General features: G+C 44.1%; 5 protein-coding genes across 7 annotated transcripts; 3 read left to right on the top strand and 2 right to left on the bottom strand.

Moving 5' to 3' along the window:
- Positions 1 to 52,975: 52,975 nt before the first annotated feature.
- On the bottom strand, positions 52,976 to 88,618 carry SLC38A6 (solute carrier family 38 member 6). Of its 2 annotated transcripts, none has more exons than XM_030949203.1 (16): positions 88,434 to 88,618; positions 87,811 to 87,932; positions 87,025 to 87,098; positions 82,924 to 82,976; positions 80,005 to 80,044; positions 70,890 to 70,968; positions 66,399 to 66,481; positions 65,870 to 65,928; positions 61,227 to 61,292; positions 60,977 to 61,030; positions 58,582 to 58,661; positions 57,799 to 57,899; positions 55,720 to 55,844; positions 54,710 to 54,854; positions 54,495 to 54,589; positions 52,976 to 53,416 (listed from the first exon to the last, which is right to left on the bottom strand). In XM_030949203.1, the coding sequence occupies exons 1-16, from the start codon at positions 88,584 to 88,586 to the stop codon at positions 53,336 to 53,338; spliced, it is 1,410 nt and encodes a 469-aa protein (XP_030805063.1). In that variant the 5' UTR covers positions 88,587 to 88,618; the 3' UTR covers positions 52,976 to 53,335. The 2 variants fall into 2 exon arrangements, with proteins under 2 accessions (XP_030805063.1, XP_030805062.1); XM_030949202.1 differs by having other exon boundaries at positions 88,428 to 88,618.
- A 144-nt stretch (positions 88,619 to 88,762) lies between these two features.
- On the top strand, positions 88,763 to 94,771 carry TRMT5 (tRNA methyltransferase 5). 2 transcript variants are annotated; one of them, XM_030949201.1, is made up of 5 exons: positions 88,763 to 88,823; positions 90,371 to 91,020; positions 91,290 to 91,414; positions 92,858 to 93,512; positions 94,536 to 94,771. In XM_030949201.1, the coding sequence occupies exons 1-5, from the start codon at positions 88,819 to 88,821 to the stop codon at positions 94,598 to 94,600; spliced, it is 1,500 nt and encodes a 499-aa protein (XP_030805061.1). In that variant the 5' UTR covers positions 88,763 to 88,818; the 3' UTR covers positions 94,601 to 94,771. The 2 variants fall into 2 exon arrangements, with proteins under 2 accessions (XP_030805061.1, XP_030805060.1); XM_030949200.1 differs by lacking the exon at positions 88,763 to 88,823 and having other exon boundaries at positions 90,262 to 91,020.
- Positions 94,772 to 96,783: 2,012 nt separating this feature from the next.
- MNAT1 (MNAT1 component of CDK activating kinase) lies at positions 96,784 to 216,193 on the bottom strand. The gene is made up of 8 exons (XM_030948553.1): positions 216,097 to 216,193; positions 181,546 to 181,698; positions 179,858 to 179,931; positions 171,510 to 171,613; positions 167,408 to 167,548; positions 161,641 to 161,766; positions 133,211 to 133,332; positions 96,784 to 97,964 (listed from the first exon to the last, which is right to left on the bottom strand). The coding sequence occupies exons 1-8, from the start codon at positions 216,183 to 216,185 to the stop codon at positions 97,844 to 97,846; spliced, it is 930 nt and encodes a 309-aa protein (XP_030804413.1). The 5' UTR covers positions 216,186 to 216,193; the 3' UTR covers positions 96,784 to 97,843.
- Positions 216,194 to 217,320: 1,127 nt separating this feature from the next.
- SIX4 (SIX homeobox 4) lies at positions 217,321 to 228,350 on the top strand. The gene is made up of 3 exons (XM_030948552.1): positions 217,321 to 218,222; positions 219,547 to 220,235; positions 222,644 to 228,350. Exons 1-3 carry the CDS (start codon positions 217,390 to 217,392, stop codon positions 223,438 to 223,440), a joined length of 2,319 nt encoding a protein of 772 aa, XP_030804412.1. The 5' UTR covers positions 217,321 to 217,389; the 3' UTR covers positions 223,441 to 228,350.
- A 21,796-nt stretch (positions 228,351 to 250,146) lies between these two features.
- SIX1 (SIX homeobox 1) lies at positions 250,147 to 253,343 on the top strand. The gene is made up of 2 exons (XM_030950435.1): positions 250,147 to 251,033; positions 252,034 to 253,343. The coding sequence occupies exons 1-2, from the start codon at positions 250,474 to 250,476 to the stop codon at positions 252,320 to 252,322; spliced, it is 849 nt and encodes a 282-aa protein (XP_030806295.1). The 5' UTR covers positions 250,147 to 250,473; the 3' UTR covers positions 252,323 to 253,343.
- Positions 253,344 to 288,358: the final 35,015 nt, after the last annotated feature.

A 288,358-nucleotide genomic window follows, 5' to 3' on the forward strand; every position in this document is an offset into this window, starting at 1 on the left:
GGAAACCTTTTAAGACCCAATTGCTGTCAGAGGGAGGACACCACCTTTGATTTTTAGTAGGAAGATTGAGAATTCATTAGTAGGAATGAAGGCAAAAGTTCACCTGGGGAAACAAAAAGCTTGTCTGGAAGGTCACAGGGTCCTTTATTTAGAATTTATCCTGCCTTGTCCATTCCTGTCTACTACCTCATATTGTCATGTGCTGGTTTGGATGTGCAGCTAATAGCAGCTGGCCTGATTTACACAGCATTTTGAGATTACCCTCAATCCAAGCAGCAGAAATTTGTGCTACTGCAGCTGTGGATGCAGACAACCTGACCTACGCCTAGTAACAAGCAGGATTTCCTTACAACCTCCCAATACTTTCCAGGTGAAATCACTGAATCCCTGCTGGGGATTACATACAGGATGGATCACAGAGAAGTAGATTTTTGTCCATAGTTGTTATGTCTCCTTATTCTTGTCTGGAAACTGTATACTCTCACCTTTATTTGTCACCTTTCCTGCTCTTACACTTGCAAATGCTCCCCACAAGTTAAAAATATTTCTGAAGTGACTGGTCAAATATATAAAACAGATGCACAGTTGCATCTTGGGATGAATTAATTCTGTCTGTGTGTGAGCAGGAGTAGAAACGATTGGGTAGGTCAGGGAATATATCAGCCTGAGCACAGCAGCTGATTTTTAAATCTCTGGATCTCAATCCCTGTTTCTTTGTGTCTGATTTTCTTCCCTCTTAGGTGGAGGTGGAATCAAGCAAGGACAATTTAAGAAGTAATCCCACATCAAGCATTTCATTTTAATTTAAGTCAAACTTAAGATAAGGCCAAAATGTATTCAACACTTTCAATTTTTTTCCTGTTATTTGAAGTATAATTTAAAACTAGGCAAATTGGCAGGAATTTTCCTCTAAACTAGCAAGGCAAGGAGCCAGCTGTAAGCCTTCTTTCAGAGCAGTTCCTGCAGCCTTCCCTATCAGCAGACAGCACAAATACTGATGGAGACTGGTAGGTGTAAATGAGGTTCCATGTGGAGATCCAGGTTCCCTTTATGTATTTTGAACAACAGTTCTTTGTCTGTAAAACCTGGCTCTGCATTTCAAGTGTCAGGGCTGCACGAGTTTCATGGCAAGGCTCAGATCTTCCCAATTGCATATTCACTCTGCACTGAGAGACAGTGGGCATTGGTGTTTTGAGTAGGGAAGAGCCTGGAGAATTAAATCTTCATCCATGAAAACCTGCATTAGATGTTCACATCCTCCACAGACAGCGCTTCATGGTATAATATTAATATTAAATATTAAATATTCTTATTATTTATTTTATTAATATTAATAATAGTATTCATATTAAATATTCTTAATATTATCATTGATATTAAAGATTGTGAATATATTATTAAATATTAACACAGTGACCACCAAACTAAAATTAATGGCAAGGCTATGGCTTGTGAAGGAAGATCTGCATAGCCATGGGACCATCTAGGAACTCCAGATGAGACATTTGGATCACTGAATCTAATTTGAGGTACCACATGCAAACCTGCCATCGGTGTTTCCAAAAGTTAAAAGCCACACAAAGGACAAAGAGCCACTGACCACAGTTTGCTTTCACATCGCCTGTTTAATTACCTTCAGAAGGACAAGTGTTGAAATAAATGATGGGATTTGGCTCTCAAGAGAACTCAGCTCATTACCTGATACCTTCTTATACAGCCTTGGGCAGGGAAACCCAGATCCACCAGACGCAGTCAGTCCATTTAAATTGATGGAAATTGTCACTGAGCCACCTTGAGATGTTTCAGGTTTTCAGTTTTAGGTGACCCAGTCTTCAACCTGTTTGTTTATCATCTGTGATCTGTTTCCTGGGAAGAGTGTGAGGAAGGATGCGTGTTTTTATGTATTTTAGGTATGTTTTGCTCACATGTTACACTGATGAGGACAGGACAGAGAAACATCTAGAAAAGTAAAAATAGCCATGCTGAACAGGCAAGATTTGGTCTTCTCTGTTTATATTATTTCTTCTGTATTCTGTGTTAAAAAGGAGGTGGTGGTGAGGCCAAATCCAGTTGATTTTCTCACGTGCTTACTGTGTGGTTGTGTGTCAATATCCAGACTAATGCAATCTAAAATAATGCATTAATGCCCTTGTAAAAATTCAGCCCTTCTACTTTTCTAAGGAGCCTGCTCAAAGAAACAGCTACAGGGTCAGTCTCAGGTATAACAGATTTTTCTTTTAGGCTTGAACAATAAAATAGTTGGTGGTCTCTAATGCTACTGCCTTTAAAACATTCCTGGGTTTTATTAGGATAACCCATAAGTCTAGAAAGTCCCACCCTAAGAGCAGCAGCAGCTTTTATTCAGAAAATACAAGTTTCTTCTTGTACAATGTTGGACTCAAGGGTGTCTGAACTATGAATGGGTGGCTAAGGGCATAACAGGCAGCAGGTTTCACACTTTTAAAAGACTGGGGGTGGGAAGGCAGCCCTACATTTTGGTGCTGATGTTTAAGACTAGCTGGAACGGGAAAGGGCTTCATGCAGCTCCTGGTGGGCATGGGCAGGACCTCGATGGGGATTGAAGCTCCACTGACCCTCAGGGTGCTGTGCTGATTTCCTTTTCCAGACCTGGCCATGGATCTACACACCATAGGTTGTCTTTAAGAAATCAGAGAATGCACAAATTTCTCCAGCAAACTTTTCTATGAAACCATGTGCAAATACCTGTGAAGAGCTAAAAGAGAATTCCTGAGATACGTGGCGGTTTATTCCACAGCAAAGGACCAAGTTGTTCCTTTTCTCTCCAAAATACCTGGAAAATAATGCCATGGGTCACTGTTTCTATGAAACTGCATTTCTTCTTGGTTTATTATTGCTGACTGATCTCATGAGCTAACCTTCCAGAGGAGCACATGTGAATTTATTTACATATGTGCCAATTATATTAATAGAAGTTGCAATGACTCATCAGTGCACATTGCTAAAAATCCTCCTTCAGCTCATCTTCACAGGGCGATTTCTGCTCCATGTGAATTTCCTCGGCTTACCTTGCTAGAAGTTCACTCATCCTTACTCTCTTGGGAAGAAAATTCACTTTTCTTTCTGAGCTGGCAGGCACTCAGCCTGCCCATCCCAGTGACTGGACCTGCAGCACCTTGGCTTTGTTGCAATTAATCCTGTTTGGGATTCAAATCCCAGCAATCTTCCTGGCAGAGAGATGCTGGGATTTGTTCAGTGATGCTTGAAGCCCCCACACACATAAGCAATATCATACAAATTTATATTTTGCCCTACAGCAAAAGACTCTTTTGCTGTTCTATAACATTTGTATAAGATCTGGTGTATCTCGTAACACTGATGCTGGCTGGATTCTTTTATACTTCATATAGATAATATTGTCTATTAAGAGTTTTTCTCTATCCTTGTTTTGCTCTTTCATATAGCTCCCACCTCTTTGGTTTTTTCCCAGGATTTCTGCCCTCCTTTTTCTCAATCAATATTTCTCCCTGATCTCTCTCCTCATGGCCTCACTTTTACAAAATACACACCCAGGCACAATCAGACTGAACCTGATTTTACAGTGTTTGCATAAATGCAGGATTAGGCAAAATGCTCAGTACAGCCTCAGGAAACACCTGCAGGTAGGAGGGCAGCATGGCTCAGAACTTACTCTGAGCTTTACAAAACTGCTCTGCACTGGCCCACACAGCTTCCAAAAAGGGCTTTTGAAAATCCCACTGCAGCATCTTAAACTTCTGATCTAAGGTTCAGGAATTTTTCCCAAAGAATGCTGTTGTTCTCAAGATATGAGATTGATGCTGGTGGTTTCTAGGCCAGAGTCCAGAAAGGAGGTTCCACTTCATGAGGACATTGAATTCACAATTTAGGCACTGAATCAGTCCAAGTGAGACAGAACTGGAATAGCTGAGGTGTTTTGCATAAAACTGTCCTGACACTTGTGTTTTAGATGTTCACCCCTGTGGGCAGCTGATTCACTGCCCCCTTTTTAATTCAGTATCTGCAGGCAACCACAGAGGGTAAGCAGAGTATTTATCAAATTATTTTTGGGAAGAACTCCTTGATTAGAGCTAATAAAAGTTAACTGTATGGTACACCATAATCAAATTTTTGAAGCCACTACTTTTAACAGAATATTTGAGACAATTTTACTTTCTTGTAGAAATGATTCAAAGGAACAAGAGTGTTCTCTGCCTTAAAGAACTGTCAATTGTGTCAGACAAAAATAATGATCATTTCCACTTCAATAGGGATGCAAATGGGCAGGTAAGGGTGTGAATTGAAGGAAATAAAGGGTGTAAGTGTTTCAGTCCAGGACCATCATAGAGCAGAGCCATGGAGCCAGGGACACCATAAGCAGTTTCCCCCAAGATCTCAGAGGTGACATCACTGAGCTGAGATCCCTGAGATGAACCCAAGTTCCAGGCCAGTGCTTTATTCATCCAAGTAGCCTCAGAGGTCCAAATTCTGCCCTGGGGCACATGTTGGCCTGAGGAACTTACTCTGAATAAGAGCTGTGGGCAGAACTTAGCTCACAGCAGGCAAGATTTATGGACTGAAAACGTCACATACTCTGCTTTTTATTCAGCAAGAAAACAAGAGAAAAGCTTGAAACAAACTGAGCAAAGTAAATGAATCAGCACTGCATATTTTTTCATTCTGAAAACAAGAAAATATATACACATGAACATAAAAAACACAGGTGCCCAAGTGCTGCACTGGCCTCCTAAATCTGCTATAAAGCACCAATATCTAGGTTATACTTGTCTCCAGACAGATACATAAATTAATGTTGGAAGATTTTTAGCCGGAAAAACCACCTTAAATAAACTCTTTTTTTCATCTTTTTCCCTAAGGCCCTGTGTCCCTTGTACTTGAATTAAGTGGGTGTAGGTGCCATGCTCTTTGAACATAAAACTGCACAGCAGCAGGGAAAAGCAAAGCTCTGGTTTTTCTGCATTCCTAATAATTTTTGCAGTTTATGGAAAACTCCCATAAACAGAGTACAACACAGTAAGCTTTCTCGGCTAATATGCTGTCTAGACTCCTTAAAATATGAGTTCTCCCTGCCTACCGTGTATCATGGCTTAAACTTTTGACCTTGCTTCTGTTCCCTTTGACCACTTCATAGGTTTTGACCCTTTTCAAGTATTTAATACCCAAATGGCAGGTCACCAGAGCTGCTGGGGCCATTAGGACTCTTAAAACCTGTCTTTTATTGTGAAGCTGAGAGAACTGGCTGCAATCTAACACAAAAAGTTGGAAAATATCTTCCCCCTTCACACAGCCCTCAAGATACAGCACCTTCCCAGGCTGGGTGACATTGATCTGTGGTAGAAGTGACAGCAGGCTCTCCTCTAACACCATCACATACGTGCTGGAAGGGGCAGAGGGCTCGTCATGGAAGCACACAAACACTGGGGCATTGCTAATGCATGCCTTTGATTTCTGTTTATGGCCCCCAAGTTGAGCAATCTGTCTTGTTGGCACCAACCTGACTATTTTTAAATGATGCAGCAGCTGGTTCAACACATACTTCAAAGATTTATGTTCCTGTCTCAAAGCCCTCTCACTGAAAGAGGAACTCTGGAGTAGCTTCCACTCACTCCACACATACAGACAGTTGAGATACTTTATCCCAGGACACCACAGCATGGATTTGAACCAGGAGAAAGCAGGGAGTTATATGAGGGAAGGCAAATGCAGAACAAAAAAGACAATAGTGAAATATCTGATGGTTTACAGACCTTGAAGTTCCCAAATTATACCTCATAATTCTGGACTTCCCAAGCTGCAGAGTCAGATAAACTCCTGATGGACATTAAGTGCAGGCTACCAGCCCTTCCTAGGGTGGGAAATACAGAAATGGAGTTAATTCCTACACTTGCAGAAGCACATGGATAGGCACACACCCACATGGACTTAGATATGCTCATATTTCAGTAACACAGTAAAAGATCACTGTGGAAATGAGTATAACCAGGTATCAATTGATGAGGGATATCTAGGAACATCTCTGTCAGATGCAGAACCTCAGGATATTTCAGCTAAGCCATCACATCTGGCGCCAGCAATTACTGGAGACACTTTTTGTAGGGAGGCATTTGATATTTGGCCTCCAGTGCCTCTCCATTATGAATGTAATCCTGTGGTTAACACTCATTCCAGAAGTGGCCAGCCAGCCTTGCCTTCTCAGAGGTCTAGAAACCCAAAGATCCATACAGGAGTATTTTTCACTGCTGGCTAGAAAAATTGATGTAATTCCTGGCACTGTTTTCCTGGCTAACCCAAGGTGGACACTCAAATGAACTCCAAACCTGAAAAAGCATCAAGTGTCCCTACCCAGGAAGCCACCCTGGAACAAGCTGTGTGTTTGAGCCCATTGTGATGGAGAAGTTGGAGATGTGAAGAGACCCCTGTGGACAGTGGGAGTAGTGCTGGAGGTGATGCTGTTCTGCTGCTGTTAACAGCCACAAACTGCCCTGAGTTTATTGCAGCTCTGACACCCGAGGGAGGACCTGCTTGCCCCAAAAACCCGAAGGAAGAGAAATAATGATCCCATCTGACTTCTGTGTGGGATTAGCTGCGATTCCACTGCGCCTGTTAAAAGTAATTGCGCTCCCTTATGTTAAGGCTTTACCTGGAGAGCAAAAACTGTGAAATCCTGGCAAGCAGACTCCTTCTCCTCATCACCACACAGCTGAACTTGCAATCCTGACTCCAAGAGAGCTGCCCAGACCATGATGCAAATCCCTGAGCAGGACCCAAGTGGGATGTGCAGTCTCCCATCTCATCTCTCAATCCTCCCTGCAGGACAAGGGAGGTTCTCTCCATCCATGGTGGGGCACAGCATCCTGAATTCAGAAATTCCTCCTGCTGTGAGGCAGCACTATCAATTCCTCTAATTTAACTCCTTCAGCTCTCTCTGAGCTGTTTCCTGTGCTGTCTGGTTTACTGTCCTAAAAAAAAATCTCTTTCAAAAGAGATATTTTGTTAAAGTATCCAAAATCAACTGGTGTTCAAATGCATGGATTATGGAAGTACTTTAACTGTAAAAATTTAAGCACAGGGAACATATATTTTGAGGGATTCTTCCTCCCTCTCTCAGTCTTATTGTAAGGTTGGTATTGGACTCATTTTGACCTCCTTCTCAAAGGGTGCGGGACCAGAAGTGCATCCAGCCCATCACCCTTCCTCTGGGCTGGCCACTTCTGGGGCTGGAGCAAACTCCTCTCTGGCTTCAGAGCAAGACAGAAATTCCATAAAACCCATTATAAATATGTGTGTACATATATGCACACACATACACACATATTTATCATCCGTAAGTCTCTCTCTCAGCTTTATTCAGGCTTAAGCTAAAATCCTTCTAATCTGCATCAGGCACAGTAAATGTTGCCCCTGTGATATCCCAGTGCTTCCCTGCCTCTAATGTTTTTTAGGCAATATTAGGAAATACTATCCAAAAGTTTTTGAGAACAACAGGAGTCTTTCTGTCAACCCCTTGGGTTTCAGACTAGGACTTGAATTCTTGGTCTAAGCCGAAATCTCTATGTTGTCCACTCTCTTTTTTCCTCTGATTTTCCCATGTCTGCCACAATTCCCTGCCTTTCTTGCAACATCTGGTAGAGTTTTATAATGCATGTATATCTGAGGGCTGAATTAGACACATGACTTTTAAATAGCTTAAAATATTCTGACATCTCCCAACCTACTCCTAAATCCTACAGATGGGTCAAATTATCTGCTGAGATCTACTCAGTGGGTCTCACCCTAGTGTTTTCTTGTTCCTAAATGTGCAAAACAATTATGTAAAATGGAAAAAAGTTAAAATTATAATTAAATTACAATTAAAGCTTAAATTTTATGGTGCTGAGCTAAGGAGGTAAGTTCAGCAAAAGATTTTGTCAGCATGTAACAAACCAAATTTGTGTAAGGAATTGATATTCTCCATACATCTTGCTGTTCTTGTGTGCATTTTTTCCTTTTAAATCTCCAGAGCCAACACTGTAGTGATACAGATTTCAGGCATGCATTGAATAAGATCACACCATAATATTGATACATTTATAATAGTCATCATATGGAAAAATTCTAGCAAGTTCAAATGATTCACCAAGATTTTGCTTAGGTATTCATGTCTGAACCAGAAACTCTCCAGAGGGTCATTTGCTTGTTTGATAAATCAGAAAAGAACACATTTTTATATGAGTATTTTAATACAGGAAATATGAGTCTAGTCAGTATCTTTCCAAATACATGTGTCTGAGTGGTTTTTGATTTGAAATGTTGCTTAATGTCTTTTAAAGTACTATTTGAACAACTTCACATGAGCAACTACCAATCAATATGTCTCCCATTCTCTAACACTAGAAGACCAATGCTAAATAAATGGGTTTTTAGAATCACATATAATGAATAAACCAAAAAGGAAGTGGAAGAGGATGAAAAGAAAACAGCAACAAGGCCTTATTTAGAATATGTATTACCCCAAAAATGTAAATGGTCATCTCTAGTTTGGCTTTCTAATGGAAAAGAAATAACATGAAATTGGGCAATTACAGACTTTTTCCTGAGGTATGGCTCAGTCTGCTGCACTTTTGGAGGGCTGGTATTAATGGCACTGGGAGGACTGGGCAGTGTCCAGGCAGGCCAAAGGCAGGAGATTTATGACATTAAAAAGGGTGTAGCCAGAGAGTAACTTGTAACAAATGCATCTAAAAATGAGCCGTAAGAGAAATGATGGATGATAGCAGAGAGCAGGCCCCCAGGAAATGCTGGGGTTTGAAAGCTCCCATGGAACTCTGGTTTAATCCTGGTTTGAGTGGAACCAGCAAAGGGAGAGGAGGCTTCTCACAGAAACGATATTTTTATATTGCAATGTGCAAAGTAATTCAGTAATTCAGAGTCCCCAGCATCTCAACAGAGGAAAGGCAAGACAAAGCTGCTTTGCCAAACTCGCACAAGCTGAGCTTGCAGAGCTTTCCTTTCAGAAGAAATAAAATCTAAGCCTTTTGGTAGCATGGTGTATCAGAAGGATTTCTGAATCCATCTGTGGGGTCAGAGGTGTGGTCTGCAGCGCAGAAAGTGAGTGGGAACATCCACTCAGGTTTTGGATGCTGAGATCCAATTCTCTTTGGATCTGAGAAACCAGATTTACCTTTAATCAGCATTTTGCACACCACAATGCTGACCAAAGGCTGGAGGAAATGATGGACAGACAAACAGCTCAGGCTGTTCTGCTCATCTGTTTCTGTAGGTCCTATCTACTGATCCCCTGCCCTACCCATCTCTTCTAAATTCTCACCATTCTCTCCTGAAATCACTAATCTTTTTGCATCTATAACTTCTCCTGGCAGGGATTCCACAGCTCTGTTACCTTTGTGTGAAGAAAAACTTCCTGTTATTTTTAACCTGGATTTCACAAGCCGTATACCATGGCCACTTGTGCTGGAAAAATCACAGAATGGTTTGGGTTGGAAGGAACTTTAAATATCATCAATTTCCACCCCTCTGTGATGAGCAGGGACACCTTCCACTAGACCAGGTTGCTCCAAGCCCCATCCTGCCTTGTCTTGAACACTTCCAGGGAAAAAACCGTGAACAGTTTGTCCCTGCTTAATCCCTCCTTATCATTTGTACTACTTAGATCTCTGTCATACCCCCACTCCCAAACTGTCCCTTTTCCAGATTCAATCATGTCTTATATGGAAGTTATTCCAGGCCTTTGATCACATTTTTTACCCTTTTTTAGAACTTTTCCAGTTCAGTTTACTACATGCGTTTTTTTCAGATGAGGGGACAGAAGATTATTTGTATGTTATGAAATAATTATACATTATTTGAGGTGTGGATGACCCATGGCTATAGAAAGTGATGAAATTATTTTTGTTTTGCTTTCTATTCTTTTTCTAATCATTCCTAGCATTCAATTTACCTTTTTTTTTTTTTCTGGCAGCTTCTGAGCCCTGAACTGATGTTTTCATTCAAGATTCACTTCTTAGTCGTAACAGTCAGAGCCCATCATTTTTATAATGAATCTAGGGGTTGTTTTTCCCCACATAGCACCACTTTCTGTTTATATACACTGAATTTCATCTGTCACTTTATTGCCCAGTCACTCAGCCTCATAAGGACCTTCTGCAACTCTTCACCCTTCACAACCCCACTGTTAAAAGCCAACAGGAAGCCCGTGGCTCAGGGAAGGTTAGCAGGGGCTGGGCAATGCAGGGAGACTCATCCTTGGCCAAACTTGGCCCTTAGACTTCCCTCAGAACAAACTGGGCACTCTTGGGGATGCTCAGAGCCTCCAAGCAAAGGAGGAGTTTTCCCAGCAGCTCCTCCATGGAATTCTCTTCACTTCACCTAAATGGGGCTTGCCTGAAAGCCTGGGGATGTGAGGATGGGGAGGAGCAAGGCAAGCTTGCCCTGCACAGCTGCACATGGTGCTGGGAGTTACACTGGCTATGGTACAGCCACACGTCTGCTCATGTCAGCTCATAAAAGACAAAAAAAAAAAAGAAATCGCCTTTGGTTTAAAGTTTGCCCCCTCTGCTCCCCCCCTTTTTTTCCCCCCTCTCTGCTTCAAAAGAAAGACAGGTTTGAGTCTGACTCTGAAGCACCCTCTGCTACAGTATGTGCCATTTACTTTAGTAAGGCTGATTAAGTCATGCATTTACAAGTAGACCTTCCATCAGAGCTAATTTAAAGCAGATGTTCTGGGTTCCACAGCCAGGGAGGCATCAATCTGAGAATTGCAAGGGTCTCTGTAAGAGCACTGTTTTTACTGCACTTTATAGAGCACTGGGAGGAGGTTAATTGGTGTAAAAGTTTAATTTCAAATAAGGATCCCCTTTTAAAGTTGCATATATGCATATACTTTTTATGGAGCATTATATTACAAAGTCAAAGTGGGGGAGAAAAATCATCCAAAAACATTTCAGGATCAAAGACACCCAACCTGTCAACTGCTAAGATATTTTTATGAGGAAATAGGACTCACATTTTCTCCAGAAGAAGCAGAGAGAAGTAAGAAGTGGAAAAATATTTAACTAGATTCCATGGTATATTAGAAGAAGGAGAAATAAAACCACCCATGCCAATATGTTGGTTTCAGAACCTTCTGGCTTGGCTTCCACTGCTGAAAATATTGGCAAGAAAATGCTCTGCACCGGGGATATTTATTAGAAAAGCAATAGATTTGTACAGTTTAACAATAGAGGGAGGATTCAGACTCGTCCATTTGCTCTGTGTTCTAACTTTCAACTACTTTTGTTTTTTATTTGCAAGCCAGAATAACTATACTTATCCCTTGAAATGATCGTCAGCACTGGCTTAGCATAATTGTATTATTTTATTAATTGTATTGCCTATGGAGGGGTTATGGCCTGTTTCTTGCACTGAAAACTGCACAGGCTACTCCCAGATGGGAGGCCAGTCTTTTTATGAAGCTTAAGTAATTTAGATTTACATTTTATGCTTGTTAGAAGTTATCAGATTTTTTGCCTTTAATAAAGACAGCAAAAGAAACCAGATTTACCTTGAACTTCAGTTTAGTTTTGTAGCAATACAGACTATGGCAGTGTTCAGCTCCAGAAAGGTTCTCTCTTCCTCATCATTCCTGAGGGAAAATCTCATTAAATGTTGCTGCTCTTCCTGCCTTGTGCTACAGGAGCATCTATGGGCCTTGGCCAAATTTGCTTAACACTTTCCAAACCACGGCCTTGACAAAGCACCTTTGAGTCTGCCAGGGTAAGAGAGATAGAAACAGGCTGCAGATGCTTCCTGCAAAGGAGAAATGAGTGATTTACTCAAGGCTGTACAAAAACTATGCCCAGAGACCTCATACACATTTCTTTTGCATGCCAGTCTAGAAGCCCAATCACAGCAGGCTCTGTTTCTGATCCTGATGAACACTTCTCATCAAACAGCGATGAAATGTGACAGAAAGGCTTTTATTTGTTATTTTTCCTTCCCCAAGTGTTTGGAGCCATTCCAGACTTGCATGACCAAGGGAGATTACGGGGCAGTTCAGTGTAGAGGGTCATTTCAGACTTTCTGGGCTGTAACCTGCAGGGAGAGCTCTGAAAAGTCATGTACACAGAGTATAAGGCACACAGCCCTGGCTTGTGGTCCTCTTCTCCTCCTTGTACCTCAGGAATCCGTAGTGTTGTGCTACAGAAAGAATTCCATGGTGGTGTGGTGATGTTTGAGTCTGCCACATGAGATCCACACCACATTACACAAAATTCCCCTTGCCCCAAGTTCCTCCCCTCTGCCCGTCTGTGTGTAAGTGGCTCTGTGCTGAAATGGGGGCAGCACTGCCTGAGCCCTGTGCAGCTCAGGAACAAGGAATGTGTGGCCCTGGAAAGGGGGATGGAGGAGTTTGCTTTGGAGGATTCCCAGCAGGAGCTGAGCTCTGGGCATGCTGGAGGTGCAGGATGTTTCCCAGACAGGAGAACAGTGCAGCTGCTGGAACTGCACTGCTCAGTGGGCACTGGAGGGCTTGGCAGGATTTTACCCCCCAAATTAAGGGTAGCTGTGTAGAAGGACTCAATCCTCAGATCTTTTATGGCTGGGAAGAGCACACCAAGCCCATCACTAAATATGTCCTTTCCAAGGGCAGTTTGAAATGGTATTGATAGGATGAGTGAAGTTCCTGTGCAGGGTTTGCACCTATTCTTTATAGTCTGGTTTAGTGAAACACAGAGACCTGAGTGGGCTCTGGGCCCAAGGAAGAATATAATCCTTCAGGGGATATGGAACTAACCATCTCATAATGTATGGAAGCCAAAACAGGCAGAGCACACTGGGCCAAAATGCATCCTGACTGGAAATCCTGCAATTTGAGAAGGCTGCAACACAGAGGAGTTTGACCCAATGAGTTTTGAATTTAGAATAGATGCCAAGTAGTAACCATTCCCATGTGAAAATAGCAAACATATCTCTTTGAGACCAGTGTGTTTCAATGAAGTGCATGAACTTAAGGGGTTTTTTTCCTTTCCAGGTGAATAATGCAAAAACAAATTAAAAGCAGGAAATCCTGATAAGTGGTACAAGGATGTCTGTGCTACAATAGCATCAATCCCCATCTTCTCTGGCCCCCTTTTTCAACACCTTCTTCCTCATTAATCTCATTTTCCAAGTCCTGAAACAAGTTGCTGCCAAGCCTGATTTTTTTGCCAAAGTTTTTTTTTATGCTCCAGCCATTTGGAATATGTATTGTGGTTCTGTTAAAATACAGAAGACAGAGAGACTGCTCAAAAAGCAATTACTAGTCAGTTTATACAAAACAGCAGTTTTGTAGGATCCTTACCTTTGTTTAGTCTTTCAAATTCACCTCTGAAAGCATGGCTTCCAAATTCCACGGAGTAACTTTCAGTCTCCCAAATGCAAACTGTGAGGTCTTCAGTTAGCAAATACTGAATTTTGGAGCACATTGGAGTTAGCTTTTCCAAAAGGTCTTCTGGAGCACATTGGAGTCCTCTTTACTTTAATAGGCTCTTTTGTTTTGGCTTTTCCTGACATCAGTACATCCCTGGTAACCTGGGATCTCTGCACATTTTAAGCCCCAGACTTGCAGTTCTCCAAATATCCCTTCTCCCAGAAAAAAATATGAGTATTTACAACAACTTTGAGAGATGTGGGAGTTGTATCTAAATCCAAACTTGAAATACCCAAACTCATGTTCATAAACTTCATACCCTGACACTATGTAGGATCCCTAATGCCCAGCAGCAAAGTTCCCTAAATTCACAGCTCAGATTAGGTGCCTCCTCCTCCTTCCAGATGCTGCTGGACACCAATATCACCAACTCAAATAATTCTATGACTCTTTCTATGACAAATATTGATTCATCTCCCTGGTATCCAGTGACAGGACACGTGGAAATTGTTCAAAGCTGCACCAGGAGAGGTTTAGACTGGACATCAGGAAGCATTTCTTTACCAAGAGGATGGTCAGACACTGGAACAGACTTCCTAGAGAGGTGGTTGATGTCCCAAATCTGTCAGTGTTTAGGAGGCATTTGGACATTTGCCCTTAATGCACTGAAGAGGTTGGATATTTGGGCCAGATGAGCATTATAGGTACATTCCAATTGAAATATTCTTATTCTATTCTATTCTATTCTATTCTATTCTATTCTATTCTATTCTATTCTATTCTATTCCATTCCATTCCATTCCATTCCATTCCATTCTTCTTAAATCACACAATATTTATAGTGAAACATGCTAGATAACCAGAATTGCAACCATAATACTGGATGTGTGTTTTCATCATTATTTTTCCTACTTCCACTTCTAAGCACACAGATCAGCCTGATGTTCATAAAATCAGGAGACAAACTGCAAGACTCTGTCCTTGGATGCATCCCTATGGATCCTGGGTTTAGTTGCTGGTGCCAAATGGGCTCTGTGCACAGCGCCCCATCCAGTTCTGCCAAGACATTTCCTGCTCCCCACAAATTTATGATGTCACTTGGACCAAAACTCATCTCAGTATCTTACTTTTATGATGGTAACTCTGTTGTGAATCTGATACAAAAGCAGCAGTACCCTGGCTTCTCAGCTGGTGTAAAAAGGAGAGCTGCATCAGTTTGTGCCAGCTGAGGATGTGGTTCAAGCTGTTTGGTTTCTCTTTTCCCTGCAAGCTGTTTGCTGCAATCTCAAGGACGCTGGAAAAAATGTTAACATCAGCCAGTTGGGGGCAGGAGGGAAAAATCCCTGAAAATTTAATATAGTTGCAGAGCAGTTTTTGTTTTTTCCATTAGCCAGTATTCTCAGGTTACCAGAAAGGAATTCATTGTCCTTCTCCACATTTGCTGCTATTGAAACAAGAGATTGAAAGAGTTGAGAATAAATGGCCAGGCTGAAAACTCGCAGTGCTTGTGCTGGGGTTTGGGTTAGGGCCCTTACCAATAGAGGGCTGATTAGGCATCCATTTCCCAGTCCTCAGCAATGAGATTAGGAAGTGCAGGAAATTCATTGTCTCAAGCTTGCCACTGCTGGCTTGCTCCAGCAGCCATCCATCAAGGGAATGACAAGCTCAAACTGTCCATGTCAATCTGCAGCTGCCTTTAATCACACACAGATTTATGGGACACCCCCCTTGCCCCCTGTGGAGATCTAGAAACTGTGCTTTGTTTTGCCTTGACATATATTTTTCCATTTAAGATGAAGAAGTATGAGTCTTATTAAGCTGCACTGCAGCTAAGAAGCAGAAGGGGCAAAGCTCTGTCTGAAATGGAGGAAATGATGATGTAATTTTGAACAGTTTAGGACTGAGGGGATTAAAAGCTTTGGAGTAGGATTTGGAAACTCTCTGGTGTTACGTACAGTGGGGTTATATCTCCTGCCTCCCCATCTGGATAGAAAGGACTTTTTTCCTATTTACTGGTATGGGGGTTGTTGTTGTAGCTGTGTTGCTCATAAAGCACCATGGCACTTCATACCCCATCGTCATTTCCATCACAAACCCTCCTTTCCTGGGAGGGATCACAGCATCACAGTCAACATTTTCTGCAGAGTAAAGCTTGCCCCAAATGTCTGTCTCAAGCTGAAGAGCAGCAGGGGCATGAGGCAGGATCAGGCTTGGAAGCTCTCCACTTTCTAGTAACATTACACTTACCTCATTTTCTAAAATGAGCATTTCTAGCCATTATCAACAACCCCAGCTCAGGGATCATGCTCCTTTTCCATGTGTTCAGACAGCTCCCTGTCCACTCCCTGCAAGGATTTCTATCCCCACTGCCATGGTGGTGGGACACATGTCCTGGGTGATCCTGGCCAGGCCTGTCTCACTGTGGAACACCTCAGCAGGCTCAGCAGCTCCTTGGCTCCCCTTCCCATCCCATCTGCTGCTCCCTGATGCTCCAGGCAGGGGCTGCACACCCAGGGAAGGGGCTGGTTTTCCTCAGCCTCCCCTCAGCCCTTCTGCTCATCCACAAGAGGTCCAAGGGAACAGGGGTGAAGTCATCCTGTGCTGCTGAAGCCCTGAGTAGTCCTTGCAGTGCTGTCTTCCAGCAGTTCAGTGGGGTTTGGGGGTCTCACTGGCTGTTTCCACAGAGAGAAGAAACTAATTTTAGCTATTTTTCAAAGTTAATGATCAAAACCTCTTTATGAACTCAAATCCTTTTTATTAACCAAATCTAGTTTCTCTGAGCAGAGCAGGAATTAAGTAACATGTGGGGGCAACATCTGGTCTTACTGTAATCAGCTGCTCCCCCATGTTCTCTGTCCCTTTCTGTGTTATTTTCTCTAGGTTGGGCTCTAAGCACATCTCTGGCTGCAGCTCAGGTCTTTGGATCCTTCTCTGTTTACTGCCTTTCCCCCTCTCACCATTCCTCTCATGTCCAGACACATGATCAAGCCAGAGCTTGAGTATTCTGTCAGAAATGCTCTTGTCTGGTTTATCATGAAATTGAATTTGTCAGCTACAGATATGTCCATATCAAATACAAGACAGGGGCATCAAGCTAAGAATAAGTCGGCAAATGGCAAGAAATAAATTACTTCTTAATCTCCAAGAACAGAAGTGGTATTTTGACAGGTGTTCTGGCCATGCTTTAAGGGATAATCAAACTCTAAACACACGGGAAGTCAGTATACATGCAAAAAAGTGGCCATATCCCCTAGTAAAAACCTGCCTGAGAAATACCTGCATTGCAGATGTATTTTCAAAGCCTGTTCTGTAATTACTCTGCTATATGGAAGCACAGCATGAAGTTGTGGTCTGCTCCCATTAGTTTTAATCACAAAGCAGGCAAATAAAATCAGCTATTCAGGCATGCTGAAATAACATTAAGAGCCTGATAAATTTGCAAGTGCAATCACAGTTGCAAGTCAGAAGATATTTACAATTCAAAGAGCATCAGTCCAATTCAAGAGGCTTCCAAAGATCTGCTTTCTAATCTGTCTCCAGTGTCAGAATAATTAGAGTGTTATATGCTCTGATAACAACTTTCTCAAGTTCCTTATCGGAATAGAAATAGCACAGGGACTGTCTCACTCAGGAGAATGTAAATCAAAAGTGAAATGACAGTTTTAGTGGAGGCTCTGGGATTTATTTCAGCTGAAGACCTGCCCATGCCATGATGACATACAAGCCAGCCATAAAGACAGCACTAAATGAATCTTAAAAACGTTAACAGAGATCCAGTTTGCTCTCAGAAGAGGTCAGTGATTTGCAGGATTCATATTCCTGTAGTGTTTTTATTGTTATTATTTTATGACAAGGTTCATCCAGGGTCAGTTGAGACTCCAGAGCTCTCTGTAGCTGAGCTGTGCCTGTTGCAGTGGCTGATAAAAGAGGGAGGGAAGAAATTTCCATCTATCCCGTGCCTGGGAGTGCATTTCTGCTGGAGGCTGGAGTGCTGCTCCCTAGGGAACAGAGCTGGGAAGAACTTCTCTAGAGCACAGCAGCCTTCAAGGGTCCCAACAGGAGCATTTTGAGGCTGCCCAAAAAGTGTTTTTAGCAGCACAAACCACTCCTTGCAGGTACATCCTGCTTGGTTCCTGAGACTCTGTGTAATGGAAAGCAAGCCTGTGTAAGCCAGAGAGCAGCTGGGGGACATTGTCCCACATTTCTGCTTGGATTCACATGAGTCTGGTGATCATCTTCATTAAAACAAGGTTTGTGTGGCACTAGTACACACGTGGGTATGGTATTCTCTTTTGGAAAAGCCAGGAAACCATAACTGCCCAGAAGAAATACATTGGGCCAAGTCCAAAAGTCTTCTTTGCTCAAAAAATATTCAAATATTCAAAATATTCAAAAATATTCAAAGACAAAGAGAGTAGAATTCTCTTGAGGGATCACAAGCTGCACACCTTAGCAAAGCTGAAATGATGTGGCAAAGTCATTTCACAGGTTGCCCCACTGCATGCAAGTAGGGAAAAAATACACAAGCAAACCCACTATTGCTTGCCAGTGGACAAGAACAAGGGAAAAATACAGTTTTGACTCATTTTCTCTTCTCTCTCTCTGTGCCTTCTTCAGAGCAATTACAGGTAGACATCCAGCAGAAGATGTCAGTGCTCAAGATGAGTTCTTCAATCTTTTCCCACATCTACTGTGCTCACTACAGGTACCAGAAAAAGTATCTCAAGATACTTTTGATACTTTGAGAGGTGTCTCAAGACATCTTGTAATAAATGAGGTTTTCACAATGATAAGCAGTAATTGACTGGTAGGCTGGAAAAACAATGTGGTTTCCCCAAATTTATGTTTAATCCTGTCACCTGGAAAGGTGTTCTGCAACATTACTTAGTCCTTATGCCTGGAAAGAGTTTGGTCCTGAGCCCTGACACACAGGTGGACTTTTGCCATCAAGCTGGGAGAAAGCTTCCCTTCAATTCCAGATGCACAAAATTAAATCTGTGAGCTCTGGTCAGTGTTGCCATTGCAGCAACACTGGGTGTTTTCACAGGGTGGTTTAAAAGGGCTTTTTCCCATTGTTTTTCCAAGGACCTGCCCAAAAATGTTTCCATCCAAACCACCATCATGCAAGACTCCAGCAGAGGAGAGGAGAACAATAGCACACAAGGTTCCAAGTTCAATAGCAATTTCAAGGATTTTGGCTGTTACAGTTAATGAGTGGCAGTTTCTCTCAGGCCTCCCTTCCTTAACCCTTGACAGGCAGGGCTTGGAAAACTGCCGATTAAGAGGGCAAAGAGGTCAAAAGGTGCATTTATTTAGCAGACATGAATTATTAAGAAAGCAAAACTAAAAAATTTGGAAGTGTTTTGAAGCAAAAATCTCAGATAAAATTAGATTTTATTTCTATTTCCATTTTTGCTAAAGTAAGGCATGAAACTGAAGGGTGGGGTTCAGAGTTTGGATTTTGGGCAGGGTTATTTTAGAAGGCTGAAGACAGTCCAACAGTTGCTCTAGGGCAAGCACTTCCCAAATTTAGGGTATTTTGAAAAATATATGTATCCTGATCTGAAATCTGTGGCTTGGGCATGTTCCTAAACATTTCTTTTTCTTGAAAAAAAAATCGCCATATGGTGCCACAGCAGAAAAACCCTGGAGCTACCTGAAACTACCTTGTGACACCTTCCCTTCAAAAAGGTGTCGAGGGCGGTTGAGAGATACAAGACTGAAATCCAGAAAAATGGGGAAACCTGATGTTCCCCAAAAACCATGCACAAACAGGTTCTAAAGGACAGAACAAAGCATCTCCCAACTCCTCTGTGGGGAGAGTCTGAGGAGGAAGTAGCAGCTCCTCACATTTAGCAGACATGAGTTATTAAGAAAACAAACCTAAAAAATGTATAAGTGTTTTGAAGCAAAAATATTAGATAAAATGAAATTTTATTTCTATTTCCACTTTTGCTAAAGTAAGGCATGAAACTGAAGGGTGGTTCAGAGTCTGGATTTTGGGCAGGGTTATTTTAGAAAGCTGAAGACAGTCCAACAATTGCTCTAGAGCAAGCACTTCCCAAATTTAGGGTATTTTGAAAAATATATGTATCCTGATCTGAAATCTGTGGCTTGGGCATGTTTCTAAACATTTCTTTTCCTTGAAAAAAAGAAAAATCACCATGTGGTGCCACTGTAGAAAAACCCTGGAGCTACCTGAAACTACCTTGTGACGCCTTCTCTTCCAAAAGGCGTGGGGGGGGGGGTTGAGAGATACAAGACTGAAATCCAGAAAAATGGGGAAACCTGATGTTCCCCAAAAACCATGCACGAACAGGTTCTAAAGGACAGAACAAAGCATCTCCCAACTCCTCTGTGGGGAGAGCCTGAGGAGGAGGCAGCAGCTCCTCACAGGATGTGTGAGGGGACACACCTGGGGGACAGGGAGCTGCCAGCAGCTGCCAGCCCACACCATGAGCATTGCTGGCCTCTGGAATTATAAGGCCCAGGCCACAAAACCCTTGTCCCAGGCCACAGCAGCCCTCACAAGCAGGGGCAGTCCCTGCTGAGTGGCCTGACATGGGCTGAGCATCTCCCAAGGCAGCTCACGTCTCCTGAGAGCTCCATGTCCCCTTGGCTGGGGACACCCTGAGGTCGCCTCCATCATCACACAGCGCCAGGATCAACGCCTGCCCCTGGCACAGTGATGCCTTGGAGTGGTACCTGGAACAGAGGTTGGTCAAGATTAGTATAAATAATATATTTATATTATAATATATAGAGAATAAAGTGGGGATTTATTAAAGGCCTTCAAACAGGTACACCTTGGGCAGTGAGGCCTTCCAGAGGCCTCACCCAAGCTGGATGATGGCCACGAGTTTTTCAGACAATTCTATAACTTTGATCAATTCAGGGGTTAATCTTCCAATTTCAGCTTCAGGTAATGAAGTCATACACCCCCATTTTGCTCCCCCCCAAATTCACTTTTATTTACACTTTTGTGGCCTGAGGCAGTAGGGTGTCCTTGGATTTCAGGCCTAGAGGGATTGTTTTGTCTGGCCAAAATGTGAAGACAGTTAACTGACACTTCATATGGAGTTTAGAGTAATGCAGTACAAAATTTGAAAATTATAAAAGCTAAAATCCTCAGGCATCACAGCCAGGGGACAATGAGAGCCCTCCAGGCCAGAGCCAGAGAGGGCTCAAATGGAGGAAACTGTGCCACGGGGAAGGACACAGCATTTCAACTTCCAACATGAGAAAATCCATTATTTCATGGGAGTTTAGCACTACCAGGCACTGCTGCTGTACACAACCCCTGAGCTGGTTGTTCCTTCTGCAGCAGAGAAGGATTTAAACTGTGAAACACAGGAGCATGTTCTGCCACACTTCCCTGCACCAGGATGTGGTTCTCTCCAGTGCCCCAACTTTGCTGACCCCAAAGTACTTTGCTCTACTTACCCCACCTTCCTCTGCCTCAGTTTCCAAGTCCCATGAGTGTGAATGATGGGAACAGACCAAAACTGGGGCTTGTCCTGCAGGACACAACAGAAATCAATTCAAAATATCAGCACTTTGGTGTTAACCTGAGATACTTCATTTGTAGTTGCTGGTGGTATTCTAAAGACTTTTGTCCATCTTGGGAGCAGGGTAAATCCTCCAGTACAGCTCTGGAGAAAAGAAGAGGCCCTCCCATTCATGGTGAATGCTTATCACAGTCCCTCTGACAGCTCAGCACTTGATATGAATGAGGGAGGAGGCTGACAGCAAGTGGAGATCTTCAGGCTAATTACCTGGAATAATTTGCCTGCAGGTGCTGTGCAGGTGGTCTAAGCCCTGAGGCACTGACCTAGGAAAAAGCCATGGGAATCCTGCATCCTGCTCCCATCTCAGCTGCAGTGCTGGGATGCTGAAAAAAAAACCCCAAATTCCACATTTTAATCCACAGTTATCAGTTTAGAGTTGCTTTGAAAGAGGAGGAAAAGTCTGATGTCATTGTAAAGTTTACCTTTATTCATTTTAGCAGCTTGCTCCATGTCAGCTTTAAAAGAAGTGGGGAACTTCCTCCTGAAGAGCATTCATGAGCTAAAGCCTGTAGGCATTTAAAAACCAAACCAAAACACACATTCTTTCCTGAGGCTGGCCAGACAGCCACTGGGAGTCACCTCCTCCTGAACAATGATGTTTTAAAATATTCTGGGATTTTAGTTAGGCAGTGACAAACTCCCATGAAATGTGCTTGAATTCTTCTTCTCCAGGCCACTGACTTGAGGGTTGTCATGTCTGCTTTAAGGTTTAAAGCTATTTAACAGATCTTTAAGTGCAATTCTCAAGATGTATGAATCTTGTGAGTCACAGTGGCTTCTAAGGAGAAGCAGTCATTTATATCTTGGATTATCAGTAAAATCTAATTTCTGGGAACAAATAAAAAAAGACACGACACCATGCTGTGCTTTGACATTCAGGAATATGACATGAAATAAGGTTACTGGTTTATGCTACATGCTTTATTGGTTTCTAAAATCAGATACAAGTCTGTGATCAATGCATACATTTCCTAACATTCCATGTGCACTGCTTGGGGTTTATCCCAAGAAACAATTACAATCCTTCCTACACCCAGAAAACATATTGGCTAAGACTCAATATAGGGTGATCCCAAATTTACCAAGAATCTAAAGTCTTCCTGCACATGCTCAGGGCCAAGCTTCTGGGTGAGGGGTTAGAAAAATACTTTCTGGGGAGTTGTCATTCAGACTGCAGAAGATTCCCTTAGAGCCAGCATGGACAGAGGACATGAATTACCCCCTGTGAGTTTTAGGGTAAAGAAATTCAGCATATTCTGAGACTACTACAGAATTCACATTTTACACAGATGTTGTCCACTGGTATCAAAAGCTGACATGCAACAAAGAGGTACAGAAAAGGATCAAAAGAAATGACTGTTCAAAGAAGGAGAGAGTGGGAATATTGAAACCTAAGGAATTCCAGGCTTTTTGGCAAATCTTAAATTCGTGTTCTTGCCTTACAACTGGGAACCTGTTGTGCCATAGAAGAAACCCTTATTTTAGCACCCTTTTTGTGATGGATTTTTAAGTTCTTTGGAGCGGAGCTGAAAGCAAATGGGTTTTGCTTTTGCTGCAGTACAGGACAATTCTGTAGCATGTGATTTTTTAATAATAAATGTTTGGAGAGCTGTAACTGCAGTGTGTGCACACGTGGGTGTCTTGTCACCTCCCTCGGTCCGGATGGTTTGGGGTGTTTCCACAAGGAGGACACATGTGCTGAGCTGTGGTCAGATGCCACTTCAGTGCCATTCTGTTTATTTTTAGGAAATGCAAACTGATCCCCGTGTGCCAGGATGTGATGGGATCAAACAGCAGGAGGCTGCCCCCACACTGCCCCAAACCTTTTGTTCTTTGTTCTTCTTCAGGATGTGCCTCATGTTTGCTTTATCCCTTGCTGTTCTTGCCTACTCTTCTCTATGAAATAGCATCAGCCTCTTTATCATAGGAAATAGAAATGTCTTGGGAATGTCTCCATATTCTTCTAGCCCCTCAACTCAGTTTTTAATTATTTGCCCTGTGCTCTGCTCTGTTTCTTTTTTCTTTTTGGCTGCCGCTAAATAAAGGAGCTGTTTCGCTGTTGAAGGAAGGGAGCAGTGAGACCAGCCCTGACCTGAGACCAAACACACCCTTGGGAGGCTGTTTTCCAGGGGAGCAGCACCCCATCTTCTCCTGCCTCTTGCTGGGTCCAACCAAGCAGAGAAAAGGAGTTTGGGCAGGTTAGAAATGGCACAACCATAATCAGGAGCCTCTACTTGTGTCATGATGCTTTCATATCATGAGCTCAGTCTGAGCTCTCTCCTGTACAAACCTCCTGGGGGGACTTGAATCTTCCTGCTTGTTTTTGTTACATTTGCCTTTTGAGACAATCCCTAAGGAATATTTATTCTTTCTTTGGAATCTGCTGTCTCTTTCATAAACTCTTTCTCACTTCTCCTATAAAAACATACCAAACAGAACTCCTTCCAGTTTCCAATTTAATTTTATTCCTGAGCAGTTTATGCCCAGTTGTTTCCATGCTGTGGCTATGCTTTAACTTGAATAACTATTTTCCATTCCTGGTGTTCTCCCACACAGTATGTGAAAGGTAAATTTATTTTTTTTTCAGGGCTTCTCATATTTCTTATCACAAACTGCTTTTAAAAGGTTTATGACTTCTCCTTCAAAGACTTTGGATGCATCAGGATTTCAGATAGATACAACACACTGGACAAATGACACATACCACCAGACCCTCTTTACCAATGGATCGTGCATTTTCAAGCTGAAAGCCATCTCTTTAAATAGTACAAGCCTTTTCTTGCTCTAAGGGCAGGGCTTTTATATTCCTGCCTTTTGTATCCACCACTATTTTTCCAGGTCCAGTAAGAAAAGCCCACCTGAATCCACATTAACATCATCTCTATACAAGCAACATCCAGCATTTAAAATGATTGAGTTTAATTTTCCAGCATTCACTGGTGCTGTCAGCCTGTTTCATGGTGTGAATTGGGTGAAGGTCAGGGCTTGGCTGACCTTTGTTCAAGGTGTCCCTGCCCATGGCAGGGGGGTAGGAACCAGCTGACCTTTAAGGACCCTTCCAACCCAAATAATTCTGTGACTTCAGGTTTAATTATGCTTAGTTAATCCATTTTCTCAGCTGTACATAAAGCCTCTTCTTCTGTTCCTAGTCAGGGGAGTGATTGCTTAATGAGCTTATTTCTGACAGCACCTGGATCAGTTTTACCACCTGTGCCTCTCTGAGATCTGAAAAACAGCTCCTGGTTCCTTTTCAGAAATTGTCCTACACTGCTGCTTTCCCCATTCAGAGGCACTGCCCTGTGCTGGCACTAGTCCAAGGACAATATAGAGAATTTAGCTTGCTTTTTCCACAGCTCTTTGCCCCTCCACACTCACATCTCTGCAGCCATGTTTCACAGTCATTCCTTGTTCTATAATATCCTGTTTATCAGAAATGCTCAGTGGATGAGTGGGAATCCACACTTGCTCCACAAAAGCCCAGATTCCCGAAACCTCTCAGCTATGATACATTTTTCTCTCTGATCTGACTCTTCAGCTTTGTGCCACCTCCTCCAGCACATGTTGGGGGAGAAGTTTGTATTGGGAACTTCTGAAATTCTATTCCGGATGATTTTGTATGGTTAAAGGCTTTTTCTGCAGTCAGGATTAATTTCTTTTTCTTAAATTGCAAAGTGAAAGACTGTGAGAGAACTCTTTCTCATCCTTTGTATGCCAGGTCAGTTTTTCTTGTTTTATGGAGTTTGAACAATGTTTCAAATCCATTTCCTCTGCTTCTCTATCCTTTCAAGTAGGGCATTTCCTTTTCCTTCACTTCAAATTTTGTCTCTCCCCAGAACAGCTTAGATTAGTGGCTGGTACCCAACTATTTATCAAGGACTTGTACAAACCCTAGATAGTTCAGCTTTTTTTTTTCTTTTCTCCTCAGTCTGGCAGTAAATCTTGCAGCAGCATCAAAGCTGGGCTGCTCAGGTCCACACTTAGAAACCCATGTGTGTCCGTCCTTCCCAATCAGCCTTTTAGACTGCAATGTTGAGCTAAGCAGAAAGACCTTTGAGAAGCCTTCCCATCCCAGAGCAATTTTGCATTATTTTAGAAAAAACCCAAATTATTTCCCTTATTCAAATTTCTCTGAGTTACTGATGGGTACAAAAAGGTGCTACAAATGTAGCAAATTTTAGTTTAGCCAAAATTTCCAGCTCCTACATTAAGAAGGCTGACTTCACTGTCCTCTGTGACCCTTCTGGCACCTTAGCCAAGCAATTTTTCAGCTCCTCAAAAGCACTTGCAGAATCAGGAATTAATTTGCTGCATCATCATCTTCTTCATCACCCAGCACTATGTAACTGGAGGAATATAAGACAAGACACCAGCCTCTTTTTTTAGATTATATTTTTAGCCTTTTGCAGGTTACATCAATCTATTTTTAGACTAAATAACTAAATAATAACTTCACTCACCTTCTGCTGGTCAGTCCTGACAGCAGGAGTGCTGTTGGAAGAGATGGGTGGGGAAGTGAGAGCACAGGGCAGCCTCTCATCCTCCATCCCAGCAGCCAGAAATCTTTGAGCCAAGGTGGAATGCAGGGACACCTTCCACTAGACCAGGTTTCAGGATCTCTGCTGGTCAGAGTGACTTTGAGATATGTTAGAAATTCTTTTTTCTCAGCCTGGTGGTCGAAGGAGTCAGAGCTCTTCATTTCTCTGTCTCAAGGTTGTTTATTGTATCTTATCTGTAAAATTCTTTCTCCTGTCTTGCCGAGGTCCGTCAGCAAGACAGTCCAAGGCACTCTGCCTGCTCCCGGGGCAGTGTTATCTTTTTATACTAAAAACTAAATGTACAATATTTACAATTACTTTCCAATACCTATAATCTATGTTAGACAGTGAGCTTCTACTCTAAACCAATCTAAAAGTGCCAACATGACCCAGAAGATGGAGGCCAAGATGAAGAAAGAGAAAGGCTGGACATGCCCAGATTCTTCCATCTTTCCCCCTGAACCCCCATTCTAAAAACCTCAAAAAATCTATTTTTTCACCCCATGATAAATTCACTATCATTCTACTTAAACTTTCGTGGCTTGTAATCTTTCATATAAAGGTTGGTAATTGTTTTTTTCCAAGGGCTAAATCAAAGGCACAGGGGTCTTGGGCTCTGTGCCAAGGTCTCCAAGCCCCCTGGACAGGGGCTCGAGTCCTCCAGGGCAGCCAGAGGAATTTCCTGGGTTCCCACAACCAGGTTGCTCCAGATCCCTTACAGCCTGGCCTTGAAAAGGCTGAAAAGGCTGAAAAGGCTCCACAGTTTGGGCAGCTTCTCCCAGTGCTTGACTGCCCTCACAGTCAGGAATTCCTCCCCAATATCCAATCCAGTCCTGCTGTTTGTCAGTTTGAGGCCATTCCCCCTTGTCCTGCCACTCCATGCCCTTGTCCCAAGTCCCTCTCCAGCTCTCCTGTAGGGCCCCTTCAGGCACTGATGCCACAATAAGGTCAAGCAGGAATTGCAAAGGTAAAGAGGCTGGACTAAGCCTCTCCTCATGCAGAGTTAAGGATTTTCTCTGTTAGAGTAATTTTTTCCCATGGAGCACCTTGCTTGAAAATCTTTTATGTCTTTTCCTTCTCTGAGGCATAATCCAAGCACTGCTTACCTTGTTGACTTTGCTCTTTTCATTTTGGGAACAAATGGCCCTGTAGAAACACTGCAGGGTGTTGGGACTCTCCCTGTACCTGCCATAGATGACAAATCATCAAAATATATATATAAAATCAGTGCAAAATTAGAATTAAGACCCCTTAAAGAGTTTTGCTGGTTCCATTTTACAAAATCTGATTTGCCTTGTCTCAAACTGGGAGGAATCAGGGTTCAAACCTGCAGAGGTATTTTCTGTCACCCTGGGCAGGCAGGGCTGGCAGATGGGACCTGGCTGTGCCCATGAGAGCCACCAGTGTGTGACCAATGGTTCTGCCTCCAGATCAGCAAAATGCCTCTCACATTCACAAAGTCACCACTAACACAAGGCCTGGCATCTCCTCAAAGATGAGCAGAAGTTTGGAAATCAAAGATATTTTTCATTCCTGAGCATTTCCATCCTACTCACTGGGCGTCTTCGCATTCTGCAAGAATAAGGCAACCAGAAGTGGTGGAAAAGTGGTGGAAAAAACCCACCCTCCTCAATTTGACACAATTTTTACCATTTGCTAGAGAATGGTTACAACCCCCTTAAAATATGAGTTCTCTTCATTATAGAAATACTTTTTTATTCCTTTAAAAGCCAATGGAATGTGGACAATGAACAATCTCACATTCAGAAGCCAACTTTTCATCAGGGTTTATCCTTTTAATTTGGAAACTGGCTCATTTATGCTGGAAAAATTCTGTGAAGTGTTGCAATAAAAGAGGCTCTATTTTTGCATTAGCAGAAATACGCACACACAGAAACCCAGGCAATACAAAAGAGAGCAAACAAAGGAGTGCCCAGCCCGTAAGCTGCAAACTGCAAATTTCTTATTTCAAGCACAAAGGCCACATAGATCCTTGCCATCTCTAATAATAATAATGCATTCTGCCACCCAACAGCACCACATTCCCACCAGGCAGGGTATTTTTCCCTGCACAACAGAACTTGGTGGATGTGGCTTCAGCTGCCTAAATGTCATCTCAATCTGTTGCAATCTGTTGTAAACTCTCAAGATACAAGTCATATGTCACAAACTCACAGTTTCTGGATTTGCTTTAGGACTAGAATGTTCCTGGGCAAAAACTATTCAATAAGGAAGAAATTCTGTCGTCTGTTTTCTAATGATTCTCTGAAAGTTGCTTCTCACTGATTTTTTCCCTTTTTTTTTTTTTTTTGCCTACTTTTGTACGTGTCATTTTATTTTATAAGTCAGATCCATCCCAGTTCCATCAATCAGACATGGGAGTATCCTTATAGAGACATAGGATACCCTAAGCTGGAAGGGATCCACAAGGATCATCAATGTCCAGCCCCTGAATTTTGCTTTTCTCTATTGCAAAGTAGTGCAGTAATTGTACACACTATTTGAAGGGAGGAAAAAAAAGAGAATCTGAATCCAGGATAAGCTTCTGGCCAAAGCAGCTCAATTTTTCCACCTCATCTGCAACTGAGACATGAAAAGCACAGGTTAGGCTGGGCAGCAGCCTCCAAAAGCAGAAGCCCCATTTCTGGCAATATTCTCCCCAAAGTTTGTGTGTGTCTCTATTTATGGGCTTTTAGACCAATTATAGTGAAACCAGGTATGAGAAGGATACATTTAGACTGAATCAAAGTTTGAGGGAAGGGTAGGCTTTTTATGTTTCACATACACTTGCTGGCAGATATTTATAGAGGATGACTGTCTGAACTCTGATCCACAGTCAAGGAGTGGGATGAGTTACATGAATTCAATGCCACGAGCTCAACATAATTTCCTTTCAACACAATGGCCAAATTGTCTTGATTTCCACACCTGTAAAATGGGGGATAACACTTATCCCTTTTTACAGGGCATGATGTTATAAACATTAGTTTAATTACTTGGAGAGGCACCGACTTCATACTGTAAAATAACTTTACCTGTACTAGCTGTGCCACACAGGAGGAGCTGAAATCAAACCCAGGAAAGTGAGGGAGAAAGGAAGCATAATTTCCTGTTGTATGATGCACTCTGACTAAGAATATAAACCCAAAGGACCTTGAGAGGAAAGGTTTTTGCAGCCTGCTTCTCCCCCTTTCACCATTATGCCCATGCAATGCCAAACACATTCCTCCTCTACCCAGGGAGCAGGGAGAACACAGCCCTTCCACCTAAAATCAATTTTTCTTAGATTCCAGAGCAGCTGTGGTGCCATGTGCCAGCCACTATTCCCCATCCCATGTGCCCACGCGGTGCCCAGTTGTCCCCTCTGGTTGCAGAATAAATCAGAGGAGCCACTGTGGTACAGCTGAGAAAGCAATGGAAAATCCAGCCAGCCAGGAAGCTTTTTCTTCTTGCTTTCTGTGAAGTTCTCCACACTTGGCAAGCTTTGAAAGCTCAGTAGTGGGAACTGAAAAGGAAAAACCATCACGTACCATTTTTCTGTGGCTTGCAAATGTGAAATAAATCAAGAGATAAAACATCAAGACATCTGTGATACAAGATTTGTTTTGTGAATGTTTAAAGCATTTAATCTCTGTTCTTCTGGCTCCCAGTCCTGGTTGCTGGGACATTATTATTTTACCTATTTTCCAAGGTATAATCACTTACATCTCAAGAATTTTCTGGCTGTGTTCTGTATTCCCCTTTGCACGACTTGGATAAATCTCCATAACTTTACCCATCTGTCCCATTTTCTGCCTTCTGGTTTATCATCTGAACAACCCCATGTGACACCAGTGAAGTCCCCACTGCCAACAGCAGGGCCAGCTGTGCTACCTCGTTTTTCCACCCCTTTTCTGCCTCTCAGAGCTGGGCCAGGTGTCCTTGAGTCACAGCCACTGCTCAGGCAGGGACAGGCACAAGCTGAGCTTCCCATCACCACCAAACCCCGGTCCCTCCACCCTCGGGGCCACAGGACACCCCTTTTTCCCTCTCTTCACACAGAATGGTGACAAGGGGCATGGCTCAGGTCGGTGTGGGAGTCCTGGGGAGCCCCACGAGCCCTGGGTGAAGCTGGAACTCCCCCACCAGCCCCTGGCCCTGGTGGGTTGCACAGAGGAGCCAGCCCAGGGTGAAAGAGGGCTCAGCAAACAGCCCAGCAAGGATTTGCTGATTGATGGAAGACCTGAAAATAGACCTTGCAGCATCTCTTTCTTCTGTGCCATGTGGCTTTCTGTCTGTCTCCAAACCCTGGTTATCCCAGGGGTGGTGCAGGGACCTCTGCCCCAGCAGGTCTCCATTGTGCCTGCTGTTAGAGCTTGGCTACAGCTATTTAATTCTCATTAAACAGTCAAGTTTCTTTTCATCTTCTTCCAAAACAAGGATCTCAAGTCTTACAACAACATCTCCTAGAAACTTTCTGCTCTCCTTTGGGGACATATTTCTTTCCAGTGAAAGGAAAATTTCCCAATAACTTTCTTCTGCTGCCAGGCACCAAGGCAAGGCAGCATCGTGCCACTCCCTCATCATTTCCTAAGAGCCTTGCACATCACTTTATTCAGGCCTGCACCCTCTCCTTTTAGTTTCCTATTCTTATTCCAGCCTGTCTGCTTGAATGCATCCAAAGGTGTAAAAAAAAACCCTTTTGGGACAGCCTGTGCCACGCTGCACCCACGGCTGTAAAACCTCGGTGGCCGCACTACTGGTTCTTATCAGCCATCACACCTTCAAGCACAGAAGGTGTGTCTAATATTAGCCAGGAAACGTCCTGGAGAAGACCTGGACTTTTTCAGCTAATCAGTATTAATAACTTCCTATGTTTGTAGACAGCCCATAGGAAATGCAGCTTGACTCATCTACCCAGTAATTAGATGAACTCCCCGAAAAAGTGCAGGTGGCTGCACCACAAAGGCACATTAGCCAAGGTGCAGAATGTGCTCCTGACCAAAGGGCAGATAACAGCAGCTATAATTTCCTCCACTGATATAATGTAAAAAAAGCAGTATTTCTGACAGATTTGGCATATGGCTGAGGTTGGAAAGTCAAGCAGTCATTTTCTTTCTCTCTCTTATCTCACTCAGGGGAAATCTGTAATATGCACAAAGCCTTGATTTATTTTTTACACTCTGGCATATTACTGGAAAATAATTACAAAGCAAAAATTCATGGATACCAGAAGATATTCAGGCCTATTTGCTGTATAAGTTATACCTAGACTGTGATTCTTACCAAAGATATTTGTTTCCTGTGTTCTTTTCTCCTGCCAAGTTCAGCCATATATCACTTTTATGTGTCTGAAGGCCATGGTGTAATGCAATATGAAGCCATGAATGGGATAAAGTTACATATTCTCCATTGATTTTCCATTGTATCCATTATCTTTAATGTTGGAATGCAGGTTAGTGAGAGTGCCGGAAGCCTCTGCACCTCTGTGCTGGCTGCTGCCCTAGGAAAACCATCCCTGGGGGCAGAGCAAATCAGCTGCAAGCTGCAGAGAGGAGACAGGAGTTCCCCAAAGTGTCCAGCTTAATGGGGGAAGCAGTAGGAAAGAGAAAGGGAGAAGGTAAACTCAGGGATGGGGACATGAGAGGGGCTGGGAGGAAAGGCAGGGGAAGGAGAGGAGAGAGAGGAAGGGAGTAGGACCTACTGCAAGGCTTTCTATCAGTGGAAATTTGCTTTTTACATGCTTAACAAAGGAGGGAGAGAAAGAGATTTGTAGCCCCTGATGCTGCTGCAAAGCCCCACAGGCACCACCAGCATCACTGCCCAGGAGAGCAGAAAACAGCAGCCGCCAGTGCTCGAGTGCCATTGCTCCCCAGCCCCAGATCTTGTGGAGACCAAGCTGAGGGTTCAGCTGCTCACCCCGTGGGTCAGGATGGGCAGGGAGAGTGTTCCCAGGCAGCCCTGGAACTTGCCACCCTGGCAGATCAAGCAAAGGCTGATGAGTGGGACAGGAGGATGCAGCTGGATGGGGAAGGCAGGATGCTCCCGAGGCTGGTCGCCCAGCTGGGCCCAATTGCAGTGGGACTAGATGTTAACACTAACTCTCTAACAAGCTTCTCAAATCACTTTTTTAAGGCCACGTGTTAACAGAAAACAACTGTTCAAATTTAGCAAGTTCCAGCAGCACTTTCACCCTTGTTCTGTCTGGGCCGCAGGAGTACAAAACGCCACCACCACTTCATTTTTCATCCCTCTCACAAAGGGGCAGAGCTGTTAGTCATGCAAGTGGCTGCCTTGGACGGTCCCACGCAAGCAATGCCAGCAGGATTTCTCCATGTGTGACTAACTGCTCCTCCTGGGAGGCCAGAGATTCCCACTGGGAAGGTAAAGGACCCCCCATGCTCTGTAATCTTAACTCTGTAGTCACCACTGCTGCTGCTGTAAAGTGTTTGTAAGATGAAAATCCTTCTGCAGGACAGGTGACCTGCTCGTGTCCATCTGGCCTTTACTGTTCTGGCTACTCTTGGTGACATCTGTGACTAATTGGTGACGGATGAAACTGAGCTGTGACCAGTACAAAAAGCCTTTATTAAAACCCTGCCAGGTTAACTAGCAGGCATTCCTCAGGAGTGCTGCTCAGAAAGAGCCAATTCTGAGTAATTCCACGGGACAACATTCCTGGAAAGAGCATCTCATCCAGTTTACCTTGAAGCACATCAGCCAGGGACACCTTGTGTCACCTATAACCCAGGGGACAGAGTTTAGGGACCTTTGTGCAACTTTCCTTCACTTATTTGTCCTGGTAGAGAAAAGGCTCAAACTCACATGGAGCAAAACCTTCCCAGCTGGTTTAAGAAAAGTCTGGTACCTTGTTCAGTGTGTACGTGCATGTGCTGCACAGCAGGACCCCTTTTCTCATTTAAACAGCCAATTAAAGCCTACTTTGGCACTTAGCACATGACATCAACTCACAGTACTTAACCTGCCTAGCACAGTGTGAATTTAATTTGATAAAGGGGCGACTAATAAAGATCTTGGAAGGCTGGTTAAAGTTCATTAAGCCGTTCCTTTCAAGGTATACTTCCCTCCAATGCAAAAGCTTGCATCTACTTTTTCTTTTTTTTCTTCAAAGCTGTGTTATATCCTGCCACCAGAAAAAGGTGCCTGTGTCACATCCCGACAGGGTATATTTAAAGTCTCACTGTCAAAGTCATGGCAGGCCTTGGTTCTTTGCCCGGGAATGTGCAGAAAGAAAAATAAAAGCCCTTTTCCCTGAGTGTGGGGCGAGGACTGCAGCGTGTGCTGGTGCAGCTCCTGGGAGGGGCACGGGCTCCTGTCACACTGAGCTGCATTCATGCTCCTTCTCCTGAGCCATCCCTGATTCCAGATGGATTTCATAAACAGATGAGGAGACTCAGCTCTGAGTTCACTGCTTTAATGCAGCCCGTATGGCTGACTCATGTAATAAGTATTTAATCATGTTGATGAAAATTGGTTTAAAAACTCCCACCACCCACAGTGCCGCTCCCCGCACAGCCGTGGGGCTGAAAACAGCACAGCAGAGCCAGGGCAGCTTCTTCTTCTCCCACAGCCAGGGTAGCTCCTTCTCCCACAGCCTCTCCAGGTGCCTCCTTGCCTTCCACCAAGGGCTTCCCAATGTGTGCATGCATTGTGCACTGCCACCCTCTAACAAGGGCCCGTTCATCTTTGAAAATGCTCCCCAAGCCACCCACTGAAGTGCCACAAAAGGAGGGTCTTTTAAGCCCCACATTCCCCATGCAGCTGTTCCGGAGGTCACTCAAGGGTTAACACTTTGGTGTTTATATCTTCTTATTAGTTTCTGTGTGCACTCACAAATGCCCATGCATTAAAAATTTGCTGAGCTTAAGTGGTCTCCGTTTGTAAACAGAGAAATGCCACAAAGCCTTGCAAATATTGAGTCATCTTGGGTGGAAATTGTTCTTCTTGTCAGCAGAAGTCATTCCTGATGCCAAGGACATGGGCCTTCATCATTCCCAGACATGGACCTAAAGGAACATATGTAGGATCATCATGTGGCAACCAGCAGTCCACACAAATTCAGTGTATTTTAAGCTAGCTCAGAAAAGTCAGGGTTCCTCCTCCTCCATTCAGGGTTGGATTCCTGTTCATGTTTGTCTTTTTACAATACTCATCAGTGTTCAGCAGCAACGTTCTTCTGAGAGCTCTGGGGAAAGGGAGATGAGTCCCATGCTGTCTTGCACAGGATCCCAGCCACAGACAGAGAGAGGAACCCCTCATTTTATCACAAGAAATTCTGTGGATCGGTCCAAATTTGTTGAATTAGATTTAATTTTAAATCTAAAAGTTAGATTTGGACAAGTGTTGTGGGCAAGGCCACATGAGGAGCTTTGATTTGTCAGATAATATTTTCCAAATAATAGAAATGTTGAAAGCTGAAGGTGTGCCTGCAGTGTGCCAAGGCTGCTTAAATCCTGGCAGGGAAGATTATTTTCTGCCATGAGACCAGCCAAAACCTCCACTTTGTGTCATTAAGTTTGTTTCTTTTTGTAAGCAAATTATTTTCCAAATCCCTGAAATGTAGCATAGTGTTCATGGCTTCAGAAGCTGGGTTTATTATAATTTCCCTCACTCCATTTTACAGTAGCCATTTTTTTTCATTTCTAAACATGCAGATGTATTGAAAAGATACCAGAAAGCTGACTGTGATCCTGTCTCATCCACTTGCAAAGAGGTGCCCAGGAATTACCCCACGCTTTCTGAGATGCCCTTCATGCATAGTAGTTGCTGCTCAGATAGTTGTGCTTCACTGGTTGGTATTTAAACCTTCAAAATTGGAAAGTCTTCAAGACTGGAAGGTCTTGAGGACTGGGAAATCTTGTGGTTGTGTTTGACTCGTGTTGCTCTGGCACCAAGATTTACACAGCTCCAAGAAATGGGAGTGTTACGGTCTTTAGAGGCTTGATAACGAAATCCAGAGTTCACTTTACACAAGTCCTTCATCCTTCCATTCACCAGGTTATGAATTTTGGTGCAGCAGCACCAGACTCTGAAAGTGCAGGAATTCTGTATCTCGCTTTAGAGCACCCAATGAAGATGTCATTGTGACCCAGAAGTGCACCTTCAATGGAAAAGCACTGGAACAGTGGAGAAATCTCAATTTCCTTGCCTATGACTTCAGACTCCAGAGCTAAAGGACACCAAAGAGAGAGTTTAATACCTATAAATCTTGCAGTGTGAACTGATTCATGACTCAGACAAAGCCCAAGCCCCTAAGAGTCAGGAGAACAACCCTTTAAAATACAGTTTGCTACTATTGCTGGAAACTCTAACCCACTGGCTTCACACTCAGGAGGTTTAAGCTGCAAATGGCAGGAGAGGATTTATGTGCTCCTCTGAACAAAATACATCGGGGTAGGAAAACTTGACCCGACAGTTTTGAGATGTGCCTGCCATAAATAACCAATTGATTGGCTGGGCTGCAGAGCCATTAGCAGGCGTGGGGAGCCTGCTGAGACTCAGACATGGTGTAAAATGCTGGAGGTGCCAGAAAACCGGACACAGCCATCAGCTACGTGGTCATCTCCCAGCAGAACTGCTCAGGAGGGCTCAGGAAAAATGGAGCAGCTTTTATCTCCCTCATTCCACAACACCCCGAAGAGGGATCCAGTCTGTGCCTGGGATCCAAGGGGGAAGAGAGATAAAATTACCACCTTGTGCTTGAGCAGTAAGTCATCTGGAGGAGCATAAGTATTTCAAATGCAGTAGGAGATCATGCCTTGACAGGCTGCAGATGAGTCTTTTCTGCTGTAAATTACCACAGCTGCCAAGTGGCACTGGTAGGTCTGAGCTTGCAGGGCTTTCCACCCCCAGAAAAGTGGCAGCAGTTACAGCAGAAGGGAATTTGATGGCTCAGATCACAGATTTCAGGACAGAGGGCCAGAGTTTGCTTCGCCCTCTGATAATGGGTCATTTTTATCTTTTCCCTCCCAAAGAATGCATGTGATGCTCCTGTCTTCACTCCCACTGCTGCAGTCACACTTTCTGGACTTGTGTTGATCTTTTTGCACTGCCCCACCCTGAGGGCAAGGGAAAAGGTGGAAGTCCACGAGGCAATGCCTGCCAAATCTTTCAATCTGGAGAAGAGCAGGCAGTAAGAAACAGAGCAGACATGATGCTGGTCTACTCCAGACACTCATTTACACTTGAGACACGTGCACAATGCAAATGAGAAGGAATCTGGGTATAAATGGCTACAGAAACAGCAGGGTAAGGATGAACCAGAGCCAGCTCCTCAAGGAGGCTGTGGCTCTGGGCACTATCCTTAAACAAACAAACATGGGACCTTGTTCCTGTATCAAACATGAGATGAGAAGTGGTGACTGGCAGGTGAAGGGCAGGAAGGAAGGATGTGGGTATGTTAAATTCACACAGAATCACTAGGTTGGAAGAGACCCTCAAGATCACAGAGTCCAATTCCATTCAGCCTGATCCTGCTCAGAGTCCCAAGTACTTTCCCTGCTCAGGGAGCTGAGTGGGACAGCTCTCAAGGGCAGCTCCTGTGGTTGGTATCTCCTCTGTCCTGGCACTGCCACCACCCCAATCCATTGGCTCTTTCAGAACCAGAGGATTCCTCTGCTATGTAGGACTCAGTTTCCATGGACAGATTTTCCTTCTTTTGGGTTAGATTCAACAGTTGGGTATAGGGGGCAGATCCTTGTAAGAGAGGAATTGTTTCCAAATAATAGAATTGTTTCCAAATAATTGTATTTACACAATATACAAATGTGCACTGGCCAAGTATTGATGTGCTCTACAGGTGGCTTTCTGGTGGCTCCTAAAACACCAGAAATGGTGAAAACCAGGAGCAGATTCAGCTTCTTACAGGAATCTGGCCCATTCCTATGAACTACAAACCTGCACAAGTGTGACTGAGCCTTGAGTCTCACTGACTAAATTCAGATTTGATTTTAACACCCTGCTAACTCAGTAATAACTCCCCCCATTTCAATGCCACAAGAAGTTATTGATCCCCATCCCTGGAAGTGTTCAAGGCCAGGCTGGACTGGGGTCTCAGCAACCTGGTCTAGTGCAAGGTGTCCCTGGACTTTGTGTCTCTAAAACACAGAGGAAAGTGCTGCCAAATACTTTGAACTTGTTTTTCTTTTTTGTTGTTGCTGCTGTTGATTCTTTTTTGAACTGAAATCAGCCTTAGTCAAAGGATTGGTGGCAAGAAACTATTGAGATCTTGCTTCTGTTTTGCAGGTAGTATTCATGGACTTGTATAAATTAGGGAGATAACAATTATCATCTTTAAAAAGAGCAGGACCTCATCAGCACCTCATCTTTGACAGGAGACGGTAATAAATGCTTTGGAAACAAGTATTAGAAAGGGAAGGGCAGTGGTCCCACCCTCCTGAGAATGGGTCATTTTTAGTGTTAGGCTTCCAAAAAATGGTCAGTTCAAAGAGAGTAGGACACTTGGAGAGAGAGTGAGGAGGGGATGTGGATAGTTCTGGGTCTTTTGAAGGCAGCTGCTGTATCCAAATGGCTCCTGCAGTGACCAGGCCCAGTTTGTGCTGTTTTCCATGAGCCTGTGCAATCCTCTCCTGGCCAAGCTTTAGCCCCCACAACACTACTACAGAACTACTACTGTTCTGCCATGCCATGAAACCTCTGAGATAAGAAAGCAGAGGGGCAGGTACTGATCTCTTCTCTCTGGTCACCAGTGACAGGGCCAAGGGCATGGCTGGAGCTGTGCCACAGGAGGTTTAGGTTGGATATCAGGAAAAGGTTCCTCACCCAGAGGGTGTTTGGGCACTGAACAGGCTCCCCAGGGCAGTGGGCACAGCATCAGCCTGGCAGAGCTCAGGAAGAATTTGGACAACACTCTCAGGCACAGGGTGTTTGGGCCAGGAGTTGGACTCCATGATCCTTGTGAGCCCCTTCCAACCCAAGATGACTCTATGATATCTATCATATCATGATTCTATGATAGCTCCTTTTGCTGCCTTTAACTTTGCTGTCAGGCAAGTGCTTTAGGCACCATCTAGTCCGGGCTTTATGGGATAAGGTGGATAACAGCTCCATACTCACTTCTTGACTACTGAGGGCTCAATCCACATCCCCTCCTTGCTCACTCTCCAAGTGTCCTACTCTCTTTGAACTGACCATTTTTTGGAAGCCTAACACTACATTTTGGACAAATGTTTTGCTACAAGAAAGAAAGTACTTGCTTTTGGAAGCATCCTTTTAGTGCACGCAGCTCAAATGTTTATAAATACATACCTGCACACAGACAGGGCACTTGTCAAAACACATTCAAAGGATACCTAGGTTCTTTCATGTATTACATACTCAGAGTGAAAATAACCAGCTATATTTAACCCAGATCCAAGCCCAGACTAAATTATTTCAAAGGTCAATTAAAGAACAGAAAATCTCACTACCTAAGAGATAAAAAAGCTCCCATTCATCTGCAGTTCCAAGAGCTTTCACAGAACCAAAGCACAGGATGAGAAACTGTAATTAATTACCATTTCATATAGAAATCATTGACAATTCCAAGTTCCTATACCTGCCAAGACCTGAATTCAGATGACTGCATTTGGCCTACAGCAGTTGATGGAAACTCCATCACTCAGCAGGCTGATGTAGTTGTTTGGAAACCAAGGGCTCTTGGCAGGGAAAACACATTTCAGCTTCTGTTGAATGACTGCACATATGAGGAGCAGGAGATGAGACAGACCAATAGCCAGTGCTCAGATTCAGATTATGTTTTGGCTGGGGCTTAAAGTTCAGGTCTGAGGCCAAGTGGAGGCTAGGATTTAGCCTGCAATGTAATCCTGAAATCACATGGGCTCTTCTCCTCAGGTGTTGGCCCTGGTGGCAGAGGCTGAGGGTGTTTTCTCCCTTGCCTTGATGAGTCTGTTGGTTTGGCAGGCACTGCTGTGCTCGCTGCATTCCTGTTCTTTGGCCCTGTGTCAGTCAGTTCTGGAAAACTCTCATTCGACCACAACTGGAAAAGAAAGACAGAGAAAAAAAACCCAAGCCAAAACCCACAGATCAAATCTGTAGGATGGGTTTCAACCACAGAGCCCAGTTTTTTACCCTGACAGCCTCCATGATCTCAGCACAGACATAACCACAAACAGGCAAAGGAAGCACTCGGGGAGCTGAGCCCTCTCCCATCAGCCAGCAGGCGATAACAGTCCAGCCAAGAGAGCAATGAACGCAGCGAGCCAAATCCCTGAAGGAACTCTGGGATTTGTTCTCTCTGGCTGATTGGAAAAGCTGTTTCCAGAACTCAAGTCAACACCTTCCTTCAACCCCAGAACACCTCCTTGGGTAAACATAATCACCTTCCAGGTTTGGGCCTTACTCAGAACGAGATCACTCTGCAGAGGAATCATATTTAGCTCAGGTCACTGTTTAAAACACCATCAGAAATATCTGCCAGGGCGGTCATGTTTCAGCTCTGCCATCAGCCCTAAGGTGAGAACACCCCAGTGTAGATTTGTGATGTGCACCAGAACGTTCATGCACTAATGAATGATGGCCCAGCTCCATTTCTTGTGCAGTCTGCAACTTCCCAACGTGTCTGACACTCGGGGAGCCCACGCGCAACAGGGATGGAAAACTTGGAAAGCGAATGGAAGCGAAGAAAAGCCCTTGGTGTAATTTTACAGTGTGTGAAAGACTTAAAGCAAGAAACACAACCAGATGCCACAAGGAAACTACTTTCAATTAGTTCTGCTTTGTGTTATACCTACTGATGAAAAATAAAAACAAATTCATTCTGTCAACAGCTCTATCTATAGCATAATCCTTAAATGAACTCATCCGTCAAACTGGTCTCCTCTGGCAAAACATATTACAATCCCTGTTTCTCAGCTGTGGGAATCAATCATCTGTTTCCCAAACCCATTGGTCAACATCTTAAGAACCCAATATATTTTTATTGCACTGAACAAGCCAGTCACAGGGCACCAACCTCACCACACCACCTATGTACAAAGGCCTCGTGTATTAGCAACTCAGCAATTCCAGGGGAGCTCTTCCCCTGTCAAGGTTCCACAGCCAACCTGCCTGACCTGGAATAAAAAGAGCAAACCTCAGCCTTTTGGCCCCAGCAGCATCCATGGGATGTGCTGCTGCTCACAGCTGGACAAGGCAAGACCACCAAAGAACAAACCAGATTTTTTCTTGGTGGACAGTTCAGAGAGTGATATTTGAACCAGGAGATGCAGAGGCAGGGATGTGCATTTTTAAGCCAAAGTCAATGGTTCCACTGAAGTAGCAGCAGAGCCACCCCACCAAAGACCTGGCAGCATTCAGTAGTGTTTTCAGTGTTCCTCAGTGGGGAGTGCTCCCCATCCTCCATGCAGGAGGACCCTGAAGAAGGAGTCTCTTCCCAACACACCCTCCTTCCAGCAAAGGGACCCTGTGGGAGGGACACCAGCTCTCATCTCTGTGTTACTCATGAGAATATGAAGGCACAGCCCTGCTCCATCCTGGATGTGCAGAGGGATGTAGGTGTGGGGGTTTCCAAGGGTCTCAGTGCCCAACCTCCCATGCCAGGCCAAAGGGGAGAACTGGCCAAGCTGAGATGATACAGGAGAGCAACTTTTTCATAGGCAGATAGTGATAGGACAAGGGGGAATGGCTTTGAAACAAAAGAGGTGAGACTTAAAATAGATATTGGGAAGAAATTCTTGACTGTGAGAGTGGTGAGACACTGGCACAGATTGCCCAGAAAAGCTGTGGATGCCCCATCCCTGGGAGTGTTCCAGGCCAGGTTGGATGAGGCTTGGAGCAGCCTGGGATAGTGGAAGGTGTCCCTGCCCATGGCAGGGGGTTGGATTGAGAGGAGCTTGAATGTCATTCCAACACAAACCATTCTGTGATACGAGCTGTGCTCTGCATGAGCCACATCAGGATGGAATGGTCAGAGAACAGCTTTAGTCGCGCTTACCAAAGACTGAAATGTGCCTCAAAGCCATCCTTGAAATCCCATTTCCCAGCAGGACTCACTGGTGCTGGGAGCAGACACCTCTGCAATTGGTGCTCTTGGCCTCACAACATTGGCTGATAGAAAAAAATTTACTAAAAGTGAAATGCAAACTGAGGTGTTTCCTGCAGAGTCATTGGCTCAGACAGGCAAACTGCAGCAGTGGTTTTACCTGAGGCAACCTTATGAGAGCTCATTATGTAGCTATATTTTAACAAATTAAATGCCAATTTCTATGAAATTCACTGGGAATCCCTTAAAATAATTTATGACACAGACACCAGTGCAGAAAACTGCAATTTTGAGCAAAGCAGACATATCAAGGACACCCTGGTCTTACTGTTCTAGCAGCAGTACCAGGTACTCTTGGCATTGCAGGAGCAGCAATATCTGACTGATGTTGCACTGGTTCAAGACAAACTTCCATCATTTCCCATAGATTTCAGTCCCCTGGGATATTTGAGAAATTGCTTCTGGGTTTGAAATGTTCTGATGCAAGCCTTCACAAGAAGCCAAACCTTTCAGAAAGGTAACATTTCCTGGGTGGCATTTCCCTGAATCTTGGGGTGCAAGCAGAATGGCAGAGGACTCTCCCCACCACCAAGCAGATCTGCAGAGGTCTGGTATTGCTCAGGAAAATTGCATAGACAAATAACTCTGAAAACACCACAGGAAGCTGACCAAGTGATGAGGGTTTAAGAAAAAATAAGGAAAAAAATAAAAACATTTTACCAAATTTTTTAACAATATCAGAGTTTATGGAAAGACTGGGCTACCAGCAGGTTGGAGAAAAGCAAAGTGTGTCCACAGTGTGGCAACCTCACTTCTCCTGGATGGAGACTGGCCATGCCAAACTCGAGGGAGCTGTGTGCCCCCTCCAGCAGGTGCCACACCTCCAGGGCAGGGGAACACTGACATGGCCCATTGGGGCCACAGATGTCAACAAATGTCACTGCAGAAAGCAGCAAAGGCAGCAAGACTCAGCTTGGTGTGGATTTTGATAGCTCAGAAATATCTGCCCAGGGCTCCCAGACCCAGCCAGGCAGCCTGAGGAGGAGGAGGAGGAGGAAGGGAGGAATTTGAGCTGAAATCAAAGCCAGACATCCCCAAAGAACAAAGCCGGGGGGATCTCTGGGCAGACAGGTGCCTGGCACACAGGGACAGACAGGGAATTCTGACAGCCAGACATCTCCTGTGCCCCTTCCCTTGGCAGGAAAGAAGGGCTGCCAGCAGAGCTGGCCAGAAAACAAAGCAAGCAAGGCATGGATCTCTGGAGAGTCAGAGAATCCCCGTGCAGCAAACAGAGTCAAGCCTGAGGAGCAGAACCTCACAGGCAGTGGCTGCTGAGGGCTGCAGAACAGCCCCTGGGGAATTCATCCAGTGTTCATCATCCCTAAACCCCAAACCAGCCCTCCCAAATGCCCTGGCATCACCATGGAAGCAGCCTGGGTATGGTTCCTGTGTCAGAGGACACACACAGAGCTCCCTGCCGGCAGCAGGAGGGGAGCTCAGCTCTGCCCTGGAGTGCTCCCCTCTCTACACAAGGACCTGCTGGAACTCCCTGCCCTGCACTGGGGGCTGAGGGCTCCTGCCTCTCATGCCCTCCCTGGCTCACCAGGCACATCTCATATGGAAAGGGAGCTGAAAGGCCTCACCAAATCCAAGAATCCATCCCCCTGAGCAGCTCCAAGCTCTGCTCCCAAGCCACCATGAGGTTTGAGCACCTTGAGGTTTTTCGCAACAATTTATTGAGTGCACCTTGGCTGTGCTCCTGTATGTCCCAGATCCACTCTACAACCATGAGAAGTAGAAGGATTTTTTGTTTTAAAAGATTAAATTCTACAAATTCTACAATCATGAGAAATAAAAGCTTTTTTTTTGTTTGTTTTAAAAGATTAAATTCTGGCTGCTGGCACAATCTTAAAGCAGACAGTGTCTATATGATGATCAGCCATGGTTAATTCCTTTCATTCCTACTGAAGTGGTGAAAATTGGTGATGTGGAACAGTTCTCCTGCTCACCCTGGGACTCAGGAGTCGGATTTGGGAACTGAGAAGTGATCATAAAAGAACACTGAAAAACAACTGTATCAAACAGACACTTGAATTTTAAAGGAGGTAAGCTGTTCTATCCAATGAAAGGTGAAAATTATTCTGAATATTTTCAGAAAGAAAAATATATATTATTGAGACAAGGCAGACACAAGAACAAACATTAAATCCAGTCCCTGTTGGTCACTTCCCAAAATCTCCAGGGGAAGGGAGCAGATGCCCAGGGCAGATGAAGGCCTGGCTGCAGGGCTGGGGCTGCTCTGGGCTTTTCCCATGATGGTGCTGGGGGCCAGGGCAATGTTTCCTACCCAAAACCTTTGTTTTGTTGAGTTTGTCCAGCACCACCAAAGAAGCACAGTCCAAGGGAAACTATGCAATCCTCAAGAACAGCTTGGATAAAGAAGAGGGCAGGGTCAGAGTGTGCCAGACCAGGAGCAGAGAGCTCTGTGGGTGCCTGATGAGCGCAGCCCAAGCCAAGGGATGGCTTTGGTGTGGCCTGGGCTCACCCACTGGCCATCCCTGTGTCTGAGCTGCCCTCCCAGCCCCTGGTGTTTTCTCCTGCTCTGCTTTAAATGATGGAGGGGCTGGGGGCTCTCCCCAGCAAGAGGTGGCACTGCAGAGCCCTTACCCCCACTGTCAGGACATCTGTGCTCCTGATCCCTGCATCCTGCTGTCCTTGGGGAGCTGCCCTGAACACTTGTGCCCTTCACATCCTTGGGATGGTGATCACCCCAGGCCCAGCACCAGCTATAAATATTCCTCCCAACCTTCCCTCATCACTCAATCAATCCCCTGGCACCCCAGCAGTGGCCACAGGCTCTGTGGGGCAGCCTCCAGCCCCAGGCTGCCCGGGGGGCCCCAGCTGCTTTCCCCTCCCAGCAGGATGGGATGCTCAAAGCCTCAGGGGGGACAGGGCATCCTGCAGGCTCTCCCAGAGGCACCACCAGCAGATTAGCAGCTCTATTTTTCAAGCTGATCCTCTCCCACCCCCCTCCCCAACTTCATTCAACTTACAAGAATTTAAGAGAACTTGGCAGGACAGGCAGGGTCTAAATATAAACCCTGGTGGCCATTTCGTCAAACAAGCCCCAATGAGCAAATGGCCTCAGTACCTGGAATGTGGGTTCATGGAAGTGCCAGGTCAGCAAAGCAGCTGCCTCTTTCCTCCCAGCACAATGGGGATAGCAGAGATGCCATCAGCACGAGTTTTTTCCTACCCCGCTGTGCACTAAAAAAAATTGTTCTTGGAAGATTATGGAGCAGGGGAGTAAAAATAGAAATGCAGGTTCAGCATATGGCTCTCCTCACTCCTTGTGATTGCACCTTGTTTTGCAGAGAATAGAAGGAAAAACAGTTCTGCCCCCCTGTTAAACTCTGCTTGCTCAGCAGCTCCTGACAATGACACTTGCTGCTTTCCAGGCTTGTTTCAGAAATCCTTCCAGCAACCTGGATGTCTCTGTGGTGTCAATTAAACCAGAAAAGATGAGTCTGTAGTCAGCCCAGCCTGGGTGGGAAAGCTCAAAAACTTGCTGCAACACCCTCAGGTGAAGCTCGGGTTTGCCTGCCACTGTTGGCAGCAAAAGAGAGTCACCCCATGGAAAAGGAAGCTGGAAGCAAGGTTTGCTTTGCTCCAAGATCTCCTCTCAGGGAGCCACCCCTGAGCCCCACACCAAGGCTGGGGGGAGGCAGCTCCCACAGCTACTCAATGAATTCTTTTTGGCTCAGTGAAGCTCAGCAGAGACCAAACCAGCTGGAGCTGCTGGGATGCATCAAAAGCCTGTGGTGCCCTGCCCATGCACTGTGCCCATCACAGAGGGCCAACTTTGGTCCCCAGAGAGCTGACAGTGGTTAAACAATCCCAGTGTTAGTGCTGGTGGAGTCACCTCAGGGATGGGGAGGGGCCATGCTGGTGCTCACAGCTGGTGCTCACAGCATCTCCCACCCACTGAGCCACCTCCTGTGGCTCTTTCAGACCCCTGGGGACAGGCAAGTGTGTTTGGGCCAGCTCAGAAGGGCTGGGTGTCAGGCTGTGGCCTCAGGCTCTCCTCTGGTTTCCTTGAAGGAGGAGGATGAGGCTCCAAGATGGGTCCATGGTGTGGGGTGAGGGCAAACCAGGCAAGGATCCCAGGGAGGCACAGACAGCAACTGGCAGAGGGTGACAGAGAGAGGGGCTGGTGTCCCCTCCAGCCCACAGAGCCCCTGCACAGCAGGGATGGTGCCACGGGCTTTTGAATGGACACTTTGCCACACCACTTTTTCAAGAGACAACCCAACAAATCCTTCCTCACCTTGCTCCCTCCTCCCTTCCCCTCTCAGCCACCTCCCTGCAGCATTCACACTCTCTAAAAAAAATCCCTTCAGCCAGGATTCTTCTCCTGGGAAGCTGAGAAGCCTCAGAGAAAAAGGAAAAATTCTTATCTCATTTGCTTCTCCTGCGTGGAATTTGTTTGGAGATTGTTTACCCACAGGTGATTGTTCCATTGCATTCTGGTGTGAGTTGTTTTGACTCTTTGGCCAATCAGGGCCAAGCTGTGTCGGGGATCTGGAAAGAGTCACCAGTTTTCATTATTATCTTTTTAGCATTCTGTAAGTATCCTTTCTGTATTCTTTAGTATAGTATTCTTTAATATAATACAGTATTATAAAGTAATAAATTAGCCTTCTGAGAACATGGAGTCAGATTCATCATTCCTGCCTTCACTGGGCATTTCCCTGCAAATACAATACCTTCCTCCTTCCCTGGGGAATGGAAGGGCTGGGGAATTTTTGTGCCTTGGTGATCTTTAGCCTTGGGCTCCCTGCAGCTGCAGCAACCCACAGCAGTTCTGTGGCCTGCTTGTGTCAGAGCCCAGCCTGGCCAGAAGAAGCCCCTCTTTAGGGCCTGGATCCTGAAGATTCCAGCAATCACTGAAAGCCCCTGGAATCCGGGCTCCTAAATACTTTCTGAGCTACAGGATGCCACCAGGAAAAGGGACTGGACCTCACCTGCTCATGCCCTTTATCATCACTCTAAGCCCCTGGGTTGGAACAGGACAACAAAGAGCTTTTAAATTCACCAAATTTCCAACAAAACCTCATGTGTTTTCCCAGGTAACATTCACTGGACCCTGCTTTTTTCAGTCAAGCACGTTCCCTCTGCAGCATAGAAAAAGACTTCAATCCTCACTCTCCCAAAAGATCATTTAACAGCAAGCTGGAGGGAGTGGAGAGATGACAAGGGATTTTAATAGAAGGCAAATTAAGCTCTTTATAAGTCACTTCCAAATTGATTTATATAGCTAAGGCTGCTCCACTGCACTTTCAAAGTGGAAAGGTCCCTTAAGAAAACACCTTCAAAAGACTGATCCAACCCTCCTTGAAGCCAGGAGAGGCAAATCATGCAAGTCAAAACTGGGGCTAAAATGTGCACAAAATCCACAAAACACTTAAAATCACCATTCAAAGATTGTTCCACAGTCTCCTGAATTCCAGATGCTGGAGCCTAATGGATAATGCTGAGCTATCAAAACATGAATGTACGTGGGGTTTCTTTATTCTCAGCATTATGACTTCATTTCTCAGCATTAACATTCATTTCAAAGCAAGGAATTTTGCTTGGCCTCCCCTGGGACCCCTAAAACCCTGGTGTTTGTATTCCACCCCTGCAGCAGGAGCACAGGGTGGCAGGGAAGTGCTAAAGCCAAATGTTTCCCCCTTTGCAGCGTGCTGGAGAATGTGCAGCGACACTTCTGCTCAAAGGGAAGGCCTTGTTTAGATAAGCCATGGCAAACAGGAGGCACAGGCCCTGCAGGAACAGCTTCAGGGGCTGGGAGAAGGTGGAATATCAACTTTCAGTATTTGTGGGTGGAAAAAACAAATAATCTGTCCATGGTTTCCATGCAGTTTCAGCCTGAGGCTTTGCATCCCCCAGGGAAATGTCATTCCTTGGCTTGTGACTCACCAAACTGAACTGTCAGATTAAGGAATGGCAAGACAGACATCTTTGGCTACCCAGGCCAAGACAATGTCTCTCCACCATCATCAGAGTAATCTCCCCTTGGAAAAGCACCAGATGAATGTTCCTGTTGCTCAGATGATTCCAGAATGTGAGACTTGTAAACAGCAATGGAAACTGTGCCAGCAAACACCAAAAGGAAAACTGCACCATTTCAATAATTGTTGAGCTGGGCCCAGCAGTGACACTCTGAGCACCTTGTGGGATGGTGTCCCCTGAGACATGGGCCTTTCTCCCCCATCCCATCTGGGGATCTCTTGGCACAAGGCCTGCTTGCCCTGGATGGTGTCACTGGTTGTGCTGAGGCTGCTCTTGCTCATCCCCACCTCAGTCCTTGGGCAGTGCTGTGGTCACAGCTGGCACCCCAATGTGCCATGGCAATGGCTCCTTCTGCCCTTCACTGCTGTCTGTGCCCCCCAAATCCAAATCAGCCCAACCTCATGTCACAGGGGTAATGAATAAATATGAAATCATGCAAGGAATGAGCTCTCAGCTCTCCACTCCACCTTTCCATTCCACCAGTGCCTGGCAAGCTGCAAGCAGGACTCCCCAGAAAAGCACACATCAGGAGGGGTAAAAGAACCAACATTCTGAAGATGCAGCAATTTGGGGGCATAAATTCCACATATTAGTGTTGAGATAATGTGTGCAGTGACCCTGCACTCAAACATGTCAATATCAAAAGGGCAGTGAAGGCCACAGCTCCCTGCTGGAGCTGGGCAGGGGAAGGCACTGTGGGAGTGCTGAGTCTCAAATCCTTTCTGGTGACCTCAAAGCAAAGCCACTCCCAGACAGATCTTCCATCTGCACCTCTCACCCACCACATGGGACTTCACCAAAGCTCCCTGCACCTCTGTAGGTGCTGAAGCACCTGGTCAGCACCTGCTCAGTGAGCAACAGAGAGAATTCCCCTGCACCCCTCCCCAAAGCTCAGGGTGAGGAGCCTCCTGTGACCACACAACAAGCAGCAATTGAAACGCACCAAGAGGAGATGTTATCCTGGTGAATACTCCTGAAATTGGAATGCACCAAGGGGAGGTGTTATCCTGGTGAATATTCCAGAAGTTTGCCCCAGTGCCACGCACACATGGGCTGGCAAGGATTCCCTTGGCACAGCTTCTGCCCAAGCTGTCTCTGTACTCATCCATGTGCAGTTGATCCTGCTCACTGCTTTGGCCCAAAGGATCAAACATTGATTATTATATTTGGAGAAAGAGAAGTGGACTGTAGAAATGTGAGCTGAGAAAAAAATAAACCCCATGCATTCAACATGGATTGAAGTTGTTCATCAAAACCAGGACTAAACCAGCAAAAGTGAGTCCCAGAGCATCCCAGTAGGAAGCTGTAAAACAGAGGCTCTTAAACCCTTCCTACAGGAGATTCACAGCCACGAGCTGCACACACCCAGAAATGCTGCACTAAACCCCACTTTCAGCCCAAAGAACAGTCTAACAGCCAAGTGTGACAGAAGGTGAGAATAAGGCCTGAGATTTTCAAGGCCCTCAACTCCAGCCCAACAGGGTCTGTGCTGTCATAACCACATCCCAAATCCTGTCTCCATCCCTGTGTAAATCCCAGTATCAAGTGGAGCTAGGGGCTCCCAGGAACCCTGTCTCATTTCAGTCCATGGAGCAGCGAGATGGACTCCTGAAAGGAACAGCCCTGAGCCTCCAGGGCTCATTAACTCTCCTTGGCCACATCTGTGACTTGCTCCATGATGTGTGGAGCAGGAATTTCCACCCTGTCTCCAGAAAATCATCCCGCACCCTGGGCTGCCCAGCCACCACACCAACCTCCCTGTTCATCACCTGGTGACTTCAATTAAACCATGCCTGAAATCTGGAATGTGAATCAGCTGGGGAAGGCATTAATGGCAGCAATGTAAAGGCTCAGTGCAAACCTTCCCAAGATGAACTGTCCTACTCTTGGCTGGGCTGACAATAAAAGTGTGACCTCATGTGCAAACAAGCTCAGAATTCAAACCAGGTGCTGGGGGCAGGAGCAAGGCTGAGCACAGCCAGGACACACAGCACCAAAACAGCCAGTGCAGCACAGGGCTCCATCCTGCACTGCATGGAAAATGCTGGGGTTTGTGCTCTTTGGTGCCAGCTCCACTTGGGGCAAACACCACTAAGTGACCAGAGTTGCTGGCACTCATTTCCATGTGTGTGAACTTTCCTACAGCTCTGGAATCAAGGCAGCAGCACAATGATGAGGGGGATTTCCATGTTTGATTATACCCAGGACTCCCCTGGACCTTGCAAAGTGCTGGGAGCTGCACTCACAGGACACAGCTACTGGAGAGCACTGAGACTTAGAGCCAGAAAGGACATCCATGCTTCACTAAGGTAATGGCTTGTTCCCCATCACTGACCCTCACCTTGCTCAACAAGGCCCATCCCAAGGGTCTCCATGAGCAGTTTTTCACCCCATTATGCACTGCCAGGCCAGCTGCTCACCCTTTCCCCACATCCCAGAGGCAGTGCTGGCACAGAGCTGTGAAATACATTTTGAAAAACACTGAATTCACCCTTCTAAGAGAAAGCACAAACCTGAAACCCTCTAACTTTATGGATTCCTACATTCCACTCTGCTTTTTTGAACTTCCTGAGTACAACTGACATTTTCAAAAGCTCTAAAAATCATGCACACATGTGGGTCACTTCTGTTCATGGCAAGCTCCTACCTGGCAAGTGGTTGTAGCTAAACCACCAGTAAGTTTGGGTTAGATGCATTCACTTCCAGCTAAGAGACGCTGAGATTAGTTACATTTGTTAACTTCTATTCTTCTGATTCTTAAAAAACACCAGCCTCTGAAATAAATCCTGCTGGCTCCTGTTCACAGGGGGGACCAGATCAGCACATAAGAGGCAGGTTTGCTGTCCACGAACCAATACCTGGGAGGACAATAACTGCATTGCTCATTTTTTGCATCTGGTGTTCTGGAGAGCACAGTCCCAAGAGTAAAATCCATCCCTGGGAGCAGATTGGCCTGGGAGGGGCAGTTGGGAACATTTCAGGATGTGCTGCAGAACATCACCTGCACAACAGAGTGGGGATCACACACACAACTGTGTAAACTGTTCTTTATTTTTTGCTGGTCATTTTTTGGAACATGCCCTGGCTGTCCCACAGTGATTCTGAGGCAAAGAGAACTCAGAACAGAAAACCTGTTGTACAACACACAGGTTTGACATGAGCTGGGCAATTTTTACATCCAGATCATTATTAATTTCTTCTGGGAATTCCATTTCCACATGAAGCACGGCTGGATGAACACCACTGAAGTACACAAATACCAAGACCACCACCACAAACTGCACAGCACTTTTATAATACTGAAAATTCTCTCCCACTGGCAGCAAGAGTAAACATGTCCAAAGGTTTCTTTGTATAGAGAGCAGCTGCACTGAATGGTTTCAACATCAAAATCAACTGGAAAACAACAATTTCAGGTAAATGAAACTGTTAAATAAAATCTAACTAGGAAATGAGTTCTACAATAATCCTAGTTTTGAGCTCTGTTGTTTAGCAGTCTCCTTCCTGCCATGCTGGTCACAAAAACCATTCTTTTCACACCCAGCTTACCACAGTCCAGCTGAAACTTGAGCAGCCTCCAAATGGACAAGGAATGGAAATAAGAGAAAAAGAGAAAATAAATCAAAGGCAACCAATTAATTTTCATCTCTCACATTGTTCTTCCTGCTCAAATGGGGAAAAGGAACTTTTCCAAGTGAGTTCAGAAATGCTGTGGGTCCCTTCATCCATTCCTGTCAAGTCTTCAGTGAAGAAGGTTGGAAAATGCTGATGACAGGCAATAGAGTAGAATCACTGAAATTCATAAATCTGGAAACTTGGAAGAAAAAATATCTGTATGCAAGAATAATGAAGAAAATATTTGTCAGCATTTAAATGAACTGAGAGTTCCACACTGGAGGCCTCTTCTGCTCAAAAACTTCATGGAAGTGCACAATTGTAGAAAAACCCTTGAGAGACACAATGCACAGCACAGCTGTGGGAGGGGAGAAGGATAAATTACTCTGGTTTTTCACTGTGGACAACACTCATATCTTCTAAATTTGGGAACAGAAATTATTTTTCTGTTCCTCCATATTTTAAGTTATGAACTACAGAAACTCAGAAGTAGCAGCATTTCTAGTTCTTTTTCAGATGAAAGGTAACAGGCATTCTGTAAACCCCTGTGCTCTCCTTTCTGCAGCCAAAATGTAATAACAGAGCTCAGCAGAGCTGTGAATTGCTTCCATTCATCCTCATCAACTTCACACACTGGAATTCATCATTCCAAAGTCTACCTTTCAGGACAGTCAGTCAGCAGCCAGGCTAGTTAGGATAATACCCAAGGATTAAAAACAATACTGTAGTGATTTCTGCAGCACTAAGGAATCCCCTGTAAAATTAACACTGTATTTCAGGTATTTGCTCAGTCATATTTTCAAGATGATGCACACAAACCAAACTGCCCCAGGGCAACAGAGCAGCACAAGAGGTAAGGTAAGACTCAGCTTTTTCAGGGAGAGGAGGGAAGCAAAAGCTCAGCAAAGCTTTGCCAACTTTCTGTCCCCTCACAGATAATCTAAGTATTCAGACTTAAGCATTACTGTCTAGAGTTTAAAATAAAAGTGACTGCAGTAATGACCTACCAGTACTACTCAACAGTATGCTACAAGAGTACCTAATAAATGAGAAAAAATTTCCATAAAATTTCTAATAAATACACTCCCTAAATTCTAATATCTGACAAAAATCCCTGAGTTCATTCTCATCAATGTAAGGTCTCCTGTTTTCCAAAGAAGTTTTGGTTCAGTCAGACAGAAAATCACTTCCTGATGTACAGCTGTCAGTGCTGACTCAAGGTACACTTTTACAAGGTATATATTTAGTTTTCTACAACAGTGCCAGAGATTCCATGAGCATCTGAATCCCTGCAGTGTAACAAAGCCCATGAGACTCAGCCATCAAAGGGCAGCCACAGGCAGGAAGGCAGCTGCACCTGGTTAGCAGGAGTTTGAATTGGAAGAATAAAGGCAAGTTCACTTTTTAGACAGATAATGTCACATCTCATGGTCACCTGGGCTTTCTGCTGGGTAAACATGTGACAGGAGTGCCAGTGCCACAGGAGGAGCTGGGAACTCCTGGCCAAGTGTGGATGTGCTGTTTCTGGTACTGCCAAACTATTACAGGGCTCACCTGGAGTCAAGAAACCTCTGCTAGAAACTTTGTTAGAAAAGTAACTGCAGTCTTTTCCAGGGATCTTTTTTCTTTGGGATCCTACCAAAATTTCTGAGTTAGCTCCCTGGCCTCACCACATGTATTTATTTTTATATTAAACTCCCAGGGAGAAGGATACTTCCAAGCAAAAAGGATTTCTGAAGCAGCACTAACCTGCACCACCTGGGTGCCTTCAGGCCATCCATCAAAAATGAAAAGTAACTCCTGGACCCTGAGAGAGCCAAGTGATCTGTTGGCAGGAAAAATAAGGAATGGAGAAGGTGATTCCAACTCTGCTATTTGCTGTTCCTCCCCTTTAGACAGGACAGGATCTATCAGCTTTTGATTCCTTAGGGCATGAAATCTCTGAGGAGATAAGGTCACTTTAGGGCCATCAGATCCCACCTGAGAGAAGGAAATGCTGAAAACCTGCCCATGGTCTCAGCCACAGCTTTCAATCTACTAAAATGAGGAACTTTTCTTGTGGGTGCCCAATACCATTTCCAACAAAGCCCAGCTGGTGTTAAAAATTGCCTTCACATTCAGGGGGCTAAAAAATAAGGAATTATAAAAGAGTACATGGAAGTTCATAGACATCTGAGGTAAAATTAGGGTTCCATAAAAGTAAAATTTCCCTTTGTTTTCAACAGAGGCAGATTGTCATCTTTTAAGCCCAAATCTTCTCTGAAACACAAAAGAACATAAAATATAGAAACACTTTAGTTCAAACCTGAAAGATTTGTAAAAATGGGAGTAAGAGAGAAAAAGAGGAGAGTCTTTCACTTGGAGGAATACTGAAGTACTTTGAGTACTACTCAAAAGTAGATATTAATTGAAAAATGTCTATTATTAACTGCAAAATGAAAACACCAAAATGAAATGCTACAAAAAGCTATTATGCTTGATGGGAAAAGCCTGCTAATTTAAAAATTACATCAGGATAATTCAAGTGTGCTGACACAGAAAAACTGTATTTTAAAAACCAATTAACAAATATTATTATGACATGCCCACTAAACTGAGCTAAGGCAATTGGTCTCTGGATCCATCTTAGGATAAATCAGGGTAAACACTTGGAATCAACAAGTTCTTAATGTGAACTGGCTGAAATTTTGGAAATTAGTCAAGCAACAGAAATCTTTCAAGGATTAGGACAATGTGCACTATCCTATGTGCACAAATCACATTATGCACAAAAAGACTGATGTAATGTCTGTTCACCTTGTTGTTTTGAAAGGACAAGTTATTTCAAGTTTGTCTTTTGTTCATCATGTGCCCTAAACCATTTTTGCATTGCAGAAATTCTCAAGGCCTTTTTACCTGTCCTTATTAAATCATCAAAAACTCATATTTTAGAATGGCAAAGATTAATTGTCCAGTAACTGAAGAGTGACTGAAGATTAAAGAAGGACCATCAGTAATGGAGGTGAAAGGAACATTACTTCTTCCTTGGCAGCTTTGGTCAGTGTTCCTTTGGGATGTGCAGCACTCACTGCAGCAGTGTTGGCACCTCTCTGCTCCTTGCTGTCCTCCTGGAGCTCAGTTCTGAACTGAGTGTCAATAGCTCTTACTGATCAACCCAATTGAAAATTATTAGAACCAAACTGAGAAGGCCAACACAAATGCCAAAAACAACCAAGGCACATGCCTGTGAAGAAAGAAAAGCAAAAATTAATGCCATGAAAGTCCACAAGAACAGGTAAAAATAGTGTCTTTTAAAATAATCTCTAATGTTTCAAATTACTCAGTCTTCAAACACAAAGAATCTGCTTAGTGGGAAACTAAACCAAGCCTGGCATAGTTTCCCTGGGAACTCCTGGAGCAGTCACACTATCCAGCTGCACAAAAAATAATTTGCCCTTTACAACTCTAAACAAATGGAGAAACCGATTCATATTTTACTCAAAATACAATTAAAATTACAATGGATTTTTTTCATTTTTGAACAGCCAGATGATGGTAAAACCACAGTTCAAGAGACTGCAGCTTGCTGATTTATAACAGGTTCCCAAATCTGCTGGAACTAGTCATGATTTTAGATTGTCAGAGGGCACCATTATTAGATTTTCTTCCAGATTCCCTGTTTTGTCAATACAAGAGCAGCTCCATGAATCATAAGAATGGCAGAAAAACTGTGTATAAACATTTTGTCAGCATTTTGGCCACTCTGCTGAGCAGTGGTTAAATGAAGACAGACAGTTACAGTGCAAAAAACAGGCTCCTGCACAAATTCCAGCCCAGAACTTAACCTACTACAACAAAAGAGAAACCACAAAGAGAAGGAAAAAAAAAAAAAAACAAAAAGGAAGGGAACAAAAAAAAAAAAGATGTTTTTGCAAAGTCTTTTATAGAAAACAAGAACAAAAACTGTTCCACTTAAATGCAGTTTAGCTTTGTCCCAACTGCTCAGACAACAGAGTAACAGGTAAAAACTGAGCAGAAGCTGGATTAAAAGTCAACATCTGAAAACTATAGGGAAAAGCACATAATCAGACCAATTGCCCAGTACATGGACACACTGCTTGCCAAAAAACTCTGCTGAAGAAGGAGTTTCAGACAGACCAGAGCTACCAGGAAGGATGAAAGAAAATGCTCAGAGATTTTGTGAGCTGCAATGAAAACAAGAGCTTTGCCCCTCGGATTGTGTGCTCCACTGTGTATTAAAATGCATTTAAAATGAGCCTGTTTAAATATTATTAGTGCAGATGAGAAAACAGAAAACATACCCCAAGTTTCTGTGGTGATATAAAGTCCTCTCTGTTAAGTTTAAGATAAAATAGTCCAGGATATACAAAAAGCAAACATGTTGATGTGGTTGAACCTTTAAAAAACAGAAAGTAAGATTTTGTTTAGAGAAGACTGAAGTACATTGCAGAATCATATACTGAATTTCTTGAAGTTAAAATAAAACCCAAGAAAGCAAACCACCACAAGAACTTACCAACTACTCCAAATACATTTTTTATGTCTGGCACATACATTGCAAACAGAACAACAACTGCATTCAGTGTTAAGGTGACAAGGATATGGCAAATCCACGACCCAGGAAGATGAGAGAAAAATACCATCAACACAGCTTTCCTTGCCTACACAATAAAAGACAAACATTGTGTGGGTAAATACATACATACACACACATGTATTTTTTGATCTCACCTCAATTTCATAACTTTAAGAATTACATCATTCCAGATGTGAAAGAACATTTTAAAAATCAAAATGCCAGAAGATCAGTAATAGTTTAATGCTTTGTCTCTCTGTAGTGTAGAAGGTGATTTATTACTGTATTAAAGCAAGATTTATCACATGGTCATTAGTCTTAAGAAATGACTGGTCCCTCCCTCTTTTGGAGGGACAAAAGAAGGCCTGGGGGATAGTCTTTGTCTCTTTGAAAATGCCTGGTAGCAAATGTCAGCATGTTGTCACTGATACATAATCTATACAGTGCTTCCATACACAGAGTTTTGCCAGGTCCTAAAAGAATGGATTTTCAATTTTACCACAGTATTGATAAGCTAAACTGGGTTTTGGGTTTTTTTTGTGAAATAGGTCTATATGTGTTTTTAATTTACAATCAAATTGAGTTTCAAATACAAGTGTGTTTGTGTGTGGGTGCGTGCATGTAGAAAGGAAAAACCAAGTCAGCAAAACTCAATTTAAGAGGGAAAAAAAAATCAAACTAAATAAACTTTAGAAGTTCTGAATTCTCTAAATTAAAAACAATGCTGTGGGCTAGTTTTAATCTGAAATCTGTCTCAAGAGCACAAATTAGCTTAGTGGTTAGTTGTTATTTTGGAGCTTTCATGGAACATATGCAAATATGTGGTCTTTGATCAATCACTTGACAAGTGAATAAGATACACAAGACTAGATGTGACTCAAGAATTGCAGTCTGCAAAACATTAGTGACCAGTGCTCAGTGCCAGCTCCAGAGCTCTCAGGAATACTCACTGGGAAATGGATCAGAGGGACTGTCAGGAGCACAGCAAACAGAATGGCTGCTCTCACAGTCATGATGATGGTATCGTGGGGCAGGTACCTGGAGTAACCTTGCAGCAGCTCAGAGTCCACTTTGTCTGAAAACAAGACAAATGAATTGCTTTGTTAATCACTGGAGAGCTAATTAATTAAGGTGACATTCCAATGGGTCCATCTGCTTGAGGGATGCAGATGCACTCTGGCATTACTGATACACTAGGAGGCAAAATCTTCAAGGAAATTAAAAATTTCAGGAGGCAATGCCAGGCAGAGCCTCTGCTGAAGCCAAAGATACCTAAAGAAAAGACACAAATGTGAAGGAGACAGCTTAAAAAAATGGAAGAAATTTAGACAGCAAAAGTCAGAGCACCAAGAGTAGTCTGCTACCCTGATTTTTTTTTTAATCTTAACTCTGCTTTTTTGGACTTCAGAATAGACTGAAATTTTCAAAGTCCTGTGAAGTTTCAAATACACAGAAAACAGAAGAAACCATCTGAACCACAGAGAGATGAAACATGCCTCATTTCAAAGAGGGAACTGTTCTTTTGTTTCCAATTTAAAATAAAATGTTTTACATTTTCTCAGACTGGTGTTTTAGGAACAGGGAACAGACTTTTCTCTGTTTAAAGAAGTAAGTTAATTAAACAAGACAACCAAAAAGTGAAAAGAAGAAGCTTGCAAGGGGAAAAAAACAAACCAAACCAAACAAGTCTCTTACAGACATCCACTCTTGATTCCAGCATTTCAGGCTCCTGAGTCTCAGAGTTACTAAAGGAAATCAAGCCTGCAGAAAACCCAAAGCATTCCCAGTGAAACAGACTGAGAGGTGAAGGCAGGGTCTGGTCCCAAAGAAATCATGGCAGTAAAGGTAACAGGAACTGGGATGGCTTCCAGGACTATTTTTTCCTCTTTTTTTCCCCGTTCTTGTTAAGATTTCATCTGGACAGATGCCCTGCACTGCCTACTGAACCTCTCTGAGTTGTACTTAAATTAATATTCTGCAGCAAACCTCATGGAGACAGTCAGCAAACAGCAACAGTGGCCAATAGGCTATCAGGGCCTTCAAGATTCCCCATATAATTTTTCTAAGGTTTCTGGATATCTAGGGAATATTTTCAGACATGCTTATACTTGGGGGTAGAAGGCAGAAAAGTCCCTAAAAATCTGGAATTATTAGATGCTGAAAGCCAACATTCCTGGTGCTTTGTCAGACACCATCTCATCCCCACGATCAAGAATTATAAAACACTTGAAAGGAGAGGAAATCCTCATCAGAACTTTCATTTACTGCCTTACAGTCTCCTGTAAGAATTTTTATTCTTCCAATCAATGAAGATTAGCATGTGATAATCTCATAATAAGAGTTTTCAGAAGACATCAGAAGGATCCTCATGGATGACTGTTATGCATTTATGTGACAGCATTGGTATGAAACTACAACAGAATCAGCAAGTAGAGGAAATTCAATAAACCAGTTGTGTTATCACTGTGTATGAAATAGACCCTCACCTACTTCTGCCAGGGCTGTGATGGACCTTTAAAAAAGGCCACTGTGTAGATAAGGGGTCTGAAATCTTTCTAAAGTATAAGAATGCCAGACAGAAAAAATCATCAATGTTTAAACTCTACTGAAAATCTGTACCCAGAAGTATTTAGAAATCCAAATGTAGAGTAATTAAATTGGTACTGCAGCACACTGTCACCTAAACTCTACAGCAAATGAAAATTTGTGTAGAATTTGGTAGAGCAAGTGTTTGATACCCCACCCACTCTTCTGATTGATAATAAAAAGGTACAGTTACTTCATCAAATATCAACAACATTTCTAAGAAATGTGCTCTTCTTGGTTCAGTTCATGTATCAAACAAACACATTTCTGGCTCAGGAACCAGAAGTTTTCCATGTGCTGGAAAACCCAGCTCAAAGCCTATCCTTTTGAATGTTTCAAATCTGAGGGTTCAAGTGTACTAATGCCTGAAGCATTCCAGGCAGAAGACATTTATCTTTTATCATTAACTTTTGTTCTAAGGAATACCTGAAGAATACACTTACCATAAAATGTCAGGTACCCAAAGAGAGCAGATATGAAGTAAATTAGGAAACTCAGCCCAATTCCTGTGACAGTTACATTCTGCATTCTCCTTTTGGATGGACTAAAATGGAAAAAGAAAAGGAAATCAGTGTTGTTTGATCAGTATTGGGGATGATTAAACACAGCACAATCTATACAGTACCTTGCATTTCATAAGAAGTATTGGCCTAATTTAAGGCCACTGAGGATTTGCTGAGGTCTGTGCTGTCACTGATATTTAGGGGGTTTGAAAGTATTTTTCATGTGCTTATTAAAAAGGCACTTTTCAAGCAGACAGTTAACACTGTCCCCATCTTGTATGGAATTTAGCCTTCCCAGTGTCTCTTTTTAAATGAAAATTAGGTTTTACCAGGATGATACCTGTCCAGAGCCAGGAACAGAATCTGTGTCAAAAACCATCACTGGATCAGATATGGCCAAATGCAGATTCAGTTACAGCCATAGAAGTTGACTATTAAAGTCAACTTCTTAGTTAGTGACCTTTTTTTTTCCTCCTGATTGTCCAGGGCAGGACAATATTCTGACACTGATGATGGAACCACATTTGTTACTTTTCATTCCTCTAAGAGAGAAAAAGCCAGTACAGACTAAAACCATACATTTCCCAAAACCATGAAAGCTCCTTATTCTGCAGTGCTTGATGGCACTGACTTAAAAATAAAAATTACTTGGGATTAATTTAGGGAAAGTATTACAAAAAAGGTTATAATTCTATTTTAATATTGCATGTGTTCATACATTACCTTTGGAGCTCACAATAGATTGGCAAGACTGAGGTATGGCACAGAAAAGAGAAGGCCATAGTTGGTATTGTATAAGCACTCTGAAAGAGAAAGAAAACATCTTGTAAGTTGTTTGCTATTACTGCTGGTTGGAAAAATATCTGTATGAACTCAGAATTCAGTTCAAGTGTTGGAAGTCAGTGGAAATATTTCCAGATGAATGCTTTGAGATAAATCTCCACAAGACAGAAATGGTGTCTCTAATCAGTCCACAAAAATTCAATCTTTTCAAGTCATGTCAATTCAAGTGGACATAGCTCAGTTTCATCATCAGGAGAAGTCATGCTGCCTATAAGCCAAAAACTGGGAGATTTTATTTTTTGACTATACTGAAGCCAAGTACTTATGTAGAAAGGGCAGGATGTGTCCCAGAGCCAGTGTATCACTTGTGAAATTCTCTAAGAATTTTTCCAAATTCTAATATCCATGGCTAACCATTATATTACTGATTCCTTCACCCTGACCTCACTATTTTATTACTCCTTCAGAAAAATTTGGATGAAATATAAAATATAACAGAAAATATTAACAGGAAATATAACATGCTTTGGCATCTAAAGTTTTAAAACAGCAATGTAATTAAAGATGCAACCACACAATCAGTGGTGTCTTATTCCAAAAATTTGTAATAAAAGAGATCATCTAGTACAGCTTACTGCAATTGCCAAGCAGAATAAGCTGAACTATAACAAACACTTTTGTGCTGAAATAATCAGGCCCATGCTGGTAAAGATATGCCATTTTCTATTGATAAAGCTAATTTTAAAAAAGAAGGAGAGATGAGTCCCAAGATTCTTCAGAGCACAAAAGGCCAGAATCTCACATTAGATGTTTCTGGTCAAAGAACCATTTCTTCTATAATCTAGAGATAACATTTGTCTGATTGTCATGTTTTGAGAGGAAGTAAGTTTTCTGGGATATGCTGTGGCCACCAATAAATGTTCAGATTTTAATATTGGCACCTGGTGTGGCCACTGGGGACAATGGAAACACCTCTGAGAACACAGGGGTTAAAAAGCAGAGCACTCCCGTGGGAAGTTCTCTTGGGTTTCCAGTGGGGAAAGAGTTCCTTGTGACAGAGGCTGCATCCAGGGGGAGGCAATGGCTCAGAGCCAAGAGGGTTCAGTGCTGGTATCCCTTGGCCCCAGGGGGTGAAATCTGGGGGGGACAGGTGTCCCAAAGGTGAGACTGTGCTCTTTTTGGAACGGGACAAAGCATCCTTAAAAGGATGACCCTAGAAGCAGCTCTGGTCCATGTGCAGTGGTGAGAGCACTGGGCATGGAAGGAAGAGGTCACGACTGCCACGAGTGACATGGAAACACACAAGGTTTCAACAGTGTTTCCAGAGGAAGCCTATGGCACAAGAAGGACTCCTCTCCTCTTGATGAACTGAGAATTGATTATCTAAAGGATGGTGATGGACTGAGAGTTGGTGATTTTGGGGGATGGATGTACTGGTAATTTGGTGGGGGGAGAAGGAAATGTTTTTGGAAGGTTTTCATTTTCCCTGTGTGTTTCTTTTTACTTAGAGTTGTAGTTTAGTTAATAAAGTTTTCTTTATTTTTAATGGGGGCCTGCTTTGCTTATTCCTGGTCACATCTCACAGCAGAAACCAGGGAGAATGTATTTTCACGGGGGCACTGGCATTGTGTCAGTATCAAACCATGACACTGATGTTTGCATCGCCCAAGGTTTTGGTTTTTTTCCTTTCCTTTTTCTTGGGAGGGCAGGGTGGACTTTCGTTTTTTCAGAGAAATGCAGCCACATCCCTCCTAGATCTCACTACAGAGTTACCCCAGATTTACCTTTTTCCCTTCCTCTTCACCCCCAGAGACCAGGGCTCTACATGACACTTCCCCTCCTGCAAGCCTTGATGGGTGGTTACATGACTTAAATGCCATGTTAATGAACAAATACCAGAGCTGGCACCCAATGACATGCACAAGATTGTATCAGGCCTGAAGGATCAGCTTCAGGTGAGGAAAAACTAAGGTTAGTTTCAGGAAAGCTGCTCTACCCTGCCAGGAACTAAGAGCACACAGCCAAGCAGCACCAACTTCCAGCTGAGGGCTTGATCTGATTGCATGATGAGGCTGATCACTGCTTCAGTTGTTTTATTTTCTTCTTTGGTCATATTTCCAAAATATTTTCATAAATGCTAACTTGGACAATCAGCCTTCATAAAAAAAAAAAAAAAAACTGAGACTGGATAACACTTGGCAGCAGGTACAGAAAATATTTCAGCAGCCCATAACGAGTTTTACACAAGGACAGCTTACCCTGGGTAAGGTATAAACCCCAATTTTTTAAAAACCACCACCCCCCTTAAAGTTTGTGTATTGTTAATAGAGATTACCTCTTTTGAAAGATGAAAGAGCTTTGCTTTACAATCCCCAGTAGAATTTGAAACCTGTAAAACATAAATGCAAAAGAAAAAAAGGCATAATGAAAGAATAAGCCCAAACCACAGACACGAAACTTTTCAGATTCTGTGATGATTAATAAAAGAAGGAATTTAAATTGCATGCCATTCTGAAAGTGTTAATGTAAAAAAAGCATTACAGTTTACTAATAAAATTAGAACTTCAAACCAGCATGCGCTTTACCTGTAAAGTCTCTATGGCACTACTCAGAGGTAGAGGACAAGGAATCGACCATTTTTTAATCACAACCTGCAGAGACAGCATATTTCATGTATGAATGATATCCTAAAAATCAGTTTTCAATTTAGATACACATAGCAGAAGTACCAGCCTGCTGGAACACCCAGCAGGGAGCTCCACCCCCAGTAAATCACCAGCCCTGCCTGGCAGCCAGGCCACCAGAAGGAGACTGGCTAGAAAAGCCTGTCAGTGCCATTCCATGCAGCTGCTCACCCTGCACAGCTGGCAGCCTTATGGCCCAGGGATCTGGAGGTGGGGCACTATTGTAAATCAAAGGCAACTCGGACAAAGGGGAGAGAGAATGATGCATTTGACTTTATCATCAGAAGACTATATTATACTATATTATGTACATTGTATTTAAACTGAATTTGCTATGTACTTTTGCTTACAACTGCTCACACTGCACTCATCTTATTCTCTCTCTGACACACACACACTTCTTGGCCCTGATAGGCCAAGGGAACAAAACATCCTCACTTTGGGTAAACAATCTCTATATTACATTCTACTTTAACACAACACAAGAACAGCAAGCGAGGTAAGAATTGTGCTTTCCTTCTTCTCTGCTTGTCTCACAGCTTCTCTCTGTTCAAAAAGCATGTGAATACTACAGGGCACTGCAATGGGCTCTGCCATGAGCTGAAATGCAAGCACACTCCCCTCCCAGGCAGGATGGCTGCTGTGGTAGAGCCCAGCCTCGCGCCCGCAGCACACGAGCCCTCAACAGAGATAGAGCAGAGCCTAGGGCTAATCTTAAAAGGCAGAAACATATGGTTTGGACTAGAAAGCAAAGGAAAAACAATAAATGCAATTATTGTCCCAGAATGTCATTGGGCCTTCAGCTACACCCTGCTGGTTTAGGGACTGCCAAGTAACAGGACTGAAAATCAAAGGGAAATTAAAATAAGAAATGTTACCTCCTCTTTCAGGAGCCCGGTTTAAAATGATACCTGCACTGCTCTCCTCACCCTAATTAATTTCCTATTGTAGCTGCCTGGCTGTAGAGGTCATAATTCTTTTGAAGCCTAGAGCAAATCATTAAAAACTTAATTAAAGACTCAGATTCACAAGAAGAATACCATGCAAGGGAGCTCTTCTCCTGGCCCAGAGAAGTGTGCCCTGCACGCTGCCAAGTGGTGTTTCCCAGAGGATTCGATGCTCCCTCTTGTCACCAGTGCCAGGAGAGGCAAACAAATGTTACCTCTGGCCAAAATGTGGGGAAAGCAAACTGTGGGTACACAGCAGGCTGAGTGCATTGTGGCAGGAACATGTTTTAAACTGCACAGAACAACTCAGTTGAGATATGGAACTAGGTGGGAGCCTGCTCAACAGCAGCCTGCAAACAGCAAACACTAAAATATAACTTGGGCCTGGGTTGTATTTAAAGGCACCCAAAGTGGGGAAGGCTTTGAAGGCTCCAAAGCAGTCAGCTTTGTGGGAACTCCCCCACTCCAGTCTAAAGCTGGAACAGGCACTGGGAAGGGGCAGGGAGCTGAAGGGCAAGGTCTAGGGAAAGTAAAATGTGCCTGGCAGTGGTGAGGGGAAGACTTCCTGCAAGCTAAAGAGCAAAGATATATATAAACATTGCAGAGGGAGGACCAGACAAGCCAAACCTAAAAGGCTGGAGAACATTTTTCTAAAATAAATGTAATACAGATTAAGAACAGACTGAAGTGGAAATAAAAGGAAACAAAATAAAATGTACTAGGTGCATTTAAAAAAAATCCCTATTTATTTTTGCCCACTTGCTTAATTATTTAAATGTATTTGGGTTTCCAATTGTAGTCTAATGAGTTTCCCCAACAGGAAAGGATTTTTAAGCTGGCAGCATGGCCCAGTTAGCTGAGCAGTCATGCAGGCACCACCACAACCCTCCTCTAGAACTTTAAGCCTATTTCATATAAACATTCTTTTGAGTATAAAAAATGTTTAGTTCTAAGTGAAAAAAACTTAAAAATCAAGACAGATTCGAGTGGAAAAAGGGTATTTTAAGCCCACACCAGACACACTGCTAAAGAACAAAGTTAGAGGCTCAAAGTGTTCTAATATCCTCAGTGAGTTTTTGTATCCTGCAGAGGGAAAACAAGAATCCCTTTATTCCAGCAGTACTGACAGCACTGGGCAAAGGGGCTGTCTGTGCATAACATCACCCATTGCATGTGGCAGGTTCCCAGTCTGCAACATGTTTTGTTCTGGGAACACAAACAAGAGATTTAGACAAACACCATCAGCATCATTAACACCTTCGCTGAACAAGCTACCAATAATGCTGTCTCCACACACACAAAAAAATATAAGCTTGTCTTTATGCTTCACCAATATACACAGCAAGAGGGGAGGCAATAACAAAAAAAATTAACAATCACAATTTTTTTTCCCTGAGGATTCAAGTCAGGGAAGTATTCATCAACTGAGCAACAGAAGTGCTCAGGAGCTCACAGAATCAGGCTTTGAATTAATAGGTACATTTACTTGTTTTTCTCCTAGATCAGCTCATCTCAGTGTCTGCAATATTTTTGCAAGTAAAGCCTAGAACCAGTTTTTTGGCTTTAAAGGAAGAGATACTGAGGCACAGAGAGGACATTTGAGGCCCAGAACAAAGAAGTTTCCAGCCCTTTGCTCAGTGCTCTCCCCGACCAGACTGACCAGGATGTCTCTTTTCTGCAGGCTGCAGTAAAATTGTGGCTTGCTGGCAAAAAGCTGAACAGATGGTGTGCACTTGAAAAGGCACAGAATTACTGTATATGCAAAATATAATTCTATCACTTCCATATGACTAACACAGTTCTCTTCTGGAACAAATTAAAACATATCTGCCACACAGAAATTAACAGTGTGCAAACTAAAACACCATTTCAACAGTACATATCACCCACTTCAAAGCAATTAGATATGAAAACTAAACCGCATTTAATGCCTTTGACTTTCAGGGCCTGAGCAAGTCACAGGGAATATTCTGTCAAGAGTATTGGTTTTCTGGAAATATCCATAATGGCTTTAAAAATTTTGACCTCAGCCAGATTTACTGTGGCTGCTGCTTTGCCATTTAATAAGAAAGAGTAAGCACACAAACTTAACCATTTCATTAAAAATCCAGCAGTCTGTACTCCTCCCTGAGCACTCTGTACCCACTTTTTTGATAGAGAATCACAAACTAAAATCTAGTTTAACTCATCCCAGCTTGGCATGGTTGCACACAATTCTTGCTTACACATTTGCTTTTTCAGGGACTGAAGTTGTTTTAAAATGCATCCACCCATTACAACAGCTCTCCTCAGAGATCCATACACATTCCCTTTGAAATCCAGGAGCTGAACTGGTTTTAAAACCCTTGCAATTTCCTTCAGCCAAAGACCTATGTCAGCATTATAGTTAGTGCTTTTCCTTACCTCTTTTTTTTCCATTTTTTTTCTTTTAAAGATAAATTTTAGGAGAGAGGTCAAGAGTTAAGGTAATTTATAAATATTACAAATGAATTTCCATTAACTCTGGAGAGGCTGTGGCTGCTTCTCAATATTCAGCCTAAGAAGAATACTTCCCAAGGTCCTACAAACACTGCAGCTCTCCAGGGATACCCTAGGGAGATGTTTTGACAGCTTTGAAGTTTGGTTTTATCACATGGTTCAGTTCCTAATGGATTGCCTTGGTCTCCTGGATGGCATGTTTGTTCAACTTGCCTTCAACTCTGTTTATCCCTTTGTAAAACAGGTATTAAATGCAAGTCAATGCAAGCCAGAATGACAGGGCAGAGGGGGAACATTTTTGCCAGGCTTCCAAATAAGATTCAAATAGATGAAATAGATGACAGAGTGAGAGCGGCTCAGTTGTACCACATATTACACATGTGCATTAACACACTTTTTCCCTTTAAAAAGAAAAAAAAGTGCAACTTAAAGGCACATTTTCTCTCTTAGATCTGCCTAGCAGGTCTCACTTTTGATATTTGGAAACATCTACCTCACAGGGGCCTTGAAAGGGTGAACATCAGGGTCAAAATCCCCCATATGGCTCAGAGAAAAGAACTTGTCCTTTCAGCTGGAGAGGAGAATAAGGTCATTGACGTATTAATGAATCTTGTAAACTGCCTTAATGAAGTTCTAGTTTTCTTTGCCTTTTTCTGAACTCTGTCACTCCATTATACATGTAAATTTAATTTATTTTGGAGTATATTAAATTTTCTGCTGTACTAGTTGCAGTAAGTAATAGTTAGAAGTTAAGGAAACAGAATTCCATTCCTCTGCTAGTAGGGGAACAAAAATGTATGTGCCAGGTCCCTTTGCTGCACCATCAGCAAAAAAAAAAAAAAAAAAAAAAAAAAAAAAAAAGAATTGTTATATTTACCAGCCCAAAATATAATTATTTTAACTCTTTTCACATGCTTGGAAGTTCATACACATTTCCCAGCCTCAGCAAAACAAATGTAATCTGTCCAAGGAAGCATATCCTGAACCTGAAGAAAATTCTAAATTTCACATAAAAAATTAAGGGGGAGGGGAAGACAATTAATTTCAAAACAGGCTTATGAAAACATTCAAACAATAAGGAAAAAAAAAAAAAGCTGTGCAGAGATTTTTTTAACTTACCACAAGAGTAAAGTACACCGTAAAGAAAAATGATAAACTACTTGTGTAGCCAAGAAAGCCTGTAAAATAACAGTAAAAATAAAAGAGAATTTATAAGGAAAGTGATCCTAATGTACAGCTAAAGCTTTACATTTTAGGCATGTTTTCTATTACAGTGCTTGGTATCTGGGGCTTAGGACTCAGAATAACAACATTCCAACTGCCTGTCACAGATCATTTATGTAGTTTTGTAGGGCAGAATTAGAACTGGCTTACCACTAATGGCATGCTGTAAGTAAATGCAGCTCTTTAATGTTCTGCTGTAAAGATTTTATTTTAGTATTGCAGACAAAATACTACTGCAACCCAAGTAATAGGTTAACTAGGCAGGGCTGGAAGGCAGAACACACTACAACAACGTAAGTAATCACCACCACCAGCAGCCCCCTGCCAGTTTAAATAAATAAATAACCCATTAAGGTTTTAAAGTCTTCAAGTGTAATTGCTACTAAAGTAGAATAATATTCTCTTCTCTCCTTTAATTACTCACCAATTTTAGGAAGAAGGGCAAGAGGAAAAACAATGCAGACTGAAGTAAGCAGCAGCAGCAGTCTCCCATCGAGGTACCAAGACCTGTTGGAAAATTGATTTAGGTTTGATGCAAAGCTCAGGAGTCCTAAAAATATGTTTAACTTAGAACTGTGCTCTTAGACAAAGCAACCACTAGGACAAGAAAAAATAATTTCCTGTCTCCAATGCTATTTACATGAATTTGTACTCCTAGTTCCTACACTGATACAAAACAGAGCTCCCAGCTCTGTAAGAAAGCAGCAGTGCAAGCAATGTTCCACAGGCAAGTGTCTGCATGGATCAGGGGCCTGATGTGTGCCAATTAATAATTCTCATCAGCACAAAATGCAAATCCCTGCCTTGATTCACAGCAATGGTCAGAGGGAAGGGTATTTAATACTCTAGAGATTTCCAGCAGAAGTACTTACACAGCACAGTGAGTGTCTAAAACTGGATTACAATGAGCTGCACATTTACACACCTGAAGAAACAGCAACATCAATTCCCACTCACTGCTGAGCTTCCCTTCCTTGCAATACATCCATGAAAAATGTAAAGGACAGAAAGGATAAAAATTATGCTGATGAAATCTGGTAGAATGTTTATACATAAAACCACACATATTAAAAAAGCATTGTAGAGGCACATTAAGTCCTCACACATTTAAAATCTATTTGAAGCATCAAAATCCCATCTCTGAAGTGTGGAAAGCACAGATGGATAAGTTGTTAAGCAACAGAAACATTTTGAGGGTGCCTGCCCTCACTTGGCAATAACCATATCCTGTACTGATAAACATCTTGCACATCAGCCTCCAACTTTACCACCTATAAACACCTTGACTTTTGACCTTCCAGTTTATTTAGTCCAGGATATGGTTAGCACCTAATAAACAGGCAGCACCTCAAATTATCATGAGGGAAGTACCATAACACCTGTGTTAAAGAAGAATTATCATACAGGTATATTAAATACTGCTGTACAGCATGGACAGCCACTTGAGTCACTTGTTTGGAAAGAAGATGTAATGTAAGAACAGAGAAATTTCAAGTTTGAGGGCATGTTCACTGTATCAAACCCAAAGCAACCATTAGCTGACAATGTCTGTATTAAAAATGAGTTAAAATACATCATTCTTCAAGAAGTGTATTATTAGCTCTGCTACTGCTACAGTGAAGAAGCAACTTTGCTTTTTTTTACAGCTTCTTGCTGTAGCATTTATTCTTCATGTTGTTATTATTCATCATTCATATATTTTTAAAACATTTTCTTTCTTTCCAGTCTGGTGGATGTTCAGATTAAGAGGAACAGCATCATGGCAGAGAACATAAGGATCATGCACTACGTGGAGATGTGGGACCTCAGTTTAAATCTCCTGATTCCAAACCCACAGCTGCCACTGAGGTTCACAAGCTCAGCAGAACAGACAGAAAATAATTTTGGTTACTTTATGGTAAATGAAGAACCATTTGGTGGGGGGTGGGGACAGAGAGGAAAATAGCAGTGAGGAAATGAAGGAGAAAAAGTAATTTTGTACACTGCTTCATTCAGGAATACCAATTCTTATACTTAAAAAGACGTCAAAAAAGTCCACAGGGGACTGGTTATTGGAAAATGTGTCCATTTTCTCCTCAAAGTACTGATGTAAAAATACACTCATTTTCCAAAGGCAGAATAAATGTTTTGAAAGTGCCTTTAAAATCAATCTAATCTGTAAATTTAATCCTACATGATAAAAGCATTCAAAATATGAAATACAGAATATAAATCCTTGACTCTGCTGAAAAAGCTTTGGCATGCAGATGTTTCTCCTCCCTCCCCCTTATTTTAACTAAAAGCAGACATTTATAAATCGCTTTAATTTCATTCCTGAATTCAACAGAACAAGATATTCATATGTTCTAAATTACGATCTTACTCTCAGTTCATATCAATTATACAACACACAAGCAAGACAACTTAATTGCATCAATCACATCCTCTGACAGGGTCATTAAATGTTAACAGAGGGCTCACAAATTACAACTTTTTAACACAATCCTCATTTGAAACTATGCTCATGTCATCAAAACTATGTGGAATTCTTCTTGTGCAGACAGAAACATCTCCCCTCAATATTAATAAGTGTTCATACTGTATGGTTTTGTTTTTTAAAAAGACATGAGGATGTGTTAGACTGGCTCTGAGCCTTTCAAACACATGCACACCTGCTAACCTCTACCTATAAAAATAATTTAATGCACAGAACATTCTGTAAATGGTTTTCCCAAATGCACAGCTCAGGAGGGTTTATGCATATAAAATACTTTCACAGATAGTTTAACTGACATTTCTGATACATCCCAACTCCAGTTAAGATAAATTCTGCACCAAATGAAAGCATATCAAATGCTATAATGACTTAACAAGCACAGAACAGTTGTGCAATCCCATCTGGAAACAAGTGGTCCAGGTAAAAAAGTGACTCAAAGTATTCAATATTTATGCCCTTTGTATGAATAAGTTGCTTCTTAGGCTTGGTATTTGATTACCTATTTTTGTTGAACAATTTCCTACCATTTAAAAGGTCAGCTAGTAAAAATGTACACTTAACATTTGCAAAAGAATACACAGAGACAAAAGATTATGATCTAGCATGGGCACACATATGTGCATGTTCCTGGAATACTGCTTGACCACTGCACTTGAACAATTTGCTTGGACAAATACTAGAGGAGGGAATTTGTGTTAAATAAACATTGATTGATGCAAGAACTCCAATTAACAGAGGCAGAAACTGGATGAGACCAGGCTGCCAATCACCTAAGCATGGAGCTGTGGTTGGGATTCCTATGGACAATTTCAGCTCTTTCTAAATGCAAAGCTGAGAGCTTCATTCCCATCTCCAACTGCAGCTTCAGCTAAGGAAGAAGCAGGGGTGCTGGCAGAGCTGACAGATCACTGAGGATTACAACAGGTAACTGTAATTTGTAATGAACAGTTCAACACTGTAACCTGGGTGCTCACATCCAGGAATCTGAGGTAGGACCTGGACAAAGCTGTTGGCAGCATTATCCCATAGGCACCTTAATGAAGAAGTTTTCACAGAGCTTTTTTCAGACAGAACAACCCTTGGAGCAGCACAAGGTTGAACCTCCAGGTTCTACCTACCAGGAGTTTTCTTAAGCTGCTTGTTTCAAAGTGTATCTTTGCTGGAAGAAAATTCACTTTGCATAAACAGAGCTGACATAAAATTAAAACCAGTAGTAAGGGATGTTAGATGCTAAATTTGGGGTCAGACAGATTGGAATACATGCAGCAGATACAGCAGCAGCTCAACACCACTGTGTATGAAGAGTCTGAAATATGAGTTTGGAGAAGAAGGTTACAGCACCCAAATGAAAAGCTGGTAACTACCACAGCTGGAAGAGATACATTAGCAAACTAAAAATATAGATATAAAATGTAATATACACACATATACACATATAAAATGTAATAGTTTAGAAAAAAAGAAAAAGCTGACAAAAAACCTCACTAAAACTGTGAGGGCCCAGGGGGCAGAAAGACAGAAAGCAAGATTACAGCCATAATTAATTTTTCAAACTCATTGTAAAATCCAGAAGTTGCAAATGATAAAACAGAAAATCAACTAAAGTACCTTTTAACAAACTGATTTCCCACTTAAAATTCACCCAAAACATTCAGGAATAATACAAGCATCACACAGCCTTGAGACAATTTTAGCACATTTCAATCCAGAGCAAGTTTTGAGCTCAAAACATCTGAAAATAGCAGTTTGGAAAAACAGCTGTAAGGCACTCCAAGATACACTGTTAGGAATGACAGGAGCATGGAACAACTCAAACAAGATATTTCAGTGCTGAAGCTGCAGTGTTTGCCTTCAATTTCTTGTGACAGTTCCAATAGAAATGTGAGGGACACACTCCATACAAACAACTTTACAGCTCAACTGCAAAAAATAACTTCTTTACTGGGAGCCAAGTTTAGGAATTATAAACCAAGTCTGGAAACCTGGCATTTTTCCCAAGCCAAGTCCAATTACTAGAGTGAGACAACAAAATATTTCCATATAAATGTCTGTCATTTTTTGTACTGTGATTTTGAATTATGTGAAGTGATAACATGACAGCAGTGGAAATCTTTCTTCTCCTCTTCCTCCCAGCACCTTCATGCTTCCCCTTTTACAGTATTACAGGAAGGAGATTCCTGTAGATGGGAGTTTTGCCACTGACTTTAAGGTCGTAGGATGGGAAATCGCCATGAGGAAAGAATCATGCTCTGTGTGTGTGTGCTGCAAAAGACCTGCACTTGCCAAATACATTTCATATTCCAACAACTCATGTAAATGACTATTTAAATTCAACTGTGAGATCAGAGAAGTGTCAGCAACCATCACTTTCAGCAGGGCTGGACCCCTTTTTTCTTCAAGACAGAATGCACACAGAATGCACGAAGCATTTTTCCTTACCCGCTCTCAGCTCCACTCAAAAGCCCAGCAACAGCCCCAGGAAGTTCAGACTTGACAATTAACAGATAAGATGACATGGCTGCAAACAGAAGCAGGACAGATTTAGCAGGGGAACAGCAGCATCTCAGCCAGCAGGGCTGGACCAGCAGGGCTGTGCCTGGAACATCTCAGCTCCCTGAGACACCGCGGCACCAGAACCAGAATTTATTTTCTCATATACTTCCTTTAAAAATAGCTGCAAGTACTGCACTGATGTCAGCTAATGCCTCCAAAGAGACTCTTACAGTGTGAGTCTTGAAACAAGGAAAACATAATCCAAAGGACTAAAAGGCAAAATAATGTAATATATAGTCTTGCCTTTCTACCTAGGAATATAGACCTACAGGCTAGAGACAGACCGTAAGGCTGCAGCACTCCTCCCTCCTCTTTAAGAGACATTATTCATGATGAGAGTAAACAATATTTCTCTCAATACAATAGGGTTTTTTAAAGAATCAGTTTTCATAGTTGTTCAATTGCTGTTGTACTAAATAAATACAAGACAGAAATCCAAACACAAGTATAGGACTCGAAAGGGATTTTTTATATACTGCAAGGTTTGGTCCTTAGAGCTAAGAGGATTATCAGTGACAGATTCCTGCTTCTCATGACAAATTCATCACCAACAAAATCCCAACAATAATATCAAGTGCAGAACTGTACAGGAACTGTGAAGCAGAAGAGAAATTATTAGCTACTCTTACAGGATTATTGACTTGAAATTAAGTGTTTCTAATTCTATTCAGCAGAAAGCAATCCAAAAGCTCCTTCACAGTGCCACTTTTCTCCTTCACTAAATACAGTGATCAAAGGAATGAATGAGAGGGTTTTCAAATCCCAATTTATACTAGTCTGATTCCTTCACATACTCTTCATGTTGCTTTTTTAGGTAACCAGCAGAGAATTACTCAAAAAATCAAGCTTTACAAACAGCTTCAACAAGCGTCAAAGCCTAAGTGAAACTAATTTCCCTCCTGCAGCAGCAAGTCATGTTAGTATGGTGTCAGTAAAAGCTTAGTTACATTCAATCCCTGACAAAAACTCATCTGTTGTACTCAAATTTTACTGTTCTGCATTTAGTAATTCTTTAGAATTTTACCATGGTGTATTTATTCATGCTTTAAAATTGAAACATTACATTTTGAAAAGGCAAACCTTCATAAGCTGATATTTGAATAAGTTTGTGTGGGATTTTTTATTTAAGTAATTTTTTGAATCTGAAAGAAAAGATGTGTGGACCCAGACACTGCTGTACTACAGCAGTCACTGTTAAATTTTGAAGAAAGGGTAAGGTGGTCCCAATAAAGAAAGAGAATTCTATTAACACAAAGTGACATCTACCTACCACAAGGTTAAATTAAAACCATTTGGTAAGTCACTAAATAATAACACTCACTTCTTCATAATTAAAAGCTCTGGTTTTTCCCAATATTTATGTATATTTAGTGACATGTAGCTGTTGGCTGTGTGTGCTGAGGTATTTATCTGCTGTTCTGATTTACTCTCCTACAACAGAGTGTAGGTTCAACCAGAGAAAATTACAGCATGCATATTTCTAATTCACTAAATTTGTAAGTAAATTAACCCAATTTTTCATGCTAAGTTGCAGGCAGCTGCATAATTAATTCTAATTTTTTAAAAACTAAGTGGGAGAAGAGGAAAGGAAAATTCCTCTAAATTGCAATTCAGCCTTATTTAACCATTAGCCTTCTCTCCTGTATGATACAATACTTTACACACAAGCAAGTCAGAATTTTCATATATTTATGTCCTTCAGAAAGCTTTCAAAACTAGTTCTTTTGCAGTCTCCACTGCAGAAACCTTCAAATTAATTTCCAGATCAGATTTCCTCCAATATGCAATCTGTCACTCTGCCCTTGCATTCCTATTAGCCTCTGGCTAATCACTGGATCACTTATCCTTTGTTGCTCACTCTGTTTTTGAGAGGAGTCCTATTTCACTGAATTCCACGCCTAAGGAGGGAGCCAGTCCTGCACCAAGAAACTTGTGCATGCTGAACATTTGTGTGCATCTTTCTTCCTTCCTCTGGGCATATGGAAAACAATCTCACATAGCAGGATTTTTTATATTCTCTTGTTTGTACTACAAGATGAATAAGGAATATTAAATAATTTTATTTATATCCTGATATTGGAATCCTAGGTAAAAATTATTTCATTTAAGCATCAGGCTGTTGGTTTTTGTTTAAACATCTTGTGCATGAATCTGAGCAGAATGCCCATAATTAATACAGTTAAAAAAGCCAAATTCTGCTTTTAGTTCATTTGCAAACACAGTTTTAATTCTTCTCAGGAGAAATAACTCCTTGTAGCTTTACTTGGCATGAAGACACGAACCACTGTGTAACTCTGCAACACACTACAGAATGAGCAAAGAACATGGTTGGTTTGTTTGTTTTTTTAAAGATGAAACTAAACCAAGAAAAGCTAAAACAATGTGACAGTCTTTTTCTACTTGAGGAACTGAGAGCATAGAATGAGACAGACAAAAAGCCAGGTATCCTTTGCCCCAAATAACAATCTGTACCTCACTTCCCTGACTCAGGTTGTGTTGTACAAATGAAACCTCAGCTCCCCTTGGCAGCCTTGATGTGCCAAGAAGGAAGAGATTACACAGTCACAGGCTGAGCTGTGACACAAGAGAACACAACAAAAAGCACAACATCCTTGTGCTCTGATTTACCCTGAAATACTGACATGAGACACCCATTCAGCACTGAGGGACACAGCTTTCCTGCAGAACAAACCCTCTGCAATGGCCTGGTCTGAGGCTGCAGCAAGAGGGGGATGCCACAAGGGCTAAACCAGAACTATGTCAGCAACCTTCACATGGTCACTTCCTAATTTTCAGGTTCTGAATTTGCATGTATTATGTTAATTTGAGGTCATTTTCAGTATACACCTAGAGCTACTTGATGGAGAACAGTTCTGAACTCCCCTACAGGCCTTGACACACCAGAACTCAGCAGAAATCATAATTATGTTATTAGTTTATTATTCTGTACACTTACACTGTGTTGAAAGCAGAAAGAAATATTGCTCTTAAAATACCTATCACTTTGCCATGATCTCAAAACTTGATATTAGCTCTCTGACAGAAAAAACAGAAAGTTTATTAAAATATACAGTAATTGCTTTACACTTCCATTACTACAACCTGCAGTGCCAGCATGAGCTGTGACTCTATAAATACACACAGCATACATACATTATTCAGAATGTCTGTGCTGTGCTGCCAATATTGCTTAACACTGACCAAATGCATCCCTATCTGAAAAAACAGTTGCTAGAGAAAAGGCCGTTTTTTAAATAGTCCTCAAAATACCTCTTCTGAGGTAGCCCAAATTTAAAATATGTGGGTGGCTGTTTGGTTAAAAGAAAAAAGTGTAACTTTTTCTTATTATCCTACCCAAAAAGAGATCAAGTGCTAAAGTCCACAGCAAGGATGTCACAGAATGTACAATAAACTTATAAGTAAATACAGAATTTATGGTGATAAATCCCTTTAAATCATTTCATTGAATGGACTCACTCTTCTGGTTAGCTTCTCCTCATCTGCCACTGTAGATGATGGTATCAGAGCCCTGTAAATGTCTTGCATTTTTAAGCACTGTGCAAAGATGGAAACAAGCTCCCCTCCAAACTTCCCCCAGGAGAAGAGAGGGAGTTACTGGTTTTAATATGTCCTTAGTGGAAGCTTTAAAAAACAATGTTGGGATAATTTCTTTGGTTTTAAATACAGATGTAGAATGGAGTGTGTGACAGAAGATGTAATCCTTGTTCATACAGAGAAATTCCAAGAACTCAAACAGGTTGTCAATTTCTTTGCTTGTCCTTCTATTATGGAGACTCATCCTGACGAATTTCTGTTCCCCTGCTTCCTTTTTCTTCTATCTTTAGCTTTTACCTGAATTAGTCAGGAACTTACCTATGGCAATGTTCAAAAACAAACAAAAAATCCTTCTTATTGTACACAGAACACACAGGCAGCAGATTTATTTTGGTAAAACTTCCTTAGTTATAGGTGTACATTTATGCTAAAAGAATAGAAAAGTGTCCTACATAGCTCATCACATATTCCATTCTGTAGTACAGCTGCAGGCTGGTATTTCTGTCATTTATTTTTTTTCTATTATTTCAAGAAAGCTTAATACTTTTTTACAATATCAAACCTTCCAAGAACCTTCCATTCACTGCCATAGGAAAACACAGGAGCATGGGTCACCAATTGTTAAATTAGTACAGGAGCTGACAAACCTGCCCTTAATTAAGGCAGCTCTGCACTGGAAATCCTCACTTTGAATCAGTCAGGATAATTAGGCTTTCAGGTCAAAAGTAAACCGTGCTGTGAAAACAAACATTTGAGTTTGTTTGAAAACAGAATTAGATTTCCCATACTTAAAGGAAGCTCAGTAATTTCTTAAGGTATTAAGGATGCAGGTCTCAGCATGAAAGAAGCTGTATTTTATTTTATTTTATTCCTCCATGATTTGCACTGTCCATTGATTTTCAAAGTTTCTGGAGTATTGTTCTCACTGATTGCACAAAGGTTATTCCCATCCTCGCCCCCTCAGTCTGAAAAAATATTTGCTTTATTTGAATTTGAAAGAAATTTTGCAAACACGTTTAGAACTAAACTGCAGAATGGATCAATTGGGGGGGGGAGAAAAAAATAAAATAATTTGCAGTTAAAAAATAAAATGCCCACTTAGCTTGATAAAAAGAAGCGTTTATTAGTTTCTGCACAGCACCTCTAAGCAGGCACTCACAGAAAGCATGATGATATGTATTTTTATATATTTACACGGGATGGAGCTAAATTAAATATTTCACTGTTTACCTCAGAAAAACAACGGGGAGGGGATGTGGAAGCCAGCAGGAGAAGCTGGAGGCTCCCGAGGCGCCGCGCTGCCGGCAGCTCTCCCGGGAAGGCAGCCCAGGCCAGCAGAGGGTGGTGCTGCTTCTTTGAAATTTCTGCCGTGCATAGCGGCTACGCCTCTCCATTGATTCCGGGAAGCTTGAAAAATACGAAGCACGCGATTGTAAATACTTATTTAGGGTGTCTTACACTCGCAGCAGGGTCTCTGTGTATTGTCTGTCACCTTGACTCTATTAACAGGCCATAAAATCTACAGAGCAGCATCACCCATTGGAAGGAATCCTGTCACTCCCAGTCACTGACTGCAGCATTCAGGCAGTGCTGGGGATAAAAATCACTCCAGGCACACAGAATGAGCTTTTTTTCCTTATCACTGATTCTTACAAAGAAGAAAAGTGTGTACCTTTGAGGACAATTGGAAACAAAAAAATCAAAAAGCACCATTTATAGAAATTACATTGAATTAAACCGTATTTATATAAGAAAACAAATAATTTGTAAAAGTAAGATAGCTGTCTGGAAAGTTTAGTTCCAAAGAATGACTGCAATGGCAACCTGGGGACAAGCCAAGGCAGGTTCTCTGAAGAAACTGAATAAAATATATATTGCAAAAATCCTTACAGAGACCACCTAAGCTACATGGTGGTACTGCAGGTTGTACTGCAGCACTTCATCCCACTGTAAATAAATTTTTAAATTACTAAACTCCTGTTCTCAGCAGTCTGGACTGATGTTTGTGTGCATCACAGCCACCAGACCATATCTCAGCAGCAGTGACCTTCAGCTGATGGCAGCCCCAGCCTGGAAGCATGCTGCAAAACTGCACATGCTTCCTGCTAAGCTCAGTGCTGGCATTTGTTAGTGCTGGCAACAGGCTGAGAGCTGCTCTTGTGCAATACTTTATTGTGTTTGTCTCCATTTTTCCACCAGCCTTGCTAAAAATCAGCCCTTCTCTAGCTTTATTTCACATGCTTTAGGAGTCCTAAAGATTTTCTCTTGGGTACATGGCTGTGGACTGTCATTCTTTTCAGTCCCATCCACAGAAAGGACAATCTAAAAGGAGAAATTGCTGTCCTCCTTCCTCCCTTCAGAAAGCACCTGGGAATCTCCCAAAACTTCCCTGGTGGGGAGAGGGAAGGGCTGTGTGATTCCCAGCCACAGCTCTGGCCCACTGTGCCTCATCCATCACTTCCTAGAAGCACAACACCATTGAACAATAGCAGGGAATGCATCCAAGTCCAGCTGCTCCTGGGAAGGATGACATGAAGAGCCAGCAGAGCCATGGAACTCAGCATTTCCACAGCAGCCTCCCTCCTTCCTTCTGTGCCTGCAATTCCTCAAGGGCTCTCTCCCTTCTCTGAGGGCACCTGACACCATCTGGGAGCCTTGGAGATCCTCTCCTACAGAGCAGATGAGAAATGGCCATAAGGAGGATCGCTGCAGAGGAAGCTGTGTGTGACAGGAAAGGGTTGGGAGGAGCAGATGAACAAACCTGAGCAGCCTGGGAAGTGCAGTTTGACATTTCCCTTTTCCATGTGCCCTTTGCACCCACACGCCAAGCAGCCCTGCCAGGAACAAGGCAGTTCACGTGACTGGTTACATTAAAGGGCTGCTGGATTGGGTCAAAAAACTGAGAAATGGAATGTAAAAATTAGTAGCACTGGCCATCCCATTCATTCTTTTGTTATCCTTCATTAACAAATACCTATTTACAAGAACAAACTCATTATAAGGGAAGCAAGGCAAATGTTCTCCAAGTTTAGTCCCCCTAAGCTCATATTTTATACTCTTTTGAATTAGGGTATTAAAGTTATTCTAATTTACATTTGGATATTGAAAAGTCGACTCAGTATCCTGGTGCATCCTTAATTAATCTGGGTATTTTAATAGATTTGATTTGTGTTACATGGATTAATTAAATGCCTTCCAAGGCACAATTAAAAATCTGCAGGAAAAGTTGAACTCATATCAGAGATGCATGTTAAAATTCCAAACAATGTAGTTGAAAACCTGAACCTTAATTTGACCAATCAGTGCTTTCCTGCAGTACAAAAATGTTTTTTTTTTTCCCTTGGGTACCCTGGTAATAGAAAAAATCAATTCCCCTATCTACACAAATCCCTGAGTATATGCAATTAGAATGTCAAATTCAAATTTGCACATTAAGCTTTCTTTTAAAAAACCACGAAGATGACGAATTTGAAAGCATAACTATTAAAATTATTACTAAAGTGCTTTCTCCACCACAAATTAATGTAAAACATTTCTGCACTCAGGCTATTTTTAGAAGGGATCAGAGCAAACTTTAAAAAAAGCCCAGACTAGATGCAGATAGTGACAATAACCCTGGTAAAGTTGCTTAATCACAAGCCATCTTTCATTATCTCATGCTCTCTAATCACTTCTGAAATAAGATACCGCGTGATGCAACACACCCAGGTCTGATGATGGAAGAGGTAACACAAAACAATTTTATTTTTAGCCTTCCTCTGAAATCAAAGATGTTGACAGAGTCTGGATGTCTGCCCAACAGGGCTCCTGGTTCCTTCAGCCAGACAGACAAACAGAAAGAGGGGAACACAGCAAAGCAGCAGGACAGGCAGAGCCCAGGTTTTACACTTAATCCCAGCACAGATCCCAGTCAGGACAAACTGCACTCCACAGTTCTGCCATGTAAAATCTGCAGAAGGACCAGAAAGACAAGAAAAATTCTTTTCTTTCCATGCAGTTCTTTAAGAGTCAAAGCTGTGTGAGAAGTAAAGAGAATTTTTCATATCTGATATTTTTTAGGAGCCTGTCAGCCTGCAACACAGTCACCTTCAGAGCTGGTCCTGACATGGAGGACTTGGACTGCAGCATCCACCATGCACTGGGTTGGGGCTCCAGAGTTACTGAGCTGAATTTTATTAAAATGGCACAGAGGAAGTTATGAACTGTGATGAGGAAGAAATAAGAGTCATATTTCCTTTGACAACAGTCTTGTACGTGATGCCAGAATCTCCAGAGCCTGCTCTGTGTATCCCTCCTTCTCTTGTACTGTTTATTTAGAGGTGCACTCAAATGGGAAAGGAAATGAAAAGATTTGTTCGTTGCTATAGAACATCCTCTAAAACCTGTATGAATAAATAGTCCTTAATCTTGGGATTGCTATGGTCACTCCTGTCTAAAATTAATGCTTGGATTTTTATACCCATTTCATTTGGGCAGCTTTTGTTATATTGGAACTTTTTGTATAAGAAAATATTCCAAATTTATAATGAAAACACAGTTACTTTGTCTAGTTCTAGGTGCTTAGCCAGTGACAAAAAACAGCAATCATTGAATTATCTGGACTTGACAGGTAATCTTAAAGGAAAGAAGAAGAGCACTGGAATGCTGTTTCCTTCTGTTGATGTATTGAACAACATCTGCTTGGTGGTAGGGAACAGAGGAGGGAGCTTTCAGATAATTCCCTCATTTAAAAGAAAGAATCCAAAACATTCACAACAAAAGAAAAATTAAAATTGTTCTATTAGACTTCGAACTGTTCTACTTTCAGACAAAGAATTTCTAAATACTTAGTGACTGTCAAGTATGTGAGCATACCTGAGGAAGAGTTCAAGTACAAAAGCAGGGAGTGTTATTTTATTATGCCATGTACCAAGGAAGACAAAATAAGCAACAGTGGAAGGGGACAGCCCACATGATGTAAGTCAGGAAGGTAAACTTGTAAAAAAACAAGTTATTGAGCTAAAAAAAGAAAGTTCCCATTAATGCAAAACATATGAAACATCATAGCTAAGTAAACATTCACTTGCTGCACAAATCACTAAAATGCACAAGCAGGTTCCAACAGCAAAACCCAAACCACATGATCTGATAAAATGCAGCTCCCAGATCCAAATGTACAGAAGGGCAGAGAGGAGATGCTGCTTCCTGAGCTCCTCTCAATGAGCAGTGCAGCTCTAAGGGATGTGCTCCACATCCTGGGATGCAGCAACAGAGAATCCAACCCCCAAAATTCCCCCATCTATCCCACAACTACAGCCCTTCTGCTCAGCACCATCACAAAAGCCTTTCTCTTAAGTTTTCTGTCCTTTTAATCAGTTTCTTAAAAACACTTTAATTATTGCCTTTGGTGCTGGTGGAGCTTTGAAGCCTGTCACAGATTTAATATTGAGCATATGAAGTCTCTTACCTCCAATATTCTGGATAATTATTGTAGTTGCAACAAGGACCTATAAAAAATTGATTTCTTTAGAAAGGGTAAGAAGGATAACTAAAATCATATGTCTACAGCAGGCATAAACCACATGTGTATTATCTTAAACACACCAGATGTAGCAGTGATAACAAGTCCTGAAAGGAAAGGAATCTTCTCCTTAGAGAGGAGTTTAACACATGGAAACCAACACAATCTAAAATGAACATGGAAACAAAAATTCTTCCTGAAAATATCACATTTTTATTCTGAGACAAAGCAAGAGTTATCATACAGTGAAGCCTGTTGTGCACAAGAGGTTTTTAAATCACTGAAAACATAAGTGCATTCTAACTGATATCAGGTGAATACAAATGAAAATTATCATTTATCTCTGAGAAGACAGACAGCAGAGATTTGTACAGTACTTCCTTATTCCTGAATATTTTTGACTGTCAGGAATGTAATTGTTTTTTTAAACTTGTAAACCAGATAGACTTTTCCTTAGCACTTGTGGTTATTCATACTAGACTGATATGGAAGCAAAAATGATCACAGGCTAATAAAAAACTTGTCTGAATAAAAAAAAATTAATTTCCTACTGAAAAAAACCCTAAAAGTGGCTATAAAGTTTTTCCACTGTTTTCTTTTAGTTTAGCTCTAAAATACCATGATCATGAGCTTCAGTTTTCTTTCTGCCCACTGCTCTTCTTGATATAGGACATTTCCTAAATAAGCACTGCCATTAAGTCAACTTGGAAAAAAATTAAGCTACGGTAATGAGAAGAAATACAAATTTGGCTTTTTGAAAAAAATTATTTCAGATTTTACACTAATTCAAAGTCAGTTTGAAACTCAGCAAGGAGAGGAAGAAAAAAAAAAAGCTATCTTGGAATTTGCCATAGATGGAAACAAATAGTTCACACCTTTGGAAAGGGAGAATCAGCAATCTTCCACCAGCAGAATATTTCCATTCTTACAAATCTCAGAAAAATACATTTGAAAGGAAATCACCAGGTTGAGTAATTGCTATACTTCAAGAGTAGTTAACCAGAGTTTACTCAAACTAAGCTGCCAGTTAAAGCAAGGTTCTGCACTGGCCTGGCAGTATCTTCCCCTATGGGTGAGGGAGAACTGAGCACTGCTGCAGAGAAAAAAAAAAACAAACAAAAAAATGTCATCTGTGCCTGACTGAAGTGAGAACTATTCAGGGACAGATGAGAATTCAGAATGGTGGTGGTGAAGTAGAAAAGCCTAAAAATCAACAAGATCAGTTAAAAGCAAGGCATTCAGGAAGCAGACCTCAAATACATGACTTAAGAGTTACTGGATTGCAAAGAGAAAACAGTCTGATAAAACACTCTCAGAAACAGCAAAGCAAAGCAGGCAAATTTTAACAAAAGTGTATAAATATCAAAGATGTTTCAAGTGACAAAGAAAACTGCTCCAGAAAACATCAGTTCACCAGGAAAACTTGGTGAACTTTGATTATTTTATCAAAAGAACAGCTTCCCAACATAGAAATATTCCAGTGCTCTCCATGCACACTGAAAATAAAAGGCCAGATAATTTTCAGCATGGATTACTTAAACTGCAAATAATGAAACAGTATATTAAGAACAATTTAAAAAAAATACACATGTTGACTATGATGTGAAGCTTTGAAACCTCCTTCACTTAAGCTTTTAAATAACAGATTAGTGCCAAGAATGGTTTATGTATGTTCAGCCCTTCTTCAGGGAAAAGGCACGGTAAGTCACATTTTGGTTTCTTCTTAAGCTCCACATTTCTATAACTTTTTCAAGTAATGGCTCATGGTTAATGTGTACAGAACAGCTCCTGTAAAAAACAACTATGTCTTATTCCTTGCTATTATCAAGGTTTATTATCTCTTGAGGTTGATCACTTGTTAATTTGGTCAATAAATATTGATCCTCAGACTACACTCATGTGCTTATTAATGCTAATGGAAGCCTTACAAACACCTGATAGCTCAGGCTTAATTCTCACTGACATTCAGATAAAAGAAAGCAATCTCTAGCCTGTTAAGGCAGACTAATTTTAAAAGGTTTGCATTGTTTCAGTAAAACATTAAAATCACACTCATGTGGTAAAAAACCTGTTTTCAGTAAGGTATAACTGGAACACAGAGCCCAGAATTCACAAATTAACAAATTCACATTAAATGTGCTGTATTCACAGGCAGTAACATCACTACTGGGAAAGAGAGATTCAAAACACACTACCAAAAAATAATAGTTAATATTTAAAATAATTAGTTAAAATATTAGTTAACATTTTGATTACTCTTGTATTAGAAATGGTTATGTTTGATGGTGGTTTTGTTTGGTTGCTTTTGTTTGTTGGTTTGGTGGGTTTTTTATAATTATGAGATAAAACAAGTAAGAAACATTCATGTGAAGAGCTTATTAAGCAAAAGGAAACTAACATGCATCCTGTGTACTCTTAGCTGTTCCTATAGTGGAAATGACATGAAAAGCCATCCCTTATCTCAGATCCCTATAAAATGCTGAAACACCAACAGCAAATCCACCACTTCCCTGTCTCTTAACACTTTGACAACAGAGGCAGGACTGTATCAAATCTAAACCTTGAGCCAACCTGACAATTTCAGTGAGCAGATTTGTACAGACAACTGAAAGTGAACACCCTGACAGGAAAGCAGCACAAAATCTTGCATTTCAGGAGTGTAAATTGAACTGAAGTTGGGCTTCCACAGAGCAGACACACAAACTGAAACCAAGTGAAAAGCTTCAGGCTGTAAGGGATTTTTCAGCATACTATGATGTTAGTAATATACTATTAATTTCATTTACATCTCTTCACTATGCAAAGAACATTTGCATATCAGAAGCATGAGACCAAGAAGAAAAACAGGTAAAAATGAATACTCACCCTTCCAGTTGATCCAAATGCAAAAAGGCCAAGGTCTTCATAAGAAGTGACAGCTGTTGGTAAGGGAAAAAAAGAAAAGAGCTAAAATATCTCTAACTTGAAAAGACTGAAAGCTCTATTTTTGGCCCCTTTCCCCCCTTTTTATATTAATGAAATTCAGAAATAAAAGAATATTTCATAGCTTTTTTTACTTACAAAATAGCTTTTATATTCACCTGTACTCCTGCTACAAAACACAGCTTTATTCTCAAAATTTAGAGACTCTTCAGAAACTCAATTTAGTATTTGCAGTTTCAGTATTTAAAATATGACACTAGTACATTAATAGCAAATTGCCTTCTCCCAAAGATTTTCTTTGTGGGTGAAGGATTATGAAATTAGCATTAGCAATTAGATATAAGGCATTTCTGTATTTTATTTCTTAAAACAGCGGGGTTTTTTAAATTAGGATGACAAGAGAAGATACATTTTCATCTTTCTACAAATATAAATATTACCATCTTTCCCGCTTTTAAGAACTAGGCCCTATCTATTTTCAAGAGAGCTGAAGGTAAACACCTTCTTTAGTTGAAACCTATTATTAAAAAAACCCAAAAGAAAACCCAAAGCAAAACAAAAATCCTGCCCTTACCTGCACCCCACTTACATAACTACATGAAAACAGCCTGTGGTTTCCTGTATAATTTTGCTGGGTTTTAGCTGAAGCTCACTTCTATTATAACTCAAAACAATCCCTTCTCAGAGAGAGAGATGTCATATTAAAGCCTCTCATTGTTAACTAAGTATTTTGTTATTAGAAACTCAAGCAGTATCAAAAAGATGAAAGTTTTCTGAGAAACACCACTCATTTCTTGGGATATAATAAAACACCTGTGAAAGCTTCAGAGGGTAAAATTAATCTCAAACCCACATAATTCTGTTGTTGGTTTCTCTTCCTTGGTTCTGTTTGGTACAACCCTGCTCCTGTCACAGTTTAATTGAGTGCCCAGCTGTGCAAGCTGAGCTTTTCACACCTGAGAGAAGCCCCATCCTCTGTAAATGACACAAGGGATGGGAGACACAGGCACCTCACACAGATCAGATGGCAGCACTGGAGCCTCACACCTGCCCAAGCTTAGGTGGTTTTATTTCATTGAAGTTCTGCACACAATTAGATCAGTGCCCCAGAGGGGAACAGAACAAAACAAAACAAACAGAAACTAAACCCAACAGAACTTCATGAATGTTCTCATATGGTTTTCTCAAGGGCAGTGTATCCCATTCTGCTCTACTACAGACACCAGCACACTATCACAATATAAATGAAATAACAAAACTAAATGAGCCAGAATCAGTGCCCAGCATAAACTTGGAACTGTCTCTAACAAATATAATTCAACAAAAAACATGTCTCACTAGATTTTACCCTGTGTTTTTCCTAATTTCCATTTATAAAGTAGCTAATCATTACTAAACTACTAAAAAAAAGCATTTTAGGTAACCATCTTCATTGCCATTAAAAAAAATCAGTAAAATAGTAAACATATTTAAGAGCAAGTTGTTTTTACCACATGGTAATAAATATACAGCACACATGTATGAGGAGTTATGAGCCAAGAGAACAAAATTTTCCACACAATTCCAAAAGAGCAATATGAAACCTTGGAGTATTTTCTGTATTAACTGTTTCTGTAATCAGTTTAGTCCTGTAAACACTGGGAAGCCCTGCTACTTGATCACATTACTTCTGAAATTTCAAGAATATATGGAACAAAATATTTAGTGCAATTTATATAAAGATAAGTAAGTTCTACCTGATTAGCTTATTTTTTATCATGTTATTAACACTCCATGGAAATTATCCCTTTATATGTGAAGGGGCAAGTACAGTACCAGCAATATTTGTGACTGACTCCTAAAATGAAAAGAAAAAACAGCCACAAAACTTCAAAGTGCATCCCACTTAAATTCCCAATTCCCTGCTTTACAGAGTAATCTTAGCCCTTATCAGCCCAAAACAACACAGGTCATACTGAATTAACACCAGGACAAACACTGACTAAACTAATCTCAACTCAACACTTGACAATATTTTTTTTGCTAAGCCTTTTGGTCTACACAAATCACTTGATTTTGTCAAAGTCCAGACCAATATAAATGAGTAACTGAAGACATTTCTTTATTTTTGAACTGCAACTAAAATACTTGTGCTTAATAAATCCTGGCCTCTGTTTAAAATTGAATTAGTATTAGTGCTTTCTTTTCAGAAGGTGTTTTATAGGTCACCTCTTTCCTAAATAATATAGTTTAAAAAACACTTTAAACAGTTTCTCTTGACCACCTTTTAATTTTTTCTAGCTTGTTTTTAATATAAAAATACTAAAATTTCCCTCTAATTTTTCCCATGGATTAAGTTTAATACTCTAACACTGTTTACAAATGAATATAGATTTTTTTTAAAGAAAAAGTTTTAATTAAGTACTTTGGAATCAAACATGTACAGAGATTTTACTTTATCAAGGTACAAAGGTTGTATTTCCCACTTTTTAAAGACAGTGTTCCAAGGAAAACCTTGGAATGCTAGCTAACATTTAATTACTTCAATAGCTGACAGGAATTATAGGAAATATAATCTCAAATCTTGTTTTAAAAAATCAGAACACAAAAGGTGATAAATCCAGCAAAGTTATCCAGACACAATTCTGGTGCAAGTCCTACCTGCCAGCATTAGGTGATAACTAATTATTAGTTTCAGACTAGAGGAATTCTTCATCCTGACACTTCAGCTGCATTTCAAAAATGCAGCTGCATTCAAAAATGCTTTCCTGAGGTGGACTCTTGCCTTTGGACAAGAACTGAGGAGTTAAACCCTTCATTCATATCAGGCCTCTGAGTTCAGAACATCCAAACTCTTCTTACTTCAATAAACTTAAACCCTTAGTTCTCCCCCTCATCACAATTCTTTTGCAAGAATCTCTTTTTTTTTACTAGACAACAGCTTAATGCCACTTAATGCCTATAAAATACAGAACTTTTCAGCCTGAAGGAAGAGGTTTAAAAGGCCATTAAAATTACCTGAATCTCCCCTTTTTTTTTGCTTCTCATGTACCTCTCTAGATTCGTGTTTCAGGTTCTGATTCCTTTCTAATAAGCAGCACTCCAAAAGGAGGAAAAAATTACCAAACCTTTAATCCCAAATCATCAAGCAGCCAACAATACCAACCATAAAAGTAACCCTACCTCTGAGGGGTGTTTTTTAAGAATGCATGAAGATCACTCAACAGGTGGAGACAGGAGCAGAACATCCAGGAAGAATCAGGAAGCAATCATCTGAGAGACCAAAGGCAGCTAAAGAAAACAAAGCCAAGGAGGAAAGAAGCTTTCTCCCACCACCTTTGAAAAGAGAGGAAAACAGATGAGAGGGAAACAATAAGCAGGGAAACTTCCTGCTGTAACATGATCTTTGTGTAGCACAAGTCAAGGAAAGACTCAGTTGTTTCAGTAGCAATTAAAAGAAGCAGGAATTAAAACAGGAGCAGATTTGACTGCAGGTATTAGATTGGATTGTTTGAACTGTCTCAAAGCAGTGCACTTCCCAAGAGCTGCACCATGACTTCTCATTCAGCATCAAAAATGCTCTATAAGCTGCATCTATAAAGCACCACAAGAATAATGATAATCCAATATGATTGAAAAACCTGAAAGGTATCCATTTCAAACCATGGACAAAAACATATGTACTACTCCTAGGAGAATGAAAGGCTGCTATTTTATTGCTCTTAGGCATTCACTGAAAGCAAAAGCAGACACTGAAGTAGTGAGGTTCAGCCAGCACCAAAATAATTTTGCTGCAGAAATACAGGATCTCTCTGGAAAGATAAGAGAGGTATTTGGAAAAAAAAATTAAAATTTAGAAACCAGTCAGTTTGGCATTGGCTTTGCATAAAAAGACTCAAAATCCTGTTTTTAAATGGCAGATATTAATTGTTAAAACACTAAGTATTTCAAGGTCAGTCAATCAGACACCACTGTTAACTGCAATCTTTATACTGTGTCATGTCTCAATGATAAAACTGAGGAAATGTTTCAGAGCTCACTGTTAGATAAATCCTTTGCACTTACCAGTCTGAGTGCACATACTGAGCAGGAGAAACACAGAGTAAGAAGCAAGGCTGGCAACAAGCAGCAGCAAGATACTAAAAACCACAAAATATTCACAATTAAGCACTTTTACAGTACAATGCACTTTCAAGCTTTAAGAATGCTACTCTTGCAAGAACTAAGCTACAACATTTCCTCATTTTATGGCTTTTATCTGCTGACTATGGTTCACGTGGTTTCTGATTTTCCCAATACTTGCCAAGTTATCCTGATGTGTGGATTACAGAATGGCCATAACCATGGGAGTTTGAGTGTGCACTTATACAAAAATACACATCCCCCAGTGAAGAGAAACCAACGCTTAGGAAATGGACAAAGTGACAATTCCAGTGACTTTGGCCCCATTATCCACAGGTCAGCATTTGCAAGAAGCAAAAGTGCAAACAAAAGCACGAGTTGATTCAGAGTTTTCAGCCACATATCCATCCCATTCCACAAGGCCCATTCCTGGAGCTAAAGGAGATCAGGGTTTTGAAAGGAAAATATCAATCTATCAGGAGTAATGGCCAAGAAATTGCCACCCTGTGGCAATTTAATGCAACATCTGGGTAGGGCTTATATTAGGTCAGATCTGAATGACTAAATCAAAAAGGGGAAGATCTTAATCAGAAATTCTGAAAGGCACAAGCTATTTATTTCTTCCTCAGATTTGCACAGGAGTCTCAGTATCTATTTTTTGTTTGTTTGTTTAATTCATACCTACAATGGGAGTTTAAAAACGAGCATATATAAAAACTGAAAACTTACCTAAACCCCATGATCCCTGTGTTGGCCATGGCATAGGATAAGCCAAGTATCCCACTGCCCATGATTGCATTCATTAAGTTAAACACTGAGAAAGCAAAGGAAGAACCATGACTTGAAGAACTCTGTGAAAAAGAAATAAAAAAGCACAATTAGTGAAAACGTCTTTTGATCTTTCCTAAAATGAAATTCAAGGGAGGAGGCAACAGTCAACTTCTCCTTCTTTAATCTAAAATCTCACTTCTCATTCTAGAACGACGCAAATCCTTGCGCACACTCGATGCCGCGAGCATCCCAAGACGCCCACAAGGTTCGAGCACAGCGGGGGCAGAGCGCAGAACGAGCACAGCGGGATTCAGGGCTGGGATCAGGCTGTCCCTGCCTGCTCCAGCAGGGCCCAGGCAGCGCTTCCAGCGCTCAGCAGGCAGGGAAGCGAAGGGATCAGGAGCAGCCATGGCACCAGAGGCTCATCCCCCCCTCCTCCAGGTGATTCTTCCCTCCCCGGTACTGTCACCGCAGAGCTGCTCCTCACAGCCCCGTCCCGCCGCCCTTTGAACCCGCGCTCCCCCTCAGCGCCCAGGGCAGCCGCCTCAGGGCGCTCCCTCCCCGCCGCCCCTCACACGCACGCTGCCCGGCGGCGGCGGCAGCAGCGGGGCGGTCTCCCGGTCCTCCTCCTGCTCCTCGTCGTCCTCCTCCCGCCGCTCGCGGGCGGACAGGTACCAGCCGCGGGCGGGCAGGGGCCGGACGCACCCGGACCCCCAAGGCGGCGCCGCCGCCATCGCCCCCCGCGCCCGCCGAGCGCCTCTGAGGGGAGCGCCGGGGGCGGGGCTAACCGCGGGCGTGGCCGTGTGGTGGGCGTGGCCACGAGCGAGGGGCGGGGCCGTTGCACCCCGCGCCCGCCCCGCTGATGGGACGTGAGGGGCGGGGCTTTGTGGGCGTGGTCACCGCCCGGCCCCGCCCAGCCCGGCGCAGCGGCGATGACGCGCGCGCGCGCGGCGCGCGGGGCCCGGCATGAGGTGAGGGCGGGGGAGGCGGGGGGAGAGAATTCCCTGAGGGGAGAGAATTCCCCGAAGGGAGAACGGGATAATCTCGGATCGTGTGCTGAGGGAAGGGTTGATGTCTCTCCATGGGCGCCTCGGGAAGGCGGCGGCTGTGGTCTCCCGCCAGATCCAGCGTTGCGGGCGGCTCTGTCTTGTGGGTTTAATGCAGTACCGAGAAGCGACAGGATGAGAGGGCATGGCTCCAAGTTGCGCCAGAGAAGGCTTAGTTTGGATATTAGAAAGAATTTGGTCACAGAAAAGGTGATCAGACATGGGAACGATGTCCGGCAAAGTGGGGGAGTCACTGTCCTGGAGGTGTTTTAAGGAAAGATGGGGCGAGGCACCCCGTGCCATGGTGGTGCTCGGTCACAGTTCGAATCGATGATCCCAGAGACCTTTCCCAGCTGATTCGATTCTCTGAGACCCACACCATCCATTTCCACCCCCAGGAGAAGCACGGGGATGCTGAGGCCTTTGCATGGGTGGGGGATTTCTCGTGTGCACAGGGTGAACAATGCCGTGTGCCTTTCGAAGGAGCTGTGCTCGGCCAGAAGCTCGGCTCAGGGGAAGGGCGGCCTGGGGGGTGTACGGAGAGGAGCTGGGATTGGGGCGGGCCGGGGATGGGAGCAGGAGCAGCCTCGGCAGGGTTTGGCACGGCAGAGTTGTGAAGGACAGAGCACACAGGCTGTTGTTACCCTGGAGAGGGGCAGGGCTGAGGGAGGCACGCAGGAGAACCAATTTCCCTGCAGAGCCTCTCTCTCAAAACAAGCTTTTTAAAAAGTCAGGAGGAATGCCAGCCTCCAGCACCTCCAGGAGCCAAACCATTGGCTCCTGCCTTGGAGCAGCCAGTGCCAAGGCAGAAAATTTGGCCCTTTTGATCTGTCTCTAGTGGAGGAAACCATTTAGAGAAGTGTGAAGCCACTTTTCAGGTTTCCATACCTCGGATGAATTGGGGCTCAGTGGCAGGAGCAGACACTAGTGATGCTCCTCTGGACCTTATGGTGGACACTGCATTTAATTAATGACCTTTCTGGCATGCACCTCATGGAGCAAAGATCTTACAGAGCATGGAACTCCTTACACTGGGGCATGGGAGGCAGAAATCACCAAAGAGTGATGATGCACTGTTGCTAATAACTGTTTTCTAGCAACGACTGCTTGGTAATGCATTTTACCAGACACAGGAGGGATCCAACAGGAGTAGGATCAGGACAGTAGAAATATTTCCATTTGGCTTACTGAGATTAATATCACATTTATTAGAACAAAGAGAGGTCATTGTTTTTTGGCAGGAGGGGATTATCTCGCCGCTTGAAGTCAGTTAACATTTGAGTCTAAAAGTACATTTGCAAAATAACAAATTTGCAGCATATATTTCATAATAAAGAGCTTTACTAAACTATTGTGGATTGTTTGGTACAGATGGAAATTCTGGTTTAAGAGAACAGCAAATCCATGTGATTTGCAGCCTTTTAAATGGAATGATTACATAATGTCTATAAAATGAATAATTTCTCTTCTAGGACTTTGTGGAGATTGGGATACCATGCCAAACTACTGAAAACTAATCATTTTAGAACAGCTGCATCAAATACATCATTTCCAGCAGTTTGGATGCTATTGGCACAACGTTCTGGCACAATACCTGGGCTCTTTGTAGTAGTTAAAAAAAATACTTTATTCACAATGCCCAAAACTGTGGAGGATGAAACTAATCCAGAACTGTATTTGCCACATCCTGGAGTGCGTGGGATGACACTGCTCAACAGAGAGGCTTTCAAAAGGACTCTGGTTGTTCCAGCTCTTAAAGTCAAGAAAGAAATTGTGCATAGAGTGCTGAAGTCCCTGAAACAATCAGTACTGCAGCGCCCCGGCCTCAAGCGGGTGCTGGAGGACCCAGAGGATGAGGACAGCAGATTTGTTATCCTGGATCCTCATAAAGTACCGGAATTCTCATTAGGAGAGTCAGAGCAGCAGGTCCTGAAAGAGCTCGATGTCCCTGCTGAGGTGTGCAAGTACCACCTGGAGCTGAGCTATGAGAATTTCAAGTCGGAGGAGATCCTGCGAGCCGTCCTTCCCGAGGGCCAGGAGGTCACCTCTGGCTTCAGCCGTGTTGGCCACATTGCTCACTTGAATCTCAGGGATCACCAGCTGCCCTACAGACACCTGATTGGTAGGTGAAACAGCTCCTCTTTGTATATTGTTAAAAAGTTACTGTACTGAGGGGCTCAGTTCTCACACTGTGGTGCTCTCACTGCCCTGAGCTGAAGTGTGTGCCTTGGACAGGGCACAGCTGCAGCCCTGAGTCATTACAGGGAGGTTGTTCCAACACACTCTTACTTGTGTTAATTTACCTGTAAACAGCAGGTTTGTTGTGGCTGTTGTAGAACATTGAAAGGTCCTGGTCCCTTTACCATAATTATCTCCCACCCTCTCTTTCAGGCCAGGTTATAATGGACAAGAATCCAGGAGTCACCTGTGTAGTGAATAAAACCAACATTATCGACAGCACATACAGGAATTTTGAAATGGAAGTGCTTGCTGGAGAGAACAACCTGGTGACCAAGGTACAGGCCTTTCCCCCCTGGTGTTTTCAATTTAATGTGCTAAAACCCAAAGGAATCTTCTGGAAAGATGTGATGCAGGGATGCTGCTGAGACCATTCCTGTGCACAGTGCCCTTCCTGACACCTGTCTGAGCCTCAGGGTTGGCTGTTACTGCTGCATGCCTTTGTCCTGGTCTGCCACAGGTAAACTCAGCCACAGGGATCAGGAAGGCATGTATTCTTCAAATTTACAGCCTAGATTTAATGACATGGATTTGATCTAAGAAAATCTAGTTTCCTAATTTCACCAAGCCTGGTACCGTGGCTGGTACAGAAATTTCTATCTCACCAACTTTGGAGCTTAGGCAACATTTTGCCTTTGCCTTTTTCCTCTCCTGTCAGCAGCAAGACAAACCTCCTGTCTCCTCTGCTCTGACATTTATCAGGTGCAATCACTGTGTAACTGCCAAGTGTTCTTCACATAGGGTTTCTTGTCAGTAAGTGGAAACTTGGCCTCTGCTTCCACAGAAATATTTTCTCTTATCTGTTAGCAGCTTTATACTTTCAAAGGAGAAAACAGGAGATTACCAAATAAAAAGTTGAATAGCTTGGTGGAACATCTTGTTCATGCAGAGAGAAGGCCACTGGATTGTCAAGGCAGCAGTGACAATTGAATGTTATGCAGATGGTGTCACCACACACCTGGCACAGCAGGGAGCTGCATCCAGGAGTGCAGAGACACTTCAGGGTGTTTCTTGCTGGCAAAGCAAACGATGTGGAGATCTGGATCCCAAGTTGCTTTGGAATCAGAACATTCCACATGCTGGTGCAAAGAGAGTATTAGCTTGCATCCCATTCTCATCTGAATAAATACTATTCCTTTTCAGGTCTGTTCTTGAGATAGTGGTCATCCCAGAGCTTGGGTTTGGATCAGCTTCCAGACTCTGTCACCTTGGGAGATGAAATACAGTATTTTTCAAGCTGCAGAACTGGCTCCCAGTGGCTTTGAATTTGGCTGACGGTTCCTGTTCTTGGGCCTATCATTCTCAGACACTTATTTACTGTGTGCACTTCACAAAGGAGGGCTTGAGGCATCTTTCCAAGGTCTGCTTTCAATAAAGGAGTTGTCAGCCAGCCACAAAGCTCTTGAAAACCCTCAGATTTTTGTAGGGTAATTTTAAGTTGCTGCTTTATTTCCACCTGGTGATTGAGACCTGCATAATGCCAGCTATCAGGATTGACACTGGGGACGTGGCTGTTTCTCATGAGTTGATCTGTTTTATTTGATTCCTTAGCTGATCTGTTTATTTAAGATTCATGTCTGCTACCAGCAGGACAATGCTGATTCAATGTTACCTTTCGATAAGACACCTTCCTTGGTTTTTAATTTTCTTAATTAGTGATAATGCTCAAATCTGCCTGGCACTTGAACACAGAGGCTTAACCAAATGTTTTGGACTTCCAGGTCAAAGAAAATAACATTTCCTACGAACTGGACTTCTCCAAGGTGTACTGGAACCCGCGCCTGTCCACCGAGCACAGCCGCATTGTGGGGCTGCTCAGGGCCGGCGATGTTCTCTTTGATGTCTTTGCTGGCATCGGCCCTTTCGCCATCCCGGCGGCCAAGAGGCAGTGCCGAGTGTTTGCCAACGACCTCAACCCCGACTCCTACTCCTGGCTGCTGCACAACTGCCAGCTCAACAAAGTGCACACCAAGGTGAAGGCGTTCAACATGGATGGCAGGGCCTTCCTGTGGGGGCCTGTGAGGGAGGAGCTCAGCAAAGAGCTCCCGCTCCTGGGGGAAGAGCAGAAAACTGCATTCCACATAGTGATGAATCTGCCAGCTCTGGCTGTGGAGTTCCTGGATGTTTTCAGGCATCTCTTGGTGGGGGAGCCCTGCAGCCCTGCTGGCCTTCCCACTGTGCACTGCTACGGTTTCTCCAAACACAGCGACCCAGCCAGAGACATTCAGGAGAGAGCAGAAGCCGTGCTGGGAACCTCCTTGGCTGGGCGCTGCTCCACTTTCCTGGTCAGGAACGTGGCACCCAACAAGGAGATGCTGTGCCTCAGTTTCCAGATCCCAGCAGACGTGCTCTACAAGAGGCCCTGCCCTGATGAAGGTATGGAGCAAACCTCCCATGTGGCATTGGGATTTCAGGCTGCACCTTGTGCTGCCTCGGGCTGGTCCCACCTGCTCAGCCCCGTGGGCCACTCCGGGTGTGTGACAGTGGCGTGGCTGTGGCGCTGAGCGCGGAGGTGGCTGGCAGGACTGAGGGCCTGCACGTGTGCAGCAGCTGCAGGGCTTCCTCACTGTGCTAACAGCAGCCTGCTCCTCTGATCCCAGCATGAGCCTCCCCAGAAAAATGGTGGACTGGACAGGATCACCCCACAGGCCATAAACCAGACCTTTATGCCTCAGGGTGAGGCTGAGGGAGGATGGGGACTCAGTGATCCCTGTGGGCCCTTCCAGTGCAGGATATTCAGTGGCTCTGTGATCTCATGCCAAGCACACGTCCCTGATAGCTCAGCCCTTCCGAACTGGAGCTGCGTTTTTGCCCAGATGAGTGCACTCCCAAGGGACTGCTCCCAGCTCTGACCTTCTCCTTATGCTCACACACACTCCGTGAGGTCTGGAGTCACCACATCAGCAGAATCAGGTTCTGTACCTGATTGAGTTTCACTGAGACATAGATATCCTTAGAGATCTTCAGTGCTGAACTTGGTTGTTTTGTGGGGGTTTTTTTGTTTATAATTGTTCATTTAAGAAACTGGTTGGTTTCAATGATCTTGGGCTTTGCACTCCATGACAAAGGGAGCAGAGGGAGGTTCCCATCTGCAGTCACATGAACTGGATAGAGTAAAGGAGGTTTTTATAAAGCTTTAATGCCATTAAACTTATTTTTATGCTGTTGTCAGGTTGCACTGAAATGTAGCTCCATACAGGTTTTTGCAAAGTCTTTTTTGGCTTTCAGTAAAGACCCCCCCATTATTGCTCTAAGAGTTTTCATTTGTGACTGTTAATCCTGATTTTAACTCTCATCTCTTCCTGTTAAATCCCTTAACAGAGCTCCCTTTTCCAGAGCTTGTGGTAGGTCAGTCTGTTTATGTACATTAAATAACTTACTTTTTCTAACCTTTTCCAGCAAAACCAGCCTCAAAACGTCTCTGTACCAGCCAAGATTGTTCAGAAGAGAAGGTACTGAGTTGAAGACCAGAGCTATGGTGACTACCTTAGTTTGTGTAAGGAATATTGGAGTGTCTCTGTTTTACCCCTTGAGTTATAAGGAGCAGAGCTGTGTTCCCATTGAGTTGCAGCTTTATTTTGGGAGCCTTGCTTCCTGCAGTCACCTTTTCTTCTCATTATGGGATCAATTGAAATTGCTACTACAAAAAATTAAAACTTTATTCTCTTATAATAAATGTGTTTTGGTACTTCCGTGCTCTCTAGTGTTTCATGCCCTGTGCTAACTCAGTGGCAGGGCCTGGGCTAGTTTTCTGCTGTAGCATTTTGATAATGTGCAGGTTGTGGGGAGAACAGACTTTCATGTCTTGTCAGGTCTAGGAAGGTGACTGATACAACCCCTGCCCTGGATTCTTCCTGACAGATGTGTTCTGGTTTCAGAGTATTGGATTATGGTTAGCAGATGCACAAACAGCTCTTGTGTAAGCAAGGTAACCTTTCAAAAGCTTAACCTGAGATACCAAAAGGGCCAGATAGCCCAACATCCTGAGGTTTTGAGTAAAAAATTCTTTTTAACACCAAGATTTAGTTAAAGATTAGTTGACTCCTGACTCTGTGTTTGCCCATGGTTAGAGCCAGAAAGACTTTAATGTCTTTTGCACGTTTGCAGATGAAGTTCATGCTCTCATTGCAGTTCCAGGCTGAAACCAGCACCTGAAAAACAATTCTGTCCTCCTGAAACCGTGTCCTCCTGTGGCTTTTGTGCCTCTGCCCTCTCCCCACCTCTGCCTGCTCCCCTGCTGCAGTCCCTGGATGATCTTTCTGGCTGGCTGCTTGTATTCTGCAGGGATTTGAAAAGCCTCTGCCTTTGATTTCCTTTTCTTACCCATCCAAACTATTGTTGGGCAATGTCAACCACAAATAGTTTACTTGGCCGGAGAACTCGGCTCGCCCTCTCAGTTTCAGATATTTTCCCTCAGCCCAAGCTCTGAGCTCACGCCCAGCAACCAGATGTCTGTCACCCTCCTGGCCCTGCTGCTGTGGCCCCAGCCCTGAGCCTGCAGCTTGCTGCATTTTTGGTTCTCACCCAAACACCACCAAGGGCCACGGATTTGTTTTGCTGGTGGCTCCGTGTGCCGGCCTTTCCTTCCCTTGGCTGCGCAGCCGGTGTTGGGAGCGAGCCCTCGCAGCCAGGTTCCTGCAGGATCTCATTTATCCATCCCCAGGGAGGCTGTCCCAGCTCACCCAGGTGTCCTGATCCCTCCCTGGCCTGCACTGAGCCCCAGACTCCTGCTCAGCCCTTCAACACCAGCCCCTGCAGCTCCAGCCTGTGCTCTCCTCCCAGGCACGGCTGTGCTGGGATTCTGCCCCGGCCCCGCTGCCTGTCCCATTTCCTGACACCTCTGCTGCTCTCCAGCTGCTGCCTCCCCCTTTCCATAAACATCTGAAGGCAGCTCCTGTTCTCCAGGGCCCCCCACAAACACTGCTGGAGTGATAAGTTCCTCTACCACTCTGGAATGGTGCAGCCACCCTGGGATCCCTGCCTGACACAGACTGTGGGTCCCTGTGATTTCACATTGCTCCACAGCCCCAATTCAGGGCTTGGCACCACTGCACCAACCCAAACCAGGCTTTGATCACCATTTCTGGGCCAAACCTGTAAAATATGTCACTCTGATTTTTACTACAGTGTCAGGGCAGGGAAGGATTTAAAGTAGTAAAAGTTTTTTTCCCTGAAGAACCAAATGCCAGTGTTATTCCAGTAGCATAACTTCAGATACCAGTCTAGCAGACACATCACTATGCTGATAACCAGGTGTTTTCCAGCTTTCTGTGCAGTTGCCAGTTCTGTGTACAAGAAATGACATACTAAATAACAGCCAAGCTACACACAAGTTAATGAGTGTATTGAAATTATAAATATTAATATGCATATGCAGTTCTGTATTCATTAGGGCATGACCTGGGGCTTTCCAAAATGAATATGAAGAGATCATTGGTGAGGTGCATCTTCACCAGCCTGGGTAAGCCTGGGAGAGGAGAGACAGGAGAATAGAGGAGGGAAGGATCTGATCACCTTACCTCTGCCTTCTGGAACGTTCCTTGTCAGCAGCTGTTCTGGGCACAACCAAGGGAATTTCAAAGGGCAATGGAAATTTTGCGATCTCCCCCCATTTTCTTTAAAAAGAAAACACCAAGTCTGGAATAGATCTCATTCATCTCTTTATTACAGCATAGAAAAAATACATCCATCTAGTGCACTCCTCAGAGCAGGATTCAGCAGCTGTGAGCAGGAGGCCTATAAAACATGGCCCAAGGTGGCTGTCCTGAGCAGCTTCCCACCTCCTGCACTTGGTCAAGGCTCCGCCACAAGAAGCAGGCCAGGAATACAAAAAGGATCACATCAGGTGGCAGGGATCATCCCCAAAGCCAGAAAGATGTTCCCACCTAAAGAAACTCCTGAGTTTATGACAGAAAAGTTACAAATGGAGATAAACAGGAAAAAAGCAAACATACAAGAGAAAACAAACAAACCCCAAAAGGGAACCCCACAATCTTGACTACTTCAGCGACTTTGCCTTGTATTGACATTTCTTAGATTGCTTCTAGAGCACCTCAGCTGAAAGACCTTGAGCTAAAGCTTTTTTTCCAAGCAAAGGTAAGAACCAAGTGACACAGGGAGGAAGGATCCCACACAAGAACTGTGTCAGCATATTTCCAGAGTTTCCTGTCTCATCCAACTGGCAGGAGGAAAAACCCACTTGTCTAAACTGGGAAAACTAGTTTTATGGGAAGAAAATGCAGGCTTGAATATTGACACTAAATGTTATAATCAAAATGGCATTTAAATGCTTGTGCAAATAAAACCCTGCAATAAGAGTAAAACCACAAACTTTATTAAAGTCTGGCTTTATTTAAAAAAAAATTTACAAGTGTATTTCTTTAAGCCTCAAATGTACACAGCTGAGTTATTCACATCTTCCATTAGATGTGGCTTATTGCTTCAGCCTCCCTCAGCAAAGTGCCACATGAGTAACGAGTTTCCCCCTCCACAAGAATGTATCTGCCATTTTACAAAGCTCTGGTGCCAAGGGGGTTTGGGTTTTCCCTTTAACACTCGAACGCAGCCGGTTTTGCACCAGAGGGGGGCACAGGGCAGCGAGCGCAGCCCGGCCGGTGCATGCGGCAGCGATCCCGCCCCGCCTTCGCTGCCCTGGGTGGCTCCTCGCCCCGCTGGGTGTCCCTCGGTCACAGGCTGCTGCTCCCTGGCTAGCTGGGGTGCCAGAAGAGCCCGCTGAAGGCGTCCTGCAGGGCCCGGTGACAAGCCAGCGAGGACGTGTAGCCCCCAGCCAGGTCCTGCGGGGAGGCGGCTCGAACGTGGGTGAGGTACCTGCAGCAAAGAGCAGCGTCAATTCAGAGCACAGCAAACACCCTGCAGTTCACAGCACAGCGGGGTTGAGAGAACCTTTCGGGAGAAAGCAAGGAGATGGAGCTGCCCACTGCCCACATCAGGATAAAACTTGTGCGAGTTAAAGCAATGACACACCTCCAGGCAGGCTGCCCCAGCCTGCACTCTGGTGGCACAGGGCTAAGGGCACCCAGGGTTTGTGTTCTCTGTGCTCGCTCTGGGGGTGGCTCAATTCCCCACTCCACAGGTCCTGCCAAGACAAGGACACCACCAGAGGCTTTCCTGCATTCCCACAGGAACAGGAGGGGTTCAGCTCTGCCACTTAATGCCACACACTCCCCCAGGCTGACTGTGCCGGCTGCTCTGATGACCACAGGGCTGAGCTTCACCTGTGCCTGGAGCCACTGACCCTGGGAATTAGATCTGTGGGAGGCCACCACCACTTTGGCTGAAGAAGGCTCTAAACTTCCCCATTAATTAATCATCACCCAACTGAAGAGCCATCTAATTCTACCCCAAACCTTCCAAAGCACTGAGCTGACATGGAAGCAGGAGCTGACATGGAAACTCGAGCTGACATGGGAGCAGGAGTTGACATGGGAGCATGAGCTCACATGGAAGCAGGAGCTGACATGGAAGCACAAGCATGCTGCCTGTGCTGGCACTGCCACTCTTGGCTCCCCTTGGCTCCTTCCAAGGGCTCCACCCCAGCCACACACGGAGAGCTCCTGCTAAAGGATGGCTTCATAACCCCACAGCTCCTGCACCCCATGAGACAAGTACAAGACAGATTCTCCACCAGTTCTGCACCAAAGCCCCATCAAACAGACAAATCGAGAGCCCAGCAAGAGCAGCACAAGAACCATCTCCCATCCTGACCATCAGACACAGCCCCATAAACACCAAGTGCTTTCCACAGGGGCGCTTCGGCCGCTGTTTTGATTCCTCACTTGGTACATGTTGCTCCTGGGAAAGTTGAGTCATTCCACCTCTGGCTTGGCAATCCAAGCATAAACTTGCAAAACGCACACAGCCTTTTATAATGTTATCCCAAGAAACCTAAAACAGCTGCACTTTTGGCAGGAAAATACAGGACCACCAGTAAAATATCCAAAACAGTTGCATCTTTTAATTTATGACTGTACACTGTTTCCATAAAGAGTATATAAAACAGGTCAGATTTTATAGGTAAGACATAATAAACAGTCATACCCATTGATGCCATAAAAGCATAGAAAAAGAGATTACTGAGAGATGATTAATTACAGTTTTAAAAACTGTATTTCTTGCACCTAATAACCACAATGCACAGACATGAGCAATGTTTCTGAGGGATTCTTGGTGACATGCTGAAGCTGAGACTGAATTTACCTCCTGTGACTGAGCTAAGGTGTTTTGTACCAAGCTGTGACAGAATCTGGCCCTCACTGCCAGACATTGGTTCCCATCAGCACAGACACAGGCAGGAGAGCACAAAGTAATAATAAAATAAACCCTTTTATAGTGCTCAGTCCAAAAGAATTTACATACGCAGCAACAAAGCTGGTCCCATCTCTTAATTTGCAAGGGGAGGTGGTCTGCAGAGAGCTCCTGGTTTGTGGCACAACACATTTTATGGGTTTTAATTTTTTAAAATTCTTGTTACTTGTCCCTTAATATTTTAAGAGGAAGATCTCATCCTTCCCAAAGGACTTTTGAAATTGCTGTGGGAAACAGGAGCTCCTTTCCCCAGCCAGGAATGATGGGCACTGACAACAACAAATAATTTCCTTCAAAATGCTGGTGTGAAACTACCTCTACCCTCCAAAACAGACAGTCTTACAAAAATCAGTTCCCATCTTGGATTTCACTTCTATCATATTTATTTCATTGCACAACTTCATTTTCCCCTCAGTCCAGTGAAAATGGGAGTATTTTACTTTTCAATATTAACAAAGGTTGGTTGTATCTTTCTCATTACTTACTTTTCTTATCTTCCCTTGCTTATATATCACTGAAAGGAGAAAAACAGAGTCTATTGTTTCCCTTTTTCTAGGACATCTGAAATTGGAGCATTAGTTTCATAAGACAACCTGACTTCCAGCCACTGCAGCACTTACAGTTAATTGAGAGGTGATCTCTGCAGCAATACAAAATCATTGCCAAAAAGGCTCCCATCGACTTTTACAGCACAACCTGCCCTAATTCTCCTTACTCCTGTGAAACAAGCACAGCCTGCTGCTGGCTGTCAAGTGAGGTCTTTATTTTCTTGTTAAGTATCTGAACTTACTGCTCTTGACCCATTTAATTACTGTGGTACACCAGGCAATTGCACAGAATCTGCCACGCTGAAGCCACACAATGAGAAGCGAATGGGTTTTGCTGCCTTTTCCACACCAGTCCCCATCTGTGCTGCCTGATTCCAGCCATCCCCTCCACAGGAGAATCTCTCTGAACTGGATTCCTGGGGTTTCTGGCAGAGGTCAGCACATCTTTTCATGTACACCTTTACAACAGCAGCAGGAAGAAGGGCTTGCCAAGTTTTATTTCCAAAAAGCCGAGCTCCGTTAGGTCCTGGGACCTGGAGGTAATTGCTCTCACTAGTTAGCAAATTCCAGCACACTGGGTCTGTTTTTCATAGGTTTATTTTAAGTACCTGTAAATCTTATAAGCAGAGACCAGGAAAAAGAGGTTTGCTTTTTCTGGTGCACAGTTTTTTAATGTAACTTGTTTTTACTGAGGGCAGACTAAACTCTGAAGTTAAAAAAAGCCTGCACTATTATTTTTGAGCAGGGCTGAAGGGCTGTGTGTTCCCTGCCCCACCATTTCACACTTCCCATTCCCAGCAATGCCTGTGCTCTGCTTCAGCCTGTGCCCAAACAAGCCCCCTTGCCTTGGCTGCAGCCTTTGGATGTTGATCTTCCCCATTAAGCTTTCACATCATTTCAAACACATCATATTTTGTTCTTCATGAGCCTTGGGGGGCTCATTCCTGACCTTCAGTTTCTCATCAGCTTGGAGGGGGTGAGAGGAAAACAAAAACCAAAAAAAACCCTCCTGTTTTCAAGGAAAGAGGTGTAATTCACACTCATTCTGGAGGCTCAGAATCAAGCTGGCTGTTCCTGGGAGGGGTTTTCTTCATGTTTTCTCTTTTCCCAAGGCTGTGTCACAACCACTTCACCAGGACAGGGCTGTGGAGAGCTACGTGGGCTCAGTGTGGCAGAGGATGTGATCCCCCTGTGCCTCCCCAGGAGCCCCAGGCACTGCTGCTGCTGAGAGCCAGAGCACCCAACAGCAGCTCAGCAACACCCAGGGCCACTGGCAAACGTCCCCTCACTGCTCAGCAGGGTGGTCTTGTTCCAGAGAAATTCAGGAAAAACGTCACAAACAATCAGAGAGAACGTGGAGAAACAGCACAATCAAACCTGGCTAAAATAAACACCAACCAAAAACCAAACAAAGCTAAAACTCCTCACCTAAACAAAGAAAAAGAACCAAACATAAACCAACCACCCCAAACCAGCCCATAGTGTCCCTTCACCCACCCAACTCAAAGTACCAGCGCTAGGGGTTATTTCACACAATCTTTCCTGCCACCTGAGATAAATACACTCCCAGGGGTGTTTCTGCAGATGCATCACCTAGAGATGCATGTGGAATAACTGTATTTGGCATACAGATTTTTGTTTTTACCTATTAGGTATTTTATGGGAGTGAAGAAAAGGAAAATCATTCACAAGTTGTTTGACAGGGGAAAAAAAAAGAAATAATTTCATTCTATTCCACAGAGTAGATTTACTGCTCATCTGATTATCTGCAGTATCCAAGACATAAAGTAATGAGGCAGACATTAGATCTGGGAAATTTTCCAGGTTCATCATTTAAATAATAAATAGTAGTTGCATAAAGCAAGCAAAATACTCCAGTCTGCAAAACTGTGAAGCATCAGGAAGGCAGTAGCATAGGCTGCTGCATTCCTGAGCCTTTCTGGAGACAGCATTTTCACTGGATTTACCAATCCCTAGGATGAGCTATTGCTGTGTTACTCAGAGGAGCTGCAGGGACTGGGTCTCATCAGAGGACAGAGCACAGAAGGAACTGCACTGTGTCTGGCCTGGCAATGTGTGCCCTGGCTTACTCTCCACCCCTGAGCAGGTACAAACTGAGCTCCTCTGCTCAGCTCTGCTTTACTTTGAACCAGTCAGCTCTACCACAGTCAGTCTGTGCAGCCAAACAGAATTTGTTTATAAAATGAGCTAAGCTTATTGCTGTTCTCCATTAAATAGCCCCAGGAAATGCACTGGTGATATTCAAATATGGTGTGGTTCTCCCTCTCTCAGACTAATATGACTAAGGCAGGGCAAAACCACAAGGCACAAAGCTGGTACTCAAACCCAGAATAGCAATTAGTCGTTCCAGGGAGTAGCTACAAGCCCAATCCTCAAATTAAAAAAAAAAACAAAAACCCAAACAAACAGATTTTCACCCATTCTATCAGACACTATTTGGGCAGTATGATTGTATTTACATGTCAAACCCACCAGCTGTGAGTGGTATCACAAGTTCCTGCTGAACCCCAGCCTGTTCTGACACAGAATTCAAGTTTAATACAGCCATGAGCTCAGCCAGGGCTCCTCATGAGCCCAACCCAACGCCTCCTTGCCCGAGGTCACACTGCCAGCCCTGCCACCTGCCACTCCTCTCCTCCACCTCCAGACCACACAGACAAAATGGGAGAAAATCCATTTAATAGGTGCAATCACTGAAGGACTTCTGTTATTTGTTTGGGGTTGTTTTCAATGCTTCTCTGTATACAATTGCAGCATTAAGTGTGGATGTCAAAACAGGGCTAAGCATGATGAGGCCCAAATAGAGAGATAAAAAATACATTTCCACCCAGATTATGGCACCTTATGGACTGAACACAGCCCATAGTGCAGGGGTACAAGGAAAACTCACTCTAAATAACACAACAGAGTTTTGGCTACTAAATATTCCTGCCCAAGACAAGTGATCCAGCACAGGCACTGCCCCTGCAGCCCCAGCAATCCCACCTGCAGACAGCAGTGCTGTGCACATTCAGCTTAGTAAGCCAGGTTGCTTTGTTATTATTAATAACCCTGTGCTGCTTTCTGAGGGCTTAGTGAGCAGAAAATGCTCTCTGAGGTGTCAGATGAATGCCAGACCCTTCTCCATGCCACAAACTTGCTCAGCCCATTTCCCTCACCCAGGAACCTGCTGCAGAACCATTGCTTACTCATCACAATTCTGACTTCCAGCAAGGAAATTTATTGTCTTCATCTTGCAATAAATTCTGCACAAGCAGATGCCTTCTGTCTCTAATGGATCTCTTTTTGTTACAGTTAAGGATTAAGGAAAAAAATAATTAAAAGTTAAAGCTCCTAGAACTTTTAGGTTTTCTGAGTGAAGAACTCTGTTCTACCAGAAATAAACTTTCCCAGTAGAAAAGACAGGAAATGCCCCAGCCCAGCAAATCAATAGAAGAAATATAGGACTCCTAGTGCTTCTTTTTAACCTCTTCCATCTGCTTTTTCTAAACAGCAATTTGTTTCAAACGCTGTCAGAGTTTTCTCAGGGCAGGAGTGTGTGTAAACTGTGTGTGGTGAAACAAAGCACTTTAAAATGAAAACAAAGCAGGTCTGCCACAGCACACCTCAGCTAAGATGGAACAGGACACAGTTCTGCTACCAGACACTGAAAGAGGCAAAAAAAGCCTCCAAATGTGATATTAAGTGTGAAACAGCTGTTGCTGATAAAGCCAGTTCTGACTCCAAAGGTAGAAATTAGTGCTGAGTTATTCCTCCATCCTCTTCTCCTTTATAACGTCCTTTCTATAAAGGGCAAACCTTTGGATCCTGGAAACCCAAAGCCACCAGTGTCCTGCTGCAACAGTGACCCAGCAGCACCCTGGGCTCAGAGCTCCTTCCCAGTCAGCTGCTGCAGTGACCAATAAAGGAATTTCTGAGGGTTAAATGCAAAAACCACAGCACTTTAATTTGATGTTTCACATAAACTGTTTCCTCTGTTAACGGTGAAACCCATACATGACCTGTAAGATATATCTAATGACCCATCTCAGAGAATTTATTACAGATTACATCTGAACTGGTGAGTGCAGTCATGAACCTTGGAGTAGAAAAACCTTTAAATGCAAAGGCCCAAAGTCACAGAAGCCCTCCTGGGTGGGGGAAGAGAACAGAATCAGATTTTCCCATACTACTTTCCCTAAAAACTTCCTCTTTTTGTGATGAAATCCAGAGCCCAGAGACCAACCATTTCCACTGAAAAGCTAAACCATTGGGGAGTGGAATGGAGGGAAATTTCTTTATGACAGCTACCTCAAAACACACCTTCAGTGCTCCTCATAAAAAACCCAGCTCTTCTACTGGCAGAAAAAGAGTTTTAAAGGAAGAAAAGTTTTAGAGAGCGCCTGGTTCTCCAGCATTTTCCCAGCACTGCAATTCTACTGCTGCCCTGGTTTTTAAATAGATATGAGACCAGACTCAGGTACTTGCATTTATTTAACACATAAACATTTGCTTTTGGAGTAACTGAGAAGCCAGTGCTGTTGCCTTGAGGTAAGATGAAAAGCTACAGAGAAATGGAGATCAAAGGAAAAGGAGCAATGCCTTCCGCCTCCCAGAAACTGATATAATTTTAAAAGAAGTGGATGTTTTAAAGTGTAAAGACAGGAAACTAGCGATGAAAAAGGTTTTATAGAATAAAGGAAGCTTTGTACTCCTCTGCCCTGATATGCATTTTGCACATTTCCTCTGCTGCAGGCTGGGTGCAGCCCTGGGCCAGGACCTGCAGGCACTGCCAAAAAAAGGAGGTTTGGACAATTCCAGCCCCACTGCAGGGCCCCACCCAAGAAAGCACCACCTCAATACAACTATTTCATGTAGAAAAGTCTAGAAACTCCAAGCATAATGGACTACAGACTTTGAGACTATCAACTTCAAGCACTGTAACCTGTAGATATAAAAACTACTTTGAAATGGGACATAAGCCCCTTAAATGGTGCAAGCTGTCCTATTTCCATCTTCAAAAGGAACTGTAAATCCAATTACACCTGGAGATGTTACAAGTGTTAACAAGTTAAATAAACCTCCTCTTTTCACTGAGCAGTTATCCAAGCTAGAAATTCACATTCAACAAGAATTCCCATGTGTAAATCCAGTGCATGTTTGAGAAGCACATTTTGCCCCTCCTATGAGCCCACAATTCACAGTGGGTGCCTGAATATTCCTGTTGATAATAATCAAATGTTGCATTTAATCAGCTTCTCTTAACATTTGATCACAGCATCACTTCACACGAGGTATAACAGTTCCAGCCTTAGAAAATGTGAATACCAGTGCAAGAGAGCAGCCAATGCTGTCCTTGGAGCACTCAGTGATTCTGAGCTAATGTGGGAAATCTTGAACACAGTTTCAAAAGTTAAAGTGATGACAGAGGTCATCTTGTTTTGTTGGGGATTTTTTAGTTGAAAAGAAAAACAAACAGCCCTGAAGCTGCTCAAGTACATCACAACCCCACTAAGGAACCCTTAGAGAAAGGAGGCACATCCTAGCAGGTCTGAGGCAATGTGGGTTACAGGTTTCTGTGCTGCTGCAGGGTGGATTCAAGGATTCAAGGATTATCTGAAAGTTCTCCTCATTTTAGCACACAACTGCCTATTTTAAAATAAAAACAGGAAATGGAAAGCAGAACCTACAAATACACAAATCCTTTGCAAGCAAAGGAAAACTAAAGGCTATGCAAGTTCTTTTTGGTCATGTGCTTCAGTTCTATAAAGGATATTTTATACTAATTCTATAATGGCTTCTCTTTCTTAAATTGTTGGGGGGCTTCCTCACATCCCACTTTCCTCCCAGTAAAATATTTAGTTCTTTGATGGCTCCACACATGTCAGAGAAGAGCCATCACTGACTGTGCTGTGTAAACATTTTCCTTCTTGCTGCTCACCCACGCCTCTCCACACCACACGTTCCTGCCAGCTCCAAAACACGCACAGCCACTACCATTCAGATGAATTCCTTTTTCCCTTTAAACTGCAAGGATTTCTGCTTCAACTCCTCCCCAGAGAGCAGCTTGGATTCCTCACCCCCGTGCACTCAGCTGTACCGAGAGGTCAGTGTTTATTTCGGGAAGCCTCGCTCACAGGAAGCCTTCCTTCAGCGCCAGGGACTTCCGTAACTGCAGAGGGGCTGGGATGAGCAGGGGCACCTGGTGCCCCATTTGTCACCATCCCGAGGTCACCCGCCAGCTGTCTGTGCTCTCAACACCCTGCCCAGCACCAAGGCCTTCTCCTCACTCAGATTTCCAGCTCTGCACTTCCACATCCACTAAATCAATCAGCCCCCACTGAAAGTGCTCCGGTGTGGTATTCACGTGCCCTCTGAACAGAGAGAAGAATGATCAAAATAATTCTTATCTCATTTGCTGCTCCTGGTGCTTGCACATGGTGGAATGTGTTGGGAAGGTTGTTTACCTGAAAGAATTTAGTAATTGGATTCTGGGAGAGATTTTTTATGTTAATTAGCCTGTCAGGTCCAAGCTGTGTGGACTGTCAGTCTGGAGACAGTCATGAGTTAGTTAGTGATAGTTCTTGTTAGCGTAATATTCTGTAATATAGTATAATAAAGTCATTAATTAACCTTCTAATATCCTGAAGTTCTGTGCATCATTCTTCCCACCCATTGGGCATCGTAGCATGGAGACTCCAACAGCTGCAAGGGCAGCAGCTGAGCAGCCCTGAGCTGTGGTATTTGCAGGGGTAAATCTGACTCCATGTTCTTAAATGGCTATATTATATTATATTATATTATATTATATTATATTATATTATACTTACATTATATTATATTATACTTACATTATATTATATTATACTTACATTATATTATATTATACTTACATTATATTATAAATGCTATACTATAAACTATACTGAAGAATAGAGAAAGGATACAGACAGGTTACCAAGAATGATAATGAAAAACTTGTGACTGACTCCTCAGCCTGACACAGCTGATGGTGATTGGTCATTAAGACAATTCACATGAAACCAATCAAAGATGCACCTGTTGGTAAGCAATCTCCAGCAACATTCTGAAGCAGCAAAACAGGGAGAAGGAAATGAGATAATATTGGTTTTGCTCTGAGGCTTCTCATCTTCCCAGGAGAAGATATCCTGGCAAAGGGATTTTTCAGAAAATATGACAGTGACACTAAGTGGTCCCACAGAGCACAAGGACACTGCAGTGCCCAGCCTGCACAGAGGGCTGCAGGGCTGGACAGGATTGCACTGCAGAGCTGCAGCTGCACTCAGTCCCTGACTAAATCAGGCTCTGCTCAGCCTGCACAGCTCTGCAGGGCTGGAGAGGATTGCACTCACAGCACTGCAAAGCTGCAGCTGCACTTAGTCCCTGACTAAATCAGGCTCTGCTCGTACTTGACCCCAGCAAGAATGTCATTGAACACAAGGGCCTTTTCTCAGCTGTGATATTGGATTTCTTTTTCAATGGGTAAAACAACCATTAAGCCACCGTTTCTGTAATTCTGCAAAGCAGCTCTCTTTTTAATGTGTTGTGGAAATGTTCTGGCATAGACTGATCTCCAAATTCTTCATCTTTCCACTCTTCCTCCCACACACTGTGTTTAGGACAAAGGGCACAAGAAGAACATGGATGTGTTTAAATATATATTATAACTCTGAGGAAGTCAACCACTGTTCTGTAATTTTCTACCTAAGTCAAGACTGTTTTCATAGGCTTATCTTTTTTTATGTAAGGATAGGGCAAGTTCAGTTTTAAAGACACCACTGTGTCTTTTCTTCCCTGGGTTGGACTCTGGGAATACAGCATCCCTTCTGCAGGCAAGAAGGGAGAACACAGCTTTTATTCTGAAAGACAGTTCTTTTGGACACACAAACTCTTCTTTTAGGATAAAAATTCCCTCCTGTTTCTCCTACTCTGACTTTTTTCCATGTTCCACACACCCCACTGAGCACCATGAATCCCCCAGCACACAGCCAGAGATCCATATTGATGAACTGGGGCTCTGGGAGAGCTACATGAAAGAGATTCCTCCAGCTTCCATGTAAATTATGCATCTGTAGGCAAAGGGAGCCCTTTCTGAACAGAGCACTCAGTCAGGAACACCTACAGAAGGAGGCTGCAGATGCACAGACACTTTTTTCTCCCTCTTTTCAGCACATTTTGCTTGATGCTCAGTTCTGAGGAAACAGAGGAGGACAGTAGTGATTGTATCACAGAATCACAGAATGATTGGGATGGAACAGACATTAAAGATCACCCAGTTCCAACCCCTGCCATGGACAGGGATGCCATTCACTAGCTCAAGACAAAACTGCAGAGTCCAGGGTGGCTCCAAGCACACAGGAGGTATGTTAGCCCCAGGAGCACTGGTAAGGACCTGGATTTAATGCCCAAGGCTGGAAAATGAACTGATCCAATGCTTTTCAAGTTTTTCTTGCATTTAAGGACTTGCTTTAGTCCCAGCCGGGAAGAACAGAGCCCCTGAGTGACTCATGTATCAGGCATGGCAACAAGCTTTGCCCCCAAAACACTGCTGACAGAAAAAAGTCATATGAGCACAGAAAAAGTGGTTATAACCTCAGCTTTGAAATACAGTTTCCCCTGGCAGAAAGTCAGTTCTGTTTTCACTGTGACACAGCATCCTCTGTTCTGACTGAGTAGCAATGAATTCACATCATATGGCAATTCCAGTTTAATATGACTCAAAATAGCACAAGAATTTCTAGAGGGTTTTTAGCTGCTGATACTGATCAGATAAGTAAGCTGCCAAACCTAATAATTATCTCAAATGAAAAACTATGAACTCATGGTTATTCATTTCAGATAATAAGAACCCAAAGTTATTTTCTTTAGGCAGAATGTGGAAAGTGTAATTGTTGAAAGCAAATGTTGCCGTTTGAATGACAGTATTTAAAGAAGATGAGATGGTTCAGGTCAAAAGAAGGTGACAACCAGGTGGATTTCCCTTGCAGCTGACTTGTGCTCTAATGCAGGAGCCCCTGAGCCTCCTGAGGTTCTGGCTGCTGCTGGGCAGGTCAGCATTTCAGGCTGATGCTGGGATCAGGTTTACAGCTCCCAGCCAGGCTGGCGTTTGCTCCCCAGGAAGGATCGGGAGAGGTGGGAGGGAGCAGAGAGGACAGGAGCTCAGGGAGAGGCTTCTCCTCAACACCAGGGATGGCTGAAGGATGAGAAACATCTGCCCCAGGCAGGAGCAGCCTTTGGGCTGAGCTCTCCAACCCCCCCTGCAAAGGAGCTGCCCCACTGGCACAGGGCAGTCACAGCTCCCAGGTGGGGGAGGAGGGAAAAGTTGCTCTGTTCTCCTGAAAATGTTTTTTACAGGGGAATGAAGGAGAAAAAAACACTCCTTCAATGCTAGGCAATTTCCTCCTATCTGTCAGCATATGGTAGGAGCTATTATTATTTGGCTTAAATATAAAGCATCATTAAGGCTATTTTTTTGTTTTAACAGCTTAACAATTCTATTGTGAAATCTGGGTGAAATTCTCTGGATTTTATTGTCCTTCTCTATTGTGCCTTGGTAGAATTTCTAGAGGGGAAAAATGCAGTGATGATAGGAGATCGTCATTTTACTCTTCTAAAAAGACAATGAGTTAAGTGTCTAAATTGAACCATTTTTATATGATTTCTGTTGAATTCATTTTAATTTTCTGTTGCTTTCAATCTGATCCAATATCCTGAAACAGCAGAAGCACAGATATCAAACAGGAGTGTGCAGGACCCCTTAGTTTCACTTAGAAGAGAAAATACCAACAGAGTTGTTACAGAGCAGTGACATCCACAACTGCTGAAATTCTCCATGGATTATTTGTTAACAACTCGACTCATCTTGCAAACTGCATCCCCAAAATCTGTCTCCAAAGAAGTTGTGCCTGTTGACTGAACTGATTCTGAAACTGGTGCAGAAAGTGCCTTTTTAAACATTCACAGAAAAGTGCCCAGAAATCAGTGGGGATTGCTAAAAAAAATGACATTTAATAATTCTCCTGCTGAGGAGAGCTCCCAGTAACACTAGGTGGCAGAAGGCTCTGTCACATTGAAGACACCTGCAGGTAGATACACTCCCAGAGCTACTTGAGCTTGATTTCAGAAAAGCTAAGGGGAAAACAGCTGAAAGCAAAACAGTTCTAAGATCCCCTTTTCCATCCACTCTTCCAGTGCTAATTCTGGCTCTGATATCCCTAATGCACATTATTTCACCATTTAAGCTATCCCAGAATGTGAATACACACTCTAAACTTGAACACTTAATCAAATCCTACTCAATTCAGATGAAATTCTGTACATGATTCTATTAAGCTTTTATGTAATTAAAAAGAAATTCACTGTTTAAAGAAATAAATGGCCACTAGGACAAGTACACAATAAAAACACACACTGTGAGTTAACTTGAAGCAAACTTGAAACCCAGCCTGCAGTGCTAAACACTTCTGCAAACAAATTTCTGCAGCTGAAAGGAAAAACAACAACCTACAAACGAACTCATTCAAAACCGCTCAAGACTCAATGTGGGAAAAGATCTGCTAAAAATGGCAGCTGCTCCCTCATGGAGGTGCATTTTGTAACTACATACAAAATTCAACTGCTTGTTTCTAGGTTTACATATTTAAGCCTTTAAAAAACACCTAGGCTCCATTTTCCTTTATTCTGGCCACTCTCTTTCCAACTGCTCCAAGTTTCTCTCTGAACCTCTATAAATCAAATCCACCCCCTGCCCTGGTGATGTTAGGGGGAAGTTGCAAACACAGAGAGGGAAAGCAAAAGCCAAGCACTGCCTAAATGCTGAAAAACAAAAGGCAGCAGGGGCAGAATGACATTTTTGCTTCCTCAGATGTGTAAGTTTGAGTTGACAGCAAAGATTTCTCTGAGATGCCCATGGCTGCACTGCTTTTCCACTTCCAAGCAGTAACACCCCAGACCCAGAGCACTTGAGGGGTGCTTCCCCAGGGGTGGCTGGCGCCAGCACAGAGCTCAGTGCATCCTGCAGGGTTATTTTGCACCTTTAGCCATGGAGCCTGTTTGTGTTTAAATATAGTATATTTTATCATTGGCAGTTGTCAGCAGTGGAAATTGTCATCTAAGCAGGAAAAGATGCTGTTGAAGAAACAGGAGGGGTTGGTTAGAAAGCAAAAATTATTTTGGCTGTGACAACTCCTCTCCCTGCCCATTTTGAGGGTAAGGATCACGCCACCCATTGCAAATTGCTGCCTGAGAGTCAGAAAAATCAATAGTAGGTAGGAAAGCTGACTTGCCAAGGCTACAGCCACTGCCAGCAGATTATTAATGCATCTGTCTGCATTCTTTAATGTTTCCTAAGAAGCAACTATGTTAACTGAAAAGGTGTGACGTGTCACCAGCCCTTCTCTTCTCTCCTCTTCATTTTCTCTCCATATTAAAACCCTGGCTACCAAAGAAAACAATCATGTTTCACCTCATCTTTTCCCAGCTTTTCTGAAGTTCAGTTCCTGCTCTAGAGCAATATATACAGTCTAAGTACTACCCCTGACAAGCTGTTTGACAGCCCTAAGTTGCACATCTATTTTACTCCCAGAGCCTTGGAGTTGGTAGGGCTTAGATGGGAAATGGAGGCCAATTAAAATAAACACAGACAATATCAATGCATTCTTCAGAAAGGCACAAGACAAGCAAAATGAAACACTACTGCCTTTTGCCCACAGTTAGAATTCAGCTCATCTCACAGGCTGAATGCTCTGGCTGAGGTCCAGAAAGACACTTAAGCACATGTCTTATTTTAAGCATGTGAGCAGCCTCATTGATTTTTCACTCATGCCAGGAAGAATATTCAATGTGCTTAAAGTTAAGCACATTGTTAAGTGCCTTCCTGGAGCAAGGCCAGGCTATTTAGCCCCTGCAAGAGTTAGTCTAGAGAACATTTACCACGATTTTAACTTCTCAAGACTTTCTTTGAGATAAAGTTTTATGCTGTATGAAAATATTTCATTCATACCAGCAGTGGCTGGCTCACAGCAACCTTCAGGGACCAAGTGTTCTTCCCCTTCCCACATCTTCTAAAGCAGTAACTGGAAGGATTAAAGACACATAAGCAAATCTACCAATAAAGAAAATTAGTTTTGAAAGGGAAGCCAGCAGTCTTACTGATCTGAAGAGCAAAACGAGCCCTGCACTGAAAAGCTGACAGACATATTAATTTTCAATGAAAACTAATAAAGTCATTTGCCAATGTCCCATTCCAATACCAAGTCCTGTGCAAGAACTTTGAAAAGCAAGCTAATTGTTGATTGAAATTAATTATCACAATAAGCACACATTCAATTCCATTTTCTCTTCTCCCTTTTACATACAAAATTCAAGGAAAGGCCTGTTAGTGCTTCCTCAACATGACCTCACCACATCAGAGCACTTTAGAGATCAAAGGCATGACAAACACTTTGCTCTTTGCTACAACAAAGTGATGCTATTTGCTGTGTTTGCTACAGACAATTGAATTTTTATCTGGTTGGCATTATGCAAGCTCAGTATCACACCCTGAGTAAGAGCTAGAGAAAGGTGTTTAACAGTACAGCTAAGGAAAGCTGGGTGAGATTCACACTCCCTCCACCCCAGCCATCCCTTTCCAGAAGCAGAAAAGGGAGTGCATGGCAGCCTGAGCATTCCAGTGGGAGCAGCAGGACACTGACAATTTGCTCCTCTTTTATAAGCAGATGCACCTTTGTACTTCAGTGTTTTTTCCTGCAGAGATTAAACTCAGTGGTGAAAGAACACAACTGGCAGGGAGATGCAGGAACAGAAAGGCAGTTTAACACTTGATCACCTCTGAAATCTCAGGGTGACACAGCTGTACCACTCATCATGTCTCACACCAAGGCAGCTCCACTGATTTCATGCTACCAAGCCCACACCTGATGGCAACTCCAGCCTCAGCATCCAACATCCCACTTTAGAAACTGGTGGAGCAACCTCTGAGACAAGGAACTAAGATGATGAAGGCAGCCTGCAGACAAAAAAGACACTTCTAGTGGGTTCTGCTCTAGAAGTGATCAATTTGAAAGAAATAATCTCTTTATTTTAAAATATCATTTTATATATCTTGTTGCTGAGATTATTTGGTGAAATCTTCTCACCTTGCCATGCAATCAGAGCAGGACAGTGACACTGAGAAGGCTGAGGCTGGAAGGGACACAGGGAGCCCACTTGGTGCAGCCTCCCTGCTCAGCAGGTCAGCTCAGGCAGGTTGCCCAGGGCTGTGTCCAGTCAACTTTTAGTATCTGCAAGGAGGAACATTCCAAAAACTACCGGGATAACCTGTCCCAGTGTTCAACCTCCTTTGCAGTAAATGCATTCCAGTGGAATTCCATGTATTTCCATTTGTGTCCATGACACCTTGACCTCTCACTGGGATCACTGAGGAGCACCTGGCTCTGTCCCCTTCCCTCCCTGCCCTCCATCAGGTATTCACACACACCAAAAAGGTTCTTCCAAGCCTTTTCTTCTCCAGGTTGAAGGTTCCCTCAGTTTCACCTCACACAACAGATACTGAACTGATGAAGCCTTGAGGAGGCTGACCTAGAACAGAGGCTAGACAGAGCTAAACAATAAAGTAGGGATTTATTAAAAGGCCTCAGGGATTTATTAAAAGGCCTCAATGGATCTACCTTGGGCAGCACAAGAGCCCAGCCAGGGCTGCACCCAAGATGAACCAAAATGGTCACAAAATGGACAACCAAACACGGGGTCTCTCACTTTTATAAGTTCTGCTCCATTTGCATATTGGAGTTAATTGTCCAGTTACAGCTTTAGCTGATGAAGTCCCATCCTTCTTGTTTTTCTCTCTTCAGTCCACATTGTTTGTGCTCTTGGGCCTGAGATTTGGATCATTTGCCCTTGGTCCCCAGCTAGAGAAGGAATTGTTTTGTCTCCCTACTCTGTGAAGAGAGCTTACTACCCTGAATAAGAAGCTCAGAACTACAACCTAAATCAGCACAGAATCTGAAAAATAGAAAAGCTAAAACCTGAGGCATCACCAATCCCTACTTGCTCCAGCACGTCATGTCTGGCACCGGGGATGCCAGGACAGGACCCAGCATCCCAGATGTGTCCCTCACCAGTTCTGAGCAGAGGGAAAGCATCACTCCCTCCCCTGAGCTCCTGGTGACCCTGCCTGGCACAGCCCTTGTGGCTTTTCTCCCCCACAAGGACAGGCTGCTGCCTCCTGGTCCCCATGGGCTGCTCCAGCCCCTTCCCCACAGAGCTGCTCTCCCAGCCCCTGCTGCCTCAGGGGGCTGTCCCAGCCCAGGTGCAGCACCCTGCATTTCTCTGAGATTGCTGTGGCACATTTCTCCAGCCTCCAGGTGCCTCTGAAGGGCAGCACAAGCAGCTGGTGCAAGCTCTGGGCTCTGCATCACCTGCAAGGCTGCTGAGGGAGCAGGTCACAGCCAGACAGGAGAGAACAGGGTGCTGCTCCCAGTATTGACTCCTGGGGGGAACCACTGTGTCCTGCTTGGCTTTCAAACCCACAAATTAACAGCTCTGTTAAGAACATTAGATGGTATTGGTTTAATCAGTTCCCTTTTTTAAATTTAGGCGCTTCAATGAGTGCAATATTTTAATATATCCAAGAATTGAGTCTGTTTCTGAACAGTATTCAGTATCTGCTGTTCAAGTATTCAACTTGTCCTTAAAAGTGAACTTCTTTCAAGAAAACATCAAAAATCATTTATGACCTTAGAGGGGGAGACAGATTTCTCTTTCTGAGCTGCTTTAGTATGTAACTAACCCAAATGGTAGATTTCCTTAAAAAATCATTTCTGCAGACAAAAATGCCCCTTCACTTGAAGAATCCAGAGCAACAAGAAAGCTGTTTTCCAGAACTGGGATTACAGCCAGTTTATGATGGATAAACACTGAATGCTTATGGCATAATTATAATGTCACAGCATTTGCTGCCAGAATTACAAAAATATTCTTAAAATTATGCCCTAAATAGAATGCAGTTTAGTTTAGCTAAACTGAAAGCACACTCCAAGAAATGTGAAAAAACAAACATCATGATTCCAAATCTCAATTATGCACACTAAGGGCTTGTTTTAATAAAAATATATTTAGTGGCTGAATAAAGTTTCTCAAAAAATAATTTTAAAGATAATGAATTCCCGATGTCCAAAAAAGTGTCACATGGAATTTCATCAGTGACTCATGTAAACTAACCTCAAATTTAACCAAATGCAACTGTGATCAATATTGTGTCAATCTGAAACTATCTGGGGTTTAAGGCAACAAAACCAGATGCAAGGATGAGTAAAAATTTGGAACCCACAAACAGAACGGATTTCTTGGCTACTGAAAGGTCTGGAACAGTTAAACTGACAGGGAGAAGCCAAAAGAATGAGAAGTTTTGACAGTATTGCCACATTTAGCAGGAAGAGAGTCAAGTGCAGGAGGAATAAAGGGGAGATGGTTTGCTACCACTGCATGTTATTTAACTTTTTTTCCTTTTAAAGATGGCATCCTCCACTTGAGGTATGGACTGTTCCACACACCTCCGACCTGTTGTGCAGTGTCTGACTTGCAATTATGTTCCGAGGCACTTCTGTAAGGCAAAACCCAGCAATAAACAACCAAAAACCCCAGCCACATAAAGTATAAATACTGTCAGATTTACCAATATATGCTTAAAAGATCTGTAGCAGTTACTGAACAAGAAGGCCAGTTATATATATTAGATTTAGGCCACAAAACAAAAGGACATTTGAACTGATTCTACCTTCACTGTGAAACAAAACTGAAGGGTTGTGCACCTGCCCACCAGTGCTGTGCTGTCCATCACAACCTCACAAGAAGGTGACAGAGAATTAAAAGTTGTCTACATCAATCCCTTTTTATTATTTATTTTATTTATCATCTCTTGGCAGTAACACTTATCATGAGGGGCAGTGGAAAAATCCATGAACTGCAAACAAAAATGAGGCTGAGAGGAGAAAAGGTGTCAGGATGGAGAAAAGGGGAATTTTATTCCTCCAAGCAATAAGCCCTACCATGACAGCCTTGCTGGCTCCTTCTCCACTGACAGGAAATTTCTGTAAAAGAATCATGTGGTGCTTGAACTGCAGAGGTTCCTATATGAGACAGGCTATAGGTCTGACAGGGGAGCAGCAAATTAAGTCAAAAGCCCAGTCCTCTCCTCAGCCTTCCAAATACTAAAATCTTAGAATGTGACAGAAACCTGTTGATTCTGACAGAGTTTAAATTATGCCAATAAGAAGCCAAAGAAGCTGAACACCTAACACTGGCAGAAAAATAAGAAGCCCAGGACTTCCCTGCTTCACAAGTTTTTATCTTCACAAAACCAGGCAGAAAATCCTGAGGACCACAGAGGGGCAATGGATTTATGAGCTCTGAGAATCCTCAAACACAGAGGTAGTTGAGCTAGTGGATTTTATTGTTTTATCCTTGAAAGCTTAAATAATAAAAAAGTTAAAAATAAAAATAAAGCAGAGCAAGCAGCTACTAGAAAAGCAGTGTCAGTATTGTCCTTTAGGCATGTTTCTCTCCACACCTCTGGAAAGTTGTCTGGCATTTGACATAATTGGGAGGAAGAATTTTCTCCCCTGGCAAAGTCAATTAACTTCACTGCATTTGAATCATCTGTCAGAGCTGAATCAGCTCCCTTCTTCAAGTCTGACACAAGCTCCTACACCTACTTGACAGATCAAACAGCTTATATAGAAATTACTGTGCTTTAAAGGGAAGTTCCATGGCTATGTCAAGTCAAAAGCTGCAAGACAGGAGGTGAGTGATTATTCTATTAGTATACACTCCCCTGGAATATTAAAATACAGCCTAACTTTGTACTGAAGTTTAACCTCTTTCATGCAATTTGCTATTTCATTATGAAACTCCTTTAGTCTTCAATCACCAGAAACATCTGTAGAAAATTAAAGTAGGTCTTTTTCCTGCTCTGTGCTCTTGAACTGCTTAATTTCTTGTACTATTAAGATATATAATCTCCTTGCTGTAACAAGGAATGCAAGAAACAGTGTGGGCCACTGCTTTAACATACAGCCATAAACAGGTATATGCATGTTTATGCATTGAGTGCTATAACCAAGCTTTTATCTTAAAGCTACATAAAATATTAGTGCTCTGTGAAACACCATTCAATGTGATGTCACTAGATTGCATGTCATGCCACTCTTTGGCATCATAAGTCAATTGCCAGCTCTCATCACATTTTATAGGCATTATAGCTCAGGCCCAAACCCACCTCCCATTAGCTCCAATTTAATATTTGCTGTACATCAATGTATAAACCTCATAATTAAAGGCAGCAGAGGAGAGAAGGGTAACACACACAACGTGCTTAATGCAGTTCTCCAGTTAAAACATGAAAACAAAGCAGCATGGTGGGTAAAGCAGGAATGAAAACACTTCTCTACTGAAATGCCTCTCCTCGTAATCAGCTCTTAAAAGCAGCCAGACCAGTAATGCAGCTCTCCCAGGTGGCAGCCAGGGACTGGGAGCACTCACTGCATGCATAACTGAGAAACAACACCAAGGTCCACATCAGGACCCAGGACATCCCTCTGGCTGTCCTGAGCAGCCAAGACCCCTGCCAGGGGGCTCAGAGACCCTGGCACAGAGCCCAAAATGCCTGTGGGTTTGATTATGACCCGTGGAGCAAGTTACCAACCTTAGACGAAGATCTGCAAGCCATGACAGCTTTAGTAGAATGATAGTGAATTTATCACAGGGTGAAAAAGTAGATTTTGGGGTTTTTAGAATGGGGATTCAGGGGAGCAAGAAGGAGGGATCTGGGCATGTCCAGCCTTTCTCCTTCTTTTTCTTGGCCTCCATCTTCTGCTGTGATGGTGGCACTTACAGACTGGTTTAGAGTAGAAGCTCACTGTCTAACATAGCTGATAGGTATTGGAAGTTATTGTAAATAATGCACACGTAGTTTTTAGTATATAAAGACATAACACTGCCCTGGGGGTGAGCAGAGTGCCTGGACTGTCCTGCTGAGCGGACCAGGAGAAAGAATTTTATAGATAAGATACAATAAACAACCTTGAAACCGAGAACTGAAGAGCTCTGACTCCTTCTTCAAGCATTGGGCTGGGAAAAGAGACTTTCTAACATTTCTTGTGGTCACTGTGACCAGCGAGAGACCCTGACAGGTCTCTGTGGACCTGCACTCCACAGATTTTATATCCCAGAGCAGCAATGAAGAGCACATTACAGATGAAAATGCCACTTCTCTTTGGGCACAAGCCTGTTCTGGAGTGAAACACCAAAGGGACTCTGACACTGTTAGAAAGGGGGTTTGGTCCAATAAAATCTCTTTCCTACCAGAATCAAGCTGCTGTTTGTATTGAGCTGGTGGAGCAGTGCATCACCTCTGACAGGCTGTTGATGTGATTGAAGAGAGGGAGCACAGGACTGTATTGATCTCTCAGCAGCAGGGCCAGCACTCCACTGAGCTCACTTTGAAGTAGCCCCATACAAGCACTGCATTATCTGCCTCGCCAGCGCCGGGCAGGTTTTCAAAGGCTTCAATAATATTATGGCACATAAATCTACTAACGGCTAACCTGATGCCCTTTGTGAGTGAGAACTTCTTGTACTACAAAGGTTCTACCAGTTGGAGCCATGGAAGAGCAAAAACCACAGGGGAAGCAGAGCTGGCTCTTCCCAGACCACCTCTGTGCTACTGCAGCACAGGCTGAAGCACACGAGAGCCTGGGCTGCCCTAAAAGCCATCTCAAACACAGCCCCACACACAAACTTTAGCACAGGTTTTGTAGGATTTTCCTGTAACTCTCTATGGAGGTTAAATCTGTATCAATGCAAACTCCTCATTTTCTGTACAGAAAACATTCAGTTTTTAAAGGAAAATAATCTGGTAATGTTTCCAGAGGAGTCCTGTGGTCATCTTTCTGAGTTAGCTGTCCTCCTGCATCAGAACTATTATCCCTCAACCCCTTGGAGCACAAAAGTTTCCACTGTGTGCCCTGTCCATTTAATGCACTGCCACTGAAAATATTCTACACTGACCTATGGATTGAAGCAATATTTGATCTCAAATTTCTTCACCCCAAGAACTAACACACCCCCCAGTGACACATCCCAATGAAAAGTGCAAGCTCACCTTTAGCTTTACAATAAAAAGGCAGTAATTAATTTTTAGAGTACCATATTCTATTTAGTTTTCATAGGTGCTATGCAAAAAAAAAAAATTAAGCATGATTTACACTGATAGATCTTAAGTAAGTGCAAATGGGGATTCATCATCCAAAGAGGTATTTTCCCTGCAGGGATCTCATTTTATCCTAGTGATTCTCAACAAGTTTCATCTACCATTTGAAAGAAAATATAAAAGTCACCCAGTGCAGAATGTACATCTGTCAAAAAATCTGAGGAGGGTGGGGAAATGGATAAATGATTCAAATTAATTACTAACGAGGACTTTTTCCAGCTAGAGACAGCTTAACAGCAAAGGTCACATAGCCAGGAGCTAAGAACAGGTCACACAAACACAGCACCACAAATTAATTAATACTGGAAACAACATAGATAATGGTGCCTGACTTATAAAACTTGAGCTCTGGTTTCTTCTGGAGGTAAGGAGGTGGGTACAGACACAAAATAGCGTCGAGTAGGGGAATTCAGAATTCACCCTGGTTTTCTGCAATGAGTTCTCTGAGTGTTACCTTCTCTTTTCTGGGGCAAAACACTGAGCTTCAGCTGTACTTGCTGAAAAAAAAATCACTGCACTGCAGACCTACAGAACACCTAATAATACACCAGCAATAACAGCAAGGAGTTATCACATTGTAAATGTAAAATGATCCATAACAATATCTGCATACACAAACGTATGTATTAATAAAATCATTGCAGCAGAAACTACAGCTTTCCTGGGCACACAGATCATCCCCTCAAAGCAGTTACTCCTGGCACCCTAAATCCTACCCTCTCCCTGGGAAAATTAATGGTACCACTGCAGTTCCTTCACCACTTTGTCAGAAAGAAGAGTTTTGGGGAACTCTCAGCCTCCCCTGTATCTACCCTCACCATGTGGCAGCTATTCTTCTAGAAGCACCCAAGCCTTTTATCAGAGGAAATGCAAAATTTTTGGAAACAGCTCGTTAAGAGAGAATTTAATCAATGAGTTTATGTACAGGCTGGAGAAAAGGTGAAGGGAATCCAGGAACATGCATGCTTATTTAGATGTCACTTTCCTTTCAAGAAATCCTGCTAAATTTAGCATGGTTTTTTGTTGGTTTTTTTTTACATCAGAAGTATTTTAAAGCCTCTCCTTTATTTGTACTTTTTGCTTTTTGTATTGTTTTTGCTTTCTCAAGGAAACTGGCAGCAGAAATGATGTTCTAAAAACAAGGCACAAGCATTTAGCAGTGTTGCCATTTCAAACACCAGCCTCAGCTGAAACTGCCGTGTGGTAAGACGATGCTGGTTCAGCTGCTGGAGCCCTCAAAGGACAAAAAAAAATGCTGAATAAAACCAAAATATAAGTCATGAGTCAACAGAAACTCTGGGATTTGTTGCAAATAACATCCTTCAAAGCAGCCCAAAATAGAGGATGCACTGCTCTTTGCAGACACCAGGAGCCTTAGTATCACCTCCACCCAGCCAGCCCAGTTTGTGTAGTTCTCTCTACTGGAAGTAGCAAGGACTTCCCAGAACCTAATGCTGATATGTCAAATCAGATATTTCCATTTTTCAGATAATGAACCAAAGCACCAATGGGAGAAAGAAAGAAAAAAGAAAAAAAAACACCACAAAAAGAAACAATGCAGATGTGCATGAGGAAGGCATGAAATGGACCCGTACATGAGCATTGAAATCTCATCTATTGGCTAGCCCCATTCATAGTCTTTTTCTAAGGAGATAAAAATAGCATTAAAAGAAAATACATTGATTTTCTTTTCCTGGTCTTCAATTGCCAGGGCAGACAGCCTGTAAAACCTGCTGCTGTAGTACACATGGGCAGCTGATCTGAGCAGAGAGCTCCAGGCAAGTTTTCAGCATTTGTTTTGAAATACAGGAAAATCAACTAGCAGCCAACAGCTCCCAGAAAAGCCAAATCTCTGCGAACTGGGGGATGAAGAGCCTGCAGCACCAGCATAAGGCTCCTCTGCCCACCCTCTGTCCTGCAGATAGCTGCATTCCTTTGCTCCATTTGCAAACATCCCTGAGCCCTGTGAGCACACACACTTCATCCTCTGTGCTGCAAAGAAAGTATCCATCCAGACAGCCCCAGGGAGGAACATTAAAGGCACTTCTGTAAGGTCTAATCCTGTTCCCACTGAAGCCACTAGAAATTCCTCTGCCAAGGCTGGGAGTAGAACTGGACCTGAGTGGAGCTTTTATTTCTTTTTAAACCCACCACGCTCAGCACCCAAACAAGCTCAATGGGAATTTTTCAGATTTGTGTTTTGACACCAGAGCCAAAAAGAAGTCAAGGAACATATGAACTTCCTACAGCTCTTTGGAGAAGGCAGGGAAGGAGGCTGGAGGTGTTAACTGGGAGAACTGGTGAAAATGGTGAGTTGGGAGCTGCACTGAGCTATCCCTGCTGTCACCTCCAGGATCTGTTGTGACACTGACAATTGCTCAGGTGTTTGTAGACCTGGACAACACCAATTTTGTGTGTCCTTCTGCTAGTCCAAGCTCTTCCAAGTCTGGATAAATTGAGTAAATACAGCAGACCCAAAAAATCTACAGAGCACTTCTGGGTGAGCAAAAAAGAGAGCTAATAAATGCAAAATACAAAAATAATAATTTCAGTGACTGCTCTTAGACAAAAGCCAAAAGATCAAGAGGGATCCTATGGCCCAAACTGCTCAGTCACAGCAGACTCCTGAAAGCAAAATCCCTATTGCATTCACACCTTCACAACAATACTTGCCTTGCTTCTGGAGGAGAAAAAGAGCAGGATGCACCTACATCATGGAACAAGGGAAAAAATAAAAAGGCAAGACATGGTTCCCTTATTTCAGATTGTTTGCAGACTCTATATCTGTGGGACTTTTCATTCCAAAATTAACTGTGTGCTGAAGAGAGTTTGGAACAGCAGAGCCTTTATGCTTCCAAGTTTTGAGATGGCCTCAGAGCACAAAATCTCTCTCTCATTTCTGGAATAGCTCTTGACAATTAGTAGAATCAATGACCACAGAGCAAGAAATCTGCCCAATCCATCAGGGCCTAAATGTGAAAAGAGGGGGAAGAGAGAGACAACCTTCTAATGACAGGAAGGGGAGAAGAGGTGTAGAATTTTTTTGGCTTTATTCAGGAGCATTTCCTCATGAATTCTGGAAGAGAGTCAGAAAATAAAGATAGCAGCCAGCACTCACCTCCTGCTGGCTTTTTAAGGGAGAACTAGACAAATGCAGCAGTAGCAAATAAAGGAAACCATAAGTAACCTTCTCTGTGCAAGGCAGACACTACCCCAGTAGAGAGAGTTGGCACAAACCCAAGGTATAGAGGCTGCTTGGTAAATTCTCAATAAATATTAAAAACACAAGTATGCTGATATCTGCATTTTTTCCAAAGTTGATGGAAAAACTAAAGCATGGGTCGATGCTCCTGAGAACAGAGGAGTCAGTAAGATTCCAGGTTTAGGGGAAAGAACAAAGGGATGGAGAAACTCTTATCTTGAATCTCAATTAACGTCGACAGATTCCGGACATGAGAGAAAAGCGCCTGCACTGGAGCCAGGACCTCAGCACCTTTTCCATCCTTCCAGAAAGGCTCACCCAGCTCTCAGAGGGGGAGAGCAGCAGGGCCTGGAATCCAGGCTACTGGAATGATGCCAGCAAGACATTGGACTCCCTCTTTCTACAGGTTTCACCCCCTTCTCTCTCCTCATCACAGGTATATCCATTGTTCCTATCGAGTTGACAAGGACAGAGGAGAAGGAAAGAAAATATATGAATTTGTTTTCCACAGAAGGCAGTCCTCATGCTCTGTGGTTATATATATATATATAAAATTTTTCTATGCATATATAATCTTCTGCAGAAGAGTGGAGACCAAGTGCACAACCATCACCAGCTATCATTAGGACGTTAAAGTCTGAAGAAAACACCACCAGGACAAGACCTGACTTGATCTCTAAGCAAAAAAGCTATACCTGTAAAAAATCTGGATTGATGGGTCATTAAAAGCAGTGACTAAAAGACCTTTTTATTTATTAATTTTTTTAAAATAAATATTTAAAACACAATAACACAACCATGTCCCGGACGAAAGTAACCCAGCATGGTGTAGCAAGTGTATTACATCAACCTCCATAATAAATCTAACCTGCTAATATTTTCAACACTGTATGTGTTCTTGCACACTTTCAAATTACTCCAACACTATTTTAAACAAATCCTTCCACTGAAGAAAATGTCAATATATCAAAACTATTTTTTAAACTAATGAGTTTCCTTTTTTATAAAGTAATTACTTTAAGTACTGAAAAGGTTTCCATGGCACCCTCCACTTTCAGCTGACAAATATCAGCAATAGCTGGATTTAAAACAAACAAACTGAAACCCCCAAATCAGCAGCGTTTGACTCGAGGAAAAACATTAAATGTTTTCAAGCAGAAGCATTGAAAAACTTATTCTTACTGAAAGAAAAAAGTATGAATGCACACCTGCTTTTCTATCAATCTGAGCAGGAAACCATTTCACTGCTGCATCATAAGTAGAAGAAAAGTGCTTATTAAAACATTAATCACAGTCCATTATATTCTGACTCCATGCCAGAAGTTCCCATTACATCACTGAAAATATCTATTAACCAAAACCTGATTCTGACAAGTTACAGAAGTGTAGTGTTTAGGATTTAGTAATGTAAAAGTCAGTTTTAGAAGAACAGTTACACAATTGATTTTGCAGTGGCAAGCAACTATAATTGATTGTTTTTGTGACATTTATTACTGCAGTGGGGTTGATTTAACTGGTGTTTCTACTGTAAAATTATTAAAAAATTATTTCAAACTTCATCTACTTTTATTAAACACATTTATTGTGAAGGTATTTAATACCTGGGGCTGGCTAAACAATTTTAAAACGTGCTGGATATACCAGTACATGTAAAACTGTATTGTCTTGTGTAAATATGGGCCTTGTTTAGAACCACGTCTCACAGGAAATTATGCCAAATGAAAACCATCTCCCCTTCTCCTCTCCCACTGAAAAGGATTTATGTTTTTACGTTTAATACCAGTTAAAGAAACAAAAATACGGTGGTGTTACCTTCAAGCCTGAGCAATAGTTCAGCTGTGAAGTCCCATTATGTTCAAACCTCTGCTTTGTTATTAGAAACACAGCCTGACTCAAATGCTTCAGTTTGGAAGAGGGAGAAGTGAGCAACTCAATTCTTTCTGGAAGCCTGGCACTGCATGTCTTGTTTACCTAGAACAGTTTTCAAATAACTACTAGCAAGGCTTTAAAACCAAAGCCATGAAATTGGTTCCTAAATGTGTGTACATAATCTCCAGCCAACCATTTTAATTCCTCAACCCCCTCTAAGCAGCACCACTAACAAAAAAAAATCAGAAATAGCTGTAATACATGATAGGAAAACTCATATTATGTACTTTGCCCCCTTGACCCAAAATACATGAGTTTCTTACTTCAAAAGGCACCTGAGATAATAACCTTTAACCTGTCCTTGGACATCTTCCAATTTCAAAGATCCAAAGAGCTTCAGTTAAGGAACTTTTTAGGGTCCCCCTTCCATATCCAACCACTTCCATGCAGCAGCTCTGGCCCCAGCTACCCCTAAAATCTCTGCTGTTCCTCCAGGTGTGACAGCCACAGGGAGAGATGCACAAACTGCTGGAATTGAAGGAGCCAGAAACACCAATTCTTATGGGTGTGGAAGATTTGGATGGTTTTGGGGTTTTTTTAATTAAGGAAACTGGGAAAGATAAAGAAGAACACACCTGTGATGGGATACCATTAACTCTTAGGAAAAGTTCTCTGGCTCCACTTTTCCCTCCAGTGTGATCTCATCTGAGGGACCACAGGGTCAGTATCAAAATAAGAAAAACAGAGACTGCCAGCCCAACCCTTAAAAATCTTGTCGTCCATCATTATCAGATTGAGAGCAGTTACATCCATCCATAGGATGAAATTTATCACTGGAATTACCGATTTTGACAACTGACCTGCTCCTCCAGGAAGAGATCCCTCACTGCTACCACTAAGCACTGTTTGGAGAGACTTTAAGCATTAGAGACTCCTTCACCAAAGCCATCTGAAGGGGGTTAACGAACCACAAACTACTGCTTCAAAAGCTGCAGAAAGCTTCAAGCAAGACATCCTCCCCCAGTGCTTCCCTCTGCCATTTAAGGAAACTCATAACTCACCTTTTCAGCCATTTGATACCTGAACAAAATTTTCCTCAGAATGCTGCTTTACAACTGTATTTATCAGTGTCAGAGTCAGATGATGCATAATTTCTGGTTTTATTTTCTTTATGGGTCTTTTTTTGCTGGCTGTCTCTAGCTAAATGTTTTTATTTTACATACCCCCCCCTCCCCTTCTCAAAACAACAGTGTTGAACGACTTAGGAAGATTCTCTCTCCTTCCTTCCACACTGCCTTTCTGAATTTCTATTGCGATGAATTTTTACAAATGAATTTTTTTACAAATGAAAATGCTTCAGAAAGCAAATTCAAATAGGATGCTCATCACCTTTCCACTTCAACTACATCTGAGACTAGTCTAAGATTATTGCATCCAAATAAACCCTTCAGGAGATAATGCCAGGGTTTTCCCAGACTGCCCCAAAGCAAGTCCTTGTTGTACCACCTCTCCTGACAGCCAAGCACAGAGCAGGAGCAATGCTCAGATGATGAAGAGGAGGAGCTCAGCAATGGATTTCCATGAGCTCCCACAGGCCCCATCAGACTGACTTTGCTCCCCATCACTGTGTCCCTGCCTCTGTACTCTAACACTGGGCTCAAAGAAAGCATTTGGGGGCTCTGTCCCAGGAAAACTACAAAAACTGGAGGACACTGAGGCCCTGCTGTTGTTAAGTGAGAAATAATCAGGACAGATCTCCTGCATGTGCAAAACATATTGTTTTTCTTGTGGCAACCACACAATTCCCAGTGCAATTATCCATCTGGCTGAGGAGCCAGAGAAAGACTCAAAAAGGGCAACATGATGGAGTGCAGGAGAAGGAAGGAAAAATATAAAGAAAAGGAAAATACTGAGCATAAAAACCACTGATCTCAAATTTACCACATCATTTCAGGGATGCAACAGAAATCTTAAAACCTAACTTGCACCAAAATACAGCAGCTAAGGAGGAAAGCCTATGAACATACAGAGTCACAAGAGAACCAGACATCCACAGCCATATCAATGCAGGGGATGGAGGGAAGGATGAAAGCAAAGAAGGGCTTTCAATAACAGATAAGAACCGTCACAGACAATCAGGTCTTTTTAAGTGGCTGGTAGTAACAAGGCTTTGATTTGCTGAGACACAAAGAGCACAGAAAATAGGGCATTTGGCCCACACAATTGCTGGATGCCTCCTGACACATTATAATCCATCAGCAGACAGCTTTGCCTGACACCTTTCAGCTGCCCACTTAGCAGCACTGCCTCCAAACCTGCAGAGACAAATCAGGGTTTGCCTCCTACAAACTCTCAATAATACCATCCTGATTTTTGGAAGTAATTTTAAATATTTACTGCTTGATCCCGTAGCAGTCTGCAGACAAATCTCTATTTCATTAAGGCTCTGATTTTTTTTTTTTTTTTTCCTCTTCATATTTAAGTATTTTAATGAATGTATGATTTAGTATTCAGCAAGCCCACGCTACAGAAAGACTATTCTGGAAGGAATGGTATAATTACATTTCCTACAGCGACCTTGTAATCTCACGAGTATTTATTCTAGACTAAACAGCCTTACTCAGCTGCCCTGTGTCTGATTGTCGATGAAAGAAGCTTGTTTGACAACTGCTTCGAGCAGAAACATATTTTTTCCATGATTGCATGAAAAAGTAAAAAAACATTACCAGACCGGTATTCCGAGCACAGAGACTCGTGTTAGATCGATGAGTTAATTTTGAAGCCAAAGGCCAACAAAAACAATCAGCATGGACATTCTGCTGTCAGGGCCAGCTTCTGAGGTGAATTTAGTGGTACACACACAGCTACAGCCAGTTTCACATATAAGAAACTGTGTGGTATATGTAGGCTTCCTTCTTTGTTTCTTTATATATTTTCCATATTCTCTGCTTTTATAACCCTCCTGAGACCTTTTACAGTTACAGAACCCACACTATACCCACAGGTGGGCGGGCAGGAAGCAAAACTCTCCATTTCATAAGCAGTCCACTTTTAATATATTCAATTGCTAATGACCTTGACAGAAGAGTTCCATGCAGAACACCATATTCTATGGGGTGTCGTTTGAAATGTTCATAGACTTTTTTGCCAGAAAGCTGATTCCTTAAACAGTAAGATTTCAGACTTACTAAAGGCTGCACTCCTTGATTTCCATTCAGCTGGAAAAATTGGTGCTAATCTACCTCCCCTATATTAAATTTGCATCCTTCCAAAAATCCTAAAATGAAGGCTGTAGGATTTCTGTGGAATGCTAAAGCAATACCAGACAGTTTCTTTATCAAACCAGGTCAAGATGGTTTACAGGCAGTTCCCTTGCCTGCCCTGAAAGAGGCAGCACAGTGGGCCATGGTTATGATTCCAAAAAAGGGCACCCACACAGCACTTGTTTTGCCAGTCATGGGTTTTTATTCAATTATTTATGATATAATGAACAAACAACAAAAGGCTGTATGGAAAGGTAGCTGAGTCTTTAAAGCAATAATCACTCCTTACCTGCCAATTCTCATTCATTGGGTACCCAACGCAAAACACTCTGCAGCAGACAGAAACCTCTCTGCTGAGGATCAGGCCCTGCAACAGGAGACTGGGAAATTCAGACCATATGCCTTGGTAGCCAAGAGCATTCCTGCAAGGAGTGCAGCCCTCTATGTGCCCTCCAAGGCAAGACAAGTTTCCCTTGCTCTTACTCAATCTTTTGACTCTGACTACTGAGCTTATTGAGAGACTAGATTCCATTAAAAGGAGCAGAATGAATTCAGTGTTCAAAACCAATGGGCCAAGGCAGATCAAATCAGCCCTTCATTTGTGGCTTTTCTCCTTTTCCAAGATTCAAGAAATATCTGCATACCCCAGTGACAGAGCAGATGTGAAAAATCACCTGCTATGGACTTTTAAAGCCCAGTGATCCTGTCACCCATTCAAAATCAATTCTCAGTTATTTCACTGCCTCCAACCCTACACAGACACTGACAGGGTTCTAGCAGAAGCTAATCCAGCCAAAGACCAGCTCAGCTATGCTGTAAGAATAGTTTGGAGACCATCCTGACTATTGCCTCACTTAAAAAAAAAAATCACAATGACTGACAGCAAAGAAGTTACAAGAGTCATTTCTAGATTAAGTGCCAGAACTGTACATGTGTTTCAAATTACACTACAACACTGTACAACAAAGAAATATGCAGAAATTTTCCACTTGAAGTGAAGGTTAAAAATTAAACACTAACAAAGCTCTAACAGATATGAAACCCAACCTCATCTTAATGCGAAATTTAAAATGCCTGAGCTGTCCTACACTAGGAAAAAAGGAATGAATCAATCCAATTGTTCATAAGAAAAAGCACAGTGGGCTAAAACATGTTCATTGTATGGAGAGATTTTCACAGCACTCCCACTCTGCTTCAGTACTTACCCCCTCAGCTCTTAAAATGATGTTCTGTTTAGATTAACTTTTAATTTATCAAAGTATATTACCTATCCTCATTAGATTAGTGTTCACTATTAAACTTCTTTTTCTGCATTTTATTTAAACAAAACATTAACCAGGGTGCTCCTAACAATGTGATTATACATGAAAACAAGTTGATAGATCAAAGAGAAGTCACATTTTTCCCCCCAAAAAAAGATTTTTTTATATACACACATATATATATTCAGCTTGGATCTCTCCAAAGCTAAGTAGGCAAACACAATTTTATTTTAAGCAGACCAGGCTTGACTTGATTACAAGGTCTGCTGCAAAGTGAAATTTTTAACCTGACTTGTAAATTGCCTCAATTTTATGAGAATGGTGAGGATATGACTGGCACTGTGTTGAGTATGATCCACTTTAGATTACAAGGTTTCTGAACCTTGAATCATGAAGTTTACATATCTTTACCCAAAATGCTAATCACATAAGCAGATTTTCAATTTATAGTCAATTTTTAAATAGCCTGTGTATGGTTCTTCACAGCTGTAAAATTTGGTGGCTGCTGTGTGGCCACTCCTGTTAGACAGACTTATAATTACTGCCAGGAATGTCTTTACATTCTTCAGGACCTCCAAAAAAACATCATTTGGATCCTCAGGGGCTTTTTGGTTTTGTTTTTCCTTTAGAATCAAAACTACACATCAAACATACATTTTTAAAGCAACACACTACTTTCCACCCCCATTCTGTGTTATTCTTTCACTACTTGCAATGTCAGTTTGTTATATTTTTCATTTCTTTTGTTTTCCAGTAAGAAAAATGCAGGCCTCCAACCACACAAATTCAGCATGCTCAGCTAAAACATCAGGAAGAAAAAAAAATACAGTGAAAAGAGACAGGACTTTCCTGCCCATCTAAGAAAACCTCCAAGTAAAGCAAGTGCCCAAGTGCTCTTCGTGTTCTCTTGCAGCCACAAACCTCTGCTCCCCAAAAGGCAATTCAACAGATTTGAACCAAAAGGTGACACTTCCCACTTCAATCCAAACTAAGAGTTTGTGGTGACAGCAGAAGTGCCAGCAGAGCCCTTGATAAGGCAGGGATCTCTCAAACACATCAGCAGGTTGCCCTCAGCTCCGTGCACAAAACAATTTCTCAGTGCATTTCAGTAATTCAGAGCAGTGACAAAGCCACCCAGAGCCAGGGCTGTAAGTCATCATGGAGGGACAGGCAGCTGCAGAAGCCACCCCCAGGATGGGCATGTTCCAGTGATCCAAGACCCCATTTTTCTCCAAGGGCAGCACCACATGTTTGGGAGATGCTCTCACGCATCCTCTCCCCTTTTCCAAGTCACGTTTCCATCTGACAGCTGAGACAGGCATGGGCTGGTCCTCGAGTCTGAACAACCAAAGTGACCTTCATAGGGGGCTGAAGGACACAAACCCCTACATATTATATCAATCATTTGTGCTGGGGAAAAAAATAAAATCCTAAATCTTTATTATTCTCAGATTTCCAACACCCTAACAAAAAAATGCACAAGGACGTTAATGCTTTTCTGCAGTGCTTAAAAAAAAAAAGAAAATTTACATCCCCAGGGGAAACTGAAAACAAATTTGTAAGAACAATTTGAACATAAATTTCCTTTTTGCAAAATATGCAAACTCCACAAAGAAGAACAGTGGAAAAATGCAAAATCAAGTTTATGGTCAGTTCATTACGTTTTTTGAAAAGCCTAATAAGCAAATAATACAAGTCATCTTAAAAAGCTTTTTTTTTTAATTATAAAAGATTCCTTACAAATGTTCTACATGACCCTGTAAGTATTCACCCTTTTTCTTGCTCTTTGCTAAAACCTTCTTGCCAGCTGTGTCCTTCATTACAGCAACTCAGTAAGAAAAAAAAATGCTGAAACCTAAAGCAGGTCTTGCAGAAGGTAAGATGCTAAGGAATATTCAAAAAACTCATTCTGTTGAGTGTTTTGAAGACTTAAAACATGTATCTTTAAGAAAAATAGTCAATAAATTGTGCTATCTGAAGTGAATTCAAAGTCACCAGGCTGACAATTGTCTTTGCAATAGCTCTGGCTCCAGAAACTCAGACAACAGCCTGCACTTTTGAGGGAACTATTTAGCAGCAATAAATGTCAGGATACAAAGTTATTAACATGAAAATGAAAAGAGGGAGAAACTAAAATAAAAAAAAAAAAAAACAAATAAACACATTCAAAATCATAGAATGGTTTGGGTTGGAAGGGACCTTAAAGACCATGTAGTTCCAACCCCCCTGCTATGGGTAGGGATGCCACCCACTAGGCCAGGTGGCTCAAAGCTCCATCCAGCCTGGCCTTTTGTAAGTGCAAACGAACAGGAAACTAAAAATCTTTAGCTGGAGAGGTTTACATTGTGCCCAGCTCTTCTGCCTCACCCAGGCAGCTGCATGCAGCTGCCTGAAGAGCCCCAAAGCAGGGACAGAGGCACATTAGTTAAGCATTCATCACCAACAGGAAATGCGCATGAGTTCCTATAAACACAGAAACACAAATATATAAACCAACAGCCCTGCACGCCTTAAGGTATTTCAGACACCCCATGGAATAGGGTTAGAGCTGTGCTGGCTGGGAACCCACAGCACTGATGTATTTGTTTTGGAATGGCAAACAGCCTCAGGACTCAGAGGAACTCTTCTGGTGGGCACCACCAACCCACCCACCCAGCCAGCCAGCCGTGAGCTCCCCTTGCTGCTACAGCCACCCTGCTTCCCTCAGCCCCATCACCACCTCCAGAGCTCAGCCCAACAAGCCTGGCTGCTCCTGCTCACAGGAGGAAAATGGCACTTTTCAAAGTGTCTCCAAGGACAGACTGTGGCATTGTTAGCAAACCCTACTCTGAAACCCACACAGACACAACTGCAAGGTTTAAAGGGATTTGCTCTGCAAAGTGTTGGGCTGCCCCAGAACTGGTGCCACTAAATGTAATGAACATAGATGACTGTTCCTGATGGATTTGGACACCAGCATTCATGGGGCACAGAAAAAAGGAATCCTCCCTGCATCTTTTTCTTGTTTGAGATGAGGCTGAGGGGGCCTCCAAGCCCCTCTCACACTGGAGGTCCCTCACAGCTGTGCTCCATCCAAACAGGTGCTGAAGGCTGAACCAGGCTCTGCCCAAGTTTAAACCCCTAATTAATACTTTTGCCTGTGCCCCGTGAATGCTGGTGTCCAAATCCATCAGAAACAGCCATCCATGTCCATTGCATTTAGTGGCACCAGTTCTGGTGCAGCCCAACACTTTACAGAGCAAAACCCTTTAAACCAGAAGATAATAAAAATTACAGGCATCAGGAGGGCACAGAAACAGTAAAAATGGAGACAGCCTCACTTCCAGACAGTTTTCACTGTCAGTTCTCACTTCAGTTTTCTGAAGTACCATTAGGTTGCTTATTTACCTTCCTAAGTCTGTCTACCTCTGTCATTTCCTGGATGAGATACAACTTCTCCTGTGCCAGTGAACTACATGGGATTCCTGTTTGGATTTCAGTGGTGTCCCAAACTGCACACTAAATTGCCTCAACTTTGTTCAGTACTTTGTGGCTTCATTTTTCCCAGATTGCACAGCCAAGGGTAAACTCTTCCTTTTTAAACTCTTTCTTGCCCTGCCAGCCTGCACATTTATTCTGCCCTGCAGTTTTCCAGGCACTGGAAGTGCTGATGACCTTGAGGGTCAGGCCATGATGAGCTGGGTGACACTCCCCCAGTAGCTCCAGTTTTCAGGTGGCATTTCAGCTACCAACACATCACTCCTGGGCTCCCTAACCTCCCTTACCCAGGCACAGAAGGCTCCCAAACCCCCTTTCTTTCAAACATGGATGCACACCACGATGCTGCCAAGCTGCTGGACCAGCCCTGCATTATATTTTTTGACAAAGTTAAGCTCTGTGCTTCATTTCTCACAAACACAGTTTGACTGTAGACAGCAGCCGACAAGTAAATCTACCCTTTTCCATGGCAAACAGCCCAACTTTAATATTTTTACTGGCTTACAGCTGGGTAAATTAAGCCCCAGATTTTTATTTATTTATTTTTTAATACCGTGCAACTGAAAATGAACAGCTACTTCACTATGACTGCCAAGGACAACCTTAAAAACACTAATGCAATCCAGTCCAGCTCTCAATAGATCTATAAAGGCAAGAGGACCAAAAATTTCAGCTTATCCACCCAAACAAAATGTTGGTTGGGCAGGAAGTCTAATATTTCATTAAGATCCCTTAAAAAAAAAAAAAGGAAAGGAAAAAAGATCCCTGGCAATCTGAAGATGGTAACAATCCCAGCTACAACGCCATAATATGGGATTTAAAATGCACTGATTTACTTACCCTAGCCTTCCCAACATTTCAAGCTCTGGAACTTGTGGTCCACATGTCTCCACTTGCAGAGGCTGATATTCATACAAAGTTTCCTCTAACTTTTGAATGGGAGCTAATGAAATATGCTGACCCTGTTGAAAAAAAAAAAAAAGTAAAATATTTCTACATATAATCAAGGTCAAGGTTTTGTTTTGACTTTTTTTTATATGCAGTATAAGAACAAGCATAACTTGGTCCAGACAAACACCCTCCCTCTAAGAACACACTGTTCACTATACTACTCACTTCTTCATGATTTAGATTTTTTTTTACTGGGACCTACAGATTTGAAGTGATGTTTCATCAGTTATAATTGTTTGGACAAGAAGAAGGGGGGGAAAAGCTTTATTCAGGGCAAGCTAACCATCAGAAAGTACAGCTGCTTCCAGTGTCACTAGCAAAATTATTATTAGGCACTAATTTCATTTATCTGAAGTACTATCAAACAAATGTCTCTGAACAACCCTACTTGATTCTGTAATCAATGATTTCCTGAAAGTCCTAATTAGAAAGGGAAGCCACTTTCCTTTCTCTCCACAGACTTTGTAAGCTCCCATACATAACGGCTCTCAAGATACACTTTTACAGAGCAATACAATTAATTCATTCAGCAAATTCCCATTTGTTTCATAACTAAAAAGATAGAAACACACAAACGTTAAGCTTTCACTCCAGATGGTACTTTTGCAAGACCTTCAGAGTGCTGAGAAACAGTGAGACATTTGCACACCCCTCCCCTCCAAGTCCCTATCACTCGGAGCTCTCACAAAACAGGAGACTTGTGCCTGGGAAGGAGGGGGTCAGGAGGATATGAGATAGAGCCAAGTTAACAGATGTTGCTGCGTGACATTCTACACTGATTTGTTGATCTTTCACACAGTTTCAATTTTCTACTGTATTCTATGGTGCTCACAAAAATTAGCAGCAGCAGCAAAAAGACAGAGCACCGTGAGCTGCCCCAAACCAGCCTGGCTTTCCCTGTAGAAATTGAGTTTCCCATCTGCAGAATGCAGGAATTTAGCAAAGTAGTAGTATTGTTTTTGTAGACATTTTGACTGAAACAGGAGATGGGAAGCTTTCCATGGTGTAATGCTGTGTATAAGCCTGGCTCCCACTGGTGATCACTTACCGAGCTGAGCTTCCCTGGGGCCACTCCTTTGAGTATCTACTCCCTCAAGTGGAAAATACAGGCTCCTAAAGTGGGACACCGGGTTAAAATTAACTAAAGAGGGGAATGAAAAAGTCTGTAGAAGGGGAAAGCTGTTAATTAAATTTGTGGTTGAAGACAGTGACCTTTCTGAATCTGGAGCAGAGATATTTTTATTTAGGGAGTTGCAGAAAATAGCTAAGAAAACTGAAAACGTATGTCCTTGAGAAGTGTTATCATGGATCTAAGCTGATCTCCACGGAAATATCAGCAGCTCAAGTTTTCCATTCAAACAGCCCCTGTGTGTGTGATGAAAACAGAGTTTTAGGCTTTTTCTGCACTGCCTGGGGGACTGGAAAGGCCACTGCTGACACTGGTACAGGGACAGTGTCCTGGAGATGAGATGTGAAGGAAGTTTTCCAGTCAGCCATGCACCACTCCAGCTCTCATGGCCAGCACATTTATTTCTGTGCTACAAACTATTGCTGCAACATTACTACACGTTTTTAAAAAGTAGGAAAAGAAAGGTTACAAATTCAGCTTTAATCCCACTTCATTATATTTTAAGGACATAAAAGCAGGGGTTTCTATTTTCCTAGAAGTTGCGTATTTACAATCTATCCAAGTTTATTAAAATACAGTACTTTGTAGCTACATTTATGTGGGTCTCTTACACCCATTGCAAGAGGGTAATGCTTAAATAAGACTCTTACATTTGAATTTTTAGCAACGTCATTGTCTCTAACCAAACAAAATGGAAAGTCATACCAATGTTTTACACATGTACAGCCTCATCTGGTGAGTGAAGAGTCTCACTCTTTACAAATACAAATTTTGTTCCAGCCATAGAAAAGAAATTTTGGTTTTGGGCAAAGATCAAAACCATGGTAAATACTTTGGGAAATTACTTCTGTGCAGAAAAAGGGAGAATCTCAGATTGCAGGCACCCCATCCCTTGAGGACAGCACCAGAACAGCTGTGCACTGTCAGCACAGTTGCCACTGGTGCCTTCCTGACACTTTGTTAATGAGAGCAACTTCTGCCAGCATTGGCCAAGAGACACAGGAAGGCTCCGAACACATGGACTGGGATCATCACTGCCCTCCTTCCCCACCACCATTTATGCTGCTACAGATGTCCACCTCTGGAAGCTCTTGGGAGGACAGGATGAAAATGTTTCATTTGTTTTCCCCTCTTTGTGGGGTTCCCAAGGTGCCTGAGGTCACAGGGGATCAGGATGGTCATTATCTCTCAGATAACTGAGCAGGAACTGTGAGGGAGCTGCCCATGAATGGTGGGAAGGCTGACTGGTCAGCACCCCAGGGGCATGGGGGGCACAGGGGTCATGGGGAAGGACTTCTCTGTGTGGAAGTGCAGCACCAACTCCCTGTGGTGGCCTGGAGAACAGCAGAATGTCAGATGAGGAGCTGCATCATAGAAACTGTCCCTCCTTGAGCTGGTCTGACATCATGTCCAGCACAGGCCAGGGCATTTTGTGTTCCTGTATGAAACCCAAGGACTGGCAGTTCAGCCAAAATACCTTCTTTTGAAAGGCATCCAATCTAGATTCAGACAGATTTGAGATCACAGAGGTACAGGCAGATCCTCTAAGTAAGTTGTTGCAATAGTTAATTATCTTAACCATTAAATACTAGGAGCTCATTTCTGGTTCATCAGATTGACTCTCTCCTATGTCTTTCTCACCTCCCTCGTGGGCCAAGGTGCAAGGATTAGGAACCAGGATGGCATTTGCATGGCAAAAGGACTGCACTGGTTTGTGTGCAGCCAGCAGATCTGCACCTCAAGGAGATTATGCAGCTGTATGAGACAGCTAATTTCTTTTTGTTTCCCAAAAATCACAACTTTAGCTGATGTGCTTTGGCAATGTGGATTACATTCCATTTAGCAATGGGTAAAAAGCCCCATGATCAGCTGTTGTTCCTGCCCTTTGGCTGTCTGGTCTTTAGGCTTACAGACTTTCAAACTGCTCAGCCCTGGACAGGTTAGTGAGGTCCCAGAACTGGGTATGGCCCAGACTGGTGCAGAAGGCTGGGATGCAAACCAAAACCATTGCCTTTCCTATTTCCACTGCTGTTGGCATATGCTGACTCACAAAAAAACCTTGTTGAAGTTAAAAGGCTCAATTTGACCACTATTATCTCAGTTAAGAGCCATTTGACCAGAAGCATCCCACTTTTGTCTCTCTGCCCCAATGGTCCCAAACCACTTCATAACAGACTGGTAATAAAAGGGAAGCTGCTGTGTAACTTTAGAGACACCACAACAGACAATAACTGTTACTTTGGACTTACACAGCACTTTTACAGATCCAAAACTCATTTCTAACCCATGAGGTAAGAGTTTTAAATTTCCTGTATTCCACCTAGACAGTCAGCCTTACCTCTTTCCAGCATTAGGAGGCATTTATCAGCATGCTGAAACCAAAATGAAAGCAGTGGGACCAAGGTCCTGCTTCTGCATTGTTTTCTCCTGACAAACCTAAAATCTGATGTGGTCATGGGTAAGTATTTCTAATTCCCCTTGGATGCTGTAATGTTTGTGTAAAAGAAGCTGACAGCATCCAAATGAAGAAGAAAAGGCTTCCAAGAACACAGACAACACTTTTCCCTGCCTCCTCTCCCTCCCACCCCAATCTTCACAGCATACAAGTGTTTTCCCTGGGATTATTTTAGGCACCAGAGCTGTCTATTACATACTGGAATGTATGGAACCACAAAACATGCTGCTAATTAGAAGGAAGGCATTTGCTTATCCTTACGACTTTGTTTATATAAAAGCCTGCACAGCAATGGATTTGTGAGCAACTGACATTCTATTCATGTGCTGTATGGGTTCAGATGAGAGACATACAGGATTAAATTGGGAGAGGGGTTGAATAATGTCTTTGTATTAGAAGTAAAACTGACTGGCTGATAGACTGTTTGAGACCACTATCAGCTGAAAAAGAAACAAAAGCCGTGGCCAGTTTTGGTTTCAGATTGTGATACAACGTGGCATTTATAAAAGAAAAGCCATGGATTACATACAAAGAACTGCCCCTGCAGTAACAAGTTTACTTTAAACAAAAACAGCACTCTTTCAGGAACAATCATGGCTGTTAGAACATCAAAATTATAGTGTATCACTGCACCTTTCACACATTTTGGGGAGGGACTCTTGGCAGATGCCAGGTACATCAGTATTTGCCTGCTAGCAGAAGGAGGTTATTTTAGCACCGAGTACAGAAATATCAGCCCAAGTTGCAGCGTTCACACTTCTTCCTGTCCTGCCCTTTCTCCCTGTCCATGTCTCCAAAACGACACTGCCTTCCTCCACCTCCTTCCCTCAGCAGCAAAGAGAAACAACCGACAGCCTTCCCAGAAATCTTTCAAGAGCCAATGAGGAGGAGAAAGGAGACTCACACCAAAAATGCACTAGTAGGGGAAAGAGGAGGAACAGCTATGCCACAAAAACATCTCCAGGCAAGAGACAGAAGCCAGAGACTGGGGTCACTAAAACTTGTCCAGACAAGGCAAGTTTCTGTACTAGCAGCAGCTGGACTAGTTGATGGAGCCAATCTTTTTGCCTTTTACATTTCTCTCTGCTTAGGGACTAACTGAGCTCTGCTATCAGCCCACTTCCACAGCACACATCAGAGAACAGAAATAGCAGCGCTCGCACTACATCTCATCAGTCCCTCTGCAGCAATGTTATTTTTATTTAACCCTTTTCTCTGTCAGGTCACTCTCCTGAGCCTCGCCAAAGCAGACAAGGAGGAACCAAGGGCGGTGGAATGCCAGGACACATCCCCAGCTCTGCTTCCATTGTACATGGCAGGACAGAGAGGTTAAAAAAGACCCTTTTAAACACGCCATCATCTCAGCGTGCAATTATCCAAATGCTTTCAAGTGAACATTAAAACAAAACTATAAATTCCATAAATTCCATGAATTTTTCAGTATAAGCAGTCTTAGGAAACTATTTTACTGTTAAGCTCGTAACAGAATTCAGCTTTTGAAAAGATTTCATGTTAACACAATTTTTTACAGATATCAACGTAAATATCTTTGGCAATGTGGTGTGAGTCAGAAGTTGGGTTGTTGTGGATTTATTCTCCCCCTCCAGCTTCCACCCTCTCAATTCACTATTGACAAATCCATGTCAGCAATGCTAAAGTGGCCTTCTGATTCTGATTAACTACTTTGACTACAGTAATACTCAGGAAAAGGAGAATGAAACTGATAGATTTGGAGGGCTCAGTTAATATTATTTTAACCTTTACCCCCTCTGTCTTCCACAGCCTTTTTAAATAAACACAAAGTATGTCAAACTAAAATGTATAATTCTATTCGTTGGCCTAAAATTCCTGTGCCAGTGAAGCTTTTTCAAAGACTTAAATATCAACTGTTCTTTCTCTAGTCTTGAAAAAGCAACAATAAATCTAATTTATTTACTTGATTATGAGAAGTAAAAGATTATGAGGATATTTCAGAAGTGAAACTGAAAGAACAAACAATCTGACAGAAAGCAACAGAACCAATATTAAGATTTTCTGTTGATCTCAAGACCAAAATCTGACCACAAATGGCAAGATCTGAGACACAAGATTGTCAACCCTTCTCTGTGTGGTAGATGATTTCAGACACTTAGTAACAATCTCCCTCCATGGTAATACTTAATTTGATTTTCAAATGCCAAAACAGATTTAAAACATGTGCTTTCTTTAGGAATGACAGAAATAAGCCAAGAGATCAACAGCACTGAAGAAGCTTTTAACAAAGACAGTGAGATAAATGTGATTTGTTACACAAACAGGTACCTGCAAAATTAACCATGGACTAACACGGGTTAAATCACGCCATTAGTTCTACTTGCCTCCAAAATTTTCCTTTACAACTTTCTGACATAAGTAATTACCTGACCAGACTTATCTTTAAGCTCCTGCCAAAAAGCCCCATTTCTCTAATCTCCCAGAAGAAAGCCTGTGTCCGTCTAACAAGCTGCAATACAATTGTGCTGGGGTAGGGCCAGGGCAGGATTTAGTGCCTGCTCTCTTCACAGAACAGCCCGGTGCCCTTTCCTCATGCCCATGGATTGCAGCGCCTGCTTGGGACTGTCCTCTCCAGCACTGCCTGCTGCAGCCCAGGCAGGATTCAGGGGATAGTCTGGATGTTTGCTGCAATAAGTCACTCTCTTGTTTTCAGCAGAGACCCCAGAGCTCTGGCAGGATCTGCCAAGCTTTCCTCAAAATCCCCACCACTGTTCAAAGGATAGCCCAGTACACAAGACAGCGTTATTTTGGGGAATGAAGAATTTAAATACAACATCATTACATGTCAATAATAAGCCCATGGGTCACACTCCTGGTTTTCAGCACCGGTTTCTCAATCTTGCTCTCAACTCTGTCTCAGCTCCCAAGAAATCAGTTCTGTGCACACCACTGCACTGGACATGGCTCAATAGCTTCTGCTCCTTTTGTTCTGTGCCCAGGACCTCTACCCTGCACTTGGTGCCTTTTAGCCACCTTCAGCTGAACTGAAGAGCCATGCCATGAGCTGGCTGCTGAAGGGCATTTGGACACCCTGGGAATGCCAGATGAATTTGCAAACCTCACTATCAGCTCATGTATGGTTTTTTTCATACAGCAGCTTTTACAGGACTCTACGTGGCCCTTCTCAGGGTACAGCTGCTGGTTCTTCCCATTTTCAGAAAAATGTTTCATTACAGGTGACTTAAAGTCCATGTTCTGTTCAGTTTGTTTCACCAGTCCTGTTGGTAATACAGCACACTAAGCAAAACTAAACAAACTTTTGTTGCATCTCTACCATCAGACTTCTGGAGCCTTGGTCATTTTGGTTTGGCTATCAACAAAGCACAGTATCCACTATCAACAACAGCCAGTCTAATTACACGATTTAAGGCTTTAATAAACATTGTTTTAAATACACACATTTAAGACCTAATTTTTCAAGGGACATGAAGTAGGAATAAATGGCAAATGCTAATTTGTGTATCATGAACAATGAGAGAGGGACGGACACAGCAGTGGAGGTCAGAGCACAAAGCCTTGCTCATCAACCAGCAACAACTGCCTGAGCCTCTGCACAGGTGAATCTACTGGTGCTCCAACTTTGCTGAGCTAAAGCTGTGTGTTACACTGATATGATCCCTCTATTATGCAAGAAAATTATCTAGGATTTCCTGGAGAACAGTGGAAACTGTAAAAACCAGCTGCTCATAAAGAATCATACATCACTGTACTAAACTGTCTGTTCTTTCCTGGGATTCTCTAAAGCAGCTTCCCCCATCCAAACAGCCACAGCTCCACAATACTGTTTTTGAGGAATGCAAATTCTGAAGAGTGATTGAAAAAGAAGCACTGCTTAAAATAACAAAGCCAAACAGAAAGCTGACCCTCAGACTGCAGAAGATGAGTAACTCTGTGTGTATGTGTATGGAAGTCAGAGACATATTCCCTGTTCTACTGAGCATCCAGCCTAGACACAGATAAATGTTGATAAAGAACATCACATTCTGTATGGCTTATGTCTGCCTGATAAAGGGAAGAAATAAAGTGAGATTCCTTGAATAGCTAGATTTTAAGGAGGGACTGCTAAAGGTTGATGATCGTCTGGCAAGAGAAAGCAAGGAAGTTTTTCTAGCAACAAACACCAAAAAAAGAATAAAATATTAAGAAGAGGACCATAAAGGCAGATGAAAGGAAAAGCATGAATAGAATAGAAAACAGGAAGGGTAAATTATTAGAAACAGGCAAAAGGAAAAAACCGAAATCTAAAGTTAAAAAATAAAAGTATCCAACGTTGGCAGTATGTGATACATCACAATATTTGTGGGCTGTGTTTAGTACAACATTTAAAATGAACACTGAGAACTGTTAGCAGTATATTTAGAAATTATTACTTAGAGTAAAAGTAGTTTATTTCTAGCCTTTTTCTATTTGCATGCACGGCATACAAGTAAACATGAACCAACTATTCCAGGACAGGAGAGGACCCACTGCAAACATAACACACATTTCATGGCACTGCTTTGAAAATGAACATTAATTCTCTCAAATTAAACAAAAAAAAAAAAAAAATCCCTGGGGCAGAAGAAACTGCTTTTTTAATCTGCCCAAAATTTATTCTTTTGTCCTTCCAGAGAGGTTCAGTTTCTTTCCATGCAAGTTTTCATCTATGTGGGTATTTTATTTAAGTGGGTATAACAAAACAATGCTTAAATCTGAACCACAGACACATGACAGCTTTTCAAGTTGTGTGTATTTAGTTCCCCATGGCACCTGAATTTTACCAGTCCTTTGGACAGGAATCACAGAATTTCACAGGACCAAGAATTCTATTGGTAAGCTTTGCCTGATCCCGAGAGAGTTGCAAAAAATCCTTCTAGAAACAAACTACCGTGGCCTGCTGCATTGCCCTGGTTTCAATGGCTACAGCTTCCTAACTCCCTGAAACACAGCCAGAAATATCTAAGGCATCTTTAACACAAAGAAAAAGGAATGGTTCCTGCCATGAAAAATCTACAATCTCAGAGAAAATAGAAGCTGGTAGCAAAAACAGCTAAAATCACATGGCAATTTCAGTCAGTCATTGAAAAATCGTATTTATCTGTTTACAAAATAAAAATACGCCTCATCTGTTTTATATTGTTCACTGGTTTCATTATGAACCCTTTTGCTGAAACACTAGTATTCAAATTTTTAAAAAGCAAGTGTTGTCACAGGTTCTGAAAGAGGAGACTGCTGTGAAAGCAACTGCAGGACAAACATTGTATTTCGAGCAAGTTGGAGAGGCTGCCTGAATATTTCCTGCTATAGGCTTACAACGCACAGTTTTGCCTTAAAAACAACCCTTCCATTGCAGAAGGGAAGATTCCTTTATGCTCTGGCACAAGTACTGGATGGAGCCACAGCAGCAGAGTGCCCTGACATTTAACAATATCCAACAGGGAAAGGCATTGCTCAAAGGCTGGGTCAGGGACTGCACTGACATCCCAGGCCATGCCATCAGCTGCTGCTTGGGAAACAACACAAACAAGCTGCAATCCCAAAGAAAAGGAAGCCCCAAGAACAAGCATTAAGAACATTTGTTAATCAAAGGACTAATCATAGAGGATGGTCTTCATTTTTGAATTTCACAAATTATTTCCAATCAGTAAAATATGTACCAGGCTTTCCACAGATGATGCAAATGCTTACCCTGGCTCAGGGCAGGTGCTGCTCTGAGAAACAAACCAACATAAGCTGATCATTTGAATCCCCTTAAAACTCTTAGTATTGGACCAAATAAAGCACAGTAGAGCTTACTACACAGTTTTACAAGCCATGCCAAACATCTTTGTGCATTTAAAAACTATAATTTAATTCACTTTACCTGAAAGCTTGGGGAGGGGGAGGGTGCACGAGGGGAGAAAGAAAAAAAAATAAAATACAAACTCCTTTTCTCCTAAACTCTGAAAATAGTTCAGGGTCCAAATCCCTATACAAGAAGTAATAAAAATAGTTTGGTTTCTGGTAGCAATAACAAAAATGAGGGCAAGATTAATTCTTACACTTTTATGGCAAACAATCTAAAGCAGATGTTTGAGAATAAAAGCGAGATGTCAAAGTAGTTAAAAAGCATTTTTCAAACTCAAACACAACAAGACAACTTACAGCTTTATGTGCTTATATAAAACTCTAAATCATCTCAATCAGCTCCCACCCTTCACCCTTCTCTAGTCTATGAAGCTTCACAATTCCCAAAAATGTTATATTCAAGTCTAAACCACCAGATTGGTGTCTCCTGAACAAAAGTACATGCAAGTGAGCTTTGCTGATTAGAGATCAGCTCCTGAATCTGGAGCCTTGTGAAGAGAAATAGATTTCCCTGGGTTGAATATCCAGGATCTCTGGAATAAAGTCCCTGTCTTCAGGAGACAGAGCACACTTTAAAGGTATCTAAAAAAAGTTCAGAGCGTATTTACATTTCTGCTAGAAAACTGCAGTTTTGAGACAGAGATCAAACTTCACATTCTAAGGTCAAAATCAACATAAGCATTCCTCAGAATCAGACTTCAAATGGATATTTGAAGTTATCCACACTTTCTTGTTTGCAAGTTCAAAGAATTGCTGATCATAAAGCAAATTTTAAGATATTAAATCTTTCAAGTAGAGATTTGACAAAACACTATGTGTGTATGCAGGAAAATTGAGTCCTTCCACATGTAACAGGGCAGAAGCCTGTGCACAGTAACCCTCAGCACACCCTTCTCCAATGAAACTGCCCTTGATTATTGTGAACACCGTGTTAACTTAAAACACCGTTCACTTAGATGCGCTTTCCAAAAGGCCTCAAGCAGGATGATACTGATTTAAATAAAGAAAATTAGGCAAGTTTTTGCACTCAAGCTTCCCACACAAGGAGGATTTGCCAAGCCTTTCCAGTCTAATCAGTGCTGCAATCACCCTGGTATATAAAGAGACTGACTCAGCGCACACAAACACTTCCAGACTCACCAGCAAGAGCTGATTTTTTGGCTGACCACAGCAAACTGCCTCCCAGTGTCCATCTACCTGGAAGCCATCCATCCAGCCACACTGGGCTACTGTGCATCTGCATTGGCTGCTCCACTTCATTAGTGAAACACAAACCCGGCTCCAGCCATGGCAGTAACTGATACCGTATCACTCGAGTCAATGGGAGCAAATCAGAAACTCTACACTACATATGAATAATAATAGGTTTTTGTGTTTCCTTTCCCAAGTGCTGACAGTTTGGAAGGTTATTTTCCCCACCACCACCATGGCTGGACTATAACCACATTAATTTCAGCGTGCCAAGGCAAGCTGTCCAAGAAGCTTTCACGGCACATTTGGTTTAATAATCTAGGGTGGCGTTTTGGGGGTTTGTTTTGAATTGTCCAAGATTTAACAAGAAAAAGAAAATTAAGATGTATAGCTCTGGAAAATTATATTCTTAGCAAAAGATGGCAAGCTTTAAAAAAAGTTTTAACAAACAAATTTAAATCACCCTTTAAATCACCAGCAGCCTAAATAACTTGGCCCTAGCTCTGGACATAAACTTTTATCTATGCTAGTTGACTGAGAAAACCATGTTTTCTCCTTCAGTTTCATATTAATCTCAGGGCACAGTTAAAACATGACACTTCATCAACTTTTCTCTCCCACATCTCCTGTTCACAGTGTTGTTGTGTTGGCTGAAACATTTATTGCCAGGACAGAGCACTGACCAAGAGACCTACAAGGAACAAAAGCCTGCCAGAGCCTACAGCAGCTCACCTTACAAAATCACCTAAGCCCCAGCCCAGCTACTCCAGCAGCTGCACTGGTCTGTTCCAGGGCATTAGCACAAGTAGGGAGCTGCAGTGACTGTTTGCTATCAAGTCAAAGAAATTCAGACTTTGTTTAATCTTTTCTATCTCAGATTTAGACCAATACTAAGAGGCAGCCCTCAAGTGCTACACAGAGCAGTCTATAATTTATACAATAGTTGAGTCACAGCAAACCAGCAGCCTGGCCAGGATAATGCTTCACTGGATGCATATACATTTACTTCTGTAAAGAGCTACAGTTTGCTTTTAATTATTCATAATGCTCTACAATGTACTTGCATGTGTATACTGTACATACACACAGCAGTTTGAATAAAATAAACACATCTCAGTAATTAGCTGATTGCAGTGCTCAAATAGTGCTGTTTTTAATGAGATGCTCTTTGCGTACATGGAGGTTTCTGTTCTGTGTGTACAGAACCCAAACAAATAATCCAGGGCAAGAGCTAAACAGTTTTAAACAAAGACTATCATAGAATGTTTGCACAACCCTGTAATGCCCCAATCATGTGCACATTTGCACATGGGAATTATTTAGAGGCATGTCAACCTAACAAATTTCTTTGCTATCAGAAAGTTTTATCATCCACTTACCTGGGGTTTAGACCCAGATTCAGCAACACTGATTCAGCTTAGAGAACTACCCAGCTCCAAGCACACAAAGAGCCTCACAAAGCCAAAGGAGCAGCCACATTCCAATTATTTTGCCTGGATTGTGGTCTGCAAGTCCAGTCCAACAAAGCCAAGCAAGCCTAAACCTGATGGGGTAAGCTGAGCCCATCCGCTGCTCTGCAATTACCTGTGGCAATAAACACCACGCTCTAGGAAGCACAGGCTTGCACAAACAGGCCTCCAGAGGAACAATCAGCACCCTCACAGCTCCAGCCTCCACTCCCTGTCCTTGCATGGACTGTCCCAGCAGCTGGGAAGTGCAGAGGTTGTACCCAGGTGGGTGACACCATCGTGTGCCATTGCTGGGTCCACAGACCCACCAAGAAACACAGACAGGCCCTGGGGACTGCAACAGGGACAAAGTCAAAGTCACAGAGCTGAGAGTCAAGCCTAGAGGAATACCTGCTTGCTTGCTTTCAAAGCACATGCTTAAGGGTTTTCTGGGTCAAAGCCAGGGTGATCCATATCTTATGAGATCAAGCACCTCTGCCAGGTTTGTATCAAAAATTTATATGACTATTTCAGTGATCCCATTAGCCCACAAAGGCAGACTTTAGCTCGATGCTCAAGGTGCAGGCAGCCAGATGAATTTTACCAGGCTAATCCACATGCCTGAGGCATTTCCAAAGCAAAAACCTACTGGCATAGGTGTGAGTTTTCTTACCAGTTTAAATGGACATTTGACCATCACTTTCTAAATGAAGGTGGGCATCAGAAGACTAATAAAAAATTATTAAGATAGATTTTAACAAGTGTATCTGGCTTCCAAGTAATATCCCAAGATTAGTTATTTATTATATAAATCACCTTAAGTTCATTATCTGGGCCCCAATCCCATGGGCCAAACAAGTTGAGAAAATAGTTCAACTATGGATTGTACATAATGGAGTCCATTACTCACACCAAATAGATCAAACCTCTTTAGAAAGTTAACCTACAGAGAAAGTTTCCAAATTTCTCTAATCATGTATTTAAAACTTTAAAAGGAAGAGAGTAAGGTATCATAAATCATGCACACACACATGTTTAGAAATCTGTATAATTTTAAAAAGTGGAGTAGAATTCTAAGGAACAGCTTATTGCAATAACCAGTGAATTGTTCACAATCATGTGGTGTCCCCTTAGAATAATTCTTATCTTAGCATTTAACATTTCTCTTCTTAATTAAAAAAAAAATTGCAAAATGCACTGCAGACAAACCATAATCCCTGTAAACAGATGGTCAGGGGCATCACTTTCTTCATCTTATCAAAACAACACAAGAAAACTTGCTTTCTTTCCAAATGCACACCAGATTTCTCTAATCTGTGCATTTACCAAACTGCATAAACAGAGAACTGGCGGTTTGATGCAATCAGCACAGTGCCATTTAAAGCACAGCACATCACAGCACCCTTAAGTCTTTTTGGAAATACCTCTGCTGCTCAGCAGCACCAGCTTTCCACCAGTTGCTGCTCCACATGCTATTGCCAATCAGCTGCATTTGCTGTAGTGCATTCCAAAGTTTACTAATTAATCTCTGCACTAAACCCCACTGATGGCTGGTTGCCATTTGAAATGATCATCATCTTTTATTTAAAGACATAGTGACCGTATGGCCAAACTCAGACCTTATTTGTAAGAAAGAGGTGAGCCAAATTTCAGGTAGTTAAATCCAGGGTGTTGTTTTTTTTTTTTAACCTGGACAGAGGCAATTATTAATGCTTTGAGGATGTTTACATTAGACACACTCAGTCATGTCAATGTTAATTGTCAGGAAATGGGCACACTCTTGCTTTCTGAGCCCACATTCAGCAGAGGGTATGAGATGCAAAACCACTGCAAAAGAGACCGTTCATGTCTTGCAAAACAGCCTGCATGCTTTGAAGCTGTGTGTTTTAAGGATTCCAGCTTATTGCTCCATTTCAGATGAGGTTTTAAGCAGTGATTTCAGGCAGCCCAACCTCTCACACCATTGTTCCAGGCTGCTCCCATTCAGCAGAGCGTTCTGGCTCCGTGACCTTCACAATGACCTCTACAAAAGCAGTTGTGCATTTCACTGTGGTGTAAATCCTCACAGACAAGTCGAACCTGTTCTTTTTGGCATCCAGCCCTTCAGATGAATACTCTGCAGAGATTTATTATGAAAGGGGAATGAAGGGGCATTATTGCACAACATTCATCCCTCACATACAGCTAAGTTCCATCTCTTACAACTTCTGAAGACTTTTAAACAAACAGATCGTCTTAATTGCACAAATCCCTCTTGCTTCTCACCAGTTTTCTGTAATTAAAATTTGCTGTTGTTTACAAAAAGGTAGATATGCCCAGGAAAAAGCATGTGTGTGAAGGTGTTTTACATTATTATTAATAAGTAATATTCATACTTCCTGTTACTATACACAAGGGATTAGTGTTTCCTAGCACACCATTCACTTATAACACTGAAGTATTATTCCACATTGTAGCAACACACATTGCCCTAAAAGGGTCCATTAATTATTTTTTTTAATACCATGAAGTTGCTGCAGGATATTAGACTGTCTCCATACGAAATATACTGCTATGGTAAAATGATGAATGATGAAGTTTGCAGGTTTTTAATTAGATTTCAGAGCAGTAAGAATTTCTAAAGTTGTTTTCCATGGCCTTAGCTTAATACTTTGTGTGACCTTATGCAAATAATTAGAAAGAGATTCAAGATTCCATTAATCAGAAGATATAAAACATAAAACAGTGAGTCTGCCGAAGTGGTCAGAAAGAGCAGTAACCCTAACACTCACGTCATCCACATTCCTTCAGGTTTTCCAATTGATCCGTCAGCAAAATATGTTCTGTTAGGGAAGGGAGAAACCATAACAAAAAACCACCCAACCTAAGATGCATTGATATTTCAATCCAAAAATCATGTTCCAACTAGCTGCAGTCGCTTGGTATTAACCACAAGTGAAGCATTTTGACTGAAGTTCACATTCCCTGATCCAAATCTCAGAGTTCCCCTCAAAAGCTCCCTCCCCCCACCGTCAGCTGTCATGGACAATTGACAATGCACATGCACATCCCTGCCACTGCAGAAAGACAGAGCTGCTGTGTGTGTCTCTCCCTGTCACCCACAGGCCATGACAGGTAGGGCTTTTCTCTCCCCTTCCTCAAAGTGTCAGCTGGCCATTCCTCGCCTTTTCAGCTTCCTTTTCTGCCAGCAAAACCGCAGACAACAAAATGCACAGCAGTAAAAACTTCCCTGTGCAAAAGATACAGGAAAATACAGTCTCCTTCCACCTTTCCCAGGTCCAGACTGCACTTTCATAGCGCCAGAGCTGCAGGCAGAAGTTTCCCCAAACAGAACATGCAGCAGTGGTTTTTACTTTATTATGTCTAAATTCACTTCCCCCCATAGGTGCAACTCTGTCACCTCCACCACAGTCCACTCCTTCATTTCTGAGGCTACCAGTGAGAAGGACTGAAAACAATAGAAGGTGACCCAGCATGGTCACAGAGTGCTGGCTTTAACAACAAAGATGAACAATCTGCACTTCTAAAGGGGCTTTCTTCCTACAGTAGAAATTTCACATTTTGAAAAGCTTCAGTTGCTATGTACTTTGTCTCTTCATAAATAAACCAAATAAAAACTTAAGTGCAGCTACGTTTATGATTTGGTCTTCATAACAAACAAAATAACCCTGATCCTCACAATACTTTATTCAGGATTAAAAAAAAAAAATCCAAAGATTTTTCAATTAGATGAGAGAGAGACAATGCCAAAGTTATACCTGGCACCTACAGCTCAAATTGGTTACAATTTAAAAGCAACAAACAGCTAAATGGGTACAACATTCCTCATGAATATTTATATTACTTTAAAGTGACACATCTGTTTAATTTTGTATTTCAAATACACTTAACTAACCAGACACAAAACAAGTTAAAAATTAGCACAAAGCAAATTCTGTACACAACACTACCAATGAAACTAAACTGACACAACACTAAGCTTTAATATAAATTGCACCTTAAGGATTGGGATGGGGGGCTGTTACCCCATATTCCAAAAGTGCCTGATATGTGATAAATTCTTGGTCTAACCAGGTCTAGGCTTCAGCTTCTACCTAAACAGGAATTCAATGTAGCATCATCCCACCAAGTAGCAGATTAAGGTGCATAAGTGAAACCAAATGGGTAAAGTCAATGAAAGGATCAAACTCCCCCTGCAATCCCCTCTGTGTTCTCTCATGAGCTCTCAAACCAAGCCCTCTTTTTCTCCCCCATAACAAAAGAAAATCCTAATCATGTTTTCTTATAAACAACCAGAAAGAGGAATGTTAGGTATGCAGGCAAGGCCAAGACAGTGCCACCCCTTCAGAAAGGCAGAAAATTCTTCAAATATTTACTGATTGATCATTCCAACTTTGCTTGTCTGAACCCAAAGGGTTTTCACAGGGAACCATTACAAACTGAGGTGTATGTGGCTTTTTTGCTTTATGTAGCACAGGTACCAAACAGAGGCAGCCCCAGCCCTGGAGTGCCCAAGGATGGTGAGGATCAGGTGCCCACATGCACATGGACCCCTTTAGATCTGTCAGCACATCCCCAGAGCCCAGCAGCTCCTGGGTGCTGGAGCACTGCCTCTGACTGACTTGCAGAGGATCACATTTCTGTCATCTCTGTGCCTTGGAGAAGGGACTGATGCTCTATTTATTTATGCCTCTCTTTTAAGAGATGAAACAGGAGAATGGCCCTCAGACCTAAATATATATATATATATATATATATATATGCTGCTTGCCTCCTGTGCACAGGCCTCACTTTTAACTTGTTCCTCCCTCCAAACTACTTACCTTTTCAAAGTCCTCCAATTCCACAAGCACCACCTTTAAAACACACCATCTGTGTCCTGCAGGATCTATCTCACTTGCCCAGGATAATACAAGAATCATTCTTCTTACACAAAACCACCATTTCATTTTCTACTAATCATGGCAAATGTTGCAAGTTCCAGTCTCCTGGCCCCCATCCAGCTAATTTAGATAGATGGTTCCACATGTGCTCTCTGTCCTTCCATTTCCTGCCCATACCACGGCACACATTTGTCTCAGTGAGTCAAAGCAGCTTTCTCTGTAGTCACAATATTCTTTAGCACTTTATATTTTAAAAAAGAAGCCTGCATAAAACACAGTCTATTACCATGCTATTACTGACTTTGCAAGAGGCAGAGGATTTTAGTGCTTTGCCACACATTCTGCTGAACCGTAATGGGCCACAAGCTACACCTGAGCCTTGCATTTCCCCCAAATACAGAATTACCTGTGTAACAATTCTGTTCAGGCAAAGCAAAACAATATATGAAATTAGTAAATTCTCTACTTCAATATTATCCATGTTTTTTGCCCTTAAAGTAAAAACCTTGACAAACCCAAAATATTATGAGGAATGAGGATAAGCCAGACTTTCAGAGACCAAGGCACTTGTTCTTTATGAAGATAATTTGTTTCCTTACTAGCTAAAGCTGTTAATATTCCTTTCCAGAGACACCTCGACTGACAATCACTCAATATATATGGGGACATGCACCTTTTGATGTCCAACACTGCCTCAAACAATATTCCTTTCTCTCACCCTCTGCACCTGAACAAACATTTTTAAGGAAAACTACTTTTGAAGTCTCCTTACAAAACATTATCTCTCTGATCCAAATATCTTTCTTCAAGTACCCTTGTACAATACAGATGCACTTGGATGGTAATGATCACTATTGAAAACTAGAACCCCCAAGAGCTCTGTTGAAACGCATCTTAATTTTTAAATGAATTTTTGATGTGAAAGCTCAAAATTTGACTTCAGAGATCCTGTAGCAAACATTCATTTGTTTGCTGTGTGCACTTATGCAGGAGCTAAGGTGCAGAAAAGGTTGCACAGAATGCAGCACAGCCCCAACCAACACACTGATGATTTTTTCTTTGTAAGAAATCAATATATTAGTAATTAATCAATATATTAGTAATTAATACACCAGTAAGGCTGATGTACCTTGGACAAAACTGAAGATGCTGCAGGAAACAAGTTCTGGCCATTCACCCCAGCCTACAGCCACAACCCTGGTTAGCACATGTGTGTGGGTGTGGGTGTCACACTGGAAGCCACACAAGTGCACACACACCACCCTGGCTGACCCCAGAGAACAGGATTCTCACACAGGAACTGAGGGTGATGGATGAGTACCAGAATCCCCAGGTCCCCAAATCCTTCTGTCCCAGAGCTCCCCTCTAATTCCCAACCTTGTGCACTCAGCCCTTCTGCTTAGAAACTCCCATCCCACTCACAGCCACATTTCTGCCAACTCTGCCCCAAATCCCCCCCTCACTGATGGTACTGTGACCCCCATGTTCTCCCCAGTTTGTCTCCTCTGCTGCCCTGTGCTCCCCATCCCAGCACCCTGATTCCATGCTCCAGGAGGGCACCACTGCTGCTGCCAGCACTTGTTACTGATTTCCCTGCCATATTCCTTCCAGCAACTGCCTCCCACTATGGCCATCCCTTGTCCTCCTCTTGGCTCTCCTTGCGTGACCAAGTCTGGCAAGAATTTCAGAAAAGCTGTGCTTACCCAAAATTGGTCTGAAGGCGGCCCTGAGAAGAGGGAAGGAAGAAAATACAGTCATATGGGAGATCTTTTAACTGTGCTGTGAGATCAACACACTCCATGTGGACAAATGGATTCCAGTTCATGGAGAAATGTAATAACCAGGAGTGGAACCAGGCTGAGAGGTAAGGCTGCACACATGTGCCTTAACAGGCAAGTCTGTCAGAGCAGGACAAACAGACATGGCCCAGCTGAGTGCTGACTCAGGAATCTGCAAAGTCACCATCCTTGCTCTCCACTCCAGGTCACCAGGGCTCCTCCAGGTACAAAATAAAGAAGATGAAGGAATGACACAGAACTGCTCTGATCAGCAGCAACAGAAGAAAGGATTAGAAGCATACATGTGATGTTCTCATAGATGCTGACAACTGCTAAGAAAAAAAGGATCATGGCAGGAAGGTCACACATACTTCTGTGCACATATACAAATGTACTACAGCTCCCCTAAATGGCTTCAAATACTTCATTGATCTTACTACAGTTCTTTAAATGTTCTTGCTGCTCTCTTTAAAAGAATTTTCCTCTTTAAAAAGTGCTCAGCTGAATGTCATTTCACATCCAATCTGTAAGAGTAGAGATGGTCTATCAACCATCTGCAGAAGAAATCAATGATTTTATTGTTAAATGACAATTAAGGTGGCTGAACTATTTTTTTAAGACCTAAATTCTAAAATATTTAGTTCTGTAAAGTCCTCATTACACAGTCATCTTCAAGGACTTAAGAAGCTCCTACAAAGAGGTAGAGAACTTTTGGCATGCATCTAGGTAGAAAATGAGCTTGTATCAGGTCAAGGAAACACAGTTACTGAATTTCCCCTAAAATGTAAAAGCAAGGGCGGTAAGTGTTACCAGAGGCCAGGATTGCAGAGCCCCTGTCTCAGGAGGTCTCTCAGAACAGGTTGGGACAGGTCCTGCCATGAAGTACCCCTGGCCCTGCCTCAAGGCAAGGGGAAGGACCCCACGACCTCTCAAAACTCCCAGCCAGCACTATGATGATACAATTTCAGAAGTACCTGCTGCAATTCCGGCACCACAGCTTCTCTTTTCATTATTTTTTCTTCCCTGATCTAAAATTCCATCCTCACAGAGGGACTTTGTCCACTCCCATTTTTTATCATCTCTATAAGACATAATGCTTATAACTTGCAATTTTGGACAAGCTATTTCTTTCTGTTTCACTGCAGCACTACTTTCTCATGGGTTTACTTTTAAACAGTGCATCAAACAGCACTGTTTAACAACTTTTTGCATTAAAAGTGTGGTTCAATAACTTTGCAACGTTCATTTAGCACAAACTCCAATATTTCACGTTTATGATGTTTGCAACTCTTGGCCAAAGCATAGCATCAAAAGAGCATGCATGCACTGAATTGTATCTTGTTAAAAAGAACAGCAGCACTGAAAAAAGTTATATTGGAACAATCTATAAATGTGTTTACATTATATGAATGATTTGCTGTTCCTTCACAAGGCATGTAGGAAGTCAGCACTTCTCAAATGTGTAAAGTATTTCCATGTGCTTAAAGCACGATCTTTCCAAAACAAACAATGATTGAGAAATTTTTTATTATTCTTTATTTCCCTGCCAGCTGTTTTTTTGGACTCTCCTCTCAGCCACCTTCTTTCTTTCAGTCAGATCCCTCCTTATAGCTCACAGTAACACCTACTCAAGCAAAGGTACATTCAGAGCTGTAAGAGCCAGGAACAGGAGGATCTCAGGCTGATTTAAATGGCATTTTCCTTAGATTACTCTACAACATGTCTTTGTGCTGTCTTAGCTGGTGGCAGGTCTGGCTGCTGCTTGGGATGGAATTTGGGTGTCCTACATTACAGCCTCAGCCCATTCCTGCTGTTCTGTCCCAGTGCCTGCTCCCACACAGGCAAGGAAGCAAATGACAACCTGGCTGAACTCTTCCAGCATCCTCCCTTCTCCCTGTGAGCCTTTTCATAGGACCAGAATGTGCTGCATGTCACAGAAATATCCTCTGAAAAAGGATGGGGAAGAGTCAGGCATGCAAGTAAGCTCTTGGGCAACTCCAAAAATCCAACAGGACACTAAAAATCACAAACAAAACAAAATGAAAACCCAAATCAACCCAAACAAAAAACACAACGAAGGAACAACCCACCAAAAAAAAAAAAAAAACAAAACAAAAAAAAAAAAAAAAAAACCTAACCTGAGAACAGCTTCATTCCAAAAAGTGACAGCTAAAGCACAGATTTGCTCCACTGCTGGCCACAGACACTTTAACTAACAAGCACATTGGTCATGCCATTCACTTCTGTACAATTAACACTGTTGGCATTATTTCATTTACTAAATTCCAGTCATTACAGCTGTGCAAACTTATGGGTCTAATTTGTATTTCTACTAATATGTGTACATAAACATGTGCTGCTTTAGCCATGTAAAGGAGCCTTAAAGCAAATGAACAAATATTATTTTAACAGAGCAGTATCAGAGAGCCCAACCATAAGAAAGAATCAAGTCAAGCAGTTCTGATTATGTCTGTCCACCAAACAGCTTAATTTCAACTACAGCGTATTTCCTAAGGCATTCCAAACTAAAATCCTGCAGAGAGCTATGGGGAGACATAGCACTGCATTTTCAAAAGACAGTCTCCTTTTCCAAGGCCATTGCTGTGTAAATGAAGGGAGGAGAAATAACAAACACTGTCATTTACTTTGCCTTTTTTCCTCCAGAAACATTTTCTTACTAACATAAAGAACAAAATTCATTAAGTCAACATCATGTGCTGAATGTTTATGCACTTTGATATAACAGTAATTACTTAGTAAGGCCAGAACCCAATTAATGTTTCAGACTTCAGTCCATGGGCTGGAGTGCACAGGAAGCATTCTGATGATAGATCACTTAAATAAAGTTTATTTGGCATACACTTCAAAACCAGAGTTCAGAAACTCAAAGCACAGTTCAGCATGTATGTGCTTGACTCTTAACAAAACATCTTTATTTAAACAGAGGGCTAGAGATTTAGTATGACAAATGTATTTACTACTACTAATCATTTTCCATCAAGCTACTCGGAAGTTGCAGTCATATTGCGTTTATAAACTTAGGAGATTTAAGGGAGCAGTAGGTGGGTCACAGGACTGTGGATTACTTTTTAAATCCAGCATGTTAGTCCTAACCCGAGTTAGATCTTCCAGCATATTTGGTGTCCCTCAGTTTATATATGTGAATTCTATATCCACATATTGTCAGAAATGGTAGAGATCCAGCAGCCATGATTTCTTTGTCCTGTCTTCAGAAATAATATCCTTCTTAGCAAATCAATGCTCATTGTTAAAAACAAGACACTGTTACTGATGACAAAAATCCAATGCTAAAGCAATATGCAATGTACTCACTGAGTAGGAATCAGGAAATGGTGCTTAGCAACTGCACAGTCCCACTTGTCCCAGGGCTACCTGCACCCCTGTGTATCTCTGCTCCAGGGAAGCTGCTTGGCAGGAATGCTGCTTCCCTGAAAACCTCCATCAGAGACCCTCTGGAAAGTGCTGTGACTCCCCTGATTGGGGCATTTGGAAATGGGAAAGGGATTCTGCTTCCTGGCACTGACACCAAGCCCAGAGTGTCTGAGCTGGGACACAGCCACCACACACAGGCACAGAGACACAGAATGCTAAGTGCCACTGGAAATTTTACCTTTATATGCATGTTCTCTAAACAAATATGCCCATTCCAAAAGGATCTATATGCCTAAACACGCTAGCTACTCTTGAAAATAAGTGTTGTGATTTTGCTGTGATTCTAAACTACCAAGAGCTGCAAAGAGGGAAATATTCCACCCAGCTGTAAAAGAGAAATGTGCGTGGTATGAGCCAAAGATTAAAAACAAAATACCAATTAAACTCAAACTGGCATTCATCTCAAAGAAATCACTTCCATCTGAACAGTTCCAGTCTGAAGATACACCAGCTGAGCTAACAGTAAAGGAAGCCTTGATTGCTTTATTTTTTAACTTCAGGCAAAAACTAAAAGCACCCAAAAAATCCCACACACACTAAAACACACTGCATCAAAACCAACAAACCAACCAACCAACCAAGCAAACCAGAGCAGTAAGAATTGGCAAAGTAAGGCCCCCTCAGGAGCTGCAGAATAGCTGCAGCCTAAACCACAGTGTGACATGCACCTCACCTCAGAGTACCTGGCGTATGTCTAAGCAACTTTGAAGGAGCACAATTGATTAAAAAGGGTATTTTGACAGATTTTTTTTGAGTTTGGAACAGGATTTTAGATAATTGCTCCACGAGCTATAAAAGAAACAGACTGAAAAACAGGAGCAGTTGTTTGCACAGGAAGCAATATTGCAGGAAAAGGCAATAATAAAGAACAGTTAATTTGACCTGAGCTGATGAGGTCAATGTTTTAAAAGAAATAGCTCCACATAACGTAAAATAGAACATTATTTCCCATCAGAATAATACTGCAAGTGTAAGACTGCACAAAATCTCTTCCCTAACACTTGTTATGTGCAGCTTAGTGGTAACACACATTCCTGAGGTGTCCTAGACATCCTGTGTCTGACACAAAATCCATTCCTCTGAAATATTGGTTCTACAACTGCTCCCTCCTGCAACCTCTGGCTGCTCCGGGCTGCAGGCTGCTCTCCCCAGCATCCAGCTACTAATAACCTGAAACTGCACGAACTGGAATAAATCTGGGCAATATTCAGAGCCACAAAGTTATATTTAACACCGCTGCTGTGATTTGGACAGGGAAGCAGTAGCTGGAGCAGATATTTCACTCTTAATTCGCTGCCATTCAGGGGTGCTGTTGACAGGAGATGGAGCCCGGCTCAGCGGAAGAGCCACGGCTTAGGAATTCAGCAGGGCTGGATCCTATTCCTCCTTCCTCCACTGCTCTGCTGGCTAATCCTGGGTGAGAACATCCCCTCCGGGCATCGGCTTCCCCTCCCCTCCCTCCCTGACACATCTATTTCAACTGCAAATTCACTGGGCTAGGGACCATCTTGGTAATGGTAAAGCACTAATCGTTCTATTAATAAATATTCCCACTGCTATTAAGTAATAAAACAAAAATGATGGTAAGAATTGGAAGGTCAATGATGCATTACATTAATTCTGAGGTATTTGGGTATAAAATGCAAGAAGGCAAACTCTCCCAAGCAGGAGCAAACCAAGGGACACCTATGTTGTTTTCCAGCATTTTTGGGCAATCCAATTAGAGGTAATTGAGGTTTTAACTGCATGAGATTACTCCAAGAATACTATCACTAGAGGCTAAGTGTCCTGGGAAGCTGGGGGAGTCCAGGACAGTCCTTCCAGTTCTGTAATGTTTCTTTTCTTAAAAAAAAAGTAAAGAAATGTGCTGGAGATGGCATGAGCTGAGCCAGTCTAAGGCACTCAGATTTTCTACAAACATGGAAACAGCTGGGCCATGGACTCAAAGGTTCTGTGCTCTCAGTTCAACAAATTAAGGAAGACTTAAATACATCCACACTTCTATGCATTTTTAACCACAATGGTGAAGTAAAGCACAGATCTAGAAAAGCCTTCTACAGTTCTGTAAAGACTAGAGACATAACAACGAAACTAAATTCATGTAACACAATTAATTCCTGTTGCATTTGCAAACTGCCATTTGTCTGCAATACATACGAGCATCTCTTTTACACCTTAAAATGAGCTCCACATTAAAGCTACCCAACAACCAGAAATGGTCATTACATTCACCAAGAAACATAAGAACGGTTCTCTTGCCAGACCTTGTTTTGCACCTCCTGACAAGTCCTAGAAATGCTGGAAACCTCATTCATTTCAGACAAACTGTGCTCTTTTTGACAGCTGCTTAAGTCTGAAGTACCACAATTGGCAGGAAATCTCATTTCTAGCACTATTGCAGCAATTAAGATTGCTACAGTTTCTTTTGTAGCTTTACCCTGATTTGAGATTGGTTTTAAAAAGATTGTTTTAAAATATTTACATGTGCTGAAAGTATATTTCTTAATATGATGAACATGATAAAGAAAAAAACCTGGCAGCACTGTCTCCCCCTACTCAAAGAGGTAAATCAAACTGATTGATTTGGAATGTAAGCTTTGTGCACAGAGGATAGAACTTACTGGAAAAGGTAAAGAGCAGACTACAGAGCAAAAACTGCTTCCACTTGAAAGGAAGAAAAAAATAAAAGGAATTTCACAAAAGGAAAAGTGAAGGAGACCCTGTCCCCATGAGCTATTTGTCTGTCTCATGCTATAGGGGATGCTCTTGCTTAGCTTACAAGACATTCCCTCCTCCCCCTGCAAGCAGAGGAACTCACAGCACTAAAATGACACCTTAAAAAAGCCAACTTCCTTGAGCATTGCCCAGGAGACTAGAATGGACATGCTCCTAACTCAGACACCAAGAAACATGTCTGATTAGCAGCCGGGCAGAAGAATATCTCTGACTAAGGAAAAACACTCCTGTTCAAGCTGAAAAAAGCCCAGTGGATTGCCACAAGCGGCGTATTTTCATAGCCTTTGTGTAAACACCAGTTCTGGATCAGCCAGCAGCTCAGCTAGCTCTATCTGGCTTCCCTTCTTTTGAAACAAAATGAGAGGAAAACACCCATCAGAAAAGGTCAGTGGCCAAACTATTAGGAAAAAATAAAAGCCCAGGGGAAGGGCATACATAGTGATTCATTAAATGTGCACTGCTAAGCCTCCGACAGTGGGTACAATCCAGACTTCTCACACAAATGTCCTGAATTTGCAGAACTCTTGTGCCAGAGCATTAATTAGAATTGTATTTCTTCAGAAATTCTCAGTACTCCCCTCCAGCTCCCCCACCAACAGGAGTGGTGTGAACCCCATGGTTTAGAGGAGAACGAAGCCAAAGAAAAGTTCCACTCACTTCACGTGGACGTCTACGCAAAAGGAGTGCACTGAGCATCTCGGGCTCTTAGGAAAACACTCAGCCTGGCAAACAAGCATGTCCCAAGGTGGGAATTCACCTGACAGTCACTAGAACCCACCCTCATGGATCATGTGCAATGAGCAGAACTGCTTTTCACAAAACTAACTCTGTTCCAAGGCCAGCAAACTTGCATTTGATAAATACAGCAACTTTCCAAGGTGCACCCCAATCCTAATCTGACAACATCAAGAATTTGAGATTTCATTGCATTCCAGAGTCAATTTTAAGAGTGAGGCCAATTAACCAGCAGAACATTGTGTGAACTTTAGGCCTTATTCCCTCCTTCAGTTCCTATTTAGATGGTATTTGTTTAACTGAGGTTACTTGCTACATTTAATGCTGCACTGCTCAGACCTGGCATGTTCTGTGCTAAGGAGGTACTTGGTGTAAATTGAGTCATACCTGAACCATCTCCCCAACCAGAGGCAGAATGCAGCACACAGAGCAGATCTTTCTACCTTTGAATGGACTTTTGTGGCTCCTTTTCACGTTCTTTCTGATTTTTGCACTCAAAATGCAGCCAGCAGAACTCTGCAGTCCACAACTGTTCCCAATATTGCATTCAGGAGGAGAAGTCTTTCCTATTTATTGCTGGACTATTCACATACCCAAGGCCTCCCACACACACTGTGGCTGAGGGTCAAACGGGTTTACTTGCTTAGCTAAACTTCCAAATCCTCTTCCCAGTGCCTGACCAGGCTGGGGATTTATTTACTCTTCTATTTCTCATTTTGCATTCAGCCTCATTAAAACACATTTCATTCAAATGAGGCCAGTTTGTCAAAGTGACCCTATAAACTGCCAATTTGCACATATCCACAGAAATTCAACATCTGCTTCCAAGCACTGAGCTGCCTCCTAGCAGAACACCCACAGAAACATTCCCAGGCTAGACACTTTATTCATTTATTGTGCAGAGTATCAATATTGTTATTATTGTGTAATAGAATTTCTATTTTTTAAGTCATGTAATAAATAAATCAAGCACCTGTAAAGAAAATAAGGAAACATTCATCTTTCTAAGCAAAACCTGTAATTTTGTTGGTGTAAAATTTTGATGCAATCCATTTTCCATAAATAGTAGTCACCAACTTCAAATGCTTCTATCCTTAACTGTACTGTTTAAAAACATGAATAGAAATAAGTACAACTAAATTGTTCTTTTCCAATTTAGGAGTAAGATTAGTCAAGGTGAGGTAATTTTTGTTTCCTCAGATTGAACAAATTAAGTTATTTTTCTATTCACATTTTCTGAACACTGATGAATTAGCAATTAGCTATCTGGCATATCCCCTATTATTCCAAACATTAGGATTTAAATGTCCTGCTGCTGGAAGTCTCCTCATCCAAGTCTTTCATCATTCCTGGATGAAACTTACTTAGGGCTGCAGATCTCAAATGTCCACTAACACATACTGCATTTAATATTAATTTTTAAACAAATTAGAAAATACTCCAACTGTCCTCATGACATACATCAGCTGATCATCTTCCTTTGCCCACAGAAAAGACACAGCTTTAAGAAATTCTGACAATATTTTTTAACAGCAAGAAAAAGTACAGCTATTCAGACAGAGTATTTTTTAAACAGAACAGGCATTTTCTGTCCAATGGCTTTTCTACACAGACAGAAAATCTCTCACAAAGCATATCAATCTCCCCCAGACTTAGATTTTTAAAAGAAATAGGAAGAAGATCAATTTCCACCACAGGAAAACAAGAAAACAATCCACACAGCCTTACAAAAACTGATATTGCTTTTGGACAAATAGGCTGCAAATGCTTCCACACTGTGAACACTTTAACAGACAATGAACACAGCACAAATATTCATGACAAAAATAAATTGATTACTGATAGGAAATTAGCTTGATGCACAGATTTTTGCTTTGCCGACTTCTTGGTTTCTTGAGGAGAGTAGAGTGTTGGCTATTTTCAAGACATTCAGTTTACCATCATCTATTTTAAAATACAAAGTCTAGAAAAAGTAGATTTAAAAAAAAGTCTAAAAAGAGATTTAAAACAATACAAAGCAGAAAATCAGCAAGGTGCAGAAAACCAGCTGGTGCTCCCAACCCCAGCTTTACATTTACGTACTCAGGCTGGTGTGTGCTTGTGCCATGTCATGACACAGAACAGGAATGCTGAGACATCTTCAGCTGCCACCCTAACAGTGACACATTTGCAAAAATTGTTGCTTCCTAGAGCCAAATAACAATGAAAATAGAGTCCTTAACCTTGGCATCATTTTCTAGATTGTCAGTCTCATACTCACAGATTACTCCTGTGCTCAAAATAAATCTGAAGAAAGTGCAGATGATTATTGAACTTCAAAAATTTTAACTTCCATAATTGGTATAGAAACAAGAAAAATAATTCAAGGACACCACAATTTCAGAGGGAGAGAAGTATAGTTTGTTTTTTGACAACAACACAATGAAAATGTTCCATATATTTGTGATAACTCTGCTGGGTGGGTCATCACAATATCACAACTAACACAGTGATGAAATTCTTCAATTAATTCCTAATTACTTATTTAATTGGAAGCAAACAGTCTATTTCATGTAACATGCAACTCAGGTTTAAAAAACTACTGAATTTCATATGAGGAACTCCTTGATCTTCTGAAATGCATTTTAAAAAAACCAAACAAGTAAATCTTACCATTTTGATGCCTGTGGAAAACGTGACTGGTTTGACAGGTTTGGGTTTTTCCAGCTGCATTTCTAGCTGAGTAGATCTGTCCTTATGCTGAGCTAAGAGCAGAGAGGCAGGAAGATCAGAGCTCTCCTGTAAACATATGAGGAATAAATTTGAGTCCTAGACCAAAACAAATATTAATTAACACTGCACATTCTTCCAAACTGCAAGCTGTGACTGCAAGGCCATCACTAGGAGAACAGCAGAATGCCAAGTATCCTCTCCCTCAGCAACAGTTTACAGAAAAGGATCATTTTCAGTAATAAGAAAAAGCTGCAGCAACCCCATAAATCAGAGTAACCTGCAAACAACCATTTTTATAAAATCCACATTAAAGACAACATAACAGGCTCCTTATTCCAACTGGCCAATGCAACAATATTTATTAAAATAAAAAAAATTAGAACTTAATCAGAGAAGGAATAATACTGAGTAGTATAACTTGGATCAGATGTTTATCTAAGACAGATTCTTTCTCCCAATGAACTCAGACCAGTTTGAAATTGTTTCCCATTAGATTTCACCTGAGGCCGTTTGGAAATGATCCTTGCTCTGCTCTGCACAATGGCACTATTGTAAGTGCAACCAACAGCATATTTATTTTCTCCTTCAGCAACTTATTTTTAGGGAGGCCAGCCAATTTTTAAATACATATATATATATATATATATAAAAAGTAGTAAAATGAATAGTTAAGCAAATGAATTACTTAAACTGTCAGGACAGAATGATTATTAGCATACATATATAGAAGTGCATATTTGAGAGAGTCAGGAAATTATTGGCTAAGTAATTTTCTAAGAGACTAATGTGACTATCTACATGCACACAGAAATCCTTGAGAATTCCTGGCTAGAACTGCCATGAAGTTGAGAGCAGGGAAGAAGTTCAGACAGATTCTTCCTGGACTGCTCTAACACAGTATTTTATTCCTAAGGCCCTCACACATTCTGTTTCAAAGAGCCAAGCAAATATTGAACTATAAACCACATTTCTTATTCACAAAACCAAACAGATTTTATTAACAGGACTGTGATTTTTTAATTATTCAGTTCAAGGTAAGAAGTTGGATGTTTTGAGTGCCACAAGATGCCTTGTTGTTTTGATGGTACCTAGAGAAATCCTCTGAAGTGATCATGAAGAACAGTCATGTTGTACACTGACTTCTCACATCACTCTCCAGTCTTTTCCCCTCTCTACATTTTATTACACTCCCTTTGCCTTACCACTAGAATCCACTATAAAAGCAGAAAAATCTCACAAGACAAGATCTGGCCCAGAAGCACAAATACAACATCTAAGGCACAGCTTCCTACTTGCATTTCTGTGATCAGCTGGGAAGAGGGGAGGGAAGATGCTAAAAACCTAAATTGTAGAGGACATCTAATTTCTGGACAACTGGGAGAAAATCTGGACCACAAATGCACTAGAGTTTAGAGTCTGCTTCTTTCAAGTGTTGTACATCTCTAACCTGCATGCAGCAGCACGTGCTGTCAGCAGAGGTTAAGGATGTTGAACTCTTTCAATGACCAGATTTAACACGTTGGGGGAGAAGGGAAGAGTGGAAAGCATTCCCTTGTTCATTTTCTTGTTCATATTCCTTAAACACTCACTGCATTTCTAATAAAATGATTCAAGGAAGCCAATTTTTAACCAGCTTCTCAGGAGTTCACACAATGAGCAGTAACCAGATTACACAACTGTGGGAAACCCAGTATGCCAGCAAGGCACCACATCCTGATTGTTTGTCCTTTTGAATATGCCCAGAGCCCTTCTGTTAACTATTAACACACGTGGAAGTTCCAACCCCGTGTTTATCCATACCAGCAATTTTCTGTATGGGAAAACAAACTGTCTACACTATGAACAAAGCTGGTTCTACACAACAGTTCCTGGAAGATTTGTCTCAAAACCCTTGACATTCTGGTGAAAGTGTGGATTTGACCTCTTTAAAGCCTTTGCCTGGCTCCAAGCTATGCCACAGTCCAGGGAAAACCTGCTCCTCTCCCGTTGTGCTCATGCCTGGAAATTATGGGCTGTTGAACAAGAAAGTGCAAGTCCCATAAAACACAAGAGATCATCTTAGAATCCTCTGTATACATGTGAGAAAATTTGTACAGCACATAAAAAAGTGCCTTAATATTTTACTCAGCCTGGATTATCCAAGGTTAAAAAAAAATCCCCAAGCAAACAACAACCCAAAATTAAATACTCATACAGCTCTCCCAGTGATGCACAAAGTGCATTTGAGACTGCAAATCTAAATCACAACAGGGTATTGTGCTTTTAAAGTGAGAGGTTCTACTGTAAAAAAGGTGACCAACAATGCAGATAACACAGGAATTGCCTAATTAGGGAGGCAAAAAGGACCCAACTGCTCTGCCTGCAGAGCTTGGATCCCACCCCCCAATGCCTTGCTGAACTCTCCAGCACTTTCCACTGGCCTTTCCCACCCTGTTCCCAGCCAAGGATGGGTTCATGGAGCCTTGGCCCTTTCTGGATGAGCCCCTGCATTCCCCAGGCTGGCCACAAACCAGGCTGGGCCCACAGCACAACATTTAGAATACCAAACATTTTTCTGTGCCTCTGGAGTACCTAAATGATCAGCTCTTTGAAGATGGTAGAGCATTCTCAAACACTTTTGCACACAATTGAGACCTTTCCTCCATATGAAACCACCACAAGTAACACATCTAATGACCTGCACCACCAAGATGATGGGAGGGAAGGAGCACCTGTCCCATGAGGAAAGGATGAGGGCTTTGGGATTGCTCAGCCTGAAAAGAGAACACTTCGGAGTGACCTCATGGTGGCTTTCCAGTACCTGAAAGGAGCTGACAAAAGAGATGGAGAGAGACTCTTTACAACAGCCTGACAAGGGGAATGGCTCCAAACTGACAGAGGGCAGGGTTAGATTAGACATTGGAAGAAATTCTTTCTAGAGGGTGGTGAAGTCCTGCACAGGCTGCCCAGAGGAGCTGTGGATGCTCCAACACTGTGAATGTTCAAGGCCAGGTTGGATGGGGCTCTGAGCACTCTGCTCTAGTGGAGGTTTTCCCTCCCCATGGCAGGGGGTTGGAATTGGATGGTCTCCAAGGACCTTCCCAACCCTAACATTTCTATGATTCCATGAGATCTGCAGCTTTGTAAGACTTCAGCACCAAAGGTAAAATTCATTTCTTGACAATGAAAATTCCTGACATCTCTACTTGTACAACACAAAAAATGTGTCTTTAATTTTTTTCTTGCTGCCCAGTGGCAGGGCCAAACTTGAAAAAAAAAATTACCAAGATTCAGTAGGTGTGGTCTGTAGGCTGATCACACCAGGTAATCTGTCCAAAGGAGAAGATTCAAAACCAATGTCAGATTCTCACCTTCCTCTGCCCTCACAATCCTGCAGAGCCAGTGGTGTTACCACTGGTATCTCTGTAGCCAGAAATTAATCCTTTTTGGTTTAGCACAGAACCAGCAACCACAGATATAAGATTAAGTTAATTCTTTACACTGCTGCTGCTTATGCTTGGCTTTTGCTGCATTTCTCTATTAAGTTTTACTCATGATCAGTTTCATTTTCAGATTTCAGAGACCATAGGAAATGTTTATTTATTTAACAACCACTGGTTTTCCAGAGACTTTGTAAGTCATTACACAAACACCTCAGTGCTGGTTTTATAAACCTTAGTAAAATTACAAAACAAGTTTTGACTCAAATTTGAGTTGACACTGCCCCTTCAGAAACAGAGACACAACTTGAAACTGTGCAGTTTCCTCCCTCAGCCTTTAAAAATCACCTTTATATTGTTTTTAGAATATTAAGATATGTTTTAATAGCAATACATATGCAATCACAGTTAAAACTACTTATTTTAGTCATGTTTTAAGGGTTATTTATAGCTATTCTTTCTACAAGCCACCTGGTGAAGGTTTCCAGTAAAACCAAATGCTGTGTTTAAAAAAAAAATTAAACAACCACACATCAGTCACTGGTCTCTAGTCAGTTAGGAGTGTGTTTCAGAACAGGTTTTTAAAAAGTCAGAAACTCCAAATCCATATTCTGAGAGAGAAAATTCAAATTCATAGTGGAGTTTTTATTATTTTATCCACTACTCCTAATTGTGTGGGCTGTAAAAGCATTTACTTTTAAAGTGAAAATAGATTGCTGGATGTAAAGATACAGGCTTGAATTTATTTTTTTTTAAGAAGTTTTCTGCTCATCTCTGCTTTTGCCTACAAAAGGAAAACCAGTAACAGGTTGCCAGGAACCCTGGCTTGAAGCAAGGCATCTATCTCTTCAGAAGGCTCTGAAACTCCTAAATTTCACTTAGATCCTCTCTCCATGTCAGTGCCTTCTGCACTGGCTCAAAGAGAAACTCTACTTTTCCAGGAAAAGTAGAAAACCATCTCTATCACGAATAAGAACTAAGACTACAAGCAAGAATTAACACTGTATTAGTTTGAGATGCACTGATACAAGAGAAAAAATATGATTTGGATATGCCAAGCAGCTTTAAACCACACTGACACAGCTGAACACGTGCATGTATGCATACACACTTCTTTTTTCTGATTTCCCTCAAGGTTACACACAGGCTGTGTGTACACAGACTGTCCTCATGGGTGTTAAACCTGTGATTGTGTGTGTGGGCATGTCTGTACACACTCTTGTTTTGAAAAAACTGAGATGTGAACCTCAAGTAACACATCGAGTGAGTTTCTCTATGCCCACACATTATTGCATTTGAGATGGAGAATCAGTAAATTAATCAAGATTACCACCATTTCCAAAAGCAGAGTTTCTGAGTTTTCCTCTGTGTGTCTATACAAGCTTCATTCACTTCAGAAGGAGCAACTTGTACAGGAGAAGTTGCAGTGAGAGAACATGACACACTCAAGGCAGAAAACTTTTCATTGTAGTAATCTGTAGCTATGATATTTTCTGAAAAATCTTTTCTTTCAGATTTTTTTCTCTTGAGAAGCTGAGAAGCCTCAAGAACAAAATGTAAACAATGGTTATCTGCTGCTGTGGAATGCAAAAAGTAGATCTGTGATCAGTCTCATAGAGTTGTTTCTAATTAATGGCCAATCACAGTCAGCTGGCTCAGACTCTGTCCGAGACACAAGCCTTTGTTATCATTCTTGCTTTTCTATTCCTAGCTAGCCTTCTGATGAAATCCTTTCTTCTATTCTTTTAGTATAGTTTTAATAAATATCATAAAATAATAAATCAAGCCTTCTGAAACATGGAGTCAGATCCTCATCTCTTCCCTCATCCTCAGACCCCTGTGAACACCGTCAGAGTAGTTTTTGCATACAAAGGAACCACCAATCATTTAGGTGCTCTGACTGAGAAAGGGCTGAGCAATGCTTGGATAACTCATGAGGTTACTGTCCCCTGCTCTCCACCATCTCCACTGCACAGGTGGCTGAGCCAAGAAGCACCTCCTGAAGACCTTTATGCTTCCACACATCTCAGCCACTCCTCAGAACTGCTTAATAAGCCAACAGAGGTAGAGCTGAACTACAAATCCCAGCAGCAGCCTTCATCCAGCCCCTAGCTTACCAAAACCAGAGTGGTTTGCACCACTGAAATAAATAACAGGTGAGAGAATGGAAACAGGGAAAACAGGGAAGAGAAAACAGGGAAACGGGGACAGATCTGTTAACTCCATGCAGTGACAGAGATGGATGTCAATGCTACTGAGCTTTCAAAGCTTCTGCTTTTGTTACTCACCAGATCATCCAGGAGTGCCTGTTTATTCTTCCTTTTTATCATCTGCTGGAGCTGTTCCTCCTTCTGCATGAACAGGCGCCTCTGTTCGCTCTCCTGCCGCTCCACCTCCAGAGCCTCCTCCAGCTCCTCCTGCTCCCGCGTCTGAGAGGGAAATCAGAAATCAGCTCCCAGCAACCCCACAGCCCCCCAAGGACCCCAGCCAGGCCAGGCAAGGGGAAAGCAGCCAAATTCTACCCTTTAAAGCAGAATTTTAAGGTGATAATGGATGATTATTGTACCTCCTCATTGTCCAGTGTAAAGTTAAGATTTTTAACTTGCTGCTCGCTGGAGTCAGATCTGACCCCTTAAATGTTAGGGAAGGGGTTTTCCCTACACTTTCACTCTTAAGTGAGCCCCCCTCGGCTCCTACACATCCTATAACTCAATGATGTAAGTAGGATGAACAAAAACACAATTCCACAATACTATTCCTGATCATCCCACTCATCAGCTGCATCTTCTTTGCAAAGCACACTGTGCTTGTCAGTGGTGTAGAAGAAAAATGAGAAATTACAAATATGTGACTATTAATAGGGAAGCCTATGTCATTAAGCATTAACTGTGAAAATGTCACATTTTTAGAAAATAAGGAATTTTTCCTATAACCTGGATTGCAGACATGTGACATGAGATGAAAAGAAAGATTACTAGTACAAAATGACAAGTTCTTGTTACAGATCTATTTCTTGGCAAGGATTTTTTTAATGTGCAAACTATTAGGTAATCTGTATTTGAAAATCACAGTGAAAAAATAAAAAAACAGAAGAGGGCTTAGAGACAGAGGAAAATAAGAGGATTAAGCAATTTTATAAAGAAGGTGGATCAAAAGAATGTCAGTTTGGTTGCTAGAAGGTACAAGCAAAAACATACAGGAAACATTTTCCAAATCTTCTCCATTTAACATACTAAAGCAAAGGGAGATGCAGTAAAAATGGCAAGATAATTAAAATTTTATAAACTTAAATGGATGATTTATTGATGAAAGGAGTTTCAGCAAAACATCACAGGGGAAGACACTGATCTCTTCTCTGTGGTGCTCAGTGACAAGACCCAAAGGAATGGCCTGAAGTTGTGTCAGGGGAGGTTTAGGTTGGATATCAGGAAAAGGTTCTTCACCCAGAGGGTGGTTGGGCACTGAACAGGCTCCCCAGGGCAGTGGGCACAGCACCAAGCCTGGCAGAGCTCAAGGAGGGTTTGGACAATGCTCTCAGGCACAGGGAGGGACTCTTGGGGATGGTGCTGTGTAGGGCCAGGAGCTGCACACCCAATAATCCTTGTGGGTCCCTTCCAACTCAGCTTCTTCTATGATTCTGTGATCATTATTGAGGCCAAGGCCATAGTAAAGTTTGTTTTAATCATAAAGCACAGCTACCTAATAAAAGCCAGAATCTGCAAAAACAAAATCCCTTCACCAGACAGATTGAGCCAGTGGGTCCCAGTTACTCCTGGGAGATGTCACCACCTGCCACTGAGCCAACAGAAGCTGCTTCCATTTTGTAACTGGTGCAGTGACACTGGTAAAAAACTGCTCACCAACCAGCAACCACCTGGAACTGGGGTCTCTTTGCATTTAATGGAAGGAAAAAAAACAAACAAGAAAATCCCCAAACTTCTAACTTAGGTTACGTCTGAGAATTAAGGGATTTAGTTAGTTTGGTCAACAGAACAGAAGAGCTCAGGGTTTTTGAGACATTCCAAGGCTCTTCCACATTTATCTCTAAAGACTGCCTGGAATTTGCACTGAAACAGAAGAAAACTTGTAGGGAAGTGCTGACAGACCAAGTCTGAAGAAACAGCCCAGAAAAATTATAGTCTGAAATAAGTAAACTGATAAACAAACCTAAACCAGAGCAGACTACAGGAAAATGGAAGAATTATCACGTGTCAGATCAAATTCTTTAAACAGTAAAAGAGAAGAGACGTGTTCCATAGGCAGCAAGGGTTGTGTCCAGACTAAAGATAATCTAAATACAGTCCTAATACGTGAAGGGAAAGATGATGACAGTGAAGCCTGGAGTAAACTCAAGCCTACAAGTGAAGAAGTAAATAGAAAGTAAAATCATGTGTTGCCACATTCAGGAAAGGATAATCAGGAAAACACACACATTCACATCACAGAATTCAGACACAACTATTTCAAGACTGCACAAAGCAGCAAGTGAAATTAAACATCCAGTGATAAAGTAGGAAGCAACAAGTCACCCTGTGACTGGAGAACTGCAAATATTTAAGGGAGAAACTGGAAAAGCTGTAGTGCACACAGGGTACATGGTTTTAAAAATAAAAAGTGTATATAAGTATCTATACATTTAAAAAAAACAATTTATAACTACAAGAACACCAAGATCTTCAATTTTTTTTTCTAAACTACAAGAGAAGAACAGTCTTAGGATCAATGTATTTCCAGCAGAGATGGGAAAACGGAGTTCCTTTATGAGAGGCATTAAGATCTCTGCATTCAATTCTGGCCCATTCTGCCTGCCAAGCACAAATCACACTGGAACAGGCAAAGGGTAACAAAAACAACAAGAGGGACAGAAAACATCTATATCCCTCAGAAGCAATCTATTACAGTGGGCAGAAAAAATTAAGTCAAGAAAGCAGGGACAATGGCCATAAGAAGTTTAAGCAAGAAAGCAGGACACCTTTTACCACACATGGAGTAAAGATATTTCAAAACTTTCTAGAAGGAGCTGGAGAGGAAAAGCAACCCTTCAGCTGTTAGGAGAGAGGGAAATTTATGGACAAGATCATGCAGTTTTTGTAATAACCACCATGTAGAGTCTATTATTATGTTTCAATTGTTGAAAAAGAAATTATGAACGTTTCAAATGTTAAAAAAGAAAAAAAAAAAGGAGAAATGTTTCCAGCTCTTCAGTGAGTCTGGATTCCCACAGGCTTGCCCAGCTTCCAGCAGCCAGCAGGACTGTGGAGCACAGCAAACAGAAGTGCTGGGGGCTTGAGAGGGGTACAGGGCATTACAGAGCTGCCTGACAGCATCAGCCAGCCCCAGGCCAGGCTGTCAGAGCCACTTCCTCGAAGGGAAGGTGGGCTGAGGCAGAGCTGCTCTCACTGTGACCCCAGAGGCTGCAGCTCCACTGGAAAATAAGACACAGCCAAAGCTTTGGCAGGTCTCCTCAAGCTCTGAAGCAGAGGATATTGCACAGTGTCAGAGACAGGATAACAGATCAGAGATGGACCCCTAGGGAAATTTCCTTGCCTTTAAAAGGAAGAGGTTCAAACAAACATTTTTCAGATTCCAATCTCCTCCTGTGAAATCCTAGAGCTAAAGAAATCACCCAGAGTTTTGCCACAGACTTCAGGGGAGTGAGGATTTCACCCCTACTGATTTGAAAGCAAGTCCTTAGTGCAACTGGATTACAAACACAAACCTCTGTTATGTCACACTCTGGGCAGACATTTTCCTTCAAGAACTGATAACAATGTGTATTTTTATGCTGAAAAAATATTTAACAGATTAAACCTTTCTTACAGGAATAAATGCATGCAAGTTTATTTTTAAAGAACAAAATGATATGTGAGCCATAATTTAATGAATGAATCTTCAAAGAGCCCTGTGTTTTGCATAGATTATATATACAATATCCCTGATGTTACTGTTATCAGCTCTTGAACAGAAGTTTTAATGTTTGTTTCAACATCTTTTATTTCAAATTTTGCATAAACCAGGCCTGTGTTTTGCCTCAGTTTTACAACTCTCTCCTGGGAGCTTCATAATGTCTGAGTCTGGATTTCTTTTTTCCTTCAGATGAGAAAGGAACGATTGTCCTGGTGTAGGAATGAACTTCATCTCTCCTGGCCATTGTCCAACGACACTGCCAGCACACATGTCCTGGTGATGTATCACACACAGGCTCTGCTGCCTGCCCCTCTCCTCCAGCCCTTCCCAAAATAAAGCATAACTACATTTCAACCTCAATATTTAAATACAAAGAACCCTGTACAGTGCTTCCAGCTTTGATTTGTTTTCAGAAAGTACTCCACAAATCCTTTAATTCTTTAACAAATGAATAAAAATTGTAGGGGAGAGAAGTTAACTAACCAGTTTTAACTTATTCTTCTGAATGACTTCTTTGTTATCCTTTTGATACAGCTCCATTTTCTTTTTGGTGTTCTCCAAGTCCACATTGTTGGTCAAGTTAAATACTGCATAAATATTATAAAGACAGAAAGCAAAAGTATTAGGTCAGCATGCATGACTATGACAAAGAAACACTATTCTTATGCTCTCTATCCCTTCTAGCCAAATATAAACATTGCAGTAACAGAACATATTTAAACATGCCATATAAAGACAGAGACAATCTGCTAAGTCACTGCACTTCAACAAAAGCCAGCAGAGTTTCTGTAGGTTTACGCATCTGTAGGAGATTAAAATTTGAATCTTGCATCCCATTTTGTGACACTGTAATGATACACATGAATAATCATCATACTATTCATAAAACACTGACCTTTCCAAGTAGCAGTTATAGCTAAGAACATGGGGATTCCTGTAAAATTAAATTAGACCAAACACAGGCATATGAAGGCAAGGCTGGAAATTAAGTCATTCCATTTCCCAGGGAATATCTAATGCACAAGGACTACACTGACTGAATTCTCAGGTACACAAAAAAAAATTACACTGTCTGATAACTTAAAAGGCACCAAAGTACAATTACCTTTATTATGAGGAATCTGCAGATGCTTGCAGATTAATAGGTCAGCTGACATTCTTTTGATGTCTCTCAGTGGTGACAGACTATATCTCATGTAATTATGAGCAAGCAGGGTTGGCCAGCAAGCTCCATAGTTTAGCACAACATTCCCAATTATCTACACATGGTATCTCAAGAAATTGAACAGTTTCTATAATCAACAGCTTGAAAGATGTAGATGGTTTGGATGATTTGTAATTTGATACAATGCCTGAGCCCTTCACCTCTAGGGTCACTGGTTCACTTGTGGGCCAGGTGAATTCCAGCTGAAGGCCGTTATCACTGGGAAGTCTCTTGGTGATCCCCATCCTGAGTGGATGCTGGGCTCATGCCCATGGCCTTAGAGCTACTGAACAGAGCCAGCACAGAGCACTCCAAGCCTCCAAGAGCTCTGTCACGTGCCTACAAGAGCAGCAGAGAAATTTCTGCTGCCATTGATAAATCCTCCACAGGAAACAACCGTGCAGTGACCGTGCTGTGTCACACCTCAGAGGGAAGGAGGGTCCTGTGCAAACACCAGCGTGGCACTTGGGAGCTTTTGGTCCAGTTCTCTCTTCCCAGGTTTTTAGGCAACCAGGGCCAAGCTAAGCCTGGGCACAGGCACCACTGCCAAGTCATTTGTACCAGTGAGGCTGCTAGAGGGAACAGAAGGAAGCAGCATGAAGTGTGTTGTTACTCAGCAGGGTAACACACATCCCAGTTTGGAGAACATCATTTCCCTTCTTCCATCCTCCCCACAGGTGACATGGCAGAAAAGAGCACTTAGGAGGGTTTTCTAGGCAAACCAAACCCAAAGTAGCTCAGGCTGGCAAACCAGGTGAGAGCAGTGAAGGAAACATCAAGAAATCAATGCCAGGAGCAAATGGAGATGAGAAGAAACAGGAAGGTCCTAAATGGTAGAGCTGTGGATGCATTCTACAAGCCCAGCTGTGGCTGCCAAGGGAGGCATTCCTGCTCCCTAAGCACAGGCCTCACTCTTTCCCCTGCTCTGATTCCAGAATTCCCTCAGATACTCTGCAGTGCCAACACCTAACCCTCCAGTAACCTGAACTGGCTCAACACAGGGGCTGAGAGCCAGAGAGGGTACCAGGGAAGTAATAAAAGGGTACAGATGGGAACAGGAATACTCTTATCCAGGAGTACCAAACTATTACATCATATTACTCTTATTAAAAATACTCAATTCCTCAAATTGCAACAAAAAAGGGCTCAGCAAGATACAGTTCAATAACCTCCTAACCTTAAAAATAAAAATAAAAAAACCTGTATTTATTTTTCCCATTTTCTGAATAATAAGCAGTATCAAGAGGAATGACATTTCAATTCAGTCTGGCTCCTGAACCAGCTGAACTCCTCCAGCCCCACCCCAGCATCCTCAGTTCAGAGGGAAGATCTAAGATGGCTGAGCTTGTGCTTTAAAAATTTCAGAATCAACACCTGAGCTGAATTTTCAAACTTTGCTACTGGGCCTCTGAACTGGAGGTCTCCCACTGGCAAGAACCAGAAAAAGGGGAATAAAGGTTCCCTTCTCCTACACACCACCTGCTGTATCTCCATGCTATAGCTTCAGGCAGCACTCCTCCCTGAGGTCTTTATCTCTGGGCACTGCCATAACCCAAACAAGCCATTCAAAGTTCAGCTCCTTGGTTTTTGGAAGCAAGCCACCCATCCCAAATGTTTTGGGGTTTTTTTTACTCTCCAAAAGGTATAATATTTTCCTATTTCATATTGCAACAAACACTTCTTGGTTGTAGCAACCTCTCCTTAGCAAAACATTATTTTACTCTAAATCTTTATTATTTTAATGGTGATCTGACATCCAAATTTCCAGCCTACAGTTGCCCACTGACAAGAAGTTTTAATATTTGAGTATTAGGGCAGAGAAGAAGTATCATGTGAAAATGCTGGCCCACAATCAGCCCAGGGTTCTGCAGTGACAGCAGCTGCATGGGAATGTCAGCACTTCCTACAACCTCAATCCACACAGCAGCTCTCTAAACTCTCCAGTGACGACACAAGAAAGAAATAGCACATGAGCCATGCTGTGCTAGCAGGATGCCCAGATGCCACCTTCAGGTGCATGAGGAGATGCCAAATTGCCTTCAGGCTCCTGAACATCATGAATATTTCTCTAAAAATAAATCCAGCCATAAGCTGATGATCTCTGTTTTGCAGTTATTGCTGCTTGAAACCTTCAGGGTTTGTTTTTCTTTGCTTCTTTTTTAGTTATCTTTAATAGGTTAAACTGGTTACCATTTGGTCTGTAAAACAAGAAGCTTAAGATTTAAAACTAATACTGGGGAAAAGCAGGAATGTTTTAAACACTTGCAGATGCCTACCTTTAATGAGAACTGCATATAAAAATGGGTGTATTTTGGTACTTCACAGGAAATAACATTTCTCTCTAAAAAAATCGATTTCTGCATCAATGTTTGGGAAATTTTCACCCCAAAACCCCACTGCTCTGTTCATGGTGGAAGTGTTTATCCCCCCTTGTTTTCCTGCTGTGGCTGGAACCAAGCCACAGCCACAAATCTCAGCAGTCAGAGCTGCTCATACCACGCTGACTCTGCTCTGTCCACCTTGTCCTGCTTTGTCACTCGAGGATATTGTAGGACACCAGCAATCAGAGGTTCTGACTTCCAGCTCCCTCAAAGGCCAGAGGAAATTTGTCCCAAAGAACACTGATCTATAGCCATTGATGAGGAACACTGTCCTGGTCCTCAGCATCTCTTCCTCAACACCAACCTGTCCACAGTTCAAGAGTGAAAACACTTAAGACATTTTGTTGCAAGACTGGAAACAGGGTAAAGAGTGCAAAAAAGTGTAAAAAAACAAAAAAAGTAAAACAATGGAGAGTGTAATAGTGTAACCTGGATTTACCCACATCAATTTCAGAGTCAGCAGCTGTCCTTTAGTACATGAAAACAGCATCTTCCCTCTACAATAAACACCTACCAGCAAAACAAGCTGCTCTCTGACACTGCATGGTTACCAGTGGCCAGCCAGCAGCCAAAACATCTTTCAACATATTTTCTAATAAATTTTTCATGAGCTTCAAACGTCTTTTCATCAATATTTATAGAATACAAATTCTTGCCATTGTATCCTCACAATACAGCTGACAAGTCTGCTTTGCAAGGGGCACCAGGGCACAAAAAATAATTAAGATATTATTTCCCTCTCTTGTCCCTTGTCCCCTCCACAAGTTACTTGGCATTTAAAACCCAACAACTATAAAACCAAAGAACACAGTTGCTAACACTCAACACACGAACTTTAACATAGCTAGAACTACGCAGCACTTTTTTTATTTGGCCTGCTTTGAGTTTTGCCAGAAATTTATTTTAAATGCACTTCTTAACTTTAAATAAAGAAAAGAAATAGAAGTAGAAAAACTAGAAAGAGTTAAAAATCCCAACTCATATGCTACACCTACCCTGAAAAAATATTGGTGTAGATCTGAATATGAGTGGCAAAGCAGATGGCTGGTTTGAAAAGGTTTCAAAGAGAAGACAGACTTATTTTTGTCCATGTTGAAATATAGCATAAGCCGATATAAGAGGCCTGAAGCCCTTCAGGGAAAAGAAACAGAAGCTGTTTTGTATGCAACAATTATTTATCTACTTATCCATCTCACATTGGTTGGTTTATAAAATGACTTGCCTTGAGACATCTGTTAAGTATAACAGGAAGACTATTGTGTTTTTTGTGAAACATTTCATTCTATTTAGGTGAAACTCCCAAGTTCTGAAATTCAGCCTCTACAGGGACTTTCTCTGCTTTTCAAAACAACAGCATTCATTATACAATTCTATAACAAATGGAAAAATATTTTCCTAGTTATAAAAAAGAAAATAAGACAAAAACTTTAATTAAATGGCACAATAATTGAATGAATGAATATCAGTGCACTGCAGGACTAAGTTCCTCAAAATCTCCCTGTTTTAGACTAAGGCTGAAAATTCCTAGCATTAGTTCATTATTAAACAATATTCCTCTCATCTACCACAAACAACTCCTAAATTATCATCTTCCTAAAATCCCAGACTGGGAATGTGGCAGAGTGCTACAGAGGGAGACACAACTGCCTGGGATGTCCCAGGCTACCTTGGCAACTTCCCTTGGTGCTTTTGATGCCTGATCCCTGTACTTTTAAAAGGGGTAGGAGTGCAGTGAGGGGGAGAAAAGATGGAAAAGAATTTAACAGATCCCCTCCAACCAACGTTTCTGGGGTTATAACAAAATAATCATCAGAAACAAAAGCAAACCCACAGTTAAGCCAGAAAAGTCTAGTTAGGTATCAATGATTATTTCTGTTTATCCTCACTGGTCTTTTATTGAGTCATAACTTTTCCAGAAGTGAATGACTGAAATCACTCACTCCATCACTCTAAGAAAGACCATTTTGGCTGGAACAGTGTGATGATGTGAACTGAAACAGATCTTTGATAAAGCTGCCCAATTTCCAGTTGTGTTATTGCCCGTGTCAGGACCAGCAATACTATCCTCGAGAACACACACACAGAGGGGGAAAAACCAAACCACAAAACAATAAACAGCACAAGCCACAAGTGATCACAGATAGCAAAACCCTTGCTATCCAAGGATCACTTGTCAGATAAGTGTTCTGAGAGGCAGCTGGTATTGCATGAAGTCCTGGAGGATCAGGAAGATACAGGAATACACAAATAACAGCAGCCTCCTTGGAGCTGAATGCTTTTTAAAAAGCAGCAATTACCCAGAACAATCGTGCTGCGGTAATGCCTGGGGGCCTCACTCAGGTACCAGGAGAAGGTGCCAGGCACACGCTGGGAGGCGGCTCCTGCTCCAAGAGCTTTCACACAGGGCTTGGAAAAATGGCCAGAAAGACACACTGGGGAAGGAGAAATACGTGGGGGAAAAGAAAACTTTGTAGAAAGAACAAGCGAAATTCACATTGTGTCCAGAGAGTGCAACTTGTAGCAACACTCAAAGGTTCAACCAGGTCCCTCTCATCATATGGGCACAGTCCTGACTCACTCAGATACATGTTGCCCACACCTTTCCCAAAGGAAGGTTTTAACTCTTTCACTTTATTTTTATTCCTAGCGCTAATGACAACAAACTGTGCTTACAATGCTCTCAAATTGTCCAGCCGATTTTTCTTCTGGGGAAACCTCACTTTAAAATGTGGTTTTTATTTAAAGCCTTGTTTAACACACTTTAGCCCAAAGCATTATTCAGTGGCTACACTCTAAACCACTTCAAAAACCTGGTTTTTATAATAGAAATCTTAAAAGGTGACTACCCTAATGTTTGTTTGACCTTCCCCCACACACACACACTGCTGCTGCACCATCCAACTCTTCTATTTCAATAGAAAAAGTCTGTAGGTATAAAACAGCTGATATGAAGGGGGAAAATGTGTTTGAAGTGAAGTCAGCAATTGCAGTGTCTCATTCCATTGCTAGTTTTGGAGCTGACTTACCTGGATTATTTGGAAAACCTATCAGAATCAGGGGCACATGAAATACATCTATACAGGATGTTTTCATTTTGCCTGTGCTAAGCAACTACTTCATTTAAGCCCCGACAAGAACTTCAGAATCAAAACTTTACAGCAAAGAGGGAAAAAAAGGTGAAGCTGCACTTTGATCCTCTCACAGAAAAACTCAAAGTTTGGGGCATGGGCAGAGGGGAAACCTTCCCAAGCACCAGCAGCTACTGCAAGTCTGCTGAATGTTGGCTCCACAAGGCAAAGCTGCCCTGCACATCCTTTCTTTTCCATCTTGCAGCCCAGTTTTCCACATGAACAAGCCAGCAGGGAATTCAGAGACACACAAAAATGAAATAACTCCTCTCAGCAGTAAAGTGTGAAATTATCATACAGAGTCAATGACTTTTAACATACTGTTCAGTCACATCATTCACAACATGCCCTGGAAAATGTCACATCAGACAAGTGCCAGGTGGGGAATTCTGCCCAGGACCACAGCAGGGATGGGCTTGGGGACAAATGTGCAATGGGCTTTGTCACCAGAGAGAGCAAACAGGGCTTGAACTCTTGCCTGAAGTGGTGCTGTTGAATCTAAACTGTCCTCTGGGATCTGTCTGGAGTTGGGGTATCATAAATGAACTCAGTGACAGTGAAAATTAAAGAGTCTTCTGACTGCATCCCTCCCTTCCTCTCATCACCCTGGCTGCCATATAAACAAACTAGGATGCAGTTGGACTTCCAAGTCCTTTTAGTATTTTAGGTGTTCCTCTCAGGTAACTAACTCCAATTCCTCAAAATTCTATCAAGCTTCTTCACTGTGCATTTGCAGGGCCAAAACAATTACTGGCCAAATCATTTTTTTTTCATAAGGTTACCAAGACCGGCCAGGTTTCTGCTGCTTCTAAAACCAAGTTCCCAGTACAAGATTTGGAACCATTTGCAATGTAACCACCTAATCCCAAGAGCTGTAAAACCTTAACATCCTGCACAAATTCATGAGGTTCACACAATTTCAGGCAAAACTTCAACTCCCTTGTTACAGATGTTGAAAAGTCCTGCAACAGCAGTTAAGTGGGAAATTATATTTAATGCTACATGAAAAAAAGCAGTTTTGCTTCCCATGAGCACACAGACTCTTCCAGGATCCTCTGGCCATTCTTTCTATTCATTCCCTCCTTCCCCCATACCATTCCAAAAAATATACAAACAAAGCTACACCCACATCATCTCCTCCAGATATCTGGACCATGTGAGTGTGACTGGTGTTTCCCAGCCACACGATTTGGCTTCCCAGCCTCAGCCCCTGGTGCCAACAAAAACATGATACATTGCTCACAGCAGTAAGTGTTTGGATACATTTCTACAAAACACCACAGTGCAAAAAGGAGCAAAGGCTCCTTTGAGAATAATGAAGGAGAAGTGTCATCTCCATGGTTTCTTTCAAATCACATTCACTGCCCCTCCTGCATGCTCTAAGTCACCTCTTCTTCCTCCAGGTCAAAAAAAAGAAAAGCCTCAGAAGCTCATAAAAACCAAGAACAAACCATTTAGGAGTCACTCCTTTGAACACATCCTTGTTTTTCTAAGCAAAACCCATCACTCCACCATAAATCACAAGTCACCCTAACTAAGAAGAAAATAAACTCTGTTGATAACATTGTCCCTTCCCCAAAGGGCAAAGTTCTGCTTCAGCTAATCCAAAGAGAAAGAAATCAACGTCTGTTCCTGAACCTTCTCCTTCTGCACAGCAACATAAAATGCTACCACAGTGGTATGTAAGGTCATCAGCTTCAAAGCAGCTTCAACTACTGTACTTGCAGAAGCAAAAATGATGAAAGACACCATATGGCTTCTGTCATGGTAGTTAAAGCTAATGGAGGGATATAATGAAAATTTCAATTTCTCCTCTCTTTGTTTAATCTTTGCCAGTGCAGCATTGACAGTCCCCTGCAAGCCTTTCTTTTCCAGCTTTGTTTCCTCATTGGATTGTGTTTTTTCTCTGGCAGATAAAATGTTTTACTTAACAATGTCTTACAGTTCAACATATATGATTAAATCCAGAAAAAAAAGTAATTAGATAAAAATCTGATACTGTGATAAATCATATTACAGAAACTGAACTTCGACATTCTCATAGGCAGCTGAGTCAGAAGATAAAAGCCTATGGTCTCAGAAGCACAGCACATCAAAAATTCAAGCATTAAGACTTACCAATCTCTTCTATTTCTTCCAAGAAATCATTATATTCATCTAGAGTGGGAAAGTCTTCCTCTCTTTTATTGTATCTTTGAGAGAAGAGAAAAGTATTTATAAAACACAGAAAGATGCAATCTCCATTCAACAAGGCTTTTGCTGCAAGCTGATTAAGCATTGATCTACTTTTATCTACTGTGTGCTTTGTGACTCCCAAACTGACCAGAGTCTTTACTGGGAGACAGAAATGCCTGCTCCAAAGGAAAGGAGGAGCCTGGAAGAAATCTCTGCTATCTTTGCCTATTGTTTGCCAATTCCTTTTCCAGGGTTACAGGTAAACATGAGCACAGAGGCCAAGACAGAGTAACTCCCAGCCAGCCTCTTAACAAAGGCAGAGACAACAGCAACACCCACAGAAAAAAAAAAAAAAAAGCTTTTCTAGAACAATCAGAAAAGGGAGTCTGGCTTTGTGCCAACAACAGAAAGCATATGTCAGCGGCAAACTGAAAATGCTACACAATTATCTCATTTCATATCAATAGACCATTCCAGCACTCATATTCACCTCTTCAGAGCTGGAGAAAGTAAAAAGATGAAGGGACAACTGGCTTAGAACATGGGCAGCTTTTGAAAGTCAAGACAGGCAGACTTTCTTCCCAAGAAAATACAAAGCTGAGATTCTGTCTGATCTGTGGAGCGTGACACCCAGGAATATAAAAATCCCAAGAATTGAGGCCATATTCCAATTTGGGGGCATTTTTTCTGCCTCCTAAAAACTAATCTGGCAAACCACAGAGGGCCAAGAATTTTCCAACATTTTCTCTTCTAACTAAACTTCATTCCATGTTTAATTGACTTATTCCAGTTTGACTTCTGTTAACTTCAGTACACTTTAAAATCCAACATCAAAATTTTCACTGCTTTCCACATCAGCATCTTGGTATTCAGTGGCACAGTCTCCCCACATCTCAGCAACACCATATGATTCATTTACTATTGTACCAAGTTTTAGATAAAGGCTGGCAAGCTTATAATTTACCTGTAAATTCACTTAGGCACACAGAGCTCTCTCTGGGTTGTTACATTTATCAGATTTTCTTCTATTAAAACACAAACTGGCTCCCATATTTTCCTTATAAAATGCTGCTTACTGGCCACAAGGAGCGAGATGCAATCTTAGACCTCATTTATCTCAATTTCAAGAGCTTTCAAATCTGCATGACAGACTGGTAACACCAAGCTTGTAACCACTTCCACTAACAATTGCTGTGTGAAGCAAAAAACAATGTGAACTCTCTTTTGCCCATTTAGACTTTGAAGGGAACTGGCCTTCAACTCTCAGAACAGGTCCCCAGGGAACAAAACAATCAAGATCCTGTTCCTTGCTCTGCTGCCATGTTCACCCCCTCAATATCTAATCATCTCCATTTTGGAGCCAAGTCTTTGCCAAAGAAGGCCACATAGAAACTCTCAACATTTTCTAATGCTAAGCAGGAATCCCTCAAGGCTAAATTGAGAATTCAGCTTTCAATTGTTGCACAAAATCAGATTCTCTGAAATCCCTCCATGATAAATGGAGTCAACTTTTATAGTTTGCCGCTTTAAAAAAATTAAAATCTCCTCTGTACTACTGAACAAGTCATTTTTTAAAAAATTTGATGCATGAAATACATCCACTTTCTGTTATTTTAAATGGTGACACTCACATTTTCAGCACTTTCTTCCGGATTTCCACTTCCTTGTCGACAGCAGGGTCCTCAAAGAGCTGCACCCTGAAGTTGCTCTTCCTCAGGGGGGTGTCACACTCGTGGCAGTTCCCAGCCCCTCTCACAAACAGCAGCTCCACACAGCTCTCACATCTGTGGGAGAAAGGAAAGGGTGCAAAGGCACAGAGGTGTTAAACAGAACTGAAACACAGAAGTGTCCCCCCTTTTTGCTGTTTGCACAGCACATCTGCCCTGATTTCACTTTCTGCTGCACCCACCAGGGGCAGGAGGCCAGGGCTCTCCACCCTCCTGAGCAGAACAGGCTCAGCAGCACAAACATGGATTCTGATTCTCCCTGCCCAAACACCTCCAGCTCTTTGCTGGGACCAAGCATCAATCCAAACAAAATGATGGATTTGGTCTGGATCAAGGGGAAGCTGTTACTGACACCAGCAAACCCATTTCACATGGACCAGACTGCAAGATCCTTATTTACTCTAAGCATGACCTCATTGCACAAAAGCCCTGTTTATTTTCCTGATGCTGCAGTGCAAGGAGAACTCAATCCAAGCATGGACACAAATCTTGCCTGCAGACCTCCAAGCATCTGCCAGTCCTATCACAGAGGTACTGCTACAAACCTGAGCTAAAATCCAGCCCAGCAAAGCCAAAAGAATAAAAAACATTTCAGTCAGTTTTATGCAGCTCTCCTGCGTCTTCTGGTAATACTTTTTAAATTGCATATAAAATAAACTTTACACAGAGGCTGCACAGAAATAAAACAAAAATACCTTTCTGGTTTTATTTCTTTTGACCTAATGAAGACTTTAGATTTTAACAAGATACTTGCTGACCAGTCAGTTGGCATTTATTAAAGGAAGAACACGTAACAAGAAAGCTGATTTTAAGAAAAAACTACTTGGGTAGTAATAATGTGCAAACTTCTAGCGGAGGACAACACCTGCTGCAGTCATTTCCTACTGCTGGGGAGGCAAAGGGGAGCCTATTTATAGCTTTTCTATATTGAAGCCAAAACAGTTGTACATTAAGGGCTAAGCCATGTTTTACCTTCACAAACCCAGCACAAAAGCTAAACAAGTTAAGAGAAACAACACTGACACGGCTGAGAAAGATCTTAAACAAAACTTTCACACTGCTGACCTATCCCCAACTAAACTGGTTCCAGTCCTTACAGAGGCAGAGGTGAGGAGAGCCAACCAGTTTTGTCCAGCTTCTGTTTTCAAGATTAGAAAGTGCAAAACAAACACAATTGTATCTCACAATTAAAAAAAGAAGCAATTTTTTTTTGTTGTTGCTAACACAGAGAACTACAGCTTCAACCTGCATCTTGCACATCAGCTGCAAATGTTAAAGAGCAAACCTTGAATCTACTTGGGCATTTTCCTGCTCCAGAATTTCTTTAGTTAGAAAACAAAGTGTATTTCTAAATACAAATTATCTGGGTAGGGAACGATTAAACTTCATTAGCACACTAAGCCTGAAATTTAGAAGCTGCTGGGACACGAACTCAATAAAATAATGAGAAATTAATATAAGGTACATAATGAAAGCAATTTATGTCCCCACAACAGGAGGAGCAAGAGTAAATGCAAGAGAGCAGGCAAAGCAGGGAAAGGGATTTCTCCTTCCTCCCCCAACCTGTCTGTGCATGCAGGAGCCCAACACAAGGACAGCTTCACTGTCTCTATTCTGGCAGCTCTTGCTGTTTGTGCCTCTCAACACAGCAGCCAAAGCACAGAAAAGTCCCTGCCTCCTTTTTCCTAAGTTATAGAACAGGGAATAAAGCTACAGAACTCAGCAGGTGGATCCAAGTGCAGGTGTTTGTATTGTTTTTTTAATCACAGTATTGCCTAAGGACCAACAGAACAGGAGCTCCATGTGCAGGATATTATTCACAGACAGTAGCACCTGAAACTACTTCACTCCCCCCTTCCCTAAATCAAAGACACTTCATGTTTGCACAGGACTCGACTATGGAAAAAATCCCTCCTTGGAAAAGCACTTCACACAAGTGCTTCCATGCCTTCCCCAACTGAAAGCACTGTTTCTAAGGCTGCAAAATAGCTTTCCATACATGAAAAGATGAGTCAACACCTCACTATGGGAATCCCACATCAGGTGATTGCATTCTCACTCACTCGTGCACATCCACCCTTATATTTATTTGGAGATAATTCCTTCTGAATTCAAAAGGGGCTGTATGGGACAAGTCAAGGGCAGAGCTGGACTCAGTCCATGTCCTGCCTGCTCTCCCATCTCCAGACAGATTTAATACACACAGATCCCAAGTTTCCTTCCCAGCAGATCTGTCATCCTTGCCCCCACAAACAGCAGCCACTCTGCCACCAGTGCCAGTGTTGGGCCACACATTTCCATCTGATTCTTGAGGAAGGGAACAAAGGCATTTCCCCAACCCTGCTCCAAGGAATTCCTTTTGGTTTCACTGCAGACCACTAATGTGAGAGCATGTGTCATCACCACAAAGGCACATTGTTATAAAGGTGGATTTAATGAATTCTTTCACATCTTCAAATAAAGATTTCAAAATGTGACTTGAAAAAAATTATCTTTCACTGTAAAATTTGAAAATACTTTTTTTTCACTTGGATTATTTAGTTAGCTAGTTATTAAAATATGTAGCAATTTCTGTGACTTCATCAAAGTCACAGAACTCAAAGTCACCCAACTCATTCAATAGCACAGAGGGACACCCCAGCACCACAGCTGGTATTAGAGAGCTCCTCATGGCACACAAACCACATCATTTCAGGAGATTCCTTTCTTTCCAAGTCCAACTCTTCCCCACAGGCCTTACTGTAAGAACAGCTGACTGTGGAAGCAGGACACCATTCTGTACATCTTTCACTGGCCAACACATTATATGTGGCTTTCTCCAAATGAGCAAAGCACCAAAATACCTCCTTAACTCACCTTCAAATCAGGGCCAAAACAAATGGCCCTGTGGTTTCTTAAATTAGGAGCCTTAAAGAGGCACTTTTGCATTTGTATGTGTATTATGTATGCAGATATGCTATATATATAAATTAATGATTTGTATTTAAAAAATCACATCCATACATTGGTTCAATATTGAACTAACTGACAAAAATTGAGTTTGCCTGAAGACAACAGCTTCACATGAGAGCTAAACAAATGGTGTGATGTTGCTGCTTCTCCTCTTCACACCCAGGCTGCACAGCCTCTGCAATCTGTATTCTACTTCACACACTCACTAAAACATTTCCTTTTGGATTTGAGTTTGTATCTTGAGAACATGTGATCAGGATGAAGATATCAATAGAAAATGCCCAAGGACTTACACATGGACATAAAACAGAGACAACCATCAGTAATGCCAACCAGGAACAATGAAGAGTCCTGGTCTTTGACATCAATAAACATTAGAACGCTTGTTTTCATTTCATGGACACTGGTTTAATCTGTTGTTCTTCTCTTTAACCCCCATGAAATATTAAACAGAAGGCCCAGTCTCTGAGCAGTCTAGAACATAAAATTTTTGGGGGAAGCAAACAATAAAGCATCTACATGATTTGGCACCATCAAAGCACAAACACCACTACAGCCCCTCATGTCCAAGGACTTCAGGATCACACTAAAAATGCTTTTGGTACATAGCAGAAAACAAGCAGAGGTTCCTCCCCAGAAAGCTGTTAAGATATTTATCAACTAAATTACACTGACTGGGAACTGAGTGTTTGTTTTGGACAGAGTGTCTTCAAAAGGTACAGGATTGGGGCCCAATCCTGCATTCCTCACACATGCACACACTCACTTCATGCAGGGATGATGGCAGACAAGGAATCAGCCCTCTGGGACACTGGAGGATGAAAATGGCTCACAACATCAGCACAGCTTGATGGTGCTGCTCACTTTTTTAGCTTGGCTGGCAAGGCAGCAAACAAAATAGATTAAAGGAACAGCTATTTTCACAAGCAGGAACACAAGATATTCTCTCAAAACTTTAGATTCTGCTGAGCATTACAAAAATTTGCAGAACTTTCGATATGCAGCCATTAATCATTTCAGTAAAAAAAAACTTTATGGCTTTTGCTGTTGACTAGGAGTATTACAGAATGAGTTACTACCCTTCTTTACAAAGCCTATTTTTAGTAGATAGACTCATTAAACAGTATCAAACACTTTGAATTTCTAAGCCTCTCTTTCTTCAGCTTTTATAACCAAGATGTTTCTGTAATTTCAAGTAACAAAACAATGATCCTCTCTACTATGGAAGATACAGTTTTGATTAAAAAATAATACAGTCTTCAATACATAGCCAAGACTTGAACCACAAACAACAGGAGTGGAGAGAATCAGCAAAAATGATGCTTTCACTTGCTCCTCAATTTCAATGTCAGAGGGAAATTTACTTATAGAAGTGGAATGCCTTGATTTATGGGGAGGGAATATTAAAAAACAGAAAACACACACATGAGAAAGCTTACAGAATGACATCTAGTTTTTTAAATCAAAGATGCTTCTAGAAACATTCCTGGGCTTCTTGCTTAGCTTGGATTAGACAATTTGATATTCTGCAGAGATTCTTGAACTGAGACAAGAACAGCCCAATCTGGGGAGAGCAGCTGTCAAACCTGTTTATTTCACAACCTTCAGTACATTTAACAAGTCACAGTGGTTTCTGCTGAGCAGCCAAGAGCTCATCAAAGACTTGCAGCTGGCCACTGCGCTGATGGACAAACAGACACAGGTTCTTCCTGGAGTCTGCAGCAGCCATGACCTCTGAGATCCAAAAGAGACAAAAGAACCCAGCTAAAGCCATTTTTTTTCCATGTTACAGGACAGGGAGCAAAAGCAGAGGAAAGAGAAGTTTGGCTTCAGTGACACCAAGCACCTCTGAGAGCCTCGGAATAAAGGAGCTTAAGAGATCAGCAGGGAGTTAGGGATAAAAATCAGTCTTTTCCTTTTCACACCTCAGCTTCAGGAATCCATAAATCCTTATTCAAGTACTTGCAGTAGCTGCTGCCTATGTTTTTTGGGCCATCTCTTCCCTGACTGCCAAATACAAGAGGAAGTTGGGAGAAGGAAGAATCCTGCCCAGATTCTGTTAAGTTCTATCAGTGGTGATTTCGCTGTCCTTACCTTGTGAGGAGACAACTTCAGAATGCTCTCAAAACCTTATTTGGCCAAAAAACCCACACAATGGGTCTTGTCTTCAACTAGTAAATAAACAGGTCTCAGAGGAACCCCTGTGCCATGCAGAGACTACAGCTCATGGCAATAGGGCACAGCTTTCAGGCAGGAACCACAACTCTATCAGATTCAGATGGGAAGTGCTTAATTCAGACGAGAATTTTGGGGTTTTAAACACTGCTGATAAGCTATCTGCAGTCACCTGCAGCTCCCTTCTCTTCAGCCCAGTCACACTGTGACACAAAATGTCAGAGATTGCTTTGCTAACATTTCATTTTTTTTTCAATCAGGACTCCAGAGAGTAGATCTGAACTCCCTCCTTTAAACAACAAAGCAAAAGCAAAAAGAGACTCTGGTGCTCTGCCTATATCTGTGTTATGTCAATTCTCAGCATCATCTGCCAAGCTTCTGAGAACACAATCCTCCTTCTAGACTGTTTATATCTTTTGGGAAAAGGATGCAAGCACACCACTTCTGTTTCATTTTTGTTTTGTCAGACAAGTTCTGCTCCATACTGCAGAAAAGAGGAGGTTAAATGAGCCCAGACATCTTAAAAATTTAGGAGACATTCAGGCACAGTTAACCTTATTTTCCAAACTCCCATGTACATACTCTGCTATACAGAGCAGTTCCTCTCAGCTGCACCAGAAATAAAGCAGACCAGGTAGTGGCTGAACAACAGCCTTAGCTGACTCTAAGGGATTTCTAAAGGAAAAAAAAAAGACATACTGAGAGAATTAATAATAAATATTTCCACCACCCATCATGTTTCAACATCTCTACTACAAAACCATTTCAAGGGGCTTGGACTTGACAAGAGAATTTGCAGCAAGCTAAAACTTAAATCACTTTTATCCAGTACAGATGAGCCTTTTTTCCCTAGGGAAAAAAAATAGAAAAGCTTTTATGTTATTAACTCTAGATAGGATAGAAAAAATATTTCTATGGGTATTTAAATAAAAGTGTTTTTTCCTGACATAGTGCTGCCTAGTCAATTAAGGACACAATCACAAAAACGTGTCTTACAGCACCATTCTGCCACTTTGGCCAAACAACAGGCCAGTACTTGACAGGCCAATTCCTGACACTCCAAGAGCAGCTGTGTGGCATTGAGAAATAAGTGCTTTCACAATGACTAGGCACACCAAAACCGACCCAGAATTTACTCAGTGTACCAGAACAACTACTCCAAATCCATTATGGTCTACTGGGCAAACACATGCACTAAAATAATAATTCAACTGTGTCAATAACCTTTGCTATTATGCTTTATTCTCCTTCAGTGAGAACTTTGCAAGTTTTCAGAGTTCTCAGCAAATACCAAATTAAAATATTTATCAGGATCAACAGCTGCCCACAGCACACCTGAACTTAGGTCACAATTACGAAATCTCCCAAGTCTGTCCAAATTGCCAAGACTGCACCTTTTTAGACACAATCCAGCTCCACGTCACCCATTGTCTCACAAGACAAACATACTTGTCACTAACAAGTGTGAGATCTCACACCAGACTCCTCATGAGAAATGTTGCTCTCTTCTCCCTCCATATCCATTTTCTTACCTCCTGAGAAAGTCCTGCACCATGTGGCTGAGCTGAGAGATCTTACTGTACCAAGTACTCTGAGCATTCACTTACTCCATCACACCAAACACCTACATAAGCCAGAAATCACATGGAAAAAAAACCTAAAATATAGACAACAAAAAATAAACACTTAGGGGGTCCCAAAATAGTCACAACAAATCTTTTACTTGAAATCTTTTACTGAAACAAGACTTCTACCTTCTGTCCTGTATTTTCAACACATTTTAACAGTGCAACAACAGCATGTGGGAACAAGACAAGGAAATGTGGCTTTATGGTAAAAGGGGAAAAACATTAAAAGGTATTTGTGGCATGATGGGATATCCTGACCAAATTACTGAGGGCTTATCACGAGACACTCCCATATTTCATGTCTAATCTCAGAGTAAGAAGATAAAATTGATAAGACACATCTGTCAGAGAGCCAGGCATATGACCAAGGTCTTCCAAAATACAACAGTGGTTTGGGGTCTCAATGGGAAACATGCAAGGCTTTGAAAGTCTCTAAAAAATCAAAATCTTGACCCATCTTTCACAAAGATACTGTTGAGTGATCTACAAATGTTGGCTCATCTCTCCTGGGTATTGGGAGGAACCAAGCCAAATTCCTGCCAAGAGCAGAGACTTGTGTTTGACTTGAAGCATGAAAAGTACACAGTCCAGTTTCCTCAAGCTATTCAAATACAGAGACAGTGTGGGGTATGCACACACAATTAAAAACAACTGAAAAAACAGCCTGGTGGAGCAATAACTGCATCAGCCACGTCCTGGATAGCTCTGAAATCCCTATCAGTGCTCAAAAAACAAAGTGTAACAAAGTGATGTCCTCCCTACCACTAAACTTGCTTGGTTTCAAGTGACTGAAAGAACAAGTTGCCACGACCAAGTGGGAGCTCTTGCATAAATCTTGGTTTATGATACAATAAAATCAAGTGTTTCTTTTTATTTAATTACAAATGAATGGCCAAACTCAAAGGTTAAGACATCACCTGCCATTCTGATAAGCAGCAGAAGTCCCAACAACCCTGAGTTTATATATTCAGCTTGGGAACAGCAGAAGTGTATCCCTACATGTTAAGTCAGCATCAACACCAAAGAAGCTGCTGTAACCTGCACTGCTGTGCACTGTCCTTCCCCTGCTGTCCTCTCCCTCAGGCCAGGATAACATTTGTGCAGCCACACAGTTATTTTTGGGTTATTTTTCAGCCAAATAAACTTTCCCATTGCGTGCACCACACAGGCAGGTTACAGTTTGAACAAGATCCCTGAACTGAGATCCCAGGGATTTCCACTGGGTGGGAGGGCATAAAAAGCTGTTCTTCTCTTTGTTTATTAGAATTTCTCCTCTCTCCTCCAAAGTTTCTGGAGTATACTCAGCTAGTTTATCTTGATCCAAAAGTAAAAGGAGAGGAAAAAAAAGACCCAAAAAGTGTCCATCATTATTATTTTAGGGTACCCTATAAATTGCTTGATCAACACACCTCTGAAAATCTGAGTCAATGAACAGTTAAAACACAAGCAATGCAATAATACATGGGGTAGTAGACTGAGGGTAAATACTATTTTTCAGACTTGCTAAAAATAAGACAGCCAAAAGACCATGACAAATTATTTCAAAATACTTTACACAAAGCACACAAGATTACTTTATAACCAAGCCCTTCCACAACAGAAACAGAAAGCAAGACAACTGAAAAAAAATTAATTCATGCATTTGAAACAAGTCACAGAGTCACTGGGAGCTCATCACTAAAAGAACGTCAAGTAGAGAAAATGACAGCCCCATACCAATTAAATAGCACCTCGTGGTCCTCCTGCTATGTGGGGAAGTTACAAAAGGCACATGGAACCCAAGGTGGCAGCAGAAGAGCTGCTGGTGTTTCAAAGTCACCAGCAGGATGTGAGGTTTAACCTGAAGTGACCAGCGTGGTTCTGGTCAATGACACTCAAAACAGATGAGCTCATCCTACAAATGCACAAAAAGGCAACTAGATAACCACAAGATTAGGAAGATTGGCTTTTCAGGAAAAACAGCAGAAAAAGCTACTGAACTATAAGTCCAACCAATAGAGTAGAACTTCATAATGGAAATTGTATTTCTCATTAGTCACAACGATGGGGGCCTGGAATCAGAATCAACAGGAGTAACAGGACAAAAAATTAGTTTAAAAAATTAACATTACTTAGTTGTAAAAAGTTTTGTAAGTTAACAAGAGGAGGATTTGATGACCTGACAGTCTTCAACAGGTAACCAGATTTGGTAAAGATGATGTCTCTCCAGTCTTATGACATTGTCCTGGGTTTTTCCACTTTTCTCTAAAGAGATATTTTCTCCCAAACTGGTTGGGGGAGAGGCCAATTGAATCTGCTTTTCTAGAGGAACCCCATTGGGGTTTCTCTCCCAAATTTGGGTTCTCTCCCAGATTCGCCCTGAACCAGGACAAATGCTTACAGTCCTGGTTATGTGCTCTAATGACTGAAACCCTGAAACAACAATATCTTAGGAAGAAAAATAAAAAAGGAGAGAAAAAAGCTAAAACTATATGCATCTTAGAACATCTGGGCTATGCTTGTCTTCCTTTAAAATTTTTTTTCAGTATTCAATCATCTGCTCCTTCTGCTCCTAACACTAATCACTGTCAGCCATCAGTCTAAAGCAGCCTTCCCAAATTCACCAGAGATTAACATTCTTCTATCAAAAAGCAAGCAATTTATCTTATCTGGCATAACCAATAATACATATATGTCAGAGACCCACTGATTCACTTGGATCACTTCACTTGGATCAATTTTTTTACATGGTGGAAAGAGAAAAGGTAAGATCACACCATTCTGCTTGTCCTTAATAGCCAATACAACACAGAAGAAACTGGAGTGAGAATCCCCAGCTTGTCTTACTTCAGACAGAACATGCAATTTGTTATGGAGATATATTCTAATAGCAAAAATCCGAATATATTCTACTGTAAAAAATCCTTTCTGCAGCAAAAGGTGGTGGTCATGACTGAACAAATCATCCTTCCCTCCTCTCCAGTCCAATACAGCCTCAGGGAACTTGGTGCTTTTCAAGGGTGCTGCCTTTTCAGTGAGACCAAAAGCACCAGTAGCCTTTAAATACTATAAAGACTCAGTAATATTTTTGCTGTTGAGACCACATGGGTTTTCTGGACTAATGAAGGTAATTTTACATCATATCACAATTCCCCACTGAAATGTCAGTTGATTAGGACATTATTTATTCCCTGCCCTAAAGCACCATTAAGAATGACTTGCTAAATCTCTGTTGGCTTTACTATTGCAATTTGAATAGCTGGACATCAGAGAAGGAAGAATGATCTCCATGAACCCCTTTAATACCTCACAGAACAGAGCCCAAATTATTCTAAATAATAAGTTGCAGAAAAACAAAAGATGCAACCCAGTAACACTTTATTGCCATCTTTCATCCAAATTCAGACTTAATCCTTCAAGAAATGAGCCTAGGCAAGTATGTTTTAAAAAGAAACGTTTTGGCAAATCTACTTGCTTTTTTAACCTTAAGTTAAAGGAGGTGTAAAGAATGAACCCAAAACCAAGCAAAGCATTTCCTGTTGGAATGAGTGTCTCATTCAGGAGTGGCTGTGCTACCTGGTGCTGAAGCTCATTTACATCCCAGCACCTCTGATCCACGGCTGATCTTCAGCATCCCAGGCACCTTCTCAGGCTCTGTGCCTGCACTCCCTGGAACTGCACCACTGACACACACAAGTGCCCCAAATTACAGGTTCAGCTTTCATTTCTGTAGCACAACAGAGTTTTATTGCACTTTCTTTAAATGCTTCTTTCTCTCCCTAATCCTAATTTTCCCCATTGTAAGTGCAAGGACAATATTCATTAGAAAAACCCCACAGCAGCATTTCTGTTTCCCCACCTCCCTGGTCTCATTTGGGAATCTCCCACTTCCTACCAATTTTTAAGGGTCATTCCTCACTTCATTTTCACATAATCCCCAAACAACCATTATCACATCTTTTCTCAGCATGAGATAAAATATAGACTGTGCTTCATAAACAGTGGAGACCTTAAGATTACATTCTTGGTGGGACACAGCATGATAAATATTTCAGGGATGTCTTGAAATACCCTACAATATGCAACACGTGGCCAGCGAAACAAACCTCAAAAAAAAGGTATATTTTGACTTATTAGAAACAAAAAAAAACGAAAAAGGAAAAACACATCAAAACCTCCTTCCTCCATCCGACCCTGGTCATTGAGCAGGTCAGGTTTCAACTTCCTTTCTAAGGGTGGCAGAAATCCTGACCTACTTAAAGCATGGTAGGGAACATTTTAATTTTTTTTTGCATTTTAAATTTAATCATTCAAAAAAATGCTTTTTCTTCAAGCTCAAAAAAAGGCAACTGCTATTCTAGCACATTAAACCACTTGGTGAATGTCACACCAAATTTTTGAAGCTAAAATGTAAGGTCATATTTAATGCAGCTCCTTTTAGGTATTAAAAATAAGGAGAACATATCAGGCCTTCATTAGCTGTGCTGGCATCTCAATCATTTCCTACAGATTGTGGGGAATAAAAACCCAGCCCTACTCCAGGGAAGTTGGAGGGAGCTTCACAGGTTATCAAACACAAAAAGGACAAAGTGAGCAAACACATTACTCACCATGGCAAAGACATAACACCGAGCTGTTCTCTCAGAGTTGCAGTACATTTCAAAGAATATTATCATAATAAAAACTTGTGATGCAAATTTATTCCTTCAGTGTTTGTTAGTAGGAAAAGCAACGAGGAGAATCAGTTGCATAGAGGGAGCAAGAAGCGAGACAACTTGTATTAACAGAGGATCAAAAAGATAAAAGCAAAAAAGTTGTAACAAAATACATTCTGTTCTTGTTAGTATTTCTCTCAGTGCCCATTCTGCCACAAACCACACAAAGCAGAACACCCCAGTGAAGTTACTCAGCAGAGGATGCAGATGCTGGGACAAGAGGGAGGAGGACACACAGCTGCCTCCCCACACTGGTGAGATGATCATGATCAAATTGTTGTCAAATGATTTGAAGTCAGATAAATATCCACAGATCTGTTCTTCATTATGTGAAGTTCCTCCCATGTACAGCACATTCAGAGTACAGATTGCTGGGATTTTGTGTGTACCCTGGTTTTATGTGTGGAAATAGCCCGGAAGAGTATTTTTGAATGCCTGTTTTAGCATAAAACCCACCTGCCACCCTCTGTGGGACTGGTCTAACTTACTCATTTTGCAGAGTATTTCGTTCATTCCTACCTCTGTGTAATGTTAATGGGAAAGACAAGAGTTCTCCATTTCCATTCAGCACTTCAGCTGTAAATATCACAGAGACAACCAAACCCCAGCATTATCCATGGCTACATCCCTATGCTTTGTGCCACCAGAGCCCACTGCTCCCCCTGATTAACCAAAGAGCCACTGAAAACAAGGGAAAGGAAAACTGCCCCAAGATTCAGATGATCAGTTCCAGACAATATTTGAGCTGATCTGTTTTGTCCAAACATCAGCTGAGGAGCATTCCACAATGCTGCATGTTCTCTCATAATAAACCACACTGCTCCATAATTATACAGGATCTGTGCACATATTCAAAAGCAGCATTTATTTAGGCTCACAACTGTATTAAATGCCATGTGTAAAGAACATTGTTCCTGGCCTGAGAAAGTGTGTATGGTATTTTCCCTATCCATATAAATCACACACAATAAATGTTTGATACTATCTAGTGCCATTAAAGCAGTCAAATTAAAACAAATCAGGGGAGAACAACCCTGAGCACGCAGCTCTAGGAAGTTTGAAATACAGGATTTCAAGCTTTTTATGCTCTGAGTCTCAATCAAATTGTAAGCTGTACATAATAATGAAAAGGATTTTTTCACAATCACCCACTCAAAGAATAAAAATTAAAAATCAATGTATCTATTTTACACATGATTTTTTGATTCTATGGATCCTTGCAGAACACAATAGCCACTAGCAAAATCCATGATGAACAACAACTGGGAGATCCAGTGAAGACACAAAATAAAGCAAAGGATGAGTTTTTCAGAAATCAATGACTCCTCCAATTCCTGACATTTTGGGGATGCCCATGTAACACTGCCCACCTCTAACTTTCTCGACCAAAGCAAGCTGCATGTCTGCAAAATATTTAATTCTCTCTACCCAAAAATGACTCTCTAAGGGGATACCACACTGAAAATCTACTCTCACCATTTTATGATGCTATTTTGTATTCCTGCCATTAATAACACATTTTTGTTAATTTCTCTAAAGCTCTCAGATTCCTGTGAACTTCAGCTACTTCCTTAACTTTCAATTTTAAAGGGCAATTCATGCTGCTTCCACCCCCTAAAACCACATGCAACATTTTGGAGAGATGCGTAAGGCATTCCATAGTTTACCAGCATTTTCTCCAAGAAACATTAAGATGTTACAGAAAAGTGATCATATTCCCTATTCTCACAAAGCCCATAAGCCAAGTTTACTGGTAAAAATAAAACAAAAGGGATCCAAAGATAAGGAAAAGATAGATTGCTTGTACTGAAGATTGCACCCTGGCTATTGCACACAACCATTAAAGCCTCAAAAGAATCCAGTTAGGGACACAGGCTGTGGTCCATGAGTCACAGTGCCATTGTGCAACTCAGGTGCCTGAAAAGCAACTGCAGCTCGACTGAAAAAGCCATTACAGCCTACCCAGGGCAGAAAACACCATAATGGGTGTTTTCCTTGGAAAACCCTGTAAAACGAGTTTGGTGACATCCACTGCAGCACAACCTGAACCCAATGCACAAAGTTAACCAGTTCAACAAAATTCCCCCGTGAAAAAAAGTGCTGCAGTTGCTCATGGAAATCAGAAAGATCAGGCCACATTCCCCAGATGACTGAACCCAAGAGAGAAAGACCTGTCCTGTCTGTACAGGTGAAACAGAACCATCATCTGCTGCCCTGCCACCAACAGCAGCCCTCAGTTAACTGGGGCAGGGGGATGTCAGCCCCAAAACTGAACCCATCAACACACCCTAATGAGCTGGCAAAAAAGCATTGCCCAGGTCACTAGCAATAAATAAATGTGTAAATTAATTCAGTGATCCTGGGATATAATATTTTTCCCCTCCTTTCAGAAGGCATTTCAATGGCTCTTTATGCTTAGTGTCGTATCTCAACCACTACATGCTGAGCCTTCAAAACCACTTTGTATTAAAAAATAGAATACATGACTCAGATGGTTTTAAGACATAGATGCTTACTCAAAAAAAATACACCACCCCAAAAATATCACCTTAACAGCAATATATATTATAGCTTCCAGAACTGACAAGTACTTGTCTGCAAAACTTCCAAGTGATAGAACTGAGATATGTGTGAAATATTGGGGTTTCTGCAGAAATCAGTATTATTAAACACTGCAAGGAAACTTCCTTGACCAGCCCTTAAGTAATTTTAAGGCAAGGGAATGCCAAGATGATCAATTTTCACCTTTTATCTGAAAGTGCTCTCATGGAACAAAGACTCTCCCCCACAAAGGAGTATTTCCTGCTGGTCGTTCCCTCTTATCTGGTTGCTGAAGACCTTGACAATACTGACTGCAGCACTCTCACTTCTCATGGCAGCTGCACTTAAACCACACAGACACAATCACACCCCACTGCTGCCCAGGCTGTACAGGTGGAATTAAATCTCACTCAAATTCTCATAGGCTTTAAATGATAAACTGTTACAACTGTGGGAACGTGCACAGAGGAGGCAGCTAAACATAATAAGTTTAATTGCATAAGGATGTGAATGCGCTAATAGGATAATGTATGTTTAGGTTCTGCTAGTGAGGCAGCAATTGTCACTCTGAGCACAAAGTCTGACAGCTCAAACTGTCACCAGCACCTGCCTCACAGCACTGAACAGTGAAAGACAAACCCATGTGATTTCTGCTCAGCAGCTTTTATGAAAACCAGATTCAAGTGAGGCTAAATAATCTATTAAATGGCCAAGCCAAAAGAGGTTCTTTGGTTTTGTCAACTTTCAATTAAGCCACTTTTCACGTGCCCAAAATATCCATTTAACAGGCATCATTGATAAGCTAAAAATGTGTGGCTGAACAACAGCTCACAGCTTGTACATTCTCAACGCATAACATGTCAAAATGTGAATATCTTCAGGACTATTTTACTATGAAAAAAATGGCGTAATCCTTCAGTCAGTGAGTGACTACTGGGAGAGGTGAAGTGGCTTCAAGGCACTCTGGAATTGAGGTCTCAAACCCTCAGTATTTGGTGGGCTTCAAGGAGGCCCTGGACCCAGCTCCATATACTTATTTGAACACTCTCACAGGTATCACCATTAAACAAAAAGCCCGTTCATTACTGTTTGCAAGACCAGGCCCCTCAAGACAATGACCTACTGAAAGCAAACAAAAAACCCACTACACAGAGATGAGAAAAGGAGAAAAACCCCAGAATACAGACACTTGAGAAAACACTTATTACATGTACTGGATATATCCCATCTAACTGGAGTTTTTGCTTTCCCTAGCAACACTGTGCGGGTCCAGGACAGCCCAACATTCACCTCCACAAGCAGCCCCAGCACTGAGATCATCATTATGCCACAGATTGTAGAAAACTCACCAGGAACAACTTTTCACTACAGACAAATACTCTCCAGTCTTTGTTCAAAGACAAATGCTATAAAAACTAATTATTATGTTTTAGACTAATAGTAGACTATTTAGACTTAGATCACTAAAAGGTAACCTGAATGCTCATTCAGAAAAGTGAGAGCCTAAACATGACCTAGAACTCAGCACAACAGACCACAACCTGCTCTGTTTCCACTCCAATACAAGCAATAATCTTTCCACTGCTAAAACCATAAGATTTCTCTTCCTGCTCTGCAGGAATGACTTGTGAACCACCAAATTCACATGCAGCAGAAAAGCGAGGACAAGAACTGCTTTGCCCAAGGGCTGGTCCAAGACACGGAGTCTTTCACTCCCTGTTCTGGAGTCAAAAGTGTACATATTTGGGCACAGTACCAAAAGTGCAGACACTCACTCCTGCTTGTCCTCCCTGAAGATGACTTTGCTGCAAAGGTCACAGAGCAGAAATGCTTCCTCTGTGTTTCACAGGCTGCTGATGCCACGTGGGGAAAATGCGTCAAGGCAGTCACTCCCAGAGCATTAAGGAAAACCGGTTACGAGACAATAGCCTTCCTCAGCTCTGAGAGTGTTTACAAATGTGATAAATGCCAGTGTGTCCTAGCATGCCAGCTTGAAAATAAGTCAAGCACCTGGCCCTTAGCACAAAAGGCTGACTCACCTGCACAGCATCTATTCTGCTTTGAAAAGACCCCAAGTTTAATGCTCCTGGGGACACAAAGTACTCTCATGACGCTGATGGGAGCGGGACTTTTCCTGCCCTTCTCTCCCTCTGCACACACCAGCACAGACACAGTTGTGGGATGGCTCCCCAAGCCAGGGGACAAGAAAGATGGGGACAAAGATGACTTGCATACATGTGATCTCTCTGATAATGCACAAACATCCCCTGACATCAGCTGCCTCCTCTGTTTCAGGGGGAGGGGTGTGAAAAAAACACCACAGAGATAAGAAGCCAGAAATACCTAAATTTATGCTCTATGAAGTTCTAATTCCAGTGTTATTTCCCATCCCATCCTGGAGCTCCACTGAAAACTCATGCATTAAACTGGGCAAGTACTGTAGCAGGAGACACTGCATCAACTAACCCAGGAGAAAACTGTTTCTTGTTCCTACTATATCTTTGCCTTCCCTGCCCAAACCTGTTTACTTTTTACACACAGCTCATCCAAGCTTTTTCCTTTCATTGCAGAGAACTGTGAGTTGGGACTCATGAAAGGTCTTCTGGCTACTACCACTGTAAACAACATTTAAAAAAAAAAGAGAAAAGAGAAAAAGCAGCTTGGTGACAACAGCCACGACACATCAAATATCAAACCTGCTTCACTGCCATTCCTATTACCTTCACTTTCATTTATGTAGAGAAGAAAAATAGGCCAAACAAAACCCATCACTCTTAGGAAGGACCATACTGTGCACCCTCCTGAGTAATCTCTCATACCAGCTTTTCATTCACACTGGAGACAACACTACAAGTCCACTGTGAACCAAATCCCTGCACAAGTTTTGAAAGGACCATAGAAAGATCTAAACAAGAAGAGATCTGAAAACTCTTCCCCCACTTCAAGAAGAAAGTTGTCTCCTCCCCAAGACAGCTTTTTCAAATTGCAACACTTTCAGTAACCCACAAGTGATCCTTTTATTTTCAGGAGCAAACTTTACATAACATGAGGAGGCAGTTCCTTGTCATTTGTTTAAGTGAAATCCCAATCTAAGCCACACCGTGTTTGAGCAAAAGACAAATGGAGCCTCTGCAAACTCAGGTTGTCAACTAAAACAAACATCTGAACTCCCACAGTAGGGACTGGGGAAATTGTGTGGGATCATGTGAGATCAAAGCTTTTTCTGCATGGCTGACACACACCTAGGGCACTTCGGGCTGCAGGAACATTACCAGGACAGCACTCTCCTGGCACAGCACTGGAGTTATCAGCAAAAATACATGCAGGTACCTCATACAGATTCATATATTTATTTTTATGGTATCTAATATAGCTACTACAAGTGCAAGGTCAAGTCTAGTCCTACAGTAGCTTATCCTATTTTAGATCTGCCCTGCAACCTCCACAACAGCACATGTGCCCAGGAGCAGTGCAAGGAGCTAATTCACCTGATAACCAGTCTAAACCCTGAACAGATTCACCACTCAGTGCCAAAAAAAGGGTTGGAACACAAGGATGGGACAGGCATGTGACACAGGGAACACCTGGATTTTAATTAGCTGGAGTAACCAGGGAGGCTCAAGTGGAAGTCAACACACTCTTACAGCCAGTAACTTTTACTTGCTCTCCTACCACACCACTTTCTCTTCCTGTTGTCCTTATACATAAAAGGCATCACCATGATGTCTGATCATATTCAAAGCATAAAAATTTTACACCAACCTGGCCAGTAACAAAGCTCATTTGTGCTGAAAACAGAGTCTGGGGAGAGCCATAACATTTTGGGCCCAAGTAATAAAAAAACCACTGGAAAGAGTATGACCACAGATGCCTAGCAAAGGTAACACAAAATTTAAGACCTTCAGAGGTATCCCTGCACATGGCAGGGGGGTTTGGTACCAGATGACCTTAAGGTCCATTCCAACTCCTTAACACTCTATGATAAAACCTGTAAAAATTCCAAAATTATGATGCACAGAAAAGCTGAAGTATCACTTCCTTAACTCGTGCAAACACCCTTTTCTGGAATGCCCAGCAGCTACTCACAGGATTGGCACATTCTAAGTTTAACACTTGACATCAGGAGGCTTTCTAAAGGCTGGTTTTGTTTGCTGGGGAAGCAGCCTGTGCATTTGAAGATGAAGTGTTGATGGAAAAAAAGTTCACAGAATCTCAAGGTTGGAAAAGACCTTCAAGATCAAGTCCAACCCATGCCCAAACACCTCAATTAAACCATGCACCCAGTGCCTCATCCAGTCTTTTTTTAAACACATCCAGGGATGGTGACTCCACCACCTCCATTCCCCTTTTAGCACATTTAAAAATGTACAGACCCCGTAAAACCATTATGATTTTTCCCATCAGTAAGACGAGGAAGCACTGCTTTAATATCACAGGAGAAATACATAAGCACAAAAAGTTTTATATCAAGAATGCTAAAGAAAAGGAATAAATCGATGCTCCTCTTATTCATTGCATATGCTTGATGTGTCCAAAAAGTAATGGATAAAAATATTGTGATTATAGCATAAAACACATTCTGCAAGATGAAAAATAGCATTCCATGTCAATAATAGTACCCAACCATATAAACAGAGGAACCACATTAAGCCTGAGTCCTTATCTTGCAATTTTCTAACTTTTGGGTGCTAAACTCTAAAACAAAGCTTGGAATGTAGCTTTTATGCACTATCTATACATTCCTCAACAGATTCCAGGCAACAATACTCGAATTATCCTTGAAGTAACTGGAAAAATAATTCTGGAGCTATTAGGAAAGAAAAACAAACAGTTTTATTAATGTAGTTGCTCCAATCTTGAACAAAAAAATGCTCTCTCATCATGAAATGAGGTTGGATTGGTATTTATTACAGTCCCTAGTCAAAAGCTGACCTAGTCAAAGACTGGCAAGTAGAAGGTCTGGTATCACTCTGAAGAAGATGAGCAACAGCCATTTAATGTGAACTGATCACATTTAAAGGGGCAGATGACACAAACCTCCACCTCTCCCTCATTTCATTCACCTCCAGCTTCTACTGTAAATAGTCCAAGCCAAATATGAGAAGCGACAGTATTAGGACAAACTCCAAGTCTGGTGCTATCAACTTATCTTAAATAAACTGTTTGTCTGTGTTAAGTAAACTATTTAACAGAAAAACAACTGTCAGAAAAACTGATGTACATTTTTAGAAGTGAAAATAAATAGAAGAGGTTTGATCCTGAAAGTAATCATCACATGCAGATTTTCACTATTTCCATGGACTACTTGCACAAGTGAGGCTACTCTGGCACTCAAGCATCTGAAGAACTGAGCCAGTCTTTTAAAACAACAGCCTTGTTAACACAGATCCTTCATCCACGCTTCTGTTGTACTGCTTTGCATTTCAAACAACCAGGAAATAGGAATGTATTGTTTTATATATCAAAAGCTCTATTATCATTATGGTGCAAGGATTCCATATTGCCACAGTTTCATACCTCCTCGATGTTTCTCGTAGGCAGCTCCTCTAAGCACTGACTGTTTCTGGTGCTTGCAGTAATCCTCTGACTCCAGATCCCACCAATCCACTCTTTTATACCACTTGTTCTTATTGGCTACAGGTGTGGCCTGTTAAGATCAGGCCTGCTCCTAATCTTTAGCAATTGGTTCAGCTGTAAGTCTTTAGGGGATAAGATTACATTCTATACTACCTTCATTTACCCATACTGTATCCCCCTACAGGAATGCTAAGTAGAAATTTGATGTTTTGTAATTAGCCATCCTAAATTCAGTAAATATGGATGTCAGTCCACAGTGGAAGTGTCTATCAGTGACACAGAGCTGGCACCACCAAGGGTGAAGTCTCTAGAAGAGACCAGCACAGCAAACATTCACTTTCCTACCTCAGGACTTGCCAGATTTAATTTCCCACACCGGATCCTATCTTGTAAGGAAGGAGTCTCTGAAAGACTTGAAAATCATTTAGGAGAGCATTCAAAAGGTAAAAAAGCCATGTTCTTGCAGGGCCATGCACTGGGGAACAATCCAGAGCAGGGATTCCAAGCCACCGGCTGTGCTGCATTTCCCACAGCTCCCTCCCCTGGGTCAAGGCTCCCCTGGCAGCAGGGCAGGGCTGAATGAGGGCAGCAGTGGCATCAGCCCTGCCCCATTCTGGCTCTCAGGGATGCCCCAAGCCTGCGCCAACGCTGGCAGTGCCAAGGACACTGCTCCAGAGCTGCACCTCCCAGGAGATGCCAGCACAACACCTCCTCTTGGTCTGCACCGAGGAGACACCACCAAGGACAAGAAGTTCTAAGTCTCACTAAAGGAATAAAATTGTGGGGCTGCTTCACACACCTGAAACAGTTGAGCATATCCATATAATGTGCTCAGCATACTGCTTCCATTTCTGAAGCTGCTAAAAAGTGTTTATAGAAATATATATGGAAAAACATCCTGCTGGTGTAATGCTCCAAGCAAATCAATGTAAAAAAATAAGACCTGTCAAAACAAATCAGGATATAAACATGTGCCATTCAAGTGCAGCTTCCTCCTGGTACTAAACTAATATTTCTTTTCAAGAAAGTTAATAGATAAAACAAAAAACTGCACATTGCCAAGAATGGTATTCATCCCATCCCCTCTTTCTACATTACTCTCTGTATTATTACAAAGGCAATACTATGTGTAGTAGAAAATGTTTCTGGTTATTAAATTTTATGTTTCTCTACTCAGTGGCATCACATTCTATGTGGCCTTCTTCTGCAATTAACATCCAAAACACAAATTAAATATTTATGGATAAATGTCAATTATAATTATGAGAAACAATAAAAGGACCATAAATTAAATAATGCAGATAGAACAGTAAAGTATTTTCACATGACCAAAACAATGTTTCAGTGTTAACGCTTTCTTATTTGAATTGAAAATGTAATTATGTACTCATAGATATCATTATTGCATAAAATTTGGTAGACAATACTATTTTTTCAGCATTATGATTAACTCCTAGTAAGAAAAAGCCAAGCAAGACTGGTTGCTTCTTCCAGCAGTGCAACATTATTGGATGCTTCATAGGTATCTCCAGTATGGGACTGTCCAGAGTGCAGTACACAGCTATTCCTAGACTATTTCCATCTTCTGTAATTAATTATCCACAATACTATATTTTGTTCAGTATTACTAGCTCTCCCACATACAATAGTGGGAAAATATTTTGGGTATTTTTAAACTAAGGAACTAACCCCAGGCTTGCTATGAAATTAAAAAAAAAAATTAAAAAGGCAAATACTCCAGTGTGACACTGGGATAACCACCTTGTTGTTTTAAGGTCATTGCTTCTGCTTGCTGATGCTGATTTTTACAAAAAAAAAGGTTGGAAACAAAAACATTTTTACCAAATTACCAAAAGCAGCCAAAAGTCATCAGTGACAACTTAAGGAATTGTAAATTACGTGGGACACGGTGTTCACAAATAAATCAGATTTATGGTTATGTTCAGTTGTTCCTGTTACCTGGAATTAGAATTAGAAGCTCATTAAAAATGAATACATTTCAGAGAATGAAGAGGCACAGCATTGTATTGATGAAAGCTTCATTAAATTTTCAATGATAGAGCTGCTTCTATATTTATGGAGGAAGGACACAGTAGAAAGAAGTTGGGACAATTCTCCTTCAAGCAACTTTGCATCTTTCTACTCTACCTAGAAAACAAATGGATTTCAAAACAAAATGTTGGACTAATTAGGTGTAAGAGAAAGCATCTGTGGTCCATTATATTCAAGGAATAGTCACTTTCAGGTCAGCATTTGTTCTTGTATATATTTGCCAATTACACAACTGATACTCCAAAAGAAAGAAACCAGGAGAGAGAAATCAGGTTTGAATGATCAAGCTCATATAAAATACTGGCTCTGTATTTTATCTGAACTCAATGGCACAGTCACTTCTTAGAATATTCACTTTAAAAAAAAACAGAGTATGGGAAATGAAGCTTTACCTAGCAAACAGTAAGAGATAACTTCCTGTGCAAGCAGAAATGTAAATCTATTTATCAAAGTCATGCAGTAATGCAGCTTTGTTTTTACTGCAGAGACTGAAGCCAAGAAACAGACAGAAAGCAAACTATAGCCAAGCCCACTACTCAACCAAATTTCTCATATTACCATTGGCAAGTCAGACAATTAAAATCTCCATATGTAACCCAGGCTACATGAAAGAAAGCAGAACCAAAAACGCAAAAGTGAAAACTCAAGCGGTCTGATCCCTCTTGTGGTCGTGCACCACAATATAAATTTATTATATCTCCACATTGTGCTAGCCAGTTTCCTTTGGAAAAAAGGCTTATGCAATCAGGCTGCTACTCAGCTCCTCCCCTCAATATCCATTACCTTATGTCAACTAAGCCAGGCAGCAGGGTAGAGGCCTCAATGTCATGTTATTCCTCTAACAACCTGCATGATATATGGCCCAGGCATTACATGTTTTTCTTAACACACAGTTAAAGTGCATGGCCTGCCAGGCACCAGGATGAGGGCTTGTTCTTTCCAGTTTGTTAGGATCCCACCTCTTTCAGCCTTTTGGATAGGCAACACTCAGCTAACACACACAGGCAATGCCAGTTTATCCTCAGACCTTGTTTATTCTGCCCTGCTCAAATCCTGCTTCGACACGTTTACTGTTTTTCTCCCCCTCTCCAGTTTTCTTTGGCATGCACAGGCAGCATTAAATAACTGACCTTCTCAAAACCACCATGAGGTAGCATTATCCCCACATTACCAGATAAGGAAATTAAGCCACTATAATTAATGCTTGAAGCATGCCCAAATTTCACATTCCTGATTTGAGAGTGATTAGCATTAGCGCTCTATAGGATTTCCTCTGCTCAAAGCCTGGCTCCCAGGGAGGGCAGGAGCAGTTGCCCAGAGCCTGCACTGCCACAGGGGCATCCCATGGGCACAGCAGAGCCCCTACAAAATGCTGCACTCCAGGAACTTGGCCAACTCCACCCCAGGGCTCTGTAAAACACTCCAACACCCGGGTGCTGCCCCAGCCCAGTGAGAGAACACAGATCTGAGTGCCCTCCTGCACCTTTCCTCTTCTCCTGGCCAAGATTTTTGTATCTAGGCTTGGCTAATTTCCATCTAGACACCTACAGCCCCACACCACAATGCTCAAGCACACACACTCACTGTCCTCACCTCTGATTGCCACAGCCTCCCCATGCCTTCATCCTCCAAGAACTTCACATCTTGCTACACACTTCCTGAGCTCCAGTTTTTCCCCAGTTTTCCAAGGTTGTCCCAAATCCTTCCCTAGCCCAGTCATCACTCCTTCTCTCAGCTCCTCAAGCAGTCATGTCCCTTTCTCTAAGCAAGTCTCCCTTGTGATCTTGCATCTTCCTTTGTGCCATATAGTCAGACTGGGAGTCAGCCTCCCCTCTGGACCACTCCAGCATTTCAGATTCCCCAGAGCCACAAGGTGTTTCCCAGTCACAGCTTCCCTATAGAAGAGATGCTTCCTTTCAAAATCTGTCAGCTGGCAGCAAAGGTTCCCCCACAGACCCCATGCAATTTGAGCTCCCTAATTTCATCCCAAGAAAAAAATCTCCAAGGGGCTGTTCCACTCACCCATCACTGAGATTCTGCCCATGTGAAGGCAGCTAATTCTGCACACACCTCCTGTATTACCCTTCCCCAAAACCAGGCAGACAGAAGAGATATCAAAGGTTTGTTTGGCAAAATTTTGTTGCAAGAGTAGAAACTAAAAAGTTCAAAGTAATGCAGCACTTCTAGACTAAGCTCAACAAATATCTCTGCAGCTCCTGAATTCCTCCAAGCCTGCTCAGCTGAACGTTCAGGAACATCCCATCACCCTGGCACTGCCCTCAGTCCTGTTAACCTCCCTCACTCCCTTTACAGAACACAACCATACCCCAAAACTAAAGAGAACTTTTCTTTTTTTTTTCCTAAAACAAGGGATCTTGGGGATTTAAAGGCAGCCTCCCATTTGTAGTTCACAGCACATCAGTCACAAGCTTATCAAACTACACAATTGCCACTGACAGTATTTCCTGACGCCGTCCAGGGTGTGTAAGGACGACTTTTTCAGCCTTTTAAAGCCTACAGACACTACTTCCAGAACTATCTGGACTCTTCTGTTTACACAAGGCTATTCATGTACTCACAGTAAAGATTACCTAGCCACTAGTTACACCTACAGATTGTTCAATTCCTAATCCCCACAAGGATACCTTTTTTTTTACAGATAAACACATGACACCCTGCAAGTAAGACAAGTTAAACATTTGTCTGCCTGTACTTGTCTGGGACCAGAGATCTTCCTCCTTCACCCTGGCTCTGAGGGCAGCTCTTGCAATACATCTAATCCCAGTGCCAGACTTTCCTGCCCAGTTAGACCCAACACTTCCCATTCTGGCTCAGCAGTCTGAAGGTGTCAACAGTGGCCAAACCACTCCCTTGCCTTTTGCTGTCTAGGAACATCAGTCCTCCTTTGCCACCCTGGCAGTCTGGCCACACTTCTTGGAACTTATAAAAAACTGAAGAGCACAACATTCTTGGGAACTTTCACCTTAACATTTGTTCTTAAGAGGAAAGCAGGAAAATACATTTCTTCTCACTCTGTTCCATCCCAATATTTCCTAACTCTCAGCAGAGCCATTTATCTTCTCTAAAATCTTAAAGAAGGTGTCATGCTCATGTTAGGCCCAGGATTCTGCAAATGCTTAGACATAATCTAACCTCAGTGCCAGCCATTGAGGCAGGACTGTGTGGGCACAGCAAAAATCATTACCTCATGTTTCCCAATTTGAAGCCAAAATATTTATCAGACAGATGACTTCCTCATTGTTCCTTTGTGACAGAGCCATCTTGTTCTCACTGATCTGAACCTACCTACATTTCACACAAAAAATCCTGCAAGAATTTCCTTATATATTTCTCCCCCCACACACATTATAGTAAAAAAAAAAAAAAACAACTTAATATCATTTTCAGAGGATAAAAAAATGTTTTTAGCTATGACAAAGTTTAATTTTGTCACATATAGCAGCAGCTCCTGCTAAGATCTTTTCTCAGATTTGGTCTCATCAAAACTAATTCTTGCAAAATATTTTTTTAAAAAGAGAAATCAGGTAAATGTCTTTACAAAATTCAGATCACTGTTAGGACTACTATTTGTGATTTTTATTGCAACCAGAGTGGTCTGTGAGAAAACATCCATTGTTCCCTGCATATCATCAAACCAAGAGAGGGATCCAGCAACATGAAACTGAAGTGTCCCCAGTGCAAGCTCAGCTGTGCCTGTCCCACAGCCTGTTACTTTCAGGGAATTTTCTTTATTTCTTCACCAGATATGAACAGTGGAGTATTCAATTCAACTTCCAAAATGTTGACCTGGCTTTTCTTCAGACTTCACCTTCAGCTATCCAGCAGGGGAGGAACAACCAACCAAAGCCCCAAAGAAAGAGCATGCACACAAATACAACCTCTGGGCATTTGCAACAGGGCACTTCTGAACCTGCCCTGCTGTGAATTTACCGTTACCAAGATACATGTGCTTCCTAAAATGACTCAGGAATCTATTTGCTTAATTTCATAAATATTAAACTTATGCATATGGCTTATTAACATCTGACAGCTAATGCAACCACACAGAAGCAAGCCCATTGTCCTTTTTCGTCACAAACCCGCAGAATTATTGTCTTCAATTAAAATGAAGTAGATGCAATTAAAAGAGAAAAGAAAAACCTGCCTAATATGAAATTGTTTAAACAACTCTTGTCTTTGCCTTCTTTTGAGAAGCACCTGTTTTCACCACAGATTTACCACACCTGTGTCAGACCATTACCATATTCACCCTAACAGGGGGAGCATTCACCCAAACCAGAAGGGGCCAAGCGTGTTGGAACAAACACTCCTCAAGCTGGGACCCAAACCCACTTCCAGGAGCACAGAATGGTTTGGGTTGGAAGGGACCTCAAAGATGATCTCCATTCCAATCCCCTGCCAGAGGCAGAGACACCTTCCACTAGAACAGGCTGCTCAGAGCTCCATCCCGTCTGTTCTTGAACACTCCCAGGGATGGGGCAGCCACAGCTTCTCCTGCCAACCTATCCCAGAGCCTCACCACCCCCACAGTAAGGAATTTTTTTCTAATAACTAATCTAAACCTGCTCTCTTTTGGTGTGAAGCCATTCCCCCTGTCCTGTCACTGCTTGCTCTTGTAAAGTCTCCAATCCAGGCTGCAGATCCAAACAGATTGAATTTCCAGAACCAAGGAAAAAGAATTGACTTTTCCATTTACTGACTGGACAGACAGGATATAAACAACAGCTTTCCTTTTGCCAAGGTCACAAGGAGCAGAACCATAACTTAAATTTCCAAAAAGTACTTACAGGGAATGAAGAGTAGAGTCCTGTGAGCTTTGCTAAGTAGACAAGAAGTATTACCAAGCAGACATGACAACTGATAGCTCAACAGAGAAAAGAGAAGATTTTCTAAATGTGCCAGTTTTAAAACAAAAGAATTCAACTGAGGCATTAACACCACTTCATCAGAAGTATCAAGACCATGACTCAGAGCCAAATCTAAAAGCAAATATCCACTGTCAGAACTGGATGGCAGAAGGAAATAACCTCTTGGGTATTTCAGCAATGATTTAATCACCTCCCATGACTAACTTGTAGAGACTTTGGAAGCCTAATGGGATGAAACTGGATCCAAAGAACATCTAATCCCAATTAATAAAACCAGGAAAAACTCTAAAAAGACAAAGAAGAAAGATGACCTAGATTTTTATTCCCTAAGAAGTCAGGAAAAGGCTTTCTTTCAGAGGGAATACATCCTACTTAACATAAAAATAAAAAAAAAAAGATTGCTTCCTCTGAGGAAGCAGACAGGCTTTGATCGTGCAATTACTTCAATCAAGCATCAGTTAAAGTCTCATAGTAGATCTGACAAAGTGAGTAAAAAACTCTCTGATGCGTCTCCCAAGTCACACAGAAGAAACTAAGAGAATTCTTTCAGAGGTGGAAATTACTGGGAATGAAACACATTTACACAGTTTTCATTATTATCTCCCCAAAGCAAAGCAGGCATGTTCAGGACCACCCCAAGTTCCTGTTCTGGTTGAGATTTTCAACTGCATATAGTCCCAATCTGCTTTAATCCGCCAAGATTGTTCATGCTTTTCATACAGGCAAGGATTTACCATCCAGGAATCTAAGCTGAGGTGTGATATGGTAATAACAGCAAAAAACCAAGCCTCAGAGACAAAGCAGAACACTTGCTCTTCCAGATGAGCCAATTTTAAAGCATGCAGCTTCACAAAATGGTTAAAAAAGCCAAATTAACAGTGTCATAGGAAGGTCCTCCTTTCCACCCTATTCCTACCTCATCTGTAGACAGAGATTTGTACAGATGACCTTGCACCACCTCTGATGTCTGACTAACCATTCACAAGCCACTTCAACTTGCTAGTTCTGTACAAACAGCATTAACTGACCAAAAAAGCTCATTTTCTGTCAGATCAGCAAACCAGATCAGCTCCTGCAAGGGGTCTGGTAAGCACCAAAGCCTGGTGGCTCTTTCCCTTGTGCCTGCTGCTGTTCACAAATCTTGAATCCACACTCCATGGCTGAACCAGCACACTCACACTTGCTTGTGCTCCAAAGCCCACACACCACCTTTTTTGGCCTAAAAATCACATATATTACAGCCAATCTTTATGTTTACAAATGACAGGCCTGAATCATTGTCCTTGTATATCTTGCATTCAAGGTATTTTCTTTGGAAAAAAAAGCTTGCCAAATCAAATTCAAATGCATATTTAAACCCCCCTAATTCCCACAAGCTCAAATTAAAAGTTGCAGGTCTGACAGATCTTCACTGCCTACCTCTAGTTTAGACTTCTTCATTCAAACTCACTTGGCTGAAATACAGTTTTATGTTATTTTCCAAAGTCTCCAGGGCTTTCCCCCATCCTGGAAGAAAGGCATTTTCTTGAACCACACTGCAGAGAAGAATGCAGCAGGAAGCCAAGCCATCCTTTCACTTGGAAGGGGTTGAAACAAGAAGATTCCAAACTGTTTTCCAACAAGTCCAGCCCCACGCACTGGCATGAGCCCCCATTCCCCTGAATTCACCAGGGATGTTCCTGCTTCTGCCTCCCAGGGAATCTGACAGCCACAAAACTCCAAAAGCTTCTGACATTAAAATAAATACACAAATAATGAAAGCTTTGTTTCTTCACATTGCAGCTGTTAACACCTCAATTAGAGCTCTCCAAGGATGCACTTCCCCCCTAATGAATCCCTGGGAACACCTAACAGGGTGCAGGGCAGATTAGAGAATCCCCACAACACAGCTTGGTGAATTGATGTCTCCCCTGAGCAACACAAAGCTGGGCCTAGAGACAGTCAGCTTTGTTACACTGTCTTCATTCTGAAGTCTTATTAACAAATTAAATGAGAAATAAATACATCTCCCTCTGGGAACAGGAGAAAAAAAACCCTATATTTTATTAAGGAGCCCAGACACATTTCCAGAAGTCTCTTTAAGACAGGAGCCCAGACACCTTTCCAGAAGTCTCTTTAAGACCAGAAAAGCTTAGAATGAAGCAATTTCATCAGCTACCATCTAAGATTGTGGCAGTACATGAACAAACCCAAAACCACCAAACTGGCAGCAGCTGAAATGAAGCTTCCCAGCTTTCTGTGGAGGCGGCTCTGGTCCCTGAGCCCTTGTCTCCCAGAGATGTCAAGCTTGGAAAAGACACTTTGTCAAGACAGCACAAGAGCTGGCATGACACTGGGGAAGAAAAGGAGTTTCTTTGCTTTTGCTGGACTGCAGACACCCACATTTCCTCTCTCTACAAGCCATGATGGCTCCCAGGTAGCTGGAGCACCAGGACTGACTCCTAAGGAAGAGCTTTTCACACCAGTTTCCTTACTGATCCCTGTAAAAGGCAGTGGGATAACAAAGGTGAACCAGCAGTCCCAATTAAGTACCTTTTTTACCTAACATTTTTGTGTCTCCTTCTTGGAGACCATATGGTCCAAGTTTATAGGCAAGAATAAATCTCTTTACCCACTCCTGTTTGCAGTAACAACCTTAACGTTCTTTTAATGCAGGTTTGGGTGGATACATTTCCCCTCCTCTTTATGTAAGTAAATCAGTGGGATATGCTTAACCTGCCTCCTAAAACTCAACACAGGCCATGAAATCCAAGCAGGCAGAGTAAAAGATAATTCATGGTCTCAAGTGAAGCCAGGTGGATTACAACTCCATTGGCAAGCATGCACCCAGCATCTGCAGGCTTAGAAAAGACTCTAGGAATTGTCTGAAAAACCAAAAATTGTCATGCATGCACAACAGATTTTGAATATAATTCTTGAGTGAGCTTCTAAAAGAAAGCAAAGCCATCAGTGCATGTTAGAAACTAATGCATTACAGGACTTTAATCAAGCATTGCTCCATAATTAGACACACTTTTCCCTGCACAAGTTTTTTTAAAGCCAAGTATCTGATGCCTTGAACCTCTGTTATACTTAAGAAAATAAACTTTAAAAGACATTCATTATTCTTGAACTAAGCATTTCCTCACTAAGTCCCATCCTAGAACAACTTTTAACTGCTAATTTATCATCCTCCCTCCCAGTGACAGGGAAGATTTATAGTGGAAAAGGCTTATTTAACATTACTCTGATGCCAAAAACACATGGTGTTACACTTTTGGTGATACTGGTCAAGAAGCAATAACCAAGGAAAACAAACTACTAAGAAATAACTCCCCCAAAAAACCCACTCCCCCAATTGTAAGGCTTGGCATGGTTCTATTGGAATAAACTGCAGTGGAATCCCAACCTGAAGATTGTTTATAAAAGACCAAATGTCTGATTTCATCTTCTTGCAGCCACCTGCCTACCCCTTATCTCCACTGCAGCAGTGCTGTGCTTATCAGCACTCTGATTTGCCAGGAGCACATTCCAGAGCCCCAGTGCCCTTGGGAGAACTGCCCATGCCAAAGGTGCAGCCCTGGGAGAAAGGCACTGTGAGATTTCTAACGTGGGCTCAAGCAAAGGATGAGAGAGGAGAAATGCTACCTGCATGAGCTGCCAAAATCCAGAGCCAATCTGATGGCAGGGTCAAGGTCAAAGTAAGAAAAGAGATGGGAGGCCAGCACAGGGATTTTCACACATAGCATCCACCTCAGATGAGATTTAAATGAATGAAGTGAGGAAGATGAGAGGAATGAACAGCCAAACCTCCAAAGCACAGGATTTCATAGCAAGAAGAACCTTCACTGTAACCATCTGTCAAAAAGAAAGAAAAAAAAGACATCTGTTGCCCAATAAGTTCTCAGATATTCTGAGGTGCTTTAAAAAAGAGGTGAGAAGCAAAAAAATAGAGGGGGAAATAAACCATGATAAAAAGAATGGCTCTTCTAATTTCATTCTAATCAGAGAGCACCTAAGAACATGGAAGTGGAAACAACCTGCCTGACAGAAGGCATAAGAAGACAACTCTCACAGTTCTTCAGAAGGGAAAACAGAATCACAAAATGAATAAAATGAACTCCTGATAAAACCACAAGCTTTCTGAAAACCAGACAAAAAAAAGATCTGAAGCTTACTGATAAATCATCTCAGCCAAGTAAAGGCTCTTCAATATTTTAAAATTCAAGATATTTTGCACAAGTGCAAATCACATCACTGGAGGTCACTTCATTAAGTGAACAGCACAGTTGACAGAATGGGAAAGGTCAGGGCTTTAGGAAAGAAACTACCAGGAGGCAGCACTGAAGGTAAAATGAAAATATTCCTGCAATGCAAGAAAGCACAGCTGAAGCAGGAGCGCATTAACCTACAATTCAATGAGAGGGAAAATCTCTAACAGATGATGCCAAAGCACTTGGGGCATTTTCTGCATCAATCTCCACTCAGTAAGATGGATTAGCTGGCTAATGTAACTCATAGCACAGCAGAAGGAGCAGGAGCCCAGGCTAGAACTGGGAAATGCATTACAGCAGCTGCTCCAAAGCTCCCGAGCCAGCAAAGCCACGGCTCTGAATTTTCCATGCAGATTTCTCAGCACACTTCAAACAAAAAGCACCACAAAAGCAATGTGCTTCTGCAGACAGCTTAATGAGCCTCCATAAACCCATGGACCTGTAGTCCATAAACCTGGGGACTATATCCAGGGGTTACAGCATTAGGAGCGCTTCAAGGTTTTCAAATCTGGTAGATGCAATATTTACCCTTTGAAAACTGACAAAAGAAGTTTTGGAGCATCTCTGCTCTCTGCATTAAGCTCCAACAACCTAAAGACGGACTAAAGCACCTGCCTCTAAAGAGCAGGAAACAAGTACACAGGAAAACAGACCAGAGTCAGGTTTACCATCAGATCCTGGGAAGATGCCAAAATAATCTGAGGGAAAAAACCTATCTCCTGCATATGTCAGATAACAGAACAGACGAGATTCAACACACAATTTCTTATAAATCACATCAAAGGAATATAATTCCCTCCAATAGCACAGTAACAATATAGGTAGTGAAACACAACTACAGGCAATATAGTTTTGGTTTAACTGGACTTTTGACACTATTAAACTGACAGCCATACAATCTAAACAAAAGTAGAACATACTGAAGTACTCAGAGATTATTAGAAACCCACACCCAGAGATAAGCTATCATTATTTCAGTCAGAGAAAATTGGTAGCAAGCCCATTCACATGGCTTTAATCTTTTCACATTCTCCACTGTTACAGAAAGTAACCAGGGGAAGAGGGGGTTTAGCAATGAACTTACTGCAGGCAACTTCATATTTTGCCCTGCCTCACTTGGATTTCTTATGGTGACAAGAAACAATTTCCAATATCTCCCAGACATTCTGCCTACAAACTACACATTGAAAAATATCAGGATGTTAACAGAGAATAACCTCAGGCAGTTTCAAAAACTTGGATGGAGGGTCTCAAAATTCCCAGTCACTTGAAGCAAATAAAAGTCACATGAAGTAACAAATTGTTTAAGAGAGCAAAAAGGTAATAATAATCATCATCATCATCACCTGCACAATATAACATGGAAAGCAAGCTTGGATTCTGTTCTGCCCACAGATGTGCTGAGTGGTAAAGTGCTAAAGAGTCTGGGGCTTATGTTCAACATAAATCAAATGTATCACTGCAAAAAAACTAAATACATCAAGAGTCATCATCCTGCCTGGATGAAATGCAGGCAGGAAAAAAATGAAAAAGAACACAAAATGAAAAGAACACAAAACAATTTTGACTCTGGCTGTTGCACTAATGACTCAGATGGAACACCATGTCCACCTTCAATAAAATGCAAACCAAGTAGAAAACCCCAGTGAGATTAACCCCCAAATGTAACAAAAAAAAAAATTCATTAAAAATCACTGAAGAGAGGAGACAGAAGCAATGGGATTTCTTCAGAGTGAAAAACACCAGAGAGAAAGCCCTCAAAGTATTGCAGACATTCCTACAAAAGAGAAGTAATAAAGAGTTCACAAGTGTATAAAATTCACAGTAGAGTTCTTAAATGCTTCAATTACAGCAAACAAATTTAGATTGGAAATTAGGAGTAGCATTTTCAATGGTAACAACTGCAAAATATCAAAATAGACTGACTAAGGATAAATGTCCATCAGAAACTTATGTTAGCTCATTAAACATTCTTTCCTTGTGACTGAAATATGGTGAATTTATGAGAACAAGTCAGTCACCTCCTTTCATTCACAGGTGGGTCATCTGAGCTTCTAGATGAATTACTATGGAAATTCATTAACCATTACTAAGAAACAACTTCCAGCATAAAGGCTTTGTGTGGAAACAGCAATAGATATAGAGCCCTGAGGGAGCTCTTGGAAGGAAAACACAGAGGACAAGTGGCACACTTGAACCACATTGAGATGGAGAGTCCTTAATCACAACAGAAACAAACCCAGAGCTCCTACTCTGCCACAGAGATGCAAACAACAAGAGCTCGGCTGCAGAAACAAGAAGCAAGACAAGAACATCAACCCCAAACACGGTATCAGCAACTGCACCCAGGAAAGCAGAAAACACCATTAATTGTCTCGAGCAAAACTCAGACACAAAAAAAAAAAGCCCAAAACAAGAGAAGCAAAGCAGGAGAGCAAACTGAGACGTGCTGTCCTCTGCTGGAAGTGGCTCTGAGGAGGAGCCTGGAAGCACATGGGGACCACTTTGATCATTCCTTTGATCCTCGGTCAATGCAAGATCGAGGCATCGCTTTAAACCCGCGCGGCTTTGCCTGAACGGGGCTGCTGCCTCCTGAACTCCGGCACTGCTGCCACCAAAGGGACACTCCCGAGGCCACCTCTCCCACACCACCACACCTTCAGGGCAAGAGAAGAGAACAGGAGCAGGGAACAGAATGAAAAGTAACACTTTTTTCCTAAGACAACAGAATAAATCCTTTCTTGTAATTGACTTCCTTCACCCTGTTCACTTACAGCAATGTGCCAAGGCAAGCGAAAGTTCTCAGGCTGCATCTCTTCAATGTAATTCACACGTGGTTTAAAAACATACACATCACAGGAAAAATGACAAGACAAAAACAAAAACTATAGAAAGGGCTGCTATTGCAGTGCTGGACTTGTATGGTGTACATCCAGAAAGAATTTAGAGTACAGCCTTTCAAACTTCCACACGAACTAAGGATGATCTCCAGATCTGAAAGTGAGTGAGTTCAGGCTATTTGTGACTTAAATCAGCAAGAGTATCTGTGACTAAAATCAGCAACAGCCAGTGCTGGGTACTATGCAAGGGCTGAGTTTTAGGAGAAAAGGGAAATAAGTAATGACTGGTCTTGGAAAAAAAAAAAAAAAAAAAAAGAAAAAACCACGAATGAGTTAAGACTACCATCAGCACAGGTTCTCAAGAGGATTTTCCAACATTTAAACCAGCACCAAACCTGAAGCAAAGCACTCTTCATCCAGCAGAATTAACACATTACAATAATACAACAAAACAGCTTTTTCCTTTACTACTCGAGCACAGTTTCAAACAAGAAATGTTTAACTCCATGGGAAATGTATTTTCCCTGCGTTCCCCGCTTCTCACGCCGAAGCCTGGCAGCGGAGCGGGACAGGAGCGTGTCCCGAGCTCACGCCGCGTCCCGCGGGTTCCTCCCGGGAATTTCACCGCACAGAACGCACCGAGGGCAGTCAGATCCACACCGGAGCCAGCCCGGCCTGACACGGACCCTCCGGGGGACGAAAGGCAGCCTGACCGGCCCGGAGCCGCCTCGCAAGCGCCGCTCGGGTCTGGCGGAGCCGGTGCCGCCCCCACTCCCGGACCGGCCGGGGGAGCGACCCCTTCCCTCCCTCAGGCCCCGCCGCGCCCGCTCCCCCCGGGGCCCGGCGCCACTCACAGCGTGTGCCCGCAGACGTTCACCATCAGCTTCAGCGAGGGGTTGCGGTACTTGGTGGTCTTGCACCGTGGGCAGCCCAAGTCGTCCATGGCCGCCGCCTCCCGCTCCCCTCCCTCCTCCCGCCGCGCCTTCCGCCTTCCGGTGCCGCCGCCAAACGGCCCCGCCGCCGCCCAGGGCCGCCCCGCGCGTTCCGTGCGCGCCCCGGCCCCGACACCGCCCGCCCGAGCGGGAAGGAGCCCGGGCGGCAGCGCCGGGGCTGTCCGGGGACTGTCCGGGCCCCAGAGCTCCGGATGTAACAGCGGCAAACGGGGGCACCTGCCCATGACTAACCAAGAGGAACCACGGAACCAATCACTTCGGGGAAGACCAGCGTGTCAAGCAGACCATGGCACTAAGTGCCACGTCCAGTCTATCCTTAAACGCCTCCAGGGATGGTAATTCCACCGGCTCCCTGGACAGCCCATCCCAATGTTTAATCATCCTTTCTGCGGAGGAATTCCTCCTAGTGCCCAACCTAAACCTTAATACTCTGTCCTTTCGTCCTGTCGCTGGTAGCCCAGGAGCAGAGCCCGACCCCCACCTGGCTACTCCTCCTTTCAGGGAGTCGCAGACAGTGATAAAGTCACTCCGAGTCTCCTTTTCTCCAGGCGAAACACCCCCAGCTCCCTCAAGCGCTCCCCATAGCACTCGTGCTCCAGACCCTTCCCAGCTCCGCTACCCTTCTCTGGACTCGCTCCAGCACTTCAATGACTTTACTGAAGTGAGGGGCCCAGAAACGGACACAGCAAAACTCCCTCACCCCCAGTAAGGACAGCAGTCAGCATCAGGAGCGTTTTAACCCCTTCCCGTCCAGGGAAAGCCGCAGGTGACGGAGCCGCCGCTCCCCGGGGGCTCCAGGTGGGGATGGGAGGGGGGGAGCGGAGAGAGGAGCGCGGCCGCTTGATTGACGGTTGCCATGGAGACGCCGTAGCCCCGCCCTCCCGGCGCAGCGCAGCCAATGGGCGAGCGCGGCCGGGGCAGAGGTGGGCGGGGCCACATAGTCTTGCGGCGGGTGCGGGAGTCGCGGCGGGGGGAGCGGCGGAGCGCGGCCGGGATACAGCAGCGATCCCGGATGGTCACCGCGGGGCCGGGGGAAACCTGATCGGCTAGAGCAGGAGGAGGAGAGAGATAGGAAGGGGGGAGAGGAGGAGAAGGGAACGTGGTGGGGGGGGGGAGGGAGGAAGGGGAAAAAAAAAAGAGCGCACAAGAAAAAAAAAAGAAAAAGAAAAAAAAAAAAGGAAAACAAACCGAAACATGTCTTCTGCCTCCCCCGCCACGGACGACATCGTGATCGCGGTAGAGATCAAGGAGGAAAATGTGATGGAAATGCTCTCCGAAGCCCCCGACGGGCCCGCGCCGCCGCCCCCTCCCGCCGCTGCCCAGTTCCCCATGGAGCATGCAGGCTCCGCTGCCGCCGGCGAGGAGGGAGCCGCGGAACAGGTACTGCTCCATACGGAACTCCTGGCCAGGAATCACCACGCTGCCTCCTCTCCCTCCTCTTCATCTTCTTCCTCCTCCTCCTCCTCCTCGCAGACCCCCTTGGCTTTCTCCCCGGACCACGTCGCCTGCGTGTGCGAGGCGCTGCAGCAAGGTGGGAACCTGGACCGCCTGGCCAGGTTCCTGTGGTCTTTGCCCCCGAGCGATCTGCTACGTGGCAACGAGAGCCTGATGAAAGCCCGGGCGCTGGTGGCTTTTCACCAGGGCATCTACGCCGAGCTCTACAGCATCCTGGAGAGCCACAACTTCGACTCCTCCAACCACCCGCTGCTGCAGGAGCTCTGGTACAAAGCTCGCTACACCGAGGCGGAGCGAGCCCGGGGCAGACCCTTGGGGGCGGTGGACAAGTACAGGTTGCGGAGGAAATACCCCCTGCCCAGGACCATCTGGGACGGCGAGGAGACGGTCTACTGCTTCAAGGAGAAGTCCCGCAACGCGCTGAAGGAGCTCTACAAGCAGAACCGATACCCCTCGCCCGCCGAGAAGCGCAACCTGGCCAAGATCACCGGGCTGTCCCTCACCCAGGTCAGCAACTGGTTCAAGAACCGCAGGCAGCGGGACCGCAACCCTTCCGAGACCCAGTCCAAAAGGTGAGGGAAAACTTTTCCTCCCCGCCCCCTCTCCCGCCTGCCTTTCCCTCTCCCGGCTCTTTCTTCCCTTGCAAACATGGCGCTTACCTTCGGTGCGCCTCGTCCTCCCCTCCTTCCTCCTCCCCGCTCCCTCGTTCCCAACACACCCACCCGGCCCGGGCGTGCGAGGCGGCGCGGGGAAACTTCCCGGACCCGCCGCCCCGCGCTCCCGGGGCAGCTCCCGGCACGGGGGAGCCGCGGGGCGGACTCCCGGGAGGGGACGGGACGGGGGTGTTCGTTCCCCCCGCTCCTTGTTTTTATTCAATTGTCGCGCCTGACAGAGTTAATCATTGACGGCCGGAGGACGCGCGGGGTCCCGGCGCTCCCTCTGTTTTGAAACCTGACTCGGGAGCGGGCCGGGCTCGGGTTTCAGCGGGGGAGCGGGGCCGGTTCCCGGGGCTCCCGGGAGCGGCCCCGGCCCCGCTCCGCCCGCGGCTCGGGCTCGGCTCCCCCCGCCCCGCGGCGGGGGCGCGGGCAGGTGGAGGTGACCTCCCCGCTCCCGCCTTCCTCCGGGAAGGGACGGGAAAGGGGGGAGAAAGCGCGGGGAGGAGGGGGGGAGGAAGGGAGCGGGGAGAGAAGGAGGGAAAGCGGCCGGCGGAGGGGGCCCCAAGGCATTTCTCAACCAACAAGGGCGCGATTGTGCCGCCGCGGCCCCTCTCCGCGGGACACATCAAAGGGCGAGGGGGGAGGGAGGGGAGAGCGACCGAAAAATGCAGCCGAGGGCGGACCAGTCAGCGAAAAAGCCCGGCGCAGCCCCGGGCGGAGGCACAAAGGCCGCCCCCCATCTCTCCGTCCCTCCCCCCGGCACGGCCGGAGGTGCCTCCGCCGGCACCGGGGCAGCGCGGGCCGGGGTTTCCCCCTTCCCCCGGGCCGGGGGCGCCAGGCTGAGCCCGGAGAGTCCGGCGGCGCTCCCCGGCCTTGCCTCACCTCCCAGCGCTTTGCCAAATGGCCGCGGCCGGTCTCACACGTGTGGGCACCCCGGGCCGGCCGAGGGGGGCCCAGGCAGCCCCCTTCGGTCGCCGGGGTGGAGGAATTTATTTACAACTCCATAACCCAGTCTGTAAAGTTTCTCCTTTGGCGAGTGTTTGGTTTGATGTGTTCTATTCTAAGAAACCTCCTCCCTTGGCTTAAATATTCGTTTAAAGTGCCTTGTAAAGGCAAAACACAGAAAAAATTTGTTCGTGGAAACTCTCACATACTTGTGTTAAAGCAAGAAGTCCCCTTTGGTGCAGAGATCGTGGTACGCCGTGGTAATGCAATGTCATCTCTCCATCTTTTCCCGTAGCGAGTCAGATGGCAACCCTAGCACAGAAGATGAATCCAGTAAGGGGCGGGAGGATTTATCTCCCCATCCACTCTCCAGCTCATCCGACGGCGTTACCAGCCTCAGCCTTCCCGGCCACATGGAGCCTGTCTACATGCAGCAGCTTGGAAACACTAAAATAGCCTTGAGCTCGTCCGGTGTCTTGTTGAATGGGAACCTCATGCCTGCCAGTACCTCTCCTGTCTTCCTCAATGGTAGCTCGTTTCTTCAGGGACCCAACAGTGTCATACTCAATGGACTCAGCGTGGGCACTTCGCAGACTGTTACCTTAAATTCGCCCAAAACTGCGGCGAGCGTCGTGAGCAACGGGGTGTCCATCACTGACATACTGTCCTCATCGTCCTCAGAAGATGTTAAAGACTTCAAACTCCTTCAGGCTTCGGTCCCCAATGCCACAGCAGCCTTCAGCCCTAGCAACATCCCAGTCACTTTCCCAGGATTGATACCGAGCTCAGAGGTGAAAAGGGAAGGCGTAGAAACTGCTGCTTCCCAGGATGGAGGCTCCGTAGTTACTTTTACTGCTCCTGTCCAAATAAACCAGTATGGCATTGTCCAGATCCCCAATTCAGGAACAAATGGCCAGCTGCTGAACGGAAGCATTGGTTTTTCTTCTCTTCAGCTGCCTCCAGTTTCTGTGGCAGCTTCACAAGGTAAAAGCTTTGCCTCTTGCAGTAAGAGGTATGAGGAAAAGTTGGAATCAGGCACACTTAGAATTTTAGAAGCTGTGGTCCTTTTCTTCCACAAGGTATCAACAAGGTATCTCAGCCGTGGCCATGGACAGAACATCAAATAATACTGTTTGCCTTCCTTTATAGTGGGTTATGCTCGTGGGCAGACTGTTAGGTGAAGCTGAGCTTCTCTGTTAAGAGCATGGAAGGAGGTCTGGTAATTTACACCCCTTTCATCTCATGCTGTTCACAGAAGTCTGTGATAGGAGTCTTCACAAATATCTGTAAATTTTACATGTTTCAGTAATTCAGAATATTCCCCATTTGCCACTGAATTCTTTTAATGAGAAGGTTCATAAAAATGAAAATTATGGCAGCTGGAAATTGTTACCCTTGTTGTTCTTGTGGTGGTTGTTTTGTTTTTTTTGTTTTCTTAACAAAAGCATTTCACAAAAATACATTTTGAATTACTGTAGACACAACAAGACGGAGCAGTTGCTTGTACATTTTGTGTTCCATAATTAAGAAAGATTAAACTTGAGGGAAACAATAGAAGTAAGCACTAGCTCGTAGATATAAAATGTGAGGCTCTTTGGATAAAACTGCCCTCAGTCCAAGGGAAATATGTCATCACAGGTTCATGTGCCAAGTGTGCAGGCTCCTCCCCAAGTTTGCTTTAGCGTTGGTCTTAGCATACCATAGTCTGAATCTTGCAGCTGGCCAGGAAGAATCCCAGGGAGCACAAACCTTGTTCTGGATCCCTTTTTTGAAGCAGATCAGTTGAAAAAGCACAGTTGAACATCTTTGGTACTCATTGGCCACTTCATTTATTTGATTATGAAAATCATTAAACTGGAATGATTCTCTCTGGCTTCAGGAGCTGTGAATGCTATCATGAAAGTCAAATTGTGCTAATTTGTTTCTTTGAATTTAATGCGTATAGGGTGTGAATTGTTCTTACTGAAGCTGTGCAACCACATTTCTAATGGGTGCACAATTATAAGGTCCTAAAATGTGGCACTCACAGGCACTGGAAGTTATTGGCACATAGTTTAAGCAAGATTAAAGAGAGAAGACATTTAGTTTGAATGCCACCTGTAATTACTAAAGCCACTTAATCCACATGCTCCAAGGCATAAGCTAACAGCCAGCAAAGGTGAGAAAGAAAGTTCTATCCTTTTAAGCATTGTAGGACTATTGTATTTGAAAGTTCTAAGATTCATAATAAGCTCATCTCTGACCATTTTTCCTGTTGTTAAAAACACTGACTGCCCACTGGAGAGTGATCCACCATATCTTTGATGCAGAGAAAAGTTCTGCTTGTTTTGGATGGATAGCTGGCTGCCTATTCCAAGTGAAGCATGCTGCAGGCTATTCAAGTAAGCCAGTAAATAATACTGACAGGTAACTTCAAGTTACCTGGCTTTGTTATTCTAGTTTACCCATATGCATAACATCTTCCAAATAATCATAATTGATTAACTGAAATTAATAGGGAACTAAAATATTCCCCGTGTGAGAAATTCATCTTCAGTGCTGTTCTAAAATATTCAGCTGTGTCCAAGTGTAATCTCTTATAATTAAACTGCTTTTGAGAAAGAGAGGTGTTCCAAGTGGGTCTCAGTCCCAAGAGCCAGTATTTCTTATTTTAGGAATTACCATAATGACAACTGACATGGCAAGTCCAGTGAAAACAACTTCAGGTCATCTCTGGCCACCTCTCCTTGCTTTGGCTCACTACAACATCACACGAGCAGTGCCATGGCTTTCAGCAAGGGCAGGCAGTGCTGGTGACTTTTCACAGCATGGTGGATGTGGTAGGATTAGGATTTTAGAAAAACACAAAACAGCAAGGTGAAAGGGAATAGAGCTGAGTGCTTGAGGATTATTACCTAGTTAGACCAATAGAAATTACCGGTTTTTCGTGTTTTCTGTGAGGGTTGGCTCGGGCAGGTTCTCCCCAGCAGCAGTGGATTTCATGTGACGTGTCTCCAGTTCCCACACACAAGCTGTAGTCTGTCACTGAACTATCTTTAATGGCTTTTCATGCTTCTATTCTTAGATGGAAATTGAGTGGTGGCAACTAGTGAAGGCCAAAGCACATTCATTTTAGTCACATGGCTGGGGACTGTTTGCTCCTTAATGAGAGTCTGAAAGATACCTAATCTAATATATCAGAAACTTTTTTTTTTTTTTTCTAGCAGCAACTTCTGTTAACAGCATTAATTTCTTTACACCAAGTTTTCTCTCACCTGGTACAAAAATTGCTTTGCAGTGTTACATGAAATATTAGTGTATGTGTATACTGCAAAGGTAAAAAAGATTAGGACTGCATAACCCTCTGCCAGCTGTAATTTCTGTTTTCTTTTCTTTTGCTTCCTTTTCCCTAGGTAATGTTTCAGCAAACCCCAGCACATCTGATGGAGGAACTTTTACGACTGAATCTTCAACAGTGCAGCAAGGAAAGGTTTTCTTCAGCCCCCTCACTCCGAGTGCAGTGGTTTATACAGTTCCCAACTCAGGCCAGGCTGTAGGATCTGTCAAGCAAGAAGGACTGGAAAGAAGCCTGGTGTTTTCTCAGCTGATGCCAGTCAGTCAGAACACACAACTGAACGTCAACATGTCTTCTGAAAATATATCCAGTGCAGGGCTCCAGTCCCTGGCCTCCTCCTTAGTGAATGTAACGCCCTCACACAATTTTTCCCTCACTCCACCAACTCTTTTAAATGCTGCAGAACTGAGCTCTGGTATCTCAGAGAGCCAGGCCATGTCCTCACCCGTGACCAGTACCTCTACAGTGATATCTATCAGCAACACTAACTATGCAACCCTCCAGAACTGTCCCCTCATCACCAGTCAGGATCTCTTGTCCATTTCCACAGCACAGCCCGTGCTTGGAGAAATAGTTTCAACCAGTGGAGACCGTGTCAGCCACCCCCCTGCACAAGTGCAGCAGGATTTTGGCAGAGAGCACAGGTTGGTTCTGCAAGCTGTACCTGATGTCAAAGAGAATTTCTTACCTAATTCTGAGAGTAAGTCAACTGGCAATTTAATGATGCTGGATTCCAAATCTAAGTATGTTATGAGCAACATGGTTGACACGGTATGTGAAGAACTGGAAACGGACAAAAAAGAACTTGCCAAACTGCAGACAGTTCAGATGGATGAAGTTATGCAAGACTTGTAGCTTCTTTCTTTTCTTGCTTTCTGTTTTAATAGATAAGTCTCCTGTTGAGGCCCTAACAAACACCTAGTGGGGTGTTTGTGGGGTTTTTTTGTTTGATGGTTTTTTTCATTTTAAGAAACCAGAAGAACATTTAAGTGGTCTGAATCAATGTACAGAGGAATCTCCAGCGATGGAATTAGGTTGCCACACTTGGTTTGCATGCAGTATTCTCTTTTAAACAGGTTAAAGGAGAAAGGAAATGGCCAGGGCAAATACTGAGGAATGGGTACAGGTTTGGCTACCAGATACTACCCTGAAAATTTAAGTAGACTCTCCATAGTACAACATACTCTTAACAGTAAGTATACACTCCTAGCTTCAGATGAAAAAAAAATCTCACTCCAAAATGATAGAAAAATGCAGATTTTTTTTTTTCTGTTTACTTCCAGTCCATGGGCATTGAGAGATTTCTAAGGAACTCTAGACGATACCTCTCTGGCTACTTTTATGTTGTTTGAGGTTAAGAAACAAAACAAAATCATAATATTGTTACTGGTATGTTTGCTTTTTTTTCCAGCAGACTTGCATTTAAACCAAAAGTCTCACATCAATCATGTACAGGTTTCTAAATGCTACAGCTAGCATTTTGTCAGTGCACCAGAAAAAGCATCATTTGAAACTCTAATTATGCAATTCAGAAGCTTTCTATCCAGTATGAATGTAAATATTGTTTCAGTTCTTATAAAGGAGACTTTTTTTAATTAGTACAATGGATTTTATTTATGGTTTATGTTCCCTTTCACTTTAGACACAATGCATTGAAAAGGAAAACGTTTTCTGGCTCTTTAATTTATTTTATTGTTTGAGCAGGAAGTAAGCGTAGTTATTTCTGACAAGGTTTTACTTTTTTGTAGTTTTTTTCAAGCAATAGACTGTAAAAGTAAAATGTTAATCACACTGAAACTAGAAAATTAATTCCCAGTCTCACAAACCCAGGAGGTCACTGTTTCTACCCCCTCTGTCTTTGTGTTCAGGGCTTTTTTTTTTTGTTTGTTTTGTTAGTACTTTGCAATTTAGTTGAACCCTTTTGTGTATTTTTTACAGAATTCCACGTGCCTTTCTTCCTAGTGGCCTTATCTTTGTTACTAAAGCACAGTGGCAGGAGGAATAAAAACACTGATTTGCAAATATCCGTCCTCAGGGCCAAATCCTGATGCCTTACTTCTGCAAGTAGACCCCTCTGACTTGGGTGCCCCTGCTTGCACAAGTAAGAAGAGGTTTGAGAGTCTTCTGGACATGGTGGGTGACATTTCCTGGCAGTGCAGAGAGCCAAGGATGGGTCCTTCTGCCCCACGTCAGCAGGACAGGAGGGGACCCGCAGGGTTGAGCTCTTGGCTCCATGAGATGAGCAGGAAAGGTTGGATGGGCAGGCCAAGGAAGGGAACCCTAAATTGGCCAAACAGCCCGTGTGGGACGGCTTCAGCTGCTGGTGGAGCAAGGCCCCCATGCAGGAGTGCAGTTGCGTGTGTATTTATGAGTATCCTCCCAGGAGAAGCAGCCTGGGGGCTGTGGTGGGAACTGCAGCAGCCATGGTCCCTGCCTGGCTGGGGATGGGTGTCCACACCTTTCTCCCTGGAGCAGGTGGAACAGATCTTGACCTTTCCTCCTATTTTTGTAGCATGGAAAAGCACATCCTTATAGCTTTAAAACAATAATAAGAATTCAGATGTACAAAAGTGACATGCTGTTAATCCTGGTGGGTTTGGTTTTGTTGTATTTTATCCTGATGTGAATATATACAGTAACTAAAGCATGTCTTCATTCTTATCAGCGGCCTCCTCCAAAGCCTTTGGAAGGCAATGGGAAATGTTTTCATGAGCTTCTGTGGGCTCTGAAGCAGGCTCAGGACAGAACAAGATCACTTGTAAAGGACAAAAAAAAAAGGAAAGGAAAGATAATTAAGGTGGTATATCCCAGTGTGTTTGTCTTGGTTTTAACTGGTTCCATGGAAAGCTTTTGGGTTATGAAGGTTTCTCTGTGCACCGTGAGCACGGCAGCATTCTTGTTGTGGTTTTGCACTATATTGCCTATTTTGCAAGGTTTTCTGTGGAACCTTGAGGCTGAGCTCTGTCAGTGAGTGCTGGAGCCCGTGCTGTGAGCCAGGGCTGCAGGGAGAAGGGCAGGAAAAGGGAAGGAGGAGTGTGCAAGGGCAGCCCTTGCAGCTGTACGGAGTCGCTGGCGCTCTGCAGGCAGGAGCAGCCCATCAGCAGTTGGCTGTCCCCACGTGCTCCCAGGCAAGCAGGGTGTTTGAGGCAAGTGCTTTAAAGCAGAGATTATCACAAGCAGGACATGGAGCTGTATGTTCCCCTGGCACAACTTTCCCTGACGTTCCCTGGAGCTCCGCGTGAGCAGGGAATCGGATAGTCCAGAGTTCTCCTAACCACTCTGCTTGTTTATCTGTTTGCTGGGCCCCAGCATGAGCAGTCTGTTTCCCACCTCTTCTTCACCCATGTAACTAAGGTGGTGATGACAGTAGCTGTATATGCTTTGCATGAAATCATTCAGCCATTTGGAAAATTAGAAATGCCCCCTATCGCTGTCATTTTAATGGAGAACGTGTACTTGGCTCTGAAGGAGTTGATGGTGGATTAACATTTGGTCTGTGAAGCTCAGACTATATTTGGAGGCAAGCTAGGGAATATTTCAGAGCAGTTGTTGGTGTGATCATCTCTCATACTTGAAGAGACTGTGGTGTTACAACAGTACCTGTTACTTTAATTTTTCGTTGTGTTACTGAGGCTCTGAATTCCATGGCTTTGCAGCACGGTTGGTGTGAAAAACTGTGTATGTTGTTACAGTGGCACGTTTCTTGGAGTGTCTGGTACTTGTAATAGGAGACTTCCCACTCTTCAGTTGGAGTGGAGGGTGTACATAAAAGCAGTGTTTTGGGACAAAGTGAGATTAATCTATTCTAGTCTTCCAGATATCGAGTAACTTCCTATTATCTTTTTTCTTTCTTTCTCCCATTGAAAATAAGTGTCATTCCCTCCAGATAACATAGTTATAACCTCATGTTTTCTACAGGTACAATATAAAGGCTCATTGCACGGTACAGTGTGTTTAAAATAGAAATTTAAATAAGTAGTTTTATTCCTTACAAGGGTAAGTTTTTATTTTGTGGCCCTCAGGCAGGCAGGCTCACTGCTCTCAATAGACAGTACTCAAAGCCCAAAAAAGTGTCCAGGGCCAGATCTTTGGCTGCTGTAAATAAGGCATTTCTCCACTGACTCCCAAACCAAGGATTTTTACGTGGTGTTTAGGGGATTTGGATGCTGATCTCCCACACATGGGAGGGCAGTGAATGTCCAAGCCCCAAAGACAGCCCTTATTATCACATTCTGTTACTTAAATGGAAGGTATGTCTACCTGGCATACACATTCCTTCTCTTCCCTCCCTCTCTGTTACGGATGAGAGTAAAGGATCATTTCAACTTCACATATGTCTGTAGCTTCTGAGTCCACTGGAAATCTTACAGAAAACATTGCCAAATTCTACTGCTTTACTAGTCCCAGACTCAGCTTTGAAAAATATGCCTAAGGAAATTCTTACAAAGCATGATGTTAAAAACCCCTCTCTTCTTTACTACATTTGATTAAAGCTGCCTCTGTTTCACCCAGAGTTTTGCAGAAAACCAGAAACACAATGGATCGAATGCTCTGTGTGGACTGTTTGCAGCATTATCCCTGTGGTCTTACCTGCAAGGACATTTCAGCAATGTAAATCACAGACATCCATTGGCCAGGTCCTCAGCTGGGCTGAACTAGCACATTTCCATTGACTTTAATGTCCTTTTTTGCCAGCTGGGAATATGGTCCGTTCATTTCACTGGTGTTAGGTCAGGGATGGATTTGGCCCAGTACACAGTGGCAGCACAAACCAGAGCACAAGGCTGGCACTTGGGTAGAACCAAACAGTCACGGTTTATCAAAGCATATACCTCTTCCCATTTACTGCTTTCCCCTACCTGTGGATTCAGGAAGACTCATTCAGAAAGTGGCTTCACCCAGAGGTGAGGCTGGAACCGTCATTACTGCTCTCAGTCTGAGACTGATGACAATAATGGACAGGTTCTGACTTCAAATCGTGTAAAACCTTCTCAGTAATGATTTTCAGTTAAACAAATCAGGGTGGGATTTAGCCCTGTCTGCACAGGAGCTTTTCATGTACATAGATTTCCAGTGTCTGTGCACTTTCCTTAGCAAGGGCAGATGAACAAGGGGGTGAATCCCTCCAGTATCATGTGAGATATGTGTGCAGGGCCCTGGGGACATGAACTGCCCAGTGCTTGTGGGCGAGAAGAATGTCAAATCGTCCAAAAGAATAGTAATTTTATAATTCTGAAAACAAAAATAATGGTATTTTTTAAAAGCAAAGATGCCAGAAGTCTTCCTGTATCTCCTAGCAGTTATTGTCTTGAAGGATATTTTATACCTTAGTTGTATGTTTCATATAATTTAAAACTTGCTTCTTAAATTTCTGAACTCAAGGAGGGGGTGAATCTTCTGGCTTTCAGGATTCACATTCAGAGGATGTTTGTTCTTTTGCTGCATGTACTGTTTGTCCAGAACTAACCAGTTATTTCTCCAATATGGGTTTTATTGTGCCTTACAACAAATATTAAATTTAAGCGGAATGTACGTGTTAGAGGAGGGAATAATCAAGAACTTTACTGCACTGTTAGGTGATGCTGCCCCAGAGTGTATCATCAAACATATCTGTGCTTAATTACCCAACCAAAGAGATCTAAAGTATGTATGTTTGTTGTACTGTAATAGGGGTTTGTGCCTGGACAATTAAGTGTTTTATTTGTATTCTGAGATGATGTGAACTTATTTTTCTAAACACTATACTGAATAAACTTTATATTTATACACATCTTGTGTAAGTATTTCTGTTTGGACATCACGTGAGAGCTTTGAATTTTAAGTTGGTAAAGCAATCTGAAGTAGAAACTTGTCTTCTAATGACTCATCATGAAAGGTGATGGCAACTGGGAGTACCTGTGCTTGCCAGGGATTTGATCTGCACCCTGTTTAAGCAAGAATGAGACTTTCTGTTGAGGGGGTTTTGTCGGAATCCTAAAATACTAAATTAAAAACCATAAATCTTATACCTCATATTGAATCTATTTGTGTCTCAAACCAAATTTGTACCGTAATTAGTTAGATATTATTAAAATCTACTTCCACCTGCTAGTTAGGACTAATCAGTATTTACATGTGGTTCCCATGACATTGGCATGCTTTCTATGTCAGGGGCTTTTTTGGGTAGGTGTACTCCTATTTGCTAAATTCCTGTTTGTTAAAATTTTTCTTTAAAATGTTTCACATAGTGTCAGACTTGGTTTTGGCAGCCTTTTGAGAACGGCTTGAAATGTTATGTTCCCCTGATATTAAAGGATTTAAACACATTACCATATTACTTCAGATCTGCCTTCCAAGTACCAGCATTGCCTGGTTACCATTTTGATGCCAAAATGAACAACAATAAATCCAAATAGACTGATCTGTGCAGGTGAAATAGTTTCCCTCACTGAAGCTATATATATTAGAGATAATTAACAGCCTGCACACGCCAGGCAGGAAAACACCCTTCCATCCCTTTAAAATGTGTTTAGGCCAGAAGAAGCAAGGTGAGGTTGGGGAGATTTTTTTGTTTGTTTTTAATAGGTACAGTTAAGACATGAAATTCGTGATTTTGTTACTTGCTAAGACATTACCTTGGTGTTTTAAGACGTTACCTTGGTGTTTTAAGACATGACCTTGTTTTTCACCATTCCTCCACCTTTCCCATGGATCGCAGCCGCGCAGCTCTGCTGGCCAAGCACGGGAGTCCCCTCTCAGCCCGGGGAGCATCTCCCTCTTTTCTTGAGGCTGATCCGACTCTGCAGCTGCCCAAGTAAATAATCCAGTTACCCTGGAGCAGCCCCAAGCCAGAGCCAATTGCCTCGTTGCCCAATTCCTGTTTCCTTCCCAGAAGCGGGCGCTTGGCTCGGTCGTGTTCGCGGCGCTCCCTTTGCCCGAGCAGAACCGGGATGGGATTTTCCTGCCTGCAGAGAACAAATCCCAAACTGATCCCCGAGCAGCAGCTTTGTCCCAGCTTTGTTTGCAGCAGGAGCTGAGGATTTAAAGCCATCCTTCAACCTGGCTGGAGCAGCTTCTGCCTCACCATGCGGGCAGGGAAGGCGCTCCAGGAGCAGCGATGTTGGGCTGGCTCCATCCCATGCCCCGGGCTGGGATTTGTGGCTGTGCAACCCCCAGAAGGGCTCTGGATGAAGCACAGGGCTTTGGGAGCAAGGAGGAGAAGGGGAAGGTCTCGGCAGCGTATGCAAATGTCCAAATTCTCCCTGAGCAGCCACCCATGCGGTATGCAGGATGAATCATGTCCTAACGGAGCGCATTCCTGCTGCTTTGGAGCGCTCCGCAGATGTGCTCCAGGTCACCCTGGGCGAGAAAACCACACACAGCCACGGCTCCTTCTTCCCTGGCAGCCTGTGCACAGATGGAGAAAGGGGAGACAGCACCTTGGGAAGGGTGGGCAGCCGGATCCCTGAGCCCCTGCCCTTCCCACAGGGCCTGGGGATGCTGCAGGGAGGAGGGGGAGCTGCCAAGGCAGTAGCTGGGATGGAGCTGGTGGTGGGAAGGCTCAGGAGATGGGTGGTTTCTCTTGATCTAGCAGGGAGACAATGCTGGAAGACATCACTTATTATCCTCTATATTTGTCTTGATTTTTCCCTGGTGCCAGATCAGAAGGGGATTTTGCTGCTCCAAGAGGCAGAGGTTGGGTCAGTAAAACAAGATTTTAATATGAATATTCACAGCTTGGAAAGCAGAGGTCTCCTTCCAGGTTGCATCCCCTGTTGTAGTGATCTCTGGCTGCAGAAATCTCTGGGCTGGAGTCTTAGGCTGGTATATGGATACAGATCACATTTTTAATATAAAAATACATTTTAGAAGGAAAATGATTCCCAGAAATAGGAATTCCTCGGCCAAGCAACGTGCACATAACTGATTTCACACTTAGAGGTGCCAGAAAGTTCAGGAATGAGACCAACAATAAAAAACCAACACACGTGTGAAAAATCTACGGCATTAAAGCCAGATTCAATAAAAATAGCACCTAGTTTATATGCTACAGAAGCTGGCACATGCCTGAAAACGCTGAAGGAAAGAGATAAAATGTTCAGAAGTTGCATTCAGTCCAGAGGAACGGAGCAGCCCTGGAGCAGTGCTGATGGTTACTCAATAACTCATGTACGATATTCTCCCGTGTAAGTGCTTTAATTCTCCATCCTGTTACTTCTCGGGCAGAAAGACACAATTTGCAATACTTGAGGCTGATCAATAAGCTTTGTTGTGGCAGCCAAAGTGCTTTGTGATAGACCTTGTGCTATAAAAGGACTCCCAGAATGTTACACAGCATCATTTTCTGTCCTGCTCTGCACGCTGGCAGGCAGTGAATTCCGTGTTCACGGCATCCCTTGCACTGCCTGAAGCTGTAAAGGCAGCCCCTGAGGCTCACAGGAATGGGAGGAGGCAGGAGGGGAGGGGAGGGAGGTGAGGTGGTGTGCCTGGGGCGATGCAGGGTGGGTGGCACAGGCAGGGTGCAAAGCCAGGTCTCTGCCTCCCCCTGTTGCTTTGCCCACTGGCTCACGGCACCTCCTCGGGAGCCCAATCCCTCTTGGATGCAACCTCCCATGACAGCAGCAGCAGGACTTGCTGCTGACACCAAAGCTGAGCTTGCTGCTTTCATTTATTTGTTGTGTTTCCAGCCACATTCCCATGCTGACCAATAGCCCTGTTGATAACTGGACTGGTCCTGGAGCAGCATCCCTGAGCCTCCAAGCACTCAGCCTCCAAAAAACTGTTCCTGCCTGGATCTGTAGCTCAGGGTGATGCTCATGCAGGCCCTGGAGGACTCCAAAGCCACCCACTTCCAGATCAAGGCAGTCTGAGAAAGGTCTGACTCATCTCCCACCAAGCCCAAGGAGCTGAGGGGGAGAAATGCTCAGGGGAATGAGGATGAGTTAGTCCAGAGCCTGAGCTGGGCATGCTCTTGCACGTCCTAAGTCAGTGGCTTCTAAAAGAATACATTGAGAACAAATGACAATTTGGATGTTACTCATGTCCTAGGGAAAATACTGGGGATTTTGCTATTCACTGCTGCTTGATCAAACCAAGGCAGGCCAGGGAATCAGAAGGCAGTTCTAAAGGCACCACTCAACACCACCCCAAGCACATACAAATACACAAGTTGTCTGTATTAAAAAAAACTACCTGTTGTGTTGTCTGCATGCAGGTGGAAGTGAGCACTGACCAGGTTAAGAATAAAAAAAAAAAAATATTTATTTTGAGGTCCACTATGAAGTTGTGCAAGAGGTGCAGTCTCTTCTTCTTCTTGCAGGCAACATATATTAGAGCCCAGTCTCAAAACTCCACCACAGACAGGTTCAGATATGTGACCTGCTGATGCTAAACTTGTTGTCCCCTTGCTCAGAGGCTGTGGCAGAAGAGCAGCAGAGGCAGCAGGGGCTGACTGCCCTGTTAGTGCTGCTCTTGGAGGAGAGGAAGACTCAAAATCAGTAAGAGAGAGCTGCAAACTCCAGGAAAGTGACAGCACCAGCATATGCAAGGATTTAGGCACATCACACCCCTGTGGGGGAGTCACATCAGCTTCTGAGGGCTGCTATAGCCTTTCTCCTCCTTTTCCCTACTAATGTAGTGCTGTTCTCCACAGAGCTTCAAACAAAACGTTGAGGTGTTTTTACTCCTCACATCACCCTCAGGGTTTGGTGTCCCCCAGCTTTGCCAAGAAAGCCACAAACTCCAGAGCAGAAAAATAAGATTCTTTCTTACACATGCACCCACAAGGACTGGGTACAAGACCCCAGCAGGCCCAGCCTCCAGGTCAGTGAGCACTGAGGGGCTTCAGCTGAGCCCCTGTGGCATCTTCCCCATGGCTTTTTTTGGCTTGTGAACTCCTCAGGACCCGCCAGATAAATTCCAAGGAAGGTTTTTAGGGGCTGCTATCATCCCCTCAGCCCTGCAGACCTCTTGATGTGAGGTGGGACCCAGGGCTTCCAAAAACAGCAGCACCTGGCAGCAGGCTGTTGATAGCAGCCTATTTTGGGGTCTGGCTTTATCAGGGAGGGCCTGGAAGGGCTCCCAGGAGCACAGGGCATGCTGCACGTTCCAGGCACAGCCTGACCAGCCATGCTGCAGGATGCCTGCTCCCAGGACAGAGGTCACACAGCACCAGCCAGCCCTCCATGGCTCCAGGACACCTCACTGGCCCAGCACAGAGGTGTCAGGAGCACATTTGGCACCTCCTGCTATGCTCAGCAGGTCTCAGTAAATCCCTTCTGGCTTCAGTTTCTTTTAGCTATTGTGGGGTTTTTTGTCTTGTGCAAACCAAAGGCAGAGTTAACCTGAGCCTCAAGCCAGGAGAGCTTCATCCCATTGCTTTGGAAAAGTCAGCCCCAGCAAATGAAACCCCTTGAGAGTTGCTCAAATTTGTGTTTGTTACCCAGCAATGGCAGCAAGCATTGCTCACCTGGGCATGCTGAGAAGTGCTCCTGCTCCTTCCACATTTCTTCACCAAGATCTGAACCTTTTACACTTACATTTTGCATCAGTTTGGGTTATGAAAGCAAGTCTTGTTTCAGGTCAATGATGCTCATGACAACAAGGAATAGTCATTTGGTGGTGGCCTGGAGGACCAGACCCTCAGATTAAAGTACAGGGGAGCGCCTATTTCTGTTCATCTCTTAACTATTCTCAGTTGTTAGGGTCTTTTTAGAAGCCATAATAAATGAATGTGAAATAAGCAGCTGATCTGGTCCTCCAGGCCACCACCAAATGACTATTCCTTGTTGTCATGAGCATCATTCACCTGAAACAAGACTTGCTTTCATAACCCAAACTGATGCAAAATGTAAGTGTAAAAGGTTCAGATCTTGGTGAAGAAATGTGGAAGGAGCAGGAGCACTTCTCAGCATGCCCAGGTGAGCAATGCTTGCTGCCATTGCTGGGTAACAAACACAAATTTGAGCAACTCTCAAGGGGTTTCATTTGCTGGGGCTGACTTTTCCAAAGCAATGGGATGAAGCTCTCCTGGCTTGAGGCTTAGGTTAGCTCTGCCTTTGGTTTGCACAATGAATGCACAAATGAACGTGAAATAAGCAGCTGAACATACTCATAACACTGGGAAGCAGTAGGAGAGCTATACCCAAGCCCTAAACTAGAGAACAGTCCTGCTTAGGCTTTTCCAGAGCCACATCCAGTGAAAGAAGTGCCTCCTGTCCTGCAAGCTCTGCTTCCAGCACAGGCACCACAAGATGTTTCAGCATCCAGGTCCCCACCCTGTGAAACTCATGCACAATCATCAGTTCATCTGTATTTAATAAGCACACCCTCTTCCAACATCCAAGATGTCCCTGCAAACACAGCCTAAAGCTGTGCTGAGTTGAAACACTTGATCAAGAGATCACTTTGATCACTTTGATCAAGAGATGGTGATATTTTGACCTGGAAGCACAAGACAATCACTGATTCAGAACAATTTCCCACCCACCCTGCAGAGACTTTGCCCAGATCACATTTCCCCAGTTCATTGGGGCATGGAACAGCACCAAAGGCTGGTGGATGCCAAGCTGTGTCACATCTGATGGCTCTTCCCTTTCCAAGCAGAGTATCATGTCATCAAAGGCAATGAGGCTGGCACGACACAATTTGAGAATCCCACTTTATAGCTGGTAGAAATTGAATCCCAACAAGTCTGTCAGTAATGATATATTCCAGGTAATGCAGGATTGAAATCTCCTGGCCCCAAGTCTCAATCTTAAGCAACAATCTGATTTGTCACCTTTCCCAATTTATGGGCTTTGCAATATTTAGTAGATGGTGAGAGAGGGGAAGTAGGCAAAGGAGTTATGGCCACAACTTCCTGTTCAACTTCATTCTTAAGTTCCTGGCTTTAAAATACAGAAATAAATTTGGAGATACTGAAGGTCTCCAAGACATAATACATATAAATTTGGGTGTATCACATCTATCTATCTATCTATCTATCTATCTATCTATCTATCTATCTATCTATCTATCTATCTATCTATCTACCTACCTACCTACCTATCTATCTCTGTATCTCTGTATCTCTGTATCTATCTATCTAATCTATCTATCTATCTATCTATCTATCTATCTATCTATCTATCTATCTATCTATCTCTGTATCTATCTATCTCTGTATCTATCTATCTATCTATCTATCTATCTATCTATCTATCTATCTATCTATCTATCCATCCATCCATCCATCTATCTATCTATCTATCTATCTATCTATCTATCTATCTGCATTTTGTCTCAAATCTGGTGCTGCCTCATTCTCTCCAAACCTTTCGGTCTGATAGCACTTTGTGCAACAAGACACTTCAGGAAAATAAACAAGGGTATAAAATAGGTGCCATTTTAGAAATAAAAGTAATAAATAGTCTACAAATTCAAGAGAATATTTTTCAAAGCTGCCTCTGGGCTCAAATTCCCATAAAATTCAAAAGTAGGCTTTTGAATTAATTTCCTAGACTATTGCAGTATAATCAGTAAAGATAATAGCTGATTTAAAATAAAAAAAGCCCTCAGTATAACTCAAGCTAGAGACACATTTCACTGACCTAAAAAACAGCCCCCCAAAAATAGCATACAAATGCATTTTCTAAAATCAGCACTGTAAAAGCAGTTCTGTTTTTAAGGAATTAAAGAAAATTCATCCTACATCTCTGTGTAACACAGACATGATTTCCAGAGCATCCTGCTGCTGGCAGCACTCAGGGCTGGCAGCACAGACCATTCCATGGCAGGTTGCTGGAGACCCCAGCTCCACACCTCACCTCAGTACATCTCTGCACACAAACTGCATTCTGGTGTATCCATAATTAGCACAAAGCAAATGGCTCCCAGTTGTAACAAATGGTTTTCAGCTCAGTTATCACCCATAGCAAGGACGAGAGGAACCTTCAAGGGCTGTGGGAAAGGAGGCAGAAAAGGGAGAGAAACCTTCTTGAAGTGTCTTTTATTAGCTGTCACCCTCAGCCCTGGCCCTGGAAAAATCTGAAGTGTTTGTTCTTCCAGACAACCCAAATCAATTTTGGGATTTTTTTTTTGTTGCAACCTAACAAGGTGTCGCTAGAAGAAAAATCACTGGGCTGCTCAGCTCATTCTGCCTCTTAAAGCTTTGGCCTAAAACAGAAATTTGAAAGGCCAATGGTCCTCTTCCTTCAGTCCAGACTATAATGAGTGTTTAAATGTTCCAAATACTTGCATTTTTTGCAAAATAACAGGAAGCACCAAGAGAAAGATGAGTTACACTTTATTTTTCAAGCCCTACTCAGAGGCAGCTTGAACTATAACTATCCCAAGATTAGCTGATGTTAATCACTTGGAACCAAAAGTCCAGCTCCTAAATATCTGGATTTCTATCTCCCCATCAGTACAACACCAGTACAGCAATTCCCTCCTCTGTGGCAAGAGGCACAGCCAGGCTGGGGTTCACCCATCTGGAATAGCACAGTCAAAATACTGAGGCCAGACCCTACTGACCAAACACATTTATAAATATATGCATAAAATATCGAAATATATCTTCTATATTAATATAGAATATAGAATACATTATATATAATACATTATATATTTATTCTATATTCTATATTATATGACATATAATATAGAATATATTATATAGTACATATTATATATATTTATTCTATTTATACATATTATATATTTATTAATGAATATATGAATATAAATATTAATAAGTGCATATTAAAATATATTTACATGTATAGTATATATTTACATATATTCTATATTATGTTTTCATATGTAACATCTATTGTTTTTATATTATGTAATCTGTATATATTTTATATATATTATATTATATTATATTATATTATATTATATTATATTATATTATATTATATTATATTATATTATATTATATTATATTATATTATATTATATTATATTATATTATATTATATTATATTATATTATATTATATTATATCTCCCCATCAGTACATCAGACATTTCAGCACTGTCCCCCTCCTGGGCTCCCAGTGGGTGTCCCTGACCTGTGACAGTGTTCACAGGGGTCCCAGGATGAGGGAAGAGATGAAGACCTGACTCCACGTTTTAGAAGGCTTGATTTATTATTTTATGATATATATTATATTAAAACTATACTAGAAGAACAGAAGAAAGGATTTGATCAGAAGGCTAGCTAAGAATAAAAAAAAAGAAGAAATTATAATAAAAGCTTGTGTCTCAGACAGTCCGAGCCAGCTGACTGTGATTGGTCATTAATTAGAAACAACTCTATGAGACTGATCACAGATCTAGTTATTGCATTCCACAGCAGCAGATAACCATTGTTTACATTTTGTTCTTGAAGCCTCTCAGCTTCTCAAGAGAAAAGATCTTAAAGAAAAGATTTTTCAGAAAATATCATTGCTCCACTGACGCACCCATCAGAGCTGTCACAACCTTCCCTGAGCAGCCACTTCTACCAGCAAATAGATCACACTCACAAACCACTGCCTGGAAAGTCTGTGTGGTATGTGGCTTAATTTTCTTTTCCATAATATGAAATCCAATCTGAAATGCACAGATTAGTTTACTAATCTGTGCAAATCCTATTAATAGCACTTACTCTGCTGTGCTCCCATTCACATTCTAACAAATCTGCTTGCACTGGCTTGGTTTTCCCCTCATCTCCTGCAAGATCTTCACACCTGGTTGCTGTCACGTCCTCACAAAATAGCTGGCCACAAATGGAAACTTGTGCTTTGCAGTCATCTCTCATCTTTTAATTTGTGTCCCATGGTCCGTCATGTTCTGGATCAAAGCATTAGTGCTGTAAATCACCATGGTGCCATTGAAGCTAAGGGGATTATACACAGGATCACACAGCTCCAGTGGGGAAGGGCAGAGCTTGTACCCTCCTCTCCCCCAGCATCTCTGCCTTCTGTGCCTGCTCCAGCTGCATCCTCACAGCTCCACTGGCACCCCAGTGACTCCATCCTGCCCTGGGCACCTGGCCCAAAACTGGCCCAAACCCCAGCTAAGGACCTGCTGGCAGGGAGGAGCTGATGGAGCATCTCTGGAGGCCCTGGATGTGCTCACAGCAGCCCCACACACATCCCCTGGTCACCCGTGGTTTTAGGGTGGCACACCTGGCACCTCACTGGCACCTGGGTGTGCTACAACCCCTGAGCTCAATGTGGGCTCTCCAAGAGAACACAGCCTCTGTTCTACTTTGGAATAAACCATTCTCGGTTTGAAACAGCAATATCTACTTTTCCTGTAGTGCTCTGCAGTGGCTCCCTGTGTCACACTCACAGTGAGAGGGGTCAGAACCAGGAGAGGAGGAGAGCAGGGCTTGCATGCCTGGCTCCAACCCCCTAATTAGCTGTGCATTAATTGGCTAATCCACCTCCACACTCTGTCCCTTGTGCTTCATTTCAGCTCTGTCCTGGAGTCCTTGTAACCGAGCCCCTTCCACAGCCTCAGCCTGTCCCCCAGCATGCCAGCTCCATGCAGAGCCAGGGCCACACTGTTCCCTGGAGCTGGGGAGTCCTTGCCCTTGGGCCAGGCTGGGATTTGCCAAAGCCAGCCCTTGGGAAGGGCTCTGAGCTGCTGCCACTCCTGATCTGTGCCCTTGCACTCTTCCAGCACCTGCCCATGCATTCCACACCATGTGCCAGGCAGGAGAGGGGGGTGCAGGACAGGGAGACACCCTGCCAGGAAAGGAGCTCCCCAGAACTTTCAAGATGGAAGGTTTTCATGGAGAACAGAACATGGAAACTCTCAGGTGATGAAGAGGAAAAAGATCTACTCTAGATCATCAAAAGGAACGGGTGTGAGTGAAAATTGCTCTTACACAAGTTCACAGGAGGACAAACCCACTCCCTGCCATGGGATCTGTGCTCCTTGACTGTGTCTGTTGGCTGCATGATCCCCACATCCAGCTCTCCCCAATGCCCAGGGCCAAGCTCTGAAGTGCTTTCACCAACCTCAATAAAAAGGCCAGACCTACAGTGCCAAGACAGCTCCAGCACAACCTTGGATACATTTCCAAAGACTTTTCTACCAGAGTGTGAAACAAATTATTACCATAAAAGATTTGTGGATCTTCTCCTTCCTTCCCTGAAGTTGAAGGTAGAGGCAGCTGAACGGCCTGTATCACCCATCCAAAAGTATCTGGATTTTCTCTCATCACTGTAGAAACTTTTCAAGGTCAACAATGCTTCACTCCGTCCTACTTTCCCCTAAAATTATTTTAAAGTTTTAATTACCTGAATAATTCGTGGTGGTTTACTTGAGTGTTAGCTCAGGAATTGTTTGTAATACCTAGTTTTGTGGAAGAAATATTTTAAAAGCGTTACCCACACTCGAGAAGTTTTCCCCAAATTCTCTTTTACAAGGGGTTCTTACCTGTTGCCTGTGTTAAAGCTTGCCTGTAAAGCAGCTGTTTGTTTACAGACCTTTAATCTCTTGGTAAAGGTGCCAGTTGTGAGATATTAAAATGCCACAAAGAAAAAAAAATTAAACCAAAAAAATAGGAACTTTCAGAGTGAGAGAGACAACCAGCCAAATACAATATGTGGCCAGACAGAATCAGAAGTGCTGGCTGCAGAACAAACCCAAGAGGCATCAGAAAAAACCTCCCCAGCCACGGTGGTAACAGTTCACCAGCAGAAGGAATGTACAAAACAAAATGGGAGGAAGATTCTCCCTCTTCCTCCCCTGCCTTGCCCCCAAAGCACCTCTGACACCGATGCCTCTGGTGCATGCAAATGTGCCACTGAGAAGGGCAAACAGGAATTTTGCCTTTGGTGTCCTGCCTGCCCCACCCTCTGCAGGCAGACCTTCGGAAAAGTGGTGTTTAAAACAAAAAAGGGTGAGATAAGAGAAGGGGAAGAGCCCATCTGAGCCCTTTGTACTTCCACGGGATCCTCTGTGAAATGTGTGATTTCTATCACCCTTGCTGCAGAGCACCGTGTGCTGGAGACCTTGTCCCAGCATCAAACTCCTGTGTGCTCATTTTCCCTCCTGGAACAGCTCTCTCCTCGTGGATGTGGCTCCAGGGGACAGTCACCCTCCCTCTCCCTGCTTTTGCTGCACAGCCTGACCAAGCCCTGCATCAGGTTGGCCTGCAAAGAGTTCCTTGTCCTGATGTCAAAACCTGCTCCACACTCATCATCAGCTGGGACACAGCACACCCTGCAAGAGCCCCTCTGGTTCCTGCACCCAAGGAGCTCATCATGCCCCTTCTCCTCCCTGCTGCTCACAGTCCTTGAACATGCAGGAGAGCTCAGCTCTGCTAGGAAGGCCCAAAATGGGAATTTAACTCTCAGCTGCTCTTCAAACCCTGCCCAAGGACACACTCCTGAGCTCTGGTTGCTCGTTCTCAGGCACCATCAGGGCTTTCTGCCCCTGTCTATCCCCAGGACAAAGGTTTCTGCTTCTCTGTGGTCTTGGCAGATGTAGTGATGTGTCCCCTCCGTGGTCATTGCAGAGTTCAGCCTGCTGCACCAGTGCACTCTGCAGGAGCAGCTGACTTCAGCCAGGACATCAGATCACAAATGTGGCTACAAGGGGCTCTGCTGGGGGGGGACCATTTGGAAGGATAAGGTGGATAAGCAGGAGAAGCCACCTCTGAAATCTCATGGAGCCTAAAATCCTAGATCAGCCTTTGCAGCCTGGCTCATCCCAGCTTTTGGCTTCAGAAACTCAGAGCTCAATTTCTGCTACAAAATTAATTGTAGTGTTTGATTTCTGCGACTTGCTGCAGCACCTCCTGCTTCCACACCCCAGGATGTCAAGGGAACATTGGCATTGCCTGGTGTAATTGTGCTCTAGGGGCAGCAACAGAAAAATTGCTGTATATTTTCCTCCGCTTCAGCCCTGCAAAACCCTTTCTCACGTCCCTGGAATGTAAGTTTTTTATCATTCCCCTCTGTCTCAAATGCTGAGTTGCACAGGACCCCATCTTTAGGGAAGCATCAGAGTGATAAAACTCCCTTTCAAATGCATTTTAATTAAGTATTTATAATTAATACTGGAAGCTGTGTAGAGGATCACAAGTCCTGGCCCTTGGTGTCTCCCAGTGCTCCATGCACAAGCACAAATGAGCTGCCAACACACTCCTCAAAGCTGCATCCTGCAGCTCACTGACCCTGCTGAGGTCTGTGTGCTTGGAAGGAAATTATGGGGATGCCAGCAGCAGCCATGACCACGCTGTCTTTAAAGCTGAGGAATGCTTTGGAAAGTGATTGTGTGCAAAAATAATCAGAAAAAACCCCAAATTTTCGTGCTGTACTCATGCTCAGCCTTACAACTTCACCAAGCACCCATCCATTACAACTGATGGCAAAGATAAGTTTGTACTACAACCTTACCTCAAGAAGTGCACAGCTGTGCTTTGGGAGTTAAGTGGAATTGCTGAAAATCTCCAAGAACTGAAGGAACTTCACTTGAACACGAGAGAAACACCATCAGTAGATTAGACACTGTGATCTGATCCACTCGAGGCACAAAGGACGTTAAAATAGAACTGAAACTCAAATTTGGTGAAGCCAAGAGAGAGCAAAGCTGGGTGTTAATTAACCTGCAAGATTCACAGACACAAATTATCATAGGGGCCAAGAGCTTGTCCCTGAAAGTGAGGAAATACATACATTTATACACACACCTGAGCAGATATAAATATATGTGTATAACTGTGTTCTCTCAGGGCTGAAAAGGACTTGACAGCACCATTCAGTCTTTCCCCCAGCTCCGAGACAAGATCAAATAGACGTCGGTATTTTCTGACAGATGTTTGTCTAGACCTGTTTTTAAACAGAGAATCTCCCACCTCCCCAGGCAATTTATTCCAGCACTTCCTTTTCTTCTTCAGCTTCATACACACAGGCACAGGTATCTTGATCTCAGAAGGTGAGGGGAGCAGCCTCTGATGCCTTGCACATCAAAGCTCTGTGAAGTCATTTCTCATGGCAAGACCTTTCTTGCGGATGACGTACGAGCCCCAAAGATCCCATCGTGACCTGAGGTGACAGGCTGGGCTTGGGGGACAGCAGATGGGAAAAGGGGGGAGGCAAATGGGGTAGGAGGAGGAAATTCAGTCTTTTCCTTATTAACCTGTCAGATTTGTCTGCTGATAAAAGAGAGCTGCTTTGTACACTCCATTTTTAGACTCAGACCTTAAGTTCTTCTCTTTTTTGATGAAATAAATACAATTTTGGCTTCTCCAGCAGCCACCTCAGAAGAGATGCTGTCCTGTCAAACTTCAGTAAGGCAGAGGAAGGCATGAGGAATGAGGCTGTGCAGCTGGAATATGTAAATGGCAGGATGGAGAGCAGCACTTTTCCAGCCACGCTGGATATCTATTACCTCCACTTTTGGACTGACAATGCACCAAATGTTTCATTGCCTGGGGCCTTACAAAGCTGACCAGCTTTTATAGCCAAAAGCACTAATGTAGAAAGGCAATTGGGAATTAATTATTTAATGTGGCTCTCATTGGTAGAAAGCTTCCACCCCTCCTGCATCTCAGCTACCATTATACATATGTTGCTTTTCTTCAGACTACAGTGATTAGACAGCAGAGGAAAATGATGGCTAAGTCCTGTTCCCACTTGCAGTGAACTCCATTTAAATCAGCAGATTTGCATTCAATAACCAAGGGCACCGTTTGGCCCCATGCTAGGAAAACATCATTTATGACAGAAAAATATAAATAGATTGCAGCATCTCAATTTCTGAAAATAAGCCTTTTCATACTTGTGCTCCCAAATTCCCTCTTTGAAAGGCAGAATATTCCTACTTAAAAATTAAAATCCATGCAAGTAGCCCTGTTTGTAGGAAATTACATCAAGCTCCCTTTAATTTGGCTCTTTGGATGCCTCACTGGAGCAGACAGAAAGGTGTATCCCAAATCCACTGCATGTTGGTTCAGCTCCAACTTCTCCTGAATTCTAAGATAAGCATCTATTTAATTCAGAGCCTTTTTAGTTATGACCTGTGAAGAAGCAAATGTCCTTTTGAAGATCTCCCTGCAACAGCTGCATGCCAGAGACTCCTGGCCAAGTTACTTGAAGAGCTTAAGGATCAGGCCCCATGTACTTAAAAATACAAAGTGCAAAATAAAATTCTGCAGCAGGGCTGAGAAGGGGCATGAACTTACCTGCCAGTTGTGATATGTGGGAAGCTGGTGACTTCTTCCCTGCAGTCAACACCTCCAGAATCATTCCACATGAAGCTCTGGATCCTGCTGAAATTCAACGCAGTGAATTACAGGAATTAATTTATTGCAATGTGTCATATTTTTCCAAATACAAAATATGTAGGAATAAAAGAAAATTTTTTTTGGCCCTTCAGATGAAAGATATATGGCTGTACAGATGTGCTTTTCTAAGATCCAGTGGCATGAAACCTGAAATGCCCCAGCAAGATTCAGGGGCAAGTTTTAATCACCATGGAAGCACGACACTTTTGAAGGTCTATGAAATTATACACCCAGGTCTGAGAAGAGTAAACTTATCCGTCTGCAGAGATCTGCTGATAAACAGAGACAACTCATTTTCTGCTGGAAAGCTGCATTATGTGTTGTTTGAAAAAACAATCAGATGTTAGAGACGGGTTTGTGCTGGGAAGAGAAACAAGAGATAAAACAGCGCTGGGAGAGGCTTTCTGAAAAGGGAAGGCAATGTGAAAGCATTCCCTGCAAATTCAGGAGGTGGAAGAGAAGAGGGGCTGAGCATCTCTCAGGGCCAGACAGAGGCATATGGAGACCCACCCAGGGCGCAGACAGAGCGGGGGACCCCCAGACCTCAGCTCACGCAAGGTGACCTTTCCCCTCTCTAAAATTTCAAAGCTGGCGTTGCCGGCGCTGAACAGACTGTGTGCCATATGTAACATGACCTCAGCTCTGCTCTGCCAAGCCGCTGATGGCATCACTAATGAGAGGTGAAAGGTCCGCTCCTTGCAGCCAGCTTGGAAAGCCACCAGGAAGGTGGGTGCGGGATGGGCCCCCCAGCACTGGATGCCAGCAGGACCCCAGTGCCCCACAGCCCCGTGCTCCCACTGATCCACCCCTCCAAAAGGGTGATGGTGCCTCTTCCTCGGCCCAGCTGAAACTGGCACAGTCCCCCAGCAATGGAAATATTTGTTCAGCACTCGAATGCAAAGCACACAGGCAAACAGAGCCTGGGATGTAAATCCTGTCCCCAGTCCAGCTGCCACCCTCGCAGTGGTCACCCTGATCAGTGTGGATCCTGCGCTGGCCAGGTGGGGAGAAGGATTTGTGCTGGCGGATGGCACAGAGAGAGGAGAACCCTCAAAGTGCCTGCCTCGATCTGAGGAGGACCCAAAATGTAATTTAGACTTTTTCCAAGCATTTTGCACAGAAATAATTATAATAATATATTGCACAAAAAAAAAAAAAATCAACCATCACCCTCGCTGCCTTTTTTTGTTATTGTTCCTTTTTTAAATAAGGGGTTTTTTTGCAGTTTTCCCGGTGTCCAGCGCCCCCGTCCTAGCCATCACCTAAGGCAGGGACAGAGGGGACCCACCCCTGAACTCCTCACCCCAGACATGTGCGGGGACGGTCCGTGCGAGCGCGGGTGGGTGTCAGAGATGCGGGTGGGTGCCACGGATGCGGGTGGGGTGCGGCACCCGGGTGGGTGTCACGGATGCGGGTGGGTGTCACGGATGTGGGTAGGGTGCGGCACCCGGGTGGGTGTCAGAGATGCGGGTGGGTGTCTCGGATGCGGGTGGGTGTCACGGATGTGGGTGGGGTGCAGGACCCGGGTGTCTCCGTGCACGCAGGGCTGCGGGAGCGCTCACTCGGCTCGGTGTGAGCACACAGGGGAGCGCGGGCAGGGTGGCAGTGCCACTTGAGCAGCTCTACAGGACCGTGCCTTCGCGGGAGCGGGAGTGTCGCACACGCGGCTGGGGAGCGCCCACGGGTGGATTTGGGGTGCGGGCACACGGAGGGGCACAGGCGGGGGGTGCTCACGCCGGTGGGAGCGCACAGGCGGCCTGCGGATGGTGACACACGGGATGGTGCCACACGGGATGGTGACACACAGCTCAGCCCCCAGCTCAGCCCCGGCAGCCCGGGGGGACCGGCCGCGCTGGAGCCGCCTCCCCGAGCGCACGGCGCGGGGAAGGCGCCCGCGGTTTGTTTCGCTTCTGGAGTGACTCATTCCTGGCAGATGTGGCACCGCCGAGGTGCAGCGGGGACCCACCCACGCCCCCAGTACAAACACCCCGCCCGTGCTGCTGCCTCCCCACGCAGGGCCAGAGCCCGCGGGGAAGGGGCTGGATTTACCCCTCGCTGCTCTTCTGCCCGGGATTCATTTTCACGTCGCATCCGGCGCTGAGAGATTCAATTATTCGTTCCAAATATTATTCTGCCCCTCGCCCTCAGCACACCCTGATCTCGTAGGGGCGCAGGCGAAGCTGCCCACGCGTGTTGGGTCGCGCTGGGACATACCCAGCTGCCGGCCGAGGAGTGGCTGCAGAGGGGCAGCTGGGGCGTGTTTTTCTCCCACGGAGGGGCCGCATCCCGAGGGAACATCCTGCCGGCTGCAGAGGAGCAGCACCCGAACCTGCGGCAGCCCCGCGCCTGGCTTGGCCGCAGCCTAATTCCTGCTGCAGCATCCTATTTTTAAAATTTTTTAAAAATTAAGAAAGAGGCAGAAGTTGCACTTAACATTGCCTCGCGTTACGGCAAACGCTATTACGCTGGGAAAAGAGAGAAAAACAATGTCGGGAGAAAGCGAATCGCAGCGCTAACACCGCGCGTCCCTGCGCGCCCGCGGGCGGATCCCAGCGCCCCTTTTTTCCCCTCGGCGTGGGGACACCAACCCCGTGGGGTGGCTGTGGACCCACAGCGACACTGATGGGGTTTGGGATGGTGAGAGCAGCTGGGGATGGAGGGGTGGGGGTCTCCTCCTTGGAATGGGGGGCTACAGCTGATGGGGGGAGCTGCCCACCCGCGGTACCCCCGGGCCGTGTCACGGACACGAACGCGCGGGGCAGAGGCGGCACAGCCCGTGCCGGCTGCAGGGAGAGCCGGCAAAGCTTCCGTGCAGAAAAGGAGTTAAACCCCGCCGTTGTCCTTTGATTTAGGAAATGGCTCATCCAATTCAGTTCCAGATTATTCAGGGGCAGGCTGCCTCGCTCGCTCCCTCTCTCCCCACACCAGCCCAAACATCTTGAAGTAATCAGCAGCTGAGAACGGAGACGTCCCCCTGGCATCTCAGGTTAAAGAAGGAGGTCCAGGAAAATGTGGTAGAGCCATTACAAGAAACCTGAGATGCATTCATCAGAGACTCCAATTGCCATCGCATTAGGATTGATTAGAGACCAGCAGTACCGTAATGACCCGGAAAGCGGGGCATACGGGGATTATTAATATCAGACTTCTCAAAGAAGGAAAAAAAAAAAAAGGAAAGGAAAGGGGAAAAAAAAAAGAGGGAGGAAAAACGGAGGAAAATAGGGAAGAAGCAGGAGGGAAAATTTAAAAAACAAATGCACATCGCGCGGCTGCTGCTCGGATGCAGACTTACCTGAGAGCTCAGGCACCGGCGAGCCACACCGACGAGAATTTATCTAACTTCTGGGAAGCAAAAGAAAACAAACACGGGAAAAAAAATCGCCTCTGGACCCCCTGAAATCGCCTGCTCCCATGCACGGCTCGCACAGAGACTCCCAGCGCTGCGGCCACGGGCCGGGCCGGCCGCGGTTCGGGGGTCCCGGCCGGGGGCTCCCCCTCCCGGGCCAAAGGACGCCGGTCCCCGGGCTGGCGACAGCAAGGACAAGTTAAAGAGCCACCAAAGAGGAGCAAGGGGACCTCGGTGGCTCGTCTCCTTCTCAGTTCCCTGCGCCAAAACAAATCAGCCCCTCCTGGTCTCGGTTTAAATGTAGCTCACTGGATAATTAACTCCATCTTTCCAGCCCTGCTTTAACTGTTTATTTAGTGTCACCCCGTATTACCATCACTAGCACTTTCCTCTGAACAGGAGGAGCTGGAGGGTTTCACCTCCCAAAAGGAAATTCTTCGTAGCTTAAAAGAGTCAGCATCCAGGAGGTACATTAGCGAAAAGGGAAGGGGGGAACGGGATCTGGGGGTCCCATGGCAGAAGCGGGAGGAAATAAGGGTGGAGCTGGCGGGGACAGGGACAGAAAGACGTATCGGCCCTCGGAGAGAAGAAAACAACGCGTGATCACCTCTAATCCTTTGAAAAATGTCCCGGTAAGTGCGCGAAGAAAGAGCCCTTTGTGCCCTGGGGATCGGCCACATCGGGAAGGCCTTATCCTCATCCTTATCCTCATCCTCCTCCTGGCCCAGCATCCCGGCCCTCCTCGGGCAGCCCCGGCCCGGCCTGACCCCGCGGGGTGCGGGGGGACCCCTCGGTGGCACCCCCGGGGCAGGGACGCGGCCCCCGCCCCGCGGACAGCGGCTTTGTTTTTACAGGTGTCGGGAGGGCAATTTACTAACAAGTAATTAAAGGTCGCACCGGTCTGCAGGCGAGCCGGGCCAGAGGCTGCTGCAAGAGAAGAGCGCTGCATATGGAGAGGAGTTTGTTCTTCCTCATTAAAAAATAGAATAATAAAGGGGCGGGGGGTGGGGGTGGGGGGAGAGAGAGGGGGAGAAAGAAAATACAAATCCTTTATTGTTGGGGAATAAGCCGGGAAGCTGGCTGTCTCCCTGCGCCTCGCATTCGGCGGGGAAGGCGGCGCGGATCCGGTATCACGTTGCAGATCCTCACTCGAGATAACGAAATGCGATCTATTTTTCAGAACAGCAAGTGGATGGGAAAGGAGCCTCCACAACACAAACCTCATTGACTTAATGGGTCGGTTTTGGATTTCGCCTTCGAAATGTTCGGCGAGTGGCAGCGTTGTGTTTCTGCCCCGCCGGTTCCCAGCCTCCAGCCCCGGTTCTCATCCCGACGAGAAGCGGCTCCAAAAACCCGCTGCTGATTTTATTTTGTTGCACTATTTGTTTCCTCTAGACCCTCGCATTTATAGGAAAAAAATATTAAATTTTACTTTTGACTGGGGAAGAGCTTTATTTCTAAGCTCGGAAGGAAATGGGGGATGTATTTGGTTTACTTTTTCTTTCTGCTTTGTTTTGATTCTCTGGCGAAATCGGGGAAAAACCCGCAGCGCCTTGCGTGGGCTCCATCTTCATCCCCGCCCTGCGTTGTACAAATACATCGAATAAATAAGGGAATAAATGAATTTCCCTCACAAACAGAGCCGATGGGTGCCCGGGCAATGGGAGCGAGCAGCGGAGGCCCCCTCGCTCGGCCGCCACCTCTCCGCGGGTGCGGAGGGGCCAGGCCCCGGCGGCGGGGGCAGCCCGGGGAGCTCCGGCCGGGCGGGCAGCGGGGAGATGCTGCCCGGTGATGCTGCCGGTGATGCTGCCGGTGATGCTGCCGGGCTGCTCCTGCTCCGCCGGCAAAGGAAGCACCGAGAGGGGCCGGCGGCAGCTCAGCGCCGTTGTCTTGTTCGGTTGCTTGATGCTTATTTTTGCTTGTTTTATTTGCTTCCTTGTTTATGTTTTTATTTTTTGAGCGGCTCGAAACTCTCGTTTTTGTTGTTGCTTCTGTGATTTTTTTTTCAAGGGTTAAATGGGATGGGGTGTTCTGGAAATACATTTGCCTCTTTCCGTGGTTCAAAATGAAAGGTTCCCAATTTTTAGGAAAACCAACCTCGAAGCCTTAACGAACACTGATGCTCAGCGGTCCTTGCATGCAGCAACTCCCAGGTAGACCCCGGTGGGTCTGCCCCCTCCTTTTGTGAATTTTGGTGAGAGGGGACAATAAAGTCCCGCTCAAGAATCGCGAGGAAGCCTCCGCTCAGCCCTCGCCCGTGTCTGTCAGCTCTTCCACCGGCCGCATCGGGATAATTTGCTTATTCCCAGCAAGAGCGGTGTTTGTTTTGGTCGGCCTTTTACAGGAGGAAAAGAAAAAAGAAAAAGAGAACAACAGAAAAAAGGAGAACTGTGAGGGCAAGAGAAGCCCGCTCTCGTTACAATGCCCAGGGGCTTCCCCAGTCCCGCGTTGCGTTTCTCTCCTCCTCATCCAGAAGTTACAAACCCTCAGGTCCGTGCTCTTCCCGAGCCGAGCCCCTCATTAGAAAGAAGAAAATAAAATTTAAAATGAATAACAATAGAAATGAAGGATGGGGGAAGCCACCCCTAGGCTGGGCAGGGCGCTGCTCCTCCAGGACGCGGCCGCGGGCGAGCCCATGCCTTATAATTCTGCGCACTTGCTCCAGACTTTAGGGTATTAGTTGATTTTAGAGCCGGGTTTAAGGCTCCGTTCCGGTCCCCACACAGCTGCCTTGTCAATAAGGATCTGTTCCAAGTAGACATTCCTTCTGGGAGGACATTGCAGCTCTTTAAGACTTCATCTGCAACATCATAAGTACTAAAATAAAATGGCAAGGGAAAATTACCAGACACACGGTCATGGGATATGGAAGCGCCCTGACTCCAGCGGACATAGTACAGTCGCTGTACAGACTGGGTGGCAGGGGCTTAATTTAAACAGCACCGAGACGCGAAGTACGTGGGAAAAACAACAATCCGGATTTAGGAAAATATCGGCCTTTCCCACATCGTGGTCAGGCAGGGAGATCCCCGGGCCCGGCTCCGAGCCCCGCGGCCGGGAGCGGGCTCCCCTTCCCTTGGAGCGGTGAACGCAAATAAATCCCACTTGGTAGGTCAAATAAATCCCACTGTCTTAGTGAGGACAAACAGGTTTTAAAGAGCCCCGCGATGGCTCTTAGCACCCGCGGAACGAACTCATTCCTGAATCCAAAGCGTTCTGGAGTGTGCTTAAAATACGGGCTTCGACTTATCTAATCAAAGACAAATACAGCCATAAAGACACCCCCGGCCCCCCGCGCCCTGCCCTTATCTCACCGCATTGTCCTCACCTCCCTGCTGACAATAGATTATCTTTGCTTAGGGAGCCTAATTGTTTTCTAATTTTTTAAATAATTACTTTCGAGCGGGGGTATGCAAATGAGGATTAGGCTAATTAAAGCGCCGCCGGTGGGTGCAGCGCTGCTGCCCTCGGTCTGCGCGGGGCTGCCCCGACCCGCCGGGCCCCCCCCGGGTGAACGGGGCAGAGCGAGGGGCAGGAAGGGGCGCACGGGCCCCGCGCGTTATTCAGCTCCTCACGAAAGCATTATTGCATTATTTATTCATCCCCAGCTCGAAGGTAATTAAATACTTTGGGCAGCTTTGGCAGCGGACGGCGAGCGGGCTGGCGGGGGGCAGGAGTTTTGGGGCGGAAAAAAAAGATGGAAGAAAGAAAGAAAGACAAGAGCCCGGCGGCAGCGGCTTCCCCGGGGATGCGCCCGGGGGCGCGGGCGGCGGCGCTCGGCTCCCCCCGCGGCCGCACCCGCTCACAGGCGGCGGCGGGAGGGACGCGCAGCCGCGGCCGGGGCCGTGTCCGGGGCCGTGTCCCCGCCGCCAGGCCCCGCCCGCCCGTGCCGAGGCTCTGCCCGCCGGGCCGGGCTGGGCTGGGCTGGGCTGGGCTGTCCGGGCTGGGCCGGGCCGGGCCGGGGGTGCCCAATCAGCGCGGCGCGGGGGCTCGGGCGCTTTAAGCGCGGCGGCGGCGGAGCGGGGACAAAGTTCCCCCCGGCGCCGCGACGAGCATCCCCGCTCGCCCCACACACCGCCCTCGGCTGCCGCAGCGCCTCCCCGCTCTGGGGCCGGCACCGGCACCGGGATCGGGACCGGCACCGGGATCGGGATCAGCACCGGGACCGGGCCCGGCGGGCGCCTACCCCGCGCCCCTCCGCCTCCGCGCTCCCGCGGGGTGCCCGTCGCCTCCTCCTCGTCCTCCTCCTCTTTCTCCTCGTCCTCCTGCGGCCGCCGCCGCGCTCGGCCATGTCGATGCTGCCGTCGTTTGGCTTCACGCAGGAGCAGGTCGCCTGCGTCTGCGAGGTGCTGCAGCAAGGGGGGAACCTGGAGAGGCTGGGCCGCTTCCTCTGGTCGCTGCCGGCCTGCGACCACCTGCACAAGAACGAGAGCGTCCTCAAGGCCAAGGCGGTGGTGGCCTTCCACCGCGGCAACTTCCGCGAGCTCTACAAGATCCTGGAGAGCCACCAGTTCTCCCCTCACAACCACCCCAAGTTGCAGCAGCTCTGGCTGAAGGCGCACTACGTGGAAGCCGAGAAGCTGCGGGGCAGACCCTTGGGCGCCGTCGGCAAATACCGCGTCCGCCGAAAATTCCCTTTGCCCCGCACCATCTGGGACGGCGAGGAAACCAGCTACTGCTTCAAGGAGAAATCCCGGGGCGTGCTGCGGGAATGGTACGCCCACAACCCCTACCCGTCCCCCCGGGAGAAGCGGGAGCTGGCGGAAGCCACCGGTCTCACCACCACCCAGGTCAGCAACTGGTTCAAGAACAGAAGGCAACGGGACCGAGCGGCGGAGGCAAAGGAAAGGTACGTGCCACCCTCGGATCCCCGCTTTTTCCCTGCTCCACCGTGGGGGGGGCGTTTGGGAACCCCGGGAGCTGCTCCGGGAGCGCGGCGAGTACGCGGAGCCGGATGGGATAGGAGCGACGAAAACACGGTTCCCCACAAATCATCCCCCCCAGTTTTTTGGTGGTTTTTTTTTTTTTTTTTTTTTGTAAACCGCGTTGCCTTTTCCACTTCCGTGGAAACCCAAATGGGTTTTTCACTCGTCCTCACCTGCCCTGGGGGAGCAAGGAGCCCCCACCGCCCTGTTCCAGGCCGCTCGGCCGCCTTTGTTTGCTGCCTGCCTTCCCGAGCAAACCGGGAGCGATGCGGAGCCGCAGCCTCCGGGAAGCGCTCGGGATGCCGGGTCCTGTGCGGCCGGGGGTCGGGCAGGGTAGCTCTGGAGCTCGGAGGAGGAGAGAGATGCAGCTCCGGGATGGCGAGGTGGGGGGAAGCAGAGGGAGATCGGGATGAGGACGGGCCGGGCCGGGCTGCCGCCCGTACGGAGGCCACCCCGGCAGGCGACGCGGTGGCCTCGGTGCGAGGCGGCCGCTCGGCCCGGAGAGACAGAGAGCCACGGAGAACATCTCCTTCGGCCGCCGAGCCTCCTCGAGAAAACCCCGCACCCAGCTCATCCCCGGGCCGCACTTTCATTTTTGATTAAAAAGAAAGGAAAACCGCCCCTCAAAAAAAAAAAAAAATCCCTTCCTCCAATTTTCCCTCCTCACCTAAATTATCGGGCTGTTGGGTGTATTTATTTATAGGAGGAGTAAAAGAAATAGGGACGATCCGTTATGAAATTATTAGGATTATTTTTTCCCCCCTTGAGAAGCATCTGTTCGCACGCTGGAACTAAACGCGAAGGATTTACGGTGGGCATTAGCACAATGCCCATCCCCGCCGCCTCGCGCCTGCCCTAACATCCCTGTCCTGGGATTATATATACAAATGTTTTATTTTTCTTATTTTTCTTGCCTTTCCGCAGAGAGAACACGGAAAACAACAACGCGGCCACCAACAAACCGAACCAACTCTCGCCTCTGGATGGGAGCAAACCCCTCATGTCCAGCTCCGAGGAAGAGTTTTCTCCTCCCCAAAGCCCGGATCAGAACTCGGTCCTGCTCTTGCAGGGGAACCTCAGCCACGCCAGGAGCTCCGGCTATTCCCTGAGCGGCTTAGCCGCATCCCAGACCCCGCACAGCCTCCAAGGCCACCAGCTCCAGGACTCGCTGCTGGGACCCCTCACGTCCAGCCTGGTGGATCTGGGATCCTAAAGGGCCTCGGCGGGCTGCCGGAGGATCGGGAGAGGAGGTTCTGCTCGGGGACAGAGGCTCTGGGTTGTACATAGAGGACAGCACCCGGTTTTACAGGTCACCCGCTGATTGTTAACGGGACTCTCGTCTCTTTTCACACAACCCCACATCGGCTCTCGCTCCAGTTCCCCCTCAGCGTCTCCCACTACCACCACGATTTTTTTTTTTTTTTTTTTTTTTCACGTAGCCAAACGCAGAGAGCGGCAATAACCCTCATCAGCCCTTCGAGTTCAAACGAGTTGGTCCCAACGGGAATTACAAAAAAAAAAAAAAAAAAAAAAAAGAAAAGAGAGAGGAAAAAAAAAAAAGAAAATAAAAAAACCCCAACTCCTGCTGGATCCGATTGTACCCAAACAAATGCCAGCGCCGCGGGCGCGGTGGGGCAGGGTCGGCCGGCACATCCCTGCTGCTGCCTGGCCCGGTCCCCGAGGAGCTGGGACGGGGACAGAGGGAGAGAACCGCAGTGCTGAGCCCTGTGGCGGAGTGGGAGGAGGGAGGGGAAGTTACGTTTACATTTTTCATATTTAGCCTTACCAAAAAGATTTCGATGTAGTTTAAATTAAAAAAAAAAAAAAAAAAAGAAAGAAAGAAAAAGGAGTGAAAAAAAATGTATCAAAAGCTGCAGTATTAGAGTTTTACCAAGTGCCTGTGTCTGACCGCGGCCGTGCGAGGCAGATACTGAGTGGGCTCCCGTGGACCCGCGTCCCCCACTTTTCTCCTCTTCGGTGGTGAAATGCATCGATGTGGCTAAAAATTAGGATAATAATAGTAATAATAAAAGTCGACGGCCATTTCCTCCTAGAGGGCCTCGCCAGTTCCCCGTTGCCTTCTCCCGTCTGTGCCCGCTCGCCGCCTCCCTCCTCCGCCTTGCAGAGAGCCCTCGGATGACGCTGCCTGTCTCGAGTATTTGTTACCAAAAATCGCATGTGCTTTCGGGTTTATTTTCTATTGTACCTAAACAGTCTAAATTAAACAACGCTGATGGCAGAACACCCAGGCTGCGCTTTTCTTTGCAGGGGCGAGCCCGTGCCCCTCTGTTCGCCCTCGCCCCCTCCCCACGGGCTGCAGCGGAGCTTCGGGGCCGAGGGGGAGCCGGTGCCTTGGTAAGGGAGCAAGGACGGGCACAGAGGAGCCCTGGAGCCGGCTGTGCCCCGGGGGAGCCGGCACCCGGCCGGGAGGGAGCGCCTGGCCCCGCCGCCCGCCCCGTCGGGGCCTCGCCGGTGCCGGTCCTCCCTGTGTTAGCGTTTTGCATCATTAAGTGCGTGTTTATTTAAGTCTCCGCCGTGTTTGTGCTCGGGGTCTTGGGCCGTGGAGAAATGTCACCCTCTGCAGGAGGGTCTCGCCCGGCCGGAGCGCTGCGCGTCCCTCCCGCTCCATCCCCAGCTCCGGAGCCCCTCGGGATCCCAGCCCCGCGGCCGGACGGGGCAGCGGCTCCGTGCCCAGCGGAGGATGGGATTTAGAAAGGTCACCCCGCCGGGCTCCGGGGACAGAGCGGGAGCCAGCCCGGGGCTCTGGGGTGGTTTCCCTGCTCCCTCCGGACGGGCCGCGGCCGCCCCTCGGGGGAGCCGGAGCGGATCCCGCCGGGCTTTCTGTGCCCACGATGCTTTGTGGGGCATGGCCGGGGCAGGGGGGACCTCCCGCCCGGCCGGGCACCGCGTGGGACAGAGGGCACAGGGCGCAAATGCCGCTCACGGACGCGCAAACCGCGCGGGGGGCGCGCAGCTACTTGCTCTGCTCTGTGGAGCCGGGGCAGGAGCCGGAATTGTGGGGGGAGCACAGAGCCCCCTCTCTTTGTGTGCAGCCACCCCGAGCTCGGCTGCCCGGCTGGGGAAGGGGACAGGAGGCGGCTCCTGCTGCCGACCCGCCGGGACCATAGGGGGACAGGACAGGCTGGTCCGTGGCCCCGCTCCGGGCTCGCCCTCTTGTCCCTTTTTGGGGCTCTTCATCACCTTCAGGGGGTCTCATCCAGTCCCACAAAGCAGCGCAGCCGCTCCCGTCCCTCGGGCAGAAAAGGGGAACCCCCGGGGAAATGCAGGATGTTTTTAGGGTCAGCAGCTGTGGGCTCTACGCCTGGAGGATGGATAAACTCCAGCTCCGTTTTTTTTCCCAAACCGCGGGCTCAGTGAAGAGGAAGGATAAATATTGCCCGGGGCTGCAGCCCTGCTCGGCGGGAAAGCCAAGCGAGGGCTCGCAAACCAGGAGGTATTTTCAAAGCAAACAGCTCAAAGGCGCTTCCTGCGTGTAGGCAGGGACAGGGTTGGTTGTCGAAGGCTAGGGAAGGTGCCATGGGATGCTCCCCTTGCCCAAATCCTCCTTTCCAGCACACACCTGCAGATCAGGGGTAGTCTCAGCCCCCTGGCCTCAGAGTCCTACCCACCCCCTGCTCTCCACGTCCCCAAAAGGGAGAGGGATGAGGTTGGCAACAGGTGGGAGGTGGAAAGGAGGGATGGAGGGTGCTGAGGGCATCCCCTTGGAAATAACTCCCTGGCCAGCCGTCAGGTAGGAGCAGGGAGGCCCTGGAGCTGAGCCAGGCACAGGTTGCTGAGCTCTCCTCGATTAGGCTTGACCTCGCAGCAAGCTTTTCACAGCAGAGCCAGCCTGGGGAGCAGCCCGAGGCTTTGTCTCACTAAGCTCTGCTTTGTGTTTCCACCGGCAGGAAGGAGTTAATTCGCCCCCCACTCCCGTTCACCCCCCAGGACAGATTTCACACTGTGTCCAGGTCAGCCAAAAAAGGGGAGGAAACAGAGCAGCAGAATGATTAATTCTACCTGCTTTTCCCATGAGTGATCACCTGCTTTCGGGGTCATGAATAGCAGGTAGCTCTCTCCGTCTCCAACTCTGAGAGCCTCATTTGTTTGGTGACAGCTGAGTGACAAGACCTGAAATCCGAGCCCTCAACTTTGCCTGATGTGTGGATAAAACCCTGGATGTTCCCTCAAACGTTTCAGGAAATGAAAGTTGTAACGCGATCCCTCGTGCGCCCACATCTCCCCCAGCAACACACAAAAGCTCAAAGGAACCTTCTCGGATTAAATTCAGCCTGGAGAGGATGGAAGGAAAATGGAGAGCAGGCTGAGAAAGCTGGAACTGGCAGGCTTTTCTTCAGCACTTATTGGAAATGTCTGTCCAAAGCAGGGATTTAGAAAGGTCACCTCCACTGTAAGTGCTTCTTCCTCTGTTGGAGTCAGACGGGCAGCCTGGTGCTCCCCAGCCCATCCCCACCTCTGGGACAGCCTGGGGAGGGCTGTGGGGTGCGTTTAGATTCCCCAGGCAGGAAATTCAGTGTATAAAAGCAAATACCCAAGGAGAAAGGCAGCCAGCCCCCTGCTCTCTCCCTGTTTAATTTCCTGGGTCACGCTGAGCCAGCGCTGTCCTGCCCATGAACCACAGCTCTGCTCTGCCCTGTCCTGCTGCAGCTGCTGCCACTCCCCTTCCCCACCAGCCCCCCAAGTCCCACTCTCTGCCCCCACAATCCTGGGCCATGTGCTGGCAAACCCTCCACAGGAGCTGCTGCTGAGGAGTGGATGCTCGCTCAGCCCCTGGATTTAAATCCAACATTTCCAGGCCTGGCTCTCTAAAGCTTTCACATCCCCAGCTGCAATTCCAGGAGCCCAGAGCCACATTTGTGCTCTGTGTCTTTGCAAACCAGGCCTGAACAGCCAGAAAGTCAGAGTTTCATTTTAAGCACACGGGTTTGGGAATGGCAGCACCTGCAATGAGTCCAGGCGTGTGGTGCTGTCAGGATTAGACTAAGGCATCCCCCCTCTCTCCTGGGAAGGTGGTTTGATGGAGCTGCCTGTCACCAGGCAGCCAGTGGCTGCTTCTGCTGTTACCCAGCCTGAAGATAAAGCACTATTTAACAATTGTTTAACTATTCCTGAAGTGCTTCAGGATCTGCAGGCTCTGTAAAAGAAACAGCGCACGCCCCGAGATAACTCTTCACCTCTGAGCTTCTCCCTTGCTCCTGCTTTTCTCCACTCATGAATGCAGCTCACGAATGCTGCACAGGTGGAAAATCTCTCTGTCTGTTGTCAGTGATTTTGCACCCAAGGAAGGGCTTGCAGAGGGGTGACACTGCTGGAGATCAGTCTCTGTACAAGCAGCCTTCAGGGCAGGTGCTGCAGCCTGCCCCATGTCATGAACAGCAGCAGAACACAGAATTTACACACCCTGGCTGTGGTAACGCATGTCCAGGGATGGATTTTGCTGTTCCTGCTGGGGCTGAGGCTGTCAGGCTTTCTGAGGGCACCAGGTGCTGTGTGGGGCGGGCAGAGGTGGCCAGGCCGGATCTGCAGAGCTCGGGGGCAGAGCACAGAGTAACCTGAGAGCCTGCCACCTTTCCCAGCTGCATGTGGACACAGCTTTAAATATGGAAATGAAGGAAAATTTCCTTTAATCTCCAGGCAGAGAGAGCGAATTACCAGGCTCCCCAGAGGTTTTTAGTGCTCACCCCAAGTGCAGCCTCATGCTGCTGGAAGGAGGGCACCAGGCTGAGCCCCCATCCCCTGCCACCCTGTCTGTCCTTCCAGCTGGACTTTTCACCAAGGGCAGGGACATCCCCTCTCTCCCTGTGCTTTGTAGCGTTCATCCACATCTCCTCAAGTTCTAAACAGAGGCTGAACTTTCTCTGAAGCATATAATCCCAATCCTAATAATGAGGTTAAAGAGGCAGATTTAGTTCAATTACTGTTTCCTGTTTTCATTTGTCCAGTGCTTTTGGAAAATACCTCTGTGGGCAGAGAGACTCCTTCTCATCCCTGTCTCAGCTTCTCATCCACAGCTCAGCTCTGCAAGGGTAGAGATGCTCTGGGATCTGCTCAGACTCAGATGAATTTCAGCTATGGTAGAGAAGCTATGGGAAATCCTCGTGCCCGCATCTCAGGATGGAAGAAAAGGGGAAAATTGTCCTTTTTCTGACTTCAGGATGGAAAAGCTTTAAAGATAATAGCTGCAGCATGGATCAGCCCTGTTTTACAGGAGGGAAACTGAGACCAGGGGAGATGACAGACCTGCTGAAGGTCAGAGCAAGGGCAGGTGATGGGGTGGGGAGGGTGGCTGGTGCTCTGCACTCCCACACTGCCTCCCTTTATAGTCCCCATAATAAGTCACTGCATCTTATCATTATGTAACACAATATTCCTAACATGAGACAAAACCAATTGACTAAAACACAATGCCAAATGAGGCTTGTGGCTAGCACTCCCTGAAGAAATTGTCTCTTTTCTAGAACTCAAAAAAAAACCCAACAAAAAAAAACCCACACCAAACAAAACAAAACAAAACAAAAAATTAGAAACAATTGAAAAATGAAATCACATCTGCAAACTATCAGGGTGTTTCTGCTGAGCCCCAAAGGGAGCCTGTGTCCCCCCACCCCTGCTCCCACTGCCCTGTGTGGGGTGCTGGGTGTCACAGGGACCTGCAGCTCTGTCCAGGAGGGCACAGGAGGGATTCTGGGATTCTGTGGCAGTGCCAGGGATGCTGGCAGACACAGCCTCTGTGCAGCTTCATTCAACAGAAGGGCAGCACCGTCCTAGAGCAAATCAGAGGTGTATTTAGGGAACTAAGAGCTCTCTATGCCTGATGTCCTGGAGCTGGCAGGGAAACATGCAGAGACAGAGTTCAAGAGGGAAATAACTCTCTTTATAAACTACTGTTCCCTTCCTGGGAGCCCTCCTAGGCTGGGCAGAGGCACTGGCACAAAGGAAGTGCAGAAAGAACCTACCAGGGATCCTGCCAGGAGCTGCTTTGTGTCTCCCAGCCAGCAGCTGCCCTCCCAGCAGGGCTTTGCTGCAGGAGCAGCCCCAAGGGGAGCAGGAGCTGGGAATGCTGTGCAGGCTCAGCAGTGCCCATTGCAGGGACAGCTCTGTCCCCTGCTCTGGTGGCATCCAGCCGTGGGAAGGACATGAAGGACATGGCTGGGACAGCCCAGGCTGGGACACACATCCCTGCTGCCCTGTGGGACAGGACAGGCTGGAGCTTTAGCCTGCAGGAATCCCCCAGCCCTGGAAGTGTCCAGGGCCAGGCTGGCTGGGGCTCTGAGCAAGCTGCTTGAGTGGAAGGTGTCTCTGCTCATGGGATGGTCTTAAAAGTCCCCTCCAACCCAAACCATTCTATATTGCTGTGATTCTATGGATTTCTAGTTTTAGAGGCAACTTCTCCACAAGCCAAGGAGGAGCTTTATGGGGAGGTGGGATTATTTATTAGGAGGGAGCAGCACAGGGGATGCTGAAGCTGTGCTGTTCCCAGGAGACACAGAGCCTGCTGGGGTGGACAGACACACAGAGCAGCAGGCTGACCAGGAGGCTGATGGCCCCTGGGGCTGCCCCAGCTGTACCTGTCACCCTTGTTACCCTGTTATCTGTCACCCCTGTGTGCAGGATCTGCTCCTGAGCCCCCCAGGCCCCAAGGGTGACTTGTTCTGGGTTCAAAAAGCCCCCAGGAGGGCAAAGGCAAAGCAGGGCTTGGAGATGGGGAACTGCAGGAGGCTTGCTCAGAGCCCCCCACCCCTGCTCTGCCTCTGAGCTCCCCAGCAGGCAGGGCTGGGCTGGGGGGGAGCTTTAGCAACAGGATTTTGGGGCTCTCTGCTGGCCTGTGTGACTTCATCACCCCACAGGAGCTTGGGACAGTGGTGTGGCCAAAGCCAGTGATGGTCATGGTGAGGATGGTCAGCAGCTGGCCACCCCTAGCACCCCTCCCCAGCCTGCTCCCACTCAGGGCTGAATTCAAGCCTAGCTGGGAGGTTTTAGGATGGAGGAGAAGCCAGCCCCCACATGGTGATGACTTTCAGGGAGCTGTTTAGCCCCTTGATCCACACCAAATGTCCAACCAGCTCATCACAGCGGTCACTTCTGGTTTATGGATGTGTTGAATTTGCTAATCTACCCTAGATAAGAAAAAGAGGTGATGTTGCATGGTCTGAAGGCACCAGTGCAAGGGGGGCTTGTTTAAATCCTCCAGACCAGAAGGAAAAGAGGCAGAATGAGCCAAATCTGTGAATAGGACTGAGACATAACACGTTCCCCCAGCAAAGGGGAGTGCAAGGTGGGCACCACAATGGCTCTGCAGCAGCTGCAGGGTCAACTTCAAACCTAAAGCACATTTTGTTCCACTGTTTCCAAGACTCATGGGACTGCAGCAGTGCTGCTACACAGTCCCTGCCACCAACATCCTCCTGACCCCTGGAGAAAATGATCTTCCCTCTCCTTTCTGCAGCAAGGAAATGTTTTATTTAGGGAACTGCTAAATGATGAAAGTCTTGGGGACAAGATACCGAAAAACAGAGAGGGGAGGGGAGGGGAGGGGAGGGGAGGGAGGGGAGGGGAGGGGGGAGGGAGGGGAGGGGAGGGAGGGGAGGGAGGGAGGGAGGGGAGGGAGGGAGGGGAGGGGAGGGGAGGGGAGGGGAGGGAAGAGAAGAGAAGAGAAGAGAAGAGAAGAGAAGAGAAGAGAAGAGAAGAGAAGAGAAGAGAAGAGAAGAGAAGAGAAGAAGAGAAGAGAAGAGAAGAGAAGAGAAGAGAAGAGAAGAGAAGAGAAGAGAAGAGAAGAGAAGAGAAGAGAAGAGAAGAGAAGAGAAGAGAAGAGAAGAGAAGAGAAGAGAAGAGAAGAGAAGAGAAGAGAAGAGAAGAGAAGAGAAGAGAAGAGAAGAGAAGAGAAGAGAAGAGAAGAGAAGAGAAGAGAAGAGAAGAGAAGAGAAGAGAAGAGAAGAAAGAGAAGAGAAGAGAAGAGAAGAGAAGAGAAGAGAAGAGAAGAGAAGAGAAGAGAAGAGAAGAGAAGAGAAGAGAAGAGAAGAGAAGAGAAGGAAGAAGGAAGAAGGAAGGAAGGAAGAAGGAAGGGAAGGAAGGAAGGGAAGGAAGAAGGAAGGAAGGAAGGAAGGAAGGAAGGAAGGGAAGGAAGGAAGGAAGGAAGGAAGGAAGGAAGGAAGGAAGGAAGGAAGGAAGGGAAGGAAGGAAGGAAGGAAGGAAGGGAAGGAAGGAAAGAAGAGAAGAGAAGAGAAGGAAGGAGAAGAAAGGAAGGAAAGGAAGGGAAGGAAGTGTAAGGAGGAAAGGAAGGAAGGAGAAGGAGGAAGAAGGGAAGGAAGGAAGGAAGAGAAGAGAAGAGAAGAGAAGAGAAGAGAAGAGAAGAGAAGAGAAGAGAAGAGAAGAGAAGAGAAGAGAAGAGAAGAGAAGAGAAGAGAAGAGAAGAGAAGAGAAGAGAAGAGAAGAGAAGAGAAGAGAAGAGAAGAGAAGAGAAGAGAAGAGAAGAGAAGAGAAGAGAAGAGAAGAGAAGAGAAGAGAAGAGAAGAGAAGAGAAGAGAAGAGAAGAGAAGAGAAGAGAAGAGAAGAGAAGAGAAGAGAAAAGAGAAGAGAAACCACCCACTGGTGGGGGAGGTTAACCAGTTTCCACATAAAAAAGGACAAACCCTGACTTGCACAGTGATTTTTTTTTTTTTTTGTGCCCATGCCCCAGCAACCTCCCAGAAACCCATCATGGGTGTCTGATGGGTGCCACTCCCACAGCAGGGACTGTCCTGGCACAGAGCATGGCATGGATGGGGTGGCACTGCAGGATGGCCTGTCCCTGCGTGCCCTGGATCCGGGTCTGCATCCCCCGGGCTGCTCTGGATGATGTTTTGGGGGCTTGGCTTTGACCAGGACACCTCTCTGTCCTCATCCCCCCACCTGCCAGGGGTCTGTAGCCGCTGGTGGAGGCAGGGAAAGGGAATAATCTGAATATTATGGATACCCTCCTGCCCGTGCGAGCGGAGAGCAGGTGCCCACGCAGCTGCCAGGTTTGAAAGAGGAGCTGGCAGGAGGGGAAGAGGCCAAAATGGGAGTTCCCAGGGAGGGGGAAATCACATCCATCCCAAACAGGGGCCCGTCCCACCCTCGAGCAGAGCAGGACCATAGGGAGATGGGGAAAAATAAAAATATTTGCAAGAAATCTCTCAAGGCAACATGCAAGGGGTTGGGGGCTGAAGCCAGATTTAAGCAGAACCTCCTGCCCAGTGATCCATGAGGAAGGCTCAAACAATGAGTGGGGAAGGAAAGCTGAAATGATGGTCACCAGGAGAACCTGAAACCCGCGGCGGGGAAAACAAATAAATGCGGGCAGCAGAGCCTTCCCCACGGCGGCTGAGGCAATCCGTGCTTGTGCAACCCTAGCCCGGGGCTCCCTATCTCTGTGTACGATCTGCCCCGATAAGATTGTTCCCGGCTGAAAATGAAAACCGCAGGGATTCCAGCCGGAGTCGGATTGTCCACCTGAGCACCGGGGCACTTTCATGTGGAACTATAACCGCGGTTATTGAGCTGAGATGAGGGCAGGGCGGGGACAGAGGCGCTGGGCGGGTTTGGATGCGGGCAGGGATGCCAGCGAAGGCCAGCGCGCCGGGGGCGAGGTGTCCCCAAGGCGCGACCATTGCTGCCTGAAGCGATCGTAGAAAAAGCAACGGGCTCTTGTCCAAACCTCGCTGGTTTTTAGTGAGAACAACTTGGGTTTTTTTTAGGGTCTGGGGGCTTGCTGTTGGCAGCTCTGGTGTGATAAAGCCTCAAATGAGAGTCACAGGAGCCACGCTGGAAGCAGCCATTGCCACTTTTAGGTTGTTTGGGGTGGAGCAGCAGATGATGAATGGCTCTGCTGAGTGGGAGACAGAATACATAAACATCTCCTATCCATATACATGTACCTCGAGAGATAAACGCACCTGATAGAGCCGCTGTGCGGCACAACCCACCTGATAAGGCATTCCCAGGAGCAAGGTGTGCAGGATCAGATCCTCGTTCGCAGGTAAAAAGTAGATAGTGGCGGGGTTTGTCTCTATTGTGGCTCTAAAAGCCGTGGTTTGGGGCATGTGCCTCAGCACCCGGCCGATTAGATCCCACCTGCTCTGAATGTCAGCCCTTTCCTCAAGATAAAAAAAAAATGTTTGGGAAAAGTGGCAGCAAGGGATTGCTTGGTGATGCTGGAAATGGAACCTGCTTTCACTCAGATGGGAGCGCGATGTGGATCCTGTACCCTGAAGCAGAATCAGGACAATACTCGACCACCTGAAAGAGAATTTGTGTTTATTTTATGCATTTAGCACCGTGTACTGACTGTTCACAGGTTTTAAATGCTGCTGAGTGAGTATATACAGCAGAAATGTCAGCTGGGGGGGGGATGAGGCAGGCTGGGGAGTTGGGCTCCCAACCCCTTGTCAAGCTCCTGCACCAAGGGCCAAAATCCTGGTGAAAAGCAGTTCCAAGTGCTATGTGTACTGCAGTGACTCCTGCTCAGCTGCTGCAGCTTCACAATTGGCATTTTCCAGGGGAATTTGTGGCTGACTTTCTCTCTCCCTGCTGCAGGAGAATCCATATGAGCCAGGCAGGGAGCTGCACACGAGGTATCATCACCTCAACAGACAGAGCTGGCTAAAAATTAATCAGGGCCAGCACTCCCCCTGCTCTGACATCTCTCCTCATCCCTCAGCTCCCTCCAGCTACAGCAATCCTGCTATAAAAGAGAAATCTGTGTAAAACCGTGCTTGCAGATGGGATGTATCCCTTAAATTGTGTGTGTTCCCAGGGCCACTGCCAGCCCAGGAAAGGCTGCATGTGCACACACAAACAACAAACACACTCTCTCACACACACAAACACACACTCTCTCTCTCACAGTTTTTTGGATGACTGATGAGAAACCAAATCCTTTAGTCCTGCCCATGGGTAGCACGTCCTGCAGTGGCCATCCCTCTCCAGGGCTTGGTGCTCCTGGCAAAGCTGATGTGAAATGAAAATGCCTCTAATTTTCTGAAATTCCTTAATCCTGCTTATTTTCTCCCTTTCCCTGAGAGCTCGGAAGCCGCAGTGGTCTCCTCGAGCCCACCCAGTAATTACAAGACATGAGCTCAGCCCGCTGCTGGCCAGAAACAACATCCCAGGAGCAACCAGCAGGAACCAGCCCTGAGCCCTGGCAGAAACCTGCCTGGGAGTCTGTCACCAAGGGCTTGGCAGCGGCACACCGGCCAAATCACAGCGAGGAAAAAGGAAAATATCCCATTTTCCTTCCTGCCCCAGAAATCCTGCCTTTCCTAGAGCCACTGGCTGGCTGCTCTGTGTCTGCGTGCCACTTGTCTCTCTCACCCCACGATGCTTCTTTAGGTCTTGATCTATTTGGCTGCCAATTTTTAAACCAAATTTGACCCATTTATCGTTCCAAATTGCTTGAGGAGGTCAAGCCCTTCAGCAGTGCTGGCGAGGATGGGGGTTTCCAGCAGGAGGGTGGCATCTAGCAGGAAAAATCTCCCTGCAGAAATTAGATCAGACAGAGCCCCGAGGAAGCCGAGCTAAAAATAAAGGTTGAACTCACAGAGGAGTTATAGGATGGGAACAGAGGCTGTGGTGCATCCTTGGTTTTATTCTTAGCAGGCACAACTGGAGATATGGGTATAAATTTACTGGCACAAATCAGTACAGTTAATGGAGGGATGTTGGGTTTTCTTTACATGCTGCGCTCACATTCACAGGTTTACATCAAATCAGGTTCTTTGCCTAAATCCCCCAGATTTGCAGTGGCTTTGTGATTGCACTTTATGCAGGCTACCCTGATTTCATGGACTGCTTCCCTCCTCCTGCTTTCCCTGCGCACAAGCAACGTTCAGCTTCCTGCATCCCAAAAAACCAGAGCTGCCAGAGTGAGGATGAGGCTTCTCTGCTCCAGCTCTCATCCCTGCACCAAAACCTCACTGTGCACAGAATTTCCCTGGACACCCTGCTCTGGCATGGCTTAGAAATAACATCCCAAATTCCACTGCTTGGCATTTCACTGGGTGAATCCAAGGAGGGTGGTGGGGTCCCAGCTGGGGAGTGCCAGGGGGATTCTGTGCCTGAGTGCTGAGCTTGGAGTGTAGGAGTGGGAATATTGGAGTGGGAATGCAGGGATGGGAATGCAGGAGTGGGATTACAGGGATGGGAATGCAGGAGTGGGATTGCAGATGGGAATATTGGAGTGGGAATGCAGGAGTGGGAATAGGGATGGGAATGCAGGAGTGGGAATGCAGGGATGGGAATGCAGGAGTGGGAATACAGGAGTGGGAATACAGGAGTGGGAATACAGGAGTGGGAATACAGGAATGGGAATTCAGGAGTGGGAGTGCAGGAGTGGGAATAAAGGAGTGGGAATACAGGAGTGGGAATGCAGGAGTGGGAATACAGGAGTGGGAATACGGGAATGGGAATTCAGGAGTGGGAATGCAGGAATGGGAGTGCAGGAGAAGGAATACAAAAACGGGAATGCAGGAGTGGGAATACAGGAGTGGGAATACAGGAGTGGGAATGCAGGAGTGGGAATACAAAAACGGGAATGCAGGACTGGGATTGTGTGTGGATGCAGGAATGGGAATGGGACTGAGAATGTAGGAGCAGCCGGTTCCTGGGGCTGCAGTGCCACCTGCTGTCACCGCGGGCTGCCCGGGCACGACCCTGCCGGGGACACGCGGGGGACACGCGGGGACACGCCGAGCCTCTGCCTCCCCAGGGCCTGAAAAAACGAAGTCAAGCCAGAAAACACCAGCGGAGAAAAGGCAGCGCTGGGTCACAGGGGTGGAGTGAGATGAGCCCGAGGGGCTCAGGGACACGGGGACACCCGTGGGCACAGGGACATCCTGCTGTCCCAGCACCCAGGTGGAAAAGCACCTTGCAGGAATTATCTCTTACCTCCTTCTGGATTGTCAGGCATGATCTTTTCCTTCCTTCTCTGCTTAAATGTGTCCTTCAGGAGCTTTACCCCGAATTATCATCACTTCTTGCTGGCCCTGTGAAAAGCTTGGAATTTCCCCTGTCCATGTGGGGTGGCTCAGAGCAGCTGCTCAGTCCCACCTCTCCAATTCAAGCTCTTAGTCTAAAAATCCAAGTGGCCCTTCCTGGGTCACCCATCATCAAAAGAGGGAGGTTTAGATTGGATATTAGAAAGAAATTCTTTACTGTGAGCGTGGTGAGGTCCTGGCACAGGTTGCCCACAGAAGTTGTGGATGTCCCACTCTTGGAAATGTTCCAGGCCACGTTGGATGGGGCTTGGACAAACCTGGGATAGTGGAAAGTGTCCCTGCCCATGGCAGGGGGTTGGAACTTGATCACCTTGAAGGTCCCTCCCAACCCAAACCCTTCTGTGATTCTTCAATCATTACTGTTAACCTCTCAGGGAGAGTTTGTGGTCTACAGAAAAGTCCAAAAGAGCTGCCATTGCCTCCATTTATGTTGAAAAAAATGATAGAAACCTAAAGAAAAAATAAAAACAAAATAAAAATAAATAAAATAAATAAAAAGGGAGCAGAGTTATCCTAGTTGCTGAAAATTAAGCATTAGGGAGAAAAAAATGCTCACAAAAGCCAGATCCAGACCGGCTGGGCAGCTTTCAGAAACAACAACAATTAAGTTTGGAGGAAACCAGATACTCACCATGAAAATTTGCAATTCTTTGTTGAACAAATGTTTCCATGGAAAAGCTCTGTTTACCCTTCCCTTGTGCTGACAGCTCCTGAGCTGGGATGCTGTGCAGCTGGGCAGGCAATGCCCAGAGGACCCAGCAGGTCTGGGACAGAGCAACGAGCCCGTGTTTGCCTTTTTAATCTTCTGCCTGTGTGGTTAGTGCATGAAATGCATTGATTCCCCACAGGCAGCCCAGTTTGGGGAAGGAGAGCTGCAAGGGGCTGGTCCCTGAGCAGGAGCAGAGGCTGGGATGGGCAGGGCCCAGTGCAGGAGCCTGGGCCCTGCACTTTTTGGAGAAACCTGCTGGAAAAGCTCACCCCATCCAGCCTTGGGGTCTGGAATCTCATGGGCAAAACCATGAGACTTTTAGGAGTCAAAACCTCATATTTAAAATGATTAGACTCACACTCAAATTGCCCTTTTTTTTTTTTTTTTTCTCATCACAGACGCAAAGTAGCAGCACATTTCCACATTCCCTGCAATCCCATCCTGGGATCCAGGCAGGAATTGCTGGGTGCAGCTTTCCCTGCAATCCCACCCCGGATGCAGGCAGGAATTGCTGGGTGCAGCTTTCCCTGCAATCCCACCCCGGATGCAGGCAGGAATTGCTGGGTGCAGCTTTCCCTGTGATCCCATCCCTGATCCAGGCAGGAATTGCTGGGTGCAGCTTTTCCTGCAATTCCATCCCTGGATCCAGGCAGGAATTGCCAGGTGTCACTGACATTTCTTTTATGAAAAATCCTCTCTCAGGATTTTTCCTGCTGAAGCTGAGAAGTTCAGCAACAAGAGGTAAACAATAGGTTATCTGCTGCTGGGGAATGCAACAGGTCAGTCTGGATTGGCCCAGCTTGGATGTTTAGAAATAATGGCCAATCCAGAACCGAGCTTGCTCGGACACAGTCTGAGAGAGCAAAGTTTGTTATTCATTCTTTTTTATTCTTAGCTTAGCAAGCTTCTGAAAAGCTCTCCTGCTTTTTCTTTTTAGTATAGTTTTAATAGATGCATATATCATAAAATAATAAATCAAACCTTCTGATAATGGAGTCAACCTTCTCGTCTCTCCCTTCATCCCAAGAACCCTTGTGACCACCATCACAGCTGGGTGCAGCTTTCCGAGCCAGGGAGGTGCCCACGTTTCCTTCCAGCCGCGCTGGGAGCAGCGGGGAGAGGCTGCATCCCAAACCCCGCGCTTGGACCCGGCCAAAACAGAGGGAAGCAAAACCAGGGGGAAACTTGGCTGTGGCTGCTCCTTTCACAGGCTCCCTGCTCTGGGTCTGAGGGGCTGCTCTGCTCTCTGCTGTGCTGGGTCCTGGGGAGCTGGGAGAGGAGCTGGGAGAGGCTGGATGCAGCACACGCTGCGGGCAGGGAGCAGGGCAGTCGTGCATGGGCTCCCCACCTCCTCTGCTGCTGGTCAGGAGCCCGGGTGTTGCTGCCCTGCTGGGTAAAACCTGCACCCCCATCAAACCATTAAAAACCCATTTATTGGTTCTCATCCCCTGAACCCCCCCAGGCCCAGGTCATACAAAATCAGTAGGGGAAAAAAATAGGTTTTTCCTTTTTTTTTCCCCAAGGAATTAGTTCAGAGAGGGAAGGTTGTGCAGCACAGGCTCTCAGGTGGACACTCACTCAGTGATGATTTGGATGTGCCATTCCTGCACAGGGAAAGAGTTTTGGGGCCTTCACTGCCCTTTGAACATCTGACTTAGGGCTGGCGCATCACATGCTGCTCTTGGCTGCATCCCTCTCTTCCTTGTCCAGTTGCTGTGCTCCCTGCATTGCTGGGAGCCTTCTCCTGCTGCTCCACAGCCCTCAGCACTCCTGTTGGGGACTGTCCCTTGCTCTGTGCAGCTCCAGCTCTGGTTTCAGAGGGAGCCTGTCCCCAGCAGCTGCACCACTGTCATTTATGAGCTGTGCTGACAAACCCCAGCCAGGTCCCTGGTGGGGACACGCCTTCATCCTCCCCCACACCCATCCTCATCCCCAAGTGTGTGTTTGGGGCTCATCTGCCATTCAGGCTCTGTCTGGTCCTTCCCCCCTGAAGATGCAAAGTGCCTCTTCAGCCTGCCCAGCTCTGGCATTTCATCCCAACAGGCCAAGCATTCACTCCGTGCCAAACTGGCAGGCAGCTCACTTTCCTGGCATGTGGCCTCCTTGGCTTTCCATCCTGACTGATTTCTTCTAATTTCATGGTTTTATTTTTCCTCATCTTTAAAATTCACCATTGGTTTTGATTAGGTGGCTGTGGACGTGCAGCCCCTGAGCTCCCAGGAGCAGGAAAGGGGAGATTTGGTGTGGTGGCTCTGGTGGCAGCAGAGCCTCAACCCAGCTTATCTTGCCTTTGAGAGAGGGGAACTGTGAGCCAGGGGCTCAGAGGCAGCCAAAGTGTTCTGTTTTCTTTTATTCCAGCATGCTCCCAGAGTTCCTGCAGCTCCTGGGTCCCACCATGGGAATGCCATCTGGAGGAGGTGCCGGGGTGAGGAGAGCGCTGGGGGCAGAGAAAGAAGATGGGGCAAGTTCCCAGCCCTAAGAACAGGAATAATGGGGGCAACCACAAAGGGAAAACAAATGTCTGAAATGTGAAGGAAGTCTTTTTATGCAGAGGACCCCCATGGTCAGCTTGGGGAGAGCAGAGGGCAGTCCCTGCCTGGCTGTGGCATCCCAGGGGGAGATTTAGACCCATCTCTGATGGCTCCCTGCCTATCTCCAAACTGCTGAGGGTTTGTGAACCCTGTGCTCCCTGCCCTCCTGGGACAGCCAAGCTCCGTCTGTCCTGCACAACCTTCCCTCTGCCAGCTAATTCCTTGGGGAAAAAAATTTTAAAAACCCTATTTTTATCTCTACTGATTTTGTATGACTTGGGCCTAGGGGGTTCAGGGAATGGGAATCAAAAAATGGGTTTTAAGTGGTTTGATTTTCAGTGGTTTGACCTCCGGATATAAATGTTGGAGCAAGTGAATGGCTCTGGGTTGACAGGATTTGCAGAGCCATATTGGGATTCCTGGGATTCCAGGGTTCCCTTCCTGGGAGGACATCACTGATTTGGGGTGTCCAGGAGACACATCTTCTCCCCCCAGTCCTCGAGCAGATGTGGCCCCTGCCTCACAGACCATGGGCCAGCACAGAGGCAGGCTGGAGGGATGATCAGCTTGTGCAGGGAGCTGAGGAGGGTTTGGGGTGGGACACCTGTCCCTAGGATGGCAACTGCAGCAAACACTTTTGGCCCCAGGGGAGATGTGGCAGGGCTGAAGAGCAGCCTGCTGCCCCCACTGCCACCCAAACAGCTCCTGGGAGTCCCAGCCTTCACCCTCCATCCTCCCCCACCTCAGGGAGGGAAGGCAGTGAGAGGAGAACCTGGCTCTGCCCCACCACAGCAAATCTGAGCCCTACAAGCTTTGCCAGACACCAAAATATCGCAGTCCCTCCACCCTGCTGCTGCTCTTTCATTTTATTTTTAGATCTGTTGCTCCTGTTAGCTCTCTTCTGTTTGTTTTTGGTTCTTATTATTCCTGGCTCCCCGCAGTGTTTTGCTTTCCCTCCTCAGCCCTCATCCGGATGTTTATTCTCCCTGCTTGTTTTTCTGCTTTCCCTGGCTGGAGCTGGGCAGAGATCTCTCTTTGCACTGGGCAAGGGCTCTCATGGAGCTGGGCTGGGCCCAGACCATCATCTGGAGACCCCAGGCTGGTCCAGGAGGGGAGAAGCTTTGGGCACTGGCTTTGCTCCAAGCAGGAACGGGGCTGGTGTAGGAATGTGGCAGCTTCTGTAGCAGGAGAGCTGACAGCAGGGTGAAGGAAGTGGGGGAAAATGGAGAAGGAAGTGGGGGAAAATGGAGAAGAAAGTGGGGAAGAAAGGAGAAGGAAGTAGGGAAGAAAGGAGTTATCCCATCTCTAAGGAACTCCAGGGGTCAGCAGTGATGGACCCAAGGTGACAGAGAGGATCTCCAGCAGCCCTGGGAGCTGCCTTACCCACATCACCTCGTGTCCAGTGACATATTCCCCAGCCACCAGCACTCCAGTGGAGTCTCAACCTCTTTTTTGCCAGAGTTGGGATTAAATGCTCGAGATGGAATTTCTTGCTGAGACTCAGATGTTTATTAGTTCTTATCTATGTTACAGTCCCACAAACCCTGCGTTCTACAGCACTTCACTCCAACAAACAAAAACTGGAGCCCAATCTCTCTCTCTACAAGGCCTTTTAAGGATAAACTGTCCAATTAAGAAATGACACCTACATTATTTTTACTTTTAACCCCATAACCAACCACCCCTGCCCCACAATGGAGAGTTTTTTATGGTTGTGCCTTGAGGTGTCTTGAAAACCAGGCTGGGCCAGTGAATGACTCTGCCTACTAAAACCCAGAAAGTTTTCCTTTTGAGGATAAATACACCCAAATCTGTCTCTGTTTCTTCCATGCTCACCAAGCATGGATGTTTCTGTACATCTTCTCTCTGCTCACCCAGAAGAGATTTTCAAGGTTTTTTGGGGGCTCCAGCTGATACACATGCCCATGAGGGAGGTGGAAGGAGAAGTTTCTTCTATAGGCTGAGAACACATCAATGACTGGGGTCTATCACTGCCCCCCATTTAGGGGCATGGTCTGGAGGGTGATTTTGAGCAAACAGGTGGGTGCTAAGTGCACATTCCCTGTGGGAATGAGGTTTTGCCCTCAGTGCTGCCAGCAGGGTTACAATAATCCCCCCACCTCTGACTTTTGCTTTATTTTCTCTCTCACTGGGAGGAAAAGTGATGCAGGGTGAAAAAGGCACTGCAATATCTCACATTGTTGAAGATTGCAATGCAAGATGTTTTCTATTACCATCTGTATGGCAGATTATCTTTTGTCAGTGGGCAGTTTGCCTTATCTCTCTCTCTGTGAGTGATCACAATCACTCCTCCCTCGGGAGGGGACACCTGCTGATAACAGCCATTGAATGTCACTGCATGGCTGATAAGAACCACAGCATCCCATTGGGAGATGTGAGCCCAGAGGGAGGAGCCAAGCATTCCTACCTGGATATAATCTGGAGATCCTGGAATAACTGCACAGCTTCTCCACTGGATTCTCCAGAGGAACAGCAGCTGCCTCTTCTTCCACTGGATCTTCAGAGGAGGACTACACCCTTCTCTACAGGACCCCTTGCTCCAACAGAACCACCCCTGACACTGCAGGAGGGCTGCAGCCACAATTCCAATGGGACTGCTGCCAACACCCTGACCCACAGGGTGTCAGGTTGGGTTCTGACTCTGTCAGTGTTGTTCTGGTGGACTGCATTGTTTATTTTATCCTTTTATTTTCTTCCCTATTAAAGAACTGTTATTCCTGCTCCCATATTTTTTTGCCTGAGAGCCCCCTAATTTAAAATTTACAGCAATTTGGAGGGGTGGGGAGGGTTTACATTCTCCATTTCAGGGGAAGCTCCTGCCTTCCTCAGCAAACTCCTGTCTTTCCAAACCAAGACACACATCAAAGAGCCATGGTGGCTCTGGGTATTTTACTACTAAATTGCAGATAAACACAGCACACACTGCATTTGCTGCCAGAAATGTCAGGGATTCCCTTGTTAAATTATTTATTCTAGTGCAAGGGCACAGATTTTTATATATTTTATGCTTTTGGTGATCCTCTGTGTTCCTCTCTCCATCCTTTCTGACACTGAGGTGCCCAGAGCCACATGGCCATGGGGCAAGGAGGCTCCCAGCAAGGAGACACTCCCAGCTGCAGGATGGGATGAGGACATTCTCTGATCTGTAGGGATTTATTTGAAGAACAACTCAGTCATGAGACCAGTGCAATAATCTGGAGCAGCCTCCCACAGTTTTGGTACAGTTACAGTGAAATTTGCATCTGAGACATTAAAGGGCTGGTCTGGAGCTCTGCACATGGGCACAGGGATTTTTTATTGCTCCACTTCAAAGAGGTTCAATAACAGGAATGTTCAGGTAGGGAAAAGTTCTTTCTTTCCATGTGCAAAAGCGTGCCAGAGGACACACAGGCATCCCTGCACACACAGACTTACAGGGCTCTGGAGAGAGTTAAAACAGAGCAGGCTGAGGAGTTTGCATCAAAATTAGTATTATTTTTGGAAGGAAAAGTCAGCTGACACAATGGCCCAAGCTGTCAGGGTCTTTTAGCTTTGGGGTGAGGGGGAGAGGAGGGGGAGAAATCAAAATGAAAAGCACTCGGCTGAAAGGAACCAAAACATGGGAATTTTTGGTCAGTTTGAGGCCAAAGCCTGCAGGGCTTTGTGAGAGGTGGAGTCTGGGTGCTGTGGACATCAGCTCCAGATGATGGACATCCCATCTCTGTGCACTCTGAGCAGCCTCCCTTGGACCATGGCCAGGGGTGGGAGCCCCACCTGAGGGCTGGGGGGACATGGTGAGGGTTCCCACTGGATCTGTCCCCAAGGGCTGGGGCTCCTGAGGGTCACATCCAGCCTGAATTTGATTCAGCAGAAGAAATGTAAATGGTTCACCACACAGGCACCGAGTCCCATCCCTCCTGCATCAAAACTTGGCAAAAAATCTGGGTTTTCTGCATGTGTGGGGCTTTTTTTCCTGCATTTTTGATTTTACAGGCAGAGCTGATCCTTTGGAGCTTGCTTGCTGCTTGGGGTGAAAGCAAGTGTTAGAAAACCATGGGAAATGTTTTGTTCATGTTTTAACTGGGGAAATTTGGGTCTTCTGCATTCAGAAAAGTCTCCTCTAGGAGAAATTTCCTCCAGAAAATTTCCTCTAGGAAATCACACACACTGCAGGACATCTCTGGCAGTGTGCTCACAGACATCCCTCCCTGCCCTTCCTCAGGACAAAAAAGCCTCATTTATCTGATTCCCAGGTTTCTCTGCCATCCCTTTGGACTCCATGGCAGAGGGGCACACCTGTACATGCAGATATCCATCCCAGGGACCTGAATTTTCCCTTATGCCCGGGTGGGAATGCACTGACTGCCATCACCCATTGCAGCTCAGGGCTGCAAAGATCCAGCCACACCTGCAGAGGACCATCTCTGGAAGTTTTATGTTTTTTGTTCTAATCTTTTCCTCCTCTGGTTTCCAGCCCACCACTGTGGGGTTCAGCCCCTAAAAGGGCATCCCTGCATGCTGGCTCCATGGACACTCTGATCCAAACAGGTCCCTCCATGGCTGCTTCCCATCCTCAAGCAAGAACCACACGTGCCTGTAGGTGAAATTTTCATGTCCTGCCTGCAGAAGGGAGAGAGAGAGAGCCAGGACAGGCCTGAGGGCAGAGCCAGCCTCTCCTCCCAGGGTATTTCATTAAATGGAAATAAAGGAAGCAATTCCAGGAGCCCTGTGCCAGCCGTGTTTGCAGAGGCTGGGGAAGCAACACTGAAGGTTCTGTGTCTTCCTGCAGGCACAGCGGGGCTCTGGTCTGGTGAGGAGCATGGAGACAGTGCCAGAATCCTTGGAAAAATATTCAAATGGAGCCTCAAAGGGGAGTGATGGTGCTGGAAATGGGCCTGGCAGTCTGTCCTGTTTGTGGTATGGCTGAGATGGATGGGGTAATGCCCAGGCTCAGCTCCACTCTTTACTTTTGACCCTTTTTAATTGCAGAGAGAAATAAAATTATTCCTTATTGGCCTCCTCCATCTCATGTCTTTCCCTGCCCCTTTAAACATTCCCCCATTTTTCCTTCCATCATTAACTCTTTGTTGGGATCCTGGGATCCTTCCCACCCTGTTGCTCTGGTTTTACCTGGACAGCCATTTCTGGACAGTTGGGACTGGAGCTATTTCCTGCCGATTTTCTGCCAGGAAACCGGGGCCAAACCACTGCTCCTGCTCTGCTCCGGATGCAGAGCCGTGCTGGCCCCCTGGTACCCTGCCCCAGCTCATGGCAGGGATGCGGGGCTGGGAGAGCCTGACCTGGGAGGGCCCTGCGGGGATGGCGCTGTCGCAGGAGGAGGGGGACAGAGACCAGGTCCGGCTGTTCCCGGAGCTGGGCACAGCTCTGCGGTGTCGGGGCTGTTGTCCTGGTGTTTTGTGAGCAGCGCCTGACCCGGGGGCTCAGCCCAGCGCTCTCCTCTCTCCGCTGGGATCCGCAGCGTCCTTCGCTGCCTGCGGGCAGGGGATTTCCATTACCGGGGCTTTTGGCAAGCTCGGGAGGCAGCACAGGCCCCTGTGTGCCACCTCTGGGCTGGATCTTCTGCTTGGGGCATTTCCTTGGGCTGGCACGTGTCTGGGGGGCTGCTGGGATCTGTTCCCAGGGGCAGATGTGCAGGGCAGGAGCAGCGGCTGGAGCCGCCTGGGGTGGGCAGGGCAGCGAGGCTGGCACATCCCTTGTCATGGCCTGAGACATTCCCCCTGCAGCTTTCTGGCTTGGCACATCCCATATCCCATCCTGAGAAATTCCCCCTGTGCTGGCACATCCCATATCCCAGCCTGAGACATTCCCCTTGCAGCTTTCAGGGCAGTGGGGCTGGCACATCCCGTATTAGGTTCTGAGACATTTCCCCTGCACCTTTCAGAGTACTGCGCTGGCACATCCCATATTCCCTGTGAGGATTCCCTGTGAGGATTCCCTGTCAGGGCATTGAGGCTGGTACATCCCATATCCCAGCCTGGGACATTCCCCCTGCAGCTTTCTGGCCAGGGGACCCTTGGCTGTGCCTCGGGAGGGTGGGATCTGCTGCAGCAGGGGAAGGGCAGGTGCAGGTGGGGCAGGATGTCACCAAGCTGGTGCCACAGTGATTTGCAGAAGCAAACAAACTCCACAACTTTTGTTGTGGAAATTTGTAAAGCTGGTGTGTTTATTACAGCTCTGGACACGTGGGGATTGTTTCCCTTAAATGACATGAGTACCTCTGGGAAATCCAGGTCTTTTAAAATTTCTTTTTCTAATCCATATGCATGTAATTTCACAATAGGTTCAGACATATTTATTTTATTGATTTTGCATTACATTTGCTGCTAGTTTTTTATCAGAAAGAATTCCTGGCTCATCCTGCCCTGTCTCCTTCAGCCTCTCTGTCTGTTTCAGAGATCAAGGGACCTTCCCTTATCTCTGTCCTGTGGTGGTGTTCACAGGGGTCCCAGGAAGAGGGAAGAGATGAGGATCTGACTCCATGTTTCTGAAGGCTTGATTTATTATTTTATGATATATATATATATTATATTAAAACTATACTAAAAGAATAGAAAAAAGGATTTCATCAGAAAGATAGCAAGGAAAGGAATGGAATGATAATAAAATCTTGTGACTGACCAGACAGTCCAAGACAGCTGGGCTGTGATTGGCCATTAATTAGAAACAATCACATGAGACCAATCACAGATGCACCTGTTGCATTCCACAGCAGCAGATAACCATTGTTTACATTTTGTTCCTGAGGCCTCTCAGCTTCTCAGGAGAAAAAATCCTAAGGAAAGGATTTTTCATAAAACATGTCTGTGACACATAGTTTTTTGTGAGAGCAGGCAGTCAGACCAAACAGCTATGTTTGCAAGCTACAGAATTAATTCAGAGATGTACATTTCACCTAAATCAAAATGGATTTCTACTCTGGAAAATTTCCACTCTGTCTCAACAGTGCTGACCACACCAAGGAGATGTGGAGGTGACACCCAGGCCAGAGCAGTCTGACAGAGAGACTTTCCAGCAGAAAGTTGTTTTAATAACTGTTCTTGTCCCTTTCTGTAGGTACACAAGTTTTTGGGAAGCCTTTTTTCCAGGCTGGAACAGTGCTCAGGTTCAAGAGAAAACAGTCATGGAGATGTCAGCACAGAGCTGGCCACGGTCACACCTGATGCCACCTTGGGGTGACAGCTTTGCCTGGAGCACGTTTGGAGGCACCCAGCATTGGCAGCCACAGCACTGGTGAAATACAGAATTTCCTCCCCATTTTCTCGTTCCCATTGTCCTACCAAGGCTCAGGCACAGACTGGTGCAGGCTGGTGTGGCATCACAGACCAGTGTGCCACATTCCCCCTGTGCAGGACACACAGGGGAGGGATCAGTCACTCTGTAATGCCCCTGCAGGGGAGCATTGACACCCTCTGGGCACAGCCACCACCCCCAGCACCTATGGGGGGAACAGCTGCTCTGATTTTGCTGCTGTACAAATGACACAGGAGGGACAAAACACAATTCCCTGGATCTCTGACAAATCCTTCTCTGGGAGATGAGCTCTGACCTACTTTGTGGTGCAGCCAGATGTTTAAATTTATGGATGCAGATGTGTTTCCCTCAGACCTGGGAAGGAATGTTGTATTGCTGCCCATCTTTGTGGCCTCTTGAGCAGAGGAGCTGGATTTCACGGGAAAATACCATTTGTGGTTCAACCCCAAAGGTTTTTAAAGGGAAGGAAAACATGAGCTCATGCCATGCCTTTTCAAAGGCAATCCCAGTGGTACAAACCAAGGAATGTTCGAGTGATAACATTTCTATCAAGCTGAAAAGTGCTGCTAGGAAAGAATTCCTAACCTGACTTTTCAGAGGGTCACATTTTCACATCTTTTGTCTTGGCACTGGTTATGACTCCTTCCCTGGGATTTCACACTTGTTGATATCCAAACAGAAGTTTTGTGGTATAGGACACAATCCAGCAGATATTTCCTCATTCTCTCAATAAATCCCTTTTTTCAACCATGCAAATGGCAGAGCACACCCATCCCTGGGACCCCCATCCCAAAGCAGTGATGGAAAACAAACACTGCTTGTATTTTGCTGCTGCCCTGCTATGTGACTTTTACTCCTTCAGAGTACCCCAGGGGGTAAAACAAGTTGGCAAGAGCACCTTGAAAGTGCCAATAACCTGAAATATGACCTGGATATTAATCCCACTGACTGTATTTGATGTGGGTACCTGATTTAGGGTCATTTAATTTGCAGCTTTTACTGTTTCAGAAGTTATTGTGATTTCTAAACTGTAAGCCAGTTTAGAACCAACATAAGGTGAAGACAAATACAGAATAACACACCAAGATCACTAATCTTTCTATTTATTTTCAGATTTAAAGTTCATTGTCCACACTTCCCAAATTAAAACAACATAAAGATGCTTGGACTGGGTATCAGAAGATGCTGATAGGGGCTGAAATCAGGGTACATAGACTTAAAGGAAGATATTCAGAAAGATTTAAGGCAGAGATTGTGCAAATTTTGTATTCTGTGGGATGCCTGATGCTGTGTGATGCCAGGGAAGGGCTCTGCCTGTCTTTCAGAGAAGAGCCCCTCAGGCAGTAATTTATCTGTCAGATTAGACCAAAGCTTTTCCTGCTGGAGGCAGTGAAGCAGGAGCCTGGTGAACCAAGAACAGAGGAAAATTCTTGGCTTTTCTGTTGTCCAGATTCAACATGAGGAAGGAGTTCCCTCTGGCATCCTCCAGTAAATCCATAAATCCAATAAATCCACTGCAGCCTGCTGGCAAGGATGCTCTGCTGGGAGGGATGCATTTGGAGTCCTTACAGCAGCAGTGGGTGGGGCAAGCACAGATCCTCTTTTGTGGGTGATTTTTATGAACACAAAACACCTGTAAGTCCATTTAATAGGGACCTTGATCCTGTCCAGGTATTAAAATGCCAAGGGCACATCTGGAGACATGAGAATTACCTGGTTCCCCTTTCCCTGCGAGAAGATTTGTCCAGTGCAGGCTTGGCCAGCAGTGCAATTATGGAGGATTTTGTGTTCCAGACAACCTGGGCAGGAACTTTCACCTTTCTGGCTGGCTGGCTGCTGAGCTGGCATGAATTTGCCCTGCAGTTTTGGGTTTACTCACCTAAAGCTTGCCCAAGGCTCACTCCAGCTCTCTGCATCCCTTTAGAGCAGCTGCTTTTCCTGCTGCTCCTCGTGCCACAGGAGGATGGAGCACAAGCCAGAGCAGGCACCCACATGCCCAACAGCTGATCTGCTTTCTCCTGTGTCATTTGACGTGACACAAGACTCAGGATCCTCCTGTCACCTCTTGCCACTGCTGTGGTGACAGCACAAGTGACACTGACTGCCAGGAGACACCTGGGCTGCCCTGACACAGGAGGATCCTCATCCCTCCAGGCTTTTCTGGGCATACCTGAGCCTCAGTGAGATCAGCTGAACGCAGCCTCACCCCAAAATATTCCCCAGGCACCTGCACTCCAATGGAGTCTCAACTTCTTTTTTGCCAAGGTTGGGATTAAATGCTCAAGACAGAATTTCTTGTTGGGATTCAGATCTATGTTACCATCTCACAAACCCTGAGTTCTACAGCACTTCACTCTAAAAAACTAAACATAGAGCCCTGTCTTTCTCTCTACAAGGCCTTTTAAGGATAAACTGTCCAATTAAGAAATGACACCTAAATTATTTTTACTTTTAACCTGATAGCCAACCACCCCTGCCCACAATGGGGACTTTTTTATCCAATTACACAAAACCACCCAAATCCATGGAGAAGAAGGTGAAGAAGAAGGACCAGCCTCCACCCTAAAACCTCCATCTTGCTTGATATCTATTACTATATTCCAAAACCTTTAAGAGGAAAACTTAAAGGTTTTAGAATATAGTAATGTATATCAAGCAAGATGGAGGTTTTAGGGTGGAAGCAATATATATATATTTATATATATTTATCTATATGTATTTATATATTTATATATACATATACATAAATATATAACATATATATTTTTAATATATATATAGATAGATAGATATAGATATAATAGTAATAGATATAAAGAAGTGTGTAATGTGATATGCCACACTTCTATTCAAACTCCACACTCACAATCCCAGTTCTATCACTCAATTTTGGAATCCTTCCCCATGGCCTCAGGTCAATGCAATGTTCTCTTGGGGCTCAGTGCCTGTCAGCACAGAAAGTCCCAAATTCTCAGCATCCAGGGCTCCATCAGGGCAGCCCCCAGCGCCGTCCCTCGGTGGCAGGGGCACAGGTGCCGGCAGGACGGCGAGGTTTCCACAAGGTGGCATCAAAAGACCTGAGCTTCCTCTGGCAGGGCTGTGAGTGAACCCAGAGATCCTTCTTTCCACAACCCCATGGCTTTATGCACCAGGCTGGAAGATGAGGTTTGCCAGCCCTCATCCCACAGATATCACCCCTGGGGTGTCCCTGAGCTCCTGCAGAGCTTTTTGGAGGTGACACCCAGTTCTTCACCTCTCTGGGGTGGCCCTGGGGGAGCCCTGGCTGGGCTCAGCACTGAGAGGAGCCTCAGCAGGGTGGGATGGGACCCTGAGTAAGAGAAATTGAGCGAACACAAAACACAGCTCTGTGGTTTGCTGTGCTGGGAGTGTTTTGGCAAGGGGCAGACTCCTGTGGGACTATTAAACCATTGCAGCCCTCAGAGAGACTACAAGCCAAACCAAAAAATGCCAAGTGGGTGACCTTGTCCTTGGGGCAGGAAAGGGGGATCAGGGGGAGGCTGTGTCCCACAGTGATCTGTCAGACACGGGCTCAGATGGAATTGCTGCAGGATCCCAGGAGCTGCAGTGCAGCAACATTGCAGGCTGCAATATTCAACAATGTGTTTAATAACAATGTGTTTTCCACTCCTGCCATGATCAGTGTGTCCTCCTGTGGGACCCCAGGAGAAGCTGCCCTGTGGATCTGTGTGCACGAGTGGTGGTCCTGGCCGTGTGCTGGTTTGCTTTTTGAAATATTTTTATATTTTATATTAAAATGTTATATTTTATATTAACTATTTTAATATTTTATATTAAAATATTTTATATTTATATTTTATATTTTATATTAAAATAGTTTATATGTTATATTTTAAATATTTCGCTCTTTGAAATATTTTTTTATATTTTCTATTACAATGTTATATTTTATATTTTAAATATTTTTACACTTGCAAAAAAAAATCTGATAATGCAAATTAAGCAGTGAATAAAGGCAGAGCTGTGTCCCACAGTGGAACAGGAAAGCAGGAAAGGGGAATCAGCAGGAAGCTGCGTCCCACAGTGTCAGACACAGGCTCAGGCCAGCAGCAGGGCCCATGCAGAATTGCTGCAGGCTCCCAGGAGCTGCAGTGCAGCAACACTGCAGGCTGCAATATTCAACAATGTGTTTAATGACAATGTGTTTTCCACTCCTGCCATGATCAGTGTGTCCTCCTGTGGGACCCCAGAAGAAGCTGCCCTGTGGGTCAGTGTATGGAGGTGGTGGTGCTGGTGATGTGTCGGTTTGCTTTTTGAAATCTTTTTATATTTTATATTAAAATAATCTATTTTATATTTAAAATATTTTTACACTTCCAAAAAAAAAAAAAACCCTGATAATGCAAATGAAGCAGGGAATAAAGGCAGAGCTGAGCAGTTGGTGCCTGGAGGCTCCCGGCTCTCACACGGTGGAGCTGTTGCTCCAGGAGCTGTGGGTGATGCCTTGGGAAGGCTGACCCAGAACAGAGGCTAGACTGAGCTAAAGAATAAAGCAGGGATTTATTAAAAGGCATCAATAGATCCACCTTGGGCAGCACAAGAGCCCTGCCAGGGCTGCACCCAAAATGAGCCCTAAATGGTCACAAAATGGACAACGGGTCACAAGGTTAATAACTTCTGGTCCATTTGCATATTGGAGTTAATTGTCCAATTACAGCTTCAGCTTACGAAGTCCCATCCTTGTTTTTCTCTCTTCATTCCACCATTGTTTACATTCTTGAGCCTGAAATTTGGGTGGTTGTCCTTGGTCCCCAGCTAGAGAAGGAAATTTTTTTGTCCAGAGAGCAGAGAGCTCACCATCCCCTGATATGAAGCTCAAAATACACACTAAGGCAGCACAGGATCTGAAAAATAGAAAAGCCAAAACCTGAGGCATCATTTCCCCCCTTTAGAGGCTTGAAAGGCCTTTACATTGTCAGGTCTCTATTCTAAATATCTATTAACAATAGATAGCACCCTGAGACCTGCCCTGCCCCCCACCCCGACAGCCAAGAGTTCACTTTTCTCTCAAAAAGTCAGAATTTGGCTGTGGGACACAACAGCAAGCATGGGTGCCCAAACCACCACCCAAATTTAAGGGTTTTTTTTGAACAAGGGGCTGAGTTAACAGGAGAAGCTTTAGTGAGGCAGAGGGGTTGAAGTGGGAACTGGAGGTCAGATCTTACCCAGAACTTTGCCTCTGGCAAGTATACTTGGACCTGCTGGAGAGAGCCCAGAGAGGCCACAAAGATGCTCAGAGGGCTGGAGCTGCTCTCCTGTGGGGACAGACTCAGAGAGCTGGGGATGTTCAGCCTGGAGAAGGGAAGGGGAGACCTTATGGGAGCCTTCCAACACCCAGAGTGGGCTTGTCATAAAGTGGGAAAATGTCTTACACAAGCAGGTAGTGACAGAAACAGAGGGAGTAATTTGAATTGAAAGAGAATAAGAACTAAAATAGATTTATATTAGAGATTAGGAAGAAATTCTTCGCTGGGGGGTGGTGAGGCTCTGGCACAGGGTGCCCACAGCAGCTGTGGCTGCCCCATCCCTGGGAGTGCTCAAGGCCAGGCTGGATGGGGCTTGGAGACACCTGGTCTGGTGGAAGGTGTCCCTGACAAGGGGGTTGGAACAAAATAGTCTTCAATATCCCTTTCAATCCAAATGACTACCATTCTATGATAATTCTATTACCAGCTAGTGTAAAAAAAATTACTGCTGAGAGAAAAATAGAATTCAAAAAATCCCAACAGTTCCAGCTGCTCCTCCAGCCCTCCTGATGGGCTCCCCTCCCTGAGCACAGGGACCTCCTGTCCCTGCTGCCACCTCAGTGGGCCAGGCCTTGGGCAGCTCAGGAGGGTTCAGGGAGTGTTTTTGTGGCTGATCTGAGCACTGATGGCTGGGGCCAGCCTGGGGAGCCCTGCCTGGACACTGAGGCAGCTCCAGAGCCTGACACTGCACAGGGGACACAGCCACAGCCCTGCTCACGCTCCATCCCACACACCTTCCATCCTCATCCCCACCTGCAGGCTTTCCTTTTTCCCTTTTCTCCCTGGCACCCTCAGCAGGTCTGAGGTCTCTCTCCTTCCCAGCCCCAGATTCGTGGCTGCAGGGAGCAGGCTGGGGATCAATGGTGCCTTTAAATAGCCTGACCCAAAGCCTCTCTAAGCAGCTGCCTCTGCCAAGCAGCAATAAAACTGCCTGGCTGTAAGCTTTTCTATCCAAACATTTCATGTTAACATTGCCAGATAAACTCTTCCCTTCCTTTCCAAGCAGCGGAAGAAGACAATACCTGTCCCATGAGGAAGACTCTGGTGCCATCCACCTCAGCTTTCATGGGAGAGGGTCATCACAGCCCCACATCCTGCACACCATGGGCCAGCACAGCCTGGGAGCACCCTGAAATATCCCAGGCATTTTTTCAGAGGCTGCTCTTGGGAAGCCAATAGGGCAGAAGATTGTGCTTAAGTGCTTCCCTGGCTTGGGGCTTGTAGCTCCTAATAATCATAGTTCATCTCTGCCTCACACAAGTCACCCTGCACACACATCTTGTTTAAGCTTGATAAGATATGCTTTTGTTTACTGCAACCACCTCTGAGCCATCATTTTCTCACAAATGGCCTATGAATCATCAGTTATGTGCTATTAATGTTGTATGGCAACGTTCAGTGACAGAGGAGCAAAGGAAATCTACTGGTCTTCAAAGGAAAGCCTTGAATAACCCTGTGCAAATCCAAGTGTTTCCAGCCTGCTGCCAAGGCTATGAATATTGCAGATATTACATGTCTTTGTATGGTATTTGTTAAATAATTCAGGTGGAGGAAGAGATTTTAGCCTAAATGGCTGCTTGAAGTTGCAGCATTAGCGACTTGCAAAATTATTGCTGGGAACCCATAAACACAGGTTTGCTTTTGCATCCAGTCTCTTAACATTTTGTATAGCTCAGGCAGCTGTTTCCCAAAGATCAAGTGCAGGTTCCAGCTCATCCTGCCTGGAGTTGTGAAGAGACAAAGGAAGGAAGAGATAATGAATGGACAGCAGAGTCCTGAAAATCCAAGTGTTCTTGGGCATCATCCTCAATGAATTTGTACATTGTGCAGAGGGTGGTTATTGACTGGGGTTTTTTGAAATATCCTCTGAGCTGGTATAGAGGAAAGTGAATTTTCACAGAATCATAGAATTGTTTAGGTTGGAGAAGACCCTTAAGACCATCAAGTCCAGCTGATAACCCAGCACTGGCATGTTCATCAATAAATTATGTCCCAAAGTGCCACATCCACAACGTCTTTGGAATATGTCGGGGGTGGTGACTCCACCACTGCCTGTTCCAAAGCCTGACCACCTTTTCTGTGAAGAAATTTTTTCTAACACTAAATCTAAACCTACCCTGGTGCAACTGGAGGCCATTCCCTCTTGTCCTGTCACCTCTTACCTGAGAGAAAAACCCAACTCCCACCTGGCTTCCCCCTCCTGTCAGGGAGCGGTGGAGAGTGAGAAGGTCCCCCCTGAGCCTCCTTTTCTCCAGGCTGAGCAATCCCTGATTTATCCCCAGGATGAAACTCCTTGCCCCCCTGTCCCATGGCTCTTGCTGTCTCTCTGCTCAAGGCAGCCCCTTGGTGTCTCCAGTGGAAGCCACCAGGAGCTGCTCAGCTCCTCCAGAGCCCTGGAGAAGAGCTGCAGGATGGTGCCAAGCTGAGACCAAACCTCTGTTTAGCAGGTTTTCACAGAATAGTTTGGGATGGAAGTGACATTTGAAGGCCATCCAGCCACCCCTCTGCAGTGATCAGGGACACCTTCAACCAGACCAAGTTGCTCAGAGACTTCTCCAACCCGGCCTTAAATGTTTCCAGGAATGGGGCATTCACCAATTCTGGACAACCTGTGCCAGCACCTCACCACCCTCATCAAAAACAATTTCTTCCTCATATGTTCTCCCTATTAGTTTAAAATCATTATCTTTTGTCTTATTGCCTTTTAAAGAGTCTGCCTGCCCCAGTATTTGGTGTGTTAAATTCAACAGCAGCTGAATCCTCCTCCTTTGGTGGGTTGCACATGGGATCTGGCCCATGGGATCAGCTGAAGCCCTGGCTGGCTGGTAGGCCACCTTCACAGCTCCACATGGGGCTCTCAGGTGTGAGGGCTGCTGCCAACACCCAGGGGATTTTCACACATGCTCAGGAGCAGCCAGGAAAAATGAAGTCTCTCTGGCAGCTCCGTATGGTTTTGTCTTTCCCATCAGCCATCTCCTGGGAAATGGGCTCCATCCTCCCCCACCTGCAGGCTGTGGGACACAACATTGAATTATCCACCAGAAAAAGAGCAAAAGCGACTTCCAGCAACCCCAAATCCTGGTGCAGGGCCAAACCCAGCCCAGGTTATTCTGTGATTCTGTGATTCTGCTGGTGCTGTAGCCTCTCTGAGCAGGGGAGAAGCCCCCCAAGCACAGCAGCACCCCCAACCCACTGCTCTGCTCAGCCAGGCTTGGCTCTTTTTTCCTGCAGTCACCTTTGGGCCCTGTCAGTAATCTCGAAGCATCTGCTCCAAATCATCCAGGATTACAGGAATTAAAAAAAAACCCAACCCAATTAGAGACCCAGGGTCCTGCAAGCACAAATCCGTTTAGCCCTAATCCAGGCTGCTGCCCCTTCCCAAAAGGCAAAGGGATGGTCCTTGGGGGCTGGTTTTTGTGTTTTCCAGCACCACCTCCTCTCCTCAGCCTCAATTTACCCATTTTTGCCCCAGCAGTAGCACCAGGGACCTGCTCATGTCAGTGGGGAAATGGAGCACTTGGCTTTGGGCTCTGAAATCAGATGTGGGGGGCAGTGACAGCATCTTCCCCTGGGCACACCCAGAGGGGCTCCCAGAGAACTGTGGATGGAAAGGAGGGGTGCAAACACATCTGAATGTGCCACAGAGCCTGTCAGGTTCTGCACACCAGGCAGAGGCTCCTCCACACCTTGCTCAGCATCATGCCCATTCCTCTGTGCCACCAGGGCCACCCTCAAGCCTCCACCCTGCTCTGCACCCAACATGGACTGGGACACCTGCAGTCCCATGCTCACCATGCTGGCAATTCAGCGTGGAAATGCTCTTCTGATATAAGACACAGAAATTGGAGTCTTTCAGTAGAGTGAGGGTAGAGACTGAAAACCTGTTAGGAAAGTGTCTCCTTTCCTTTGAAATCCTCTATTTCTTTCAGTGCTGTTGGGTTCTCCTCCAGCTGGTCCAACCTTTCACCTGCAGCCCTAAACATCTAAGCTAAAAATGCATTGTCCATGGAGTGTCCCAGTATGCCCATAAACTCTGTGAATAACACATTTGAGCCAACATTGGATCCCTCTCATGTGTGGCAGCCTTTAAATCAGTTTGTAAATTTTACACCCAGAAGACACACACAAGGAAAACAGTCAATGTTTTTAATTGTTAATAATTGAATGGGAAAATCTCTGAATTAATATTCAAGAACTCAGGGGGTTCACATGCTTCTAAGAATAGGTGTTACAGCAGGAGACAAACAATGCCTTTTTTCTTTTTCTGCTGGCTTTTTTTCTTATATATGATGCAAGAAAAGGTGCTCACAGCAGAGGTTCCAGACAGGTGATGCTGTGCCAATTAGCACCACGTTTAGGTGTGCTGAGACATGAGATGCTCTAGGTGGTAAAAGCTTTAGAGTTTTCACAATTCAGAGGGATATCTGTGGGTGGGAAATCCTTTTCCATCTCAAAAAGTCCCTCCCTGTGGGGATCCTCCCAGGCCCTCGGTGTTCTGCTCTTTTCTGGCAGCCCCTCCTGCTGCCAGGCCACGTTCACCTCTGGGCTTGGTGTGACAAGGACAGCTGGGGGCTGTGGAAAAGGTGGGTCCACGTTGGTGCCACGTGTTTCTGTGAGCCTCAGTGGGGATCAGATCAGCTCCAGAGAGATGTGGGGAGAGGGTGATGAGAGAGGGCTGGAAACAAGGAGGAGCAGAAAGGAGAGGACCACAGGGGCTGTAAAGACGCTGAAGCAAAGAGCGCATGGGCAAGGGAGGGTTTGTGATAAGCAAACAGACACTGCAGGGCAGAGGAGCCACCATGAGAACACCCAAGTGCTTCAGACTCACCCCAAACCCTGTTGGTTTTGGGGTCTGGCACCTCCAGGGCCTCAGTGCTGCAGGGACCCCAGAGCCCTGGGTTTGAGAGTGTGGGCTGGGGCTGTGGCAGGGCCACAGCTGTCCTGTGAGCCTGGGCAATGCCAGGATGTCTGTGTGCTTTGTCCTCGTGGGACACCAGAGCCAGGACTGACCCACCACAAACCCACCAAAGCCCTCAGCTCACAGAATTCTGCATTTGCTGACTTTCACTGAAAGCTTGGTTAATTTGGTGTATCCCTGACTTAAAGGTGCTTCAGCTTCCTTGGAACCTGGAGCTTTCCTCCTGGGTTGCTAGGAGATGCCAGCTGGATATGATCAGTCCTGACTTGTTGGGAACAGCACCCATTGAAGGACTCTCCTTGAGAATAAAAATTTGCAAGATAAAAAATACAGGTAGCTCATTTTTCAAAGATCAGTTTCTGAAACTTCTCTGAGGCAGAAATGAGAGACAGGAATAACACCACCCAACAGCCAGAGCTGTACTTCTTCCATCCCTCACCAAGATGAAAAGGTTGGCTGTTGAAAATAATCTTGGACTTCTGCAAAATGGCTAATTTTAATTTGACTGGGGCTGTGGATGCCTCATCCCTGGTGGTGCTCCAGGCCAGGCTGGACAGGACTTGAAGCAGCCTGAGATAGTGGAAAGTGTCCCTGCCCATGGCAGCAGGTTGGAACTGGATGAGCTTTAAGCCCCTTCCAAACAAAACCATTCCATGATTCTATGATTTTATCCACCTTGTTACCCCTCACAGGAGTTTCCCTCTTGCTCCAGGAGGGAACCATCTCTAGTCCATCTCCCCAAGGCCCAAGGCAGTGAGAGCTGCTCTCTGGATGATCTTAATGCCTGGCAGCTCAGCCTCTTCTGGAGATACAATGCAGAATTGCAAGGGTGGAAAAAGGCTTTTCTTAGGTTCTGTTGTGCAGCTTGTTACAAAGTTTTGAATGTCCAGGTAATTAAAGCCCTGAGAGTTGTGTTCTCATGCTGCTGTAGAAGGATTTGATCTAATGGCCATGGAAGTCAACAAGAGCCTGACTTCTGGTCTTAAGATGTGTTTGGTTCTGGCTTGAATTGACAGTGAGATGTAATGTAGATCTCAGGAATTAATACTGAAGGAAGTATTGCTTATTTAGTTATGCAACAAATAATTTATACCATTCTCCTAAAGAAATGAAAGCAATTTATTAAGTATGTCTACTCTGCAATGTAATAAAGGAATCATGCTGCTCCATCACTCTTGGTGACTTCTGATGCTTTTCTTGTGCTGCCAGGCATTTCATGTCTTCTCTAAGCCTTGCCCTCATGGCTTAAATAAATATTCTATAAGAGAAAACAACTCACAACGCCAGTGTGAGCAGCTGGGCCAAGGCCCTGGGCCAAGGCACTGTGCTCTCACCTGTGTGTACGTGGAAGGTGGAACTCAGAAACCTCCCAATGGCTGGGTTAGCTCTGTAACACAGACAAACCTGAACAGACAAAATGCATCCCTACAACGCCCTGTGTGTAGTGACACATAGAGGTGACATGAGAACAGCCAGCTGTAGTGCCTGGAAGGCTGTGAGGGCCTTGACAAGGTGACTTACTCATAACAGAGCACAGGAAATTGTTAAAAGGAATGAAGATAAAGCTATCAAATGAAAACTGTGCTGCAGCACTGCTAAGGACAGCCTCTCTTCTGTCACCCTGTCCCACACAGTGTGGGTGTGCTCCTGCAGCCCCTCGGTGCTCCCTGGCACCACAAACACCCCACTGGCTGCAGCAGGGCTGCGGGGAGCCTGGGGATGGCTGGTCATGATGTGACTGTGCAGGAGCAGGGCAGCACACAGTGGCAGATCAGTCCTGCCCCTGCAGGGCAGGAGAGCAGCAAAAAAAAAAGCATTTTTGATGAAACAGTTGAAGCAGCAGGGATTTACTGAACCAGTGTTGCACTGTCCATGCAGCTTGCTTGGTGTGCTGTTGCTAGCAATTCAGATATTGTCCAAGCTGTCCTGCTCATCAGTGCATGAACTCTGAAAACACTTAGCCACTACCAGCTCTGTGCATTATTTCAGCTGGAAGAACCGTGGTAGGTAAAGCAGCGATGATGGATCTAAACGATAATAAAGTCTCCCCGTTAAAAATTTAAAGTGCTATACAACTATTTTTAGTGACCTCTCCAGCTGAGATAATGCAGAAAGCTAACTAGATGTGAACATCCATCTTAGGAGAATTGATTCCTGCAGTTTGCAAACCAAGGTGAGCTGTAGAAGGTTAATGTTCATGCTCCAATACAAGAGGTACCAGCTATATGAGAAGCTGTACACTGTACATGTAAAGTAATAACCTATTCAAGGGCTAATGTGGATGCAGTGTTTTTTTCTTTCTCCAGAATATTTATTTCCATAATGGACATTTAGTTTAGACAGAACACTAAGAGCTCCCTCCATCACAGCCTCCTCCCTCTGTGTGTGTAGATGTGTGTGATGAGTGCGGGCATGAGGGAGAGAGGAGAATCTGGTTTTCATTCAGGAAAGTGAACATGCAAGCATTCAAGCATGGCCCAAACCTAAGTTCTTGGGTCAGC

This window comes from Camarhynchus parvulus, chromosome 5, assembly GCF_901933205.1.
Source record: "Camarhynchus parvulus chromosome 5, STF_HiC, whole genome shotgun sequence".
Taxonomy (NCBI): domain Eukaryota; kingdom Metazoa; phylum Chordata; class Aves; order Passeriformes; family Thraupidae; genus Camarhynchus; species Camarhynchus parvulus.

Bases quoted from the DNA above. Each gene is read 5' to 3' on its own strand.
- SLC38A6 (XM_030949202.1), bottom strand. From the start codon at position 88,586: ATGGCGGCGGCGCCGCCTTGGGGGTCCGGGTGCGTCCGGCCCCTGCCC. The intron at 65,929-66,398 runs GTGAGTAATTAA...GTTATTTTACAG, and splicing joins TGCCCTTCTTCCTAAAATTG to GCTTTCTTGGCTACACAAGT. The intron at 61,031-61,226 runs GTAAAGCGCATG...TATGTTTTACAG, and splicing joins GTGCCATAGAGACTTTACAG to GTTTCAAATTCTACTGGGGA.
- TRMT5 (XM_030949200.1), top strand. From the start codon at position 90,351: ATGAATAATTTCTCTTCTAGGACTTTGTGGAGATTGGGATACCATGCC. The intron at 91,021-91,289 runs GTAGGTGAAACA...CCTCTCTTTCAG, and splicing joins GCCCTACAGACACCTGATTG to GCCAGGTTATAATGGACAAG. The intron at 93,513-94,535 runs GTATGGAGCAAA...AACCTTTTCCAG, and splicing joins GAGGCCCTGCCCTGATGAAG to CAAAACCAGCCTCAAAACGT.
- MNAT1 (XM_030948553.1), bottom strand. From the start codon at position 216,185: ATGGACGACTTGGGCTGCCCACGGTGCAAGACCACCAAGTACCGCAAC. The intron at 167,549-171,509 runs GTTAGTTAACTT...TTTCCCTCTCAG, and splicing joins AGAAGAATAAGTTAAAACTG to ACGCGGGAGCAGGAGGAGCT. The intron at 161,767-167,407 runs GTGAGTAACAAA...ATATGTTTACAG, and splicing joins AGGCACTCCTGGATGATCTG to GAGAGCTCTGATCTTCCTGC.
- SIX4 (XM_030948552.1), top strand. From the start codon at position 217,390: ATGTCTTCTGCCTCCCCCGCCACGGACGACATCGTGATCGCGGTAGAG. The intron at 218,223-219,546 runs GTGAGGGAAAAC...CTTTTCCCGTAG, and splicing joins TCCGAGACCCAGTCCAAAAG to CGAGTCAGATGGCAACCCTA. The intron at 220,236-222,643 runs GTAAAAGCTTTG...CCTTTTCCCTAG, and splicing joins TTCTGTGGCAGCTTCACAAG to GTAATGTTTCAGCAAACCCC.
- SIX1 (XM_030950435.1), top strand. From the start codon at position 250,474: ATGTCGATGCTGCCGTCGTTTGGCTTCACGCAGGAGCAGGTCGCCTGC. The intron at 251,034-252,033 runs GTACGTGCCACC...GCCTTTCCGCAG, and splicing joins GCGGCGGAGGCAAAGGAAAG to AGAGAACACGGAAAACAACA.